The sequence below is a fragment of the Oryx dammah genome, unplaced genomic scaffold (assembly GCF_014754425.2).
Source record: "Oryx dammah isolate SB20612 unplaced genomic scaffold, SCBI_Odam_1.1 HiC_scaffold_18, whole genome shotgun sequence".
In the NCBI taxonomy this organism is placed as follows: Eukaryota; Metazoa; Chordata; class Mammalia; order Artiodactyla; family Bovidae; genus Oryx; species Oryx dammah.
The window spans coordinates 61,446,867-61,735,224 of record NW_024070202.1 but is presented as its reverse complement, the minus strand read 5'-3'; the positions used below and the strand labels follow the sequence as shown (position 1 = coordinate 61,735,224).

General features: G+C 40.5%; 1 protein-coding gene and 1 pseudogene across 7 annotated transcripts; one reads left to right on the top strand and one right to left on the bottom strand.

Annotated features, from left to right (window-relative positions):
- The first annotated feature begins 72,054 nt into the window (after positions 1-72,054).
- SEPTIN7 (septin 7) lies at positions 72,055-176,410 on the top strand. 7 transcript variants are annotated; one of them, XM_040260194.1, is made up of 14 exons: positions 72,055-74,435; positions 80,321-80,325; positions 114,910-115,006; positions 128,659-128,765; positions 141,326-141,426; positions 142,258-142,392; positions 149,174-149,291; positions 155,591-155,683; positions 156,704-156,800; positions 158,053-158,104; positions 162,690-162,815; positions 168,411-168,546; positions 174,196-174,335; positions 175,339-176,410. In XM_040260194.1, exons 1-14 carry the CDS (start codon positions 74,375-74,377, stop codon positions 175,376-175,378), a joined length of 1,308 nt encoding a protein of 435 aa, XP_040116128.1. In that variant the 5' UTR covers positions 72,055-74,374; the 3' UTR covers positions 175,379-176,410. The 7 variants fall into 7 exon arrangements, with proteins under 7 accessions (XP_040116128.1, XP_040116126.1, XP_040116129.1 ...); XM_040260192.1 differs by having other exon boundaries at positions 114,904-115,006; XM_040260195.1 differs by lacking the exon at positions 80,321-80,325 and adding an exon at positions 75,928-75,929.
- Positions 86,538-87,045, bottom strand: LOC120877799 (annotated as a pseudogene).
- Positions 176,411-288,358: the final 111,948 nt, after the last annotated feature.

Sequence of the window (288,358 nt, the reverse complement as noted above, 5' to 3'; positions counted from 1 at the left end):
TAGAGGAAAGAAATTCCAGAAATCTAACATAAATGGCTCAGACATTGAAATGCCCCTAAATATGAATACAATTAAATATTTGAGCTAGTAATCACTATTTTTTTTTAATAAATTAGCTGTATAACTAATTTCCTTATGTCCTTGGGGGGAACTCATGAGTGGTAGAATCAGATGAAAAACATTTGAATTCAAACAACAGTGAAATTAGAGAGCATGTTTCTGATTGTAAGCTATAAATAGAGTAACTAAAACCAGAACTTGGTGTAGATGACAGAAAGTAGAATTTAAAGTGAGTACAATTTAAATATCATGTTCACCTTATCAGGAAAAAATACAGTCATGAGTTAGAGAATGCATCATTTAAAATATATTCAAATAGATGAGATATTTCAAATAGATGAAGTAAGGTAAGGTCTTGGATTCTAGGTTTCTGAATTAATATCATGAAATTCACAGAGTTCCCTGCAGAAGAGGGGAGTAAAGAACCTGTCTGCTGATCCAGGAGAGCGGATGAATCTCAGCTGTCCTCCTACCAGAAGACAAATCCACATAAAAACCTACAAGCCCAGTCATGAGTCAAAGCCCTTTTCTGGCTATCACATACATCAGTTGTACTCTCTCTCCTGTTGAAAACAAGAATATTTCCAGAGTGTGAGAGCCAAACTTCAGTAGCCATTTCCACCCCAAGCCTTCATTATCTCCCAAGGCTTCTGGGATTAGACTTAGGTTTTGTTGAATCAGGCTCTGCAGTGGCTGGGTCCCATGAAACATCAGTTTTTATTTGAGTCACATAACTCTTGAATGAGGCTAAATCTGTAAAATTCTTCATCTTTAAATAAACTTGTATAGATAAAGATTTAGATTAAAAACAAATATTCTTAAATGTCTAATGTATTGGTGCAAATATACCATCCCCTCTTGCTGAAACTTGAGTCCATCATTTTTTTCTTCTTTTTATTTTAATAATGAGATATTTCCAAATACAGAAAATTATAAAGAGTCATATAATGAATTTCCAGGTACCCATTGTCAAGTCACATCTAATTTTAACATTTCCCTTATTTGCCTGATGTCTTTACCTAGAATCTTTAAAAAATAATAATAATAAATTTAAAACATTTCAGATACAAATGAAAGCCCTAGTAACATCTCTGCCAACCCTTCTCTCCATCATCCTGTCTAAAAACTAACTGTTACCATGAATTTGCTGTTTATCATCCCATGCATGTTTTTATATATTGCAGTGTTTGTATGTATTCCTAAATATATATATATGTATATGAATGTTTTAACCTTTTATAAAAATAGCACCACACTGTATATAACCTTCTACAATTTGATTTATTTCCTTAGTGTCATATTTTTAAGATTTATCTATTATGGTACATTCACCATCAATCGTTGCTTTAATTTAGACCGATAGCTCAGTTTTCTCTGCTTTTGCTCAAATCACTGAACAATTTGTCCATATAGAAGTTTACTATCTAGTGGAAAAAGTAAATAACTTTTTGAAATAGACAACTTTTTGAAACACGGCCATAATTTTAATCCCATCTGTTTAACATGGAGAAACTAAGAAAAAATGTATATTTTCAGACTTTCTCATATAGTGTGGACTGAGCTATTCATTTCCCAACAGTTCTTCTATGTGTTATGAAGACCAATAAATATATCACTGAGCTGTTTGGCTAACAGATAAAAGTGGAGAGATCTTGTCCTAGGAGTTAGTAGTCCTACAGTATCTTTCACGATTTATTTAACTTCTCTGGACTCTAGTTTCTCTCATATACAAAATGAATCAGTTGAACCAGAGAATCTGGTGCTAATTTTCAATGACCTATGGAATATTTAAACAAAAATTATAAAGGCTTAAAATTCTTGTCATATGCTTTAGTAGAATTTTATTTTCTGTATGAAATAGATTTTTATTATAATTCTTTGATAAAGAAAGTGCATAATGTATGAATATCCAATCTTTAAAGACATGGACTATATTTAAGTATGAAATTATTATATAAATGTATAGTTATAATTTTGCTTTCATCACACATTTTGTTCACATCTTTAATCTATTTACTTCTGAGTCCTTGGTGATAAGCCCCTGTCCCAAATGTGACGTTGCTCTTATGGGGAAATAGGATCCACTTCCGTGATGCATTTCATCATGTGGACTCAGGAGCACTTTGTAGGAACACTCTGTAGGCAAATTATAAGGGCTACAAATGTGAGCATATGGTATTAGAATTACCCTCAGATTATTTGGCAGTTTTGGTTAGTATTTCTGGGCCCTTCAAATACAAGGATAGAGCTTTTAAAGCAGCAGCTTACAGAATCCTCCTTCAATTTTTTTTATCAGAAAAACAAAATCATTCATTTTAGAGAATTTTTAAATTCCTAATTGCAGATGTAAATAACTATCAGTTTGGAAAATGGCTGAATATAATAAAAAGCATAATCTTCCCCATAAAACTAGAAGCTTTATAGTAACACAAAGATGCTTTCCTTCTACTTCCATCCTCCTCCTCCTCCTCCCCCTCCTCCTCCTCGCTACCAACTCTGACCTACCAACTGCTACCTACCAACTCTGACCTACCAACTGCTACCTACCAACTCCTGTCCACAATACAAAAGAGACAATAGAAAATCCTTTTCAACCATCATTTACCTTGAAGTAAACCTAAAAGTGTGATCAGGAATAGAAACAACATAGGTGCTAAAAATCTATGAAAATAAATTTTGAAGATTGCCCAAATATATAATAGCTTTTTTCTCCGATACTCTCCTTAAAAAATATAAATTCACATGAATAATGGATTATAATGATGATTTGCCTTTAAACAGCCTGTTTTCCCCAATTTATTGCTATAGGTAATTGCCCTATTTTGCCTTATTTTTAGAAAAAAAATTTACTTTTTGTGGAAAGCCATCTTCATCATGTAACCTTTTAGTCCATTGTTTCTTAAGATTTTTGCATTCATAAACACTAGTTATATCATCTTTTAGGGATATGATAAAATTATGTTAAAAACTTGTATTAAAGTTGTAGACTTCCATTAGTGCTGTATATAACAGCCTTATCCCCATTAGGCTTTGCAAATTATATTTAAGGAATTGAGGAACTTCCTTCCTTAATTTTATTCTCATTAATTCTTCCAGGACATTTATTCATTAAACAAGATGGTTATTGAACTGTGTCCGTTAAGTGTGTAAGGCATGTTACTAGTCGAACACCGAAGCTCTAAGTCGGTAGGATCTCATGATTAAGCATAGCTCTCTTAATACTCACGATCTTGTTCTCACATTTCCCCCCCACCAAAGTCTTTCATTTCACTGCTATATGTTCTTACTTACTCCTACTAGTAACTCCATTTAGATCCTCTTATCCCACCTCCTTTCCTATAATTCTTTCCTTACAATTTCATTTTTCCCACTTACATTCAGTCACATCTGCTCTAATCTGTAGTCATATTTTACCTTAAACCCTAGGCAGTATGAACAGAGGCAATACTATCAACCTGCCCAAGAGCACTGCAGTTGTAAAGGATAGATAGGCAGGGGTAATGAGCATTCACGTGAATCTGGGCCAGGCCTGGGGACCTGCTGAACTGGCCAGCTCAGAGGCAGCAACAAGAAGGCAACATGAAGCAGGAGGCATCACCTTTACTTTAAGTTCCTCGAGAAGAAACAAAGAAGGTGCTCCTCCTTGGACATCAAAGGAGAAAGAATTCTCAAAGAAAAAGTAGGATTGAAATCCCAGGAAGATCAAGTTCCAGTGCTATGTCCAAAAGGTCGAAGGAAGGCCCAAAGTCAGTGCAGTAGGGCCAAGAGTTTATCTTGTGGTTTGGCTTTATCAGTAAGCGGGTACATGTAAGTGCTATCAGCTAAGCTGATAGTTGCCAAGAGAAGCAAGCAAGAGTGTTGGAGAAAATACGATGGCAGAAGAAGACACCACAGGAGTTGTTGAGGCCTGCGTTAGGAAGTAGACTGCAAAACTGGCAGAGGCTGCTGGGCCTAATCAGGCACCAGGAATGACAGAGAGGCCAGCACAGGTGAGTCATGTGACTGCTGGGCCTGACAGACCAGATTGGCCAGCACTATAGCTGAGGCCACATGGGCTTTGACTAAGGCACTTATGAGAAAAGTTGGGGCACTTATGAGAAAGTAGAAGAAATGCCGCAGATAAGCCAAAGTAGTGAGTGGTCAGGATGAATAAAGACAGGCCAGGCCAGATGGATTTCTTACTGTGTGTTCAACTTTCCAGCTGTGATCAAATAACCAAATTAAAATAAGTCAATTTATGCCAAGATCAATTTTAATTCTATGTTTTGCTGGTAATACAGGATCATTGACTATATTAGTAATGCCCATGCTAAACCAATTTTGAAATGGGAGCAATTGTGTCCCTTATTATTGGTCTGAATATGTTCAACAAAAAGGAGAGGATGAAGGCAAGACCATGCAACTTTTTTTTTTTTAATTGATGTAGGTTAATAAGGTCTAGGGAATCTTAAGATTTAACAGACAAAGTTGAGATTGGTATAACTATGTTGCAAACTCATTTTCCAGAAATAATTTATTTCAATTAGTCATATTTTAATCTTCCACTAAAGTATAATTTTAATTTGATGAAAAAAACCTACCATTTAAATACTAATGTAATCTTTTTCTTTATACAACATGTAAAAAATTGTTTTTGTATTTGTGAAGACTGAACATTAAACATGGGTTCAAGTCTTTGGCCAAGAACAATTAATTAGTAAATTCACAAGTTAGAATTTGTAATTCCATTGTGAAATTGAGTAACTGATTAGTATAGATAAGGTTGTCAGCATGTAAAAAAAAAAAAAAGGGTAATCTTGTCTCACTTATACCTATAGATTGCAAATTTTGTGTCAGTTCAAATTTTTGCCAACATATGCTAATAACTTTACCGAAAACAGAAGATAATTAGAATGGAAATGTAAATATAACCCTAGTCGATTAGTGTGCTCATTGTACTTCCTTATTATGATACTAGCAGATATTCAGTCTTTAAGCTGATCTGCAATATATTGAACAGTGTCATGGGAGCATAATTTTTTACATGGCTTTTCCAAAGTTTCTATCAATTCATCCTAGCAACAGAGCCAAGTGTTAGAGTTATTGCTGCCTGAGTTACAACAGCTGCCCAGGAATCTTATCCAAACAGCAAGTTAACTGCTATTCACAGTAATATCTGGTCTTTCCACCCCTAAACATACACAAAAGATTTTTGTCATTCTTGGCACCATGCAGTAGAAGTAGCAAGACATGCCAGTAGAACTCTAAAGGCAAAATGTCCTTCCACCTGTTTTATCCTGTAAGACAGACTTCCAAGTGCGAGGCGGTGTGGAGGGTTGTTTCCTTGAATGGCAGCTGAATGTGCCAGCAGGATCTTTGGCAGCAATGCCCAGGCACTGAAGCTGGGCATTCAGGAGAACTAAATGGAGAAAAGAAACTTGAGCACACTGCTTCCTGGAACATTGAGAACCTGAATGGGAGATTCAGAAGTACCAGATTCTCTCTATTCTTGCACCAGCCAAGGTCAGATTTCCAAGCTCCTATTTATTCTAATCATTCCCCAAAAAAGTGCTATTGCAGTTTATGAAGGTAATAAAAACACTCTTTTCTTCTTTTAGAAAATAGTGTTACTTACTGTTGTAGTATGCTCTGGCTTGAGAATTTTTTCCCCATCCTAATGTAAAAGCTTCATTCCACAAATGAAGCAAGACCATGGTGAAGAGGTTCAAGGAAGACAAGTGACTTATTCTACACCTCAAACGGACAACTCCTTAGGTGAGGGGACTGGATAGGACAGCTTGCTTGTTGACCATCCTTTGATGTCTTGTCAACAGAAGGCTGGAGCTGAAGTCTGGCCTCTGCCTGCTTGGCAGACAGAAATCTCATCACTCAGCAGGACATCTACACGGGCAGAACCTTAGGCAGATATGCATGCATGCTCAGTCACTTCAGTCATGTCTGACTCTCTGTGACCCCATGGACCATGGCCCACCAGGCTACTCCGTCCATAGGATTCTCTAGCCAAGAATACTGGAGTGGGTTGCCATTTCTTCCTCCAGGGAATCTTCCTGATTAATCTTCCCAGGCACTGAACCTGTATCTCTTATGACTTCTGTACTGGTAAGCTGGTTTTTACCACTGCCATCATAAAGCACTTATTACAAGTAAGAAGGGTAAATCGATAGCAAAAGACCTAGACGTCACAGGCCTTTGTTAAATGGGTGCTGTCTACCTGGTGTCCTCTGGAACCTAGCTTCAAACCTAGAAACCTAGCCGTTTAGGAAAATAATAAGCACCATCTAAGGGGGCAAGGAAGAATTTCTTTAGCTATTTTCATTTGTCAAGAAGTTTAACATAATTGTTTACTCACAATCAAGCCTCAAGGATGACTTTTAGTTAGGGGAGGAAAAAAAGCTTGACTTCTTGGCTTCCTCTTGGGAAGATAAATTTATTATTATTTAACAAATGTGTTTGCTTATAAACAAATTCTTTCAACAGGGATTTTGTGGAGGAAATCATATTAAAAGGGGTTTTCCAAGAGGAAGAGATTAGAAAACACCATGCTGGTGAAAACTGTTTAAGGGATGTAATTTTTCAAATTGTTTTCATAAAAATTTGCAGACAGTGGCTAACTTCCCATTATACTTTGCATCTGATTCAATCAAAGCACTAAAGATTTTAGAAGATTGTTAGAGGAGTGGCTGTGGGAAATTCCAGAGCTGCTGCCGCCTGCAAAGACTTCCTTTACTGAGTGTCTCAGATCCCAGACACTGCCTTATTTGCCAGAGCTGCAAGGAAATGGTAGAAATTCCGTAAAAGAAAGTCTTGCTTAAGCCAGGGAGCCTTCTCATTGAGTTACAGATTCTTCGAATACATTTTGCCACAGCAGAGGCAAAGCATGCATAGGCTTCCACAGATTAAAGAAATGTAGACAGCAATGTCTATTATTAGTCCTCCTCTCATTTACTCAGCAAGAACAAAATCCATTGTTTTCAACTGACACAGAAGCAGATCTATTTATTAAATCATCAGGCATTGTTCATATACCTTTCATCTGCTGGGTTTTATGCTAAGTAATGGAAGTATAAAGATGAAAAAGACTTGTGGTGCAACAGTCAGGACTGGACAAAATTGACCTAGGTGACTCATTCTGGGTTGCCTGGGTTCATCACCTCCTCCTTGAAAGAGGGGATCCATCTTATATAGTGCTTCCCAGCTTCTGTAAAACAACTTGGAAAAATGCCAAAATCACCTGTTCCGGAACAAATCCTGTACTACAACAAAAAGTGTTTCATTTTCAGTTCTGCTGGGGTTTTTGGCCAAGGGAGGAAGTGGGAAGCTGTCTGCTGCCCTTCCTAGCCGACAAATGCAGAGGTTGCTCAGGTAAAGTGCCTGTCTTAAACCTCCCTCCACTACTGTTTGTTTGGATGGATTGTAGAGATATTTGTTCATTTGTTTAGTTACTTGATCAAAGTTGTTTCAAGACTTAAGAGAGACAGTGGACTGAAAAGTACCTTGAGAGAATATAAAGTTCTATTTAGGTACCATCATTTAAATATCAAAGGTATATTTACTATAGATTATCAGTCCCATTCTCTTTTTAAGTTAGGAACTTATTCTCCAGATAAAGGCTTACTGTGAAGCCTAAAATATAAAATAGATATATAATGACCTGCTGTGACTGAAGTCAGACAGAGGGGTAGAATTCCAAGGGTTCCAAGGAGCACAGTTTGAAAAAAAGCACTGCAAAAGATGAAGAGCTTAACAGCTTCTTTAAAAAATAAATCCCAGTTGTCTGTAGCTTGATGGTGGTGGTGAATACACAAGCCTACACATATGATTAAAGTACGTAGAGCAAATTATGCACATACACAAACACATACATGTGAAACTGGTGAGATCTGAATAAGGTTGGCGGATTCTATCAGTGTCCATTTCCTGACTGTGATATTGTTTTAATGCTACAGCCTTGGAAATTGTTACAGTTGGGGAAAACTGGGTGAAGCATACAGTTTCTGTTATTTCTGCCAACTGCATATGTCTACAATTACCTTAAAATAAAAATCTTCATTAAAAAATAAATAAAAACCACAGTGTAGATTTCTTTTCCTGTTGTTTTCCTCCTCCCAAAATCTCAGAAAGGTCTAATAAAAACCTACCTATGACCAAGAGCTGAGATTCTTTATCATCCATATTATTGGACGTAGACAGGTATATCAGGAAACCTTCAGGTATAAGTAGCAGATAATGCATGCTGACCCAACTGACTTTAGCAATAAGGAAAATATGGTGCATTATATCATGAGAAGTCTTGAGTAGGGTAGTCGTAGGTCAATTGACTCCAACTCAACATCATTATCAAGAGCCCACATTCCCTGTCATTTGCAGCAAATATTAATAAATTTTGTCCTCAGGCTACCTTTGTCACAGTTTCAAGCTGGTTGTTATCATGCCATATTCCCCATGCAGATGCAGAAATTATTTCTTTTCACAAGTCTCATTTTCACAGCAAGAAAAACATTTACAGGTCTTTCTAGTCATTCTCTTTGCCCACTTATTTTTATTTACCAGGATCACATCACAGGCACTTCCATAGGTGGATCACTGGTCAGTGTGACAGGATTGCCATTATCCTTGGATGGAATCCCTGGGCGTGGGAGATGGTTACATCTGAAAAAATCAGAACTTAGCCAGTGAGTAAAAGCCAAGGACAGACAGGGTGATGAATAGGCAATCCATTACCAAGGAGCGATAATAATGTGGAATGAGAGTTGTTCTAAGAAGGTTCCCAGACATTTCTTTCAGCAGTACAGCCATGGAGTCTCCCAGAAAGTTTTGACACAAGCTCAGAAAATGATGAAGGTGGAGTAGGTGCTAGACCCCACAGAACAAATGAAACGAACACTTATATAGCCAGTCCCTGATTCCACACCATGGAGCCAAGGAGAATGGTTTTTCCCACAAGCCTTGGAGACATAACTAGGAGGAGAGCAGGGGATAGAGGTTGCTATAGCAGAAGCCCTGCTCATTAAGATTGCTTTTTTAATTTACCCCAAATGTCTGACCTTCAAGCACAGCACCCAGTACAGCATTGTCATTGATTCTTTTCTTAAGGAATCACTTGTCATTGATTCCTTGTTGTGTAAAATATAACTCCTTGAAACAGGAGAAAGGGATTTAGGGATTTGAAGACCAACCAGGGACAAGGAAACCCTCTTATTCTGATGCCAGGTGAGGGGAGAGTCCAGGAGGGAACAGGAGTCAGAATGTGTTGGAAGATGTGAACATATTGCTGAGGGTGGAGGGGTACAAATGTGGAATTTTTACTTCCTCCTTCTCTGCAGTGTCAACCTAAGGAGGCAGGGACTCTGACATCTTCTCCCGTACCTATCTGTATCCCCAATGCCTGTCATTTTGTACATGTAAATATTGATTTAATTAAAACTTTCTGTTTCTACTCCTGTATTATAAAAACCTAGAAGGCCATGTTCTTGCTGGACCATAGCCTCAAGAAGAAAGGAAGGAAGCTAAATGTATTGCTCTCTCAAAGAATATTCAAAGATAGTCTTTGTATCTGTCATACTCCTTATTTATGTAGTCCTCTACCAGGACCTAAGCCCAGTGGAGACAGCAGCTCACAGCACCCCAGTCCCAGGGCAGCATGGACAAGATGATACCATCCCATCAGGGAAAGCCTTCTTCATCCTTGTGCTTGAGTAAGGGTGGAGGTGCTGGGATTGGGGGCACAGCTATTATTTCCTTGTCTAAATCTTAACTGCTAAATTTAGACCTGAGTGCTACATCTGCAAGCTTAAAGGGCCTGGTGTCCACAGGCCAAAGGTTGTTCTCCCCAGAGTCTGGGCAGTGGGAAGCTGTGTGAACTGATGAATGAGCTCATCTAAATTTCAAAAGGATGGAAGAAAATGCTGTTCCTCTCCACTTTCCCACCCCACCCCCTTACCCAAAACTTTACAAAGGACCTTACAAATTTCCCCTCAAAGCTACAGAACCATCTATACAGGCCTCTCCTCTATTTGCTCCTTTCCTCCTTTCTTTTCTTTCTCCATTTCTTCTCTTCCTTTCCCTTTCTTTCTCTTTCTTCTTGTCACCCTCTCTTTTTCCCCTGCTTCCTCAACTCTTCTTCCTCCTCCCTTGTTAAGGGGATACTTTGGAACTGAAAGTATATTTTACTGTTTAATGAAAGCAATTATTTCTTTTTCATAGTGTTTTCTGATCCTTCATAGAAAACGACTCTTCTCTCTTAAATTGACTTTCATAATAATTCCCTGAAGATTAAAGGATCGTATATGTGTGAATTTAGTATATTAAATGGAAAAATTATATTTAAAAACTAACATTTAAGCATTCTGGCCTCTATCATTTTAAAATGAGAGTTTAACTTGATGCCATTCATATTGGAATTCCTCAAATTACAACCATCATCTGTGTTTTACAGGCCTCCCTTATCTATCCAGACATTTCCTGTTCTGTTTTCTTTTTCTCCAGAGACCCATATCAACTTACTTATTGTTGGTTTGAGGTTTTATTGAGGAAGGAGAGGGACATGAAGGCTTTTTAAACTAACATGAATCCAAACTCTCCAGGAGAGGTGGAGAAAGGCATGAGATGTTGGCCCTGACCTAGGCTGGCATGTTTAATTTTGCTTGACTGAGTTCACTTCAGAATGTAAACGTCTTCCTGCTTAATTAATTTTAAATTTCTCAAATTTGTTTTTCAGAATTCAGTGTGCCCATCTGCAATTATGTATTGCCACATTTGTGCATAATATCACCAGTTCTCAAAACCTAAGCCCACACACAGATCTGAGGCCAGCAATGCCAGTTAATGCTCATATAGAACTTCCACATGCCAGGCATTATATGAAGTTCTTCAGATCTATCAAGTCATTTAATTCTTCGACAACCTTACGAGGTAGGTGACTTAGTCTGCTGGGGTTGCCTTAACAAAATACCATAGACTGGCTCAAACAGACATTTATATTTTCACAGTTTTAAAGATGGGCAGTCCAAAGGTTAAGGTGCCAACAGCAGCACTGGTGTCTAGTGAGCTGTCCCTTGCCATGGCAGTCACTGGAAGGTGGCAGCCCTTTTAACTGGGTGCTCCCATGGCCTTTCCTCCATGCTTGGGTAGAGAGGAAAAGTGAGCAAGCTTCTTAGTGTCTTTTATTAAAAGACACTAATCGTACCCCATCAGGGCCCCACCCTTGGGATTTCATTTAACCTTAATTATGTTCTTAGAGGTCTCATGTCTAAATACTACTCTGGAGTTTAGGACTTCAGTATATGAATTTGTGGGGAACACAAGCATGCAATCCATAACAGTAGATCATGTTCTCCATATTTTTCAGATTAGGAAACTGAAGTTCACACAGGTTGAGTAATTTGCCCAAGGTCACAGAGGTAGCAAAAGGCAACACTGGGATCTGAACTTCAGCATCATCCTCTTAGCCACTGTGCTGTGCTATCTCTCATCACCTAGCATGAGTCTTAATGTACTGTCTAACAACCGCAACCCCTAGTAGAACTTTAAACCTGTCCTATGGTGACCACAGCTTTACTATGCCTTCTAAAAAGGCTTCCTGGAAGGGAAATAATCCCTCACTATTGAAGAGGAGAGTGAAAAAACTGGCTTAAAACTCAACATGCAAAAAACTAAGATCATGACATCCACTCCCATTCAGTTCAGTTCAGTTCAGTCTCTCAGTCGTGTCCGACTCTTTGCGACCCCATGAATCGCAGCACGCCAGGCCTCCCTGTCCATCACCAACTCCCGGTGCATCGAGTCTGTGATGCCATCCAGCCATCTTATCTTCTGTCGTCCCCTTCTCCTCCTGCCCCCAATCCCTCCCAGCATCAGGGTCTTTTCCAATGAGTCAACTCTTCGCATGAGGTGGCCAAAGTATTGGAGTTTCAGCCTCAGCATCAGTCCTTCCAATGAACAACTAGGACTGATCTCCTTTAGGATGGACTGGTTGGATCTCCTTGCAGTCCAAGGGACTCTCAAGAGTCTTCTCCAACACCACAGTTCAAAAGCATCAATTCTTCAGTGCTCAGCCTTCTTCACAGTCCAACTCTCACATCCATACATGGCCACTGGAAAAACCATAGCCTTGACTAAACGGACCTTTGTTGGCAAAGTAATGTCTCTGCTTTTGAATATGCTATCTAGGTTGGTCATAACTTTCCTTCCAAGGAGTAAGCCTCTTTTAATTTCATGGCTGCAGTCACCATCTGCAGTGATTTTGGAGCCCCCCAAAATAAAGTCTGCCACTGTTTCCACTGTTTCCCCATCTATTTGCCATGAAGTGATGGGACCAGATGCCAAGATCTTAGTTTTCTGAATGTTGAGCTTTAAGCCAACTTTTTTGCTCTCCTCTTTCACTTTCATCAGGAGGCTTTTTAGCTCCTCTTCACTTTCTGCCATAAGGGTGGTGTCATCTGCATATTGATGAGGTTGTTGATATTTCTCCCAGCAATCTTGATTCCAGCTTGTGCTTCTTCCAGCCCAGCGTTTCTCATGATGTACTCTGCATAGAAGTTAAATAAGCAGGGTGACAATATACAGCCTTGACGTACTCCTTTCCCTATTTGGAACCAGTCTGTTGTTCCATGTGCAGTTCTGTTGCTTCCTGACCTGCATATAGGTTTCTCAAGGGGCAGGTCATGTGTCTGGTATTCCCATCTCTTTCAGAATTTTCCACAGTTTATTGTGATCCACACAGTCAAAGGCTTTGACATAGTCAGTAAAGCAGAAATGGTCCCATTACTTCATGGCAAATAGATGGGGAAACAATGGAAACAGTGACTTTATTTTCTTGGCCATCAAAATCACTGCAGTTTGTGACTGCAGCTATGAAATTAAAAGACGCTTGCTGCTTGGAAGAAAAGCTAGGACCAACCTAGACAGCATATTAAAAAGCAGAGATATTACTTTGCCAACAAAGGTCCATATAGTCAAAGCTATGGTTTTTCCAGTAGTCATGTATGGATGTGAGAGTTGGACCATAAAGAAAGTTGAGTGTCAAAGAATTGATGCTTTCGAACTGTGGTGTTGGAGAAGACTCTTGAAAGTCCCTTGTACTGAAAGGAGATCCACCAGTCCATCCTAAAAGAAATCAGTCCTTAATATTCATTGGAAAGACTGTTACTGAAACTGAAACTCCAATACTTTGGCCACCTAATGCAAAGAACTGACTCATTAGAAAACACCCTGATGCTGGGAAAGAGTGAAGGCAGGAGGAGAAGGAGACGATGGAGGATGAGACGGTTGGATGGCATCACCGACTCAATGGACATGAGTTTGAGTAAGCTCCAGGAGTTGGTGATGGTCAGGGAAGCCTGGCAAGCTACAGTCCGTGGGGTCACAAAGAGTCAGACAGGACTGAGCGACTGAACTAAACTGATTATTATTTTATTATAAATAGATTTCTTTATTATCAAACTTACAGAAATAACATGTAGTTACTACAATCTATTTCTTTAAAATGCTTGTACGTCTTAGTGAAGCATCTAGTGAAGTCTTCCTGTTTGTTTATATTTATATAAACTGGTTATAAACATAATCAGTTGTAGTATTTTAAAGATTCTGTTACTTTTTAAGAACTTAAAGCTTTTTAATCCAAATTTCTATGCAGAAAAGTGGAACATTATAAATTGTTGAGACGACCCTGGCAATTCTTACCAATCAGTGAAGAAACCACCTTACACTAACATACAGACTTTGCTTGTTCAATTCAAATATGTATTGAGGGGAATCTGATAACCTTATTGGCAACAGTCCTAGGATTTTTAATGGAAGTTGAGAGGGAGAGACACAGTGCACTGGATAGGAGCTAAGATTCTATTACAGAATCTGGCTATCCAGGTCTGAATCCTAACTCTGTTGTGTGAGCTGTGCTGTATCCTCAGTTTCGCTTTCCTCATTTGTAAGATAAAGCTAATAGTAGCTTTTACCTTATATGAAGATTAATTGAGAGAATCCATAAATGTAATTAAACAGTGTCTGGCTCACTGAAAAATCCATTTCCCCCACATTACTGAGGTATAATTGACATATCACATTGTATAAGTTTAAAGTATACCATATAATGATTTGATATATGTATATATTGCAGTATGACTACCACAAGGTTAGTTAACACTTCTGTCACCTCACATGGTAACAATTATGTATATGTGCATGTGGTAAGAGCTTTTAAAATAAAGTGTTATTAACCCTAGTCACCATGCTGTACATTACAGCCCCAGAACATATTCATCTTACATTTGGAAGTTTATACCCTTTCACCACCTTCTTCCATTTCTCCTCTACCCTCACCCCCAATCCTGACAACCACTAATCTACTCTGTTTCTATGAACTTGTAATTTTTTAAAAAATTCTACATATAAGCAAGATCATACAGTATTTATCTTTGTCTGACTTATTTCACTTAGCACAATGACCTCAAAAACAAACTTCTTTTAAATTTTAAACTTTTAAAAAGAATGTTTTATACTTTTCAAAAAATTCCCCAAATCCTCTAGCAGGAAGAGACGTAATGAGTGTTAAATGAAAGAATTACAAATGTCCCGAGAGCTCAATATCCCACCAAGACCATTCTCAGTATTACTAGTTTCACCAGGAAATAGTGGAAGCCTCCTACTAGGGTAAAACAGGGCCTCACACAGGCAAAAGCCTTCTAGACCACAAAGCTTGCTCTTAAACCACAGCCACATACCCCAGCCTCACATGAGACTTGGGGAGGAGCTCTGGCTTGGTTTCCATGATAAACAGGTCTGCACCTGTGTAACTCTTGTGAATTTTTTGACATAAATGTGCATGTGTGCTGGGTCTTTTTTGGAGAAGACATTGTGATGTGGGCCACTGATCTTCAGAATCTGCTTGAAACTAGTTATTTCAGTTATTAGAGTGAATTAAAATTACTAAGCCCTACATAAAATACATTTTGGCCAGCTGAGCCTAATTTTAGATTGTTGGTATTGATACCCATCAGCACAGTTACCACCCCCGCAGACTCTATAGCATCTGTTTGCCTCTATTAATATGGATGGAAGTTTTTTGTGTGTGACTTGAGAACAGACCCCCACTGATGTTGCTGGAACAGCCAAGAACCATGAAGGTTTGAGGGGTGGTACAGATTGTTTTCCCCACCTAGATCTTTGAACTTGGTTTTAAGCCCCAGGGTTTAGAAAGATGAAAGTCAGAAGCTGGGAAAACTATTCACAAGAAACATTTATGATTCTCAGTCCAGAGCACCACTCATTCAGATCCCAGGTCACAAAGCAGAGCACAGAATTGGAGGGAAGAGGCCATTTTCCCTGCTTGCTCAGGAAATATTCTGCTCTAACAACTCAAAGGCTGGCTGACTTTGGCAGCACCGGGAGAGACTGTGGACTTGGCACCATCAGTGCTGATTTCATGATGGGCAGTGACAGTACTGATGCTTTCCAAGTGGCCCTGCAGGAAGCAGACCTGGAGGAGCCAGAGCAGAAGAGAAAGGACCGGGTGGACCTGTGTGGTTTCAGCAGCTGGTTTGTAAGCATGAATGACACATCCTGTTGGGGACGCCCAGAAAGAGCTGCAGGACACTGAGGTCAAGCTGAGATCCTGTTGTTACCTTTGTAATTTGGACATCAAAAGGAAACATAACCTGATTTTACATAGTCTGGGAGACCTGAACAGGCTGTAATGAAACTGCAATTGCAATTAATAGACTACTTTATTAATAACTTAATTTCATGGAATAATTAATGGCTTATGCTAAAACGAGATGGGTGACTTATCAGTACAATAAAACAAGGAAATTATAGCCATTTTCAAAATGTTTATGAATCGGAAAAATTGAGACACAAGCAAAAAATCTGAATTAGGTTAAACAAAAAGAGAAAAACACAGAGCTTAGAAAGAATGGGACTTGCTTCATGAACAGCTTTTTACCACAAGTTCCAGCATTCCATTTCAGGAAGTGTTCAGAAGTAGAAATTTGAATAGAAGATGGACTGAGCACTTGTCTTGGACATTTGCATGCCACTCTACTTAAGGCTGAGAAAATATCAGTTGTTCCCATCAAAGGGTGAGGGGTTGATGGACATGGGTACCCTTGTTACCACTGCTGACCCCAGGGCATCCTTAGCTTTTGAGCCACTTCCAAACCTGCCTTGTAACCCCCAGAGGACACATGGCATTGGTTTCCTCTCCTCCAGGTGAGAACCACCTGGTGTGCAGACAATGGATCCAATAGGAGGCATGGCTACAGCAGTAGACCAGTCCTGCAGAACCTCCACACACTCCCTATTGACTGGCATCCCGCTTTGAGTTTCAATGCAAAACCCCTTCTAGCAAGCTCTGTTGTTACAGCAGCTTCCCTGAGAACAGGAACCAAGCAAGCACACAGTGGTAGCCCAGCTTGACCATCTCATATTGTCTCTTTACCTCTAACAACTGAGCTTTAACTGCTTATCCTTTTCTCTCAGCTGGTAAGTCACTTCCTCAGAGAAGCCCTCCCTGACTAGGTTAGAACTGTCATTGCCCTCTTTACTTTTTTGTAATTAATCAGTAATGACATAATCGTGTATATAATTACTGCAGATAATATGAACAAGGATCATGGCTATATTGTTCACTCATGGACCCTCAATGCTGGCATACAGTAAATAAAAAATTCTTGTTGCATGAATGAATGTTAGTGTCATCTGCAAGATTTCCCCTACATGGCTTAAGGATTCAGCTAAAGCTCTGTTTTACCTCATTCACCTCACTCCTATTATTTATATTTTTAATTACTTGTTTTTAATATTAGATATGCAATAGGTGAATACATGGTCATTGTAAAAAGAATCTAAATAGCACATATACACACTTATGAAAGTTATGTGTTAGTCACTCAGTCGTGTCTGACTCTTTGTGACCCCATGGACTGTAGCCCACCAGGCTCCTCTGTCCAAAGGAGTTTTCTAGGCAAGAATACTGGAGTCAGTTGCCATTTCGTCCTCCAGAGGATATTCCTGACCCAGGGATAGAACCTAGGTTTCCCACATTGAAGGCAGATTCATTATTGTCTGGGCCACTGGGGAAGCCCTCTATATATGTAAGTTATGCCACAATAAATAAATAAATAATTAAAATTTTCTTTTTTAAACTACCATTCAACTTCACAATTCCATACCAACCCAGCCTTATTCCTTTTCCCAGTCATAAAAGCCCTGTTCAGAGTTTCATGTGCAGACTTCCAGATCTTCTTCTGTATTTTTTTCATACATATATGTGCTTTCATACACATGTGTGGTTTCATACACATATATTCATATATATATTCATATATTCATGTATATATACAACGTACTCATACATTGAGAGTATTTCAGTCAGAGTCGAAAATACTCTACAGAAGCCATCCTAGGTATTGCAGAGGGACTTTAAATAGGTGATGGAAGGGTTGAGAGGCCAGAGAAGAGCGGGAAGCCACTATCAGCTCTGGGGCTAGAGAGATGAAAAGAGAAGGCAGTTACAGGAGCCCTGGTTCTGGGACTGCTTGGGAGAACTGTGAACCATGACAGCACTTCCAGGAGAAATCAGGAACCATGGAGAGAGGGTTGTACAACAGGCTCTGGAGACATGGACATGATGCTTCCAGACATAACAGATCTGAAGCAGAGGAAAGGGGAAGAGATAATCTGGCTTCTCCCCTCTTATTTTCCGGTGTTCCATCACTGGCTCTCTTTGACCAGGTTCATAAGCAAGCCTGGGACAAGTAACTCCAAGGGATGCAAAACTCAAGATTGAGGATGGTAGAGAATAGATCTGAGAGCAAACAGACAAAAGACCAACATGCATAGCTTAAAATAAAATACACAAATAGCATCATGGTATGTGCAGTGTTCTAAATTTATCATATCATTTTTGTAGGGACAAAACCTGGATGAAATGAACATTGAGATCGAGGATACAGCAGTAGAGCCCAGAGGTAGGCGGCAGAAGACAGCTGTGTTGTTACAGGAGAAATACACTCTCAGCTAAAGGAAAGGTCTGTCACAAACAGCAACTCCAAGGACTGGTGTGGGTGCAGGTCTTGTTCCAAGGTAACCAGGTCTGACCTGCTCTGCAGAGAGTAGAAAGAAGGCAGGGTTATAGACTGCTTATTGTCCATGAGTAGGCTCAAGATTCAGAGATTTCACAGCCTGGAGGGAGCTTAGGTCTCTCATCTCAGGTCATAATTGCTGCAGAATAAGGAACCGAAAAAGCAGAGAAGTGAAGTGATAGGCCCAGGCAGGCCAAAAGCCCACAAGCCTATTTTTTGTCATTTTGGGGCTTGAAGGGCATGATATGGGGGAGGTGTTGAGGGCCAGTTTAGCACACATGCCTCCTCTTCCGGCTGGGAGTCACTGAGTAGTCCAGCAGAGAAGGTCTGGCAAAAAACAAGTAATTGTAGAAGCAATTACTCCAGGATGACCTATTTTGTAAACAATGCTAGGTACCTGGCATGTCTTATTAAGGAATTCACCAAAAAAAAGAGATATTTTCCTTAGAAACTCCTCCAGCCTCCAAAATCTGTTTTTAATTGCCTTTGGCAGAACCTTCAGTCTGTTCTAGGCCCTGTGCTAGATAGATGAATCTAGCACAATCTAGCAATAATGGATAAAGAAAGCATATACTTCTAGGATTTCTTAGTCTCACAGGGGATCAGCAGTGGATAAAAATGATTATGATATGATATGATAAATTTAATAATATCTGTAGCACAGAAGAGGAAGTGAGTAATTGCTGAGGGACGGGAACCCGGGGAGGTAGGCAGAGAAGGCTTCACAAAGGTGACATCAGAGAAGGTATAGAAGCAAGAATAGGAGCTCTTCAGACCTCCAACTCCATTTTTAAATTAACAGCATTAAATCAACCTTCTCTAAAACACCACTGTTAATTCTTCAACGATTTACAAAGCAACAGTTCTTGCTCCATCTACCTCTCATTACATAATGGAAACCACACACACACACACATATATATACACCATTTTTGAAAGTAAATGATAGATAAAGTGAGTCCACTGGCCCCATCAACCAGGGTCAGCAGGGCCAGACTGGCCTTCAGAGACACTGTGGACTGAGAAGTTGACACTGGCCACATGTAATCAAATATCCAAGCAATGCCTTCAGTCAAATGCCTTTAAGGCAGCCCAGCAAAGTTCTGACTTCTCCTACAACAACACATTTTATATGTTTTTGAAACTATCAAATAACCACTTACTACCATAAAAGTTCCCTCCCCCCATTATTTTGGTGCTTCTGCTTTGAAAATGAAAGTGAAGTCTCTCAGTTCTGTCCCACTCTTTGCAACTCTATGGACTCTAGCCCACCAGGCTCCTCCATCCATGGGATTTTCCAGGCAAGAATACTGGAGTGGGTTGCCATTTCTTCAGGGAATCTTCCCGACCCAGGGATTGAACCCAGGTCTCCTGCATTGCTGGCAGACATTTTACCATCTGAGCCCCTATGCTGTTACCCGAACACGTGTTTGGCCTGCCTGTGAGTGACCCTACCCTGAGGAGAGCCCTCTTCCACTCTAAGACACCCCAGGTGGGGTCAGCCTCATCAAGTTCACATCCCTGTTCTCAACTAAGTGGACCTAAAGCTGTTCTTTCACTTCCTCAAACAGCACATGCATAAAGATTTCATTCTTCATCCCCTTCTGTCATTAAATACTCACCTTGCAAACTCAGGAAGGCCCAGTGGTCTGGTTAACCAGAAAGAAATGCTGATGTGAGATGCTATTAGCAGCTCTTAGCTATTCCTAGCCAAAGGAAGGCTGTGTTACAGTGCAGCATTTATGAGCACAGGCTTTTGAAACAGACATGATTGGGTCCAACACTTACTCTTTCACTTCACCGTGTGATCTTGGGCAGTTTACTTTACACCGGTAAGCCCAAGTTTTATCTTCTATAAAATGTGCTTAATAATAGCACCTGCCTCATGAGGTCATTCTTCAACAAGTATTTAATATACTCCGACTCTGTGCCAGGCACTGTGCTTGAAGAGGGAGATTCAGCAATGAACAAACAAAAATCCCCACCCTAGAGCTTACATTCTAGTGGAAGAAGCTAGACAACACAAATAAATAAATATATTATATACTACGCTGAAAGGGGCTCAGGAATTGAGGGTGTTGCTGTTTTCGATGGAGTGAGCAGAAGAGCCTGAGTGAGGAGGGGATGCAGGGGATGGAGAGCGCCAGGTGGACATTCAAGGGGCGGTCTTCCAGCCTAAGGGAACAGCCTGAGCAGAGGCCCTGAGGCAGGAGCAGGCCTAGCACGTTTAAGGAACAGTGAGTCTGGCTGGAGCTGACTGAGGGTGGGGACAGAGGAGGGAAGTGAGGTCAGACAGTATTAGAGCAGAGGAGTGGCATGTGCTGACTCCTATTTGAATAGGGTCATTGGGCTTTGGGGTTGAGAAGGACTTAGGAGGGCAGGGCTGGAAGCTGGGAAACCTGTTAGGAAACTCCTCCAGAGATCCTGGAGAGAGATGAGCATACTCCATCCTCACCCTGGCGCCTGACCCCAACCAACTCTGGATTAGAATACGATTCCACACACGCACATCTGGCAAGGGAAGAGCTCAGCTTTGTTCTCCTTTCTGCATCGTTCTCAGTCAACCCATCTTACAGCCTTTCCTTAATCACCCTGCTTTCAATCTTCTTCCTCTTGTCTTCTCTCTCTGCTTCCTCCTCACCCTGCTGTCTGCCTTTTTCTCACTCTTATGAATGGTCTGTTTTTTTAGGGCACAGTTTGGGAGGGAGGTTGTTCTGTCTTGGGGAGAGAGCAATGTGGCTCTTGGCCTGTGGTTCCACGGGGCATATGAGAAGGGTAAGGGAGCAGATTAAGGGTGACAGGCACTCAAGGTGCCCAAAGAGACAGCTCTGCCATGAAGGTCATACCAGTGTCACAGGAGAAGCTTTTGTTGCCTGGTCAGAGTTCAGCTAGGAAAAATGAAGCTTCTGCGTGTTTTATTACTTCCTAAATGGTCAATAATGCAGGGAGTTAGAGACTGATCACCATTGGATAGACCAGGAGAGCAAAGATCCAAAGGCCATTTTCAAGAAATCACAAATTATGGGGGTTCTAGAGAAGCCATCACAAATAACCTCATACCCTTCAGTGCCAAAGCAAGCAATTCTCAGAAGGAACCTCAGTGATACTAGCCACTAACTTCATGTCACAATACCAAATGTTACTGCAGGTAGTAGGGATTTTCCTAGAAGCCATTTCGATGGTGAGACTAATAACCATGACTTAACTCTGCACAGAATTGTCTGAAAAATCACATATCCCACTAAATCCAGACTCAGTGTGTCCCCAACTCAACTTCCCCTTAGCCAGAGACCCAGGATGCCCATGGCCACTCTAATCCCCCCAACAAGCTGGCAGAAGGGAAGTCAGCATGTAGCAAGACAGCGTTTTTAATTGTCTTAAAATATCTTACTTTTGCTAATTTTATGAAAACATATGACCCTGTGCACACATTGCTAGGCTCTCCTAGGGCCCTGGAAGATGTGCTGCAAGCAAGACTCTCGGAGATTAAGCTTCTCGTGGAAAATCTGCCTCTGTCTAGAAAAGAAGTAATTTACCTTCACTGACCAGAGAGCTGATCATAAGAAGGGGATTTGGACCAGTGTGAAGGGTTTCCTTGGGTTTCGTTTGTAGCAGGAATGTTTTATTTAACTTGGGAGTTGCTAATAACACTACTAGATTGTTTATTAAATTATTACAAATTTGAATTAGTAGATCATGAGCCGCTTCATGTAGCCTTTACTCTCGGACCTTTGAATCACTCCCTTTTTGGTCAGCACGCCCCTTGCTTGCCTGTTCTACAAATATGTATTGAGGGCATCCTCCGTGCTAAGCTCACAATGGTAAGGACAGTAAACATGAACTCTGCCTTGATGGGGCTGTAAGGAGAAAAGTAATCAGCTAATCAGCCAAGTCTCTAATTACAGGACTAAGAAGGAAACGTTCAGGGTCCTACTAAGAGTGTAGGATAAGAAAGCCTAGTCTAGTGGAGGTGACAGGAAAGACTGAAGGATTCCTTCTTTCAACAGTTATTTTTGAATACCTCTTCTGTTCACTCAGTGCTAAGGGCCAGGATAATGGTAAGCAAGAATTGCAGCTTCCCTGTCTCCCTCGACCTCTCTCTCCAGGGGAAGGCACTTTCACAGAATCAGGTTGCACCTATCTGTAAATGACCATCTGATGGTGGCCTTCGTGAAAGCATGATGCAGATGAATATGTGGGCATGTGTGCAGAGGGTTGGTACAATAGGACAGGCTTTTTGAAAGGGCCACAGTGCACTGAGAGCCAGAGGCAGAGTTAACTGATGGATGAGAAAGCGGAAGGGCTTAAGGATATTCTTCTAAGCAAAAGGAACTCTAGGAGGAAAGTCCTGGGGACAGGACTTAGGACAGAGCACATGGGAAAGAGAAAGACAGACGGAGACCGGTGTGGCTGGGACAGCTCCGAGGGAGGGCAGGTATGCCTACATGTGGCTGGAAAGATAGAACAGATTCATATGCCTGACACAGATGGGAGCCAACAACAAAATAAGTGAATAAAGGAACAAATAAAACCAAACAAATACAAACACGTAGATATAGAGAACAGAGCAGAAGGGAAGAGGGGAATGGGGGTGGGGCAGGGGTGAAATGGGCAAAGGCAATCCACATCTGGTGACAGATAAAAAATAAATCTTTGGTGGTGGCATACTGTAGTGTATACAGAAATAGAAAAATATTGTTGTACCCATGAAGCTTATATAATATTATAAACCAATGTTGTTGCTGTTGTTCAGTCATCCAGTTGTGTCTGACTCTTTGTGACCCCATGGTCTGCAGCCCACCAGGCTCTTCTGTCCATGGGATCCTCCAGGCAAGAATACCAGAGTGGGTTGCTATTTCCTTCTCCAGAGGATCTTCCCAACCCAGGGATGGATGCCTGGTCTCCTGTGCTGCAGGTGATCTCCTGCAATGCAGGTGGATTCTTTACTGACTGAGCCACCAGGGAACCCCAGTGTTACCTTAATAAAAAAGTTCTTAAACCTTAAAAATAAATAATAAGTTAATAAATAAATCCGAAGTTTCTGAGGAGTGAAGAAGCATGGCCCAATTGGCACTTAAAAGGTCTCTCTGGCTGCAGCAAGAATATTGGATTACAAGGGATGCTTTGCCAGTAGCTGCATCTTAATTACTTCCCCCTTTCTCACTTTCCTTTCCAGTAGCCGCAGAGATTCAAATAAATGCATGCCTGATATGCAGTTCAAAGCTCCCTAACACTGAAGGGCTGGCTGTGTAGCCTGGAGAAGAGCACGTTGCCTTCAGTGGGGCAGATGCACTTTAGATCTCCCCTCTACCTCCAGTCCGCTGGTGGGGCCAGACAAGTCATTTTCCCTCCCTAAAACCCACTCTCCACCTAGTCTACAAAGTGGAAGGACAGTGTCTACTCCACTGAACTGAATGGGTAACAGAACAACTGTGTGCAAGTTACCTGGCATTGGCAGAACTCAAGACCTGTCAGCTGTTATTGGAAGAAACTGCAAGATGGTTACGATAGTAAGAGTAAGATTTCTAACCAAAAACTGTACTAGTAAAAGCCCGGGATTACAGCATATTCTTGCCTATTGAAAAATATATAGGGTTTCACTGGTGGTCCAGTGGTTTAGGATCTGCCTGCCAGTGCTGGGAACATGGGTTCAATCCCTGATCTGGGAAGATCCCACATGCTGTGGAGCAACTAAGCCCATGTACCACAGCTGCTGAGCCTGTGCTCCAGAGCCCGAGAGCCGCGATTACGGAAGCCTGTGCGCCCTAGAGCCCATGCTCTGCAACAAGAGAAGCCACCGCAGTGAGAAGCCTGCGTTCTCAACAGGAGAGTAGTTCCTGCTTGCCGCAGCTAGAAGAAGCCGTCCCACAGCAACAGAGAGTAGCTCCTGCTTGCCGCAGCTAGAAAAAGCCGTCCCACAGCAAAAGAGATCCAACAAAGCCCCCCAAAAACATTTTTTTAAAGATTCCTCTATGTCTTAAAAAAAAACCATGTATATATGTATGTGTGTATATATATATATAGAGAGAGAGAGAGAGAGAGACTTTCCTGGTGGTCCAGTGGTTCAGAATCTGCCTGCCAGTGCAGAGGATACTGGTTTGACCCCTGGTTCGAGAAGATTCCATATGCTGTGGGATAGATAAGCCTGTGAGCCACAAACTACTGAGCCTGTACTCTGCAACAAGGGAAGCCACCACAGTGAAAAAAAAGCCCCCGAAAGGCAACAAAGAGTAGCCACAACCTCTGCAACTAGAGAAAGCTGCACACATCAATGAAGCAAAACCCAGTGCAGGGAAAATAAATTTTAAAATATATATAAATACATATATATGTAATATTATACATTTAATTAAATACTATATTTTTAATGAGAGCTATCCAATGAATCTTCCTAGTACTGGTGTTGGAAAACAAGTCTATATATATTTTTTTCTTTTTAAAAAAATTTTATTGAAGTCCAGTTGATTTACAATGTTGTGTTAATTTCTCCTGTACAGCAAAGTAACTCAGTTTTTTTGTGTGTGTGTGGTCCTACATGTGTCATTTTATTTTATTTTACTTTATTTTGCTTTACAATACTGTATTGGCTTTGCCATACATTGATATGAATCAGTCACGGGTGTACGAGTTCAATCCTGAACCCCCCTCCCATGTCCCACCCCATATCATTTATGCAATTAAAAAATATATATATACACGATAAAATTTAAAAGTTTCTGAGTAAGTTATATTGTACATGAATTGCCTTATCTCTGGTCTTTTCCTGTATGCAGTTATTTTCTAGAGAAACTGAACTCATTTGTTAGCCTGTCCATCCTCCAGACTGGACATTAGCTTCTCAAGAATAATTTTATTTATCTTATTTCTCCAGAGTCTACTGAGAGTCTAGCACTCACTCAGTAGTAGGTGCCCAATAAAAACTTGCAGAATGGAAAGATGAAGAAAAAATTAATAAATTTAACTTTTGAGTCTGGCAGCTATATTGTATGAATCAAAATCAAGATACATTTGTCTGGCCTACACAGTATGAGTGTCTTAGAGAGAATTTGGCATGGAATATTTGATATCCAGAGTGTCCTGAAAAGTTCGGGATGTATGATCAAATATACCTCAAATAGCTGCATCTGTTTTAAAGGAGCTACAGCAAGCCACTAAAACAAATTCCACTGTCTGTGTTCTACTAATTTTTCATTATAAAAATTGTCCCATGTTCTTTGTTCATAGTAGAAGGAACAATCCAGAAGATTTTCAAGGATTTCTGTGTAACCTTTAACACAAGGACTCTTGGATTTGCTTTTCTCTTATCTCACTCACTATAATTAATTGGTTGCACTGCTCAGGCCTCTTCCATCACACACACACAAAACAGCCAAACATTTTGTTTGTTAAGCACAGCTGAGGCTGGCTCAACAGAGTGTCTATTCAAAAGAGGGAAATAAAATATGCAGCAAAGCAAGGAGACAGGAACAAAGAATCCAGTATGACAATTAACAGGAGAGCTAAACAAACATTCAGAACACCATCAGGAAGGTAAACAGCCTCAAGTGTCTAGAGAAGAGAGAAGCTGGAGGGGAAAGCCTGAGAGGACCTGAAAGGACCAATTTAAGTCAGTGAAGAAATTTAGGACTTTGTTATAAAGGATTATTTTTTTTAAGTCAGGTTTACTGAAGTATAATTTTTACACAGTAAAATGCACCTTCTTATAGTTCTGAGACTTTTAAACATCACATATAGATGTGTAGTTACTATCACAATCAAGATAGAGAACAGTTTCACCATCGCGAAATTCTCTCTTGCTCCTTTTTAATCAACTCCTCCCTCACCCTTAGCTCCTAACGACCACTATCATGTGTTCCGTCTTTCTAGTTTCGCCTGCTTTAAAGGAATTTAATAAGAGAACTTAAAACAGAGGTGGTGGGGGGAGGAACTGAGATTTTTTTTTTCCCTACACCCACTCACTTTCTATACCCATCAATACATCATTTGCTGAACTTTTATTTATTAAGTATCTATTATGTGCCAAAGATTCTACATACCTCATCTTTCATTTTTACAGCTTGTCCATGAAGGAAGTTACGTCCCATTTTCCAGATGGGAGCTAAGAGTCAAAGAGGTGCCAAGCTAATAAGAGGCAGAGCCAAGATTCAAAATCAAAGTTGATCAAAAATGCCACCATGGCTTATCTCTGGGTGTTAGGATTATAGCTGATCTGTGCTTTCTTCTTTGTTTGTACTATCAAAGTTTTCAGCAATAAGTTTATATTATTTTTGCAACCAGAAAAATTGCTTTCATAAAATATATATACACACACATATGTATATATGTACTACATACATACATACAAGGTTTGATTCTCTGTTGAGCAAAAAGGGGAAAGGTAGAAAAGAGTTTAAAAGAGGATAAAGAAAACATTCCTCTTAGCAACTGGCACTCAGAACTGAGAAACCAGAATTAAATTTACTAAAAGAACCAGAGCACCGATTTGTTCTGTCTCTAGATCTCATCAGAGTCTAATAGCTCTACCTTTGAAAGTTCTGTAGCACAAATGCCCTTCCAAAGTGCTGAAGACAAGTCCTGGAGGCCTGTAAAAACCCATTAGGCCACTCAGACCCAAAAGGCAAACCTCCTAAGCTTCTTCCTGCCTCATCTCCATGAGATCCAGTAGGAACAAGCTAACTCTCGTGAAAGAGTAAGAGCACAACAGCCTTTCACCACTCCAGGAGAGGCAGGAAAGTGAATAACTTAAGGCCAAGGCTAAAGGGGACACAGAACATCTTTTATTGTGGGGAAGTGGGGAGTTCTATTTTAATAGTCTATGTTGGGAGAATATTACCCATCACAGCACTGTAAGAAGACTCATGAAGGCATCCTTTGGCCTTTAAGCAGAATCCAATTGTTGCTTGTTTCAAAAATATTTGAGTAATCTTACAAAAATGTATAAAGTACAAGATTTAAAAAAAAAATAGATTGGGTACTGGGACTAGGTGCTTGCGTGCATGCTAAGTCACTTCAGTCGTGTCTGACTCTGTGCAGCCCTGTGGACTGAAGCCTGCCAGGCTCCTCTGTCATGGGATCTCCCTGGCAAGAACGCTGGAGTGGGTTGCCATGTTCTCCTCCAGGGGATCTTCCCAACCCAGGGAGCAAACCCTCATCTCTTAAATCTCCTGCATTGGCAGGCGAGCTCTTTACCACTTGCGCCACCTGGGAAGCCTGGGACTAGGTACTGAAATAGAAAAACAATAAACATTGACACATACCCCCCCCACCTCACATGACACAATTAATTCAAGAGGGATTGCTGACTTAAATGTAAAAGTGAAAACTCTAACGCTTCTGGAGAAAAATAGAGGAGAGTATCTTTACAACTTTCAATAGCAAAGTTTTCTTAGATAAGATAAGCAAAACCATTTAAAAATTGATAGATTATACCAAAATTTTAAACTTTTACTCATAAAAAGACAGTGTTAATGAAATACAAAGAAATATATCATAGACTGATATAAAATATTTGCAAGACATACCTTTGACAAAGTTTTAGCATCTAAAATATGTGAAGAACTCCTATATCTCAAAGATTTGAAGAACCATACAAGTCAATTTGGATTAACTTAAACAGACACTACACAATGGAAGATATATTAATGGCCTATAAGCAGTTTAAAAGATACTTAATATCATTAATTATCAGGGAAATATAAATTAAAGCCACACTGAGATACTACTATGTGCCTGAAAAACTAAAATAATTTGAAAAAACAGACTGGCAACACTAAATGTTGGGAGAACATAGAACAACCTGAACTCTCATGTAGTGTTGATGATATAATCACTTTTGGAAAAGGACTGACAGTTTCTTATGAAATTAGACATGCATCTGCCCTATGACCCAGCAATTCCACTCCTAGGAATGTGGCCAGAGTTATAAGGGCATTTCTCCAAAGCGACTTGTACAAAAACATTCATAGCAGCTGTAATTGCTAAGCAATCTGAGGTATATTCATACAATGGAATACTAATCAGCAGTATAAAGAAACAAATTCTGGTACACATAACAGTGTGGATGAATCTTTAAACATTATGTTGAATGATAAAAGATTTATATAAGAATACTTACTGTGTGATTCCATTTATATAAAGTTCTAAAACAGGTAAAACTCATCTACAGTGGGAGAAAAAATCAGGACAGTAGGTGCCTCTGAGGTTGTGAGGATGAAAAAGACATGAAGGAATTTGCTAGACTGATGGAAATATTCTGTATCTTGATCAGGATTTATGTTACACAAATATATGCATTTGTCAAAAATCTTTGAATGGTGTATTTAAGGTACGTGCACTTTGTTGTATGTCAATTTTATATTACTCAAAAACAGAAAAGAACTATAATCAAATATTGACTTTGGGTTAATTATATGCATACTAAAACATATAGGGGTAAAGTGTATAGATGTTTGCAATTTACTTTGAAACACATCAAAAAGTAATTGAAAAGAAGGATGTATATATGGACAGGCATGTGATAAAGAAAGTACAGTAAAAGGTTAATCATAGAATCTAGATGGAGGATATATGGGTGTTAATATAAAATTCTGTCATCTTTTTCTAGTCAATAAATTTTATAATGAAATATTGGAAAAAATAAGTTAGGATTTAGGAGAAAAAAAAAGTAAAGTTCAGGCAAAAAGGATGAAACTGAATTTAGAACCTTATAAGGAAGGTCTGTCTTATAGTTTCCTAAGAGCCGAAGCAAAAGGGAAAAGCGGATGATGTGCAGGAGTGAAGGGGAAGAAATAAAAGCAAAGGAGGAAAAGAGAGCGAGATCTCATTTACACAGTTAACAATGCCTGTATGGTTGAAAAAAAACGTTCTAGTAAAGCACCATTTTCCTGATACAGGCAAGTTTTCATGAAGAAGGTACTGTGTGCATGTGGTTCTATTAATTAGGATAAGGACTTGAAACAGAGACCTTTACTTCTTATACAAGTAAAAAACTTATTCCTATCTTGTATAATAGCACAAGTAGTGCTCTATGGGGTCGCACAGAGTCGGACACGACTGAAGCGACTTAGCAACGGCAGCAGTGCTCTAGGGGACTTCCCAGATGGCGCGAGTGGTAAAGAACCCACTTCTCAATGCAGGAGACACAGGTTTGATCCCTGGGTTGGTAAGATCCCTTGGAGGAGGGTGTGGCAACCCACTCCAGTATTTTTGCCTAGAGAAGCTCCATGGATGGAGGAGCCTAGCAGGCTGCAATCCATAGGGTCACAAAGAGTTAGACATGACTGAAGTGACTTAGCATGCATACACAGTGCTCTGGGACCAGAATGGTGGCATTATTCATAGGGAAATAGGTGGTTGGAGCTCCAAAATACTACAACATAGAAAAAGGCTGTAATTATTTTATCCAAGAAGAAATTATGTACAAAAATAGACTCAAGAATCTCTAAGAAATACTCTATCACTTGTCTTATTGATCTACTCCATCATATGTTGCTGAATCCATTCCTCTCTGAACTGTATGCTACATAATACAGCATATGTAGCTACATACTAGAATGACAACACTAGCTTTCTTATACCATATTTCAACAATTCTGAGATACATATTTTTTTCCCACATTTTGACATCTCTGAGATTGGCATGGGTCTTACAGTCAATGGCATGTCATTTTTTAAATTTCTTAATAGTATGTAAAATAATAGTGTTTCTTAAAATGTCACGTTACATTTAATAAGACAGAATTATCCAGTGCTTCATGGTTCGAAGTATTTTCATCCTATTCAATTCTTACAACATCATATTTTGGTGAGATGGGTAGTTATTCCTATTCCAAATATAGACATTGAAATTCAGAGTGTTTAAATGACTCCTCTAAGGCCCTCTGCTAGTTATAATAAAGCCACAACACTAATCTGAATTCTCTAAATTTGAAATGTCCTGCTTTCTCCCAATATTACACAAAATATTTAGAGAATGAAATCTCCATGGAAACAGGAATTTTGTTTTATTCGCTACTTTAGCACCAGAGCAGAGAACATTACTTGGCACATAGCAGATAGTCAAATGTTTATTTAATGAATTGGTATTAGAGAAGGGAATGAGAGGTCAGAATGGAAAGAACCTGTGGACTGTGGTGAGCTGGGAAGTTTACACAGAGAGTAGCTATCCTGCCATTTTTTCTCTGCTTTGATGACTGTATCATTCATCACACAAATAGCACTTACTTCATGGTGCCTTCCACAGGTTAAGTTAAATATATTCATTCCCTAATAACTTGAGAGGCAACCTAGGATAGTGCAAAGCGTACTGATTTTTGCATGAGAAGACCTTTGCATGAGAAAATTTTTGCATGATTTTAAATTCCTTCTGATTTTAACTACCTATTAGCAAAAAACTTTGGGAGAAATTACTTAGCTTCAGTTTTCTTAGCCACAAAATTAGAAATAATAAAACCTACTGGATTGCATCATTGTGAAACTTAAACGAGACCAGAATGTGAATTCACCTGAAACATAGTAGGAGCTCAAGAATAATACTGTAATTCTTTTCTCTTTCTTACATGTACAAGCTCCTCTTGAACTGATAAATACTTCCATTTTTTAACTTCACATTTTTCTCCCCATGACTGTGTGCTTCTAAAAGAACCGCACCTCTCCAGAATGCAGAAGAGTGCCAGGCTCATTCTAAATGCTCTTAAGTATTTTCAGAGTTTATTCATTCACTTATTTAATTCATAAATATTTATCATATTCCTATTATGTGCCAGGTTCTTTTCTAGTTGCTGACACTCCACCAATGGACAGAACTAATAAAAATCTCTGTCCCCTTCAGTTCAGTTAAGTTCAGTTCAGTCACTCAGTCATGTCCGACGCTTTGCAACCCCATGAATCGCAGCACATCAGGCCTCCCTGTCCATCACCATCTCCTGGAGTTCACTCAAAGTCACATCCATCGAGTCAGTGATGCCATCCAGCCATCTCATCCTCTGTTGTCCCCTTCTCCTCCTGCCCCCAATCCCTCCCAGCATCAGAATCTTTTCCAATGAGTCAACTCTTTGCGTGAGGTGGCCAAAGTATTGGAGTTTCAGCTTTAGCATCATTCCTTCCAAAGAACACCCAGAGCTGATCTCCTTTAGGATGGACTGGTTGGATCTCCTTGCAGTCCAAGGGACTCTCAAGAGTCTTCTCCAACACCACAGTTCAAAAGCATCAATTCTTCAGTGCCCAGCTTTCTTCACAGTCCAACTCTCACATCCATACATGACCATGGAAAAACCATAGCCTTGACTAGATGGACCTTTGTTGGCAAAGCAATGTCTCTGCTTTTCAATATGCTATCTAGGTTGGTCATAACTTTTCTTCCAAGGAGTAAGCGTCTTTTAATTTTATGGCTGCAGTCACCATCTGCAGTGATTTTGGAGCCCCCAAAATAAAGTCTGCCACTGTTTCCACTGTTTCCCCATCTATTTCCCATGAAGTGATGGGACCAGATGCCATGATCTTAGTTTTCTGTATGTTGAGCTTTAAGCCAACTTTTTCACTCTCCTATTTCACTTTCATCAAGAGGCTTTTTAGTTCCTCTTCACTTTCTGCCATAAGGGTGATGTCATCTGCATATCTGAGGTTATTGATATTTCTCCCGGCAATCTTGATTCCAGTTTGTGCTTCCTCCAGTCCAGCGTTTCTCATGATGTACTCTGCATAGAAGTTAAATAAGCAGGATGACAATATACAGCCATGACATACTCCTTTTCCTATTTGGAACCAGTCTGCTGTTCCATGTCCAGTTCTAACTGTTACTTCCTGACCTGCATATAGGTTTCTCAAGGGGCAGGTCAGGTGGTCTGGTATTCCCATCTCTTTCAGAATTTTCCACAGTTTATTGTGGTCCACACAGTCAAAGGCTTTGGCATAGTCAATAAAGCAGAAATAGATGTTTTTCTGGAACTCTCTTGCTTTTTCGATGATCCAGCGGATGTTGGCAATTTGATCTCTGGTTCCTCTGCCTTTTCTAAAACCAGCTTGAACATCTGGAAGTTCATAGTTCACATATTGCTGAAGCCTGGCTTGGAGAAATTTTGACCATTACTTTACTAGCGTGTGAGATGAGTGCAATTGTGCAGTAGTTTGAGCATTCTTTGGCATTGCCTTTCTTTGGGATTGGAATGAAAACTGACCTTTTCCAGTCCTGTGGCCACTGCTGAGTTTTCCAAATTTGCTGGCATATTGAGTGTAGCACTTTCACAGCATCATCTTTCAGAATTTGAAATAGCTCAATAGGAATTCCATCACCTCCACTAGCTTTGTTCGTAGTGATGGTTTCTAGGTCCCACTTGACTTCACATTCCAGGATGTCTGGCTCTAGGTGAGTGATCACACCATCGTGATTATCTTGGTCGTGAAGATCTTTTTGTACAGTTCTTCTGTGTATACTTGCCACCTCGATTTAATATCGTCTGCTTCTGTCCCCTTGGAGGCAGATAAACAATACAGGAATAAATAACATAGTGATAAGTCCTGTGGAGAAAAGTAAATAAAGCAGAAAGGATAGGAATAGGAAGTGTGGGAGATGGTCAGGGGTAACTTTTTGTAATATTAATATTAATATTAAAGAGTGTTAAAGAAAAGCCTTACTCATGTGATGACATTTGAGCAGAGACTTCAAGGAAATGAGGGGAAAGCCAAGCGATCTGGGTTAAATTAGAAGAGCAACATGAGTATTTGTAGGAAAAATAAATAGATAAGAATAGAACATTCCAGAATGTGAGAACATTTGACCAAAAACCTGAGACTTAAGCAGACGGCTTGCTTGGGCAATATAAAATGAACCAGTCCAACTGGAGTATCAGGACTTTGAATACCAGGAAAAGAATCTGTATTTTATCTTATAGACAATGGTGAACCACTGGAGCCTTTTATCCTAGAGAATGTGACAGAAACCAAACAGTACTACAGGAAGCTTAACCTGGTGGAGCAACCCCTGCAGAAAACATTAAAGGGAAAGGATAGCAGTTCCAGCATGGACATCTTGAGTTTGACGCCACTATGGGTTTTCAAGATCATGCTCAGAAAACAGTCAGAAATGCAGGCCTGGGGTCAAGAGAGAGAGTTGAGGGCTTGAGATTTGAGGGGTTGTAGCCCATCTAAATCCTGACAGCCGATTGTAATCATCTTCCAAGAGTCACCGACTCTGTGAGCAACAGGCAGATCTTGTTAGAATTCTACTTCTGGCCTAGAAACTGGTAGGACATTACTCGTTGGAATTTTCCAAACTTACGCCAAGACTACAGATTCAAAGTCAGCAGTAATGAGAATGATATGCAGGACCTGACAGGGAGACATGCCAGAAAATTAAGTAGGGAAAAAACCTGAAAGGTGGGGCACAACGTGCCTTGGGAAGCTCAGACTCTTGAGAAATCTGGAAGAACATATATCATGCCAGATGCTTCAACCTTATGGGAGGGCTTTTGTTTAAAAGTGTGCTATGTGAAATGATTTAGACACCCTTCAAAAAGCAGCATGCCAGTTACTCATCCTATCTGAAAAAACATACAGCCCCTCACATTTGACTTTTCAATCTCACCACTGATTGGAAATAACAAAAGTGATCTCTTTGCTATTTGGAGTAATTTCTCTTTCACCCACCAACAAGCAGGATGGGGGAAGGGGTGTCTCTGAAAACTGAGGAGTGGGGTTTATATAGTTTGGGGAAAAAGTTGCAGGAGGCAATTGTACCCTTATGTAAGATCCTTGTATAAAGACCGCTCATGTACCTGTGGCTATGTGACAGTGGAATCTGTCACTGTGGGTTTTAAATTGAGAAAAAAGGGGGGAAATTACTTTACTGAAATAAACTTGATTCCTAGCCACAAAAGCAAAGAGCTGCCATTAGTCTGGAATCCTAATCAGGTGTCTTGGGTGCCTATAATTAGCCACTGGCTCCTAGAAAGGAAAAAAGCAGGGCCTCCTTTACTTGAAGTGTATTTTCTTAGCCCAGGAATCCTTAAATATGTTGCTTACATAACCCCCAAAAGAATTTTTAAGACTATGGAACTCCTCACATATTTTAAGTTGTCATTGAAAAATTTTCATCAGAGGATAAGATGATGATAAATTGTAATTAAGATAAATATTTCATGACACTATTTGGTAAAATAGATTATAACTTCCCAAAGAATAAAATACCTCAAATCTTAAGGAGGTCATGTAAAAATTTTATAAACCAGTTCTATCCAAATACAAAAAATTTGCTTGTCTTGCAAGTCATTCCAGTTAACTTTAAGAGAATCAGCATCACTAACTTACACTGTTCAGCTGTTCCAAATCTAGAGCTTCTCCACAGAGGTTCCCCAGTTATTCTACTTCTAATGCCAACTTCACTCAGAAATACGAGTAAGACAGGTAAAGGAGGGAGGCTCTGTGCATTTAAGGAAGCTTGATTAACAACAAACAAACATTACCAAACGAGTATTTCTTTCTTGATTTTTACTTCTATATGTGTCTACAAAGAAACGAATGTTTTCCTATACAGCCAAAATAGCACTGTAGCACTTAACGATAATAGCCTGTCCATGTTAAAATTTCTTACATGTCCCCCAAATGCCCTTTATGGGATGGTTTATACAATCCAGGATTCAATCTTGGGTGTATATTGCATCTGGTTGCTATATCCCTTAAGTGTCTTTTAATCTAGAACATACATTCTACACAGGGTTGATGTCTACAAGGGAGTGAAAATTGGTTCTTAAGAGATGAAAAAACTGTTACTCTTTTTATGTAGAAAGCACAGTACATATAGTCATAAACATATACACAGTATGACTGTAATATTGGATGGTGGAGAGACAGGAAAAAATGTCTTAAAAGGCCTTAGGGGGTAGGGGGATGAACAATAATGAAAAAAAGGTTGAGAAATACTGATCTAGAATGATCCCTCTTTCATGATACCAATGGATTGATGAATTGGTACCTAAATCAGTATTTCAATGTAGGTTTTCATAGCCCAGGGCAAAACCCTATTGTAAGATTTGGGGTGAGTAAGGTGGCAGACATGGAAATGTGCTGCTCAGATATCCCTCCAAGAAAAAACTTGCTGCCCAACTAGGAGGAATGTGTCTAGCTGAGATTCCTCAGTTTCTCAGTGGAGGTCATACTCCCTGGGGATGACCCCCACCAATGAGCAAGGCTGCTGCACAGGGCCCTGGCTATTTCCACCCTACAGGAATACTTTGAAGGGGGCAGTCTTATCTCTGGAGCTCCCCAGTTATCTGGCAGAGAGGTTGTGGGATCCTTATTATAGTCTGGCGACGCCAGCTGCCCAATCCTGCTTTCTTCTTTTTTCTTTCATGAGTGCTACTTCGCTGTAGAACATTTGCCCTCTGAACTCTCAGCATCTTCTTCCTGGAAAACCAAACTGGCTTATTCTTAGCAGATCATATTTGAAAGAATTAGGAGGTTGAAGATTTGGAAATTGATTCCCTTAAAACTGTATCGAATTCTTCCCCTATCCCAGATGTAAGGAACTAATCAAGGTTCAATTAGAAAAGCAGAACAGTAGGAAATATATATATTTAATATAGGATTTATTATAGGGATGTAATATCACACAACTAGGGGACCTGGTTACACAGCTTATGTGAGCCTTTTGGTTTTGTGTTTGGTGCTGAATCCTGAAATCCTCAGAGAAAGCATTTGGGAAAGAAAACTGTGAAGTGAAGAAAGCAAGGGCCTCTGAGCCACCAGTTTTCATGATGTGGTAATCTCTAGGAGAAGCTGGTGTCCTTCATCAGGGAGCTAAATACGTATCTGGTCCAGGAGTTGGGGAGGTTGGAGAAGCTGGAGGCCTGGCTTCTCTTCCATCCCAACACAAGCCAGCAGGTCAGCCACAACATGAATCAACTGTAACAGCACCTGTGCCTACAGCAGCCTTCCATGTGCAAAACAAATCAAGCTGCTGCGCCACTGAGTCACATCCCAGTTCACGTAACATGTCTCTTAAAGCCCACACTAACCTGGGGCTAATATAGGCAAGAGAGTGCTGGGTGCCCTAATTACAGTTTAGCCGATTTGCTACAAAAATCCACTCATTAGGGGGGTCTCCAAACCCAGTTTAAGGACCGCTGACTAAACCAATGGCAAAGAGTTAGAGAGCCTTTCTAAAAGTTGTGCTTGGGAGTTTAGGGTTAAATTTCTAGCTTTGTTGTGTATCCCAAAAATGAATGTGCTAAACCTCAAACTATCAGCAAGGGAAGCTATTAGTCATTTACTCTGGGACTAGAGTATGTGGAGGGGTAAGGGGAAGTTTTCAGTCTTACAGGCCTGGATGTGGCGCTGTTGACTGTTAACCTCTTTGAATTTCAGTTTCTTCCCATTAAAGGGGCTAATAATCCCTACTTTGATGGATTCGATGAGGATTACATTACAGTAGCCTACAGGAAACCCAAGTGTACATTGCCTGCATATAGTAAGTGCTTAGTAAATGTCAACTATTCTTTCAAGTATGTCAGAGCTTCCAGATTAATAAAAGCATGTTGAGATATTAGATCTGCTAACTCTCTAGAGGATCACACAAGTCAAAGTCTGCTTAAGCCATGGTTAAAACTCACAGAACCATCAGTTTGTGCCCCATAAAACCAGAGTTCTCCATGTCCTTGTGTTTCAAGAGTAGGAAGGAAAACTCAGAGGGTCTGATTGGTTAGCTTTCTACTGATGAAGGCCATCAGTAGCTGCAGGCAAAGACAGCAGTCAATAGGAAACCAGGCTTCATGCTGCTATTGCAATTCAATATTTCCTGAAGGCAGGGGCCTCCTTCATGCCTCAGAGAGTTGAAATTAACCTGAGAATTATGGAGGCAAATAGTTATGAAGGATGAAAGTAGGTCATGCCTGTCCTCTCATAATTCGATTCCCTTCATCCCCTGTTCTCTTACACCAATATATAACTTAAGGGCCACAAATATCCTTCATGGTCAGAATGCACTTGATCCTGAATTAGTCAACAATCTGGTTGCAAGAAACAGAAATCCAGGCTTCCCTGGTGACTCAATGGTAAAGAATCTGCCTGCCAGTCCAGGAGACACTCCCTGATCCAGGAAGATCCCACATGCCACGGAGCAACTAAATCTGGGTGCCACAACTACTGAGCCTATGCTCTAGAACCTGGGTGGGGCCCGCATGCCCTAAACCCAGTGCTCGCCAACAAGAGAGACCACCACAGTGAGAAAGCTGCACATCACAGCTACAGAGTAGTCCTCACTCTCTGCAACTAGAGAGAGCCCACGCAGTAAAAAAAGACCCAGCACAGCCAAAAATAAAGAAATAAGTAAATTATTTTCTTTAAAAAAGAAACGGAAACCCAAGTCAAACCAGCTATAAACAAACAAATAAGTAAACAAGGATGAAAGAAAAAAGGAAAGATGGAAGGAAGGAGTAAGATTTCCATTTATCAGTTTATTTTTGTTTGGTTCATGTGTTAGGAAGTCCAGGAGGAGTGGACCTCAAAGGATTACAGAGACTTAGCAATGCAGTTATATCTCTGTCTCTGTTTCTCTCTCTTTCTCTGTCCACTCGCTTCACCTCTCTGTTCTGTTTACATTATCTCTTACTGCAGATGGGCTTGCCCTACCTTGCTGTGGGGAAGAAGAGCATGATTCAGACCATTACTGGTTGTATCATCTCAGTCTAGTGATAACAATCTCTTTCCCCAAGCCTGATACAAAGTCCCAGGGACAGACCCTAATCGGCTCAGCTTGATGCGCAAACACATTTTTAGCCAATCCCTGTGGCCAAGTAGATGGAACTATGTTGGTCAAGTCCGGATCTGAGGTTCACCAGGCTGAAGACTGGTTTGGCAACCCATTAAAGCTACAAGAAGGGGTGGATCATTTCTCCCAAATGAAATAATATATAGTGCTGGAAGAAGATAGGGGAGGAGATGCTGAATAGACACAATTGACAGGTATCCATTAAAGATCCTTCATGTTTCAAGGTTTTGTTTTCAAATAAATGTTTCTTTCAGAGACAGAGACTTTTACAGTTGCAAAGAAAAAAACTCTTTGTTGGTAGAAAGAGGAGAAAATGTGCAGGAGGGAGGAGCTAGGGGAATAAGGTTATTATTAAAACTCTTTTGGAAAGTATATCATCTCTTTGACTCTAGGTATTTATCTGTGGGAGTATGACTCTTATATTTTCTTCTAGAGCCTTTAATCCCAGTATCTAAGCCTCAGGGGATAAGAGTAGCACCTACCTTATAGTACTTCTCTGAGAAATAGATGAATTAATGCAAGTAAAATGTGTAGTATAATACCTAATACATGGGAAGCTATTTTTACAAATAGAAATGTAATTTCTGTTTACTATTGTAGCACCAATTTCCCCACTACACACTGAGGTATCTTGGTTGCAAATAGTTGCAATCTCTGCTTAGGATTCTTTTTCTGGCCCAGAGAGACTCATTTAGAGAGCGAATGCCCCCCATATCAACTCTCAACTGACAGGAGTTAGTGAATAAATACTCTAGCTTCCTCATTCCTCAGTGAAACAACTCTGAGTTCCCCAGCATGACTGCACTCCAACTGATTTATCTGAGAACATACCCTTTTTTTGGCTTCTTTTCCTTCCATCTTACTACTTTCACTCCTCTAATGGTGTTTTCTGGAATCACCTCCTAAATGAACTACTTGCCCTTGAATTCTAATATTAGGATCTGCCTCTGGGGAATCTAAACTTTGAAAAAAAAGTTTTTGAAAGAAAATGCACCACAATGTTCTGCATCATTATTCTGTGACTAGTGGGATTATAAAATATAAATTATAAATCGTTTTGTCAACTATATCTAAAACATTTTTTCACAAATATGAACATGGATAGTAACTAATTGATTATTGAAATAGTCTAAAACATTACACTTACTTTTAGTTTCTTCAGAACCTGAGCACCTTTTCCTTCTGTTAATAATTCTGATTCTATGTAACTAATAAATAAATCTTTTTTTACACCTACTTTTTACACTCACTAAGTCCAAGCCCAGCCCAATGCCTTTACTCATACTTTATCTAACACTTTCTATTACCTCTTCAACAAGCCCCCACTCCCAATTCATTCCAGCCCATAAGCCATTTGTGTCCATTTATTCTATGTATTACTTAATTGACATTATTAGTTCTTCCCATACTTTGCATCATTTTAAAGAGATGCATGTAAAATACTGCTTTGCTATAGGCCTCTCAACTTTCTAGAATATTTGGATCAGCAATAGAACTACTTTCAACACAAAAATGGTGTTAGACCAATTGAAGATAAAATCCTCCCTCCCCAATTATTTACGATACTATCTGAGCTGCATCTGCTGTTTCAGTCTTTAACAAAGGATCTGTTTTACAGAACCACAGCAATGGGGGAAGAGAAGGAAAGAACAGAAGCTGGCTCTGATGCACTCATTCCACCATCCATAAATGATCTTTTCATGAGGACACAGCCGATAAGGAGAGAAAGAAAGACAAAAAGCATTCTTGACTGTGGGATGGAATAGCAGCTCCCCCTCTGTGTCTGATTCAGTTGCTCAGAATGGCTTTCTTATGGCTGCGCCTCTTGTGAATTATGAGTCTCTCTCCCTTTCTCTTCCCCCCAGGCTTCATATTAAAGACAAGACGCAGCTGCCAGGGCCTCCAGAGATTTCCCAGCAGTCTACTATGGTGAAATAAAATACCATGTTATGCTGGAAAACTAGCCAGTCCTTTTTTCACATGGGCTGTGCTATCTCATGGCCTGGATAAAGGATTCCAGGCTTGGACACTTACTACTTTTTCTGAGATTTGTGGGATGACCTTCTGACGACAATACTCAATCTTTCTGTTTCAGCTTCCTAGCATGATATTTATAATTACCTCCTAAAGAGACTATATACATTTGTATACCATTGGAGCAAGTATTTTACTTCCAAGGAGGGAGAGGTTCTGTGGCCCTGTTGCCACAGATGATTTGGGACTTTGATAGGCTTGCAATCTTCTTTATTTGCATCTTTTGTGTCATTACTACCAGAAGGATTGCACTATACAAATGGGCTGAGGTTTATACATAATGATTGGTTGAACTGCTTCTGATATTTCAATCTTAGCTTTATCTGCCCAGAAGAAAATGGATCCAACTAAAATAGGTTTGTAACCTTACATGGAGATTTGGAGTATGCTAGTGAAATGTTGCAGAGAAGGCAATGGCACCCCACTCCAGTACTCTTGCCTGGCAAATCCCATGGATGGAGGAGCCTGGTAGGCTGCAGTCCATGGGGTCGCTAGGAGTCCGACACGAGTGAGCGACTTCACTTTCACTTTTCACTTTCATGCAATAGAGAAGGAACTGGCAACCCACTCCAGTGTTCTTGCCTGGAGAATCCCAGGGACGGGGGAGCCTGGTGGGCTGCCGTCTATGGGGTTGCACAGAGTTGGACACGACTGAAACAACTTAGCAGCAGCAGCAGCAGCAGCAGCGAAATGCTGGAGTATGCTGGTGAAATCAAACTGGAGACTATCTTTAGTTAAACTGAGGCGGAAAGTAAACATGCCCCATGTTTTTCTCATATCCTGATTTCAATCTTTAAATAATAGAATAGACTTCAAATCTTAGCAAAGGAGAAGGAGAAGGAAGAATGTGAGAAATCACTGAGTTGTTGTTGATGACAGTAGCTCTCCAAGTGTGGACAGACAGTCCTCCGTGCACATTCCTTTCCCCCTCTTCTGTTTCACCCTGCTTATTAGCTAGCAAATAGAATCAATAAACACCCTTCCTCTTGTATATACTTTGTTTTCAGAAGGCTTTAACAGATTAAAATCATCAGGTGCTAAGTATTGAATTTCTTTCCAACCTTTTTGTGGGGTGTACATGGAAGAATAGATAAGGATCCAATTAGTGATATGAAGGTTAATTTTTAATATGCAATTGGATAAATAGGTCCCTTTGGAAGTACCCAAGGAAAATCAGAAAGCAGTTCAATTTACCAACTGAGGGGCTAAGATGGAATTGTAATTATTTTTCTATCTTTTTGTAGTGCGTGTTCAGTCACTTTAGTTGTGTCCGACTCTGCAACTACATGGATTGTAGTCCACCAGTCTGCTCTGTCCATGAGATTTTCCTGGCAAGAGTCCTGTAGTGGATTGCCACTTACTTCTCCAGGGGATCTTCCTGACCCAGGGATTTTGTAATTAGCGTTCAATAAATATAGTTGGGTTGAATTTTTTTAGTTTTTAAAAAATATTTATTCATTTGGCTGTGCCAGGTCTTAGTTGTGGCATGCAAACTCTTAGCTGTGCCATATGAGAGCTAGTTCCCTGACCAGGGATTCAACCTGGGCCCCTAGCATTGGGAGTGCAGAGTCTTAGCCACTAGATCGCCAGGGAAGTTCCTGGGTTGAATTATTAAATTGAAATTATCCATGCCTATCTTGAAGAACATCATCTGCAAGGAAATATTTTATTAAGTGCAATGAATATATAAACTATACCTTGAGCTTTTCTCCTTTTCAGTTGTGAGGTTAAAATGCTTTCCAAGTATAACTTATTAATTTTTCAAGTTGTGACTATCTCTAAGGAAGGAAATTAACATCATTCCATTTTACAGATGTGAGAACTGAAGTGTAAGGTGCTCTGGCCAGCATGGGTCAGTGAGTCAGAGTCAGGACAGAATGATGTGAAAATGGGGTCAGAGGGAGCAGAAATGAAGCCTGCCATCTACTTTGAGGCACCTTTCTCTCTCTCTCCCCTCTGACTGTATAACAGCTTGGGAAGGCCTAGCACTGCCTTCTGGTACAATGGGAGAAACTTTCTCCTGCCCGGTAGGGCAAGGAGGAAAATCTTTGGACTCAGTCAGGACAGAGCCTCTGTTTAGTTCCCCACTATAGACCCACATCCACCCCATACATGCTGAGGCCTACCTAACTTGACACTTGGCTTGGCTCTAGTGAACCCTGGTCTAGTGAAAGAACGCATGAATAGAAGCCTTGTGACTCCAATTTAGGCATTTGAACCATTGAATCCATATATTTAAAAATGGCACAGTCATCCCCTTTAAAAGCCCCCTAGCATCATTTATTTTCAACTGTCCCTGCAAAAACAGCAATGAGAATCTCTCCAGATGTTAAATAGGACCATATACATTAGATTCTAGTGATACTCTTTTTTAATAAACAGATACCTAAGTAACTAAATAAACACAAATACCATATGAGGAAGGGTCTTCAACACAGTATGAAGTGAGAAAGTTTTAAAGCAATCCATTCACTGGGCTACAGCTTTTAAATGCATTATTCATTTGATCCTCACAAAAATCTGAGATGGGTGTTCTTTTTTACTCCTTTTTATAGAGACAGAAACTAAGATGGAGAAGTTAAATAACTTGCCCAGAATCACACAGCTTGAAAATGAAGATTTAAAACCAAATCTGTTTGAATCTAGAACCTGGCATCTTACTGCCTCTTTCTGTTTCTTACCCCCATGCTGGCTTTTTGAATCCTCTCTTCCTTCTCTTCTGTCCCTTTTTTCTCAATCTCTGTATCTGTCTGTGTGTTCTCTCTCTCTTCTCTCTCTTTTCTTTCTCTCTTTCTCTTCTGCCACATATGATAAATAGCTTTCTTCACATTCTCCAAAGGGTCCATGATTTAGAAAAGTTTCATTGCCAGAGAGTGTTGCCAGGCCCAGATTCACAGGCCCACCAGGGTGTCTACAATTCCAGCCACCAGGCCATTGCCTCAGGTCACTGCCCAGCTGCTGAGCACACCCTAGACTCACAGACGTTGCCTGGGCTGGGGCTGTTCGTGCATTTTGTCACTGGGATTTGAAAATGGCAACTATTAACTTTAGAAGCAGTGTTTAGAAATGGCTGCCACTTAGATTTTGTCAACTAGTTTGTATGAACATGGGTTATCAATATAAATAATTTGCATTAGAGATTTGCTTGGGTTCTCCTGTAGAGACCCTCTTCATGCTCCAGAAATTGTGAACATCAAAAGATTATCCAACCAGCAGTGGCGTGTCTTGCAGAGAGCTCTCCAATACAGATGTGCCTCAGGTCACGTCCTCGTGTCTCAACCCTTCTGCTCTCAGTGGCAGGGGCTAGACTATCCTTGACAGAGATGAAAACAGCCCAGCATGGAACTTAGAACCCAGTAGCAAAGATTTTTTAAATGTTCACAAGGATAACAATAAAGGAGAGAATGCAACCTAATATTACGCTCCCAGGGCAATGGATAAGGAGTAGTAAGGATTTCTTTAAAGATAGAAAATCCTTAAGTTGTGTGTGATATTCTTTTTTTTTTTTTTTTAAGAAGTTGGAGAAAAGAGGAAACCATAGAGCATACTCTGAGACGGGCAGCCTTCCAAACATCACAATTACTTCTGTGGAAAAGCAGAGCTAAGACTGAGAGGGTAAAAGTCCAGAAAGTCAATGGCCGGGCTGGATTTGAAACTTGTTTTGTGCATCTGGAGATAAAGAAGTCAAGGGGCCAAGGAAAGAATAGAGTTAATGACCCACATGGTAGTCAATGAGTGATACTGGAGCAGTGGCTGCTACTATGGGAAGAGTACAGAGGCTGAGAATTGGAGAATTAACCACTAATATGGAAGGGTCCTTGGGCTGAGACCTTTGCATGGTTTATTTTGTTTTACTATAAATCATTTACTTAATACACTGTAGTTCTTAGGATAGTACACTCTGTATTAATTTATGACCATTATCAAGTTGAAAGAGAAAACACAAAGTTTGTATATGAAAGAAAATATGTCTCAAATTGTTTTCTTTAGATCCAAGACTGAATGTAGGAAATGAATGCCAAGACTCATTATTTAAGGGTTGCCTAAACTCTAACAGTTTTTGAATCATCTTAAATCCCAGTCAAATTGGCAGTGGAGTAGCTTGCCCCACCCCCCAAAAAAACCATGCTACTTTTTGTAAATGTCTACCCATTCTAACTTTAAAATATTCTCAAACATTTTGGAAGAACGCAGAGTTAGGGAGTTCAGTAGCTTGGTGAGAGAGTTGTAAGAACTTGACCCTCTTCAATACATGTTCATCAGAAACTTAGTTTTTTCAGTAGAACATTTATTCTTCTAATTCATTTTCCACTTGGAATCCTGTCTCTTAGATGGGAGGTTTCAAGGAATGATTACCAAAAAAAAAAAAAAAAAGAAAGCTATAATGCAACCATTTCTCTGAAAAAGAAGTTTGTAATATATTTGCCCTTTATCTGATTGCAATTATCTTTCTCCAAAAAAATCTTGCTAGAACTTGCAAAATTCTACAGAAATTGGTATGAAGTAGTCAGGCAATGGCAAGTACAAGAGTGAAAGAAAAAAGCAAGTTCTGATTTTGAAAAGTATTTACATAGATTCCAGTGCATTCCAAACACATAAAGAATAAACTTAGTAGGGAAACGCATTCCATGCCCAAAGCTGAATCTTTGAAACTGGGATCTGAAGAAAAGAAACACTTCATGTTACTGCTAAGCATAGAGAAACAGAGCAGAAATTATAGGCCTAAATGAAGTGTTCCTGGAAGATTCGTGAGAGAGAAGGGCAAACATCCACCAAGTAGATACTTCTCATAAGGACATGCTTTGCAATTTAAGCATTTTTGAACTTGCAATGGAATTTTAAAGCCATCCAGAAACAACAGATGTTTGAACGCAAATGATCCAAGGTCTTGATGCCAAAATTAGGGCTCTGATGAAGAACGTTAGAATTGTAACATATGAAGAACTACTTCAGGAACTCTTCTCCAGGGGAACAGTTGAAAGATTTATTCTGTGACTTGCTGACCCATCCTTAATCTGTGCCCGTTTATCTAAGTGATAAATATTTCTGTCAAATGGAAACAAATTAAAATGCAAGTCTCTTTCCTAGGTCTAACTTCAATCTGCTCTATCACCCCTTTGAGCACTCAATCTCTAAATTGAATTATGAAACTAGGAGGAGGACTCGTCTAAACTTTCACATATGAAAACCAATAATAGGATATGGTTGAACATACACAGCACAGAATTATCTAGCTAATTTAGTAGTTGTAAGCAGCAAGTCAGATATTTCAAACAAGCCAACAAAAACTGGCCGATATCAACTTCCACCACCAATAAATAAGCAGACTTCACTTTGCAAGGTAATTTTTCCCCCCAGATTAACCAGGTAACAGATAAATGCCAAATCTCTGCTTTTATTTAGTTTTAAGGATATATTGAGTTTTTTGTATAATTCTAAAGCAAGATAGTTGTTTTCTCATTAGCTTGTCAGATCAACTTTTCCCCCACCTCTCTCTGTTAAACAAGTAAATGCAACTTAGACATCAAATCCCCTTATTCAATTTTCAAAGAAACTTTTTGTACATCTCACTTATCAACTCAACTTCCCAACAAGGTAGCAAGATTTATTGGTTTCCAGAAGGATGTTAGCATATTTCTTATTTCAGCCACATACATACTCTAAAATAGCTCCTGTGTGGAGAAAGTGGCAGTATGGTCATGGTTCTAAAAGGGAGCCAGGAGCTCAAACTGAAACTGCATTTTAAAAATAGCATAGCAGCTATGATTATAATTTAGCTCCACAGCATGTAAGCGTGGTATGAACAGGAAATGGGAATACATCTTCTGAGCCTGATAAGATTCTCTAATGTAAGACATATGCTCTGTTTCTTAGCTGGAGAACTAGACCTAGCCAGAAAGAAGAAAAGCATATATGTTTATCTTTAACCCAAAGATTAAGCCTATCAACCATGGAAGACTTTTTGAATTACTGTTGAATTAAGTGATGAAGTCAAGAACTGTGCAGCATAGATTTCAAATGCAAAAAAAAAAAAAAATCTTTCTAGAAAATTGAAGATTTGAAGTAACTTCCAGAGGAAAATTAATTAAGTGAGCTATGCATCCCAAGACTGTTATCTCAGTGTAGCCTCCACAGGGCAGAGACACTCCTTAGAGAAATCAATGCTAATCAAGGGGACACTCCTGACAAAAGAATCTCCATTGTTTATAAAAGGCCGAAGTTGAATTCACTAAGGAGCACGTGTTTTAAAAACATTCTACAATATCAATAATTATTCCTGATTCTAGTTATGACAAATAGAAACATGACAAAATGCCCTTGAGATTGCTCTTCCATTCTAGGAAGGAAGTGATGGTTTTAACATCTATTTCCAGGTTAGCATTGTAGAGAAAATATAAGATAAAGAAAGCAACAGTACTTAGCACTTGGTACATGACAGTACATCAAAGTACATATGGACTTACTACATCACCCAAGCTTATAGTCAACATTAGGAACAGTGGAAAGGAGCTGATACCAATGCCTATCATCAAAATACAAAATTTGATTTATTATCCTTTGATGCAAATTGTAGTAAAGAAAACCTATAACAGCTGGAAAAGAAACAAACAAAAAAAGTAGTTTCTAGGCTCTATTACTTTACAAGAAGAGGGCTAGGGAGATTTGTCTAGTTATTCATAATAAGAATGAATTTGCTCATTCAACAAAAATTTATCAAGTGCTTCCTTTGCATGAGGCACTGTTGTAGTTGCCAGGGATCTAGCAGTAAGAAAGCCAGAGAAGGAGCTTACATTCCAGTAGAAGTCATTCAATAAGTATATAAACAAGAGACTGTGAAGGGTAATGAGTGCTGTTAAGGGAATGAAAAGGTGATGTGTAGAGAAAAACAAAATAGGTGGGGACTATTTTAAGTAGGATGGTCAAACAAAGGTTTGCTTGAGTGGAGACTTGAATAAAGAGAAGCCAAATAGGTAAATACACAGGAGAATGTTCTAAGGATAGAGGCGAAGCTAGTGCCAAAGGTCCTGAGGTGAGAACAAAGTTTGACTTCTTCAAGGAAACGAATTAGCGAGGTCAAAATGTGGTGCTTGATAGGGAGATGGGAAGAGAGGTGGTTGGGAAGGCAGTAAGGGGCCAGATTGTACAGGTCCTGTTGTTGTACCTTGGTAAAAGTTTAGAATTTCATTTAAAGAACAGTGAAAAGTCACTGGAGAATTTTATGTGACCTTGATTTATTTTTAATTATAAAATATTTCAGGTATCCAAGAATGTATGGATAACAAGAGAATGAATATCTCAAGAAATTAGACTCTGTTGAAATCCCCCCCTGCCTTTTGGACCTAATTCCCTCTCTCTTTAAAGGTAATTCCTATTTGGAATTTTATGTTTACAATTCTCATGCATGTTTTGTGCTTTTACCACGCACACACACATACACACACACACACACACACACACACACTCATACATATCCATAAACAATATGTATAACACTGCCTTGGTTTTTTAAAACACTTAATGTGTAACTGGCTTTGCATGTTTTCAAACTGTATCAATTCTATGACTTGCTCTTTTTCCCCTCTGTTATATTTTTTTGAGATTTGCTCATTCACATAGAGCTCTTCTTATTCATTTATATTTAACAATTGTTTAGTATTCTCTTATAATAAAATACTGCCATTTATTCATCCTTTGGCTGTTGGGCATCTATGTTGTCTTTAATGTTTCTATTCATATCTCCCTGAGCAGGTAATGGAACATAGAGAGACAAGAGTGGAAACAGGTAAACCAGTTGAAAGACCCTTCAGAGTGCAGCAGAAAGCCAGTGGTGGCCACAGTTAAGGTAACAACAACTGAAATGAAGAGACAAGGAGAAATTTGGTATATAGTTTGGAAATACAGCTGATTGGACTTTCACATGGATTTAATAGGAAGGTGGAGTTGCAGACAGAAGGTAAAAAAATCAAGGAATAATCCTAACTTTTGGTCTTAAGCTATTTTTGAGGCATCTAAAAGCCCAAATCTTAGAAGTTCATAAGGTAACATGTGATGTGATATCTTCCTTCTCTACTGCCTTGAAATGTACAAAATTTTGTTGAATGAATAAATAATGGAGTTTATAATTGGTTCTCTATGGTACACTGAGATTATATTGAGATTTACTTACACAGCAATCTAGAATATTTTCCCGTAAAATGAAATGAATTGGGGTTTTGTTAAAATAATCAAAGAGGGGCTATTTCTGTTTGAGGGTTTTTAGTAAAACAAGATTGACTCTATATTAAACATTTTTTTAAGCTGAGTGATGGGTATATGGGAATTGCACTTTTGTAAATGTCTGAAAAATGTCATGATAAAAAGTTTAAGAACAGGTAAGAAAAAAATTTTAACTGTTTTCTCATCAAGATGAGAGTTGTCTCAATATGGCTCTTCAAATAAACATCCAAATACATAATAACCACTCCTCGTAAGAATGTTGTCCAAGAATTCAGGAAGTCCAGGCAAAGTTCGTAACCTTATGGGATTTATGAACTCCTTAGAGAATTTGATGAAATATGTGAACACTTTTCTCAGGAAAAGAAAACACAGATACACAATTTTGCAGAAATATATCAGGTTGTTCTTTACTATTTTTTTATTTTATTTTATTTTTATTTTATTTTTTACTATTTTTTTAAAGCTGTTGTCATAAACCAGGTTAAGAAGTCCAAATAGATTCAGGAAAAGACCTCACTAAAGTTCTGACTTTAGGACTACAAGTTCTCAGGTAATTTGTTAAGGTGGAATTTTTGTCCTATTAGTTTTTTAATGTTCTACTTTCCATACTTGGTGCTTACATTCCTACCTAGAGTTTGCGGTTGGATGATTGAAGTTTGAGTCTTGTCTTTGTCACTTTCAAGCTATATGATCTTGGAAAAATCACTTAACCTTTCTAAGTTTCAGCTTCTCTGAAATACACCAAGTATTATTGGTGATAAAAATGAGCTAGTATAATTGAAAGTCCTTTGTAAGATTTAAAGAGCACTGTAAATTGGTGGTAAAAATTTATGTTTCTTATGTGCCAAGAACCCTTCTAAACATTTTAAATACTATTATTAACCTCATTTTTTTTTACACATGAAGAAACTAACACACACAGAAATTAAGTAACATGCCTAGTGTCATATGGCTTATTAGGAGTTGAGTTAGAATTTGAGCCCAGCCAATCTGACTCTAGAGTGTACATTCTTAATCTTTAAACTGTGAATTTTAGTATTGTTCACCCTGCATATAACACCCCTCCACTGCTGCATGATATTATATTGTGCTCGTCAGATGAATACTGTCAACCTAGGACTGAGAGAGAAACTGTAATTCAAGTAGCAGCCAAATTCCAAGGGGAAAAAATTATGCCATCTTGTTTTATTTTTTAATTAAAAAAATTAAAGTTTTTAATTAAAATTAAATTTTTATGTTTTTAATTTTCTTCTGTTTAATATTTATACTGTAAGATTTGATTTGATTTAAGTTCTTTTTCTGGAGCCGTTGTTAACTCCAGAGTTGGGGCAGAGAAAATAAAAGGTGAGTCTGGAGCATCTTGTGATGACAAAAACAGTAAGAAAGTACTCAAAACCCAGTGGCAGCATATCAAAAAGACATAGGGTCCAACCAGAAAGGACTACCAATAACTAAGGATGAAACAATCTAAGCAAGAAATAAAATAGCAATAGAATTGGATTATGATCCATAGAATAAAATATTCATGAATCTTACTAATATTAACAAATGAATTTTAAAATAAGTAGGGGGTGAAAAGACTGTGTATCTTACAAAAAAAAAGGAAAATTGAAGTGAGGAAATAGAAAACTGAACACAGAACGCCCCACTAAGATTTGTTTCAGGCAAGGTCCTTCAGTGGATACTAAAATCAGAGGAATAGAAATAGGATATTTTCATAATCTCAATGTGTCTCCCCCAAATATTTATTAATTATAAAGGTAAAACTAGTAATTTTATAATAGAGAAGCCTGGCAAATAGCACCTTAATCAAGTGATGGGACTTAACATCACTGGCGTAAGATACTAACTTTGTGAAGTCCTGGATTATGATGTCCTGAGAAGGGTACGTCATTTCAGTGAACTCTGATTAAAAAATACATAAAACTCAGTTTAATCAAGAGAAAATAGCAAACATAGCAAATTGTACAAAAACTGACTAATATTCTTCAAAAGTGTCAAAGTCATGAAAGACAAGGAGAGGCTGAGGAATGGTCCACATAGTTGGAGACTAAGCAGAGCTGACAAATGCATGGCATTTGGGAAAAGCGTCACGGGAAAGGACCATAGGGTAAATAGGGTATCCCAAAGGAAGTCTGCAGATTTGTTACTTACTATTATTAAGTATTATAACAATGCTAATTTGTTAATTTTGATTATTACGCTAGGGGTCACATAAACTGTTGAACTCTTATGGGAAGCTGTATCAAAGGTACACAGGAACTCTGTTCTATGTTTGTAACTTTTCTATAAGTCAAATTGTTTCAAAACAAGAAGTCACAAAGGAAACATAAGCCCTGATCTTGCATTGTTTTAAACAATTGTTTGAACTGTCTATTCCAGTTTCTCCAGATTCAGTCGTTTGAGTACCAGTTTCAGGATTCTTGCCAATATTCCCAACATTTAATGATTTCTCACAATATTTTACAGGGGGAAGAAACTGAGGCACAGTGAAGTAAGTGACTCAGCATCACAGAACAAACAGGTCATTGAATCAGGATTCACTTTTAAGTAGCTTAACGCAGTCTATGTTAACTTCTCTAGACTACCTTCTAATACTGCTATCACCTGTATCATTATTTACTTGGTAGCTTCTTTAGAATTGACCCAGTTTATTTCAAACTTTAAAAATAATAATTAAACAAAATGGTAAGCTATGTTATAAGGTCCTCAGGATAGAAATTTTTGTTTTCTCCACTGATGTACCACAAGTTCATTGAATAGTGCTTGGGACATTAAAGATACTCAATACAAATGTATCGAATGAATGAATTTTAAACTTTATATCAGAACTGTAAATGGAAAGTCAGCATCATTTTACAGAAATAGAAAGTAATCTTCAAAATAAATACAATGAGAATAATACAGTGTTATTAAATGCTGTTTCTTCCTGATTGCTCTGGACCTGAGGCTTGGTATTTCTATATTTAAAAAGTAGTGCAAGGGAGGGCTTCCCTGATGGTTCAGTAGTAAAGAATCTACCTGCCAGTGCAGGAGACATGGGTTCTACCCCTGATCTGAGAAGATTCCACATGCCTCAGAGCAGCTAAGCCAGTGTGCCGCAGCTACTGAGCCTGTCCTCTAGAGCTCAGGAGCCACAACTACTGAGCCCATGAACCACAACTACCCTTGCACCCTAGTGCCTGCACTTCACAACAAGAGAAGCCGCCACAATGTGACTCTGCAACTAGAGAGTAGCCCCTGCTCCCCACAACTGGAGAAAAGACCACACAGCAACGAGGACCCAGCACTGTCAATAAATAACTAAATATATAAAACCTTTATATGATAACTGTAAATGGAAAGGCAGCATCATTTTCTAGAAACAGAAAGTAATCTTCAAAATAAATACAATGAGAATAATACAGTGTTATTAAATGTTGTTGCTTCCTGATTGCTCTGGACTTGAGGCCCAATATTTCTATATTTAAAAAGTAATGCAAGGGGGAAAAAAAGTAATGCATATTAGTGTTAGTGTTAGTCACTCAGTCGTGACCGACCCTTTGCGACCCCATGGACTGTAGCTCACCAGGCTCTATTAGAAGGTATTAAAAAGGATACCAGTTACAGACATTCTCCTTGATTTAATGAGAAAGTTTCAATGAGAATGACAAAGAGACTACTTTTCTGAGTAAACTGGCTGTATCTAAAGTTGTATCAATTTGCACATGACCAACGTAAGGGACCGTTCTTTGGGGAAGATGGTTCGGTTCTAAAGGGACCAGTCGAGTGAGGGTTCAATGTGAGATTAGACAACTCAGTCTCTCTTGACCATCTTCATGCCTTAAATGTCACCTCTTCTCTTCTGTAGTCTCCTTCCTCTTCTTGCTTGCAGCTCATTTCTATCTCTAATCCCCTATAGAATTATTTTTAGTTTTTGTAACACTCCTTAGTGCATACCTCTTTAATAGCATTTAAAATATAAATTCATCATTATTTTTTCCAAGTCTGTCAACTTCACTTAAATTATAATTATGTAGGCCATCAGGGAGTGTGTAATATTTACATTTCTAGAGCTCTTAGCAGTATCTAACAAGACGGTAGGCCCACAACAACTTATTGAATTATTAAATTAATAAAATTACAGAAATTAGAGGGAAAGAAAAGAACTGTATGATTTTCTGTCATCCTTGAAGCTGTGATTTTGTCCTTACTTGTGTTTGAAAAGCTTATTATTCAGATCCTTTATAAAATCTTCCCAGATGCAGGTCCTCCATGAAGACGAAAAGTAAATAGCAATCGTTTCCTTCAAAAGCTCATAGAATTAATTTGCTTCCTTGAACAATTACATTACTCTTCCTTTGCAGAATATTTGCTACAACCTGATGGATGCCTCCCTTGTAGACATTACTGATGTATTTTTGTCGCTGACAGGAAGGCAAGAGTAGGCTCTTCAAAAGTTTGGAGCTCAGAGTCCCGATCTTTTCTCATCCTAGTCTAAGGATGATGCTACTTAATAATCAGTCCCTTGGCTACAAGGCATGTGGGATCTTAGGTCTCCATCAGGGATCAAACCTGCACCCCATGTACTGGAAGGTAAAACTGTAACCACTGGACTACCAGGAAAGTCCCTGTTGGATTTTTTATATTTAACATGTAGATATAGATATATTGCATTTGCATTGAAACAACAACAAAAAGATTTAAAGACCTTCTTATAGTCCCTGAAACAAATTTAGAAGTTTGAGTGCTAAATTTAATTATCATCTATACTTCTTTTGGTTTCCAGATGAAGCATTGCCAACACAACATATTAGGTAATGTGATAAATACAGAAGTTCTATTTTTTCTTAACGGCAACATTCACATTTGAAGCAAACTGTCAGTAGCAAACAGCTTTGCTTGAGTAGCCTGGTTTAGCAGATGTCTTTGTTAGGAATGTGACAATTATCACCATTATTTATTTCACTGAATATCAAGTGTTACAGAGAGAAGCCAAGTCTTCATCAATAGTGCACGTGGTTAATTACATCATTCTCCCTCCTCACATGCCTTAATCTTTGTTACTTGCTCTCAAAATAATCATGAAAGGACATATCTTACTGACTTAAAACAAAATGCAAAGTTACTATCAACTGTCACACAAAACTATGTAGACTACATGGAGAAAAGGAAATTATTTTTTTACAGCCACTTATTACTTGCTATTTAACAGTATTAGGTAACATTTACCGAGCACTTAGTCTGTACCAGAGAATGAGTAAGGATTTTACATGCATTATCTTTTTTTAAATTATAGTCAATCTCCCCTATCATTTGCATATATTCTTTCACCTACACTGTGCTAGCCTTAAACATGTTATTATTGGTTACACTTGTCCATGACTGGTTTCCCTGGTGGCTCAGATGGTAAACTATCTGTCTACAATGCGGGAGACCTGGGTTGGGAAGATTCCCCTGGAGAAGGAAATGGCGATCCACTCCAGTACTATATTATGAATATCATGAATTTTTATCCATTGAATATTTCCAACTATAGAAGTTCTATTATGAATGGAAAATTTATATTACAATAAATACCAAATCAACAAAGAACAAAACAAAAATTTTCCTCATCAAAATAAGATAAATTTTATTCTGTAAATTAAGTCAAAGCAACTCTTGCTATATAAAATTCAACAATTCAAAAAATAATAAAACACCCACTGTAGGAGCACTTTGTATTCATTATGTTGGATACAGAAATGAATAAGTGTGTCCCTTTCTTCTAAATGTATAGTCTAATGGAGAAGAGAAACAAACAATTGGATACTAAGACTGATGGTAGTAAATCCCATGTTCCAAATAAAACCAAGTACCTAATAATGTGAGATGAGTGCAATTGTGTGGTATTTTGAGCATTCTTTGGCGTTGCCTTTCTTTGGGATTGGAATGAAAACTGACCTTTTCCAGTCCTGTGGCCACTGATGAGTTTTCCAAATTTGCTGGCATATTGAGTGCAGCACTTTCACAGCATCATCTTTCAGGATTTGAAATAGCTCAACTGGAATTCCATCACTTCACTAGCTTTGTTTGTAATGATGCTTCCTAAGGCCCACTTGACTTCACATTCCAGGATGTCTGGCTCTAGGTGAGTGATCACACCATTGTGGTTATCTTGGTCATGAAGATCTTTTTCGTACAGTTCTTCTGTGTCTTATTGCCACCTCTTCTTACTATCTTCTGGTTCTGTTAGGTCCCTACCATTTCTGTCCTTTATCGAGCCCATCTTTGCATGAAATGTTCCCTTGGTATCTCTAATTTTCTTGAAGAGATCTCTAGTCTTTCCCATTCTATTGCTTTCCTCTATTTCTTTGCATTAATCACTGAGGAAGGCTTTCTTATCTCTCCCTGCTATTCTTTGGAACTCTGCATTCAAATGGGTTTATCTTTCCTTTTCTCCTTTGCTTTTCATTTCTCTTCTTTTCACAGCTATTTGTAAGGCCTCCTCAGACAGCCATTTTGCTTTTTTGCATTTCTTTTTCTTGGGGATGGTCTTGATTCCTGTCTCCTGTACAATATCATGAACCTCCATCCATAGCTCATCAGGCACTTTGTCTATCAAATCTAGTCCCTTAACTCTATTTCTCACTTCCATTGTATAATCATAAGGGATTTGATTTAGGTCATATCAGAATTGTCTAGTGGTTTTCTCCACTTTCTTCAATTTAAGTCTGAATTTGGCAATAACCAGTTCATGATCCAAGCCACAGTCAGCTGCTGGTCTTGTTTTTGCTGACTGTATAGAGCTTCTCCATCTTTGACTGCAAAGAATATAATCAATCTGATTTTGGTGTCGACCATCTGGTGATGTCCATGTGTTGAGTCTTCTCTTGTCTTGTTGGAAGAGGGTGTTTGCTATGACCAGTGCGTTCTCTTGGCAGAACTCTATTAGCCTTTGCCCTGCTTCATTCTGTACTCCAAGGCCAAATTTGTGTGTTACTCCAGGTGTTTCTTGACGTCCCACTTTTGCATTCCAGTCCCCTATAATGAAAAGGACATCTTTTTTGGGTGTTAATTCTAGAAGGTCTTTCAGGTCTTCATAGAACCATTCAACTTCAGCTTCTTTAGCGTTACTGGTCAGGGCATAGACTTGGATTACCATGATATTGAATGGTTTGCCTTGGAAATGAACAGAAATCATTCTGTTGTTTTTGATACTGCATCCAAGTACTGCATTTTGGACTTTTTTGTTGACTATGATGGCTACTCCATTTCTTCTAAGGGATTCCTGCCTACAGTAGTAGGCCAAAGAATGCTCAAATTACCGCACAATTGCACTCATCTCACACACTAGTAAAGTAATACTTAAAATTCTCCAAGCCAGGCTTCAGCAATATGTGAACTGTGAACTTCCAGATGTTCAAGCTGGTTTTAGAAAAGGCAGAGGAACCAGAGATCAAATTGCCAACATCCACTGGATCATGGAAAAAGCAAGAGAGTTCCAGAAAAACATCTATTTCTGCTTTATTGACTATGCCAAAGACTTTGACTGTTTGGATCACAATAAACTGTGGAAAACTCTGAAAGAGATGGGAATACCAGACCACCTGACCTGCCTCTTGAGAAACCTGTATGCAGGTCAGGAAGTTACAGTTAGAACTGGACATGGAACAACAGACTGGTTCCAAATAGGAAAAGGAATATGTCAAGGCTGTATATTGTCACCCTGCTTATTTAACTTATATGCAGAGTACATCATAAAAAACACTGGCCTGGAGGAAGCACAAGCTGGAATCAAGATTGCCGGGAGAAATATCAATGACCTCAGATATGCAGTGGAGAAGGCAATGGTGACCCACTCCAGTGTTCTTGCCTAGAGAATCCCCTGGATGGGGGAGCCTGGTGGGCTGCCATCTGTGGGGTGGCACAGAGTCGGACACGACTGAAGTGACTTAGCAGCAGTAGCAGTAGCAGATATGCAGATGACACCACCCTTATGGCAGAAAGGGAAGAAGAACTAAAGAACCTCTTGATGAAAGTGAAAGAGGAGAGTAAAAAAGCTGGCTTAAAGCTCAACATTCAGAACACTAAGATCATGGCATCTGGTCCCATCACTTCATGGCAAATCGATGGGGAAACAGTGGAAACAATGGCTGACTTTATTTTTCTGGGCTCCAAAATCACTGCAGATGGTGACTGCAGCCATGAAATTAAAAGATGCTTACTCCTTGGAAGGAAAGTTATGACCAACCTAGATAGCATATTCAAAAGCAGAGACATTACTTTGCCAACAAAGGTCCGTTTAGTCAAGGCTATGGTTTTGCCAGTGGCCATGTACGGATGTGAGAGTTGAACTATAAAGAAAGCTGAGTGCAGAAGAATTGATGCTTTTGAACTGTGGTGTTGGAGAAGACTCTTGAGAGTCCCTTGGACTGCAAGGAGATCCAACCAGTCCATCCTAAAGGAGATCAGTCCTAGGTGTTCATTGGAAGGACTGATGCTGAAGCTGAAACTCCAATACTTGGGCCACCTGATGCGAAGAGGTGACTCATTTGAAAAGACCCTGATGCTGGGAAAGATTGAGGGCAGGAAGAGACAGGGATGACAGAGGATAAGATGGTTGGATGGCATCACCGACTCGATGGACATGGGTTTGGGTAGACTCCAGGAGTTGGTGATGGACAGGGAGGCCTGACATGCTACGGTTCATTGGATTTCAAAGAGTTGGACACGACTGAGCGACTGAACTGAACTGAACAAATAATGTGGGGAGGCTCTTGTTTTGATTTTGGTGTTGGGGAAAGAGCATTTTCGAGGAGTATGATGTGAATTAGGCTTTGACAACCAGGTAAACTTGCAAAAGTTTATCTGGAAGGAAGGGCAAGTGACAAAGGCAATAATTTTATAAAAGGCAACTGAGCACAGGGCCTGTTTCGCAGGCGAGGCGAGGGGATAGGGGGTTACATATGACTTGTCACACACCAGGGTGCAAGAGTTGAGTGGGATTTAAGGTTAGAGTGATGGATTTGGGCCAAATCACAGAAAACTTTGACTACAGAAGGCAGCGGGGAGGAAAGGAAAATCTTTAAGCCCAAAGTGACCCGCCTAAATCTGAAGATTCGGAAGATGAGTCCAGCGGTGATGTTCAGAAAAGCTAACATTTAGGGTATGAGAAGGGGGAGAATTAAAGGAAATGAGTTTCTGAAAGAAGGTAGTAGACAGATTGATTTGAAAGACAATGGTGGAAAGAGACTTCATTGGATTGATTAGAAGATAAAAACCCAGGAATGAAAAGTGATGAGTTTAATTTAGATCAGACTTTAAGATGTCTGTAATACATCAATGTGTATTATACATCGATCATATATACATGAGCATATAGTTAGGAAAAGAGTCTGATTAAGGGAAGACAGATGAGGGCTAAAGGTACAGAGCTGAGAGTCAGTTCTATAAAGGGGGTAGCTAGGTAGATCAAACTGTTAAATACTATGAGGTTGCCAAGGGACTGTCAAGACTTAAGAGGACTGAACACTGAATCTTCGGAAAGTTTATATTTAAAAGACTTGTTTTAAGGTAGGGCAGGTGTGGGGCAGGTTAGGAATTTTGGAAAAAAGCTAAACAGAAGCAGTCCTGGAGACAGAAGGACCAAAACAATATAATGTGGGGTCCAGTGGAGATGACAGTTCTAGTAAGAAGGTGGTGGTGAATATTGTCAAATTCTGCTAAAAACAGAGTTTGAGCAGAAGATCTAAAAGCTTTTGGCTTCAGGACTTTCCATAGGCTGATGATGCTGTGAGGATCAAGAGGGAGAAGAAACCAAGGTAGAAATTAGAATCAAGGGAGAGGATTAACCCAGGAGAGAAAGGTTTGTAGATGTTGAGGGAGGCACAGAAATGGAAGGGGAGTAGATGAAGAGGAGAAGATGGAAGGGGCTCAAAGTCAAGAAGGACCTAGGGAGGGAAGAGAGGATAGGAGAGATGAAAACACTAGCCTTAGAAGGAAATTAGGAAAAGTCTTCAGAGGCTGGAAAGAAGACAAAAGGAACGGGTGATAATTTGAACAGAATGAAATTTATGTAGCATTCATATCAGGTGATCTCCAGCTTCCCACAGTAGCAAAAAGAGGGTGGAGGTAGGTGCAGAAATTTAAAGGAAGTATGAAAGAGTGGAACAACAGCTATGTTTATTTTCTTTTTCTTGCTGGGGGGGATGTGCCCCACACAGGTGGGATCTTAGTTTCCCGACCAGGGATCGAACCTGTACCCCATGCATTGACAGTGCAGAATCTTAACCACTGGACCACCAGAGAAGTCCAACAGCCACATGTATTTTAAGGGTGAATTGATGAGAGGTAAGAAAGGGAATTCCCAGGGTTATTGAATTTCCAGGCAAATTGGAAAAATATATGTTAGAACATCCAATCAACCCAGTTATGTCCATTTTCTCCAGAATTGTTCAGCTGCCTAGAAAAAGAATAAGAAACAGATGGCTGGCCTAACCACGGCTGGAGATTGGCAGGACTATTTTGACCCAAGATAAGTGACGTAAGTCATTGGGATTCAGGTGCAGCGAGCACAGTGGAAAAACTGTCCCTGAGAAAAGCTGTCCTAAAGTAGGTGCCTTGGGACATCCTGAGAGGCCAGGAAGGCTGACTAAAGGAAAAAGAGCAAAGGGATTGGGCCTGAAAATTTGAAGGGGGAAGGGGGTCAGAGAAAGTGAGGTAATAGAAGAGATAAATAGGTAGAGGTCAGAGGAAGCTTCAAATTTGAAAGTCTCAGATGTGGAGAGGTTATGGATGGTGGTAAAAACTAAGATGAGGTGACACTAAGGAATATCTAAGGCAGAATGAGATGGAGTCACAGAGTTCAAGGTAAAGGAACTAATAGGCCAGAGAGAAAGATTATCAACATGGAATTTGAATCCCAAAGGAAAATACACTGGAGATAAGTAATATTTTTTGATGACTAAAACACATTAATGTGGTATTAAAACACATGAGCAGCGAGAAAAATACTTGGAAGGAAGATATGTATTTTTGAACAACAACTCAATCTTGTTCATTCAACAGATACATATTGATCTGTGTGCTTAACATGAAACTATATATAATAAGCATGATATGGTAGATTCCTTCCAAACAATGGTTTCACTAAGATTCAGCCTTCACTTTCCACTGTCGAAGAGTACAACATAGCACTCGATGACTTTGTACTAAAAATTGAAAATACAGACTGGTTACTTGGAAAAAGAAATGGTAGAAAAGCTAAACCTTGACATATTACCATATACTTAAATAAATGGTTGAATCAAGTAATAGTGATTCCCAGGAAATTACTTGTATTCAACATAAAACTACTCATCTTAATATTTTGCCTCAGAGACTGTCTTCAGTTGATGAACCCAGACCTCCAGCCTATCTTGCTCTGGATTGTCATAATACTAGATTGGTGGTAGAATATCTGTAGCCACAAATGTGGAAACCACAGTAAAGTAGGCTCACTGGTTCTTTGTAGCCCAGATGGGGAAACACGCTCACAATTTTCTTAAGTTCTAAAAATAAATAAGTTGTTTTTTTAGAGATAAGTACTCTATTATATATGCTCATCAGGAGATTGTGCGGAGTTTGGGATGCTGTAATCATCCAACTCAAAGTTGAATTGTGAGCCAGATGTTGAAAAATATATGTAAATGGGCGCAGGGAGTACATGTTATCTCTGACTCTTCCCAAAGAATGTTGACCTAGTCCTAAAGTATTTATTTACACATTCTTTTCAAATGATCTTCAAACTCAGAAACCTTATTTTGTATCACGTAGCTTGGTCCAATATAGACAAAGTGTTGAAAATTGTTGAAGCTGTGTGATGGGTATGAAGATTTACGATACTCTTCTCTCTACTTTAGATATGTTTGAAATTCTCCACACTAACAAAATTGTTTTAAAAGGAAAAAAGGACATAGGTCCTTTTATTGTGCTTGTATAGCAATGAGACCCCCCTTTCTTGCTTTTCCCCTTCCTGCTGACATACACTGTAACCTATCAGAAAGTGCTTGCCCCAGTTCCCTTTTTTCTAGAACAAATTAGAATGTACTACCCAACCCTAAGCTTTGAATGGTATAACATCATTATTATTTCAAATATTCCTTTGTGCTTCATAAAACTCTTCAATACACTGTCATTTCATTGACTTTCATGGAACTTCTGTACTCACAGGCGTTCTCCCAAATAGTTGCCTTCCCAAAATACATCCCAAAAGAAAACAGGCTTTAATCATTCAGAAACCAGTCTTCATTGCACATATAGTATGTGCCATTATTTTTAAATTCCATGACTAAATATCTTCGTAAGGAAAAAAATAACATCCAACAGCAAACCTTCATTTGTTCTATAAACATGTATTAAGCACCCACTATCTGCAAGGTAAATACTTCAGTCTTGGTTTCACATCATGCTGGCAGCTTCTGCATGGAATCAAGAATCGGTGAAGATTAGTGAGATGGCCCTTCCAGTGAGGGAAGAGGAGCTTTTTTAAAAACGCATATTCTCTTGCTCTACATACAGTAAAGTTTTAGGTCTGGGTGGTTCCAGGAAGTGTTGAGAACCCTTGGTTTAAATCACCAAGTCTGAAGGGGACCAGAGCAGCCTCCAGTCTGAATGAAACTGGTACTGTCATCCATGGAGTGTAGTTGGTAGATATAAAGCAGGTAAGATACGTACCTAAAGCTTCATCCTGTTACTGGAAAGTATAAGAAAAGAGGGTGCAAGCTTAGATAAAAATTCAGCAGGATTTGGGCAAGCAGTTAGGACTCAGAGTTGACTGGGCTTAGGTTCAAGGCTGGGCTTTTGTCCTGGTGTGATTCTCAGCAGAGACCCAGAAAGAACTGATTGTGTATTCGATCCCTTTTGTGTAACAGGCACTGTACAAAGATCTTTACTTACAAAATTGCATTACATCCTCCTGACTGCCCTGTGAGACTGGTTAACTTGCCCAAGATCAAATGGCCAATAAGTGGATGAGCTGTAGTTGAACCTAAGTCTGTTCTGAATGCAAACGCTATACTCTGTCTATCCATGGTATGCACAGAAACTGGGGCAAAGGCTTGCTAGCCTCACCCAGGGGTGATAGCTAGGAGGATCATTTGACTATAAAGGACTCTGCTAACATGAGGCATTAGGCATTTATTTCCTACTCACTTTATTCACTAGTGGTTAAAATAAATTCCCTATGACTCCTGACCGACAGGGTTCTCATTATCCCCAGATTATGTCCTGGGCAACATAGTGAAATTGGCAAATTTGTCTTTGTGTCCCGAGCCTCCCCAGTTTTACCTGTTTCTTCCTCAGTGCTTGAAGAGGGGACTATTGTTTTCATAGTCTTCACCTCCATTCACATCAAGTAGTACATGTCTGATGACAGATGAAAGTCTTGTGCTTTGGGGACCTACTGCTTTTGAAGAGCAGGCACTTAAAGGAATGATGTTGATATCAGAGGAAGGAGCTAGGAAGGATTTGGAAGATATGCTGAATTCCCTGAAATCATGCTTGTAGGCAGGTGGTAGCACATTTAAATTGATCCCATTGCTATCTGAAGAGAAATGATAACATTTCAGGGGATATGATGATCAAGAGTCCTGCTGCTCCAGAGATTCTCTGGAAGCACTTTTCATCCCACTGTACAGCCTATTTGTACAAAGTCTTCATTTTACAGGGAACAATACATATGTGTGTGTTTCTCACAGAGATTGTAATCAGGGGGCACAATCCATCAAAGCCTCTTTCTTTTGATAACTGAAGTTATAGACCCAGACTCTGCTTTATTAGTATTCCAAATACCAGTGCTGCCCTACCCTACAATGAACAGAGTAAACAAGAGTGGCTCTCCTGGTTCTCCCCCACCACCTCTTGATCACTGTTAAGGAGATCCCAAAATTATGGAATTTTTTCCTTTACTTATCAAAATCACTTGTAAATGCAAAAATGTTCTGGCAAATATTTCTGATTAGTGACTATCAAATATGGAGAGATGGATGGATGGGTGGATGGATGGATAGATACAGAGATAGAGTATATTGAAAGGTGGTAGTTTACTGAAAGAATATAGTAATGACCTATAAATGTGATAAGATGACATTAAGCTAGAAGATAATTTTCCGTAATCTGAATATGTAACAGAGCCTTGATTTCTGCCATGATAAAATCAAAATTGTAAAACTTGCTTCAAACAGTTTTTTTTTTTTTTTGAGGACTGGATGTAATACACGTTAGTCCCTAACAATGTCTAGGATTTCAAAGATCTTTGGATGTTTGTAAACAATTTGTTTTTTGATGTACCTCATTCTGGGCTTCCCTGGTGGCTCAGAGGTTAAAGCGTCTGCCTCCAGTGTGGGAGACCTGGGTTTGATCCCTGGGGATGGAAGATCCCCTGGAGAAGGAAATGGCAACCCACTCCAGTATTCTTGCCTGGAGAATCCCATGGACGGAGGAGCCTAGTAGGCTACAGTCCACGGGGTCGCAAAGAGTCGGACACAACTGAGTGACTTCACCTACACCTTCATTCTGGTATGGCACTAACAGGAAGAAGTTATTATAAGGTATTTTCCTGTTGAATTATCCTCCATTTTCATTATGTGAACCATGAAACAAAACAAATTTTTTTCCACTTAATTTCTCTCAGATTTCTTCCACTGATTGATGGGAATAAATAGCTCACCTTTGCAGAGTTTTTTAAGTTCATTAGATAAATATTTAGATTAAGATAATTAAATCACCCTATATTAGCCTAGTGGCTAGGTTGAGTTCACACATTTCTTGAGACTGTATCTTAACACATTCCCTCTGCCTGACCGTCCCCTCCCCCTCAGCCTTCATTATATTTGATGTGTGTGCTTTTCAGAGAAAGAAATAGGGAGGAAACTTGAAATTACCCAAGGATCCACATTCTCCTCTGCAGCCAACTTCAGTAACTTTCACATATTTGACATAGTTTCAATTTCCTGAAGAAGAGTGACTCACCCACAGTTACACAGCCACAGTAGCTGGAATAATTGGTCTCTAGATCTCCTAATATTTCTTTCTTCCTTCAGCAATTCCTTTTACTTATAAAGTGAGAGATTGCTTCGCTCGAGACTGCTGCATGTTAGACACTAAAAGAAAGGACGAGGGAGAGTACCTGCCTGTGATTGAAAAAGAGGCTTTTACTTCTGTGATCTCTTCATTCTCTTCTCTTTTTTTTCCAGAGTACATGTCGGTTGCTTATACACCACACTGAACCATAGGTTTGGGGAGCTTGACCTTACTTTTCTTCAACAGGTTAGTATATCTTAGGAAGCAAAGAGTCAGGCCTGCCTCTATTCAGAACTGATCAGGACTGAGATAGAAGGAAAGGTGGACCTCTTTTTCTCTGCTCAACTTTACCAATAGCAGAGTCAGCTAAGCCTTTCATTTGAATGTCAGAAGGATGCCAAAAGAAAACAGACAAACTCAGAAATCTCATGGTGAGGCTGAAAAACAAAACAAAACAAAACAAAAAACAGAAAAATCTCCACCTTGTCAAATCTGGAAGGAGGGGGGAATTGTGTAGGAAAGTGTTTTTTGGTTTTGTTTTTTGTGTGACTTTTTCCTCAATGTGTTTGTGTGTAATGGAAATTGAGGATAAAGACCAAACACAAGGATGAGACAGTAATCTCTTCCTATTTACAACACTTTCAAGTTTCTTTTTTTTTTTTTGACCCTTTTTTGGTGTTGCTTTTTCTACTCTATTCAGTTTCCTAAGACACATGCGAATCCTAAAAACATATGCAATTATTTCCAAAATGTTTTCATGTTTTCCAAAAATTTGGGGTGTCTACTATATGCAAGGCATTATGCTAGGTTTACATAAGATGAAAAGATAGCTAAGTTTTAGTCCATCTTCAGGGTCCGCAGTCTCATAGCAAAAGTAATTCATGGTCATGTTTGCTCACAGATTTGTAAAAGCAGCTACATTTTACAAGAGAAAACATTTTAATTGTCTGATGCTCACTGACAGCATTTAAATGTCATGGACACTGAGCTCAAACCAAAAACATATTTTAAAGTAATAAACAATTAAATGAATGCTTTTATCAGAAAGAAGGATTTCAGAAGAGTTCTCATTTGTGTATTATAAATTTGAAAAGGAAAAGAGTTACACTCATGCCATATGTGAACTATAGGCTGTAAAAAAATATAATATCATCTGCAATACATCTGCTTCATTTAAATGCAGATTCTAACATTTATAGTTTCAGTAGTTGGTGTTGTGGCCTTATATATAACACGAAAAAAATAATACTTGAGGAAGTTCCTGAATTTGTAGGTGGCTGATGTAGTTAGGGGAGAAGGCAATGGCAACCCACTCCAGTACTCTTGCCTGGAAAATCCCATGGGCGGAGGAGCCTGGTAGGCTGCAGGCCATGGGGTCGCTGAGGGTCAGACACGACTGAGCAACTTCACTTTCACTTTTCACTTTCATACATTGGAGAAGGAAATGGCAACCTACTCCAGTATTCTTGCCTAGAGAATCCCAGGGATGGGGGAGCCTGGTGGGCTGCCGTCTATGGGGTCACACAGAGTCAGACATGACTGAAGCGACTTAGTAGCAGCAGCAGCATTGGAGAAGGCAATGGCAACCCACTCCAGTATTCTTGCCTGGAGAATCCCAGGGATGCGGGGGCCTGGCGGGCTGCCATCTATGGGGTCGCACAGAGTCGGACACGACTGAAGCGACTTAGCAGCAGCAGCAGATGTAGTTAGGATTCTTCCAGTTCTTAAGATAGTAGATTCTATTAAGACACAAATATAGCCTTTTGAAATAAGAACTCTTGGGGGAAATACCTATAATTGAGCATTTGTGTTTACTTCTATGTTGCTACTATTTTGGATGCTAATGATGGCCATTATTTTTGTTTCATAAAACCTGTTTATCTGTTTTTAGTGGTTGACTGGCAAGATTTATCATTTATTTCCAAATTTCTAGAAGCAAATCAAAGAAAAAAGAGTATCAACTAAAACCTATAAATAAATCTTAATCATAATTCCTTCCATGAATTGAATGATACCTGTGGTAAAAATCACAAACATTAATATTTGATCTTTTTTTTTTATTAGACACATATCTAAAATAGGATCAAATGAACATCAAACGATTAAAAGTTTAGTATAAGAAAGAGTCTTTTGGTTGTTGGAAACCTCATAAAGGAAGTAATGACAGACTGTTTTAACTAAGCATTTGTCCTCCACCAGTAAATCTCCATGGCAATCCAATGCGATTGCTTCACATAAAGCAAGCACATTAGTCTGGCACAGGCATTTGCTTCCTCTCTGAATTTCCTGTTTTCCTGGATGTGAGATCTCAGAGGTGCACCTTCAGGAAACAGTCAGTCACTCAGAGGTCTACTAGGAAAAGTGATTTTGAGAGGATAAGTTCCTACTGCTTAAACTGACAGCCTTGTTCTAATGTAACACATTCCATCTACACAAACTTACTTAAGTACTATTCAATTCACTTTCACAAACCTCTTATATAGCAGGAGGCATTCAATCATTGCCAAAGTCAATATATTAAGTCTGGTTGTTGAAGGCAGCTGGTTTCCCATAAAACCGTGTGTTCCTATTTCCTATTTCAGTCAGTTTATGATTCAGTGGTAGGAAATGCCAAAGGGAGTTGGCAACAATGGCATTTTCCACTTATAATAGATTTTTTAATGTACTTTGGATTTTTCTCCAATATTGTGCTCAGTGGTATTTCTACCGTGTAATCAGATTGGATGGTTCACAACAAGGTGATGACTGGCAAGAAAACCTCGAGGTAGGTGGCTTCCTGTTTTCCCTCAGTCCCAGGGGCAACCGAGCTGCAGATCTGTTATCAGGACCATGGAGTCCTAAGAGGAAAGTGGGACTCTCATCAACATTAGAAGCAAATTTCCAGGAGAGCCCTGGAATTTGAAAATTCTTTGAGGCACCAGTGATAAGTCGAGATAAATCAGGCCTCCTGGGGCAGTCTGGATTCAGACATCCTATTTCTGTGCTGCTTTCTCCCCCACTCCCTCCTTGGCTGGTGGGAAAAAGAAAAACTCCTCCTTCTAAGGTAAAGAATTTAAGAATGAGAGCTGTTTGCTGTTTTTTAAATCTCTGGTCTTCAAGTTACATGATTCTCTCATTCTATTTTATCTTATTTTTGTTTTGTTATCACTGCTATGTCTTTTGGCTCCTCTTCCTCTGTGAGGTGAAGTTTGTTCTTTACAAAGAAAGAGGAAGTATGAGGCTTTATTTTTTTCTAATTTCTGTTCACTCCTTGTATAACCTTGCAAGTGTCACTTGACTTCCTGTACTGTGTAGATTCTTAATCTATAAAAGAGCATGTCAATATCTATTCCGCTTCATTTGCAAAACATTAACAGTCAATCATTTTAGTTACATTATTTGACCTCAACAGAACTTTCCTCTAATAACTATGCCTTTTAATCATGAATTTAACACTAGAATGCACTATTGTTTTTCAAATATTTAAAATTTAAATACAAAAATATTTAAAGCATACTCACCTTGATTCCCTGTGTTTGTATTTCCTTACACTTAAAAGAGATTTTGTAGCTGGTAGAATATTCCTTTTGAGAAATACCTTGAATCACAAGGCTTCATATTCAAAATATGACTTGAACAAAATATATTCCCATATTCATTAATAATATGAAACTAAACTAGCTTCAGCCTTTGTAAGTTATGCTTTTAATTTTCACAAGAAAAAAGTTGTAGTCAGTTAATGACTTTATTTTACATATCATTTATCAGTTCACTTCAGCCATTCAGTCGTGTCCGACTCTTTGCAACCCCAGACTCTGGACTGTACCATGCCAGGCTTATCATTTTTCAGTGCTCTTCCACTTTTCTTCAAAAGAGGAAAGAAAAGTACTCAAGGGCTTTTTGGGTATTTGGACATTACTGTTAACAAACAAATATTACAGAGTGCCTGACCTATTTCATAAAATACACATCTGAAATTTCAAGCTCCACTCCTACAACCCAGCCTGCCTATGTCTGCTAAGTTTTGGCAATGTAGTAAACAGGACAAACTTGTTCTATAAGAAGTGCCATCTCATACTCTCACTTTCTTTTTTTAAATAATTTTTAAAATTTCTTTACCTTTGGCACCTTTGGCTGCACTCACTCTTTGTTGCTCTGCAGGCTTTTCTCTTGTTGGAGTGAGCGGGGGCTATTCTTCACTGCATTGCGCAGGCTTCTTATTGCAGTGGTTTCTTCTATTGCAGAGCACAGGCTCAAGCATGTGGGATCTTCTTGGATCAGGAATTGAATTTGAGTCTCCTGCATTGATGGGTGGATTCTTTATCACTGAGCCACCAGGAAAGCCCCATACTGTCACTTTTTGAGTTGGTCCTTAAGGAAAATCTTTGGACAGACCTAATATCATTCATATGTCTTTCTTCTTGCATTAAACGTAGAAGTACCTGAAAATTATAAAAAAAGCAAGCAAATAAAATGCCTTCTTACCCTTTCACCAGACCGAATGTCTAACAAATGAGAATAGGATTCAGGACAACAGAGGAACAAGTCTCTTCATATGAGGTCTTGTGTATTGGAAAGCCATGAAATATTTGAAAGTTGTCTCAGGCTCTTACAAATTTTGAGACCTTAAGTAAATCACTTTACCTTTCTGAACATTGGTTTCCTCATTTAAAAAATAAGGGTAATATCTATTTCACACTGTTTTATTGATTAAATTTGAGTGATATGAAATGAGCAGATATAAAAATTCTTATCTTCAAGTCAGCTATCAGATTGTGATAGGTAGTCCTGGTTCTAATACCAAAGCTAGGAGGTTGGTCCATATTTATCACAGATAATTACCAAAACAATTAAATTTGTATAACATTGCATAGTTTACAAAGCACATTCACCTAAAAATTATATTCAGTTATGTATATCCAGATAATTAGCCTGAGTATTTTTTTTTTTTTGCCCAGCTGGGCTATTTAAAATACTAAAAGATGATGTTGTTAAAGTGTTGCACACAATATGTCAACAAATTTGGGAAATTCAAACGTAGCCTCATGGAACTGGAAAAAGTCAGTTTTCATTTCAATCCCAAAGAAGCACAATGCCAAAGAATGTTCAAACTACCATAAAATTGCACTCATTTCACATGCTAGCAAAGTTATGCTCAAAACCCTTCAAGCTAGCCTTTTGCAGTACATGAATCAAGAACTTCTAGATGTACAAAGTGGGTTTCAAAGAGGCTGAGGAACCAGAGATCAAATTGTCAATACTCGTTGGATCATGGAGCAAGCAAGCAAGTTCCAGAAAAACATCTACTTCTACTTCCTTGTGTGGATCACAGTCAAAGAGACTGCGGAAATTCTGAAGGAGATGAGAGTGCCAGACCACCCTGTCTGTCTCTTGGGAAAGCTGCATGCAGGTCCAAGGAGCGGCAGTTAGGATTGGGCTGGGAGCAACAGACTGGTTCAAAACTGGGAAAGGAGTACAACAAGGCTGTCTATTATCACCCTGTTCATTTAACTTCTATGTATGCCAAAGGCCAGGCTGGGTTAATCACAAGCTGGAATCGATATGGCCAGGAGAAATATCAATAACATCAGATATTCAGATGATACCACCCTAATGGCAGAAAGCAAAGAGGAACTAAAGTGCCTCTTGATGAAGGTGAAAGAAGAGAGTGAAAAAGCTGTCTTAAAACTCAACATTCAAAAAATGAAAATCATGGCATCTGGTTCCATCACTTCATGGCAAATAGATGGGGAAAAAATGGAAACAGTGACAGACTTTATGTTCTTGGGCTCCAAAGTCACTTCAGAAAATGACTGCAGTCATGAAATTAAAAGACTCTTGCTTGTTGGAAGAAAAGCCATGACCAACCTAGAAAGCATATTAAAAACCAGAGAGATCACTGCTGACAAAAGTCCATATAGTCAAAGCTATGGTTTTTCCACTAGACATATATGGATGTGAGAGTTGGACCTTAAATAAGACTGAGGACTGAAAAATTGATGCTTTCAAACCGTAGTTCCGGAGAAGACACTTGAGTGTCCCTTGGACAGTAAGAAGATCAAACCAGTCAATCCTAAAGAAAATCAACCATGAATATTCATTGGGAGGACTGTTGCTGAAGCTCCAATACTTTGGCCACCTAATGCAAAGAGACAGCTCATTGGAAAAGACCCTGATGCTGGGAAAGATTGAGGGCAGGAGGAGAAGAGGGTGACAGAGGATGAGATAGTTGGATGGCATCATCAGTTCAATGGACATAAGTTTAAGCAAGTTCTGGGAGATAGTGAAGACCAGGGAAGTCTGCCATGCTACAGTCCATAGGTCACAAAGATCAGACACAACTTTAGAGACTGCTGCTGCTGCTGCTAAGTCGCTGCAGTCGTGTCTGACTCTCTGAGACCCCATAGACGGCAGCCCACCAGGCTTTGCCATCCCTGGGATTTTCTAGGCAAGAGTACTGGAGTGGGGTGCCATTGCTTTCTCCATTAGAGAGTGAACAACAAAAATGGGGATAAGAGGGTACCTTGTCCAATCTTGGTACATCAAGGAAGGCTTTTAGAAACAATGATGACACTTAAAGGAGAAAGCTTGGTAAGCAATCCAAGTATAAAAGGGAGAGTAAAGTAGCCCAAAGATAGTGAGAAGCAAGACTTGCTAGAGTTTAGAGAAAGGCATGGTAGTTTAGCCATTAATAAGAAAATGTATCACATAAGTTTCCTGAAGGATAATTTGAAGATTTCAAACAGGGGACTGACATAGTTAAAGTTTAGAAAGGTCACTCTGGGTACAATATGAAGAATAAATTGGAGTAGAACAGGGTAACAGGCAGATAAGACTATTGCAGGAGGTATTAATAATATTGGTCAAGCTGGAATAATAGTCCTGGTGGTATGTGTGTGTGTCGGTATGCTCAGTTGTGTTCAAACTGTGTAGGTATGTTGCTGTCACTCTTTTGACACCATGGACAATAGCCTGCCAGGCTCCTCTGTCCATGGAATTTTCCAAGCAAGAATACTGGAGCAGGTTGCCATTTCCTACACGAGGAGGTCTTCCCAACCCAAGGATTGAACCTGCATCTCTTACATCTCCTGCACTGGCAGGCAGGTTCTTTACCACTATGCCAGTAGTAGTGGAGATGGAGAGAAATAGAGAAATTAGAGATATACAAGAAAGGAAAACTGCCAGGACTTTGTGATGGCTGTAGGAGGTGAGGAGAGGGAGAGGTTGAATATAATACCCACATTTCTAGCTTAGGCAGTTAGTTTGATGATGATATCACTTAGAGACTGGGAGCATAAAAAAACATATAATGAAAATGAAGGGTTTAATTTCAGATATATTGTTTTGAGATATCTTGGAACATCATGACATATATTTTGAGCACAGTCAAGTGTGCAGAATTGTAGTAAGGAGAGAGAACTGGTCTAGAAATATATTCTTAGGAGTTATCAGCATATACATGGTCACTGAGCCATGGAAGTGAATGAGCTCACCCAAGGAGAGTATAAAAAGTGAGATAGGAATAAACTGACTAGGATATAACTCTGAGGTGTATGGACACGTAAGTGACAGGCAGAAGGTGAAGATCCTAGAAGATAAAATAGAGAAGCCAGAGATCTAGGATGAAAGCTAGGAATGTGTGGTTTCACAAATCAAGAGACATAAATACAGCAGGCCATAGGCAATAGTGTCAAATGTTCAAGTAAAAATTCATTATAAAGGGTCCACTTGGTTGAATGAAAAGGTTGTTCATGACCTTGTTGAGAATTTCAGTGGAGTCATAAGGACAGAACCCAGAAATTTATTGAATAAATAAATAATCCATTGAGTGAAGTTCCTGGGAAGGTAGGAAGAGACAATCCAAAGAATAAGCTAAAGAGATGGAATACAAGGAATATGTAGAAATATGTATCTCAGATGGGGAGGGGGCACCTGATCCATTGTGATATCTGAAAGGTGGATGCAGACACATGTAGTCTTATGAATGTGGGGGCAAGAGGTTCTTGGAGTTCCTCTCTGATGGGTTCTATTTTTTGCTGAGAGTAAATGAGGGAGATGATTTGAAAACAATGGAGCAAATCTGAAGTGGCTATTGTGGAAAAGATTGCTAATTAGGGAAACAAGCATTGCTTGGCAAAGCTGAGACTGGACATTGTAAATATGCAGTGAAAACAATTTACATAGTCTATCCAAATTTCAGGTGAGTTTTTGGTTTTTATTTTTTTTTTTTACGTTGGCAAACCTATAGTTTTGCTTTTTTTCTTTTTTTGGTTATACTGGGTCTTCATTGCTGCTCACAGGCTTTCTCTAGTTGTGGTAAGCAGAGGTTACTCTTTGTTGGAGTTCATGGCATCTCACTGGTGTGGCTTCTCTTGCTGCAAGCACAGGCTCCAGGTGCAGGGGCTTCAGTGGTTGCATCGTGTGGGCTCAGCAGTTGTGGCGCATGGGCTTTAGTTGCTCTGAAGCATGAGAAATCTTCCTGGACCAGGGAACGAACCTTTGTCCCCTGCATTGGCAGGTGGATTCTTATCCTCTTTATCACAGGGAAGTTCCAGTTCTTTGTTTTTAAAAAACTATTTCTGAGTCAGAAGGTTAAGGTCTAGACTAAATTTTCTTTACAAATATAATACTGCAGACAGTGCAGTAGAGATCATGAAACTAATACTATAATTTTCTATCTCTCCATTCCCTCCTTCCCCATATAATTTCTAATACACAGGTGCATGTACACAAACATACACATTATATTATCATTTACTATTAGAACTCCTCAGAGAGAAAGTTCCAAAAGATGTCATCTCTCACTGCCTATAATCTTCCCTTTAATTTTCAGTGGAAAGTGGTAAGGAAATTATTGTGTGTGGTGGAATTTGTAGGAGAGTATGAACAAACCCAGGCAAATAACTTATTAATATTATTTATATTAGTAATATATCCATTTTCAGAGAGCAAAATAACAAAATTCACCTCTTTCACATCTATTAAGAGATCCGCTCGATAGAGATGGGAGACTTTCTTCTTTATAAACTATTAGATTTTATTAAACAATAACAGTATTCAGCATAATTTTATATTTTAAAATAATCCATTTGTAGGTAATTTATTAAGCATATACTGTACTATGGACTGAGCACATCTAACTCTCACAAAAACTCAATTAGACAAGGATTATTCCCATTTATAGGTGAGGAAATTGGATCACAGAAAATTTAAGCAACTTGCCCTCTCAGGCATTTGGCTAGTAAATGGTAGAGATGGGATGTGAACCCAAGCAGTTTGACTCCATAAGTCACACATTTAAATTATCTGCTGCACTGCCTTCTCCACAGAAGAAATTTAACAAAGTTTTCTAATAAAGCACTCCTGTGAAGTTTCAGAAATTCAACACTATTGGTTGACCAGGCAAGTTGTACACACTTTATATATATAAGCAATTTAGTATAAATGGATACTTAAGAAACAGTATCAAGATACAAAATGAGCTGTTTTCTTAGATAAAATTTTTATTAAATTACTTGGAAACATTTCAACGATAGAAAAGAGTACAGAAAATAATTACAATTTAACATCCATGTATCCTTCGCCCACCTTAAGGTTTTGCCACATTTTCTGCAAATTATTTTTGGCAGAAAAAACATCCTATGAAGTGAAACATATCACGTTCTCTTCTCCTCCTCTCTGGAACTAATCGCTATTCTGAATTTATAATTTATAAATTATCTATAATTTCCTTATATGATCTTCACAGTTTCTTAAATTTTTATTTATGATACACCGTATACATCTTTCTGTAAGTTATTTTCCTCAATATTATATTAATGAACTCTAAATTAATACTAGTAGCTTTCGTTTATTAATTTCCATTTTTTAGCATTCTGTGTATTTCAGTTTGTCCAATAATGTCACTTGTTCATCCATTCTCCTGTAAGTTAATATTTAAATTGTTGCACTAATATAATGCTATGAACATTTTTGTTAGCTCATGATAATTACATATGCATACAATTCCATAACATGAAGTTTAACAGGAAACAAAATACGTGTGCATGAACTATACAATGAAGACAGCGATTAATTTTTATGAAAGGTACAAAAAAATCACGTGTTGTTCTGAGCAAAAGGAGGCTACTTTCACTAGAAAATAGCTGGGGAAGGCGCCAACGACTGAGCAACATTCACTGCTAATTAACAGTAGGAGACCACACACTTTAACCCTTATTTTTTAACTGATACCCAATAGTTTCACGTGTGTCCATTCATTTCCTCAACTATGGTGTGAGCACCACGAGGACAAAACCGGGCCCCAACAGGCTGAGCCAATACGAGTGTGATCGTGAAGAGTCCACAGTGGAAGCTGCAGCAGTGGACCTCTTCGCTGTGCCAGGCCACTGGAAAGTGACAGCGCGAGGGCAATGTCGAGGTAACCGGGGCCTAACTTCACTTTTCATTCCGAACGTGAAGGAAACTGAGGAACCGGGGACGGATGGGGGTATAGACACCCGCCTCGAAGTATCTCTCCACTGGCATTCACATTACTGCCAGGTCAGTAAACCTGGAGCCAAGGCATACAGGCGACCCCTACCCAAAGCGTTGCCTCCCAGTCTGGCCTCTTTTAGTGGCACCTCTTTGCCTTACACGCCAATTTCGTAAGTAAGCGCAGAGACCAACCCAGAGGCTCCTCCAGCTCCGAAACCTGACGTGAAAACGCGCGGGGCTGCACAAACGGCAGCCATCTTTGATTCGGGCGAAACCACACCCTCGCATCCCACGGGCCACTCCCTCTCAGCGTCCCCAGGCTTTTCACCCACAAACGTAAGGCGTTAACCTTAGCGGCGGTGTTGAAGAAACACGCACAGAAGCCTGACTATCCATGACCCCGGAGGTGCCAGATCCCGCCAATGTTAACATGGCGGCTAAACCCGAGCAGCGAAAGAGCGCTGACGCCAATGAAGTCATGCTCGAAAAACGAGCAAGTCGGCGGGGCAGCGATGAAGTAATCTCGCGAGATCGAAGCCAGCCTCCGCTCGGCCCGGAAGCCTCGTCTGAGGGGGCGGAGGGGCGGAGGAGGGAGCGGGAGTCCGGCGAGAACCAGTGGCGGAGTCCGCCCGCTGTTGCCTGCGTAAGCGGAGCAGCGACTCCGGGCGGCTACGCCGCGGAATCGGCGTAGGCGGCTTTGGAGAATCGGCGGGCTGCGCTGCGCCCGGGCTGGTCGCGGAGGGGGGAGGGGATGTCGGTCAGTGCGAGATCCGCTGCTGCTGAGGAGAGGAGCGTCAACAGCAGCACCATGGGTGAGTCTCAGCTTTGGGCCGTCGCGACTCGGGTCGGCGGCTCGGGACGCTGGGGGGCTCTGCGGCCCCCCGATCGGGTGGTGGTGGGGGGAAACGCCCTGAGGCGAGGCGCGGCGCTGGGGCGAAAGCAGGTGAGGTGGGGGGCGACGGCGGGCCCGGGGCGCGGCAGTGGCGGCGGACCCGGGGGGAGGGGAGACGGCGGCAGTGACAGTTTGAATTGAATGTGTGGAGAAGCGAGGCGGCGGCATTTCCTGTGCCGCGGCGGGCGGGCCCGGGGAGTGGAGAGACGTGAGCCGCGGCCTCCGCCGCCGGACCCCGAGCAGGGTCTCCTTTGCCGGGCCTTCGGCTCCGCGGCCCTGCTTCTTCGCGTCGGCGGCCGCAACTCCCGCGGCGGAGCTCCCCTCGTGGGGGAGTGGGCCTGGCGAGGAGGGTGGGAATGTGTGTGCGCGTCCGGGTGAGGGTGCTGTGTGGGCCGGCCCCGGGAGGGCGGCGGCGGGGAGGGAGGAAGAGGGATGCACCAGGCTGTAGCTGCGGTGCAGGCGGCGGCGGCGGCTGCAGCGGCTCCAGCGACCGTGTCGCCTCCTTGCTTCCCCTCCCCGGCTCTGGGGCTTCCTTTCCCCAGGCGCGGCCCCGGAGGCCGGTGGATGGCGGGCAAAGCTTGAATAAGGAGGATGAGGAGCCTGGTTTGGGCTTAATTTTTAAGAAAAGGGGAAAAGAGAATGTTTAGTAAGGGCGCCCTCCGGAGGAGCCGAAAGGCTGGGAAGGGTCTTTGGAAAAGGGAGGGAGTTGGAGATACGGACTGGCGATGTTTAAGGAAATTAAGTTTTGAAAATATTTAAGTATTTTCATTTATTCCCTTAAGAAGCCCTTTTATTTCTTTTTCTCCTCCGCGTATTGGAAAAAGAACGAGGCCATTTCATTCACATTTTCCACTCCCGACTTCCATTTCATACTGTGCATATAGTAGGAAATAGCAACTGAAATTTTTCTAACACATTTCCATTTGCTGAGTTACATTTTGAGAGTACACTGTTTCATATCTGGGTTGTGAGGTCCAGGTGTTTGTTTAGATACTGAATTAGTTTATTCTTGCGACTTTATTGTTCTAGTTCAACTGTGGTTTCTCTTGGTGTTGTTACTTTGATGAAATGGAAGGATATTTTTCTGAGTACCCTTGGTAATCGAAATCAACAGGTAATCTAGATTCTAAAGCATTTTATGTATTTATTAAGGTGATGAGTAAAGTCAATTCCCTACCCTTTATAAAAACTTGTTTATAAGCAAGTTTAGAAGGGAAGTTTTTTGGCATTAGGTGCACAGGTAGAGATGAAGTTTATGAAATCCTGATCACTTAAGGATACTGCCTTAGCAGTGTATAAACAATTACGAATCTAGTTAATGCTTCTTTTATCTCTTATTCCTCCAAATAGCAGGGGAAGGAGCGGGGAGGAGGGGGCAACGGGGGCAGGAAACAATCTTTCATCCCACCCAGCTGTTCAGTGGGTGGGGCTAGAGGAGATTGGATTGAGTGGAACTATGAAATAAATGTGGAAGCTCCGTAGATGGTTGTATGGTAGTATTGTGTCCTTCTGTGTTTGGACAGCATGACGGAGCCAGGACTTCTCAATACAGTTATTAAAAATATCACGTGCTCTTAGGCTCACAGAATTGAAGCTCATAACTGAAAATTTTATTTTGTGTTTATGGCAAGTAGATTTTAATTTGCAGAAACTATTACAATTGTGTAAAGTAAAAGTGTCTGGTTTCTAATTTTGATTTCGAGATACTCGATACATAACTACAGAAAAGGTAATTTATGTATCAGATACATATCAGTTACCGATAGCTTGTTTCAAAACTTTGTTATATAATTGATTCTTTGGATTTGCATATTTTCCCAAAGAAATAATCTTAAATAACTATGTCAGGACTTTTGAGCTGTTCTGAGACAAGATAGGACCCCTGAAAGACCCTAGAGCAGTTGTAGAGGGTTAAAAGTGACAATTCACATGGTAAAGAATCCACCTGAGATAGGGAAGAGGAGGGTTCGATCCCAGGGTCAGGAATATCCCCAGGAGAAGGAAATGGCAATCCACTCCAGTATTCTTGCCTGGGAAATTCCATGGAAAGAGGAGCCTGGCAGGCTACAGTCCATGGGGTTGCAAAAGAGTTGGACATGGATTAGTGACTAAACAGCAACAAAAAATGATAAGGAGGAAGAGTTAGATTTCCAAGATCTCAATAATAGGGAGTCGTCAGATGAGTAGACCACTTGGTGTGAAGATAGTGGGTTGAGTAAGTTGGTTTCAGACTTGTTATAAATTGATGGTATATGTATTCATTATAGACTCTATTCTTGTATTTGCCAGTAGAGTGTTATTATCTAATTATCAGCTGAGAGCATGTTTCACATTTTAAGCTAATAAACTATTAGCTTAAACTATTAGCTTCAGTTGTTGATTAGAAGTAGAAACTTAATTTAACATTTATACATTTTACTAAATTTTGAGACAAAACTTTTATTTTTCTGTACAGAGTTTGGACTCTAAATGACAAGATCTATTGCACAATGAAACTGATGTAGGAAAAAAATGTGTTTTTGAGGAGTAGAATTTTAAGGTAGTGTGATTATAGGTTAGGCTTGCCAGATGAGAGCACACTGTTAAATGTAGACCTACATTTGGTCTCCACAGCAGTGTTTTGCAGACTGTGAGTTGAGACAAGTGGATGTTCAAATCAGTTTCGTGGATTTCTACCAATACTTTACAAAGTAGTAAAGAAATAAAAAATAGCAGTACATTGTAAAAATTTGGAGTGGTAAATTTTGTTGTGTAAGTATTGTATATTGTGTTGAGATATAACTTTTTTTTTTAATTGAGAACTGTGATCAAAAAAGTTTGTAAAAATACTTAGGGAGATGTGCAGTATGGATTGGTGAAGTTGAAGATCTTTAAACTTTATGATAGAGGTCTTAGTGTGAGGGTGTAAGACTAAATGAAATTAAGTCTTACTTTTGATTCATTTATTGTGTACTTTATGTAGCTGGTGTGGTTAGAAAGATCTGAGATCTACTTTTCCTTGAGAGGAGGTCATCTCCCACAGTTATATAGAAAGCAGGGTGGGTCACAAAAGAAGATAGTAGTATATCATTAAATGTCTCTGCTCTTGACTTTGAGGAGAAAAAAATGTTTTTGGTCTTGTCCTTTTGCATTATGGAAGATGTGGAGAGCCAGATTTTGAGCATGAGCTTGGGTAAAAGGGACCAAAATGGCAGCTTGGTTAGCATTCAGCGTTGAAGGCCTTAGGTGAGACACACAAAAGATCCTTGTAATTCATACTTGGTGCAGTGTATCTCTACAGAGACAGGGATTACAGATAGGGATTTGAGTTCAAAGTATTAATAATAACAGAAATATAGTATAAGGACTAAGAAAAAAGACTTTGGTGTCAGACAGACATGCAGTCAAATCCTGGCTTTGCCACTTACTAGATGTATCAGTCAATGATAGGTTTAGGTTACTACTGCTCAAACAGATGAATGGTGTTTTTTTATTTTATTTTTTTAAATTTCCAATTCACTATTGACTGACACAATTGTAAAGTACAAGTTATTGCAAGTTATTTTTACTAATGCAGATGAAATTTTAAAAGGCAAAACTACAAGCCCCAATTTTTAAAGATCCAGTAGACATAAAGTTATTCTGGTATAAAAATTTTCATTTCTGTGTTCTACATTTGTACTTCTCTGGTGTAAACCATTGAACAATCAGCCTGGTTCCTCTATAGACTATACTTCGAATAGTTCTGGGTTAAATCATGGTGCAGTAACAAATAGACCTAAAAATCTTAGTGACAGTAGTTTAAAGATGAGGTCATGCCTGTCCTGAAGTTTGTGTATTTTATTTTAAGCAATGTTTTTTAATTTCAGAAGTACTTTGCAGATTGAGGAGAGTACATAAGTATCCCCTGAGGTTGGGAGTAAGCCTAATCTTGCTTACATTATTCTGAAGTGTATTTTAGGTATTTATGTGACATTTATTTTAGATATTCCTGTGACATTTGCCATTTTATCTGTGTTTGTTTGACTTTTATACAAATGAAACTCGCTCAGACGTGTCCAACTCTTTTGTGACTCCATGGACAGTTTTACGCCAGGCTCCTCTGTCCATGGGATTCTCCATGCAGGAATACTGGAGTGGGTTGCCATTTTCCTTCTCCAGGGGATCTTCCAAACCCAGAGACTGAACCTGAGTCTCCTGCATTGCAAGCAGACTCGTTACCATCTGAGCCACCAGGGAAGACCCATATACAATAAAAAGACAATCCCCCCCTCCTTCTTCCTCACCAGTGTGGGATTAAAAATTGACTTTCCTGAAGATTTGTTAATTCTATTGTTTTGTTTACCTCTGGGGCCACAACTAAGTACTTTTGATAGCTTCATTTGAGATGGGGCTCAGATCATGTTTCTCAGGCTGGACAAGAGTGCAGTTTGGCGTTTTTAATTTGGAAGGAGTGGACTGTCTTGTGCATTGTACAATGTTGACCAGCATCCCTGGCCTCTACTAACTAGATACCAGTAGCAGTTCATCCTCTCCAGTGATGACAATGAAAAAAAATGTCTCCAGACATTGCCAAATGTCACCTGGGAGAGCCAATTTGAGAACCACCATACTAGGTGATGAAGAACCCTTGAAAGATTATAGCAGATGGAGAAGAAAAAAAGTCTTTGTTAAACATCTGGCTCATAATTCTTCCTCCTAGAACTCCTGCCACTTGGTATTTCTCAAACTTAGAAATCAGAATCACCTACATAGCTAGTGCTCATTTCACATGTTAGCAAGGTAATTCTCAAAATCCTTCAAGCTAGTATTCAGCAGTACCTGAATGGAGAAATTCCAGATGTACAAGCTGGGCTTAGAAAAGCCCAAGGAACCAGAGATCAAATTGCCAGCGTTCATTGGGTCTTAGAAAAGCAAGGGAATTCTAGAAAAACATCTGCTTTTGCTTCATTGATTATGCTGAATTCTTTGTGTGGATACTGGAAAATTCTTAAGAGATGGGAATAGCAGACCACCTTACCTGTCTCCCAAGAAACCTATTTGCAGGTTAATAAGCAACAGTTAAAACCAGTTATAGAATGACAGATGAGTTCAAAATTGGAAAATGGGTATGTCAAGTCTGTATGTTGTCACCCTGCTTATTTAACTTGCATGCAGAGTACATCGTGCAAAATGCCTGGCTGGAATCAAGATTGCCAGGAGAAATATCAACAACCTCAGATATGCAGATGATACCCCTCTAATGAGAGAAAGTGAAGAGGAACAAAAGAGCCTCATGATGAAAGTGAAAAAGGCTTAAAATTCATAATTCAAAAAACTAAGATCATGGCATCTGGTCCCATCACTTCATGGCAAATAAATAGATGGGAAAGTGGAAACAGTGACAGACTTTATTTTCTTGGGCTCCAAAATCATTGTGGGTGGTGACTGCAGCCATGAAATTTAAAGACTCTTGCTCCTTGGAAGAAAAACTACGACAAACCTAGACAGCATATTAAAAAGCAGAGATATCACTTTATTGACAAGGGTCCATATAGTCGAAGTTGTGGTTTTTCTAGTAGTCCTGTGTGGATGTAAGAGTTGGACCATAAGGAAGTCTGTGCACCGAAGAATTGTTGCTTCCAAATTGTGATGCTGGAGAAAACTCTTGCGAGTCCCTTGGATAGAGAGGAGTAGGTATCATTTCTTGAATAGGTAATTTAAAACATGAAATTGAGAGGCCTGTGGGACCGCTAAGTGAGCATAGTAGAGACTGAGGTTAATAATTTCTTAAATAGTACTAAAATGTCTAGTTATTAAAAATTTTTACTGGTACTTTCAAAGCAGTAGCTGTTTCAAACTGCTAGTATTTCTTTATATGAGTGACATTTTTTTATTCTTATATGTTTAAATTGTTCATTCAGATTATAATCAGAGTTCTTCCTTTTTTGAGGAAGATTTTGGTATATATTGTCAATCAGTTTTCGAAAATACTAGAAGTATTTTGAGTGAGGTAATTATTTGTGCAAGAGGAGGCAAAATCTTCATAGCAATCTTAGTGCTTTCTGGTTATTCTATTATAATGACTAGGGTACTACGTCATTTGTTACATGTTTTTGGGTCTATACAATGAAAATTTTTTTCAGCAACTAGTCTTACCTTAAAGCATCAACATTTTAAACCATTTTTAATTTTAAAAAGTTTAATAGGTATATTTAGTTCTTTGATGATTAAATACATTAACCAAGAGGGGAAAAAAGCCACTAAATTATTAATATTTCAGTCACTGAAGTTTGATTTGAGGCTGGTCCGAGTGCAGTGGTGCTTACAATTAATTGACAGATTTCTTTGTTCCTTCTCCACTCCCACTGCTTCACTTGACTAGCCTTAAAAAAAAAAAAAAAAGTTTGATTTGTTTTCTTAATTACATACTTTTTTTCATGGTTGTAATTAGTGGTATATTAGTGGTTAGTGGTTCTCAACCCTGGTGTATTAATCTATATATAGGTTATTTTAAGTATGTATATGGTGTTTCTAATATTGATATTCTAATTGTCTAGCCATTTTATTATTTCAAGATGTTCAGTTTCATTATTTTAGAACTATAAATAGTATGAAAAGAGTTATCGTTAAGCCTCCTCTGCCTTCCCCAATTATTTTCCTAGGGCATTTGTTAGTTTAGTATCTTAAACTTGTTTTTAATTTATATTTTTCATATTATTGGAGAAAGACATTTGTTATGTATAATCCAGTTAGCTTCTCTACTTTCATAAGAATATACTGAACTTGTTAAAATCACTGTCAGGAATATTTGGTTTTGTGCTATGACTTATATGTGGAACTATTAAATAATGCAACATGAGAGTCATTTTGTTTTTAAATTATACATAGTTTTTCACATTTTTGTGCTCTCAGGAATGTACCTAACTTCTCCTGTCCTTGAAGTTTGTAGCTGTTCAGCTTGCTGTTAATAATCTTTGTATTTTAGCTGCTCAGTCATCATTTCCTGGTTCATTTCTTTATTGAAGTTCTGCTCTCTGTTAAGTATTGGGTTAGATTTCCTTTTTAATTCCCAGCTACATTCTGTTTTTGTTTGTTTTTTTAATTAAAAAAAAAAAAAAAAAACATGGCAGCCCAGATATGGTGACTTAACAGGTCAGGCATGACAGCAAGATGGAAGCAGTGTCAGGTTTGGAAACACAATGCGATAGTTCCCTAGAGGCAGCTCTGAACTTACAGCTTGTATTTCATTTCTGCCTTCGCTAGTGCTTTTGTTGCAGGAAAGGGAACCCCTTCCAGGCCCCAAGAGTGGGCTCTTGTCTAACACTCGGAAATGAATGGTCTGAGGACACACGTGCTGACAAAGCAAGAGACTTTACTGGAAAAGGGCGCCCAGGTGGAGAGCAGTAGGGTAAGGAACCCCAGGAGAACTGCTCTGCTTCCTGGCTGTCAGTCTCAGGTTTTATGGTGATGGAATTAGTTTCCAGATTGTCTTTGGCCAGTCATTCTGACTGAAGGGTCCTTCCTGGTGGCCCTCCCATTGCTCAGCCAAGATGGATGCCAGCGAGAAGTATTCTGGGAAGTTAATTCCCAGCTATATTTTGTACAATATATTCTGACAGCTGAGTGAAAAGGGAAGACATTTAAGTAGAAATGATTTTTGTTTTATGGATGTATCAAATAATGTGCAAATAGAAAACAACTAAGGAAACCAAAATACATACTCAAAGTATAATTTGCAAAACCAAATTTGCTCTGAGTACAACTTGTAGTCTGTTTTCTGATTGCTGAGAAGGGCAAATTGAGTAAACATGAGAACTTGGCATGAAAGAATGAAATTGTTGCCATTTCCTTTTCTAGGGGATCTTCCCTACCCAGGGGTCAAACCTGGGTCTCCTGCACTGCAGGCAGATTCTTTATTAACTGAGCCACCAGGGAAGCCCCAATCTTAGAACTGTAGTCAATCCTGTCATGTTTTGTATTAGAATATAAAAGTTGATCTAATACAGAAAAGTAAGAGTTACTTAACCAGTTGCTTAATTCAGGTATGAGCCTAAAAAATAACTAGAATGACTTATCTGGTAAGTTATTGTTTTTTAGTCTTTAAGTTGTGTCCAACTCTGCAACCTCATGGACTGTGCAGCACACCAGGCTCCTCTGTTCTCTCTCTCTCAGAGTTTGCTCAAATTCATGTCCATTGAGTTGGTGGTGCTGTCTAACTATCTCATCTTCTGCTGCCCCTTTCTCCTTTTGCCTTCAATCTTTCCCAGTATCAGGGTCTTTTCCAAAGAGTTGACTATTCGCATCAACTGGCCAAAGTATTGGAGCTTCAGCTTCAGCAACAGTCCTTCCAATAGGAACCACTCAGCGATTGATTTCCTTTAGGACTGACTGGTTTGATCTTGCAATCCAGGGAACTCTCAAGAGTCTTCTCCAGCACCACAGTTCAAAAGCATCAGTTCTTTGGTGCTCAGCCTTCTTATTGTCCAACTCTCACATCCATGCATGTCTACTGGAAAAATCATAGCTTTGACTATGTGGACCTTTGTCGGCAAAGTGATGTCTCTGCTTTTTAATACGCTGTCTAGGTTTGTCATAGCATTCTTTCCAAGGAGCAAGGATCTTAATTTCATGGCTGCATTCACCATCCGCAGTGATTTCGGAGCCCACAAAATCAAATCTGTCCCTGCTTCCACTTTTTCCTCTTATATTTGCCATGGAGTGATAGGACCATATACCATGATCTTAGGTTTTTTTTTTTAAATTTATCTATTTTTAATTGAATGATAATCGCTTTACAGAATTTTGTTGTTTTCTATCAAACATCAACATGAATCAGCCAGATCTTAGTTTTTTTTAATATTGAATTTCACAGCAGCATTTTCATTCTCCTCTTTAACCCTCATCAAGAGACTCTTTAGTTCTTTTTCACTTTCTGCCACTAGAGTGATGTCATCTGTGTACCTGAGGTTGTTGATATTTCTCCCAGCAATTTGGCAAGTAGACCCACCAAAAATACTTGTTTGTGTTTGATCATGGTGCTGTGCTGTTAAAAAGATAATTACACAGATGTTGTTCCTTTTTTTACATTTCTGAAAGTTTGAAATAATCGTAGACTTGCTGAAAAGTTGCAGCCTCTATCCTTTTGAAACTTAAGTATTTGGTGAACATGGAGGAAGTGCAAAGATAATACCAAAAACATGCATGTACAATGTTGTGAGATAAATATGCCGTCAACATTAGTACTGGCTAGGAACAAGTGAAAAGGGAAAAGTTTTATGCTTGATGGAGACACCTTTTACTTGAAATTATGTTGAAGGGTTTTGGGTAGGGCTAGGAGATTCCAGTGCTTATTAATAAAAGACTGTTCTCATTTCATTTAATGAATCTATAATACAGATTATTGTACTAAAATATTACTTTCATAAAATAATCGACCTATTGTAGAACTTTAAATATCTATTTATAATATAGCCTTCTAAGGTCCTTGTTTAAAAAAAAAAAAAAAACTTATTTCCTAGGCCCTACCAGAACATTCTAATTCCCTACTTCTAGGCTTAGGACCTAGGTATTTGTTTTTATCAAGCTTCCCAGATGTTTCTGATTATAGCCAGGTTTGGAAATCATTTAACTGCAAGATAACAGTCCAGAGGCCTTGATAATAGCTGTTGTCTATTGCACAACCACTGTAACAACTGTCGTTTATTGTGCTTATTGTATCTGAAGTGCCAAATATTTCAAGTATTTCATATATATCTTATGATAACCTCATAAGTACATTGTCCCAGTCTAAGGCTCAGAAAGGTTATGTAGCTTACCAATCCAGAGTATAGCTCCAAGTTACAGCAGATACTAGATTTCAGATTTCTACCTATATTTTTACAGTGGTCCACACAAAATCACTGCAGATGGTGATTGCAGCCATGAAATTAAAAGACACTTACTCCTTGGAAGAAAAGTTATGACCAACCTGGATAGCATATTCAAAAGCAGAGACATTACTTTGCCGACTAAGGTCTATCTAGTCAAGGCTATGGTTTTGCCAGTGGTCATGTATGGATGTGAGAGTTGGACTGTGAAGAAGGCTGAGCACCAAAGAATTGATCCTTTTGGGCTGTGGTGTTGGAGAAGACTCTTGAGAGTCCCTTGGACTGCAGGGAGATCCAACCCGTCCATTCTGAAGGAGATCAGCCCTGGGATTTCTTTGGAAGGAATGATGCTAAAGCTGAAACTCCAGTACTTTGGGCACCTTATGCGAAGAATTGACTCATTGGAAAAGACTCTGATGCTGGGAGGGATTGGGGGCAGGAGGAGAAGGGGACGACAGAGGATGAGATGGCTGGATGGCATCACTGACTCGAGGGATGTGGGTCTGAGTGAACTCCGGGAGTTGGTGTTGGACAGGGAGGCCTGGTGTGCTGCGATTCATGGGGTCGCAAAGAGTCGTACACGACTGAGCGACAGAACTGAACTGAACTGAACACCCTTATCTATGGAGGATATAGTACAAGGTCCCCAGTGGATGCTTGAAACCACAGATAGTAATACTGAACCCTGTCTGTACTGTTTTTTTTCTATACATACATACTTAGGATAAAGGTAAACTTATAAGTTAGACACAGTAAGAGATGGACAACAATAGCTAATAATAAAGCAAAACAGTTGTAACAATATACTGTAATAAAGGTTGTTATAAAAATGTGGTCTCTCTCTCAAGTTCAACTCTGCCAGAAATGTGGCAGTGGCTTCTTCATTGGCAGACTCAGCCTCTCCAACAATTTTTACATTTTTCAGTTGAAATCTATTCTTGAGTCTGTGTAACCATTTCATATTGGAGTAAATGGCTTGGTGTCATTTTAGGGGATCCCTTGCTTGCTAAAGTTGTCATACAGGCTCCATGCTTTCTGGTGTGACCTGTTGCCATCATTTGTAACATGTTTTATGTACATGTCTTCCACCCATAGATTTAATGCCTTTTCCATCCTGACTTTTCCATTTATCTTGCACTATGACTTTTCCTTTTCCATTTATCAGGCACTGTTGCTGTAACTTTGCAGTTTGAAGTGTATCAGCAAACGTAGCATAAATTTTTTTTCCTCTTTTTCAATTTCATGGATAGAAGATTCCTTTTAAGCTACAATTTCTTTTTCCTTATTAAATCAAGACCTTCACTTTTCGTTTATGGGAAGTACTTTATAGCTTCTCTTTCATATATGCAAATTGCCAGAATTCCAACTCTTGTTCTTTGGGGCCCATTATTAAGTAAAATTATGAAGTGAGGGTTACTTGAACACAAGCATTGCAATATTACAACGGGTGATCTGATTATACTGAGAAGGCTAAGTGATGAATCACATCACAGGCTGGACAGAGCAGGACAGCACAGGAAGGTGTGAGATGTCATCATGCTATTCAGAACAACACACAATTTAAAACTGATGAATTGCTTATTTCTGGAATTTTCATTTAATATTTTCAGACCGCAGTTAACAGCTGGTAGCTGAAACCTTGAAAAGCAAAACTTGAGGTGAATGGGGACTCTTACTGATGTACGATTATCTTATATATTTTTTAATTAAAAACTTGGGTAGTCATTTTAGGGTCTCTTTGCTTGGCTTTTTCCTTCTATTTAGATCAAATCATGTTTTGTATTCTTTCTTTGCTTATGCTGTTCTTGCCTATCTTGAAGTCACATCCATCGGTTAACGAAGGCCCACCTCAAAACTACTCATTCTGGGAAGCTTTTCCCATCTTTGATCCTTTTCCTAACTTAAACTCCTTGAAGACTACTCTCCTAGTAGGTAACAGCGTTGTCAATTTGTAAAAATATATTTTCAGTTACTGTTTATGCTAATATTACAAATATTGTTGGGGGCGTAGTTAGTTGCAGTATTGTGATGGGTAGCATGCTTTTCTGAGCCCTTTACTGATCTCTGGCATTACTACGTATAGTACTGCTCTTGAGTAGAATGTTGTGTGTGTGTGTGTTGTGTGTGTGTGTGTGTGGTTGGCAGAAACACAAGAGAACAAATCCATACTTTTATTTATTTGCTTTTCAATGAGTTTAAATCCTCAAAGGGTACAGCATCACAGAGTCTGTGTCCAGCGGCCTTAGCAAGAAGGCTGCTTCGGAATTTGGCACAAAGCATGCCACTGTTTACCTGAGCATGGGTTGTCTTTCCCCAGATTACTCTGGTTTTGTTAGGTTTGCTGCCAAGAGTTACCGTGTTATTCTTTGCTTTGTATACATAAGTACGTCTCTTGCCTAGATAGAATTCAGTTTCATCTCAAGCATATATACCTTCAATTTTCAGGAGAGCTGCCCTCTTGGTTCCATAGACCCCGCTTATAGCCAGCAAAAGTGGCCTTGGGCCACAGCCTTCCAGACATATTTGTTGTTTTAGAAGTCCTGTTCCCAGCAGGCCTCCACAGGGTCCAAGATGGCTGAAAGAGAGACCATTATTTTTATAATGGAATAAATTAACAGACCTAGGTTATGGAAAAAGTTAGAATTTTCTGTTTTGAGGTTTCAGATTACTTTGGCTGCTTCAGTAGCTCTACAAGGCAGGCTTTTCAAATCTTCTGTTGTAGAGTAAATTTATAAACATATAGCAACATTTATCATAATAAATTAATAATTTCAGCAGTAATGTAATTTAGTTTGCAGTACAATTTTTTAACTAGTATTTTCTTAGAACTTTATTAGTCTGCTAGGACTGCCATTAAAGAAAACCACAGATGAGGTGGCTTAAACAACAGACATTTGTTTTCTCACAGTTCTGGAGGCTGGAAGTCCATTATTAAGGTGCTAGCAGATTTGGTATCTGAGAAGGGTCTTCCTGAATTACATATGGCCACCTTCTGTCTGTGTCCTCACGTGGCCTTTGTGCAGCCTCTAGAGGAGAAAGGGTTATCTCCAGTGTGTCTTCCTCTTCTTGTAAGGATACTGGCTCCACATGATGGGCCCTACTCTTATGACCTCCTTTAACCTTAGTTACCCCCCTTAAGGCCCTGTCTCCCAGATACAGTTACATTTGGATTAGGGCTTCATCATAAGAGTTTTGGGTGTATGCAGTTTGGCCTGTAACAGGAATTGAATTTCTGTTTTCCTGTGTATGGTGGTGTAATAGCTATAGAAATTTTTTTTTAAAAATCAGATAATAAATTCTTTGTTTCTACCTACCAAAAAATTATTAGGCAAGTAATGTTAAGATGAATATCAGCTGAACATTTTATAAGTCATGGGATTCAATATTTTGCCAGGAAATGGCTTTAAAATCTTTTAGAAGCTGGCTTGAGAGGTATATGCTGGAAATAATTTGAACTCTTTGCTAAAACTATGTTATGTACAGAATGCATATATATCATGAGTACACAAGGTACAGTAGTGACTGATTAAAATGGACCAAAGTTAATCCTTAAAAATTTTTCCTATGTTATTAAAACTTGTTTTTTTCATCCTTCTATTTTCACAAGATCTCAGGATTGGAAGATGTATTGCATTTAACCTAATTATGCAAATAATACTCTTAATTCCCCCTGCAACATGCCTGTGACTGTAACTCTGACTAGTATTATAGTCACAAGCATATATGGCTGTTGAGCACTTGAAATATTGCTAGTCTGAATTGACATTTGGTATAAGTGTAAAATGCACAGAGGATTTTGCAAAGACTTAAAGAATATAAAATATCTAATTCATTTTTATATTGATTACATGTGGAAATAATGTCTTAGATATATTGAGTTAAAGAAAAAATTTATTATCACAATGGAGTTTTTGTTGTTCAGTTGCTAAGTTTTGTCTGACTCTTTGTGACATTATAGACTGCAGCACACCAGACTTCCATGTCCTTCACTATCTCCTGGAGTTTGCTCAGACTCATGTCCATTGGTGATGCCATCCAATTGAGTTTACTTGTTTGTTTTTACTTTTTAAAATTTGGCTTCTAGAAAATTTAAAATTGCATATATGACTTGTCTTATATTTCTAACAAACAGAGCTGATTTAGCCTGTTAAACTCAGCTGCCTTCTGAAATAACACATTTCATCTTTGAATAGATGTCACTATTAATTTTTTTCTTCCTATTTTTGTATGTATCTGTCTTTGATATTTGCATTCAGACATTCTTATTTACTCCCTAGGACCAAAAAGATAAGTCTGATTTTTCTTTTTAGTATTATTGCTTTGTAGTTTGAAGACAGCTATCTTTTGTTGTGACTTTTAGTCTTTCCATTTTCTTTAACGACGTTTATATGGTAGGGAGTCATATCCCTCCAGCCAATTTTACTCCCCTTTGAACTTCATTTGGTACATAACCCTGCTAATACCAGGACTGAAATGAATATCTTGTGATCTTAAAAGTGCAGATTGAATCTATCTTTTGTGACCTTCTACGTGCTATATAAATATGTTAATGAGCCATAAAGTTAAGTTACCTTTTAGGGAAACCTTAATTCTTATACTGACAGAGAGAGTATAGTGTCAACTCAGATGTCTCTACCTTCTCCCCTTGTGCTGCCAGTATTTTATCTTGCTTCAGGATTGTTTTGTTTTGTTTTGTTTTTTCAATTAGACGTACTTGATTGAGTGGGTGAAATGTGTCCCTCCTACTCATTTGCAGTCCCATTTTATAGTTGTGTCCTTAACTGAAACTTTATCTTTTAGATTGTGGTTTGAGGGTAGGAAAAGGGCACGATTGGATCCATATATTTCTGTAGCAGATTTCATTTGGGTTCTGAATGTGTCATATAAAGTATTTATTAACTTTTTCAGCTTTTATCATGTGTATACTTAAAGTGTATCTTTTGTTTTCATCACAATATTAAATAATGTTCAGTTCAGTTCAGTTGCTCAGTTGTGTCTGACTCTCTGCGACTCCATGGACTGCAGCACGGCAGGCCTCCCTGTCCATCACCAACTCCTGGAGTTTACTCAAACTCGTGAGTCAGTGATGCCATCCAACCATCTCATCCTTTGTCGTCCCCTTCTCCTCCTGCCTTCAATCTTTCCCAGCATCTGGGCTTAATTAAGGATGGAGTCTTGTATATAATTTTGCTGAAGTTGATATACAACTAATCAGCTATTAATTCATCTTATTTTATTAGTCCTCCAGTTTTTATTTCTCTGCCTTGCCCCTGTTCACATCATGATTGAAATCTTGTCTGAATTACCTCGTATAATTTCTTTCTTTGCAGTCTAATGAATATGTCAGAAATGGAAAATAAGATCTGATTGATAAAGAAGAAAAACCCACACTAACTTGTGAATGACTTCATTTTCTTTCTGTTTGATTTTTTTTTAATGGAAATGTTTTAGGTTTCTTAATAATAACTTTGGAAAATAGAAATAATATAAAAGTGAGTTACCCTCAAATCCAGTTAGCAAAATATAACCAGTGTTAAAATTTGTATGTATCTTCTTTTTGGCTTTTTTCTTTGTCAGCTTAAAAAATTTTGATAGTGGTGCATGGTTACTCTTCTCTTGGGTAAATAGTTAGCCTAAGTTATAGGTAGGTGTACATGTACCTTCTTAAGAAATTGCTAAATCATTTTGTAACATAAATGTTAACTTATGTTCCCATCAAGAGTTTGTAAAAATTTTTAGTAGTTTCACATACTAACTCCTGGGATGGCCACTCTTACTAATTTTAGCCATTCTGGTGGAATAACTAGTGGATAAAACATTGTGATTATAATTGTCATTTTACTAATGAGTAATGTCTTCCACTGGAGAAGGGAATGGCAAACCACTTCAGTATTCTTGCCTTGAGAACCCAGTGAACAGTGTGAAAAGGCAAAATGATAGGATACTGAAAGAGGAATTCCCCAGGTCAGTAGGTGCCCAATATGCTACTGGAGATCAGTGGAGAAATAACTCCAGAAAGAATGAAGGGATGGAGCCAAAGCTAAAACAATACCCAGTTGTGTATATGACTGGTGATAGAAGAAAGGTCTCATGCTGTAAAGAGCAATATTGCATAGGAATTTGGAATGTTAGGTCTATGAATCAAGGCAAATTGGAAGTGGTCAAACAGGAGATGGTGAGAGTGAATGTTAACATTTTAGGAATCAGCTAACTAAAATGGACTGGAATGGGTGAATTTAACTCAGATGACCATTATATCTACTACTGTGGGCAGGAATACCTTAGAAGAAATGGAGTAGCCATCATGGTCAACAGAAGAGTCCGAAATGCAGTGGTTGGATGCAATCTTGAAAACGACAGAATGATCTCTGTTTCCAAGGCAAACCATCAATATCACGGTAATCCAGGTCTATGCCCCAACCAGTAACACTGAAGAAGCTGAAGTTGAACGGTTCTATGCAGACCTACAAGGCCTTTTAGGCCAAAAAAGATGTCCTTTTCATTATAGGGGACTGGAATACAAAAGTAGGAAGTCAAGAAACACCTGGAGTAACACGCAAATTTGGCCTTGGAATATGGAATGAAGCAGGGCAAAGGCTAATAGAGTTTTGCCAAGAGAACACACTGGTCATAGCAAACACTCTCATCCAACAAGACAAGAGAAGACTCGACACATGGACATCACCAGATGGTCGACACCAAAATCAGATTGATTATATTCTTTGCAGTCAAAGATGGAGAAGCTCTATACAGTCAGCAAAAACAAGACCAGCAGCTGACTGTGGCTCGGATCATGAACTGGTTATTGCCAAATTCAGACTTAAATTGAAGAAAGTGTAGAAAACCACTAGACCATTCAGGTATGACCTAAATCAAATCCCTTATGATTATACAGTGGAAGTGAGAAATAGATTTAAGGGACTAGATCTGATAGAGTGCCTGATGAACTATGGACGGAGGTTTGTGACATTGTGCAGGAGACAGGGATCAAGACCATCCCCATGGAAAAGAAATGCAAAAAAGCAAAATGGCTGTCTGAGGAGGCCTTACAAATAGCTGTGAAAAGAAGAGAAGCTAAAAGCAAAGGAGAAAGGAAAGATAGAAGCACCTGAATGCAGAATTCCAAAGCATAGCAAGAAGAGATAAGAAAGCCTTCCTCAGCAATCAGTGCAAAGAAATAGAGGAAAAAAACAGAATGGGAAAGGCTAGAGATCTCTTCAAGAAAATTAGAGATACCAAGGGAACACTTCATGCCAAGATGGGCTTGATAAAGGACAGAAATGGTATGGACCTAACAGAAGCAGAAAATATTAAGAAGAGATGGCAAGAATACACAGAAGAACTATACAGAAAAGATCCTTCACGACCACAATGGTGTGATCACTCACCTAGAGCCAGACATCCTGGAATGTGAAGTCAAGTGGGCCTCAGAAAGCATCACTAGGAAGAAAGCTAGTGGAGGTGATGGAATTCCAGTGGAGCAATTTCAAATCCTGAAGGCTGATGATGTGAAAGTGCTGCACTCAATATGCCAGCAAATTTGGAAAACTCGGCAGTGGCCACAGGACTGGAAAAGGTCAGTTTTCATTCCAATCCCAAAAAAGGCAATGCTAAAGAGTGCTCAAACTACCGCACAATTGCATTCATCTCACATGCTAGTAAAGTAATGCTCAAAATTCTCCAAGCCAGGCTTCAGCAATACGTGAACCGTGAACTTCCTGATGTTCAAGCTGGTTTTAGAAAAGGCAGAGGAACCAGAGGTCAAATTGCCAACATCCACTGGATCATGGAAAAAGCAAGAGAGTTCCAGAAAAACATCTATTTCTGCTTTATTGACTATGCCAAAGCCTTTGATTGTGTGGACCACAACAAACTGTGGAAAATTCTGAGAGAGATGGGAATACCAGACCATCTGACTTGCCTCTTGAGAAACCTATATGCTGGTCAGGAAGCAACAGTTAGAACTGGACATGGAGCAACAGACTGGTTCCAAATAGGAAAAGGAGTATGTCAAGGCTGTATATTGGCACCCTGCTTATTTAACTTCTATGCAGAGTATATCATGAGAAATGCTGGACTGGAAGAAGCAGAAGCTGGAATCAAGATTCCTGGGAGAAATATCAATAACCTCAGATATGCAGATGACACCACCCTTATGGCAGAAAGTGAAGAGGAACTAAAAAGCCTCTTGATGAAAGTGAAAGAGGAGAGTGAAAAAGTTGGCTTAAAGCTCAGCATTCAGAAAACGAAGATCGTAGCATCTCCCATCACTTCGTGGGAAATAGATGGGAAAACAGTGGAAATAATGGCTGACTTTATTTTTCTGGGCTCCAAAATCACTGCAGATGGTGACTGCAGCCATGAAATTAAAAGATGATTACTCCTTGGAAGGAAAGTTATGACCAACCTAGATAGCATATTCAAAAGCAAAGATGTTACTTTGCCAACAAAGGTCGTCTAATCAAGGCTATGGTTTTTCCATGGTCATGTATGGATGTGAGAGTTGGACTGTGAAGAAAGCTGGACGCTGAAGAATTGATGCTTTTGAACTGTGGTGTTGGAGAAGACGCTTGAGAGTCCCTTGGACTGCAAGGAGATCCAACCAGTCCATTCTGAAGGAGATCAGTCCTGGGGTGTTCTTTGGAAGGGATGATGCTAAAGCTGAAACTCCAGTACTTTGGCCACCTCATGTGAAGAGTTGACTCATTGGAAAAGACTCTGATGCTGGGAGGGACTGGGGCAGGAGGAGAAGAGGACGACAGAGGATGAAATGGCTGGATGGCATCACTGACTTGATGGACGTGAGTCTGAGTGAACTCCGGGAGTTGGTGATGGACAGGGAGGCCTGGCGTTCTGTGACTCATGGGTCTCAAAGAGTCGGACACAACTGAGCTACTGAACCGAACTGAATGATGTGGAGGATCTTATCATGTGCTTGTTTGCCATCTATATGTCTTTGATGGTCTGTTGAAACATTTGATCCATTTTTAAGTTGTATTGTCTAATGAGTTGTATATTTTAGATACTAGTTCTTTGTTGAATTATGCAAATAACTTATTTCTCATCATATCTTTATCTACTATCAGTAATTCTTAGCTACCACAAATATTGCTGTACTCCTTTCCTTAGTAATGATTTCCTGGGGTTATTTTGGCTGCTCTGCATGGTTTGCAGGATCTTAGTTCCCTGACCAGGGATTGAACCCATGGAATTCTTTTATAAGAAATAATTGTTCTATCTCACACATTCATTCATTCAGTTATTTATTAATACTGGTAGGACACATAAATATTAATTTTGTCATTGTTTATTGCTCAGATTATCCTGAATCTGACTATTGGGAGCTCTTTGCTGTTAGCTCGTATTCATCTTTCAACATGCCTCATCATTTGTTTTGGAGCACTTCTTTATTTTCTGGTTTGTCTTTTATTTTTCCTCCTCAGGCCTGGAATTGATCATTTTTCAAGGAGTTCGGGTTCCTTTTATCTCAGAATAGTGTTTAGAAACCAAGGTCTCAGCTCTAAAAGTGCTAGTTGCTCCTACTTCTAGGTGTTTTGAACAAATAGATCTAAGAACTTGTATTTTTTGACCTATCTCTGTGTAAATATATTTGTTTATGTATATTAAAAACCATGAATTCATACTGATAAACCAGTTTTAATCTACTGACGCCAGATTCAGTCTAGCCTTTCTTTTTTCCTTATTTGTAACTCCTTTCTCCAACAGTGGAAAACTTGGCTCTTATCTACAATTTATTTATTATTTGTTCAGTTCTGGTGTACATGTAAATGTAATTTCAGAATTACTATTATAAATATATTTACTTCCTAGAGTGTGGTATTGTGTACACCTCTTTTTGTCTTTAGTCTCACACTGTATAGGCAACATACTGGTTTCCAGTGTTCTGTTCTTACCTGTTTTGTTCATTGCTGTTATGTTACTCATTTGAAATATAGTTTTGTTACTGCTTCTTGTCCATTTTGAGTCCTTCTCACATTTTGGCAGGTTTTGGTTCTTTTTTTCATTGGGATATACGAAATGTTGTTCAGTTGCTAGCTCATGTCTGACTCTTTGTGACCCCATGAACTGTAGCTCACCAGGCTTCTCTGTCCTCCACTATGTCTGGCAGTTTGATCAAATTCATGTCTGTTCAGTTGGTGAGGCTATCTAACTATCTTGTCTTCTGCTGCCCCCTTCTCCTTTTTCCTTTAGTCTTTCCCAGCATCAGGGTCTTTTCCCGTGATCACCTCTTCACATCAGGTGGCCAAAGTATTGGAGCTTCAGCTAAGCCTCAGTCCATCCAATGAACATTCAAGGTTGATTTCCTTTAGAATTGACTACTTTGGTCTCCTTGCTGTCCAAGGGACTCTCAATAGTTTTCTCCAGCACCACAATTTGAAAGCATCAATTCTTAGATGCTCAGCTTTCTTTATGGTCCAGCACTCATATCCACACATGGAAAAAAGCTATGGAAAAACCATAGCTTTGACTGTATGAACCTTTGTTGGCCAAGTATTACATCTCTGCTTTTTAATATGCTGTCTAGGTTTGTTATAGCTTTACTTCCAAGGAGCAAGTGTCTTTTAATTTCATGGCTGCAGTCACTGTCTGCAGTGATTTTGGAGCCCAAGAAAATAAAGTCTGTCTCTGTTACTCCACTTTTGCCCCATCTGTGGCTTCCCAGGAGGTGCTATTGGTAAAGAACTTGTCTGCCAGTGCAGGAGACATAAGTGATAAGGGTTTGATCCATGGGTCAAGAAGATACTCTGGAGAAGGAAATGGTAACCCACTCCAGTATTCTTGCCTGGAGAATCCCACTGACAGGGAAGCCTGGCAGGGCTACTACAGTTCGTGGCGTTGCAAAGAGTCAGACAAGACTGAAGTGACTTAGCACGTACACATTTGCCAAGAAATGATAAGACCAGATGATCTTCATTTTTTGAATATGGAGTTTTAAGTTAGCATCTTCACTCTCCTCTTTCACCTTCATCAAGAGGCTCTTTAGTTCCTCTTTGGTTCCTATCATTAGAGTGGTATTACGTGCATATCTGCGGAGAAAGCAATAGCACCCACTTCAGTACTCTTGCATGGAAAATCCCATGGATGGAGGAACCTGGTAGGCTGCAGTCTATGAGGTCTCTAAGAGTCGGACACAACTGAGTGACTTCCCTTTCAAGAAAATGGCAACCCACTCCAGTGTTCTTGCCTGGAGAATCCCGGGACCGGGGAGCCTGGTGGGCTGCCGTCTATGGGGTCGCAGAGTCGAACACAACTGAAGTGGCTTTGCAGCAGCAGCGGCAGCATGTGCATATCTGAGGTTGTTGGTATTTCTCCCAGCAATCTTGGATTCCAGCTTGTGATTCACCCAGCCAGGCATTTTAGATGATGTACTCTGCATATAAGTTAAATAAGCAGGATGACAATATACAGCCTTGATGTACTCCCTCCTACCATCTTGCTGGGGCTTCTCCTTTGCCCTTGGACGTGGGGTATCTTTTTTTGGTGGGATCCAGCATTCTCCTGTTGATGGTTGTTCAGCAGTGAATTGTATTTGTAGTTCTCACAATAGTTAGAACTGGACATAGAACGACAGAAATAGAGGAAAACAATAGAATGGGAAAGACTAGAGATCTCTTCAAGAAAATTAGAGTTACCTAGGGAACATTTCATGCAAAGATGGGCTCAATAAAGGACAGAAATGGTATGGACCTAACAGAAGCAGAAGATATTAAGGAGGTGGCAGAAATACACAGAGAACTGTACAAAAAAGATCTTAATGACCCAGATAATGACGATGGTGTGATCACTCACTTAGAGCCAGACATCCTGGAATGTGAAGTCAAGTGGGCCTTAAAGCATTACTGTGAACAAAGCCACTGGAGGTGATGGAATTTCAGTTGAGCTGTTTCAAATCCTAAAAGATGATGCTGTGAAAGTGCTACACTCAATATGCCAGCAAATTTGGAAAACTCAGCAGGGGACTCAGAACTGGAAAAGATCAGTTTTTATTCCAATCCCAAAGAAAGGCAATGCCAAAGAATGCTCAAACTGCCGCACAGTTGCACTCATCTCACACACTAGCAAAGTAATGCTCAAAATTCTCCAAGCCAGGCTTCAACAGTACTGTGAACTTCAGATGTTCAAGTTGGCTTTAGAAAAGGCAGAGGAACCAGAGATCAAATTGCCAACATCTGTTGGATCATTGAAAAAGCAAGAGAGTTCCAGAAAAACATCTACAAGCTGGAAAATTCTTAAAGAGATGGGCATACCAGACCATGTGACCTGCCTCCTGAGAAATTTGTATGCAGGTCAAGAAGCAACAGTTAGAACTGTACATGGAACAACAGACTGATTCCAAATTGGGAAAGGAGTATGTCAAGGCTGTATACTGTCACTCTGCTTATTTAACTTAATGCAGAGCACACCATGAGAAATGCTGGGCTGGAGGAAGCACAAGCTGGAATCTAGATTGCCAGGAGAAATATCAATAACCTCAGATATGCAGGTGACACCACCCTCATGGCAGAAAGCGAAGAAGAATTAAAGAGCCTGTTGATGAAAGTGAAAGAGGAGAGTGAAAAAGTTGGCTTAAAACTCAACATTCCAGAAAACTAAGATCATGGCATCCGGTCCCATCACTTTCATGGCAAATAGACAGGGAAATAATGGAAACAGTGACTGATTTTTTTTTTTTTTTTTTGGACTCCAGAATCACTGCAGATGGTGATTGCAGCCATGAAATTAAAAGACGCTTACTCCTTGGAAGAAAAGCTATGATCAATCTAGATAGCATATTGAAAAGCAGAGACATTGCTTTGCCAACAAAGGTCCATCTAGTCAAAGCTATGGCTTTTCCAGTAGTCATGTATGGATGTGAGAGTTGGACTGTAAAGAAAGCTGAGCACTGAAGAATTGATGCTTTTGAACTGTGGTGTTGAAGAAGGCTCTTGAGAGTCCCTTGGACTTCAAGGAGATCTAGCCAGTTCATCCTAAAGGAATTCACTCCTGAATATTCATTGGAAGGACTGATGCTGAAGCTGAAGCTCCAATATTATGGCCACTTGATATGAAGAAGTAACTTGTGGTAAAGACCCTGAAGCTGGGAACTATTGAAGGCAGGAGGAGAAGGGGATGACAGAAGATGAGACAGTTGGATGGCATCACTGGCTCTATGGACATGAGTTTGAGTAAGCTCCAGGAGTTGGTGACGGACAGGGAAACCTGGCATGTTGCAGTCCATGGGGTTGCAAAGAGTCGGACACAGCTGAGTGACTGAACTGAACTGTATGGTAGTTTGAATATTATTTGGCACTGCCTTTCTTTAGGATTGGAGTGAAAACTGGCTTTGCCATTCCTTTGGCCATTGCTGAGTTTTCCAAATTTGCTGACATATTGAGTGCAGCCCTTTAACAGCATCATCTTCTAGGTTTTTAAATAGCTCTTTTGGAATTCGGTCACTTCCTCTAGCTTTGTTTGTGGTAACGTTCTTAAGGCCCACTTGACTTGACACTCTGTGATGTCCAACTCTAGGTAAAACATTACTGTGGTATTAATCGTCAGTTCTGTAAAACAGTATGTCTGGAAATGTCCCTTCCATGTCTTATCTCTTTTACACTTTTACCCATCTCATTTTCCTTTTCTACCATTTAACCACTCGTCTGTTTGGGTGACCAATCTTAATAGTTTCTTTCTTAGTTTTTACTTTCTTCCTATCATCTTCACAGATAAGAAGATACACGTAGGAAAACAGATACAAAAATTATATTGAGTTGGCCAAAAAGTTCTTTTGGGTTTTTCTGTAAGCTGTTATAGGAAAATGCAAACACTTTTTGGCCAACCCAATATATGAAAAGTAGTGTATTATAGACACTACATACTTGATTCTCTGACAGCTTTATTAAGATACAGTTCACATGCTGTAAAATTCATCCCTTTAAATTGAATAATTCTGTGATTTTTAGTATATTAACAGAGTTGTGCAACCATCGTTATGTCTTATTTGAGGACATTTTCATCAACCCCAATGAAACCGTGTATATTAACAGTTGCTCCCTCTCCCTCCTATTCCCAGGTCTTGACAACAGCTAATCTACTTCCCATCTCTATAGAATTTCCTATTCTGAGCATTTCATATAAATGAAATCATAGAATATTTTTTTGTAATTAGCTTCTTTCTCTTACCATGATGTTTTAAGGTTCGACCATATTGTAGCATCCCTCAGTACTTCATACCTTTTTATTATTAAATATTTTATTGCGTGGGTGTGCATGTACATGTGTGGTCAGTCATGTCTGACTCTTTGAGACCCTAAGGACTGCAGCCTACCAGGCTGACTTGTCTGGAATTTTCCAGACACGAATACTGGAGTGGGTCGCCATTTCCTCCTCCAGGGGATCTTCCAGCCCCAGGGATTGAACCAGTGTCTCTTAACATCTCTTTCATTGGCTGGTGGGTTCTTTACCACCAGCACCACCTGGGAAGCCCCGTTAGCCATTAGAGAATTGCAAGTGAAAACAACAGTGATACTACCACTCCAACAGTGATAGTTTAAAGAGACAGACTAATAACAAGTGTGAACATGGATGTGCAGAAACTGAACCCCTCTCACATTACTGGGGGGAATGTAAATGTCACAGCTGCTTCAGCAAACAGTTTGGCAGTTTCTCAGAAAGTTACCCTAAGATGCAGCAATTACATCCCTACATATATATATCCAAAAGAGGAAACATAAGTCCATATGAAAACATTGTGAATCTATAAACAAAATTATGTGTTATTTATACGGTAAGGCTTCCCTGGTGGCTCAGTGGTAAAGAATCTGCCTGACAGTGTAGTATTCTTGCCCAAAGAATCTCATGGACAGAGGAGCTTGGCAGGCAGAGTTGAATGTGACTGAAGTGACTTAGCATGCAAGCACACAATGGCTAATGATGCTCAACATCTTTTTATGTGCCTGTTGGCAATTTGTATATCTTCGGTGGAAAAACCAAAGTGTTAGTTGCTCAGTCGTGTCTGACTCTGTGACTCCATGGACTGTAGCCTGCCATGTTCCTCTGTCCATGGGATTCTCTAAGCAAAAATATTGGAGTGGGTACCCATTCCCTTCTCCATGATATCTTCATGACCCAGGGAATTTTCCAGACACGAATGTAGTGTCCCAATGTAGTGTCCCTGGTGTCCCAAATTGTAGGCAGATTCTTTACCATCTGAGCCATCAGGGAAGCCCATCTTCTTTGGGGCAATGTTTACTGAAGTGCTGGGCCCAATTTTTAGTTAGGTTATTTATCTTTTCATTTATTGCTCTGGAGATTACCTTTAATTACTTATAACATTATAATTTGGGTTACTACCAGCTTAGTTTCAGTAAAATACAGTAGTTTTGCTCATGTACTTTTCATTTGCTTTTACCTCCTTTGTGCTCCTAGTGTCATACAAATTGCTTCTTTCTGGTTTATAAACCCCAAAACAAAATTTAATAATTATTGCTTTGTAATTTCAGTCACTCAGTTGTGTCCGACTCTTTGTGACCCCATGGACTGCAGCACGCCGGGTTTCCCTGTCCCATTACCAACTCCAAGAGCTTGCTCAGACTCATGTCCTTCGAGTTGGTGATGCCGTCCAACCATCTCATCCTCCGTCGTCCCCTTCTCCTCCCGCCTTCACTCTTTCCCAGCATCAGGGTCTTTTCCAGTGAGTCAGTTCTTCGCATCAGGTAGCCAAAGTATTGGAGCTCCAGCTTCAGCATCAGTCCTTCTAATGACTGTCCTTCTGTTCAGGACTGATTTCCTTTAGGATTGACTGGTTTGATCTCCTTGCAGTCCAAGGGACTTTCAAGAGTCTTCTCCAGCACCGCAGTTCAAAAGCATCAATTTTTCAGCGCTCAGCTTTCTTTATGGTCCAACTCTCACATCTGTACATGACTACTGGAAAAACCATAGCCTTGACTAGATGGATCTTTGCTGACAAAGTAATGTCTCTGCTTTTTAATACACTGTCTAGGTTGGTCATAGCTTTTCTTCCCAGGAGCAGGCATCTTTTAATTTCATGGCTGTAGTCACCATCTGCAGTGATTTTGGAGCCCAAGAAAATATAGTATGTCACTGTTTCCATTATTTCCTCATCTATTTGACATGAAGTGATAGGACTTGATGCCATGATCTTAGTTTTCTGAGTGTTTAGTTTTAAGCCAACTTTTTCACTCTCCTCTTTCACTTTCATCAAGAGGATCTTTAGTTCCTCTTCACTTTCTTCCATAAGGGTAATTGCTGTGTAAAGTGTGTCTTTAAATCAGATAGGAGAGTTGCAAATAAAAATTATATTTGTGCTGTCTTTTGTGTTTACTTATTATGTAGTGTTTCTATCTGATTGTGAGGAATTTTCAATTTTTGCTTATCAGAGAATGTCTTAAGTTCAGCGTTATTTTTGAAAGATGCCTTTGGTAGATACTGAATTCTTGGTTGACATTCTTTTTGTTTTAGTGTCTTCAATAAGTCATCCATCTACTTCCTGGCCTGTGTGGTTTCTGATGAGATGTTAGTCATTATTCATATTGAGTCACCTATATAGAGAGTCATTTAAGTCTCTTGCTGCTTTCCTGATTCTTTGTCTATTTTTTGGCAATTTGATTGTGATGAATCTAGCTGTGGATCTCTGCTTTTTCTCTGTTTGAAGTTGCTGAGCTTTTATTGTGTTGACATGTTTTTCTTCAGCTTTGGAATGTTGTCTGCCATTGTTTCTTCAAATATACTTTCTGCCTCTTTTTCTTCTTGTCTCTTTCCATATGTCCTTTTTTCCAGTACTTCATGGACTCCCATTATGTGTATGTTGGTATGCTTGATTTTGTTCCACACTTTCTGGCTGTGTAGTTTTTTATTCCCTCTCTTATTATTTCTGTTCCTTAGCCTGGTAAATGTTATTTGATGATCTTATTTTGCTAGCTCGTATCAGTTTTTGAACCTCTTTCTCGCTAGTGAAATTTCATTTCAGTTATTTTACTTTTTAAAAATCATTTTCTTCTTTATTTTTGCTTGTGCTGGGTCTCTGTTGCTGTGAGCTTTTCTCTGGTTTGGAGAGTGGGGGCTTTTATCCCCTGTGGTATGCAGGTTTCCTGCTGTGGTGGCTTCTCTTCTTGTGGAGCATGGGCTCTAGGGTGCATTGGCTTCAGTAGTTGCCACACGTGGGCTCAGTAGTTGCAGTTCCCAGTCTCTGAAGCACAGACTGAGGAGTTCTGACACACCAGCTTATTTGCTTTGTGCCATGTGGGATCTTCCCAGACCAGGGATCCAATCTGTGTCCCCTGCATTGGCAGGCATTTTCTTTACCACTGGGCCACCAAGGTAGCCCTCTACTTTTCAACTTGAGGATTTTTATTTGGTTCTTTTAAATAATTTCTTTCTGTTTATTAATCATCTCTATTTGGTGAATGTAGTTCTTATACTTTCTTTTAGTTTTTTAGAAATGATTTCCTTTAGTTATTTCAATGTATTCAAAATAGCAGATTTAAAGTCTTTGCCTAATGTTTGAGTTTTCTCAGAGTTAGCTTCTGTTGATTGCTTTTTTCTCCCCATGAATGTGGGTTATACTTTTATACTTTCTTGGGTTTTTTTTTTTTTTTTTTTTGCATCTCATAATTTTTTGTTGAAAACTGGGCATTTTAAGCAAAACAGCGTGGCAGCTGTGGTCAAATTGTCCATCTCCCCTCTTTCCTCCACCCCAGGATTTATTATTGTTTTTTGTTGTTTAGTGACTTTTGGGGAACTAATTCTGTAAAGTCTGTTTTCTTTGTCTTGTTTTGTCACTGAAGTCTTTAGTTATCCTATTGGTTGGTTGTGGGGTCTTGCAAGGAGTCAGACAGGTCAAATAATCTTTTGGGGGAATGGAGCTTTGAAGAAGCCTGTTCTCTTCCAGTTGCTGACTGGGTGCTGATTTTTGCCATGATTGCATGCTGTTGGTTTTCAAGGCTACTGTAAAACAGGTGAGGGAAGATACGAATGGGCAAGTTAAAATGCAATAAGAACTGCTGTTTTTACTGACATCCAGCCCTTTTTCTTGAGTAAGTGTTCTTTGAATTGCTGTAACCCTTTCGTTCATTTCCAGAGTTCAGAAGAAATTGATTTTGATAATTTTGCCTCTTAGTGCTTTTAATGAAGGAGAGAATTTCCTTAAGCCTTTACTCTGTTGATTTCTTTAATGTCACTCCACTGTATATCCTTTTGTTTTCCAGTGTACCCATAAGAGAATCTTTAAAGTAAATATTACTATGCCAGCTGTCTAATAATAGTTTTTCCATTCAAGATATTGGTATTTGTCATGTCTGTTCTTCTAAAAGTTTTAATTTCTGCATGGTGTTTTAACACATGGGAGTAACATAATATTTGTTTCACTTGTTTTTGAAACTTTGGTTTTTATGATTTTTCATTATCCTTAACAGTGCTTTGTTGAATGTTGTTTTATCTAAACCTTATAAATTTATAAGGTATACATTTGTGGAGGTGAAATTTATTGAGTGTGAGAGCATGAAGACTTAAGTTTTCGATGCATGTGGGCAAATTGATCTTTAGGGAAGTGGTTTCATTTATATTTCACCAGTAATGTGTGAAGGTGCCTGTTTTCCCACATCCTCACACTACTGGGTACTACTGTTCATTTAATTTAGTGCTCTCCAGTAGATCTTTTGGTAATTATGAAAATGTTCTATATCTATGAAATTTCCATTTCTATATCAAGTAGGGTAATCACTACCAACATGTGGCTCTTGAGCACTTGAAATGTAGCTAGTCCTAAATAAGGTGTGCTATATTTCAAAGATTATTACAAAGCAAAAGCATGTAGAAAAATTAATAATGTAAAGTGAGTCATAATAACTTTTTATATTGACTGAATTTTGAGATGTTGATATTATATATACATTGGGTGAAATAAAATGTTGTTAATTTCACCTTTTTACTCTTCATGTGTCTGTTGTAATATTTATTACATAGGTAATTCATCTTATATTTCTATCAGTGGTTGTCTAGATTGTAGACCATTCTTCCTTTTAAAAAAGCCCTGCTTCTTTAAAGCTTATGCTATTTAATAACAGTATTTCTCACCCTTCTTAAATTTGTCAGATACCGTATCCCTGTTTTCTCTTTATTTGTTAAAGATGGCACCAAACAATTTTTCTTTCTACTCCAAGCCTTGTTATTATTCTGGGGCATATTTAGTGACCATATATAAAACCTGTTCAGTAATTTACGTACATATCTGGGATTATTGTTGAGCCATCATTTTAACGGCTCCATGTGGTCATCATCTGGAACTTCTCTTCCACCTCTGAAGACTTAAGTATATGGCTTTTTCTGTCTACCGCTTCATATTCTTTTAGCTGTCTCATTTCCTTACTTCCTCCCTTGGATCCTTGGCCCTCTCCATTTTGTTCAGTGATTCACTTCAACCATACTTGTCAGCTCTCATGATGCCTTGTAGTTTTTGTGTGCCCTTTCTGCAAAATAACAGCTTCAGATAACAGTCTTGGCTTACATTCAGTTACAGATTGCTACTGGAGTAAAAGATCACATGGTTCAGTTCAGTCACTCAGTGGTGACCAGTTCTTTGCGACTCCATGGACTGCAGCATGCCAGGCTTCCCTGTCCATCACAGATTTATCCTAAACTAGTGGACAGAATTGCTTGGATGCCTGCTGTGTATTCCTAGCCCTTCTTTTTGTTTTGATGGTTGCTGATTCAAATCTTTTGGAGAAGGCAATGGCACCCCACTCCAGTACTCTTGCCTGGAAAATCCCATGGACGGAGGAGCCTGGTAGGCTGCAGTCCATGGGGTCGCTGAGGTTCGGACAAGACTGAGCAACTTCACTTTCACTTTTCACTTTCATGCATTGGAGAAGGAAATGGCAACCCACTCCAGTGTTTTTGCCTGGAGAATCCCAGGGACAGGGGAGCCTGGTGGGCTGCCATCTGTGGGGTCGCACAGAGTTGGACACGACTGAAGCAACTTAGCAGCAGCAGCAGGAATAATTTAGAAGACAGTGGCACCCCATTCCAGTACTCTTGCCTGGAAAATCCCATGGACGGAGGAGCCTAGTGGGCTGCAGTCCATGGGGTCGCTAAGAGTCTGACATGACTGAGCGACTTCACTTTCACTTTTCACTTTCATGCATTGGAGAAGGAAATGGCAGCCCACTCCAGTGTTCCTGCCTGGAGAATCCCAGGGATGGGGGAGCCTGGTGGGCTGCCGTCTATGGGGTTGCACAGAGTTGGACACGACTGAAGTGACTCAGCAGCAGCAGCAGATTCAAATCTTTATCTCTTAAAATTCCCTCGTAAGTCCCTTTAGGATTAGCAAGTGATTTTTCTCTCTGATGTTTAAAGAAAATCCTGTCTTTCACTCCAAAATGTTATCTGTATCCTAGTTTACCTTCCTTTCTTTAGCCACTTGTCTAGGTAATGCTTTTTTTAAAATTTATTTTTATTTAAAATTTATTTGTTGAAGTATAGTAGATTTAGTGTTAATTTCTGCTGTATAGCAAAGTGACTCATTTATATACACATATGCTTTCTTTTTAATATTCCTTTCCATTGTGGTTTATCTCAGGGTATTGAACATAGTTCTCTGTGCTATATACTAGGACCTTGTTTATCCATTCTATATGTAATAACTTGCATCTACTGACCCCAAACTCCCAGCATTTAAGCATGCAACCATCCTTTTTTTTTAAATTCCTAAAACCCGGCCTTAACCCTTTGTTGTTCTCTAAATTCTACTCTGTTGCTCTTCTTTTCACAGATAGGCATTCAGAAAAAATTGACTTGTTTACACTCACTGTCTGCAGTTATTCACTACTTATTTATTTCCATTATGCCTCCATCCATCTTCCCCTTATCAGTCCACTGCTCTGACAATGGTCCCTGATAATGTTAAATAGATTCTTTGCTATCTCTGTATTGACCACTCCAGAGCATGTGGTACAGTTGACCAGTTCTTGAAGGAAGCCATTACAGTTGACCTCCTTGAACTGCTTCTAAAAACTGTTTTCCTCATTCTTCTTTTTTCACCTTTTCCTAGGTTGTGTAGGTCATAGAGTTGGGATTTTGTTGTTGGTTGTGGCCTGCTTCCTACTTTGAATACTGTATTTGGATTTATAACCCATGGCCTTCATATCATTTAAATATTGATAACTTAAAATGTTAATATCTGCCTTAAAATGTTAGTATCTGCCTAACCTAGACATTTCTAGAACTTCTAACTTATATATATATAGCTGCCTACTAGATATTTGTTTTCCTAAAGCCCATTTTTTAGCACTTTAAACTCAAGTGAATTTTGCTTTTAGTGACTGGAACCACCATTAATCCAGCTCAATCTAAATTCATAAATTTAGAATTTATGTCTTGCTGTTCCCCCCACAAGTTACAGAGACTTGTCACTTCAGCTCATTAATATCTAACCCAGCATTGTTCATTAGAAGTCGATGTAAGTCACATATGTAATTTAAGCTTTTCTGGTAGCCTAGGCTTCCCTAGTGGCTCAGATGGTAAATAATCTGTCTGCAGTGCAGGAGATGTGGGTTCAATCCCTGGGGTGGGAAGATCCCCTGGAGAAGTAAATGGCAAGCCACTGCAATATTCTTGCCTAGAGAATCCCATAGACAGAGGAACCTAGCAGGCTATAGTCCATAGGGTCGCACAGAGTTGGACATGACTGAAGTGACTTTGCATGCAGGCATGTTAAAAAGTTGAAAAGAATGAATTTAATTTTAGTATCATTTTTATATAGCCCAATATAGCTAAAATTTTATTTCAATAAGTAATCAGTATAAAAATTGACGTTTCATTCTTTTTTTTCATAATAAGTCTTTAAAACCTGATTTGTGGGACTTCCCTGCTGGTCCAGTGGCTAAGGCTCCATGCTCCCAGAGCATGGGGCCCGGGGTTCGATCCCTGGTTAGGGAACTAGATCCCACATGCTTCAACTAAGACCTGGCACAATCAAATAAATAAATAAAAATAAGTATATATAAAAAACTTGGTTTGTATTTTATGCTTAGTATGTGTGTGAAAGTGGCTCAGTTGTGTCCGACTCTTTGCAGCTTCGTGGACTATACAGTCCATGGAATTCTCTAGGCCAGAATATTGGAGTAGGTAGCTGTTCCCTTCTCCAGGGGATCTTCCCAACCCAGGAATCGAACCCAGGCCTCCCGTATTGCAGATGGAATCTTTACCAACGGAGCCAGAGCATATCCCAATTCAGACTTGCTAAATTTCAAGTGACTGGTAGCCACATGGAGCTAGTGGCTACTGTAATGAACAGTAGTGTTCTAACTTAATTTCTCTCAATCCTTGCTACTTCTGTCATGATTCAAGTCCTAATTTCTTCCTTGGGCTACTGCAGCAGATCTTGAAATTGCTACCAGTATCTCCTCACTATTCTTATTAGTTGTAATTTTCTAAAATATGAATGTGACTTGGCTTGTGAATTAATGTGATAGTGCAGTTTTCTGCTTAAAATTCTTTAATACTCTTCATAAGTTTTCAAGATGATGCCTCAAAAAAAAAAAAAAAAAAAGATGATGCCTCATCTGAGTTCTTTACTGTGGTCTACAAAGTCCTTTGTGATCTGGATTTTGCTTGACTTCCTACTCTGCGTCTCCTAGATCATGATTATGAAGTGTACTGAACTATTTTTACTTACCAGAAAGATCTGTACTTTCTTCTCTTGCTTTTGGGCCTTTACAGTTGCCAATTTGCTTGCCCATATTGTGCAGCACCTACCCAAATTTCTCATCAGACTAAGGCCTGCTAGTCCTTTAGAATCTGAAGATTCTGACAACAGGATGGGAGAAAAGCACCCGTCGTTTTTGTTCTTATAGCTGTCTTCCTGTGCTTGCTTCCATTATAGTGTTTATCACTGTATCAATAGAATTGCCTTCTAACTTCTCTGACCTCAGATTCTTAGTTTCATTAGTTTCATTCTTGTTTTCATTAGCTTCTATATCCCTAATCTGTAATACATACATTATGTGAATCCAGTAGCTATGTTAAATGAGTGTGGCCAGTAATTCTGTAAGAAGAAATTTAAATTCCAAGTTCAGCGTAAAGAAAAAATTTTATTAAAATTTTAAAGTTACCTTTTACATGTATTCATACAGATATTAAAATCTTTTAGGTAGAGTAACCAAGCATCCAGAATAAGATTAAGAAAGTAAAAATTGGTTCTGTTTGTACACAGTTGTTCATCTCAGTCAAAAGGGAGGAGCTAGGGGCATGCAAACAATAAAGCTAATATTTAGGAAACACTTATGTGATCCTGTAACATCTTAGTAGTGTTGTTATATTAAATCTAGAATCTAGGTACTTTTGTACCAGTTATTTAAAATACTTAAGACTTTTCAGTAGTGAATTTCTGTAACTTTCCCCTTGAGTTATGTAAGAGATGGTAGGAATTTCAAGTGCTAGATAGTTTCATCTATGTGTATGATATAAGGCTTCTGTTAGAGTTAATAAGTAGACAACTAAATTTATGTACCTTTGTCTTTTGTATTGAGTGGTTGTTTTTGTGTTTAGAATTACATAAACTTTAGGAGAAAGCTTGCAGTTTATCTATGTTTTAAAATTCAAAGTTGTTACAGCTAGAATTTGAATTATATAGAAAAGACCAAATTTACCTTTGGAATTTTAAGTTACTGATGTAAACCTTCCTTGAATCTTTATAGTGGGATTTTTTTCCCCTTTTTTATTATTGTAGTTACTAAGTGGAGAAATAGAACCTTGGTCATATTAGGTAATTTGGGGCTGAATATCTATCTCTTTTGTAAAGTTGGAGAGTTCAGTTCAGTCGCTCAGTCGTGTCCAACTCTGCGACCCCATGGACTGCAGCATACCAGGCTTCCCTGCCCGTCACCAGCTCCCGGGGCTTGCTCAGACTCATGTCCGTGATGCCGTCCAACCATCTCATCCTCTGTTGCCCCCTTCTCCTCCTGCATTCAATCTTTCCCAGAATCAGGGTCTTTTCCAGTGAGTCAGTTCTTCGCATTAGGTGGCCAAAGTATTGGAGTTTGAGCTTCACCATCTGTCCTTCCAAAGAACATTGAAGACTGATTTCTTTTAGGATGAACTGGTTGGATCTCCTTGCTGTCCAAGGGACTCTCAAGGGTCTTCTCCAACACCATGGAACAAAAGCATCAATTCTTTGGTGTTCAGCTTTCTTTATAGTCCAACTCTCACAACCATACATGACTACAGGAAAAACCATAGCTTTGACTAGACGGACCTTTGTGGGCAAAGTAATGTCTCTGCTTTTTAATATGCAGTCTAGGCAGGTCGTAACTTTTCTTCCAAGGAGCAAGTGTCTTTTAATTTCATGGCTGCAGTCACCATCTGCAGTGATTTTGGAGCCCAAGAAAATAAAAGTCTGTCACTGTTTCCATTGTTTTCCCATCTGTTTGCCATGGAGTGATGAGACTGGATGCCATGACCTTAGTTTTTTAAATGTTTAGTTTTAGGACAGCTTTTTCATTCTCTTTCACTTTCATCAAGAGACTCTTTAGTTCCTTCCTCTTTACTTTCTGCCGTAAGGGTGGTGTTATCTGTGTATCTGAGTTTATTGATACTTCTCCCGGCAATCTTGATTCCAGCTTGTGCTTCATCCAGCCCGGCATTTTGCATGATGTACTCTGCATATAAGTTAAATAAGCAGGATGCCAGTATACAGCCTTGATGTACTCCTTTCCCAATTTGGAACCAGTCTGTTGTTTCATGTCTGGTTCTAACTGTTGCTTCTTGACCTGCATACAGATTTCTCAGGCAGGTAAGGTGGTTATGGTATTCCCATCTCTTGAAGAATTTTCCACAGTTGTTGTCTTCTACACAGTCAAAGGCTTTGGTATAATCAATAAAGCAGATGTTTTTCTGGAATTCTCTTGCTTTTTCTATGATCCAACAGATGTTGGAATCTCTGATTCCTCTGCCTTTTTAAAATCCAGCTTGATCATCTGGAAGTTGACAGTTCACATACTGTTGAAGCCTGGCTTGGAGAATTTTGAGCATTACTTTGCTAGTATGTGAGATGAGCAATTGCGTGGTAGTTTGAATATTCTTTGGCATTGCCCTTCCTTGGGATTGAAATGAAAATTGACCTTTTCCAGTTCTGTGGCCACTGCTGAGTTTTCCAAATTTGCTGGCATATTGAGTGCAGCACTTTCACAGCATCATCTTTTAGGATTTGAAATAGCTCAGCTGGAATTCCATCACCTCCACTAGCTTTGTTCATCGTGACGCTTCCTAAGGCCCACTTGACTTTGCATTCCAGGATGTCTGGCTCTATGTGAGTGATGGAGAGAGTTGAAGGTTTATAGTAGATCCTATAAAAATGTTTTAATTTTCCCTCAAATTCCTGTTACAACTCAGTTTTGTTGTTGTTCCCCAAAAGCATATTTAGCAATTTTCAGAATAAGGTGCTGTTTTCTCCTTTGGAAAATATATGTTAATTTATAAATATTAATATTCAAATTTTAAAAATGATAATGGGTTTTCAGATGCCAAGGTTTTGATAACTTTACTTTGAAATAAGAACAAATGATAGAGAATATAAACAAATCTTGAGTTCCAATAATCTACTATTGAAATCTTTTTGAGGCATCTTGTTCTTTGAATCTAATTGATTTCTAGAAGTAAGTTTAAGTAAGTTAATGACTGCAATTACTGGGTATTGTATTTAAGTTGGTTTTCCCACAGGTAGTGAAATAGCAAGCAGTAGAATTGTAGTTTGATTTTCCTAAATGTGAATTTGACATAGAGATTTGCCATTATCTTTTAGTTACTGAAAGATTTAACATGTGCTTTTAGAAAAGATGATTTGATAACTGTTTCTTCTTACATAACTGATGATTGAAATCAAGTAATACTCTTAAGGTATTTTGGGTGAAGCCTGGGTGAATATACTTTTATCTATATTTGCATGCTTATAAGTGTCACAGTTACGTCACTCGGGTCTATAAATAATGTTTCTTTATCCAGAGATTATATTTCACACTGGCACTGTGAGCATTATATTTGTCCAGAAAAAGAATCAGTGGGTGGTTAAATCTTCTGAATTACAGACTGTGGTTGATTTTAGAATTTGGGGAAGGCAAGATTCTTATAAAATGTGAAAAGTTTATGTGTGTTAGTCAGCCAGTGTTACATTTTAGTATATTCCCTAAATCTGTCTTTTGTCTTTAGACACAGTTTCTTTCTCAGGAGAAATTTTCCTGAAAGTGTATTTTTGTTTATTTTTTTAAACAACTCCTGTGTATCAGCACTCTGTTAGGAATGTAGAGATGAATATGACGTGATTTTCTTCCTCTGGGAATTCAGTCATATTGGGAAACTGGCAAATGACATGCTTAATTTTGTATAAAATAATTTGTAATTATTTTAAAAATTAGTTAACATATACAGAGAATTATCTACTCTCAAACTAGTCAGTCATCTTCCTGTGTTACTGAGACTGCTCTTGTGTAGAATTACCAGTAGTCTTATTTCCAGATTTTATGGTCACATCTCTGGTATTTTTCATTTGACTTTTCAGTAGCATTTAACACAGTTGAGTAACCTTCAGCCCTTCTAGTTTTCTTTCCTCCTCACTGACTGATCTTTCTTACTCTTTTTCTGCCTAACATTTCAGTGTTGGAGTGCTCTAGGAAACTGCCTGTGTGCTGTGCTGTGCTTAGTTGCTCAGCAAAGTATCTGACTCTTTGCGACCCCATGGACTATAGCCCACTAGGCTCCACTTTCCATGGAGATTCTCCAGGCAAGAATACTGGAGTGGGTTGCCATGTCCTCCCCCAGGGGGATCTTCCCAGCCCAGGGATCGAACCCTTTGGTCTCTTGCATTGCAGGCGGATTCTTAAGCCAGCAGGGAAGCGCCAGGAAACTGCCTAGAACCCCTTTCATCTATAATCTCTCTTTGAGAATATAATCCTCTCTCAGTACTGTCTATATGCTTATTTTTCCTAAATCTGTATTTTCAGCAACAGTCAACCCTGGAATTTCTGAATTCATATATTTAACTGCTTAGGACCATTTCTTCTTGAATATATAATAGAGTCTTCAACACATTCAAAGCTTTTTTTGATTTTGGTGATTTTGGCCCTCACCGCTCACTCTTTTCCTCGTCTTTGTTCCCTCTTTCCTTGGAGCTATCACTAGCCATTGAGTTGTTCAAGTCAAGTAGTGAGAGTATCTTTTGTCTCTTTTACTGATCACATGTAATGCACCAGAAGTGTCCTGACAATTCTTCCTTCAAAACCTGTTCTGAATCTTTCTCTTGCCTTACATTGATACCATCTAAATTCAGTATACCCTTTCTTTCTTAAACTATTGTAGTAGGCTTCTTAGCAGTTTTCTTATTTCCATTTCTTCTCTTAGCAGTAAGAACTATCTTTAAAACTCAAATCAGGTCAGGTCACTTGCCTGTGTAAAACCCTCCAGTGGCTTCCCATCATGCCTAAAATAACACTCAAATTTCCTGCTCTGACTGGGTCCCACATTATCTGGCCCCTGCCTGCCTCCCTGACCTATTTTTTATCACTTGTCCCCTAGTCTGCTACCTTACTTCTGTGGAGTTCATATGCTTTCTTTTTGTTCCTGAAAGTACCAGGTTCATCTCCACTTAGGGCCCACCGCTTTGCCCTAGAATGCTTTTCCCTGTTTTCTTACTTCAGTCTCCCAGTTGTCCCTAAGACTTTTCTATGACTTGAGGATAAAGCAATGAATAAGACACAGGGGTAGACTGAGACATTTTTCTTACACCTTTTGTATGGTGGGTTTCTTGAATATGTAACCTAAAATATTTTCTCGGAAACTTCCTCAGTTCTCTCAGATGGTCAGATGGCTTCCTCTTTTTGATGTCACAACTTCTGTAATTCCTTTAATCTGTACCTTGATGGAGTTTACGTTCTAGTTGGAGGTATAGTGGGTGGAGATCACCATAAACAAGATTTGATGTATGTTAAATGGTGATAGGTGCTAAAGGGAAAAAAACCATAAAGCAACCAAGTGCTGAGGTGAGGAGTAGGTTGTAGTCTTAGTTCGGGTATTCAGAGCAGTCCTCTCTGGACGTGACATTTGAATAATCATTGTCTTTTCTAGGTTGTGCTAAAACTCATAGATTTGTTCAATATAGGAAAAAAGACATACTCTTTTTACGGACCTTTTGTCCAAAGATAGTCTTATTTTCTTCTCTGTGCTCTATTCATTGCCTTTCAGTTTTCATAGGTCACATGTACTTCATCTTTCCATCTGTTATTGCTTGCAGTCTTTAGCTTCCTTTCCTATATCCCCAAGTTTGCATTTCTTCCAATTCTAAACTTGAGTTTAATTACTTGAAATATAGTAATACTGTATAAAGATCCTACCGAAAATATTGGCATTTATCTGATCTGGTCTGTCTTAATCCAGTGACTGACAAAGCAAAATTGTATGAAATTTACATTTTTTTTTTCTTCTTAGAATTTAAAGTTGGTCCCTGTATATCTTCTTGAAATTTCATACTTTACACTTTTTTCATTATTTCTTGTAAGACTTCAGGTGCAAGGCATAGTGATTGTCCTTTATGAAAAGACAGGAGGTCTTTGATTCTGTGTTTTATCAGGAAAGCTGCTAAAATGGACTCACTGGGCCTTATATCCAACAAAAAAATATTTCCTTGATGTGAGTAGAAAAAAGTCTACTTTCAGTATATTTGTAATTTACCTTTAATTTGTTGAGTTACATGTAAGTAACTTTCATTTCCCCCCCCTCTTCATTTTACTGTGTTCCAATGGATTTCTCTGCCCTGTTTGGACTGAATGTGCCATGAATGATTCTTGGAATTCCTCGTTTACTGTTCCTCTGTGGATCTGTTCTGTTGGAATCTGGAACACTGGAATGATGGAAATATGTTCTTTACAAAGTAGCTGTGAGTATACTACATAATTAATACAGAGGCTTTTTTCTGGTCTAAGTTAAATTTCAGTTACAATTGTATGAAATATGAATCAAGGAAGCTTTAAATTTAATACATAGTCTTAGCTCTGCACATAGTAGGCTTTCAAATATTTGACTTTAAAATATTCTGTTCAGTGTGCTAACTAGTATATTTAAAATTAGCCTCTAATTTAATTGGCTTACTTATCTGCTCAACATTTGTCTTAAAATTAATTTATATGAATTTTTAAAAAGTAAAAGATTATGGATGGAATATTTAGTTATATATGTGATACTAGTGAGGAATGCAGGGTGCTGTTCTTTGTTAAATCCAAATGTATTGAATTATTACTTTGATCCCATATGAGTGTTTTTGGATGAGAATTTAAATGTGGCAAAAACCTTTAAGAGAAATGTGTATCTCTTTTTAAATGATGAATGGCGTTATGTTTTAATGATGAATAAGACCTACCTCTAAGTAAGTTAATCAGTAAGACTCTACTCACTCAGATGGTCTAGCTATGGACAGTATTTCTCACCAGTGGGTAAGTTGAAAGTCACACTGATTTTCTGTGCTAATTTAGAAGTAGGTTTGTATGAATTACTCATGAAATTATTGGTGCGTTCATCAAAGAATCAAAAGCTGTACAGAAATGAAATTAAAGTTTACTTTAAAACCAGGATAAATCTGATGTCCAGTAAAAACATTGAGGTGACATTACTGGACCTAGTATAAGAGTTTGAAAGATAATGTTTACTGGTTGACATTGATCATGAGAGCTTTTAAGAGTTTATGAAAAATTTTAAACTCCACATTTTGATTTTATTTCATAAATAAGAAGGTGAATTTCAAGAAACTCCTGCCTGTGGTTTTTAGTATGAGCAAAGGGAATAATTAAGAGAGTCCTTAATATAATCTAAGATTATATATATAATACAACAGGGAATATATGTTATATAACATATTGTTAATATAAAATATATAATTAATTATATAATATAATATATAGTATAACAGGGAAGCCTGGCATGCTGTAGTCCATGGGGTCGCAAAGAGTCGAACATGACTGAGTGAACTGAATATAATCTTAAGGGGATTTGAATTTTTTTATTGTGAAAAATCCTTTGTTGTTTTTTTTAGTTGCTTGATCAGAATCTCGGTAACTTACTATAAATTGAAATCTTTGCTCTGAGGCAGGTTTTTTTAATTTTTATTTTATTCCCTTGGGTTTTTATAATTGACTCAGTTAAGTTCAGTTCAGTTGCTCAGTTATGGCCGACTCTTTGCAATCCCATGGACTGCAGCACACCAGGCTTCCCTGTTCATCACTGACTCCTGGAGCTTGCTCAGACTCATGTCCATCAAGTCAGTGACGTCATCTGACAATCTCATTGACTTTTATAATTGACTGCTGTTAATCAACTTGTGCTCAATTTATTTTGTCCATTTCTTCGATTAACTAATACTTTTATTGGTAATACTATAAAATCAGTTTGATTTACCATGAGTAAGAGTTTGTATGATTTTCTAAAAATAGGTTAATGAAGAGAATTTGAAATGTATGATTGAAGCATTTTGTTGACTTATTAATAATTGAGCCTCTTTTACTTTTTCAGCAACAGAAGAATCTTGAAGGCTATGTGGGATTTGCAAATCTCCCAAATCAAGTATACAGAAAATCAGTGAAGAGAGGTTTTGAATTCACACTTATGGTTGTGGGTAAGATATAATTTCTCACTAAAGTTGAATTTTGATCCAAGTTTCAAACTGTTTAATGAACTCTGAATGTTTTAAGAAAACAGTAGCCCAAATAACTGCAGCAATCAATGTTATATGTTTTTTGTTATGCAGATACACTTTAAAATTTAACTTGGTAGCATGGTGGGATTTAAGTATTTTCTTGCCCGTTTTTTTGTAGGTGGCGCAGTTTTGAAAACTGGGGGGAAGGGAAGTAGAAGTTGAAAAGCAGTGGGAGGTGGCTAGTGGAACAGAAAACTGGAGAAGTTCTCCTCAGTTGATGCTACAAAAGGAAATAGCATCTGGTGGTTACTTATTACTCCAGGATAGTTTTATTCTTTGGCTCATGTAGTGCATTGATGCCATATCATCCAACTGTTTAACTTAAACATATGTTCTCTAAATCTGAAAAAGAAGGATGGGGTAGAGGATCATAATCATGCAGTGATTACCCAGGAGTTCATTCATTGAGTGTAAGCTCTGGAATAAGTGAAATATGACTCTCCTTCTTTGGTTCACTCTTATTTTTCTCTTGCGTGTGTTTCATCCTGTGAACACCTTTCCCTGCCTGTAATCGATTTTAAGAGATTGTCAGGGGTTATTTTAACTGTAGTTTAGTAACATCATCATATATGAAAAGACACTTTACCATGTGTAAGATTAGTTTTCTTAAATGACAGTCTTAATCTTAAATGACTTTATAATATTTTCACCTCATATAGGCTGACTTTATAACTTGGCTCCTCAATTTGATGCAGTTTATTGTATTTATTTAAGAAGATGGAAGGCAGAATTATTGGATTAACTATGCTTGACAAAGAAAATTGAGTTGATGCTGGATCTTTATGTATTGTGCATTAAATTTTGCTAATTATATTCCACACCTGGTATTTTATTTTGGTGCTGAATTAGATTATTGAATTAGGTATGAAATCCTCCTTCACTGAAGGTAAGAATATTTTATCAACTGACCAGAATATTTTGCCTGAGGGTCAGTTTGTGGCTGTTTGGACACACCCACACCCACACACACACACTCCGTGGAACAAAATCTGCAAACTTGATACTTGTCTGCCTCTGGCTGAATAAAAAGTATGGTATAGCTGGCTTGCAAATTGCTGCTGTAGAGCAGAGGTGTGGGTCTAGATAGGTGAATAAAATATGCAGGACACACCTCTTCATAGGTTGGTAACATAAATCATTATACGTGGAGAAATACTGCATCTTATATTTACATTTACTGTGTAATGTTAGTGATCTTTTTTTTTTTTTAATGTTAGTGATCTTAAATGACAAACTGTAGACAAATAAAAGATCATTTTTAAATTTGTTAAAAAAACCTCCTAGGTCCATTAGGAGAACCATAAGAGTTTTCAAAAATTTTATATTATTAAAACTTAAAGAGTGACTTTTTGAGTGTCTGCTTAGTAATGTCTGGAAGTCAAGGCCAGATATTTGGTTTGAAATTGTTGTGACATTTTTCCAGGTGAAAGATATATAATAATCAGCTGATCTTGACTTTTAGCGGAAATATGGAATCTCTGAATGTAACTTACTAATTTTTTTGTTGTTGTTGCCACATTTAACACTTGAACATTTTATATTTAGCACGCAATGGCACCCTACTCCAGTACTCTTGCCTGGAAAATCCCATGGATGGAGGAGCTGGGTAGGCTGCAGTCAATGGGGTCGCTGAGGGTCGGACACGACTGAGCAACTTCACTTTCACTTTTCACTTTCATGCATGGGAGAAGGAAGTGGCAACCCACTCCAGTGTTCTTGCCTGGAGAATCCCAGGGACTGGGGAGCCTGGTGGGCTGCCATCTATGGAGTCGCACAGAGTCGGACACGACTGAAGTGACTTAGTAGTAGTAGTTAGTAACCATTGTACATGTTGGAGCTATGTATTGTTAGTGTTGTATTTTTTCCACTTAACTAATACATGCCCTCATAGATATATTTAATCAGTGTTAAACCACCGTGGGAACAAGATGCTGATTCTTACTAGTTTTTTTGGTTAGACCTTTTGTCAACTATAGCTTGTTTTTTCTGTTTGATAAGACTTAAAATGAGAATAAAAGAGAATGGATATCAATATTATTATTCTGTCCTCCTCCCCATACCTTGCTGTTTAATTAGCTGTCTTTGTGTAGACACACCCACACCCACACACACACACCCACACACACACACACACTCCGTGGAACAAAATCTGCAAACAAGGTCTGAATCTTTTCATCTACATAGTTGCAATGTGTGACACATAAAAGTCACCTTTTAAGTATTTTATACATTGTTTTTCAGACTGCAGGCCATACCTGACAGCACTGTGTGTATATCATAGAAAGCTAAAGCTAATCTTGCTGTAACATTCTTGACTTAGAGACTACAAGGTATTCCTTATAAACTGAGTCCTCATTTTTGTGATTTATGCTCAGAGCAACTTCGACTCTTTTAAAACAGTTTTTGGTTTGAGATTTATACATTGATACAAACTGAGAATCTATATTTAACAGTTGATTTCTTAATCTCTTCACCCTTTGCTGGGAAACCTTTATCCAGTAACCTTGCTTCATAAGCAATATTTATTATTTACCTGAGGGACTTTTTTGTATAAAAGAGGCCTATTGGTATTCCTGTATTTTCTTGCCTAAAGGAGCTTATAATTTATATAATGATATAAAATATACATAAAACGATAACATTTTCAGGAAGTAAATACAAGTTAGTAGAGTCATATGGAAATTAAGAACAGATGTTTAAAGGTATAGGAGAGCTTATCCGTGGTTGGACATTATTACTGCTTTATTTGAGGAAGAGGTATTAGGGCAGATTTTTGAAGAATAGAATTGGGATAGACATTGAGTGGGCAGTCCAGTTGGAAAAACAATAGCCAACAAAAATCAGCACCTATATGTCAGGCAATATTTCAACTACATAAAGTATTGACACTTTATTTCTGTAACTCATACAGTCCTTAACAGTAATCTTATGATATAAGTATTATTGTTTTCTCCATTTTAAAGATGCAAAAACTGAGGCATGGAGATATTAGTTACTTGCTCATGGTCACACTGCTATCAGATGCCAGAACCAAACCCAGTCTATCTCTGGCTGGTGTGTTCTTAAGCACTATGCTGCTGCTAAGTTGCTTCAGTCGTGTCTGACTCTGTGCGACCCCATAGACGGCAGCCCACCAGGCTTCTCTGTCCGTGGGATTCTCCAGGCAAGAACACTGGAGTGGGTTGCCATTTCCTTCTCCAATGCATGCATGCATACATGCATGCTAAGTCTCTTCAGTCATGTCTGACTCTGTGCAACCCTATGGACAGCAGCCCACCAGGCTCCTCTGTCCACGGGATTCTCTAGGCAAGATGCAGAGAGGCTCATTTGGAAATACTGGATATAGTGCATCCATTATGCTTTGAACTTGTATGATTTCAACTAGATATTCTCTTTTCCCTAAAAAAATTAAAGAGACGAGAGGGACAGAGAGAAAAAGAAATGAAAATTGTAGATAACTTAAATAGTGCAAGCAGTTTTTTTCTGCCATTCTACTGAAATGAGTAGTTTCTGTCCTAGGGTCAGCATGAAGTGGGAGAGGTGAGTTTTCTATTCCCCTAGTCATTTCAGCTTCCACGTACTTTCATAGTGTATGGCTCTCACTTTGCTCAGTTAGTCTAGGTGCCTTAATATAAACTAGTTACTTCTTAAGTGCTCAAGAAAAAGGTATGTTTCAGTGCAGGAAGAAAACAAGTTGTCAGGTTATATGTAGTTGTGCTTTATGGATGATATGGAGGAGCAGAGGGAGATTAATTGGCATTGCACATTGATTTTAGGATCCTACCCTGAAGAGTTCACTTTGTAATAGTTGGAAATAAGGCTGGAAGGGTAGGCTAGCGTAGATTTTAAAGACCTTGATTGCCTCCGGGATGAAGAGATTGGAATTCTTGGTTTTGAATCTTTATTTGAAAATTTAGTTTAAAACCCAATGTCAGCAATATTAAATGATGAAGACAGTTAGGTCTTTAATGTAGCAAAGCATCAAACCTGTTTGGGCTCGGAACTTGACAATTCTTTGTGTGTTTCTTAATTAGACTTGCCTAGGCTCTGAGATGGAAATGGCAACCCACTCTAGTATTCTTGCCTGGAAAATCCCATGGATGAAGGAGCCTGAAATGTTGCAGTCCATGGGGTCGCAAAGAGTTGGACATGACTGAGTGATTTCACTTAAAAAGAAGCGTGCTCTGAGAATAAAATGTTAATTGTAAATTCCTGATTTTACTAGAATCTTTCAGAGAGGTAGAACTAAGGTAGATTGCTTTATCTGACCAGAAAATATTTTGAAAAGCAAGTGACATTAAATCTGTTACTTCGGATTTTTTGAAGATAAAATTCAGCTGAATCATTTTTATAAGAGCTAGTAAAGTAATGCTTAAAATTCTCTAAGCCAGGCTTCAGCAATACGTGAACCGTGAACTCCCTGATGTTCAAGCTGGTTTTAGAAAAGGCAGAGGAACCAGAGATCAAATTGCCAACATCCGCTGAATCATGGAAAAAGCAAGAGAGTTCCAGAAAAACATCTATTTCTGCTTTACTGACTATGCCAAAGCCTTTGACTGTGTGGATCACAATAAACTGTGGAAAATTCTGAAAGAGATGGGAATACCAGACCACCCGACCTGCCTCTTGAGAAATCTGTATGCAGATCAGGAAGCAGCAGTTAGAACTGGACATGGAACAACAGACTGGTTCCAGATAGGAAAAGGAGTACGTCAAGGCTGTATATTGTCACCCTGCCTATTTAACTTAATGCAGAGTACATCATGAGAAATGCTGGACTGGAAGAAACACAAGCTGGAATCAAGATTGCCTGGAGAAATATCAATAACCTCAGATATGCAGATGACATCACCCTTATGGCAGAAAGTGAAGAGGCGCTAAAAAGCCTCTTGATGAAAGTGAAAGAGGAGAGCGAAAAATTTGGCTTAAAGCTCAACATTCAGAAAACGAAGATCATGGCATCCGGTCCCATCACTTCACGGGAAATAGACGGGGAAACAGTGGAAACAGTGTCAGACTTTATTTTTTTGGGCTCCAAAATCACTGCAGATGGTGACTGCAGCCATGAAATTAAAAGAAGCTTACTCCTTGGAAGAAAAGTTATGACCAACCTAGATAGCATATTTAAAAGCAGAGACATTACTTTGCCGACTAAGGCCCGTCTAGTCAAGGCTATGGTTTTTCCATTGGTCATGTATGGATGTGAGAGTTGGACTGTGAAGAAGGCTGAGCACCAAAGAATTGATGCTTTTGAACTGTGGTGTTGGAGAAGACTCTTGAGAGTCCTTGGACTGCAAGGAGATCCAACCAGCCCATTCTGAAGGAGATCAGCCCTGGGATTTCTTTCGAAGGAATGATGCTAAAGCTGAACTCCAGTACTTTGGCCACCTCATGCGAAGAGTTGACTCATTGGAAAAGACTCTGATGCTGGGAGGGACTGGGTCAGGAGGAGAAAGGGACGACCGAGGATGAGATGGCTGGATGGCATCACGGACTCGATGGACACAAGTCTGGGTGAACTGCGGGAGTTGGTGATGGACAGGGAGGTCTGGCGTGCTGCGATTCATGGGGTAGCAAAGAGTCGGACATGACTGAGCGATTGAACTGAACTGAAGCTTTGCAAAATTTTTATAGCAGAGGTTTTTTTTTTTTTTTATTGTCATAATTTAGTTGACCTATATCAAATGTCTTTAGTAGCACTGGCCTTTTTGTTGGCACAAGGAGCTTAGTAGTAGAACATGGTGGTTTAGCCATTTTGGGGATTCAGAGTTTATCATAATGTGTATTTTACGTATGACTTATTAGTAAAGTTTAGGGGGTATTTAATGAGTGACAGAATAAACAATGACTGTCATAGATAATTTTCCCCCACCTTCTTGTTGGTGTTTATATTAATGTAGTTAGTTAGTTGAAGAAATTGAAAAGTAGTATTGGCCATTTTGTGTCTAGGTTATTGGGCATTCAGTGGAATTATGCTTAATTCTGACATTAAGATATGTTGAATACTTGAAATGCTTTAATACTTCAGAATTTTCTGCCCTGAACTCTGTATTTTTATTTTGCTTTTAGTAATAAAAGTAATTTAACCAATGATGATTGCACAACATTGTGAATACAGAAAAACCACTGAGTTGTACACTTTAAAATAGTACATTTTTGTTATATGAATTTTATTTCAAAGAACTAATTTAGCCAAAGCAGAGAAAGTTTAGGGGGAAAAAACTTACCTACTATTTAGATTTTTGTATTCCTTCTAGGAGTTTCAGCTACATATTTTAAAAAGTGCTTTTGTAATAAAGTTAATGTGTTTCATTGTAGAAATTGGGAAAAGGAGAAAAGCAAAATGAAAATAAATATTACCATAATCTGTCATTCAGTGGTAACTCTTAAGTATAGAAACATACAGTGTTTCTGTTTGTATGTATCTGTAATGTCTGTGATTGTCTTATAAAATTTAGCAGTAAATTATGATCATCTTTTAATAATAGATATTTTTTGATAATCTAGCTATGGTTGAGTTGCAGACTTCATTGGCTTTTGTAGGTTGGGTATACCAAAATTTGCCTTGTCCAGTATCAATATAGTTAGAGTAAACATGGTTGTAGTTACATCTGTCCTTGCATTTTTATTTACTTCTTTAGGATAAAGCTTTGTAAGTTTGAATTTGTATTTTTTTATGAAAGCTTATGAGTTGTTTTAAGGGTTTTAATATTAATACCAAATTGACCTAAGATAGACTGTATACCACTTTGCACACTAACCGGGTGTTGATACCATACTACCATCAGTAGATACTACAGTGTTTCTTTGTCAATTTAATACCTAAAAATTGGTGTCTTATTTTCATTCTATATAGTATTGTTGCTGGTTAGCTTTTTAATTATTTCTGTTAATCTTTGGTTTTATAAATCGTATATTCTAGTTTAATTTTAAAAGCTATATTCCTTTTTCCCCTTATATAGATGCTCTAAGGGTATTGTTGTTGTGGTTGTGGTTGGGCATTGACTCTGTCAGAATTTTTCTTGTGTCATGTTATATATTAACCTGATTTTTATATTGTCTGTGTAGTCTTTTCTTTTGGCTTGTGTCTTTGATACCTGTCTGCTTGATTCAGTCTTATTAGGGATTCCACTGTATATAAGTATATAGACTAAGGTTTACTTTTTTTATTTTGCAATTTAGATCCATGTGAATTTTTTTGATGTGAGATGTGAGACAGGAATTTGATGTTTATTTAACCTTATTTTTTAAATGGTTAATTATTCTTCCTAAAACCATTTATTACAAGCTTAAAGATATATGTGCTTCGTTGGTTCTTTTACTCAACCCTTTGGTTTAATTCATTCTAGTTCTTCCTATATAAATACTATATTACGTTATTACAGTTATAAATTAGAGTAATTATTTTGTTTCTTCTATGAGAAGATCACTGGAGTTTATGCTTATTTAGGGAGATAGACATATAAGTAAACAATATGTAAAATAATTATATTGTATTATTTTCTAGGAAGGAGGTTAACATGGTGGGATCTGTTTAGGGCCTCAGTAAGATACACCTCTCAGAAAGGAGACTTTTCCGTAAGGATACTTGAAACTTGTGAAAATTAAGAAATACTAAAAAAATGAAATGACTTACCAGCAAGATATAATTATCATTAACATTTTGCTATGTTTATCCTCAATCTTTTACTTTTAACAGCTGCGTATTTCCAACTGTGGCTATATAAAATTTTAGACTCTCATTTGACTTTTGAATGATTTGTGTATTTAATTTTGTAATAACGCTGCAGTAAAAATTTTAGAGAATGGAAATTTTGGTCAACATTTTAACTGAGATGTTTAATGACTACATTGTATTCTAATTTGTGACAGAATATATGATAGTTTGTAGAGCTTATTTCTCCATTAATGGACTTTAAATTTGTTTTTACCCTTGTTACAAATGACAGGGCAATGGAGATCTTTAAACACATAGGACTTGTGTATATGTATTGGGAGCAGAGGGCAGTATCACTGTTTATAGTCCCTGAAGTTGGATTTTTGCAGCAAAGTGTTTGAATGTTTTGTGGCTCTAGAAACATTAGCAAATTATTTTCTTAAAAGCTTGTGCTACTAAATATTTTTTTGAAAGATAAAATATATTTTTCCTGAATTTTAGGAGATTTATGGTATGTTGAGGATATCCCATTCCATGTATGCTCTAACTGTTAGAGATGCTTAATGGGAAAATGTAAAGATAGGTGAAAACACTGTAAGGAAATATAGTAGAGAAGAACAAAAGTCCAAGTTAACTACACCGTGAATCATTAAAGTGATATTATCCACCTTACCTGCCTCCTGGGAAACCTGTATGTTGGTTAAGAAGCACCACTTAGAACCAGACATGGAACGACCAACTGGTTCCAAGTTGGGAAAGGAATACGTCAAGGTTGTATATTGTCATCTTGCCTATTTGACTTATATGCAAAGTACATCATAAGAAGTGCTAGCTGGATGAAGCTCAACTTGAATCAAGATTGCCGGGAGAAATATCAATAACCTCAGATATACAGATAATATCACCCTAATGGCAGAAAGTGAAGAGGAGCTAAAGAGCCTCTTGATGAAGATGAAAGAGAGTGAAAAAGCCACTTAAAACTCAACATTCAGAAAACTAAGATTATGACCTCTAGTCCTGTCACATCATGGCATATAGGGAAAAAATGGAAAAAGTTACTGACTTATTTTCTTGAGCTCCAAATACACTGCAGATGGTGACTGCAGCCATGAAATTAAAGGACGATTGCTCCTTGGAAGAAAAGCTATGACAAACCTAGACAGCATATATTAAAAAGCAGAAATAACACTTTGCCGACAAAGGTCCGTCTAGTCAAAACTATGGTTTTTCCAGTAGTCATGTATGGATGTGAGAGCTGGACCATGAAAAATTCTGAGCGCCGAAAAATTGATGCTTTTGAACTGTGGTGTTGGAGAAGAGTCTTGAGAGTCTCCTGGACTGCATGGAGATCCAGCCAGTCCATCCTAAGGACTGATGGTGAAGCTGAAACTCCAATACTTTGGCCACCTGATGCAAAGAACTGATTCACTGGAAAAGACCCTGATGTTGGGAAAGGTTAAGTGCAGAAGGAGAAAGGGGAGACAGAGGATGAGATAGTTGGATTGCATCATCGACTCAATGGACATGCATTTGAGCAAATTCCAGAAGGTAGTGAAGGACAGGGACGCCTTGCATGCTGCAGACCATGGGTGGCAGAGAGTTACTTAACAACAACAACAAAGATACTAAAGATATGGTGCTGACTTTTTGAGGGGAAAATAGGGGTGACTAGGGCTTCCCCGGTGGCTCAGCAGTGAAGAATCTGCCTGTAGCAGGAGACGCAGGAGATGTAGGTTTGATTTCTGGGTCAGAAAGATCCCTTGGAGGAGGAAATAGCAACTTCTTAGAGTGTTCTTGCCTGGAGAATCCCATGGACAGAGGAGCCTGGTGGGCTACAGTCCATAGGGTCAAAAAGTGTCAGACACAACTGAGCAGCATGAGGGGGCTCTAAATGGGTTCACTGACTGAGCTTCCTGAAATACAATTGAGATTTTTATCATTTATTTTCTGGGGAGAGATTGTGTATTTGGGTTTTCAGAGAGGTTGTTAATTCACCTAAAAATTGAGAACTATAGGTATAAAGTATTCTGCATAATTGGAAGTGTGTGATGCTGATTTATTGTGATTCTTGTGCTGAGATAATGTTTTAATTAATTTTGTAACATTTATAAAGACAAAAATTACAAGTACAGTACACTGGTTTTTGCCCTCTGTAACATTTGGAATGCACAGTGCCTCATTGCCCCTTAAATACTTGTGTATTTCTCTTCCTCAAGGATTTTATACTGCATAGACATTAATATACCATCAAAATCAGAAAATAGCAAGGGTATGTTTGTATACATACATATATAGAGACAGTGAAAGTGTTAGTCTCTCATTTGTGTGCAGCTCTTTGTAACCCCATGATCTGTAGCCTGCCAAGCTCCTCTGTCCATGGAATTCTCCAGGCAAGTATACTGGAGTGGATAACCATTCCTTTCTGCAGGGGATCTTCCCAACCCAGGGATTGAACTCAGTCTTCTGCATTGCAGTCAGATTCTTTACTGTCTGAGCCACCAGAAAAGCCCCACATATATATGGACACAAAAACAAATACTTTTGTATCTATAGTGTATCTCCATCTATTATATTTGTTGAAAATCATCAAGTTTACACTGGTATTTCCAGTTTCAGTTCATTATCACAGCATATGTTTACTTTAAAAAATTTGAATTATAGTTGCTGTACAATATAAGTTATAGGTATACACTATAATGATTCATAATTTTTTAACTGTGCTTACTTATTTGATCAGTTTTCCTGTATGAAACTAATCTTCTGTCCAGGCTTTTCTCTTCCTTCCTGTGGTGGAGTATCGCTACTCACCCCTTTCAAGTGCTGTGACACCCTGTGGCAAGCCACTCTTCATGCCTTCTTCATCGTTTTTGAGTTCAGGCCTTCTCCCAGACTCTTTGGGAAGCGGTCTTTATCTTGTAGACGCCTATTAGCCTGCCCTGGGCCACTGTGCCTTCCCTCCAGCATGTTTACCTGGTATCCTCAGCCTCAGATAATGATTTCTGGACTGAATTTTCAGGAAGAAAGTGGAAGAGAAAGAGCTGAAATAAGTTTGAAGGGTTTAAAAACTAATATTTAACTGTTACAGAGTTAACTGGCATATGAATAGGAGAAATTATTTTTTTATTCTAACATAACACAGGTTAAAAAAAATTGATAAAATTGTAGTTTGGGGCTGCCATAGGAAAAAAGTGACTAAAAGGAGATAAAAGTGTGGAAAAAAATTAGTTTGGAAATGGAACGTACTTGCAGAGGTGTATAGTCTTTCGGTGGTTACATTTACATGTATTTTGACAAACAGTGTTTGTAAAAACTTTGAATGGCCTCCAAATTTATTAATGGTTGAAACTAATAGATTAATATTTAAAAGGGAGAAAGTTTTAGATTTGGGGGCTCTGTTCTTACTCTGCCCAGAACTCTCAAGTAAGTGGATGATATGAAGAGGTTTTCTTCATTAAGCCCAAATAATAACTTCCTTGACTCTTTACATGGCACACTAAATGTGTACTACTGAAACACTTACTAAATTAAATTGTAATTAGTAGTGTGTATTACCCTAGAAATGCCTTTGAGAATTGAAGTAGTCATTTTCATTTTTATATCATTAGCTTAGTCCATAACTCCTAGTCAGTTCAGTTCAGTTCAGTCGCTCAGTTGTGTCCGACTCTTTGCGACCCCATGAATCACAGCACGCCAGGCCTCCCTGTCCATCACCAGCTCCTGGAGTTCACTCAGACTCACGTCCGTCGAGTCAGTGATGCCATCCGGCCATCTCATCCTCTGTCGTCCCCTTCTCCTCCTGACCCCAATCCCTCTCAGCATCAGAGTCTTTTCCAATGAGTCAACTCTTCGCATGAGGTGGCCAAAGTACTGGAGTTTCAGCTTTAGCATCATTCCTTCCAAAGAAATCCCAGGGCTGACCTCCTTCAGAATGGACTGGTTGGATCTCCTTGCAGTCCAAGGGACTCTCAAGAGTCTTCTCCAACACCACAGTTCTAAAGCATCAATTCTTTGGTGCTCAGCCTTCTTCACAGTCCAACTCTCACATCCATACATGACCACAGGAAAACCATAGCCTTGACTAGACGGGCCTTAGTCGGCAAAGTAATGTCTCTGCTTTTGAATATGCTATCTAGGTTGGTCAAAGCTTTTCTTCCAAGGAGTAATCATCTTTTAATTTCATGGCTGCAGTCACCATCTGCAGTGATTTTGGAGCCCCCCAAAATAAAGTCTGACACTGTTTCCACTGTTTCCCCGTCTATTTCTCATGAAGTGATGGGACCAGATGCCATGACCTTCGTTTTCTGAATGAGCTTAAAGCCAACTTTTTCACTCTCTTTCACTTTCATCAAGAGGCATTTTAGTTCCTCTTCCCTTTCTGCCATAAGGGTGGTGTCATCTGCATATCTGAGGCGATTGATATTTCTCCCGGCAATCTTGATTCCAGCTTGTGTTTCTTCCAGTCCAGCATTTCTCATGATGTACTCTGCATAGAAGTTAAATAAGCAGGGTGACAATATACAGCCTTGACGTACTCCTTTTCCTATTTGGAACCAGTCTGTTGTTCCATGTCCAGTTCTAACTTGCTTCCTGACCTGCATACAGATTTCTCAAGAGGCAGGTCAGTGTATGTCAGCTAAATTACTGATCATTCAATTAAAATCTGTTCTCAGGAGTATGACCGAAATACTGTGGAAATCTCATTTTACGTTATCACTGTAAATGTTACCATCTGTAACAAAATTAACAATTCCTAGTCTTCTATCATAAAAATTTGAGTTAGTTAAGAATGAACCACCAATCACATTACACTTTTGATTCCTTGGTATCCACTTTGATATTCTGACAAAATCTTTACTTTTTATGATTCACATATTTTAAAACTAGCTGTTTCCCTCCAGATGAAAACTTTATTTTTATTAGTGAATGCTAGCCACAGTTGAAAATTAGAGGGAAAGTTTAATCTTTCCCCTACCATATGAAAGAGTGATAGTATTCGTAAAAAACTTGTGATATCAGTTATATAGGATAAAGATGCCTATTAAACTAACTGAACTACTAACAACTGGTACCATGTTAATTGATAATTATTGTATGATTGTTAATTTATTTTGACTTTGTATTACATGTATTCTAAAGTTGTTGATGTTTTAGTAAAAATTAGCTGTACATTTGGTATGGTCTCTTAGACTTGACATGAAGGGATAGAGAAGAGTATGTGAATCTTAGTGGAAATTGTCTTACCTCCCTCCCTTCTCAGTTTAGACAGAAGCATTTTTATAAAAAGTATATAGAAGTATGAAAAGTATGACTTTTTGGAATTTAGTTTATAGAGTATACTTAAATTGATTGGTATATGGGTAAATTAGAAGTGGGTTTTTTGTGTGTGTGTGGTTTGCTTTTAAAATACATTGTGATTAATTTTTCTTCTTTTTTTGTCAGCAGACCTCTACTTTTTTGTACTTACCTGATTTCTTGCCTTGGTCATTCATTAATTGTAATAAGCATTTATACTTCTTTTATACTTTATTGTACTGAAGCAGCAATATATAATCCAAGTGGGATGTTTCCTTCATGACTTTCATCTCTAGGAATATATCACTGTTTTTTTAAAAAAACTGATGACTGTTGTATCAGATACATTAGTTTTGTTTTTTTATATTACTTGTAAAAAACACAGATTGTAGAATTATGAAGCCAAAAATCCTTTCCAAATACAAGTCTGACTTGATAGGTAAGAACATTAGAGCTAAGAACTTACTGTAATAGGGAGTCTTTATAGTATATTTTGTAATGTCACTTCCTTGTCCTCCAAGAAGTAATTGGATGAAAGCAAGTTTGATTATAACACTGGTTGAATATTTAAGCTTGATAAGTTGACTGAATTTTAACAGATTTCCCCCTCTGTTTCTTTTAGGTGAATCTGGACTGGGAAAGTCAACATTAATCAACTCATTATTCCTCACAGATTTGTATTCTCCAGAGTATCCAGGTCCTTCCCATAGAATAAAAAAGACTGTACAGGTATGTGTATTGTTAATTGATGATAAGATGGGGTAATAGTAACAGATACAAAACACATTCTATAAATTATTTTTTATAGATACTTTGTTATACAGTCCATCTGCTTTGTTACGAACTTGGTTAAGATCTCTTAATATGTTCTCTGTGTTATTGTTTTTTAAGTCTCTTAAGTCATGTCCAGCTCTGGAAACCCCATAGATGGTAGCCTGCCAGGCTCCTCTATCCATGGGATTTCCCAGGCAATAATACTGGAGCGGGTTGCCATTTCTTATGCCAAGGGATCTTCCTGACCTAGAGATCCAACCTGTGTCTCCTGCATTGGCAGGTAGATTCTTTATTACTGAGCCACCTGTACTTCCCCACAAAACATATTCTGTGACTTGTATTATATTTATATATAGGTAGATTTCAAATTTGACCTTAGCCAGTGTAAAGTGTTAGTAAACATGGTTGTTGTTGAAAAAGAGAGAGAGTGATTGATTGAGAAGTGCATGTAATTAGAGGGACTTTCTTGATTTAGAACCTTATGAATTTGTCTTAAGGATCCTCCTAGAGATTATGCTGTGATACAGTAAATGATAACTTTCAGAATTACGCTGCAATATGGTAACTACTTGCCATATGTAGCTATTTAAGTTTAAATGAGTTAAAAGTCATTGAAGCAAAAAATTCTGTTTTTCAGTTGCACTGGGTATATTTCACGTAGTAATATGTGGCAAGTAGCTACCATTTGGAGCAGTGCAGATTATTTCCACCATTGTAGAAAATTCTGTTGGACCGGGTACAGAAAACATGACTTGTGTCAAAGCCATTAGTATTTGTTTTAGTGAACGGCATAATACCACATGATAGTTAAATGACAGTAACAGTTTGTTAATACTTTAAGCTATGTGTGGTCTACTTTAGTACTTCTCAATCTTTAATGTGCATTCTGGTCATCTGAGGAGCTTGTTACACTTAGTTCCTGTTCTACTAAGTCTGAAGTGAGCTGAGATTCAATATTTCTAACCAAATCCAAGGTGATGTTAATGCTGCTAGCAAAGTGCTAGACTCTCTATAGTTCTAGTGATATGTTGTCCAGGACAATAACTGGTAGCCACATGTGGCTGTTGAGGTCTTAAAATATGAGATGTCTATGTTAAGATGCAAGTATAAAATATACCCCAGATTTTGAAGTCTTAGTTTTTAAAAAACAAAACAAAACAAAACATTATTTTATTAAAAGTTCTCTATTGATTACATTTTGTAATAATGATTAATTGGTTATATTGGGTTAAGTAAAATTCATTAATTTCATCTGTTGCTACTTTCTAAAGTGGCTACTGAAATTTTAAAAATTATTTATGTAGTTCACATTACATTTTTGTTAGGCAGCACTGCTCTAAACTATTGATTGAAAGATTTGTTGGTAGATTGATGCAGTAATACACAGCACATAAGCAGAAAAGGAGTGGAGTGAACAATTGTAGCAGAAGCATGTCTTATTGAGGCAGTAATGCTAGAGCTGGATATTTTGTTTCTTCTTTAAAGTTTTCTCTGTTTCAGGAATTTTTAAAATATCCTTTATGGAGTTTGAGATTTCAAATTACCTGTTTAAAAATGTGTTCTAAAAACTTGATACTATACTACATTGCTTATTTATTTTGTGATATATTGGATATTTTAACCCTAAGCAACAAGGTAAACTTTAAATTTTCTTAATTTAAGTATTTAAATCCAGAATTAGTAACTAGTTATATAGAAATGTTAAGGAAACCCCACAGTGTAGATTCCTAAGTTCAGGAACATAAAATGTCTGTTAAATATTAATGGTCATATATCTACCGGTGGTGTTCTTGGCTGTTAGTGCTGGTGAGGAAATTTTCTGAGTCCTTTTTGTAGTTTTTAGCACCTGGCATAATGCAAGGTCGACATTAATAATAAAACAACACTTAGTGAATCGTTAACATCTTCCAGGTACTATTCCAAACACTTTAGATGCATTTATTTAATTCTTGCAGTAACTTTTTCAGGTAAATGGTGTTATCATCCCTATTTTACAGATGTGGAAGTTGGGGCACAGAGATGATGACACACCTGAGGATCATGTAGTTAGCGTACCAGAACTAGGACACAAATCTGAGCACTATGGTTTAGTCTGTATTGTATAAAACTGTGCTATCTCTATAGTTTAGAAACTTAGTAAGTGTTAGTTTAGTAGATTAGCGAGTTCTTAATAAATGGATTAGCTTTACTTTTTAATGATGTTTGGTCCAAAAAATTGTCATTTTTCTTTTATTTATATTACCTTTTCCTTGAAAAATCTTATGTATGGAGATAGATTTTCCAGTTAGGCAGTTTAGACAAACTGAATTGATCATAGTTATGTAATATATGAGTTTAGTTTTAAAAAATGGAAAATTAAGTCATAAGGTAAAAAATAGAATTATGTTTTAAGGCTGATCTATCTGATGCTGCTGCTAAGTCACGTCAGTCGTGTCTGATCTGTGCGACCCCATAGATGGCAGCCCACCAGGCTCTCCCGTCCCTGGGATTCTCCAGGCAAGAACACTGGAGTGGGTTGCCATTTCCTTCTCCAATGCGTGAAAGTGAAGTCGCTCAGTCGTGTCCGACCCTCAGTGACCCCATGGACTGCAGCCTACCAGGCTCCTCCATCCATGGTATTTTCCAGGCAAGAGTACTGGAGTGGGGTGCCATTGCCTTCTCCTATCTGATGCTAGCTAGTGAGGAATACCTAGTGTTGTTTTGTTTTTACTTTTAAATGGTACACACATGATGTTCATTATTACTTATTATATTTGAATTTTCAAGCTGGACTCTGGAGGGTATTGACCGACCATTATGTACTAGGTTTGAAATTCCAGTATACTTCTTGGTGGATGATGGAAGCCAATTAATCATAAAAGTTTCATACCTTACCAAGTTTTATTTTATTTAAACAAAATAGGCAAGTGGACAGTATTTTTAGCTCTTTTGATTCACCCAGTGCAGTGATTTTTGCTAGTGTCTGAACAGATGAAGTGTATTGGCACTTGCAATCTAAGGAATTCAACACATGGAAATCTAGTTTAACATACTTTGCAACAAAGTATTTGCTCAAACAAGGAGAGTTTGCTTTACCCCCATCCCTCTTCCCCCTCCCCACCCCAACCCGCACTCCTCAACCTAGTTCTTATACTTCTGACTTATCCTGCTTTGGCCAAACCAACCACTTTGCTGTCCTTTGAGCAGGCCGATCTCTTCCATTCCAGGGGCTTCCACTTTGTTTCTCTGCTTGCAGTGGTTTTCCTTGGAATATCCTCATGGCTTGCTTCCTAATTTTCATCAGTTTTCTGCTTAAAAGTTACTTTCTTAATGAAGCCTTTCTTGACCACTCTATAAAGTCTGTAAGGGTAGGGACTCCTTTTTATTCACCCTTACCAGGTAAGTTTCTAGCACAGCATCTGTTACATGTTAGCATCCAATATTTGTTGACTGAACAAACAATTTTTTTAAATTTGTTTGAGGATCTTTAAAATTTTGTTTCTACTTTTTTTTTGGTCTGTGAAATTTTATAAAACTATTGTAGATTAAGTGGAATGATTTCAAATTCGAGAATCTTTGAAATTTTAAATTTGATCTTTTTAAAAATTTTGTGGATTATTTTTGTCTTAAGCAGAATTTTTTTGCATTTAATTTTTAAGTTGGTGTGTAGTTTGTACTAAAAGGGCACAAATTTAAGCATAGAACTTGGTGAGTTTTATATATATATTCATATATCTGGGTTTCCCTGGTGGCCAGTGGTAAAGAATCTGCCTGCTGAAGTAGGAGACGTGGGTGTGATTCCTGCAGAAGGAAATGATGACCCACTCCAGCATTCTTACCTGGGAATCCCGTGGACAGAGGAGCCTGGCGGGCTACAGTCCATGGAGTCGCAAAAAGTTGGACACAACTTAGTGACTAAACAACAGCAGCAATTCATATATCCAAGTAACCACTTCCCAGATTAAGATACAGTATTTTTCTAGGAATCTGGAAGGCTTCCTTGTGTCTCTTCTCACTCAATATTATACCCACTCCCACTTAATAAACACCTTTCTGACTTCTCCATAGATGCATTTTGTCTGTTCTTGAACTTCATTTAATTATATCTTAAGTCTGGTTTCTTTCACTGAGGATTATGTGTGTGGTATTTATTCATGTTGTATAGCTGTAGTTGTTTTCATTGTTTTATAATATTCTACTATATGACTATATCACAGCCTGTCCTCTTCATTGTAGATAAGCATATGGGTTTTCAGTTTTTGACTGACATAAATGTTCTTGTATATATCTTTTGGTGGACATAAGTACTCATTTCTGTTGTGTATGTGTGTGTACATGCACCTGTGTGTATACATAAAGACATTTTATTTTTTTCCCTTTGATTTCTTATAAGATTGAACGTCTTTTATACTCATTAATTGTTCAGATTTCATGAAGTGTTTTGACCATCTCAGTATTTCCTATTTTTTCCTTCTTGAGATTTGCAGACATTTCTTATCGAGATAACAGTCCCTTACATTCAGTTATTGCAGGTAGTTTCTCCTAGGCTGGTATCTGGTAAAAGATGGGAGAAGCTCTCAATTTGTCAGAATTCTATTTATATTGGTCTGTCTCCAGAATAATGCTGTCTTAAACTCACTTTACCTTCTTTCAAGGTAACACTTCAAAGCTGTCCTCTTCTGTTGTAAATGTTCTCCCAGCTCTCCCTTTTTCTGAAAACAAAGGCATAATTAGACTAAGGCTATCTCTAATAACATTTTTAAGACAAAGGCCTGTGTACCACTATTAAATCTCTTCCTTTTACCAAAAGTGAGACCTTTAACATTTGAGAACTAGATTGATCCTTATTAAAGTCCCAGAGAAGTCCTCTTTCCTGATGTACCATGGAGGTATTCCTTGATATACTGGAAACAAGATGAAGGTTGTCTGAACTCTTTTCTCCACTTACCTGGGAGAGAACATGGCATATTCCTAGTCATTCAGTTGTTAGAGAATAGAATGTAATTTTCTTTTACATTTGAGTGGTTTTTCACCAAGCTCAATAATCTAGCAGATGATCTGCTCTTGGGAGCTCTTAAATTCTCTCAGTGAAGAATGATCAGAAGTATTACATCTTAGCCCAGACATATTAGACCAGGAAAAATATATAATCTTGAGTTTCAAAAAGCAAATGTCTGCAATTTCCCTGACCTGAAGGCTTTCTGGAATACTTCCAACTGTCAAAAAGAAGAAGAGAAGTAACATCCTGTGATGTGGCCAAATAGGGAGTGAAACTTCTATAAAGACCACAATCTCATAATCTCTCCTAGCATTATTTATTTACAAGAGGCTTGTATCTTAAAGAAGAAATTCCTTCACATTCATAGTCTTGGGAGAAAGGAGAAACTATCTACTCTGAGCAGGCAAATGATTCTGAGTTTCCAGTGTATCAGTGATTCTGATCTGAGTGAACTTTTCAGTAATAGATAGAAGTGTTCTGAGATTAATTCCCAACATCGTATCTTTGGCCTTAGAAACCTAAGCTGTGCACTTCTGAATGTAAGCTGACATTCTGGTCCTGTAGTTCTTTATATCAGTCTTCTCAAAGTACACTGTGCTTCACAATCAGTTGGAAGCCTTGCTCAGTCTGTCAAGTCCCCCTCCCCATATTTGAGGCAGAGCCCAAAGAATTTGGCATTTCTTATAAGTTTCCAAGCTATTCAACTGCCAGTCTAGGTACTATACTTTGTGGACCACTCCTTGTGTTTCTGGCCTGCTGTGGACTGATTTCATCCTATCTCTGTGAAAGAAAGTAAGAGAGTGAACTGTTTTTCCTGAGTTCTTCCAGAATATTTCTAATTGAATGAAATGGCACCATGTTACTTTTACTTTGATTCATATATATATTTTCCCAATAGAGTAATTAAAGTTATAGAAAAAATTTGAACACTTAAGCTCTACTTCATATTCTAATCTCAAACATAGATGATTAGATTAACAGTTTTCAAGAAAAATATTATTAATACAATGTTATATACATGGTAGCAAGTTTTATGATCTTATATTTGAAAATTTTTATATCATATTTCATTTCAGCGAAAGTTTGCCAGCTATCTCCTAGGGAAAGGTGATAGTTGGCAACCTTCATAAGGAAAGACCATCCTTTATTCTGAGACTAAATCCATTGAAATTTCTTTTGTGAAATGACAGTGCTAGATTTGTTTTTTTCTTTCAGATTTTTTTTTTTTTTGAAATTTTTATTTTTTTAAAATTTGGCTTTGCCAGGTCTTAGTTGGAGCATGTGGGATCTAGTTCCTTAGCCAGGGATTGAGCCCAGGCCTTTTACATTAGGAGTGTGGAGTCTTAGCCACTGGACCTCCAAGGAAGTCCTTATTATTTTTATTTTTCCCAGATTTTTAGTTGGCTGCCTTATGTTAGTCATCTTTAAAACTTTTTTCTTGGTTTATGAAGTTCAGTAAATCTCTATTTTAGATTAGATGGGAACAAAAGTTTTGGAGGTGAGAAGTGAAAGCAATGAATCCTATCCCTAAGATAACTTCTTATGACTCCTTGAAACACCTTCATAGAGTCCAGTTAGGAAACTCTGCTGTTAATGTTGGTCCAGTTTTGATAATTTTTTTTGAAACAGTTATACACAGAGCAGGTATTTGAATACTTGTCTTTTACCAGGTTTGGGGGCTACAAGGATGATGGACATAGAGTTCTCAAGGTTGTCACAGTCATGTGAAGGATATAGCAAAAAGTCATGATATAGTGAGAAAGATGCTGCTCTCAGGTGGTATAGAGGTGACTTTGGCAAGGGATATTTCAGTGAAATCATAGGAATAGAGGGCAGGATGACAGCGAGTTGGGAAGTGACTTTGTGAGTCAGTGAAGATGGAAATGGCTATGAAGGAAGGGATGAGAGGGAATACCTAGAGGTCCAGTGTAGGGAACAGAGACAATGGTTTGGTTTTTATTTCTAAAAAAGACCTGAAAATGTTTGTATCCTATGGAGAATCAGTTCCTAAGAGATGAGAGATTGAAGATACAGGGGAACTAGTCTAAATAGTTGTCGAGATGACTTTGAAATGGAAATTGGTCAAATCCCCACCATAGATTGAGAAATTAGCCTCAGGGAAAAAAGAAATGTATTCCACTAAACAGGAGAGAACATTCAAAAAAGCTTCAGAAAAATTGGGGATGCTCTTGAGAACCCTCCTACACTGTTGGTGGGAATGTGAATTGGTGCAGCTACTATGGAGAACACTATGGAGCTTCCTTTAAAAACAGGTACCATATCATCCAGCAGTCCCATTCCTTAGCATATATCTGGAGAAAACTCAAATTCAAAAGGACAGTTTCAAAAGGACAGATGCACCCCAGTGTTCACGGTAGCACTGTGTACAGTTATCAAGACATGGAAGTAACTTAAATGTCCACTGACAGATGGATAAAGAAGGGGTGTGTGTGTGTGTGTATGTGTGCGCGCGTGTGTGTATGCGCATAATAGAATATTACTCAGCCACAAAAAAGAATGAAACCGCCATTTTCAGCAGCAGATATTACACTAAGTGAAGTAAGTCAGGAGAATGACAAATACCATATGATATCACTTAATATGTGAAATCTAAAAACATGATACAAATGAATTTTATTTATAAAACAGAAACAGACTCATAGAAAACAAACTTACGGTTACCAAAGGGGAAAGGAGGAGGGATTAATTAGGAATTTGGGATTAATAGATACATACCACATTATATGTATGGATGTGAGAGTTGGACTGTGAAGAAAGCTGAGTGCCAAAGAATTGATGCTTTTGAACTGTAGTGTTGGAAAAGACTCTTGAGAGTCCCTTGGACTGCAAGGAGATCCAACCAGTCCATCCTAAAGGAGATCAGCCCTGGGATTTCTTTGGAAGGACTGATGCTGAAGCTGAAACTCCAATACTTTGGCCTCCTCATGCGAAGAGTTGACTTATTGGAAAAGACTCTGATGCTGGGAGGGTTTGGGGGCAGGAGAAGAAGAGGACGACGGAGAATGAGATGGCTGGATAGCATCACCAACTAGATGGACATGAGTTTGAGTGAACTGCGGGAGTTGGTGATGGACAGGGAGGCCTGACGTGCTGTGATTCATGGGGTCGCAAAGAGTTGGACACGACTGAGTGACTGAACTGAACTGAACCACATTATATAAAATAGATAAGCAACAAGGACCTACTATATAGCACGGAGCTATATTCAATATCTTGTAATAACTTACAGTGGAAAAAGAACTGAAAAAGAATGTATATATCCATTTGAATGTAAATAAAAAGGATTGTATATTTACATACTTTGCCATGCACCTGAAACATTGTAAGTCAACTGTACTTGAGTTTAAAAAAATTTAAAAACTAACAGCAACAACAAATTGGGGATGTTCTTGTCTTCCAGTGAAGATCAAGTACTTTGCTGAGCATGGTGGCAGAGATTGTAAGGTAAAGCTTGTGTGCATGTGTGTGTGCTCAGACACTTCAGTCGTGTCCAGCTCTTTGTGACCCTGTGGACTGTAGCCCACCAGGCTTCTCTGTTCATGGGATCTCCAGGCAAGAAGACTGGAGTGGGTTGCCATTCCCTTCCTCCGGGGGATCTTCCTGACCCAGGGACTAAACCCACAAAAGTCTCCTGCATTGCAGGCAAGTTCTTTATCTGCTGAGCCACCTGGGAAGCCCCAAGATAGAACTTGGGAAGAGTCATACTAGAAGAGACATGAAGTGAAGGAGCAAATAAAGACTGTCAGATGACCTGGAAATTCCTGTCATAGTTGAAGTTTATGAAATTTATGGAAAAGTATCTTAGCCGGAAAAGAAAATAAACGATTTGGGAGGGGTTTGTTAATAGAAAATGAAAGGGACATGGGAATTAAGATTTCAGTGTAAGGAGAGAGGGGAATGAGGTATATAGTGGTTCAGAGAGTAGAAGGCAGAATTAGTGTTTGGATCAAGTTTCTTCTCAGTTCGTTCTCAGTCTCGGTGAGAAGGAAGTAGTTTTTAAGCATAACTATTCTGTTGGTCATTGCCTCTCTAAGTATCTTGTTGAACATAATGAAGTACATATGATGATGCTTGTCTTTTGAGTTATTAAATAATCTAGAATAGATTTTGTGTTTGAGCCAAGTGGAGTATCGCAGACTGTTCAAGTTTCTACTAGCTGAGTCTGCAGAGCTTTGGCTATAATGCCATCTCCTAAGCAAGTATAGGTGGAGGTATGCTCTTGACAGAAAATTTTAGCCTTCTCCTCAAATGTTAATATAGTTATAATACTTTATCTTAAAAAATGACTCAAACATTAAGTTAGAAAAATGTAATGTGTTTAATACTCTTTAAGAAATGGAAGAAGTGAAGCTGTATGAACAGTGAAAGTTTGACTTTTTCTCAGACTGAAAAACTATAAATATTAGAAAAAGTGTGAGTTTCTGGAATCTAGGAATCCAAAATAGCCCTTAATTATTATACATAAACAATATAATAGGCTTTAATTTTATTTTTCAGAGAAAAGCTCATTTGAAGGTGCCCTTGATTCATTCATTCCTTTTGTATTATATGTTTAATCTTTGAGAACTCTGAGTGATGCCGTAAAATATGCTGATGTGACCTGCTTAAGTAAAGTGCATGGGAAAGTGGCCATTTGGAATAGATTTCTTAAGAAAAGTTTGAAATTCCTGGACTTGAACTAATTTGTTTACCATGGATCCCATGAGGATACTTGCAAAGCCAGATGATAGGATACAGTTGGATCTTGTGAATGGCACTAGTTTACAGTTATGTTTTCTGGATTTCTTCCATATGTTGCCGTCTTCTTTGTATTTGACCATGTATGGATACACAGAATTTCATAGACCAAAGAAGAAAAGAAACTTTCATATGAAAAGCAGATCTTCATTTGTATTATCACTCTAATAAACAATTAAGTTGTTGAACTATAATTTTTTTTTAAAACAAAGAAGCAAAAATCTTAAAATTTAAGCTGTTGTGGTGTGTGATTAGTATACAGCCTAGTACTGGAGGTAGAAATGTTCTTTGTTTGGTAATGAGAGAACCAGAAATGGTTTGGAGTAAAATCAGGAGATGATTCATGTAGAACAGTTAGATTTTTACATCAGTTCTAATACACGGTACTGTGTCATTTAAAATAATTTTTGAGAATTTTTAGGTGAAGGGATGGTTACTTTGGATATTTCTGCTTCAGTGACAGTTACTATAAATGGATAACTTATTTTTATGAGGGAGATGGAGGCAAATGAGATATATATTGAGAACTGTTAGATTTGAATAGATTGTTCTTTTTTAAAAAATTGAAATGTAATTGACATATAACCAGATTGTCCTTTTTAACTATAGACAACTGCTAGATATATAGAATGTGAATTTCTAAGCCACATGAAGTAATATCACTCAATTTTTTTTTTAGTTTTAGTTTTGATAATCTACACTGATGAGTCTGATTATTTCCACAGTTATTTTGCCTCCCTTATATTATTAGAGTAACTCAATATCAGACAGACTGTATTATCTTAGCTATGTGGTATTAAACAGTATTCTCCCAAGCAGTGTGCAACCATTGTTGATATTGAAGGTGACCAGAAAATATTAGAGCCCGTATCTATTGATGTTGAAATTTTTTTAATTTACAGAGAAATTGACACTTCCTGCTGTTTAATGTTCAGATAACCAATTTTATATGTTTGGTAGATAAATAAATGTACTTACATTTGGGATATCTAAAATTTTCACTGACAGTTTACATTAGGTCAAAGCAGTTTAAAAACCATTGGTCTAAAAGATAAGAACTTTGTCTCTTATTTGTCTAAAACATTGGAAGCATTTCTGTGAATATGCATGTCCAAATTTCAGTTTCAGCAAGTTTCTTTTTTGATAATGCTCTTTTAACAAAATAATTTCTGATTGCTATCAATCTTCACTATCTAATTCAGTAGTCACTAAGCCACATGTGGATTGGGAGGATCCCCTGGAGATGGAAATGGCAATCCACTCCAATATTCTTGCTTGGAAAATCCCATGGACAGAGGAGCCTGGCAAGCTATAGTCCACGGGGTCACCAAAGAGTCAGACACAACTTAGTGACTAAACAACAACAGCAACAACAGCAACAAAGCCAAGTGTTGCTGTTTCAGTTTAAGTTAAATAAAATTGAACATTCAGTTCCTCAGTTGCTCTAGTCAGATTTCAAGAACTTGTCAACCGCATAGGCAAGCAGCTAGTATGTATTGGATAGTTTAGATACAGAACCATTTCCATAATCTCAGAAAGTTCTGTTGAGCAGTGCTGCTATACACTTTTCACTCTGCAGTCTTAGTTTCAACTCTCAGTCTCTTCATCCATCAGCTAGCATCTGTAAGAAAATGTGAGGGTAATGGAAAGACATTATCCATTTTTTAACCTGTAAAGGTAAACCAAACTTTTCTACCCAGAAATTAGTTGCTTTTCCTTTCTCAACTCTGTTAATCAACATAGATAGTTGAAATTGTTTTTCATATGATTACAATTCCATCTCTAAGTCTAGTAGTACTTAATTGGTACCATCCTATGGCATGTAACATTCAGAGTTTAATTTGTGCCTCTTAAGTTAGCCTATCAGCATACTTGGAACCTCTAGTCTTACTAAACACTATATATAAATTAAATGAAAGCCTATCTTTTTCTGGGAGAATGATTCTCCTTTTCTGTTTGAATGAATGTTTGCTTTAAGTAGGAGCAGCATATGTCCCAAGATGAATGATTTTTACATTCTAAAACAGAATTTGGGGTTACAGAGTATCTTAGATTGTAGGAAGAACTGCTGTTATTAAGTCCAATTTCTTTTCTTAAATAGAACATTTTTACAAACTCTAAAGAGAACTGAGATTTTACTCAGAATTAGTAGGGTTTTACCCTACCAGATGCATTTTTTTTCAATGCCTGGATTTTGCTGATCGCTTTGATCTGAATGGACAATAACGCATTCGAGAAGAAAGTTGGCTCTTAGTCATGACGTAAACACAAGTGTAAATAATTATAGCCATGCTGAGAAAGATTTGGGAATGGAAAGAAGTTCTCTTGAGTAATTGGTTGGGACCAAAGTAGATGGAGATAATCCAGAAAACATTTACTGGAAATGGTAGACTAAATGTACTTTCTGATAAATCGTATTTCATCTCTGTGAATTACTTGATCATTCAAGCACATTGTTTATTTGTATTATTAGATGTGCATTTATTAAGTTTTAAATGGCTTTAATAATTAATAATATTTTATCAGTCCTGTTTTCCTTCTCTATACCAACTATGAGCTGTAAACCCATTATTTATATATATGTACTTTTCTTTTAAGTAACCTGGACACTCAACATCTACAGTAATTGATTCTAAAGAAAGTGGCTGGTTGGGTAGATTTACTATACAAAAAGCTTCCTATTTAGTTTTGATTAACACTTGTCTCCCTACATCTTACCTTGTAGGGAACCACAGATATAATGTATGTTATTAATATCTGTACACAATGACTCTTACAGGTGGAACAATCCAAAGTTTTAATCAAAGAAGGTGGTGTGCAGTTGCTGCTCACAATAGTCGATACCCCAGGATTTGGAGATGCAGTGGATAATAGTAATTGGTAAGAAGGGTTTGTCCCTACTGCTTTCCATTGCATTTGGGAATAGGGCTGGTTAGACTTTTTTAACATTTTAAATCTTCTCACCTATGGTTACTAAAATTTAAGTAATATGGCTTGGGTTCATATATCAACTTTGCCACTTACTTGTCATTGTTGCTTAACTTCTTTGAACTGATTTCCTTTTCTTTAAAATGATGATAACACTTTTCATAGAATTATTTTGAAGATAGACTCTAAAACATAGATAAAAGAATTCTCATTATTATAAGAAATTTGAAACTTTTCATTCTCTATTAATTTTATCTGTTTTTCTGTCACACCCTAATTTAAATATGATTTTAGACCTTCAGTTTTTCTGTAAGTTGTAAGTGAAGAAAACATCCATGACTTTCTGTTTGGAAATAAGATATTAGGAGTATATAAAAATATTTTAATTTTTCTTTGAGTTCTGCATTATTTTTAAAGTAAATTTCTTCAACTTTGGAAATACCTAAATAAATTCATCATGAGGCTTCTGTGTTGTTTAATCTTTTCATTTGAAATCTAAAACTCTTTGGATATAATTTTTCATGTTATTTGTTATTTTCATGTTTTTTGTTATTTAATCACTTAGTTATGTCTGACTCTTGAGTGACCCCATGGACAGTCTGCCAGGCTCCTCTGTCCATAGGATTTCCCAGGCAAGAATACTGGAGTGGGCTGCCATTTTCTTCTCCAGAAGGTCTTCCTGACCCAGGGATCTTGGTGGATTCTTCACCACTGAGCCATCTGGGAAGCACCGTTCATAAGTGGAATCTCAACTTAATTATTTTATTTATTTGCATTCTACAGCTGGCAGCCTGTTATCGACTACATTGATAGTAAGTTCGAGGACTACCTAAATGCAGAATCTAGAGTGAACAGACGTCAGATGCCTGATAACAGAGTGCAGTGTTGTTTATACTTCATTGCTCCTTCAGGACATGGGTAAGTACCTGAATACTTCTGATAACCTTTTTGTTGTTTTATTATTACTCATCTTTGGGTGCATTTGTTGGTAATCCTTATCTCTGTGGGGTACATTTAACTATACAACTTGTGAAGTTCCAAATTCCATATAAAAATGATTCATAAAAAATGTTAAGTCCTAGCCACGCTGAAAATGATTTTACTTCTTAGTTTCTCATGTGTAAGACTGTGCTTCATGGAGAGGAATATTGTTTTCATCATGGTTTCGCGTCTCAATATGGCTAATTTAGCTTTCTTGTTGACCAGTCTGCCACAGATTGAACAATCAAATAAGGAGAAACAGCCATAACAATTAGCTTAGACATATTCTAAGAAACTCCAAAGATATTATTTATTATACATCTGGTAGAGAACATTGCAAAAAACCTTAAATACCAAGGTTCTAATGTGCTGTTTCTTTCTTCACTAAATCTATTTCACTAATCTTCTATTTGACCTTAGCTGTCACAGTCAAATTATTTAAGTATCCTATCATCAGTACTAACCTTCTACTTATTAGGAATTAAAATTAAGATCTGAGTATTTAGACATGTATCTGATCGGATTGTTTGTTTGTATGGCCAGCCTGTACTCCTGTTTTGGTAGTTTGTGTTTCTTTGTCATTTTGAGGAAATATGCGTGTCATCGTCAACTGCAGATGTTTGTACTTACTCTTCTTTAAAGTGAAAGTGAAGTCGCTCAGTCATGACTTACTCTTTGCTACCCCATGAACTGTAGCCTACTAGGCTCCTCCGTCCATGGGATTTTCCAGGCAAGAGTACTTGAATGGGCTGCCATTTCCTTCTCCAGGGGATATTCCTGACCTAGGGATCGAACCCGACTCTCCCACATTTCAGGCAGATGCTTTACCATCCGAGCCACCAGGGAAGCCCTCTTCTTCAGTCTTTGGTTAAATGAGTCAGCATAACTCCGCCCCTTGATGATTGTAATTCCACCATCTCTCCACCAAAAGGGACTGGACAATTTCATAGCATTAGACTAATAGCATTGTCTTCTAACACCAGAATTACAGTAGTGTAAACCAGTTCCTTCAAGTGAAGGTGAAAGTCGCTCAGTCGTGTCCGACTCTTTCTGACCCCATGGACTATAGTATAGAGTCCATGGAATTTTCCAGGCCACAATACTGGAGTGGGTACCTTTTCCCTTCTCCAGGGGATCTTCCCAACCCAGGAATCAAACCCAGGTCTCCTGCATTGCGGGCAGATTCTTTACCAGCTGAGCCACAAGGGAAGCCCAGGAATACCGAAGTGGATAGCTTATTCCTTCTCCAACAGATCGTTCCGACCCAGGAGTTGAACCGGATTCTCTTGCATTGCAGGCAGATTCTTTACCAACTGAGCTATCAGGGAAGCCCACTTTCAAAAGCATACTTTTCTCTTTTGTTTCCTGCTTTCTTTACCTTTTGCCTAGATAGGCTAGTGCCCATTATCACCATCTTGGTTGAGCAGAAAGCCTTAATTTTATAGTTTACCATTTTTGCACTGTCTGATTGTAGTGGTGCAGCTGTTTCTTTTTCATTTCTAATATTCTTCTATAGTATTCTCAGCAAATTATATATTTAAAGCCTAAAGCCCAAAATTGACTTATCTACTTAAAAGGCTAAAAAAAAAAAAAAAAAAAAAAAAAAACCCTCAAAATACCATACTGTATAGTTTTTTTCTGGTAACTTGTTAGTTTCTTCTTGAATTTTTATGTGTGTGTGTGTATGTATATATATATATATATATTTACACTTATCATTCTAATATAACTTGTTAGGGCTTTTTCCTGAAAGCCAGCAAAGTAAAATCTTAACCTGTAGTTAAGTCAATAGAAATTTGTCAGTTTATATCCACTTTTTATTATTTTAGATCTTTTGGACTCTCTCCAACACTTAGTAATTCTCATGGAATCACATTTCTCTTATCCCCTGAGGGAAAATATATTCCTTAAAATTGCGTGGGAAATAAAATTTTTTTTAAAGAAAAAATTTTGAGATTATGTGTAGTGGCTTGGGACCATTTCTTGTGTGTCACAAGGGATGAGAGTTCCAGATTTTAATTTCTTAGTATAAAACAATGTGCTTTTGAGTAGTTTGTCAGCTTAACTATTTTTAGAAATGGAACAAAGTTTTGCTACTGGTATATGCTGCTGTGGATTAAGTGACATAATATGACATTGAGTTTTCTGTAGAGAGTTTCAAATTCCATGCTCACTAAAGAGTGAAATTCCAGGCAGCATAGTAGAGGAATTATGACCTTTCTACCTGGGTAGTACCTGGATTCCCTTTTAGAGGTTCTGTTTTTGGAGTAATTATAGATTGGTCCAGCAGTATATTTTCTGTGTCCCTTACCCCACCAGGTGTCATCACTGAACAAAGGGTTCATTTGTGATTTCAGCTGTTGTTGCTTCATTTCCTTTGTTCAGTGGTTGGTAACTGACTTGGAACTTGATTTTTCAAATGGTGTTTTTACAAACCTTTTGAATTTTGATTGCCACTTTGAAAAAAGTGTCAGTTTTATAGAGATTTTTTTTTCCTTTAGAAATGTATATACGTATGTATGTTTAATATTTTTATGTATTTTTATGTATGTTTAGTAAATATTTGCCCTCTATTCATTTTACTTACTTTGCTGGAAGCTTTGAGGTATTAAATGGTTTTTTCTCTTTGTGAGTGTTTCATCGCTCAGTCGTGTCCGCCTCTGTGATCTAATGGACTATAGCTCCTCTGTCCCTGGGATTTCCCAGGCAAGAATACGGAGTGGGTTTCCATTTCCTTCTCCAGGGTATCTTCCTGACCCAGGGATCGAACCTGGGTCTCCTGCATTGCAAGTGGATTGTTCAGTGTCTGAGTCACCAGGGAAGGGTTTATCTTTTAGAAATTCTATAAAGGAGTTTCCTTTGTGTTTAAAAAAAAAAAAACACTTAAAAATTAGATTTGTTGGAAAAGATGATCTGAAATAAAATTAAATGGATAGAGGAAAAATTTCAACCAGTATGTAATCTGTTGTGAAATAAGTGTTTTCTGTTGGCATTTTGTAAGCTTTTAAAATTTGTATTCTAGTTTAAAAAGACAGAGGGTTTTATCAGGGTTTTTATAAAGGTTATATCTAAAGTTTAATTTTGTAAAAACTGTTTTAATATTCTTCAGCCCTGTCATTTTATGTTTGAGAAGTTGACTTCCCTGATTTCCTTGTCATAGCTATTTTCAAGTATCTTTCTCTTGGAAAGTTAAAATAATAAATGTTCTGTAAATGTTGTTTTACTTTAAGGGTAAAATCTTGTTAACTTGGATTACAATTTAATATTTTATATTCAGTTGAGTTCAGTCGCTCAGTGGTGTCCGACTCTTTTTGACCCCATGAATTGCAGCATGCCAGGCTTCCCTGTCCATCACCAACTCCCAGAGTTCACCCAAACTCATGTGCATTGAGTTGGTGATGCCATCCAGCCATCTCATCCTCTGTCGTCCCCTTCTCCTCCTGCCCCCAATCCCTCCCAGCATCAGGGTCTTTTCCAATGAGTCAACTCTTTGCATGAGGTGGCCAAAGTATTGGAGTTTCAGCTTTAGCATCAGTCCTTCCAATGAACACCCAGGACTGATCTCCTTTAGAATGGACTGGTTGGATCTCCTTGCAAGGTTCATTAAAATTATAGATTAACTGAATTGTTTTCTGTCACCAGTTTAATGAGGTGGTAGTGGTAGTAATTTAACTTTGTCCTGCATATAATCTGGAAGGGAAACTCTAAAAATTTACAAATCTGAGATTTTTAAAAAAATATATAGTGGAAATAATTAAGTTTATCTTATGTGCTCCATATTTCTCTCTTAAAATTTATTTATTTTTGGCTCTGCTGGGTCTTCAGTGCTGCATGTGGGCTTTCTCTAGTTGTGGTGAGCAGGGGCTACTCTAGTTGAGGTGCTTGGCCTTATTCTTGCAGTGCCTACTCTTGCAGAGCATGGGCTCTAGGGTGTGCAGGCTTCAGTAGTTGCTGCACATGGGCTAAGTAGTTGTGGTGCAGGGGCTTAGTTGTTCTACAGCATGTGGAGTCTTCCCAAACTAAGGATCAAACCTGTGTCCCCTGCATCAGCAGGCAGATTCTTAACCACTGAAACCCCAGGGCAGTCCCAAATCCGAGATTGATTGACTGAGCCATGACTTTTATATTTAGCGTTGTTATGTAATGATTGATAAAAAACAGGCAAAAACTTAAATATTTTCTCAAAATCAAAAGGTTTTTCAGTTACCATTAGTGAGATAAGGGTGCTGTTTATAGATAAATATGGTGTTATTCTAGCCACACACTTCTTCTTTAGTGTTCTCTGAATGCTAATATCAAAATTCAAAGGGTTTAAGATGAGAATTAGAATTGAAGCTGTCTCATTTCTCCATATCTGCCTTCCTGCCTTTTTACCCTGTCTTTCTTCCAGTCACCATGTCACTACCACAAAGAAGTATAGTATTAGTCATCATTAAAAAAGGAGTATCTCATTAGTCTCTGCTGCTGCTGCTAAGTCGCTTCAGTCATGTCCGACTGTGTGCAAACCCATAGATGGCAGCCCACCAGGCTCCCCTGTCCCTGGGATTCTCCAGGCAAGAACACTGGAGTGGGTTGCCATTTCCTTCTCCAGTGTATGAAAGTGAAGAGTGAAAGTGAAGTTGCTCAGTCATGTCCAACTCCTAGCGACCCCATGGACTGCAGCCTACCAGGCTCCTCTGTCCATGGGACCCTCCAGGCAAGAGAGTACTGGAGTGGGTTGCCATTGCCTTCTCCCATTAGTATGTGGACAACCACCCAATACACCCAACAGTATATATATTAAACTATAGTATGCTAAGAGAACTCAAACAAGGGCTTTCTGTTTATTTTAAAATATTAGTCCATAAAATTTATAATGAAATTAGATTTTTATTCCATTTTCCTCATGTTTTATCAAAGCGAACGAATACTGTATTTCTATGCAAAATACTGCTGTTACCTTCATTTATTTTGTTAAATATTAATTTTTAGTCTAGTGTATTCTGCATGTGAGGAATAGCTGATTTTCATTTATAGTTATTCAAAGATGTAAGGAAAATTACAGCAGCTTAGTTTTTTAGTTAGCACATATTTGAACACCTTGTCAAGTGTTGGAACTGTACTAGATATTACAGAAGAGATGAATGAGACAAAGGCCTTTGCTTTTAAGGATCTTGTAGTGAGAAGATGGGAGGAACAAATACACAAGTAGGTGGTTACTATATGACAGATTCAGTGTTGTGATCCGTTAGGCTTCTAGTTTTAGGTTGGAGAAGAATTCTCAGAGGAAATGAGAATAGTAAGCTAGGTCCTAAAGGACAAATAGGAATTAGGCAAGCCAGCTAGAATGGGGATGGGAATGGAGTTGTTCCAGGCCAAGGCAATATGACCAAAGTATGGTGATTTCAGGATATTGTGAGAAGTTCAAAAAGGCTGGCATATTGGAAGTCAGAAGTAGCAAAAAATGCTAAGGGATGCTGAGAGATGAGGTCAGCTGAAGAGGTTATGTTTTCACAGGCTTCATAGGCCACGCTCACTCAAGGAATCTGGCTTAGTAAGGTTTTCAGTCTGGGAATGACTTGATCAGAATTGGATTTTAGAAACATTGTACTGACTGCAGTGTGCATGGTTTTGAGGGAAACCAGACAGATTCTTGTCATTATCGAAGTTTGGTGGCCTGAACCAAAGTAATGGAAAGGAGATAAATATATAAATATTTTTATTTGCTCAGCAGGTTCTGGTGAATCTTTGGAATGGATAAATAGAGGAAGTTTATCCAATCTGAGTCCTGGGTTTCAGCTTTGAGTAACTGGGTGGATTGAAGTGTTACTTACTGAGATAGAAAGCATAGAAGGGGAGGGGGTATTTGGGGGTTCAGATGAACTTTTGATTTTGAGGTGCCAGAATGGATTGTCTGAGTAGTATTTCCATCAGGTGAACACAAGCCTGGAACGTAACAATGAGATCTGGGCTAGGTATAAAGACTTGGGAGTTATTAAGCCATAAAGGATATTAGAAGTTGTTATAGTTAATGATAAGCTTATAGAATGTAGAGAAGAAAAGACCTAATAGAGAATTCTGAGGCATGTACCTTTTAAGGGACTAGCTTACAAAGAGGTTCCTGGAAATTACTTTAAGTGAACAGCTTGTGAGAGAGTAATGTCAGTGCTGCATAATGGGCAAATTTAAAAACACCATTAAACGCCACAGTGTTTCTGAGTTGGCTGCTGCTAATTATATTAGCAGCCTGAAAGTATTTGGTGACCTTAAAAGTATAGTGGCCAAGTGGAGGCAATAGTTAGAATGTAATGAATAAAAGGGATGATGAAGAAGATGTTCTTCTGAGCCCCTTCTCTGAGAAATATACTGGGTAACAAGAGGTAAAAGAGGATTATAATTTTTCATTTACAAACAAGACAGATTTCCCAAATTTGAGTGATAAGTAGAGTCTCTTGTAGGAGAGCTTATTAGGAGCCTTTCTGGATTTTCTGATTCTACGTTCGGGCCCACATGCTGTGACCAGGGTGTTAAAACACAGGAGTCAAAGCTTTCTTAGGCATTCCAGTGCTGCTTGAAATCCTGTTCTTCCTAACTGTTGCTGGCCCAATATACATCTTTAGAGAGTGTTTCTGATGAGGAAATGAAGTAGTTCCAATGTATGTAATTTTAGCATTGGAATGTAAAAAGTCTGTTCTCCCAAATTGGTCAATCCAGTCATATTAAATATTGTGTATTTCAGACTTAAACCATTGGATATTGAGTTTATGAAGCGTTTGCATGAAAAAGTGAATATCATTCCACTTATTGCCAAAGCAGACACACTCACACCAGAAGAATGCCAACAGTTTAAGAAACAGGTAAGTAAAATGACTTTGGGAATTCTTAGGATTCTAATATTATTCATGTAATTTGCAGTTTTTCATATTTTCAATATAATGTGTTACAGTGTGTTCCTCCTGCTGCTTTACTGTGTGTGTGTGGTTGTTTACACTATATTAAAAATAACTGTTGAAAATAGTCTCCTGCTTTAGTTTTCTCCTCAGTTCAGTTCAGTCACTCAGTTGTGTCCGACTCTTTGCGACCCCATGAATCACAGCACGCCAGGCCTCCCTGTCCGTCACCAACTCCCGCAGTTCACTCAGAGTCATGTCCATCGAGTCCGTGATGCCATCCAGCCATCTCATCCTCTGTCGTCCCCTTCTCCCCCTGACCCAGTCCCTCCCAGCATCAGAGTATTTTCCAATGAGTCAACTCTTCGCATGAGGTGGCCAAAGTATTGGAGTTTCAGCTTTAGCATCATTCCTTCCAAAGAGATCCCAGGGCTGATCTCCCTCAGAATGGACTGGTTGGATCTCCTTGCAGTCCAAGGGACTCTCAAGAGTCTCCTCCAACACCACAGTTCAAAAGCATCAATTCTTCGGCGCTCAGCCTTCTTCACAGTCCAACTCTCACATCCATACATGACCAATGGAAAAATCATAGCCTTGACTAGACGGGCCTTAGTCGGCAAAGTAATGTCTCTGCTTTTGAATATGCTATCTAGGTTGGTCATAACTTTTCTTCCAAGGAGTAAGCGTCTTTTAATTTCATGGCTGCAGTCACCATCTGCAGTGATTTTGGAGCCCAAAAAAATAAAGTCTGACACTGTTTCCACTGTTTCCCCATCTATTTCTCGTGAAGTGATGGGACCAGATGCCATGATCTTCATTTTCTGAATGTTGAGCTTTAAGCCAACTTTTTCACTCTCCTCTTTCACTTTCATCAAGAGGCTTTTTAGTTCCTCTTCCCTTTCTGCCCATAAGGGTGGTGTCATCTGCATATCTGAGGTTATTGATATTCACCCGGCAATCTTGATTCCAGCTTGTGTTTCTTCCAGTCCAGCATTTCTCATGATGTACTCTGCATTAAGTTAAATAAGCAGGGTGACAATATACAGCCTTGTCGTACTCCTTTTCCTATCTGGAACCAGTCTGTTGTTCCATGTCCAGTTCTAACTATTGCTTCCTGATCTGCATACAGATTTCTCAAGAGGCAAGTCAGGTGGTCTGGTATTCCCATCTCTTTCAGAATTTTCCACAGTTTATTGTGATCTGCACAGTCAAAGTCTTTGGCATAGTCAATAAAGCAGAAATAGATGTTTTTCTGGAACTCTCTTGCTTTTTCCATGATTCAGCGGATGTTGGCAATTTGATCTTTGGTTCATCTGCCTTTTCTGAAACCAGCTTGGACATCAGGAATTTCACAGTTCACATATTGCTGAAGCCTGGCTTGGAGAATTTTAAGCATTACTTTACTAGCGTGTGAGATGAGTGCAATTGTGCGGGTAGTTTGAGCATTCTTTGGCTTTGCCTTTCTCTGGGATTGGAATGAAAACTGACCTTTTCCAGTCCTGTGGCCACTGCTGAGTTTTCCAAATTTGCTGACATACTGAGTGTAGCACTTTCACAGCATCATCATTCAGGATTTGAAACAGCTCAACTGGAATTCCATCACCTCCACTAGCTTTGTTTCTAGTGATGCTTTCTAAGGCCCACTTGACTTCACATTCCAGGATGTCTGGCTCTAGATGAATGATCACACCATCGTGATTATCTGGGTCGTGAAGATCGTTTTTGTACAGTTCTTCTGTGTATTATTGCCACCTCTTCTTAATATCTTCTGCTTCTGTTAGGTGGATACCATTTTTGTCATTTATTGAGCCCATCTTTGCATGAAATGTTCCCTTGGTATCTCTGATTTTCTTGAAGAGATCTCTAGTCTTTTCCATTCTGTTGTTTTTCTCTATTTCTTTGCATTGATCGCTGAAGAAAGCTTTCTTATCTCTTCTTGCTATTCTTTGGAACTCTGCATTCAGATGCTTATATCTTTCATTTTCTCCTTTGCTTTTCACCTCTCTTCTTTTCACAGCTATTTGTAAGGCCTCCGCAGACAGCCGTTTTGCTTTTTTGCATTTCTTTTTCTTGGGGATGGTCTTGATCCCTGTCTCCTGTATAATGTCACGAACCTCATTCCATATTTCATCAGGCATTCTGTCTATCAGATCTAGACCCTTAAATCTATTTCTCACTTCCATTGTATAATCATAAGGGATTTGATCTAGGTCGTACCTGAATGGTCTAGAGGTTTTCCCTACTTTCTTCAATTTGAGTCTGAATTTGGTAATAAGGAGTTCATGATCTGAGCTACAGTCAGCTCCTGGTCTTGTTTTTGTTGACTGTATAGAGCTTCTCCATCTTTGGCTGCAAAGAATATAATCAGTCTGATTTCGGTGTTGACCATCTGGTGATGTCCACGTGTAGAGTCTTCTCTTGTGTTGTTGGAAGAGGGTGTTTGCTATGACCAGTGCATTTTCTTGGCAAAACTCTGTTAATCTTTGCCCTGCTTCATTCCGCATTCCAAGGCCAAATTTGCCTGTTACTCCAGGTGTTTCTTGACTTCCTACTTTTGCATTCCAGTCCCTTATAATGAAAAGGACATCTTTTTGGGTGTTAGTTCTAAAAGGTCTTGTAGGTCTTCATAGAACCATTCAACTTCAGCTTCTTCAGCGTTACTGGTCAGGGCATAGACTTGGATTACTGTGATATTGAATAGTTTGCCTTGGAAACGAACAGAGATCAGTCTGTCATTTTTGAGATTGCATCCAAGTACTGCATTTTGGACTCTTTTGTTGACCATGATGGCTACTCTATTTCTTCTAAGGGATTCCTGCCCACAGTAGTAGATATAATGGTCATCTGAGTTAAATTCACCCATTCCAGTCCATTTTAGTTCGCTCATTCCTAGAATGTCAACGTTCACTCTTGCCATCTCTTGTTTGACCACTTCCAATTTGCTTTGATTCATGGACCTGACATTCCAGGTTCCTATGCAATATTGCTCTTTACAGCATCGGATCTTGCTTCTATCACCAGTCACATCCACAATTGGGTATTGTTTTAGCTTTGGCTCCATCCCTTCATTCTTTCTGGAGTTATTTCTCCACTGATCTCCAGTAGCGTGTTGGGCACCTACTGACCTGGGGAGTTCCTCTTTCAGTATCCTATCATTTTGCCTTTTCCTACTGTTCATGGGGTTCTCAAGGCAAGAATACTGAAGTGGTTTGCCATTCCCTTCTCCAGTGGGCTACATTCTGTCAGACCTCTCCACCATGACCCACCCGTCTTGGGTTGCCCCACGGGCATGGCTTAGTTTCATTGAGTTAGACAAGGCTGTGGTCCTAGTGTGATTAGATTGACTAGTTTTCTGTGAGTATGGTTTCAGTGTGTCTGCCCTCTGATGCCCTCTTACAACACCTACCATCTTAGTTTGGTTTCTCTCACCTTACTATTTCTCCTAAGAGCCCATAAGTATTATCATAGTGCCCTTTAGTGTGTGTGCTCAGTTGTTTAGTTGTGTCCAACTGTTCATGATCCCATGGACTGTAGCCTACCAGGCTCCTCAGTCTGTGGAATTTTCCAGGCAAGAATACTAGAGTGGGTTGTCATTTCCTGCTTCAGGGGATCTTCTGACCCAGGGATCGAATCTGTCTCTTTTGCCTCCTCTGTTGGCAGGTGGATTCTCTGCCACTGAACCACCTGGTAAACCATAATGCCCTTATCCTTCATCAATTTAAATAAGGCTATTTTAGATGTTTCTGTATAGCTTCCACCACCACCCGTCCCCACAGGCAGTCTCCCACATTGCAGGCGGATTCTTTACCAGCTGAGCCACAAGGGTAGCCCCATTTTAATTTTTCTGTATAGCTTGTGCCACTGCCCCTCCCCACACCCTTTATAGAATTACTTTCCTAGACTGAATTCCTGGGGAGAGGATTACTTTTTAAAGGGTATAATTATTTTATTACCCCCTCCCCATTTTGTCATGGTGCTTTCTCAATAAAACAGTCAAAATTCCTTTTATGACAGGTATGTTTGATCCCGTGCCTTGCTAGCGTTGTCATTATTTTTTTTAAACTTTTTTGGATTAAGGTGATGTCTAATAATTTCTTTAACTTTCAATTTTCCAGAAAAGCTGAACATTTTAAAGCAGGGGTTTAGTTTTCCCTCAGTGTTGTGTTTTTGTTTTATTATATATTGTATTTTATGAAATGTAGGATCAGTTTCTGGAACTACTTTCCTATTCTAGTAGCCTATTTTTAAATTTTAGGCCAGTGTTATGTCTTTTAAGAGCTTCCCTGATGGCTCAGACAGTAAAGAATCTGCCTGCAGTGCAGGAGACATGGATTTGATCCCTGGGTCACGAAGATCCCCTCGAGAAGGGAATAACTACCCACTCCAGTATTCTTGAGAATTCCATGGACAGAGGAGCCTGGCAGGCTACAGTCCATGGGGTTGCAAGGAGTTGGACACAACTGAGCATCTAGCACTGTATGTCTTTTAAATTGAGGCTAAGTTGTATAATATTTTAAAATAGATTTTAGAGTTTACTATCTCTTACTGTCCTTCTAGTCTTTTGTAACAAAGTACTTTGGTTCTTCATCTTTTTCAGTATGGATTTTAGAATAACTTGAAAACTATTAGAAAAACAAAAACCTGTGGAAATTTGCTTTGAAATTGTGTTAAATCTGTATAAATTTTTAGAATGTTTTACTACATCATTTTTACTGTATCTGATATTTCTACCAGGAAATTTTTTATTTTACATTTATTAGCTCCATTTTTATTTTGTAATTTGCTGTTTCTAAGTTCAGATACTAATCATATAGTATTAGTAATATATCTATTTTATCTTAATTTGGAATTGTACTAAAAATGAAGAAATAAAAAAGGTGAATAAGCAGTGATCTCTATTTCTAAATTGGTCACTTGCAGTGGTTGTCAATTTACTTTTTATTTATTTATTTAAAAAAAAGCAGGGGGCCGGGGGCAGGTAGTGTTTAACCAGAGATGTTTATCAGAATCATGTAGAGAACTTTTTCAAAATGCATTATTGGACCATAGGTCTGCTAGTTGGTTTTGTAAGATACAGCTTTGTATTTGTTATTGTGAAGATGCTTACTCAGGCTATTTTAATATACAACCTCTGACTAAAAGCCATTACTCTTAGAGCTAGCTACTAGTCTTTCTTTTTCCTTCTAGTCATGTATCAGATTGGCCAAAAAATACGTTCAGAAAGCTTACAAAAAAACCTGAATGAACTTTTTGGCCAACATTAGGTTGACACATGATCTGACACCTGATGATTTATTCTTAGGTCTTTTTTTCTAAATAGATACATAACCCAGTTATAAAAGATACGTAGTCTTGTTTATTTCCATGGCGGTTCTGTCTGCTTTGGTAGCCGTGTAGCACATTTTGTTTCAGGTCCCTTTACTGCTGCTGGGGACCCTGGTAGTGAGTGTAGCATTAAGCTACCAGTACAGGCAGGGAGCTAGGTTTAGGTTTATTAGCCATCAGTTTGTTTGTTGTAAGTTTGAATAGGGTAGGTATTCAACACTATTTGGATGTCTGTATTCTTATTTGAATTTAGAGTGATTTTGGACAAAATAAATAAATTTGAGGTCATTTCTGATGTTACTAGTAAGTTGTCTTTCTTTTTTTCTGTATTCTCATTATTATTATAAACCCATTAGCTTCTTAATTTCCAGGGCATGTTTTCTCCCTGTGTGCTTGCCTGATCTTTTATCTGTTGCTCCTTGGTGTGTGTATATGCACATGTACATCTTTCTGATAAGTACACATTTTTTTTTCCTAGAGCCAGTGCTATACTTAATTTTATTTACCTTTGCTCAATTCTACTAAAAACTTTAGGTGAGTTTAAGCTCTGTTGATTCAGCTGAATAAAATAGTTGGTAAGAATTTGTCTAAAGGTATCTTAGTCATTATAAATAAATGACCCAGAATCACTAGAATGGAAATCAACTAGTGAAGCCATTTCTGGACTCTTCCTTCATTTTTAGAACTCTTTGGGTATTATAACCTTATAAGTTTAACATTTCTGAAGCAATTGGATTTAGAGAATGGTACTTATATATAAACTTTATAGAAAAAAAAACACCAGCATACTATTTTGGTTTTAAATTACATTTTGCATTGTGGAAAAACAGTAAAGGAACTGGAGCTAAAGACTCAGGAATTTAAGAAGAGTATAATAAAAATAAAGCTAATGTCTAAAATTACATGTGATGCTCTTTTACTAACTTCCTCTTTCATCTTAGATAATGAAAGAAATCCAAGAACATAAAATTAAAATATATGAATTCCCAGAGACAGATGATGAAGAAGAAAATAAGCTTGTTAAAAAGATAAAGGTAGGTTCATTCCCATACATATACTAACATGTTTTAGGGCCTTAGCAGTACTATAATAGCTGCTGTAAAGACCAGAAATAGCAGTGTTTATAGGGACTTCCTGATGGTCCAGCGGTTAAGACTATACTTCCACTGCAGGGGGCCCAAGTTCAATCCTTGGTCAGGGAACTAAGAATCCCACTTGCCATGTGGCATATACATATATAAATGTTTTTAAACAATTGACTTAACAAAATAAATGAGATTCTTGATTGTTTAGTTCACCTTTATGATTAACTTTGTTGTTTGATTGTTAGTATAATAAAGCATTATATGGAATAGAAAGATAAATAACAGTTCTTGTTTTCAGATGGTTTTCAATTAACTGATTTCATATTTTATAATTTTCCCCCTTAGAAACAAACAGGTAATGAGAATGAAAGGGGAAGCATAATGAGAAGACAAAGGATTTGCTCTTAAGCACTATTATGCTTATTCTTTAAGAGCCAAACATATGTTTTATTTTGTTCTATAATAAAAATCAATCAAAAATCTGTTCTGACATAATTTTCTGTATTTTTAACTTATAGTGGTTTCCTAAGTACCCTGGATCTAAAAATGATATATTGATTAATAACATTGTCTTCTAGAGCTATTAAGGTTGATTTATGATCAAGTAGGCAAACTAGCCACAAGTCTCATTTTTTTCCTTGTAGCTGCCAATGTATTTTTTACCCTTCAAAATTTTTCCAGTATGGAACACTTCTTTTTGGAATGATGCTTTAACAAATAATCTGATCAGTATATGCCTTAGTATTCTTAAATTTTAGTGAATGTATAATTTTGTTTATTGTTTACATTGGTAATAATGCCATACAATGGCAATTTACTAAATAGTAATTGAATGACCTATGAAAGTGAATGCAAAAACTATTGGGGTAATAATGTTTTTTGCTTACCTGTTGAATAAGGTAACTTCTTCATTCTTGAATTTGTGAGGACTACAGAGATGTATTTGAACAAGAATACTTTGTTTTATAGGACCGTTTACCTCTTGCTGTGGTAGGTAGTAATACTATCATTGAAGTTAATGGAAAAAGGGTCAGAGGAAGGCAGTATCCTTGGGGTGTTGCGGAAGGTAAGGTTTTCTTCAGTGAATGGCTTTCTATAAGATCTCACAAATGTTATAAAAAATTTGTATTTAGTAAGTAGTATAATAAGCATACTGCATTGATACAGTCTAGATTTTCAAAGATCTGAATTCAGTTTCGTTGAGTCTCATCTCCTTATTAAATACATTCACATTTCTCAGACCTTATGTCCTGCTGTGTCAGGCAAGTATGTGTTAAATCTTAATGTTGTAGTACTTTAGAAGCCACTTGTCAGTATTCATCCTTCCACCTCTGCCCCACCATTAAGCCTATTCCTGTTTTCTTGTTTGAAAACACACTTACAATGCAGGGGTTCTTTACCTGGGGCCCACAGATTGCTCCCAAGGGATCTAATAAACCTGAAATTGAAAACAATTTTGGAGAAAAGACCTGTCATTTTTATCTGGGTCTCAATTGGGTCTGGGACCCTAAAGAATGAGAACAACTGTCAGAAGCCCAATTAAAACATTTGCATTTTGCTTTCTTCAGGGCAGAAGTCAACTTCTTGGCATCATATCTTTAGAGCAAGAAAGTTTGTTATTAAGAGATCCTCTATACTAATTTTTTAAAGGAGTTTTAAACAGCAATATAATCTTAGTTATAGAGTCAATTCTTTGAAGCCTTCTTGGCATTAGATACATTTCCCGAAATTTGTGTTCATTATACTGGTTTATACTAATATTTAATCTTCAGTGTTACAGTAACTTGGAATGAAGATTGAGTCATGATTATAATTTGTTGATATTACTTTGAAAACATACATAATTTTTAGGATATTTTCCAAGTTAATGTTCTTAACGAGTGACTTTCCTAACTAGAGATACTGTGGTCACTCTCAGCTCTTTTCATCACCATGTAACCTTCAGTTTCTGAGCTGAGACTTTAAAACTAGTATAGACCTTAGAAGTCTGCACAGAGGAAATTGCTTTGTATCTTTATTTTCAGGTTATCCCCCTTCAAGAGTATTCTTTTAGTGATACATTAAAAAAAGAAGAACATTAAAGTTTCTTGGCTTAGGTTTTCATTTTGGTTATAACTTGTGGTTTTTCTAAAGTGATTCCTCACCCACCCTTGACCGGCAACATTAAGCACCATTTTATAGGGTTAAAGTCTTAATGAAACATTGACCTAAGGTATTTAATACTTTGTATATTCTCTCATTGTTAACACCCAGTTTCCTTTGAAAAGAATGGGTTTAGTGGAAGTAATACATATGGTCTGATTTTTTTTTTTTTGTAGTTGAAAACGGTGAACATTGTGATTTTACAATTCTAAGAAATATGTTGATAAGGTAAGTATAAGCAGTGATGAAAATAACACAGATTATACTTTCCCTAAATAAAATTAGTGTCAGATTTAGTTTTTTGTCTTCTATAAATTTAGCTAATTTAAACTGGTATCTTCATTCTAGCACTGAAGCAAGCACTGCCTAGAGACAAATTTGGATTATTTTGCCAAGGTTTTAAACTCTAGAGGAAAAATACAAAATAGGTTGTGTGGCTAGGGATACATAGGAAAGTGGGTCTTTCAATCATTGTACTTTGTGTTGCGGTTTAATACTGAAAGAAATATGAAAGTAGAAAGGAACAGGCTTTTGCTTCTCTTTAATGTGAAAAGCTTGTGGAAACTGGAAGAGAAGGCTTAAGTTTTAGGTCAGAAACTGGACTTCAAATATTTAAAAGATACACAGCTTAGTAGCTGGTGAGTGGAGCACTTTTGTTACTGAAACACTGTGAAAAACTGATCTTCCTCCCAGGAGGGAAAAACAACAGTCCTAAATTGTACCTTGTACATCTGATGAAAGAGAAGGAAATCATGTGAAAACAGGACATTGAATTAATTCTGGTTAGAGGAACCAGGACCTTAATTAGAAAACTAACAGCAGAGAGGAAATTCTGAAGAAAAAGTTGAAAAGACCCAGAGACAGGGAACAAAAAAAGGATCAAAATGAACCTCATTGTTTTCATGGAGAGATAAATTCCTTCTTTATGCTATTTCATACCCTTTTGCTCTTTTTTTCCTCTCTCATTATGCTTGCTTCTCCAGACCCTCAATACATACTATTCTTTTCAGCCTTCAGTTTTAGATGTCCATCTTAAGTTGATGTCTCTTCAGTTTCATACTACTCTACACTTTCCCAGTATACAAGAATTTCTTTAGCTATGTAGAAGTAACAGGAATACTGATGATAATTGGAAATCATGGAACAGCAACAAGATCATTCTTAAAAGTGAGGGGGACAATTTGAGTCAAACTGATACCTCAAGAGGAGAAGGCGATGGTACCCCACTCCAGTACTCTTGCCTGGAAAATCCCATGGACGGAGGAGCCTGGTAGGCTGCAGTCCATGGGGTCGCGAAGAGTTGGACACGACTGAGTGACTTCCCTTTCACTTTTCATGCATTGGAGAAGGAAATGGCAACCCACTCCAGTGTTCTTGCCTGGAGAATCCCAGGGACGGGGGAGCCTGGTGGTCTATGGGATCACACAGAGTCGGACACGACTGAAGTGACTTGGCAGCAGCAGCAGCAGCTACCTCAAGAAATATAAAAGAGATGGGAGTGAATTTTGAAATTGAGATTGCCATGTAATTGATTTTTCTCAAAAGAACTCATGAATAGATGCTCTGATAGAAAGTAGATGATGGTGTTAATTCAGCCACAGTGGTTGCCAGGCCTCACACAGTGGGAGAAGAGCAAATGCACATGAAAGGATGTTCATCTCCCTTGGTTTTGAGAAAACAATGCTTCAGGTTCTATTACCATCTCTTTGCTTTCTCTTCCATTTTGAAAATGTGACTTCAGAAGAACTAATAATCTCTGATGATTTTATATATGTAAAGAATGTTTCATAAATATTAACTGCCAGTATATTCCGTCTCATTTTATTATTTTCCTCAATTTTAAATCTGTGCTACTTACCTAGTGCTTGAAGCAATGATAATCTTTAACTTTGTCTTACATGTTTTTTATATATGCAAGCAATAATTCCCTATGTACCTAAAATACTATAGAAAGGAAGGCTAGTTATTAGCCAGACTTGGAACATTTGAAGGTATGCAGCCTCCTCTCTGATGAGTGGACTCAGTATACAAGCATTACAAGCAAATGGACCATTCCTACAGGAAAGCAACAAGACAATCATACATGTGTGGAAATATTAAAAATTCTAAAATTATGTAATATTACATAATTTTTATATATAATATATATAAGTAGATATATGCTAGGATGAGAACATTTACATGTATTAAAGAAATTCAGAGTAAGTATTAAGTGGTATATTTTCTTGGAGCAGAACCAGATAGAGAAGGATTTATGAAAATAGTTGCCTTAAGATGGATTAAAGTAAATAGAGTCATCAGATGTTTATTTGTGGAGTTGGGAGTGATCCTACTTAACATTTTTATCAAGTAGAATGAAGATATTGTCTTCAACTTCTTGAGGTTGATGGTTATGCAATTTTGCTTAATAAAAACTTCATTTATTTGTTAAATTTGTTTTAGCACACTTGTTTTTTTCTTTCCTAAGGCATAAATGTTCACTTAAACTTTTGCTAGATGTTTACTTTACCTCTTAACATAATTTTTCATTTATAGTCTTTGAAACGTGTAAAACATCCTTGATAAATATACTTTGAAAGTAAGTTTAGGAATATTTTACTTTATTACTTTTCCTTCTAAGTTCAGAGGAGAGGTAAAGTATATGTTATGTAGCTCATGTCTTTATGATAAAGGCACCTAGTAGATATTTAATAAATATTTGAAGGAAATATCAATACTAATATTCCATATGTCTATGACTTCCAAGTAAGTGAAATCCTGCAGGTTAAAGTCATGAGTAGTGGTTGCTCCTAAGAAAGACCCAAGTTCAAAGATATGTCATTTTGCTAATTTAGAGAACTGACTGTTGCAGGCAAAGCAAGGAAGACAATGGAAAAGAGGAAAATTTGATAAAAATAATTTCAGGATATGGCAGTAGACAGTGTCAAAATCAAATAGAGAAGGAAAACAAAAGGAGAGAAGAGAATGATATAGTATCAGCAATCAGAAATGGAAAAGATAAATAAATTCAAGAAACTGTGGAGAAAATACTAATTATTTTAAAGTGTGGAAGAATGAGTTGATTTTTAAGAGTAAAATAAAATGTGTTTAATTAAGTGGAAATAGAGACTTTTATAACCTGAAAAATACCAGAACCAAGTAATCATAAAAAAAGGTTATTTTAGTGAAAGGGAGAAATCTTTCATTGTCTAAAGTGTTCAGTGACATTAACAAAAATAGTTTAATAGCTAGTTAATAAGTCCACCTTATATATCTTGTATTTCAGCTACTAAGTACTTTACTTCAGGTCCTTTAATGATTTTTTTAATGATGCATTGATGAGGTAATATATGATATTTAAAATTACAAAAAGATTGTTTTATACTGGCATGGTTATTTGTTTTTATTATTCTCTACTTAGAGAAAACAGTAATGTGTCCTAGAAAGTCAACAATGTTTATCACATCTCAGCTCCAAGTCAGTTTTTTGCAGGGCCCATTATATGCTCTGTGGCAAGCGTGCAAAAGGTGATGGCACGTTTTTTATAAAAGGGGATGTTTATAGTATAGTTGAAGAGGTTATATGCTGTCACCTGTCACATTTACTGGTACCATAGAAAAGACTGGCAGCCAAAGAGAAGGTTGTCTTGGGTTAGAGTGGCTTGACTTCAAGACTGCCAGGAGAGCTCCCAAAGCAGACTGGAAGAACTCTGAAGTAAGTTTGAGAGTCAGTGACAAATTCAGTCCCAATCATTGGATATGCTGAGTTAGAAACTGTCTGACTTGACAGAAGTAGAGAGGGATAGAGCTTTAGATAATTCCAGTGGCCATAGAAAGTGTATATTCATCAAGGGGCAGATTATAAAGGACAATGAGGCTTGTGGAAAACAGTCTTAGTTAGAAATAGGAGTAAACTATCAGAGAACTGCACAAAAATGTCCATTAGAGGATGAATCATAGTAATTGGCCATCACAAAAGGGAAAAGTAATAGTAAATGTTTCTTGGCTATCAGGCAGAATAAAAACAGAATAACACCTTTACGTTTGTCTCTCATAAGGGAGTTTTGGTAAAGTGGTGGAGATGAAAGATAGGGGATTAGAAGTGCAGGAATGGATGATGAGAAAAAGATAAAATGATACAGAGTACTCCCACACCATGTATATCCAAGAACATTGCATTGGTAAAGGATACAATAGAGCAGCTCACAGGAGTCTTCTAGCATCTTGAAACACTAGGGAATGGTAAAATTGTCTCATGTATAGGCATCTCCTGTATATTGATTTTATGTATCATAGATAATGTCTGCTATGAGCAGACATTCATTAACCAAAATACCACATTTACCGGACAATTGGAATAAATAGGAATTTATTCAAAATTAAAATTTCCCAGTTTGAATCCAACTTGATATGTAATCTATGTATTCCTATATATTAACCTGAATAAAGACTCAAATATTAGTAATATTAAGGAAATATTAAGGAAAGCAATTTCTTTTAGGTTTGTGAACTTCAGTAGGAACTAATCTACCTTTCCTTCTCTAGTAAAATAAAATATATACTATGAAGGTAAATACTCTTCTCTAGCAGTGTCATTGTTTAGTAAATGTTTTGAGAGAATTTATGGCTTCTAAATTTTAATTTGGAACTTAAATTTCCATTAATGTCAAGTTAGCTCATTGTATCTTGCTCCCCCTTGCATGTAAGTGAAGACAGATAAATGCTGTCTTCCTTGAAAAGTTTGGTCTGAATTTTTTGTTTGCTAAAATTTTTAATTTACACCAAAGCTTTTTTTAATAGAAGCAAATTCTTTATGTGTCTTTTATTTATGACAGAACACATATGCAGGACTTGAAAGATGTCACTAATAATGTACACTATGAGAACTACCGGAGCAGAAAACTGGCAGCTGTGACTTATAATGGAGTTGATAACAACAAGAATAAAGGGCAACTTACTAAGTAAGTATACATCGACTCCTCCTGGGAATGGCAGTATTTATTTAGTAAAAAATCATATTATTTCGTTGCCATCAAATTCCTCTTGGCTACTCAATAGAAAATTGGAACAGTGTTCTTTATGGGCGTCCTTAGTGGTTCAGATGGTAAAGAATCTGCCTGCAGTGCAGGAGTCCCAGGTTTGATCCTGTGTTGGGAAGGTCCCCTGGAGAAGGGAATGGCTACCCACTCCAGTATTCTTGTCTGGAGAATTGAACAGAGGAGCCTGGTGGGCTACAGTCCATGGGTCACAAGGAGTCGGATATAACTGAGTGACTAACACTTTTACTTTTTCATACGTTGTTTTTTTTAGACATAATGCTATTGCACATCTAATAAAGTATAGTATAAACATAACTTACATGCCCTGGGAAGCCAAAAAACTTGTGTGATTCACTCTATTTCTATATTTGTTTTGCTTTGTTGAGATGGTTAAGTTGTGGTTACCTTTTTCCCATATGTTAATTTTATTTTTGTTTTCTATAGCCTTCTCCATCTTTATCAATAACTGAATTCATAGAAATGGCTGAAAATACAGGTTTTTAAAGGGTAATCCTCATAACTCTTTTGGTACATGACAAAATTTTCATTGATCTAAAGATACATAAAGATAATTTTCTGAAATTCCCCCCCCCCCCTTTTTTTTCAATTACATCTTTTATTCATGTGTCCTTTCATGAAAATATGATGATAGTATTGTTTTATTTATGTTTAGTTTTAACACTCTCACTTGGCAAAATGTTAGTAACTATTGTTTCCCAAAATGTTTGGAAAATTTTGTTGCTCTTTGAAATCATTAATTTAACTGAAATTCTTTTGGATAATGCTGTATGAAAATTGCTACATGTCTGTATACATAGTGACCTGCCAAACCACCAAACTAAGAAGCAAAAGTATGTAAATGTACTTGCTTAATGAGTTCTTTAGGAAAGACCGCATATAATTTAAATGAAATTTGGTTCTTTTCGTTATGCTCAAAATGTAATACATTTGAGCATTTATACATTTATACGACCAAAATGTAGGTTGTATAACACAACCACAGTAGGGTCTTAGGTCAGCCTTAAATGTGGTCCTTGCTGTGATTCTGTTATTGGTCACATGAAAAGGGTAAGTCATTTTTCAAGATCTCCTTGAAAAGATCCGTAAAAGAAGCTAAGTTGCATCTTTGAGGATTTAATATGATGTTCAGATTATGTTGGCCTATTTTTTTAAAAATCTTGTACCTGGTCTTTTTATTTTTTTGATTGAGTTACATTGAATTTCTCTGACAAGTTTAAGTTTATACGCTTTAGCTTGTTGATGTGTGTCAACAAGCATTTTCATTAAAAAGTGGGCAGACAATGAAGTAATTTAAATGGTTTTTCTAGCTATCTAATAAAGTTTCACTTGAAAAACTGTGATGACAAAAAGTTATCCTTTTTCCTGTTTTCTGCATTATAAACACATTTTTGTATTACAGTTTTCTAAATAACACTTTAATAAAGATGACTAGAATTGAGATGCTAATTAATTTAACAATTAGGTTTACAAAATCATTTTGACTGGTAAGAGTCTTCAAAAAATTAATTTTTTATATGTGTGACCATTATAATACTGAAATATCACTCTTGGTTAGGAGGCAAGTATTTTTACAAGGTTGAAAGACAAAGTACCTCAAGTGTGAAATACTGAACATCTCTTTGAAAGTATGCATATGTAAATAGGTTTCAAAATTTGAGCAGACTGTCAGAAGATAGTTGCATAGCATATTTACTTTCATAATGATTTGGTATAGGGATTACTAACAGAATTTGGAAAAGAAATTAAATATCTTCAACAAATTTGGCCATAAACTTTTGTTTTCAGTTCAGTTCAGTTCAGTTCGGTCTCTCAGTTGTGTCCAACTCTTTGCGACCCCATGAATCGCAGCACGCCAGGCCTCCCTGTCCATCACCAACTCCCGGTGCATCGAGTCTGTGATGCCATCCAGCCATCTTATCTTCTGTCGTCCCCTTCTCCTCCTGCCCCCAATCCCTCCCAGCATCAGGGTCTTTTCCAATGAGTCAACTCGTCGCATGAGGTGGCCAAAGTATTAGAGTTTCAGCTTCAGCATCAGTCCTTCCAGTGAACACCCAGGACTGATCTCCTTTAGGATGGACTGGTTGGATCTCCTTGCAGTCCAAGGGACTCTCAAGAGTCTCCTCCAACACCACAGTTCAAAAGCATCAATTCTTCAGCGCTCAGCCTTCTTCACAGTCCAACTCTCACATCCATACATGACCAATGGAAAAACCATAGCCTTGACTAGACTGACCTTAGTCGGCAAAGTAATGTCTCTGCTTTTGAATATACTATGTAGGTTAGTCATAACTTTTCTTCCAAGGAGTAAGCGTCTTTTAATTTCATGGCTGCAGTCACCATCTGCAGTGATTTTGGAGCCCAAAAAAATAAAGTCCGACACTGTTTCCCCATCTATTTCCCATGAAGTGATGGGACCGAATGCCATGATCTTTGTTTTCTGAACGTTGAGCTTCAAGCCAACTTTTTCACTCTCCTCTTTCACTTTCATCAAGAGGCTTTTTAGCGCCTCTTCCCTTTCTGCCATAAAGATGGTGTCATCTGCATATCTGAGGTTATTGATATTTCTCCCGGCAATCTTGATTCCAGCTTGTGTTCCTTCCAGTCCAGCGTTCCTCATGATGTACTCTGCATAGAAGTTAAATAAGCAGGGTGACAATATACAGCCTTGTCGTACTCCTTTTCCTATTTGGAACCAGTCTGTTGTTCCATGTCCAGTTCTAACTGTTGCTTCCTGACCTGCATACAGATTTCTCAAGAGGCAGGTCAGGTGGTCTGATATTCCCATCTCTTTCAGAATTTTCCACAGTTTATTGTGATCCACACATTCAAAGGCTTTGGCATAGTCAATAAAGCAGAAATAGATGTTTTTCTGGAACTCTCTTGCTTTTTCGATGATCCAGCGCATGTTGGCAATTTGATCTCTGGTTCCTCTGCCTTTTCTAAAACCAGCTTGAACATCAGGAAGTTCAAACAAAAAACTTTTGTTTTAGGAACGTGAAAGTGAAAGTCGCTCAGTTGTGTCCGATTCTTTGCGACCCCACAGACTGTACAGTCCATGGAATTCTCCAGGCCACAATCCTGGGGTGGGTAGGATCCTTTCCTTTTTCCTTTCTCCAGGGGATCACCCCAACCCAGGGATTGAACCCAGGTCTCCTGCATTGCAGGTGGATTCTTTATCAGCTGAGCCCCTTTATTGTAAAATCTATGGATTTGCTTTTAATTGCTGTTTTTATTATGGTTTACTCAAAGTGTGTTTTTTTGTTGTTTAGTCACTTAAGTTATGTCCCACTTCTGTGACCACATGGACTGTAGCCCTCCAGGCTCTTCTGTCCATGAGATTTCCCAGGCAAGAATAGTGGAGACGGTTACCTTTTTCTTCTCCATTTATGTGTGCTACTAAGTCTCTGTATTTTTTGTTCTTTTAGATATGGCACACTTGAAGACATTTCATTTGTTTTTCCAAAGACATAAGCAGTTTTAGTATGTAAAGATTTTTAATATTTTAAAACATCAAAGCTCTACAATCTTCTATTTTCCTCCAAGAGTTATTTAAATAATAATTTAGGTGACAGTGTTCCACTCTTAGTAAGGTAGCCTTTTCATGTGCAAAGTATACTACAAATTATTTACATTTATATGGATTGGCTTATTCCTCCCAAGGATGAAATTAAAGAGTATTTTATAGATAGGTTATTATTAGTGAGAATATATATTTAACTTTAAAATCACAATTCCATCTGAATTTTAATTTATTTTTTTTAATTCTACTGTTTACTTATAATTTATTTAATGTTTACAATATATTTTCAAGTTGCAGCAGTGTTGTTGGATAATCTTAAGTTGCTTAACATATTCAGTTATTTAAGATGGCCAATTCAAAAATCATTTTTATGAATATTTTTTTCCTAGAGCCTAAAAGTGTTTTGGAGTATGGCAGAAGTGAGTTTTATAGAAATCAAACAAAAGCTTTGAACCCTTACTAGAAAAAACGCTTGAATGAACACACAACACGCACACACACGTTTGTTGTATGATTTCAGGACCCAAGAGATCTGAGGCTCTCTTCTTTTAATAATACCTGCCATAAATATATCAGCTTTTAGTGAAATAATGATATTTACACATTAAAATTTATTCCAGTTTACCTGGCTTTTTGAATGTTGATTCTCCTAAGTTAATGTTTGGTTTATTTTCATTTTCAGAACTTCTGATTAATTGTTTAATTATTAAAACATACTGCAGGTTTATTCTTTTGATGAAATATCCTTTAGTTAAGTAACATTTTGTTCTAACTTACACTAATTGCAAAAACAAATCCTCTTGGTCACAATGGTACATCACATTTTGTCTTTCCTTTTTGCTAAGAAAAATCAGTAGGCAGTGTTCTTTCTGTCTTGTTGTTCATTTAATACATTCCATCTCGGTCTCTTGTTCTCCTTGATAGGGAAGAATAGTGCTACAGTGGTCAGAAATATTCAGCCTCATAAGGAGAGAAGTCACCATAATCAGAGTGTGTCAAATCAAGATTGAAGTGACTAGCCTTGAAGTTATAGATGAAATACAAAGCCTGATTTTGTTTTTAAGCCATAATTTAACTTTTTTTTACCACTTTATTCATTTAGGTTTGTAATTAAATGGTCAAAGCTTGTTTTTGTGGAAGCGCAATATACGTGTTTAATCAACAAAGTCAGAAAAGGGCCTGCCTCTTTTAAGCTGTCCCAGTGTATTGGAATAGGTTTTTAGAGATCCCGAAGGCCACAGAGCCCACTTTTTTCTTTCTTCTCTGGGACTGTAGTAGGTTGCTGATACTTTGCTGTTCTCTCTTTTCTATAAGTATACTAGCCTTCACATAAAGCATATTTGTAGTATTTTTCAACATAAAATTTTGGAAAACATTGTGCAGAGATTTGAGTCTGTGGACTTTAATAGAGTGAACTACTTTTTAATGTCTGTTTTCTGGCATTTCAGAAATGTCAAGATATTCATTTGCTTCTGATACTCTCTTTTTCTGCCTCCCTCCATCCTCCTCCTCCATTAACTCAGTACCATTTTTTCATATTAAAATTTTGTTTTAAAATTAATTTTCTTCTAGTTTTACTTTTTGAGAATGTATTTAGGGAATGTGTCTTTTCATTTTCCTTATACAGTCTGTTTTATATGTTTTCTTTAGATTTGATATGCATTAGGTTTAGGGAGACTTCAAGTCATGAAACTTCATGGAAGGAAGTTCTAGATTGTAAATATTTATACATTTTAAAAGTTTGTGAAGAATTTTTTCATCTGTTCATACATAAAACTTCAAATCTGTGTTCTGTGTTATATAAGATGGTGTCAGAATAATTAAAAGCTTCTTTTGAAGCTTGTTTTCAAAAAACAGAAAGCAGAGAATTTAGTAATGGCATACAGCAGCTCATTTGTTTTAATCACTGTTTCAGAGTTTTGTATTACACTTTTCATTTTTAGACATTTAATGATTATCTTTAATGTTCATAATAGGAGCCCTCTTGCACAAATGGAAGAAGAAAGAAGGGAACATGTAGCTAAAATGAAGAAGATGGAGATGGAGATGGAACAGGTGTTTGAGATGAAGGTCAAAGAAAAAGTTCAAAAACTGAAGGACTCTGAAGCTGAGGTAATTAACCATATATTTTCATCTTTGACAAAATACTTCTTTTCAAAATAATGTCTTAAATGAAATTGATAGATAATGTAACCACTCTATAGATTTTTTCACATGTAATATGCAAATTTAATGTGTCTGTGTGTGTTCAGTCGAACTCTTTGCAACCCCAAGTATTGTAACCTGCCAGGCTCCTCTGTCCATGGGGTTTCCCAGACGACAGTATTGGACTGTTGCCATTTCCTCCTCCAAGGGAGCTTCCCAACCCAGGGATTGAACCCACATCTTCTTGTCTCCTGCATTGGCAGGCAGAGTCTTACCTCTGAGCCACCTGGGAAGTCAATCAGTTTAGTCTCTCAGTCCTGTCCAACTCTTTGCAACCTCATGAACTGCAATACGCCAGGCCTCCCTGTCCATCACCAACTCCTGGAGTTTACCCAAACTCATGTCCATTGAGGTGGTGATGCCGTCCAACCATCTCATCTTCTGTTGTCCCCTTCTCCTGCCCTCAATCTTTACCAGATCAGGGTCTTTTCAGATGAGTCAGCTCTTCGCATCAGGTGGCCAAAGTATTGGAGTTTCAGCTTCAAAATCAGTCCTACCAATGAACACCCAGGACTGATCTCCTTTAGGATGGACTGGTTGGATCTCCTTGCAGTCCAAGGGACTCTCAAGAGTCTTCTCCAACACCACAGTTCAAAAGCATCAATTCTTCGGCGCTTAGCTTTCTTTACAGTCCAACTCTCACATCCATACATGACCACTGGAAAAACTATAGCCTTGAGATGGACCTTTGTTGGCAAAGTAATGTCTCTGCTTTTTAATATGCTGTCTAGGTTGATCATAACTTTCCTTCCAAGGAGTAAGTGTCTTTTAATTTCATCGCTGCAGTCACCATCTGCAGTGATTTTGGAGCCCAGAAAAATAAAGTCAGCCACTGTTTCTACTGTTCCCCATCTATTTCCCATGAAGTGATGCTACCAGATGCCATGATCTTCGTTTTCTGAATGTTGAGCTTTAAGCCAACTTTTTCACTCTCCTCTTTCACTCTCATCAAGATAAGGGTGGGGTCATCTGTATATCTGAGGTTATTGATATTTCTCCCAGCAATCTTGATTCCAGCTTATGCTTCCTCCAGCCCAGCGTTTCTCATGATGTACTCTGCATAGAAGTTAAATAAGCAGGGTGACACTATACAACCTTGACATACTCCTTTTCCTATTTAGAACCAGTCTTTTGTTCCATGTCCAGTTCTAACTGTTGCTTCCTCCCCTGCATACAGGTTTCTCAAGAGGCAGGTCAGGGGGTCTCGTATTCCTATCTCTTTCAGAATTTTCCACAGTTTCTTGTGATCCACACAGTCAAAGGCTTTGGCATAGTCAATAAAGCAGAAATAGATGTTTTTCTGGAACTCTCCTGCTTTTTCCATGATCCAGCGGATGTTGGCAATTTGATCTCTGGTTCCTCTGCCTTTCCTAAAACCAGCTTGAACATCTGGAAGTTCACGGTTCGCGTATTGCTGAAGCCTGGCTTGGAGAATTTTAAGCATCACCTTACTGGCATGTGATTTACAATAATACATATTTTAATAATCTGTTTAGATACAAGTATACTTGGTAGAAAGACATAGTAGAATACCTAAGTAAATTTTATTAGCTATAGGTAAAAATTATGAGAAATGAAATTTTAAGCCTTTCCATATAGTCGGTATAAGAAAGTAACAGAGTTTTGGGTAGATACAAGAATAAAAACTAGTTTTAGGATAGTAATAATTGACCAGACTTACTTGCATATGAATGGAGAAAGAAAGAACCTTAATTAAACTGTGGGCATGCTGTGATAAATTACAGACAAAAAGAAATGAAGGAATGTGATTTTTGTAGATGAGTTGGGCCTTATGTAACGCTAGTGTCACCGTAATTCAGTTGCAAAAGCATTCCATCAAGCTGTTCTACTGTAACCTTAGAATCCCTCTACATGTTGAAGCATATATTTAGTTTCTATTAATCAAAAAGATCATGAAGACATATCCATCTGTAAGTGATAAGAAATAAAAGATGGAGAAAAAAAAACACGTAACACAAGAATCTATAGAGTAAGTTTGGCTTGATGTCCAAGAACAGTAGAAGAAACTATAGGTAAACACAAATCAACAATTTCAGTATGATGTTTTCTCAGCATAGATTTATTATCATTGTGCTGAAAATTACTTTTAAATATGTAGGATGACATTAATATGAAATACTTAAAAAAATTTTTAATTGGAGGATAGTTCCTTTAGAGTATTGTGTTTCTGCCATTCATCAACATGAATCAGTCATACAATATGAAATATTTTAAAAATTACTTTTAATGATAAAATTCAGTGGTTAAATGTGGATTCACTAATATAATAATATTTGTATTTAAACATATTAAGAAAAGACTCAGATTTAGTTTGTTACGTCCTTACAGTTGGTCTCTTTGCTTTTGTAATTAATTACTGCATAAAATACATAAGCTTTCTTTGACTAAATATATGTTTGCTACCCATGGACTGTAGCCTACCAGGCTCCTCTGTCCATGGGATTTTCCAGGCAATGGTACTGGAGTGGATTGCCATTTCCTTCTCCAGGGGACCTTCCCAACCCAGGTCTCCCACATTGTAGACAGACGCTTTACTGTCTGAGCCACCAGGGAAGTCCTACTCTAATAGTACGACGAAAGTACTCTAATCCATTGAGTAGACAGAATGCCGAGTATTCAGTAGTTTTGAGGAAGTGTTTTTATTCCACATTAGATTTCTCTTAAATTACTGAGCTTTTCATGTAATCTCTTATCACAAAAAAACTTAACTTCCACTACTGTTACATTTATAATATGTTTTTAATTCAATGGGGATACAGAATAGCTTCTCCAGGTTTAAGATTGCCAACTCTGCAGAACTAATATCCTGGGCACTTGTTATTAAGATGACATTTAGGAGATTAAGCTTTTTTTGTTAATTAGGTTTTTATTAAATCTATCCATTTGAATCTCTACCCCTTCACCAATTAATAATTAATCTGGAGAATCCCTGCTACTGCTGCTAAGTCACTTCAGTCGTGTCCCGACTCTGTGCGACTCCATAGATGGCAGCCCACCAGGCTCCCCTGTCCCTGGGATTCTCCAGGCAAGAACACTGGAGTGGGTTGCCATTTCCTTCTCCAATGCATGAAAGTGAAAAGTGAAAGTGAAGTCGCTCAGTCGTGTCCGACCCTCAGCGACCCCATGGACTGCAGCCTACCAGGCTCCTCCACCCATGGGATTTTCCAGGCAAGAGTACTGGAGTGGGGTGCCATGAATCCCTATCAGAAGGTAAATAAAAACAGGAATAATCAAGAGTCTGCATTATCTCCACACTTACGTTTTGATGAAAATCTAAAAGGAGTTGAATTTACATTTGAAAAGACATATTTTAGGGTCTGCTCCTAAGAGTAAATGTCATAAGCAGTTATGTTAAGCAGTTATTTCCATAAGCAATTATAGAACCTTTGAGAGTTTTAATGATTACTGTGAATGGTGAAAACAGAGTTTTGTAATACTTAGCTACTCTTTGAAGAATAGTCTTTATTAGCATTGAAAGAAACTGTAAAGCGATGTGGGCCAAGTTTCCCCTAATTCTGTAAGCCATATAAGTATATAAATATGAAGTCTTTTAACCTTGTATAATATGTTTTCTCAAGTGCTAGATATATTTGTGTGGGGCATAGCTGCTAATATCCTGCAGGACAGTATATTAGACACAGTACTAAGCATTTTTCATAGATTATGTTAGTTAGTTCACACCACAGCCCTACAAGGTGGATGTTATTGTCTCATTTCCATTTTTTACATGAGAGGAAAGATAAATTAACTTGGTCAGTGCTGCATATCTGTAAGTCATTATTTGAATGCACTTAACTGTGCTCTTAATCCTAGACAAGTCTACAATCATGTATCCACAATTTCTAATCTTTAAAAGCTCTGAAAAGTGCAAAGCCAGAAACAGAACTAACAGTTTTATCCCCACTTGATGTGAATATTTATATACTTTGCTGCAAAAATTTAAAATGTGTTTGATTATAGATGCTACCTTAGACTGCCCAGGTGTTGTTTTGTAAATACAGTAAATAGACCTTCCTAAGTAGAATTGGCTTTCAGAAATCTGAAAAATTCTGAACTGTGTAATACATCTAACCCTAAGAATTTCTAGAAAGTGAAGGATTGTGACCTGCACTTTTAACCTGCATGCAGTTAACACAAAAGAAAATGTATATGTGATAGAAAGGTACAGATAAAGAATGATGAACACTTGTAACCCTATGGCCGAGTTTAAAAAATAAGGCATCATCAGTTCATTTGAGGCAGCTCTGTTTCTCTCCCCTATTGTATCCCTCTCTCTCTTTCTCAGAAGTAACTATGCTGGATTGTGTGTATATAATTCCCTTGCATTTTCTCTTTTTAATAATTAAAGGCATTTCCCTGTGTTCCTATTTTCTGATATGTTCTTAGTAATGTGTTTGCTATCATCAGGAAGATGTTACTTCAAATTTGATTCATATTTGCTTAAATATATCTTAGATGGTTTTGTTTTGTAGAAACTGCATGAGATATTTGGAATAGAAATGAATATGAAGTCACTTTTTTGGGTTCATGAAGTAACAAAGAAAACAGATTGTATGCAAAATTATAATCCAAATTCAAGATGTTAACTCATTGATGTAATACAGTCTTTAACGGAACATAATTCCTGGACATCTGAAAGTTTTTAATAAATAGTTGTTAGTTATTTGATGTAGTTAGATAGATTTATTTATTAATTTTTTGCTGTGATTGTTTTCCACAGAAATGGATTGACTAGTGCCTAAATGGACTAGATAAGCTCTTTGTTTCTTCAGTTGCTTTGCATGTGTGTTTTTTATCTTTCAGCCAGCATTCTTTGCAGCATTAATTCTCAATATAGAAAGAACCATCTGTTTCAGAATCATGGGGGCTTGTTGAAAATGCGGATTTCTAGACTTAAAAACCCAGAAATTCTAATTCAGTATGTCTGGTTCCAGGATTCTTTATTTTTAACAAGTGTTTAGGTGGTTCATACGAAGACTGACATTTGAGAACCGCTGCTTTATAAGAATCCAGGGACCTTATCTCCTCATCTTGTAACTCTTATATTCTTACCTATTTGCTTTCTTTTCACTTGTCTCGCTTTCTTAAACTTGGAATTATGAGACACATTCAGATCCTGGTTCTGCCACTTTCGTCTACTGACTTTGTACAAGTGACATAAACTCTGCAGCTGCAACTGTTTGCTCATCTAGGAGTGGGAACAGTGGTGTCTCCTCTGCCCAACTTCCCACATGTTTGTAAGGAAAAATGAGATGATAAAAATATGAGTCTGCCCCTTATAAAGTGCTACACAACTGTAGCTTATTGTACTTTTTTTTTTTAAACCCTTTGTTTCCCAAGATTATTCTCTTTGGTCCCTGGCATTTTGGGTGGTAAGTCCTATAGAAAGAGGATTTTTAGACAGTGCTTTCCACGTGGTACTCTGAATTTATAGCGTAAGAACTGAATGCTCAGCTTTTAACATTAGACTGCCTGGATGAAATGTATTTCTGATTTCTCAAACAGTTTTGTTTTATGTATTGTGCTTTGAACTAGCTCCAACGGCGCCATGAGCAAATGAAAAAGAATTTGGAAGCACAGCACAAAGAATTAGAGGAAAAACGTCGTCAGTTTGAAGATGAGAAAGCAAACTGGGAAGCCCAACAACGTATTTTAGAACAACAGAACTCTTCAAGGTATCTAATACCAGATTCCCAAGAAATATGTATACTAGCTTTAAATAATTATTTTCCTGTTTATTTTAAAAACATTAATATTTTAAGACATTGTCCATTATCATACATCCCAAGCACAAATTATTTTCATGGATGAATATTTTATATAGATTGATGCACTCTATTATAATAGTATTTTTTCCACTGTAAACATTTTTATGACTTAATAATCTTCATAATTATAATTTAGTACCTTTATAACATTCTCTTCAGTTGACTCACCATAATTAGTTGTTTACCGCTTCCTGTCAAATATTGAACATAATGGTTGTGTGTAATTCTTGACAAACATAGAGAGCATTGCTGCAATGTTCTCTTTTAAACATTTAGAGGTATATTTTTATTGTGTTGGATTATTTCATTAAGATAAAGTTTTAGATACCTAATTTCTAATGCAGCTAATTACTCATAATTTACTCAAAAATCGGGTAGTCTTTGTACTTTGGTCGTCTTTTCCTCATTAGTCCCATTTAAAACTGAAAAGTTGCATCCTTGTAAGGATTCTGTAATTTAACCTCACTGCTAAACATTTTCAAGTTTAGACATTTGTTCACTAACACTATGCGTCTATTAACTTTTCCCTTAAGAAAGACGAAAATTTGTGAGGAAAAAAAGCATTTCAAAATGCAGATGGCTGTAGGAGAAAAGGATACCTTACTTGATGTCAGTTGACCTTTTTCGATTTGTACTATTTCATTTAGGAAAAGTTGTTTTTGTATAAAAAAATGGGTTTTTGTCATATTTCTTACTGTTTGTCTTGGAATTTTGTCAAATATTTGTCCAAGAAAATATTATAGATTAGCATTGTCCTTATTGTTAACTTCTAAATCTTCTGATTTTAAAATAAAAATGTAACACAGTTGAAAATCCAATACAGTTGCAGTTGGTTTAGCTATTGCTACCATATGTTTTCTAGGTTTATAAAGTATTTACTCATTTTGATTGTTTTCCTTTACTCATTTAGAACCTTGGAAAAGAACAAGAAGAAAGGGAAGATCTTTTAAACCCTCTATTGACCACCAGTTACGTATTAGTTGCCAATATGCCAGCTTGGACATCAGTGTTTGTTGGATCCGTTTGACCAATTTGCACCGGTTTTATCCTTAATGATGGATTTAACAGCATGACAAAAATTATTATTATTATTTTTTTGTTCTTGATGGAGATTAAGATGCCTTGAGTTGTCTAGGGTTGTTGTGTACTTAGAAACTAACAGCTCTAAGTACCTTTCCTACATTTTTCTTTTCTTTTTTTATTAAACAGATGTCTTCAATTTAATGCAAGAAAACATTTTACTGTTGTACAATCATGTTCTGGTGGTTTGATTGTTTACAGGATATTCCAAAATAAAAGGACTCTGAAAGGTTTCATTGAGGATAAATTGCCATAATATGATGCAAACTATGCTTCTTTATGATAATTATAATACAGAGGTTCCATTCAATGCAGCGTATACAATAATGTAATTTAGTCTAACACAGTTGACCCTATTTTTTGACACTTCCATTGTTTAAAAATACACATGGAAAAAAAAAACCTATATGCTTACAATGCACCTAGAGCTTTTTTATAACAACCTTTTTGTTTGTTTGTTTGTTTTGAATTCTTTAAATATATATTATTTTCATTTAGTACCCTCTTTAGCCAGAATCTCATTACTGCTTCATTTTTGTAATAACATTTAATTTAGGTATTTTCCATATATTGGCCCTGCTAAAAAATAGAATATAGCATCTTTCATATGATAGGAACCAACAAAGAAACTTTCCTTTAATTCCCTTTTTACACTTTATGGTAAGTAGCAGGGGGGAAAATGCATTTATAGATCATTTCTAGGCAAAATTGTGAAGCTAACAACCAACCTATTTCTACCTATGTGCAGTCTCTTTTATTTTACTAGAAATGGGAATCATGGCCTCTTGAAAAGAAAAAAAAGTCACCATTCTGCATTTAGCTGTATTCATATATTGCATTTCTGTATTTTTTGTTTGTATTGTAAAAAATTCACATAATAAACAATGTTGTGATGTAATTGAGTGTGGCGTCTTAAATATTCTGCAGTTGATAGAAAAAACTAGAGTGTGTTTGAGAAGAAACTTTTCAATTTGAATTTGCCTTCTCCATGATCGTAACTCTTGTTTGTTTCATTTAGAATACATTTGTGCTGATTTTCTAATTTATGGAATATAGTATCTATCTACTTACTACTGTCTCCTATTAACACATCTCTCTGAGAACAAATTTCAGCTCACCAGGTGAACTCTCAAGTCCTTGGACTGAAATTTTTTAACTGAAAAAGAGAGTGGTATAATTTCTTTTCACTAAAGTCAAATGATGAGATTTTAACAAAATGCTTTGTGACATTTTAATGATTAATGCAATACAGTTTTTTACTTTAAAAAGTTTCACCGTATCTTTTGATGATCCTGTCAAAAGGAAGTAACTGATTATTATGATTACCCAATATTTTTGTTGACACTAGAAGCTGAAGGGTTAAAATAAAACAGGATGCTTAAAAGAGCCTTGTTGTTTTTCAAAGATATATAAAGTGTAGAGCATCTTAGGAAGATCATTCACTTTACAGAAAATCTTGACTTCACATGTACGTTCATTCTGGGATACTGTTTTTAAAGCAGATCTTATGAGGCATTAAAAACATAATTTAAGATTACTGCAGTAACAATTTATCCCTATTTGTTGGCCATCACTAAAGATTCTCTTTGAAAATACAGTGCTTTCTGCTGTGTGTGGTTTTCTTTTTTTAATTGGCTGTTACTCCAAGACCAGAATCAGACATTCAGGAATAATTGTAAGTAAATATGCAGATATTTTTTTGTTTGGTTTGGTTCTTATAATAGAGATTTGGTTAATGCCCCTAACCAGAAAAGTTTGGTTTTAGGACTGAATTTGAAGACTGCAAAATCAGAAAGTTTATATTGACCACCTGTCTAACTGGTAAATACTACTGCTTCTAGAAACAAGTTCTCATAGGTGCCGTTTAAAAATTCTATATGCATTGTGATAACTTCGTAAAGTCACCTTTATTCTATTACCCTAGTGAAAACTTTTGGAAGTTTTTGTCTGTGTCATGGCGAAGGTTTATCTGAATCTGATGTAGGACCCGTACAGAACTTGACCGACCAGGTAGTTTGATGGTTGGCTTCGTTTTTCAAGCTTATCAAGGGCTTTTTTGTTATATGGCCTGTAGAGTTTTGATAACTGCTATGTGATTATTCTGGAGAAGGCAATGGCACCCCACTCCAGTACTTTTGCCTGGAAAATCCCATGGGCGGAGGAGCCTGGTGGGCTGCAGTCCATGGGGTCGCTAAGGGTTGGACACGACTGAGCGACTTCACTTTTCACTTTTCACTTTTCATACATTGGAGAAGGAAATGGCAACCCACTCCAGTGTTCTTACCTGGAGAATCCCAGGGACGAGGGAGCCTGGTGGGCTGCCGTCTATGGGGTCACATCGGACACGACTGAAGTGACTTAGCAATAACAGCATGTGATTATTCACAATATGTATAACATTCAGGAAGCATAAGGAAAGGCTAGCTTGTAAATAGCAAAATGGACAATACCTAGTCTCCATTGTGAGTAACTCTAACCACTGCGCTATGTGAGACCAGAGAAGCCCTAATCCAAGTGCGTATCGCATGGCAGAGTTTTGCTGCCACCTAGTGGAAGTGAGAGCTAATTGTTTTTATTAAGGTCACATTGGAGCTGAGGCTTATTAATGTGGAGCTCAGGTTCTAATTTTGAAAGCTAAGCAGATATAGACTTCTGCTTCTCAGACTCATTAGCTTAGTGTCACACCACCGCCCACATATTCTGCACCTTTCTTGCCTTTTATTCTGTTGGAAAAAGACCTAGGAATGTGGAGGTCAGGGTAGTAGGTGAGCAAAAAGGTGGAAAGAATGTAAGATTGCAACAATAGCAAAGTGTTGACTTAGCAAGTCGTTTAGATCACTGTCTCCAAACCTGATACTGTTTCTTTGTGAAAATATTTTTGAGCATGTATGTGTGATTATACCTGTATAGTAAATTATATATAGGTAGCACTATGTTAGGGCTTCCCAGGTGATGCTAGTGGTGAAGAACCCACCTGCCAATGCGGGAGACACAAGAGACATGAATTTGATCCCTGGGTAGGGAAGATCCCCTGGAGAAGGAAATAGTGACCCACTCTAGTATTCTTGCCTGGGAAATCCCATAGACAGAGGAGCCTGGCAGCCTTTAGTCCATGAGGTTACAAAGGGTTGAACACAACTGAAGCAAAGCAAAGCAAGCAAGCAGTATGTTAATATGAACATTATGAAACAGTTTTTTAAACACAAAAAAAAGTTTAGCGCTTCCCAAGCCCCAATAAATTATCTAATATATTTCTTAAAATTCAAGAAAAATCTCTCAAGGTTTAGGCACCTTCACTTGTGCAGTCACGATGTAATCTGCACTCAGATCTAGCAAGGGAGGTATGGGCCTTATTTTAGGGCTGAAGAAACAAATACTCAGAAACAAAAAGTAACATACCTAATTTATACAGATGGGATTTGAACCGAGATGATTAGTCATACCTTGGTTTAATATGGTAGTCAGTAGTATGTAGATCCTTATACTGTTGAATCCCTAAGAGAGTCCTGCCATGGTATCCTACTTGATGTAAAAGGAAAAATTATTGTCTGGTAAATTGAAATCCTTTCTAATAAATAGTTTGCAAATAAAAACAAAAGGTTGTGTACTTCATTCAGGATATTTACCCTATCCCAGACAGTCAACTAGTTTGTGTATATTATCTTCATTTAATCCTTAATAGATACCAGTGTCATCCTTTTCATAGATGTGGAAACAGCTTTGGAGGTGGTTAGTGACTTATCCATTAGAGAGGTGGTAACTGGAGAAGTTGGAATGTGAACTGGTCTTGGCAACAGCAGGACCTGTGTGCTTCAGTCTTGTGCCATAAGACCACCTGGTGTGTGCCAGAAAATATAAGACCACCTGGTGTGTGCCAGAAAACACTAAACCCACTGACTAATCACCTCAGTTCAAATCCCATCTGTATAAATTAGGTATGTTACTTTTTGTTTCCGAGTATTTGTTTCTTCAGCCCTAAAATAAGGCCCATACCTCCCCTGCTAGATCTGAGTGCAGATTACATCGTGACTGCACAAGTGAAGGTGCCTAAACCTTGAGAGATTTTTCTTGAATTTTAAGAAATTCAACTTAACTGAAAAACTGTTCAACACCTTCCTCCCCTCACAGAATGTTGAAGGATGTGGTGATGCCAGGGCCATGACAAACCAAGAATTTTGTTTTTTCCTACTTTTAGGTAAGTTTGCATGGTGCCATGGTAAGCCTCCAGACATGCTACTTTGCACACAGAGCCTTTTTGGAATTACTAAATGAGATATGTTTCAATAATAGGTTACACCATAGAAATAAGCTGATTTTGGTTAAGAGCAGGTTTTCTACAGTACTAGTAACAAGAGTTAAAAAATACGTCCTCCTTAATAAGTAATGCTGAGCTGGTTTATCAGTATCTCATCTCTGATGAAAATATTGCTGCTTTTCAAGCAAACTTGGTTCCCATGATTTGGGATTAACCTATAGAATGTTCAAAGTTTAGTGTCAGCCATTTTCAACAAAAATAGGGACTGACAATTTTCTGTGTTCTTTAGAAGACTTTCAAAGCTTCACAGGAAGAATGAAGACTATTCTTGGCCTGAACCATTTACCCCATGGGGTGCTGGGCCCAGCCAAACAGCATTGTATTAGCAAAGGGGGGTCAAGTGAAAGGAGACCTTGTTCTGTGCCAGGCTCTCAAAGGGCAGCCTGAAACCACACTGGCCACCCAGACCCAGTTTTAGATGCAGTGTTTGTGGACCTGCTGAAACCTCATGCCATTCAGGCTTTTTGAAATCCTTTGGGATGGAGACAGAGTAGTAGTTGACACCTCTGAGAATAGGGATCCGTGAGAACTTGGCAGAAGGAGAGAGGCTAATTGGGGGAAATGGTAAGACTCTGCCAACAAGTGTAGTTTTTGTTCTCTTCCTCTTCAAAGTGAGGCCTTCTTAGCTTACAGGTGTGTTGCAGGGAATAATGTCTCACCCTGTATGTTTACAAGGAAACAGCAGACCACAGAGGCCCCATGAGCTGGCTCTCATCCAAGTGTGGAATACTGAACTAGGTCTAGCAGGGGCTTACAACTTTTTTCCCTTCATTTAGTTCCATTGTTTTTGAATTTCACGGTGGAGTCTTTCATATTTAAATGTACGCTCCATGCCCAGAAAAGTTCTGTTTTGTGTAAGCTAGTTATTTAAGCAACTTGGCAAATGGTAGGTGAAGTGATGGGTGCCATGACACACACCCTGGAATTAATGTGAGTTTTCTCTCCTTGGTTTTTAGAAGTAAAGAACATATATTTTGTCTGATTGGGAGTGGGGGAGCGGTCTTTTTTTCTTTTTTTGCTAGGAATAAATCTTGTGATTATACAAATCTATAGCTTAACATGGTTTGCTTTTCAGACCAAAAAAAAAAAAATTAATGGAACACAGTTCTTTCTCTCAGATACCAAAATAAAATTCTCCTTAGACCTTTAGTTTGCTGGGTACAGGTAGAAGAAACTCAAATTTTCACCTTCTTTCCCAAACTGCTACTTCATTAGTTCTTAATTAGGCCTCATCCCTTGTAGTCATACTTGGAAGAGGGGTAGAGGCCACTGAGGCAAGCTCACTTCTGTGGTGTCTTCATTCAGATGGGATTGGCCCAGGTATAATCCATGTCCAGAAGAGGAGATGGGCTTTCTCTCTGACTTGTGCTATGAGGACTGATTAACTCACCCTACCAAGTGGGAGCTGCTGCTGCTAAGTTGCTTCAGTTGTGTCCGACTCTGTGCGACCCCATAGACGGCAGCCTACCAGGCTCCCCCATCCCTGGGATTCTCCAGGCAAGAACACTGGGGTGGGTTGCCATTTCCTTATCCAGTGCGTGAAAAGTGAAAGCAAAGTCGTTCAGTCATGTCTGACTCTTCACGACCCCATGGACTGCAGCCTACCAGGCTCCTCCATCCATAGGATTTTCCAGGCAAGAGTACTGGAGTGGGGTGCCATTGCCTTCTCCGACCAAATGGGAGCATTTCGACATTATTCAAACTGGAAAGAATTCCTACTTACCAAAGGAGAAAAAACTCACTTGGAAATTGAAACAAGGGAACAAAAATCAGCAAAAGGTGAAGCAACAAATGTTTGTTGAGCACCAACTATGTGCCAGATAGAAACTTCACATAAATTTCAAAGATCAGTAGAATTCTGTGACATGGCCATTTTAACCCCCCATTAAAAACAAGCATACTAGAATGGATTAAGAAGTGTGGTGTATGTTTATTCAATGGAATATTACTTAGCCATAAAAAGAATGAAATAATGTCATTTTGTAGCAATGTGGATGGACCTGAAGATAATCATACTAAGTGAAGTAAGTCATACAGTTAGTTCAGTCACTCAGTCTGCAACCCCATGAGTCGCAGCACGCCAGGCCTCCCTGTCCATCACCAACTCCTGGAGTTCACTCAGACTCAACGTCCATTGAGTCAGTGATGCCATCCAGCCATCTCATCCTCTGTTGTCCCCTTCTCCTCCTGCCCCCAATCCCTCCCAGCATCAGAGTCTTTTCCAATGAGTCAACCCTTCACACGAGGTGGCCAAAGTACTGGAGTTTCAGCTTTAGCATCATTCCTTCCAAAGAAATCCCAGGGCTGACCTCCTTCAGGATAGATTGGTTGGATCTCCTTGCAGTCCAAGGGACTCTCAAGAGTCTCCAACACCACAGTTCAAAAGCATCAATTCTTTGGTGCTCAGCCTTCTTCACAGTCCAACTCTCACATCCATACATGACCACAGGAAAAACCATAGCCGTGACTAGACGGACCTTAGTCGGCAAAGTAATGTCTCTGCTTTTGAATATGCTATCTAGGTTGGTCATAACTTTTCTTCCAAGGAGTAAGCATCTTTTAATTTCATGGCTGCAGTCACCATCTGCAGTGATTTTGGAGCCCCCCAAAATAAAGTCTGACACTGTTTCCCCATCTATTTGCCATGAAGTGATGGGACCAGATGCCATGATCTTCATTTTCTGAATGTTGAGCTTTAAGCCAACTTTTTCACTCTCCTCTTTCACTTTCATCAAGAGACTCTTTAGTTTCTCTTCCCTTTCTGCCATAAGGGTGGTGTCATCTGCATATCTGAGGTTATTGATATTTCTCCCGGCAATCTTGATTCCAGCTTGTGCTTCTTCCAGCCCAGTGTTTCTCATGATGTACTCTACATAGAAGTTAAATAAGCAGGGTGACAATATACAGCCTTGTCGTACTCCTTTTCCTATTTGGAACCAGTCTGTTGTTCCATGTCCAGTTCTAACTTGCTTCCTGACCTGCATACAGATTTCTCAAGAGGCAGGTCAGGTGGTCTGGTATTCCTATCTCTTTCAGAATTTTCCACAGTTTATTGTGATCCACACAGTCAAAGGCTTTGGCATAGTCAATACAGGGAAAGACAAATATATCAATTCTGTGTGGAATCTAAAAAAAAAATGATACAAATGAACATATTTACAAAACAGATTCATAGACATAGAAAGCAAATTTATGGTTACCAAGGGGGAAAGAATGGGGAGAAATAGGAGTTTGTGATTAACAGATACACACTATATATAAAATAAGATAACAAGGACCTACTGTATAGCTATATTGAACTATATTGAATATCTTTTGATAAGCTATAAGGGAAAAGAGTCTGAGAAATATATATAAAATTGAATCACTTTGCTCTATGCCTGAAATAAGCACAACATTGTGAAAAAAAGGAAAGCAAAAAAAGACAAAAATTTCATTGTAAAATTTAATGTTGGTATTATCCATTGCTGTATACAAAGCAATAACTACCTGCTAACCTTAGTAATGATAACATTTATAGTTTATTACAGTTTAATAATAACATTTCTTAGTTTCTGCAGGTCTCAGATTAGTTGGGTGGTTCTGGCTGAGGACTGTCATTTAGATGTCCAGAGGGCTGGCATTCAAAATGGCTTAGTTGGATCACTAGTAAGTGGATTTTCAGGTGGCCTCAGTCCTTTACCACATGGACTTCTCCATAGGGCTCCTTGAATGTCCTTGTGATGTGGTGACTGGTTTTTTTCCCAGAACAAATGATCCAAGGGAGAGCAAAGTGTAAGCCACGATGCCTTTTATGATCTAGCTTTGAAGGTCCCATAATGCCCTTCCTGCAATATGCCATTTATTGCTGATGCAGCTCAGCCCTGTTCAGTGTGGGAGGCAGCTGTACAAAAGCTGAATGCCAGTAGGCCACTGCTACATTATATCTTCTTTTGTTTAATAAATATTTTTTCAAATTTTAGTTTAATAAAATTATTTAAATATTTTAATAAACACTTTTACAAATAATGCTGTGAACATTTCTGTATACATCTTGCCCAAATATGGGAGTTTCTGTAGGCTTACGCATCATGAACAAAGCTAGCAAATCTGTGTCTTTAGGTTCACAAGCCTCTGTCAAATTTTCTGTGATTCGTCATGTAAAATGTTCTATCCACTGCCCCCATCCCCACTCAGATCAGATGTCCCCATAGACCCAACCCAGGGCCTTAGTTAACTCCATCTTTACAGTTCAAATCAGAAAAGAGAGGAGGAGTTCTCCCCCTGCCTGAAGTGTGAAAAAGGGAAGATCTACAGCAGACCCAGTAGGCTGGGTGGCGGAGCCGTGGTCACAGAGATAACTGTGAGCCACACAGCACTGCTGCTCCCCCACAGACTTCTCCTAAGGACTGTGGGTAAATGAGTTACAGATTCTTCAGCCAACCTGGGCATTTGCGGTCAACCCGTGCATATCCCACACTCCAGTTCTGGGTCTTTGCCTGTGTTGGCTGTTGTGGGAGCTCACCTGGCCCACAATCTTCTGACCCACACCCAAGCAGCCCCTGAACCTTGACCCTCATGAGACCTCAACTCTCTCCCTCCTTCTTGCTGCCCGCCCTGGGCCAGGGTTTAACAGTGGCCCCTCCTCCTTGCGTCATGAATGCACCCAAAGCAAGCCCACATCTCAGCACTCCCCCCTTACAGGATTGGCTTCCTATTGGTACCTCCAGCAGAGTCTCAAATAATTCTTCCCCATTTCTAGATTTTCAAGGAATTTTTTCCTGCTGATTTTCATTTTTGGCAAAAAATACTTTTTTCTGAACCATTTTTGAATCATTTTCAGCCCTGTGCCCTTTGAATTAAGTTGTTCGGTGTATATTTCCTAGAAACAAATCCTCATAATAATAATTAAAACAATTTAATGAGCGTTTAATAAAACTTAAAAACATAGATCCTCTTTGTCAAATTAATGACAAGTTGATGTCAGGAGGCCTCAGTTCCTTGCTACATGGACCTGCTTGAGTGTCCTTATCTTCAAATATATATATATTTGTGTTCATATTATGTACACTGCTTGGATGGGATCAAGTGGCCAGGTTGACACGTGAGTCTAGGTGTCACTTATCTCTGCCACGTGGGATGGACTCATTCATTCATTTTCATTCTCTCCATCCGATCTCTGAGCCCCGGCCAGCCACGATTTTTCCCGCCCTGCCGCAAGATTTCCAACACAGGAATCCCGCGCCACCTGGAAGATTATTACAGCAGTGGAAGGTGGTAGCCCCTGCACGGTTCGCCGGTGCTGTGGAAGGCAGGCTCCCTGCTGCCCCCTGGCGGCCGCAGACACCGGCACAGGGCCTGGCTCCTCAAGGCAGCACCGAGTCGATGCAGCCTCTTCCCTCTTGGGGGGCTAGGTTCTGTGGGCACAGACCCTGCCTTCTTTCTCCCATTCGAGCATCAGTGGCGGATGCGGGCTGTTGGGACAGAACGTGGCAGTATGCCCATGCACGCTGAGACCTGTTCCAGGAGGTGGCTTTCCAGAGCGCCCGGCGCCCCTGAATTCCACACCACTCAATTGTTGGATTTTATATTGTTTTCAGAAATACTTCAAGACCTTTTATTATTTTTATTTGTTTAATGGGAAGAGTTTTAAGAATGTTACAAAAGTAACTCAGACTCTTGAACAAAACATTACAACCAAACATAAAGCATGAACGGTTTAAAAGGTTGCTTAAAATGTTAAATATAGAATTACCATTTGACCTAGAAATTCCACTTCTGGGTATATACCCAGAAGAGGTAAAAGCAGGGATGAGAGCAGATACTTGCACATTTGTGTTCACAGCAGCATTATTCACAAATAGCCACAAGGAAGCAACCTGAGTGTCCATGGACAGATGTAAGGATAAACAGAACATGGTGTATATCAACACATACAGCGGACTATATTCATTGACCATGAAAAGAAAGGAAATTCTGACACAGGCTACAATATGGATGAACATGCTATATGAAAAAAAAAAAACCCACCAAACACAATAAGACAAATGTAATTCCATTTATATGAAATATCTAGAATAGGCAAATTATAAGGATAGAAAGGCCAGATGTTATTGGGCCCTTGGGGGAGGGGATATGGGAGTTACTGTTCAATGGGTGCAGAGTTTTGGTTTGGTGTATGGAAATTTTTTGAAAATGGTAGTGATGGCTGCACATTGTCAGTGTAATTCATGTTACTGAATTGTACACTTAAAAATGGTTTCAATGGAAGTTTTAATTATATACAAATATGTATTTTATAATTTAAAAGCTAGGTAAGAGAAAAAAGAAAACATTGGATTTACCTCTCTACTATTCTACCACCCTGAAGCAGGAGCATTCAAGTTACCTGGAGTTTGGAGTCATGTAAATGGAAGGGCTAGGGTTTGAACTGATTGCAAAGCACGCAAGATTACAATAGACTGCCTGTCTCAAAGCAGCCAGCAGCCGTGATCAGGTGCTTTCTGCAGCCTTGCATCTCATCTCCCTGGGAGCACCAGTTGGTGAGTCGTCACCACTTCATTCTTCTCCCTTTGATTTCCAGGGGGACTGACCTTGACCTGGACCTTTAGCATACTGGCTCCAAGTTACCCCAAGACATAAAATGACTAAGACTGTTCTTGAACACTGTAGCCCATTCAAAGCCCAGATTAGCACAATGGGCAGGAGACCTTGGTGGCCTCCCAGAGACCCCTCTGTCCTCCTTAGGCCCCATGACTGGGGCTACCGTAGCTGCCTCATCTCTAGAGCCCTTCCCCTCTCCTGCAGCTCCCTCCTCATGCCCCGTCCCTCTGAAATTTCAAGTCCCCTCTCCTGATCCCAGCACTGTCTCCACCCACTCCTGTTCTTAACTCAGAGACTCCACACTCTGCCTCACTTCCCTCCCTCCCCAACCCTGTGTGCACTGCCCAACAGGTACGGCAAACTTCTGCTTATAAAAGTTGGGGAGGGGAAAATTTTGAAGTGATATTTTTTAAAAAGCCATCAAATTACTTTTCATGGGCAACCAAGATCTTTTCAGAATCCTAAATTTTGTTGCACTGTTTACAGTTTTAAATTGTTTTTATTTTGAATTGGGTAGATGAGTGGGAAGGGGGGAGCCTTAGGCTTTAAGGGTTTGCAACCTCTATGTATCTTGATTTGGCCCTGCCCAGTCTGCCTGATGGTGGGTCTTCTTTCTCTTGCTTATTCTCATGGGGACCTGAGCATCACAAAGAGGCCAGATCTGAGAAGAGCTGGGAGAGCAGGAGGTGGAAGGAACCTTCAGCCTGTACCAGAGGAGTTTGCTATCTTTGTGATGTGGTGTAGAGCAACTCAAGTGCCCAGTGGAAATGCTTAGGAGGAATAGGACTGGGCCAGGGAGAAGCTAGGCTCAGGGTAGGGTGATCACCCTAGGCGTGCCCATTTTGGGTAGTAGTCCAGGACAGCAGGACATCAGCTTTCTGGTGGCTGGGGAAGGGGAGACACTGACCTCTACTTGGAGTATCAGCTTGGCCAGGTCGGAGTGGACACAGGACTAGGCGTCCCCAGTGGCCTTACCATGTTCTTGGTGGATGGGGGACCTCTCTGGAAAAGGAGTTAGACATACACTCATGTGCTCCTTCTGGGGCTGTGGCAGCACATAGTGGGCCCTCACAGGGTTATTCTGGCCACTTGAAAAGCCTGCTGACATTGGCTAGCAAGTGGTGAATTATAGGAATGGATGTGTGGATGGGGGCTGATCTGCCCTCATCCAGTGCCCTGCCCACTTCTCTGGAGAAGATGAAGTGGGGAGCAAGTAGGCGCCAGGACCCCCACCTAGGGAAACCTGCCTACTCCCAGTAGGCACCAGGGGGCAGCACTGCTCCAGCATCAGGCTCCTACCGAGTAACCGTGGCCTCAGCAGCTGCAGTGGCACCAAGTTCTTGGGGCTATTAATTATTATTTTTGGATTTTAAGAAACAAAAGGCTTTTTTATGGGTTATAAACTTGGTGAGGGTCCTTATAGCAGCAGGTGGAAAAACTTAATCTGAGGGAAAAAAAAAGAAACAGGTTCTGCTCTCTAGCTCTGATGAGAAACAAGCCCTTCGTCCTCTCTTTGCCTCAGTTTCTCCATCTGTCAGACTGGGACAATCTCTTCTGCACCCACAGCCTAAGACACTGTTGTGCTAAAAGGTGCAATTGATGAGAAATTATTTCCCCACGTCCGAGGCAGCTGGCCCACAGCCACGGGCGTTCCTACAGTGAAGAAGCGTACCAGTGTCGCTCCTGTATAAGTACATTCATGAGTCTGTCCTTTGGAATTAGTTCTCCACAGTTGTAAACATGCGGCAGTTGATGAGGCTTCCTGCTTCTGCAAGTTGATATAACTAAGGGGCCATGGGTGGGCTGGCAGAGCAACAGACTTGTTTGGCCTCAAAAGAAGGGAGAATCCACAAAGTCAAGGGCAGACTTGGCCAGTGGAGACCTCGCAGCAAGTGGAAGCCTCTCTTTGGGATGTGTGTTTGAGGGTTTGTGGTACCCACTATTGGACATCCAACTACAAGATCTTCCTTTTGCTGTCTTGTTTTCCCCAGATGTAAACAATCCTCCTGAAAGTGAGAAGAGGGAGAATGAGTCGGAGGTCAGTTTCCTTGTGGCTGAACTTCTTATCAACTTTTTGTGACAGAGCCTGGCCCAGCTCGTCCCAGGAAGGCAGTGAAGCCAGGGCAGCACAAGACGTGACAGAGTGAATTTCTGTAGCTGGCAGAGCCCGGGCCGGGGCAGGCAGGATACACAGCAGTCCAGCAAGTCATCCCTGCCGTTAGACAAAGGAAGGCTTAGCAGCTGGTATGCAGTTTTCTAAAAGGCAGAGAGTTTAACAGTCCATTCAGCCCAAAGCATTTACACAAATCTCAACTGTGAGCATCAGGTAGGTGCCAGTCCTGACTCTGTTACCTGACCCTGAGCAAGTTCCCTGACATTTTTTTTAAGTCTCATTCATCATTGGAGAACAGAGACTGTTATTTCTTCCTTGCTGCATTGCTGAGCAGATTAAATGAGCTTGCTTCTCTCAGAAGAGCATCAGAGTGCAGTAAGTGCTCAGTAAATATCAATGTAGCAGGATTCGGAGTGAAAGGTTGAGAAATTTGGTTGTTTAGTTTCGTGGATATTTTGTTTAAGTATTTCTGTTCATCTTTGTGGGGTGGGGACAGGGTGGGCTTATGACTAATTAGAAAGAAATGAAAGCTATGTTTCTCCTTCCAGGAAGAGAACCAGACTGCTGTTCTTAAGATCTTGACCTCTCCTTACATCCAGAAAACATCTGTGGTTTTAAGGCTGATGTCCTGTCATAGTGCAAAGGGGTAGAATGCAAGCAATTTGGAGATTTGAAAAGGCAACAGTGGCTTGAGTCTGCCTTCTATCTCTCAGGGGCTGGGAAGAAGCACCTTGTGCTCACCTGTGAGGGGGAGCAGGGCATGGTGGGCCCTTGTGGGGAGCCCTGAGCAGGCCCAGCAGAGAGATCATGGGGTTGCCCTGGGGACCCCTTCCTTTCAGACAGAAGGCCAGTGGATGTGCTGTGGGGTGAGACAACAGCAGTGCCCAGAGGTGGGAGCCGCCCTGACCTGGACCCCTAGGGGACCTCTGGGGCTATGTAATGCCCCCAGCTCCACTCAGAGTCTTTGTGGGACCCAAAGGGGAAACCTGACTTTAAATGTCTTCCAGTCTTAGAGGGTGGTTTACAGTAAATTAGGTGACGGGAAATCTGATATTATTTGCCTCTTGAGATTAATTCCTTGTGAGTGAAGTCCAAAGCTAAAATGGATAACATTTGCTTGGGTCTTGGAATCTCAGCAAGTCAGCACCAGACAGAACTGCTGAAAAGTGTATTTTTCATCTCGTGGTTTTGGTTTTATTGACATCAAACTGATAGAGGCCTGAGGAACAGCAAACCATACAGATACAGCAACAGTACAAGGCAGAGGGAGAAACGCAAGAAACAGAGTCGGGTCTCAAGCCCCCACTGCTCCTAGTAACTAAAATACGTGTGAGCACACAATGGCACCGCATGTGTCCTTCATTCAGGGGTCTGTCTCACAGTGATAAGGGAGGGGCAGGTGGGGCCAGAGGGGATCCACAGGTAAAGAAAAGACAGGAATAGAGGGCTACCTGCACTGGCAGCGATGCCTGGGTCGTGAGGCTGGGAGGATGCCTGGGACAGCTCTGCAGGGGCCATCTGACAAGGTGAGAGACTGGCAGAAACGATGGGCTTGAACCTTGGGGGTCCTGCCACAGATGCCATCAACCTACAGACAATGCCATGAGGCTTCAGGGCATCTGCTCGGCACACAGGGAGCTTTCCAGACCTGTGTCTGCCCTTCTGCTCATGTTAAGTGTCCGGCGTTGACTTACTCAGATCCTGACACCTGGGTGAATTCATGCGGGTTCACCCATCAGTTTCTTGGGTTTCCATAAACACTATACACAGCCTACGTCTAACAGGAACTTCCCGTTTAATTTCTTTCAGGATTGACATTAAAAGTAAACTGGTCTGCTTAAAGCATCGAATCTTAACACACCCCATTGGGAAAACTCTCCTTCTGTAGACCAAAGCCTATCAGGCTTTTGGGATTTTATAGAAGAACCCAAACTGAGAGCCAGGCAACACCTGTCTGCTGACCCTGAAGTGATGGGAGTTGTCTCTGGATTGTCTTAGCTGGGGAGACGGGATTTGCCTGCAGCACTGGTGACGTAGACCAATGCTAATGATACACGGCTTCATCCAGGGCGGTCTGTTAGGAACTGAGTGCCTGTGCCCCCACAGACGTCCCAGCCTCTTTCTGGAATAAATGATTAAACTTCAATCTTGATACAATCAAACAATATAATTTTTTAAAAAATATTTATTTATTCCTTTGCCTGCTCCAGGTCTTAGCTGTGGCACGTGGGATCTAGTTCCTGGGCCAGGGAAGGAACCTGGGCCTCCCGCATTACAAGTGTGAAGAATCTTCACCACTGGGCCACCAGGGAAGTCCCAGACATTGTAATATTTTGCTTGGATACAAATGCTACTTTTGAACCATTCTTATTGACACGGGAAAATATTAATGCCACATCCATTCAAATAATAGGTGACTAAACCACAACAGACGGAGAAGGCAATGGCACCCCACTCCAGTACTCTTGCCTGGAAAATCCCATGGATGGAGGAGCCTTATAGGCTGCAGTCCATGGGGTCGCTAAGAGTCGGATACGACTGAGCGACTTCACTTTCACTTTTCACTTTCATGCATTGGAGAAGGAAGTGGCACCCCACTCCAGTGTTCTTGCCTGGAGAATCCCAGGGACAGGGGAGCCTGGTGGGCTGCCGTCTATGGGGTCGCACGGAGTCGGACACGACTGAAGTGACTTAGCAGCAGCAGCAGCAAACCACAACAACACCTCTGTGGCAAAAGGTCATCTGATTAGAGAGGAGCAGAAGCAGGAATAGGCCACATAGAAATCTCCTGGAAATAGCTCTCTTTGGCAGAAAAAAAAAAAACAAAACACGCTGTTTTCCATCACATAGCTAATTGACTTGCTTTTCAGACCTATTGAGCAAGAAGAGATCACCCCAGGGTCATAAACTTCACTGTTGCAGATCGCAGGCACAGAAGAGCTTCAGCCCTGCAAACCACTGAATGATCTGGAGTCTCAGTAGTGTCCTGCCCTGGGGACCACAGGTGCTTCCCCAGCAGGGTGTGCCTGAGGACTGTACCTTCCTGCCTCCTCTTGCTGTGGCCCTAATGCCCAGGTGCAGTCTCAGGACCCTCGCTTGTGGTAAAGAGAATCAGGAAAACTAGACATTTGGATAGATGAAAAAGCCAAAGAAATCCAAGTGGCCCTGGCAGCTCAGACACTCTTTCATAAATGCTATCCCCAAGAAACATGCCACATCCTCTGGAGGAGGAAATGGCAGCCCACTCCAGTGTTCTTGCCTGGAAAATTCCATGGACAGAGGAGCCTGCTGGGCTACAGTCAATGGGGTTGCAAAGAGTGGGACATGACTAAGCACACATGTGCTGTGCTCAGCTCCTGTCCTGTCTTAAGGAAAGGATTGCAGAAATTAGTGTGTATGTAAAAAAACTATTTCTAGTGATCTTTTCAGTGCGGCTCCTCAAGTTGGGTCCACACTCTTGAATCAGTCTTCCTCTCTGCCAAGCCTTAAACAGGTCATGGGGGCCTGGCTGAGCCCAGGGCCACTCAGAGTGTACTCAGACTGCAGTCCTGAGGACAAGTGAAATCAGATGAAAGTCATGCGTTGAGGGCTTCCTAAATGTTCATTCCACTCCTGGGCCACCCATTGCATCCTCTGGGACATTGACTATAAGTTGCCCTGATCAAATAAACAACCAAACATGTTTGGACAGAGATGTAGGGAAGACATGAACCACTGGGTTCAGCCAACAAATTCGTGGCTGAGAAGTGTTTTGTAAGGAAGAAATAGGTCAAATATTTTGTATGATGATCCCGAGTGGCAGGGTAGGGGACAAACTATTGAGACCCCAAAATAATCACAGTCCCCTGGCTTATTAGCATATCTGCTCTGGAATGTAGAGCTCCTCACAAGTGTGGTTTTAGTTCCAAATAATAGGGGTCAAAAGGCACACCTTTAATATAGGCAAACTTCCGTTCCCCATTCTTAGGACTTGAGTGGGTTTTGCTTATTTATATTGTTTGTTTATTTTTTAAAGATTTATTTTTAATTGGAAGATAATTGCTTTACAATGTTGTGTTGGTTTCTGCCATACGTCAACTGAATCAGCCATAGGTATACATATGTTCCTTCCCTCTTGAACCTCCCTCCAACCTCCCACCCCATCCCACCTCTCTAGGTTGTCGCAGAGCACCAGGTTGAGCTCCCTGTGGTATACAGCAACTTCCCATTAGCTATCTATTTTACGTATGGTGGGTGGGGAAGATACCCTGGAGAAGAGAATGGCTACCACTCCAGTATTCTTGCCTGTAGTATTCCATGGACAGAGGAGCCTAGTGAGCTACAGTCCATGGGTTCACAAAGAGTTGGATTCAACTGAGTGACTAACACACACACGTTTACATATGGTAATATATATGTTTCAGTGATGCTTTCTCAGTTTGTCCCATCCTCTAGCATAATTGTTCATTTCTCCTTAAATTTAACTTTACTTCCTTAATGCTGGTTTGTTGGCAGTGCTTTTTCATAAGACTGTATGTATTCACATCAAGCACACATCTGATACTCCATCCAGAGGGTGACTTTTCCATTAGTGCCTCTCCTGAGCATTGATGATTTCAGAATTGCATTTCAGAGAATAAATGAGTCTCAGTCCTAGATTGAACTGAATTCAGAATAAGGCAGCATGACTAGTCCATCAGCATAATCAATGTTTTCTACACCTAAGAGAGTTTCATTCAGTCAGTTTAGTCGCTCAGTTGTGTCTGGCTCTTTGCGACCCCATGAATCACAGCACACCAGGCCTCCCTGTCCATCACCAACTTCCAAAGTTCACCCAAACTCACGTACATTGAGTCAATGATGCCATCCAGCCATCTCATCCTCTGTCGTCCCCTTCTCCTTCTGCCCCCAATCCCTCCCAGCATCAGAGTCTTTTCCAATGAGTAAACCCTTTACATGAAGTGGCCAAAGTACTGGAGTTTCAGCTTTAGCATCAGTCCCTCCAATGAACACCCAGGCCTGATCTCCTTTAGGATGGATTGGTTGGATCTTCTTGCAGTCCAAGGGACTCTCAAGAGTCTTCTCCAATACCACAGTTCAAAAGCATCAATTCTTCAGCGCTCAGCTTTCTTCACAGTCCAACTCTCACATCCATACAAGACCACTGGAAAAACCATAGCCTTGACTAGACAGACCTTTGCTGGCAAAGGAATGTCTCTGCTTTTCAATATGCTATCTAGTTTGGTCATAACTTTCCTTCCAAGGAGTAAGCGTCTTTTAATTTCATGGCTGCAGTCACCATCTGCAGTGATTTTGGAGCCCCCCAAAATAAAGTTTGACACTGTTTCCCCATCTATTTGCCATGAAGTGATGGGACCAGATGCCATGATCTTCGTTTTCTGAATGCTGAGCTTTAAGCCAACTTCTTCACTCTCCTCTTTCACTCTCATCAAGAGGCTTTTGAGTTCCTCTTCCCTTTCTGCCATAAGGGTGGTGTCATCTGCATATCTGAGGTTATTGATATTTCTCCCGGCAATCTTGATTCCAGCTTATGCTTCTTCCAGCCCAGCGTTTCTCATGATGTACTCTTCATAGAAGTTAAATAAGCAGGGTGACAATATACAGCCTTGTCATACTCCTTTCCCTATTTGGAACCAGTCTGTTGTTCCACGTCCAGTTCTAACTGTTGCTTCCTGACATGCATATAGGTTTCTCAAGAGGCAGGTCAGGTGATCTGGTATTCCCATCTCTTTCAGACTTTTCCACAGTTTATTTAGGAAACCTGAATTCATAGACCCAAACCCCCATGACCATTTGCTGGCAGTTTCCTCATCTGTAAAATGGGGATGACTATACCTGCCCAGCCACCCTCACAGATTATGGGAGGATCAAATAATGTCACGAGTGTGGAAGCACTTTGTGAGTCACACAGACAGACCTGGAATTGAGGTTTATTTCTATCATTTATTGATGATGGGATCATCAATAAATGTTGCTTCACCTCATTGAGTCTTCAATATCTGTAAGGAAGGACACTGGTACCTGCCCACAGATAGACTGTAAAGATTAAGTGGGATTCAATGTATTCAAAGAATGCATGCTAACTGTTAAATAAATGGTAGCTATTATTATTGTGATTACACCTAAGTTTAGAGCAGTTGCATCAATATTATCATGTTTCATCAGCATCATCCATAGACATGAAACAAAGAAGGATATTTTTGGAGCTGAAGAGAGGAAAGTTTAGAAAATGTGCAGGAGAAGGAAAGTGTGTGATGGGTCCAGGGGAAAGTTAGGAGAAAATGGTCTTTCTGGAGTGAAGTTCTGTGACAGAGAACCATGAGAAACCGAGTCCACAAAACCAGCAGAAGTCAGCGAAGTCCTCTCAGAGCTAGAATAAGACCTTTGATCTTGGTCCCGAGAATGTCAGGCCCTGAACTCTGTATTTAGTGCAGGCCAGAGTGACTGGATTCTTCCCTCCTGACCCAGTGCCAGGACCTCACAGCAGCAGAACTTCTGAGCAAATAGGGCAGTAGGAGGGGCCCACAGCAGAGAAGGGCCCTGGCTGGGTCACTTTGCTGAGGGCCCCTGTGGTCAGCCCCAGGGTCATTGGCTCCCTGGCCATGGGGCCAGCTGGGCTCACTCTCCCATTTGTTTATCAGTGACCTCACCTGATGCTCTGGCCATCTGACATCTTCAGATGTCATCTAATACCTTAACTATGTATTTGTTTTAATGTGTTTATTTTAAAGCCAGTTTTTAAAAAAGAAATAAATGATTATTATTTTGGAATATTCTCCAACTTACAAAGAAGACAATAAAAACAGTAATTCCATTTTTAGACTTATTAGTGTCATTTTACTTTCACTATGTAGTTGTATCTTTTATTTTTTTAAGACTTTTTGAAAGAGTTGTTTAAGGGTCATGGAAAAAATGAGGGGAAGGTACAGATTACCCAAATACTCCCTGCCCCCAACATAGGCATAGCTTCCCATGTTATCAACATCCCACACCAGAATGGGACATTTGTTACAATGGATGAGCTTACTTTGACATACTGCTATTGCCCGAAGTCCATAGTTGGTTTACATTATGGCTCACTCTTGGTGTCTTACTACTTAATGAGTTTGGACAAATGTATGGTGACCTGTGTCCATCATTATGCTATCATTTATAGTACTGTCACTGCCCCAAAAACCTCTGCGTTCCACCTGGCATCCCTTCCCACGAGCCCCATATCCTCTGGCAATCAATCACTGATGTTTTTACCATTTTTATAGTTTTGCTTTTTTTAGAATGTCATATAGTTGGAATGATATAGTATGTAGCCTTTTCGGATGGGCTTCTTTCACCTAGAAATATTCATTGAAGTTTCGTCTGTGTCATTTCATGGCTGCATACGTAGCTCATTAGTTTTTAGTACTGAGTAATATTTCATTATTTGATGTACCATACTTTATTTACTCATTCATCTACAGTAGGGCATCTTGGTTATTTCCACATTTTGGCAATTATGAACCAAACTGCTATAAACTTATAGTTTTTAAATATAATTTTGTAATATGCTTCTTTCATTCAACAAGAGATCATGAATGGGACTTCCCTGGAGGTCCAGTGGTTCAGACTCTATGCTTCCACTGCAGGGGGCGTGTGTTCGATCTCTGGTCAGATCCTGCAGCTGCACAGCCAAAACAAAAAAGATAAGTATTCCTTATCCATAAGTATTCCTGTGCAGTCTTATTTTAAGGATCACTCTGTAATCCATCACATGGATTAAATGAGTTAACACCAGTAAAGCCCTTGAAGCGATGAGTGGCATTTGGTAAGCATTCAATAGAGCTTAACAATTATTATAATCTGGATATGTGTACAAACTATATATAACTTAACCATCCCTTTCTTATTGGACTTGAAGTTTGTTTTCACTGATACAAATAATGCTCCAGTGTGCATTCTTGTGGACAAACGTGCACTCGTGGCTCTAATGATTTCCTCAGGATGTATTCTTAGGTGTAGAATAGCTGAGTTACAGAATATGTAACTTCTTTCCATTCATCAATACAGATTCCTTTACCAATTTACATACGCTCCAGGCTGCTAAATTTCTTTTTTCTCTCCCAATGAGTCTGGGTTTGGAGCTAGAGCCTCCTCTGAGAGTGAGGGGGTGCTATGGCGGATAAAAACACAACCACCCCCATTTTATGACAGGAGCTGGAAGGTATGATCCCAGAGGCTAAACAAGAGTGAATGTAACCAGAAATGAAGTCATGAGTAAATCTCAATTTCTTGACCTGTAAAATGGCTTCAGCATCACCTGCAACTCTTAAAATTTATGACAAGATTAAATGAAATGGCTGTCTCTAACTAGTGTTGAGCACATACATGAAGGACTCATACATGGCAACAGTCACTAGCAGATACAGAAGCAATACCATTAGTAGTGCTGCTGCAGAAACATTGGAGGCGCTGTGAAGATTTATGATGCTGAACTAGTGAGCATAGGCACTATTCCACAGAACATGAGGATCCATTGAAGTTTTTGGTCCAGGGACCAATATGCCCACATCAGGGCTGTGGAGACTGGACCCAGTAGATTGAGGGGTGGACTGGGGCAGTGGTGCCTGGAGGCAGAGGCCAGTCCAGAGGTCACTGGAACTGTCCAGAAGTGACAGGTCACATTAGAGAGTTTTGTCTTATGAATATTAAAAACAATTATTTCCAACATTTGTTCTATGAACAGGAGAGATGACAAGCTCTAAAGCCCAGCATTTCTGTGTTGTTTTTATTTAAAATCCATTGGTCACTTAAGAATAGTGTATGCTCTTGCCCAACATGGGAATGTACTTAATACTCCTGAGTGAGTGTGAAAGTCTCTCAGTGGTGTCTGATTCTTTGCAAATCCATGGACTATACAGTCCCTGGATTCTCCAGGCCAAAATACTGGAGTGGGTAAACCTTTCCCTTCTCCAGGGGATCTTCCCAACCCAAAGATCGAACCCAGGTCTCCAGCATTGCAGGCGAATTCGTTACCAGCTGAGCCACAAGGGAAGTCCTAAGACCACTGAACACACTTAAAATGGTTAAGATGTTAAACTTCATGATATGTGCATTTTACTACAATTTTAAATAATTTAAAAAATAACTTAAAAAAAAAACTCAGAGGGATTCACAATTAGGAAAAGGGTCAGGGCAGCAGGAAAAAAAAAATATGGACACTATCTGATGGTGGGGAGGGCACATTTAGCCCTCTCTCAAAGGGTCTGCCTGCAATGCAGGAGCCCTGGGTTTGATCCCTAGCTCAAGAAGATCCCCTGAAGAAGGGAATGGCTACCCACTCCAGTATTCTTGCCTGGAGAATTCCATGGACAAGAGGACCCCGGCAGGCTACAATCCATGGAGTCACAAAGAATCAGGCAAGACTGAGTGACTAACACTTTCACTTTCACTTGGGACAGTAGCAAATGATGAGGAAGAAGGGCCATGGACGTTAACAGTAGCCTTATAATCACAAGTCTTGGATTTAAATCATGGTTCTGAATTTAGCCTGTGAACTTGAACTAATCCCTGTAACCACTATAAGCTTCAGTAACTTTCTCTGTAGAAGGGAGATAACAGTACCAGATCTCCTTGTTTACGGAATGAAGCAAAGATCAGACCAGACAGTGAAATCAAATAAGTAATAAGCTCTGAGTTTTCTCCATTTTGTAAACTTTCAGTTCTACACCCCAAGCAGATTCAAGATGCTGCTAAATTAAGCTCCTACCATGAACTTGAAAACAAGTCCCAGCTTGGATCCTGCCATGGGATCCTATCATGGGATTTCATCTCAGAGCTTGGGACATTTTATATCAAATCGTGGTGGGAGGGGATGCAGACATGGAAGGAAACAGCCTCTGTCTGCACATTCCCTTTTCCCCTCCGACTTCCAGGTAGTCAGTAAAGGAATTTCTTCCAAAAGGCCATACAGTCTTGTTCTATTATAGCAGGTCATGTCAGAAGTGGTTGTTCCATGCAGCAGCTGATAAATTGACATTTAATGGTTTTCCATGTCTTTTAAGAGTTTTATAATAGAAATATTAAGTAAATGTAATATATGGAAGTATATACAAAAAAGAATAGTGTGTGCCTCTTTTGGAAGTTAAGTTTAAGAACATGAGTTCTGTTACTGCTGGGTTGATATCAATAATGCTCTGCTTAAATCATGGCATGTGATTTAGAAATAAGCATAAGGGATCCTTGACACAGGACGGATGGCTCTTGGTTACTTGGTAGCTGGTCAGCCCGTTTACGGGTGATTATTTTTCTGTCCTCCTTCCATCTCCTTTTCTCAGCCAGTTCTTTCAGTTAACATATCCATCAAAGTAAAGGAAGGGAGCAGAGATGAAAAATCCTGTCATGTTACAAACGTTATCTCCAGTGAGGGTTATATGATACTATCTATGAATGTTGACTGTTTGCATTGTTCAGAGCCCCCATTCAGGCAGAAAATGCTGAGGTAGCTTTGGTCTTGACCTTGGCAATCTGGAAGGATGATGTTTCTTACAGCACACACCAGGGATGGCTAATGGTCCATGTGAACAAGCCAGGAGTTAGTCTATTGCAATATTAATGATTATGACTTAGTTTTGGCTCAAATGAATAATTCGTTCATTATTGCTTGACTGTTTGAACATAGCCAGTCCTCCAAGGCTTGGCTTGCATACAAGTGTCTGTTGCAGGGAGTTCCAGGGCCTGCTCCTGCACTGTTGAGCTTTCCAGGGGACTCAGAGACCCCTGATTCACACTCTGCCTTCAGAGAGCTGAGCTGGGACCTCATTTGGGTGACTGGTTTAGACTTTTGGTGACTGATGGATTGAATCTTTGGTTCCTTGAGTTTTGTGGATTTTGGTGACCTTTCCAGTACGAGTTGTGAGATTTTCTCTGTCAACTCTGGTTCTACAGCTTCCTTCCAGACTCAGCTAAGTTTCTACCACCTCCATTTTACCCAGCATATGATGTTTTTATGAGAAAGCAGATGTCATCTCCTTCAGTTCAGTTCAGTTCAGTCACTCAGTCGTGTCCAACTCTTTGCGACCCCATGAATCGCAGCACGCCAGGCCTCCCTGTCCATCACCATCTCCCAGAGTTCACTCAGACTCATGTCCATCGAGTCCGTGATGCCATCTAGCCATCTCATCCTCGGTCGTCCCTTTCTCCTCCTGCCCCCAATCCCTCCCAGCATCAGAGTCTTTTCCAATGAGTCAACTCTTCGCATGAGGTGGCCAAAGTACTGGAGTTTCAGCTTTAGCATCATTCCTTCCAAAGAAATCCCAGGGCTGATCTCCTTCAGAATGGACTGGTCGGATCTCCTTGCAGTCCAAGGGACTCTCAAGAGTCTTCAACACCACAGTTCAAAAGCATCAATTCTTCAGTGCTCAGCCTTCTTCACAGTCCAACTCTCACATCCATACATGACCACAGGAAAAACCATAGCCTTGACTGGACGGACCTTAGTCAGCAAAGTAATGTCTCTGCTTTTGAATATGCTATCTAGGTTGGTCATAACTTTTCTTCCAAGGAGTAAGCGTCTTTTAATTTCATGGCTGCAGTCACCATCTGCAGTGATTTTGGAGCCCCCCCAAAAAAGTCTGACACTGTTTCCACTGTTTCCCCATCTATTTGCCATGAAGTGATGGGACCGGATGCCATGATCTTCATTTTCTGAACGTTGAGCTTCAAGCCAACTTTTTCATTCTCTTCTTTCACTTTTGTCAAGAGGCTTTTTAGCTCCTCTTCACTTTCTGCCATAAGGGTGGTGTCATCTGCATATCTGAGGTTATTGATATTTCTCCCGGCAATCTTGATTCCAGCTTGTGCTTCTTCCAGCCCAGCGTTTCTCATGAGATCATCTCATTACTACTTCACAAAAAGCTATGCCAGGCAACTCCTCATTGGAAAGATATAGGGTATTTAATTCATATGGTCTTCATCTATGTATCTGCTCAGTCATGTCCAGCTGTTTGTGACATCATGGATTGTAGCTCACCAGGCTCCTCTGTCCATGGAATTTTCCAGGCAGGAATACTGGAGTGGGTTACCATTTCCTCCTTCAAGTGATCTTCCCGACCCAGGGATTGAACTCACCTCTCTTGCATCTCCTGCATTGGCAGGCAGATTCTTTACCACTGCACCACCCAGGAAGCTTTTTAATTCATATAGTATAACCCAGATATCAACTATAGTCTTGGGATCTAATTCAAACTTTTTCCCATTGAGTACAGAAGTCTAAAGCCTCGCAAGATGCTTCTGAATTCTTGACATTTTTTTCATGATCAACTTCCCACTGAATTAATTTCTTTGCCCAGGTTTGTTCTCCTCTCTGCATCTTGGAGCTGGCTGTTCTTCATTTGTGTCACTCCTTTGACCCAAACTAGAGGCACAACACTTTCTTCTATTTCCTTAGTTCCACTAACACAATGGTGAAAGTGAATCATTGCATGTAGGAGAACTTTGGCTGCAACCATTTGAAATCCGTGCTTGTCCTAAGAAATTCTCACTGGCTGCTGCACCCATAGCACTCTGCTCCTTGTCTCTTTCTGACTCATCTCGCTCTTCTCTTTTCTTTCCTCTCTTTTTTGCTTTCCCCCTCCTACTCAGGAACAAAAATAACATTTATAACATCACTCACGTTTTGTTTGTTTGTTTTCTATGTGTATCTTTATAGAACCAGCCTGTTGTCTGATGTCCAGTTCTAGGTATTGCTTTTTGACCTGCATACAGGTTTCTCAGGAGGCAGGTAAGATGGTCTGGTATTTCCATCTCTTTAAGAATTTTCTACAGTCTGTTGTGATCTACACAGTCAAAGACTTTAGTGTAGTCAATGAAGCAGAAGTAGATGTTTTTCTGGAACTCTCTCATTTTCTGCCCCCCAAAACAGCTTTTCTGTGGGGAAGCAGAGCACTGAAGGGAGCCAAACTGCTTGGGTTCCAACCCCTGTGCTACCTTTTTCTCTGGATATTACTGTGGGCAAGTCATTTCAATTCTCTGTGCCTCAGCTTCCTGTTCTGTAAAGAATGAACAGAAAGCCCTCATATGGTTGTAGAGAAGATCAAATAAGTTAATGTGCCATCCGTGGAGAAGTAGATAAACAAATTGTGGTATAGTCACACAGTGGAATACTATTTAGTCATGAAAAAGGATTGCAGTACTGATATCTGCTGTAACTGAATAACTCTCAAAAACATACTAAATGAAAGAAGCCAGACAAAAATGTTACATATCATATGATTTCTTTTTAAAGACGTACCCCAGAATAGGTAAATTCATAGAGACAGAGAACAGATTGATGGTTACCAGGAGACAGTAAGGGTGGGGAGGAGGCAACAGAGAAGAATGACTGCTTAATGGTATAGAGTGCTCTTCTAGGGTGATTAAAAAGTTTTGAAACTAGAAAGAAGTGGTAGTTGTATAACATTTGCGAATGCATTAAATATAAAAATGGTTGATAGCAATGATATGCTTTAAAAGCTGATTGATCTCAGCTTTTAAATAAATAAATGTAAAGCATTTGGTGTATTTCCTGGCATACAGTAAATAATCAAAATATTATTACTACCCATCACCCTCTCCAGCCAGCATAGATGATTATTAATCTCAGCTATTTTCAAAATAAGGAGAAAATCATTAAATAACAAGCACTATAAGGGAGTCTCAGGCCCCAGGGAGAGAATTTCCCTGAGGCATGCCCACCCTGCTAAGATAATATTTCATCTTATTATAAGAATAAATGGGAACCTGGGTTGTAGAGTAAAGTCAGTAGTTCTTGAAGTCTTTTGTCTCATTAATGTGGTTCCAGGAATTGGAATTTGGAAAAATATTCTATTGTTTAAATATTTCTGGCATCTATAATTTTCCTTCCATCTTCATTAGTGTCTTAGCCACACAGGCTTGCTCTGCCATGCTGCCTCTCCCAAATCAGGCTTGTTAGAAAGACTGGATTATGCCACGGGAAAGTGTTCAGACCTCACCAAAATCTCACTGAGGCCCTTCTGTAAGGACTGCATCTTGTTCAGGACGCTCAGACCAGCCAGTTATGTGCCCCAGCTGACTGGAATGGCAGCCTTTCTAATTGCTGTTACTAAATATATAGGACACCCTGTATGATACAAGTAACACATCTTCATCACCATGGTGACCAGGCAACTTCTGCCTCCAAACACATTCCTTAGCAGCATATGTCTACCAGGGACTGAAGAGAGCCAGTGAAGCTGTCGGCCTGGCAAAGGGGGACCCCAACCAATTTCTGGTTCTAAGAACTGAGTGGCCTGTGCTCTTCTCTTCGACTGTATGTGGCAAGTTTTGGCCAAACCAAACTCACAAATTTCTATCACTTAAAAGTGGTTTTCAGGAAAAAAGCATTCAAGAGAAGGAGACTCTTAAGGTGACAGCTGGGAATCGGCTACATCAGAGGATGCAGGATTCACCAGGCCATCCATGAGATGCAGGCTCAGTGCTGACAGAACCAGTCCCAGAAGCACCCACAGGAGTCCCTCTGGGGGAGAGTCTCTTCAAGGATGGAGCTAAAAAAAAAATGTAAGTGCCTCAAGGGAGCCTCTTCCTTCCAAGGACATTGTAAGAACCATTTACCCTCCACTTACAAATGGAGCAGAATCAGACGAAAGTGAGTGGGTATGGGCAGTTGGCAGGGGCTGTCCCACTTGCAATGACTGTAGCATCACATGGCAGTCCCCTGATTTTTCACTTGAGTGCTTTTGGGCCTCTTTTTAATGTGACCTCTGGACTTGTCTTAATGCTGCTCCCTCCCAGCCCTTCTTAAGCACCAGTCAGTGCTGTTCTGAGCTCAGAGAACAGGTGGAGATTCATCACCTCAACCTCATGCCCAGAAGTAAGGAGCTACCTTCAGAGTTTCCAACTTGCTGACAGAAACCCAGCTCAAAAACTGGAGCCATTTTCCTCAGGTTGCTCTCAGGAGCCACCTGGCACAAAAAGCCATTTAAAGACCTGCTCATGGGCTGAATGAAATCATTTTGTTTATTGTGGGAAGAAGGCTTTGGAGGCCTCCTCTGATATTTACTCCCAAACTCTGGTTTCTTTTGGAAAATTCAGTGCTTGTTCCAAAGAGTCAGTTTCTTCAGTTGCAGTGAGGGTGTGGATCTGCTCACCCATTTCCCACCTCTGAGCTGTCCCATTGGTGCAAATATGCCAGCCTCCCACCTTCCCTCACTGGCCATGTGAAGGAGGATGGACAGCACTTGGATCTCTGAACTGCTGCTGCTGAGACGTATCCCAGGGACTCAGCTGCCTGTAGAGAAGGCGGCCACGCGTCCCAGTTTGCCAGGGACAAGCCCTGTGTGTATATCTGCTGTCTTAGAATGATTTTAAAAGGCCCCTTTCACTCTGAGAAGTGTCCTGTCACTTGATAAGATAGGTGATAAGATCCTTTACGCAACAGAATCTTTTTTTTTTTTTCACTTTATTTTACTTTACAGTGCTGTATTGGCAGAATCTTGTGTCTTACTGCTGACAGCCCAAGCATTTGCACTGTTTTCCTTTAGTTCTAGGATTTTTCAGATTTACTGAGTTCCTAGAGAGGTTGGCGGAAAGCAGGGCAATTTTCATGGCCTCGTTATGAATCCTAACTGGTTCTCTCTTAAACTCAAAGTAGTTATAAATATTCTGTCCAATATATTTTGCCCTCAATATATTGGCTCTAGAGTGGTGCTAGTGGCTCTCAGAGTGCATCCAAAGGACGCTGCTAAAGTCTTGAAATTTGCATTGAATGACAATAGCTGTGTCCCACAATGACACTGTAAGTCAGCAGATAGAATGGATTCAGGTTCAAGTTTCTTCCAAGTTTTTATACACCTTTGGTAGATGATCCTGCTTGTCAGCTGGCAGATAAACAAATGCACAAGTGCTGAGTATGAACTTTCAAATGTTCAGAAAGTATTTAATAACATATTCTTAATGAGATAAGAATACCTGGAACATGGTCATATTTTAACTAGGTAAAATTCATTTATGCAATGGAATTTAATATATCAACAAGTTATAGTACATCAGTATTAAATTCATATCTAACATTTGTTGTTTTACTATGTGCCAGACAAGTGCTGAATGAGTCACATACATAACCTATTTCATCCTTGCAGCGACCCCATGAGGTAGGTACTGTGGTCACCCATGTATTGTAAAAGAGGAAACTGGGAAGAGACTCCAGGTCTCACAACTTCCAGGTGCTCTGTCACCTAAACTCTTTTGAAATGCACTTCGAAACTTCCTAGCTAGTCATTATACTAAAAAAAAGCATCTGTCGTTTGATTTTTGCCCTTAGGCCATGATTCCATAGCAATTAGAGAAATTTCCTGAAGCTACAGTGAGATCTGAATTTTCCTTTTGACCCTGAGAAACCTCTTCATTTGCTATAGGTTTTTTTGTTTTTTGTTTTTTTCCTTATAAGAGAAGAGCAATGAATCTGGAAAAACTGAGGCCGTGTTGTATTAAATACGATGCTGCTGGTTTTGCTCAGCACTTTTTGCTGTAATGCTCTATTACTTCCAGGCCCTCAGCTTTAGTCCGCCTCTTTCCATTATTCCTCCATGGTGGCTGAGATGGTAAAGAATCTGCCTGCAATGCAGAAGACCTGGGTTCGATCCCTGGTTTGGGAAGATTCTTTAAAGAAGGGAATGGCTACCCACTCCAGTATTCTTGCCTGGAGAATTTCATTGACAGAGGAGTCTGGCGGGCTACAGTCCATGGGGTTGCAAAGAGTCAGACACGACAGCAACTAACACTTCCACACTTTTCATTTCACAAGGAGGGCATGCTGGTATTGTAATGTGGTACAAAATAGATGCTCAGTAAACATTAGTTTTAAGAATGAATGCATTTTAAGTGAACGAAGCAATGACTCAACATCACTTTCACAAAGATTATGAGATGGAATCCTGCAGAAACTGCTGCATTTTGCCAAATCCCCTTTCTTAAGTATCTGGATGACTGCCAGGAAATTAAATCTCTGCATGTCCTGGTTAATTAAATGTAAGAGATTGACTAGTAATGTAAATGTTTCCCCTTGATCCTATGGCTTCATCAAAACCTTTGGAAAGTGGGGAAGAGAAAGATTACCTGTCTGGGCCCTGTTGACTGAACATGCCCTTCACTATGGTCTCTTCTAAACTCACCAGTGAGCCTTTCAATGCTGTGTGAAGGCAGTCATGTTTCTTATGCCTCCCACGGTGCCTAAGCTTTACTTTGGGACCTGACATGTCACTGTCCCCAGTGAACAGAGCCCTCTTATCCCGCCCGCCACCCACCTATGCATTTCTCCTTTCCCACCAGGCAGCCAGACCACATTCCTGCTGTTTCCTTTTCAGTGATTGGCAATAGGCCACCTGAGCTGGAAAACCTTTCCTGCCGCCTGACTGTCAGCGGGGAGGACCCAGAGAGGCAACTGACCCAGCCGAGATGCTTGTCTTGTTCAAGCAGGGAGTGCGCTCACTGCCAAAATTGCTGAAGGCTTTTGTGTCCCCCAGTGCTTTCAGAGGCCGAACAAGCTTTGCATTCCAATGCTGTGCTTTCCTGGAAAGCTCTCTGTCTTTTCTCCAGGGCTTCATCTCATTTCTTTTCAGCACCAGACAGAATTACCATGGGTGTATCTTCTGGCCTCTGGGCCCTCTCGAGTCCATAGAGTGTAGGTCATTTTTTCTCCATGTAACTTTTAAAACAATTATTACGAAGTTAGTAAATATATTCATGGAAGGAAATTGAGAAATGCAGGAAACAAAAGTAAAATTATCTATTATTATCTGGTGCTAACATCTATCAACATTTTGCAATTATGTGTGCAGTCTTTTAAATTTCATTCTGTTTTCTTGATTATTAGGGGGGAAAACAAATAGAATTATGCCAGCTTGAATATTTGCTTAACTACTGATGCATTTTTATGCATTCCCCTTATTGATTTTTAAAAATTTTTGTGATAATTTTAGGTTACAGAAAAGTGGCAAAGACAGTACAGAGAGTTCCCCCATACCCTTAATCCAACTTCCCATCATGTTAAAATCTTATATAACCATGGTTATTTGTCAAGAATAAGAAAGTCACACTGATCTGATATTATTAACTACAGTTGTTTTTTTCTTTTTAAGGATTTTACCAGTCTTTCCTTGCTTTTCATGACCTTGGTACTTTTGAAGGGAACTGGTCAGGTATTTTGTAGGATATCCCTCAGTTTGTCTAATGTTTTTCTCATGATTAGATTTGGGTTATGGACTTTGGGAAAGAAAACCACAGAGGTGTCTTTTCACTTCCTTCAGCTCAGTTCAGTTGCTCAGTCATGTCCGACTCTGTGACCCCATGAACTGCGGCATGCCAGACTTCCCTGTCCACACACCAACTTCTGGAGCTTGCTCAAACTCATGTCCATCAAGTCGGTGATGCCATCCAACCATCTCATCCTCTGTCGTCCCCTTCTCCTCCCACCTTCAACCTTTCCCAGCATCAGTGTCTTTTCCAATGAATCAATTCTTCGCATCAGGTGGCCAAAGTCTTAGAGCTTCAGCATCAATCCTTCCAATGAGTATTCAGGACTGATTTCCTTTAAGATTAACTGGTTTGATCTCCTAGCTGTCCAAGGGACTCTCAAGAGTCTTCTCTAACACCACAGCTCAAAAGCATCAATTCACTTCCTTATGCTGTCCTATTAAATACACACTCTCAAGGTGGCACAGCAGGTAGAGAACAGTCTGCCAGTTCACTAGACACAAGAGATGAGAGTTCAATCCCTGGGTTGGGAATATCCCCTGGAGAAGGAAATGGCAACTTGCTCCAGTGTTCTTGCCTGAGAAATCCCATAGACAGAGGAGCCTGGCAGGCTGTAGTCCATGGGGTCACAAAGAGTTGGACATGACTGAGCATGCATGTACTTACTTATGCACACCTCGCCTAGAGCTTCTGGATCAAAGAGGAAGTTAAAACTGTGATTTATTAGGCAGCCTCATGAAGTGTATCTTCAACTACTTCATGCCCAGTGCCTGGCTTGGGGCTGCCCCAAGTAGGTGCTTCCTTGGTGTTTGTTTCATGGTTGTTATTAGGGTCCAAGCCAGGACACTTCCCTCTGGGGAAATGATGGACTGGGTGGTAGCTGCTTTGTTCATCTTGAGAGATAATAGAGAAAGAAAGATCACAATTAAAAGCAGAGACCATTGCAGAACTATTTACAATAGCTAGAACATGGAAGCAACCTAAATGTCCATTGACAGATGAATGGATAAAGAAGCTGTGGTACATATATGTGATGGAATATTGTTCAGTCATAAAAAGGAATGCATTTGAGTCAGTTCTAATGAGGTGGACAAACCTAGAACCTACTATACAAAGTGAAGTAAGTCAGAAAGAGAAAGATAAATATCATATACTAATGCATATATATGAAATCTAGAAAGATGATATTGATGAATTTATTTTCAGGGCAGCAATGGAGGAACAGATATAGAGAACAAACATGGACACAGGGCAGGGGGAGGGGAGGATGGAAGAGTGAGATGTATGGAAAGAGTAATACGGAAACTTACATTCAGTTCAGTTCAGTTGCTCAGTCGTGTCCGACTCTTTGCGACCCCATGAATCACAGCACACCAGGCCTCCCTGTCCATCACCAACTTCCGGAGTTCACTCAAACTCATGTCCATCAAGTCAGTGATGCCATCCAGCCATCTCATCCTCTGTCATCCCCTTTTCCTCCTGCCCCCAATCCCTCCCAGCATCAGAGTCTTTTCCAATGAGTCAACTCTTCGCATGAGGTGGCCAAAGTACTGGAGTTTCAGCTTTAGCATCATTCCTTCCAAAGAAATCCCAGGGCTGATCTTCAGAGTGGACTGGTTGGATCTCCTTGCAGTCCAAGGACTCTCAAGACTCTTCTCCAACACCACAGTTCAAAAGCATCAATTCTTCAGCGCTCATCCTTCTTCACAGTCCAACTCTCACATCCATACATGACCACAGGAAAAACCATAGCCTTGACTAGACGGACCTTAGTCGGCAAAGTAATGTCTCTGCTTTTGAATATACTATCTAGGTTGGTCATAACTTTCCTTCCAAGGAGTAAGTGTCTTTTAATGTCATGGCTGCAGTCACCATCTGCAGTGATTTTGGAGCCCCCCAAAATAGAGTCTGACACTGTTTCCACTGTTTCCCCATCTATTTCCCATGAAGTGATGGGACCGGATGCCATGATCTTCGTTTTCTGAATGTTGAGCTTACATTACCATATATAAAACAGATAGCCAATGCAAATTTGCTGTGTGACTCAGGGAACTCCAACAGGGGCTCTGTGACAATCTAGGAGGGTGGGATGGGGAGGGAGATGGGAGGGAGGTTCAGGAGGGAGGGGACACTTGTGTACCTATGGCTGATTCTTGTTGTTTGACAGAAAACAGCAAAATTCTGTAAAGCAGTTATCCTTCAATTAAAAAAAAAAAAGCAGAGACCAGTTTGTGTTTAGAAGAAATGTATCATTTCCTTGAAAATAAAGACATAGATGTGAAAATGGACACAAGAAAAGAGAAGATATTTAGGGAAGAAAAATACTAGAGCACAAAGTGCTGGAGACAGTTGTGTGTCCCAGTTATCCCCAGATACTCAGGACCCTCATGGAGAAGGCAGGAACTCTGGGGTAGAAGATGGGGAGGAGGCTGACTGTTACAGAGAACCCTGTCCAGGCCTCTGCCTGACCACCTTTGGGCACCTTCTTGCTCCCTCTCTGCCATTGTAGCCCCCTGGCTTGTTCTAGAACATTCACACAGCCTTCCTTTTCATGTCACTGGTTTTACTGAAGGTTTGGAGACAATGGTAGGTGATTCAGGCAAAGGCCATGTATCTCTGTTCCCCAAGCTCACCTCCTGTCCCACAGAGGAGAGTCTCAGACTAGCTGACTTGCCTTTTCAGTCCAGGCCCCCTGCCAGGGTACTGGTCCCCACTCCTGAGTCCCCTCTTCCCCTTCTACCATCCCCAGCCTACCTCCTTCCCACAAATTCTGAGAGAAATTGGGAATCTCCTCCTTTTGCTCCCAACTTCTCACTCAAACTCTTTTTGGTTTCAACTTTCACAAACAACAGGACAGTCAATATTTCTTTTTAAACAGAGAAGACCTACTCAGCAGTCACCATCTTTGGCCACACACACACACTGGCTGGCAGAAGCTTCAAAATGCCCAGAGAAGAGAGGAAAGGGGCGTGATATCATCTTCCAGAGCCCGTGGTGGGAATATGACTCAAGCCATGAGTCTCTGAGGGGACTGGGGGCGCCGAGAGAACTTTGGACAGCGGGGGTGGGGGGTGGGGTGCAAGTGGGGGCATCCCTGGGTGGCCCTGGATCCTTTGGTTTATGAAACTCCAGGGCCATGCAAGAGAAGATCATAAATAACTAAGTAGAACCTCATCTTTTTCTTTCCCCAACATTTTTATAGAATAATAATTTTTTAAAAATACCTTGCATTACAATTTAAAAAATCTTATAAGAACTTTGCATTCAGTCACATCAAGATTTTACAATTGACAGTCACACTCTGGTTCTTCTTTCTGAAGAGGACTCTGCTGTTGATCTCAGAGTTGCTTTCCCATAGGAGATCTCTACAGCATTCACTATGGGTCTATCCAAGGGTTACCATCTCCTTAGACCTTCAAGGTTGGATCACCTTGACCATGGGTTTAAAGAGTTGTGAGTGAGTGGTTTTCTTTTGATCTCAAGTAAGTAGTCATGTATGGATTTGAGAGTTGGACATAAGGAAAGTTGAGTGCCGAAGAATTGATGCTGTTGAACCATGGTGTTGGAGAAGACTCTTGAGAGTCCCTTGGACTGCAAGGAGATCAAACCAGTCAATCCTAAAGGAAATCAGTCCTGAATATTCATTGGAAGGATTGAAGCTGAAGCTCCAATACTTTCGCCACCTGATGTGAAGAACTGACTCATTGGAAAAGACCCTGATGCTGGGAAAGATTGAAGGTGGGAGGAGAAGGGGATGATAGCAGATGACATGGTTGGATGGCGTCACTGACTTGATGGACATGTTCGAGCAAGCTCCAGGAGTTGGTGATGGACAGGGAAGCCTGGCGTACTGCGTTCATGGGGTCACAAAGAGTCAGACACAACTGAGTGACTGAACTGAACTGAAGAATAAAAGCATGATAGAAAAATACAGACTGTACACTTGACTTTAAGAAAAATGGCAGTCAGGTAACACTGACTTCTTTTATTGATTTCCCAGAAAGCTTTTTCTTCATGTATTTTTTGTTTTGGGGTTCAGTTTACCTGTGGACAAAGCTAGTGCCAAATTGTCTTGTTTTTGTGCCTGGTTATCTTTAACAGGTCCCAAAAGTGTCTGCTAGCTGCCTAGAAAAGTGAATTACTTGTGCCTCTGCTGCTTCTCCTGTTTCTGCTGGCTTGCTCTTTGAGAAGGTGTTTTTATTTTCACTGGTGTCAAAGGAAGGTTAAAGCAGTAATGGCTCTCTGCTCCTCTCTCCTCTACAAGGCAAGAGGGACCGAGTTAGGGCAGAAGATATTTAGATGGCCTGTAAGACCCCCATGAGACTGCATCCCTCAGGCTTCCCAGAGCTGTGGGGATGAGACTGACAGAAGGACAACCAGCAGCGCTGAAGCACTGGGTTCAAGACACTGATGTCATTGCCTAGATCAAGGTTACTTTGGTTGTAGCTAAGAGAAAGTCATCGCAAGACAGCTTCGGCCATGGTGGACCTTTATTATTAAAGAAAGAGATTTCAGACCACACTGGATACTCTTTATTGCAGGCCTCTTTATTGCTCCCTCTTTCTCCAATCTCTCCTTCTCTCTCTCAGACAGGTTTCCACTGACTCATTCAAGGTAACCAGCCCAGGCTGAGACCCATGTGTTTTTCCCAGCTCCAGGCTCCAAAGCCTGGTAGGCTGCAGTGCATGGGGTCTCGAGGAGTCGGTCGCGACTGAGCGACTTCACTTTCACTTTTCACTTTCATGCATTGGAGAAGGAAATGGCAACCCACTCCAGTGTTCTTGCCTGGAGAATCTCAGGGACGGGGGAGGCTGATGGGCTGCCGTCTATGGGGTCGCTCAGAGTAGGACACGACTGAAGTGACTTAGCAGCAGCTTAGCAGCAGCTAGCTCCAAAGAGAGAATTGGATTGTCTTCATTTAAATGAACTGTGGGAGTGGAGTGGGGGTGAGGGAGTCATTGCCATGTATTAGAAAGATGGCTAAAACTGAGGGCTGAAAATATACCCTTAAGGTTATCTATTATTGAGCTTGTCCCTTCAAATTTTGGCTCCCTCCATGGTGACATCACTGTGGCTGTGATGATGGAATGGCTCAGACAACAAGAAATGGTATTCAGGTATTTTCCCTAGCCACCAGGGTTCTAGTTGATTCAACCACAAGTTGAAATACCTAGTATATGTCATATACTATCCTAGGCTCTGAAGACAGGAGTGTAAACCAGATACATATTGAGGCTCAGTATGACTCAGTTTATGTACTGAAACACATTTAAAGCCACAAAGTCCAAAATTAATTACACTTAAGTCAAGCCAAATTATACTTTTTTGTTTTCCAAAAGAATTAAGAAATATTAATGGGGAAAAAAATTATAACTCCTCAAAGCCTTCTAAATCTCTTTTGTCTCCTCTCCTAGCATACGATAAACGCTCCAGAACATCTTACTTGTCAAATTGCCTTTGAACTCCTTTTGATGCCTGGTTTCCTCCTACAGCTCAGGGCCTGTTTCTCTCCACCCCATGCTTCCAGGGTCATCCAAGCATTTTGTAACTTGGTTTCTAAAGACTAAATTCTTTTTCAGGGAGTAAGGAAAAAGGAAAATCTGAGTAGGTAAAGACAAAATTATCTTTAGTTGGTTAGGGATGGGTGGAGAGAGAGAAAATACTGAAATCCTGTGTAATTACTAATCAAATTCATTTCACCTGTGACCTGCCTTCACTAATCAAGGTTGTTTTAATTGTTGCTACAAAAGACCTGTGTATCCTCGAAGTGGCATGTAGTCTAATAAGATGTTTACCAGAGCTGTTTTCTAAGAGCTTGAAGTCAGCTGTGTCTGAGCTGAGCGGGTTAAGACTGCTGACTCTCCAACTGTGTGAGTGGCTTGTGTGAGGGTCAGCTCAGTGACCTTTTGATGTCAGAGGACCGAAAACTCCACCCTCAGACTGTGTTAAGCGCCTCCATTTTGAGCGTGCAGAGGCCTGTAGCTTAGCTGCACCTGTGCAGAATGATGATTACTGAGCATTTCTTCACCTTCCTGCATGCTCCCCATGCTCCCTACACCCCAGACTGCCCTGATGCTATATTCTTTATCATATAAATACACCACACCTTGCAGGTAAACCCTCTTTTTTGCGCAAACCTCAGCATCGTGATATCTCAGCTTGCCGTGTCAGGCAAAATGAGCCTGGTTTGGCCACAATGCCTCCATCATACAGAGACCAAAGGAACCAGGTACTTGTCCTATTTGGTAAAGGATTCTGAAAGGAAGGCAGGTCAAAGGCCAGCATGGCTTCTCTTGGGGTTTTGGGGGATGTATCTGGGAAAGTCACACAAATGTTTGAGGGTTATGTCAAGAGGAGTGGGACTCTCAGGAGGGGTAGAATTGAATTCAATACACGGTGAAAGCATAATGACTTTGAGAGGTAGCTTTATCGTTTCTGATTGCAGATGAAAAAAATTAACTCAGGATAAACTGTAACTTCCACACCCATGATCACGCTATTGGTAGGTGGCAGAAGTAGAGCTGGAGTCCTTTTTGACTTGAAAGACCACATTTTAAACCTTGAACCATACTACTGCTCTTAACTGAAATATCTTTCTCCAGATTTTACCAGCTACATCCAGATCTTGGGTCTCAGACCCCAGAACCTCACAATGTCACGTGGTGACATTGACTGGACTCTCACTTCAGTATGTTGCTAGTTTCCATCTTATACACCTGGCCGTGACAAAACAGTAGAGATGTCCATCTTTCTCAAAGAACTAAACTAGAACTTGAAAGAGATTCATGGTGACTTGACAAGAAAACCCAACTCTCTCCTCACAGGTCAGTTTCTCTGCCTTGCTGCCCAGAAGCCGCTCTGCCTGGGGACCTTTTACACTCTTCCCACCCTCCAGGGCTGCCCCGGGAGAGCCCTCCTCTGAACTGAGCTGCTTGCACATTCCAGACTGCTCTGGGAGAAGTGTGTTCTGATGAGTGGAGAAAGAATAAGACAAACCCCATTTGAAGTATAGCTGTCAAAAGGCTTCCATCCATCCACATGTTTGTTCGTGATCTTTTCAGATTCTGATTTTTCTGATTAACAGCTAGGGAGCTTGCATGTCAATGCTGCAGTGAGGACTCTGCTCCATCTCCCATCTATAAATAAAAAGCAGAGCTCCATTCCCTGCCAACACATTGCCTGGGACAATGGCCAGGTGCCTGGGGGTGGGAATGTTATTAGAGGCTCAATAAATATTTGTTGAATCTTGAATAAATTCATCCCCTGAAACCCGCTAAGAAGTGGTAAATATTCAGAGGTGAGAAAAAGTACCCTTCTCCCAGGAGATTGATTTAGTTATTATATTAGAAATAGAATTGCAAATTAACATGTGCTTAGAGCTAGTTGGAAATTTGCCCATTAATCCAGATAAAATTCAACTTATTGCTATCCTTGGGTTAGGTTTTTAGGGGTTTTAATATATCTACAGGAATTCCCAGTCCAATGGTTAGGACTGACTCTTTCGCTACTGTGGACTAAGGTTCAGTCTCAGGTAGGGGAACTAAGTTCCCACAAGCCTCCTAGCAAGGCCAAAGAATAATAATAGTGTATCTACAAAATGGAAAGCTAGAAGAACTCCAAAGTCATCTAAGATTGATCTGAACAAGGAGATATGATATTGACCCTCAAGAGGTGCATATGAGAAGTGCCAGATCATCCCCGTATATACTGTAATAAAGAAAACCAGGCCAATGGGAATTTGGAGGAATGAGATAATTTTGACTGGAGGTGGTAAGGGAAGAATATGTAGGGAGTGATCATCATTCCTTTTGGGAGGGCACACCCCACAGCACGTGGGATTTTAGTTCCCTGACTGGGGATTGAGATCGAACCCATCCCTACTCCAGTGGAAGCACAAAGTCTTAACTACTGGACCACCAGGGAAGTCCCTCATTCTTTTTTAAAGAAATATTTCTGAGCATCACCCAAGCTAGACACTGGTACTGGGATGAGCAAAATTCGGTGCCTGCCTCCAAGGAACTCATGGTACTAGAAGAGCTGACTCAGACAGTGGTTATGGTAATAGCTGATGCTTCTCTGTGTAGTGTGCAGGCAGGCCAGGTGGACAGGGGAGGGACCCCCAACTGAACTAGCTAGACCACAGAGAAGGCTTTCTAGGGACTGTGTCTCTAGACCTGGACCTTGAAGAATGAGGCAGACAAAGATGAAGATGGATAATTTCAGGCAAAAGGAATAGCATGACACTGCTTTGAAAAGAGAGAGGTTTGGTTTCGCTGCAGTGAGAGAGCTCAGAGACCAGGCCATAGTACCTGGAAGGGTCCATCACAAAGGATTTTGCTGCCAGAAACACCACCCAGAGATTGGAGGCAGGGAATGCTGTGAACACACCTGGCATAAGTGGAAAGTAATCAGAAGCAACTTGGCTTTGCCAGTGGAAAGGAAAGAGACCAAGGAGAGACTTATGGATATTTTGGGTGGAATTTTCCACGTGCTCATGGGGGCAGTAAGTAGGTTCCAGTAGCTGGAAGTGTTGGTGACTGATGCTGGGTGCCCAGGGCTGGGAGGGGGTTGAGACTTTCCCTGCTTGCACGTGAATGAGTTGGTCTGCCACAGTGCGTGGATGCTGACAGAAGACATGTGGCTCCTGAGTCAGGACCATGAGTTGGGACCAAGGACTCTATTACTTATAGCGATAGCAGAATCCAGAGTGTCAGGACAGTCACATTGGTTCCAAGCCCCCAGGGGCTACACAAGTGGGTCTTGGTAGATACCCACAGCCACAGTAGGTGACACCCAGGAAAGGGACCCTGGGCCTAGGGAGCCTACCACCTTACAGCAGCCTGCTCTTTGAGAGAGACAGACATTATCTCATCCCCTGCTGGAGCTTGCTGAAAACACAACCTGAAAAACCACCCGGGAACAGCTAAAGAGAGCCCAAGGCCTTGGCAAGAGGTGCAGAGTGCCAGAGACCCTTGTGTCTTCCAACAGGGGGAAGGATGCTTTGTGTCAAATGTTGAAGGGTTGTGCATCCAAAATAAGCAATTTGGAATTTATGCTGTAGGTAAAGGGAAACCACTGTAACTTGTTTGGAATAACCAAGGACTGTTAAACTGGGGGACTTCATGTGAAAATGGGTGCAAGGCTGGAGCAGATTAAAGATATCCATACATTCCCAGACATTCCTCTCCCAGAGAGGTAAGGTCTTTCTTGACACTGAGCAGGCTTTGTGACTGATTTGATGGGAGTAACACCCTGTGCTAGGAAACTGACAGCTTCTATCTCCTCAATCTTGGGTCTCTCTCTGGGAGCCCCGAGCCATGTAAGACTACTCTGGGATTGCCGTGCTAGAAAGGCTATATCTAGGCCCTCCAGCTCCGAGCCAGCTCTGCTCAGTGCCAGCTCTGTGGGTTAAGCTGTCTTGGACTCTCCAGAGGGGGCTGTCTGCCAGCTGTGAACTCCTGAGTGACTTCAGTGGACACCGCCTGGAGAAGAAGAGTCACCCAACTGAGTCCTGTTCAAATGCAAACACAGTCTTAGGAGATAAAAAAACGATTGTTTGAAAAACTGAGTTTTATAGAAGAGGCATACCTTGATTTATTTGTTGCATTTTGTCATGCTTCACAGATACTGATTTTTTTTTTTTTTGAAGCTTTGTGGTAACTCTGCATTGAGCAAGTCTATCAGCACCATTTTTTCAACAGCATTTGCTCTCTTCATGTCTGTGTCACATTTTGTTAGTTCTCACAGTATTTCAGACTTTTTCATTATTGTGCTCTGTGATCAGTGACCTTTGTTACTATTGAGAAAAGATTATGACTCACTGAAAGCTCAGACAATGGCATTTTTCAGCAATAAAGTATTTTAAATCAAGGTATGTGTTTTTGTAAAGAACACAATGCTAGTCACACTTAGTTGACTACAGTATAGTGTAAACATAACTTTTGTATGCACTAGGAAATGAAAAAAATTCATGTGACTTGCTTTATTGCAATGTTCTTCTTATTGCAGTGGTCTGGAACTGAACACACAAGGCATCTGAGACTATGCCTGTAGGTGTTAAGCTGCAGATGGGATTGGAGGCGAGGAGTCCAATCGAGTCTATACTAAACTGGAAGGGGATAAGCAGGGCTTGCTTTAGAGAGCCAGTGGAAGCAGAAGTCCTTAAAGAGACACAGTGGAGGTGCTTAGTTGAATAAGCGCCAAAACCTTCAACAGAGCCATGTCAGAGCACTAACTGCTCCTCCAATGAGGATGCAACACGCACATCCACGGGCCTTTGTTCATCTGTGTCCTTGGGTTTGGCAACCTTCTCTCCAGCTGCATCTTTTAAGACAGGTTAAAAGTCAATTCCTTTTGTGCAGTCATTTCCTGAAAAAGTATTCGTTGCTTCCTCCCCTTCCCCCAGATTCCCCAGGTGTGCCTCTGGTGTGGGACTCGCTGGCCGCTGGATGTGAACATCTACCTCCCCCATGGACTCGTGTTCCTTCAGGTAAAATTCTGTGTTCTTTCTTTTCCGTGTCCTCAGGTGCTGGTTTCCCGTCTCAAGGCCTGGGTGTTTGAGGCACATAGTAGGTAATCAACACATGATTTGCAAACAAAATGTTGGTTGAGTTTCCAGAATAGGATGTAAAGTTCTATGGTTCTCTTGTTTCACGTTCAAGTTGAAGTTTTTGTTTCTGGACACTGTTTTCTTGTGAAAAATACTGATGTCTGGATCCTACTCTCAGGCTTCTGATACAATTGGTCTGGGTTGCAAGTCTGGGCTGCAGCTTGGGCACTGAGAGTTTTAAAAGTTGCTCAGATGATTCCAGCATGTAGTCAGGGCTGAAATCATGATTGTGATTCAATCTCCATTCCTGAGATCCCTCTTCAATCTCTTAGTCTCTCCTCTCACCAGGATGAACTGTGTGTTCTTCATTAAACCAGCTGGGGGAGGGCCTGCCCCAAGGGCAAGGGTCCAGAGAAAAATGTCTGCAAGAACTTAAGGATAAAGACCCTGAGAGTGAGCACATGTGTGTGTGTGTACAAGTATATACATGTATACAGTGTACTCTCATGATAACAGCTGTAGCCATGCAGCAAGACTTGGCCATGGATGGCTGGGAGGAAGGAGGGAGCAAGGAGAGTGAAAGTGACCAGCTCTGGAAACTGGGAAGGTTGCTCGAGGCCTCTGTTCATCCGTGCTGCCACCTGAGACCCCTCTTGAAAACTGCCTGTCCAAACAGGCCGGGCAGTTTGAGTAGGCAGTGTGGCAGGGTTTGAGAGCTTGATTTGTAGAGTAATCCAGTTCAGCTCCAGGAATTGGCCTTTCTATCTGTGTGACCTTAGCTACTGACTTAACCTCTCTGAGCCTCAGTTTCCTTACACACAAAATGTATATTTTAATAAGGTTTTTGAGAAGATTCAATGAGGTTCTAGTTATAAAATGTGTATTTATAAAAGGCTTGGTACAAGCATGCAGTGAGAGCTAAGTAAACATAAACTGCTAGAATCACTGTCGTCTTTCTGTCCCTATCTTTTTTCTCTCATATACACACACTAGCATTTTAGGGTTTCTTTTCTTTTGCAGTTCTAAAACCTCCAACTGGACAGTGCAGTGGGCCAGGGCACTTGTCTTTCAGGAGCTGTGGGTGTCGGTTGCTCAGGGATCAGAGGTATGCCCCTTTCCTCCAGAAATGTCCCCAGCCCAACAGGAACCACCTCTCCCAGGGGTATCCACCAACCCTCCCTCCCCCGCCAAACCCATCTAATGCCTGACAGAGACACAAGCGTGGCCTCTTTGTCATGGTGAAGTCAACTCCATGCTGCAACTCTTACTCCAGAGTGCCCCATGGGAAGGCTGAAGCCACACGCCAGCTGAAGTCATATCACCTGCCTTACCCTCCTTCCCCCTCTCCCTTTGTCGTGAAAGCATCCCCTCAATAAAGCAAGTAAATCAGTCCTGAATATTGATTGGAAGAACTGATGCTGAAGCTGAAGCTCCAATACTTTGGCAACCTGATGCGAAGAACTGACTCATTGGAAAAGACCCTGATGCTGGGCAAGACTGAAGGCAGGAGGAGAAGGGGACGACAGAGGTTGAGATGGTAGGATGGCATCACTGACTCAGCAGACATGAGTTTGAACAAGCTCTCGGAGCTGGTGATGCAGAAGCCCAGCGTGCTGCTGTCCATGGGGTCGCAAAGAGTTGGACACAACTGAGCAACTGAACAATGACAACATAATAAAGCAAGTACCCTGAATCCCTGCCTTAGGCTCTTGGAAGATTTGGGGAGCATGGCCTGTGGCTGACAGTCTGCATAGTTCTCTATTGAGGCTTCCCCTCAGACACTGTGAAGCCTTCACTCCATGCTGTGTGGCCTGACAGGGAACCTTTACTCTCAGGCCAGGAGCCTGGGTCTGTGATATGGGAAGGGGAATCAGGTTCCTGCTGGAACAGGAAAGGCATTTAAATAACACTCAAACCATAACGCACTCAACTTTTCACCTGGCTTCTCCAGGTCATATATGTATGTCACCTGTGACCCTCTCTGCCTTGTGGAGTTGCTGCTCTGTGCTTTTCTGCTCTGCCCTCCCACTGGACTCTGAGCATCCGTGGGACAGGAACTGCAGCTGAGTGGTTTCTGTACCCCCCAGCACTCAGCATGGGCCTGCATACAATAGGTGTAGGTGTTCAGTAAACATTTGAGGAATTTGGAATGAAAAACATGTACAGCCAAGATCACCAAAGAAAGCAGACAGCAGGGACCCACCAAGAGTTGGGCCTGCCAGGTAAGATGGAAGATCCCCAAAGAAGCAGCTGTTAACCCCTGGGCAGAGTCACAATGCTGCGAGCACCCTATAGGCTCTCATTTAGCTCTTAAACCTTCTGTGGCACATTTTACCATCTCCATTTTACTTGTGAGGTCATTGAAACTAAGAAAAACAAGTAACTTGACCAATATAAAGAGTGGTGGAGTCAGATTTCAAGGCCTTGTCTGGCTGTAGTCTTTCCGTGATCACAGGATCTGAAATGACATCCTAGAGTTGCCCTTCTGAGAATCTGTATCCCTACTCATGCTTGGGCTAGAAAGGACCAGCTGGTGGCTGAATTGGAGGCAGCCTGCTAAGGTGGCTGGGTGGAGGTGAAGAAGGAGTTTGGATATGAATCCACTCTTTTACTGGGGAACCACAGTGTTAGGAGCATCGCAGCGTGGCTCCAAGGAGTCAGGCTTCAGAAGCCAGGCTGGTGCAATGGACTGTCCAGAAAAGGGTACCACCGGGCCAGATGCCTGATTTGCTTAGACCTCCTGGCTCTGGGCAGGAGGGAGCCCCAGGCGCTGAGCTGTGTGATTCTCCCTGGGCTCCATTTCTCATCAATCAAGAGAGCAGGGTGACTGGAAGTTTTCTTCCAGCTCCAAGTCCCCAGTTCTCAATCAGTGAAAGGTCCGATGTTTCCCATCCCTCTTTGCTCCTCTCTGTGTAAATCCTGGGCTGCCGACCAGTGATCAAGTCCTTCAGCCCAGCCAAGGCGACAGAAAGACTGACTTTCTCAGCCCTGAAAAGAGCTGACAGGCTGTTCTCCAGGCGCCCCTCCACAGGGAGCATTAACAAGGGCTGGAAGAGGAGACTGGCACGGGAGCCTTCTCGAGTTGTTCCACAAAGGACCTCTTCTCTTTCCCAGGCATGATGACAAATACTTCTGCTCCCTCTGGCTGTAAGGGCCAGGGGGTGTAGACAAGGTTCCCATGCCTGGGCTCTTAGGAAAATTGCAAGCAAAGGAAAAAAAAAAAAAAACTGCATGGACTTTTGGCTGTGCTTCTTGACTTGATGCCAGATAACCACCGGGTTCAAAATTACATCACTATTGACTATCTTAGTAATTTCTGTTTGACTGTCTTGCAAGAATAGCTACCTTGGCAACAGATTATTACCAGTTCCCTAATGACTTGTGCAGAGGAGCAGTTTCCTTTATGCTGAAAACCGGTGGCCTTAAAGCTGGATCTGGCCAGCTGCCCCATCCTGGGTCTCTGAGTGGATAACATGGTATTGAGAAATGGAGCTGGGTTTGACAGCCTGCTTTGTCTGTAAAGTGGCAAGGGCCAGGCCAGTGAGGCTGGGATTCCCAATGTTACCCACCTCACCCTCAGCATTGGATTCAGCTGAGCCTCTGGGATACTCAGCTCTGGGGAGGGTCTGATATGACACACCCCACACCTCATGCTGGACCATCCTTCTGAAGCCACTGGGGGTCCTGTTCCTCATACTTCCACTCTCCCTTGCCTTTTGCTCAGCTCACCAGACACCATTTGTTGGCCTCTGTGCTTCAGATGAATTAAGCAGAAAGTGGGAAGGAAGCTGAAGATAAAGAAATGATGTTCAGAAAGTTGAAGTGACAACACAGCTGCTAAGTGGTGAAGCTGGGATTTGAACCTAAGTCTGTGTCTCCCTGATCTCTGACCTTCTATAGGGGTCAGTGAGGCTATCTTAGTGAGAGCTAGTAGAGCCCAGAATGTGCCTTAAAAACAAAAAAATGTATGTAATAGCAACTATTCACACACTTTTGATCACACAAAGGATCACAAATAGTATGGAATAAATAAATGAGTGATGTTTGGCCATGTATTGTGAGTCTGAGGCCCTCTGACTACCACATAAGCTTAGAGGCACAGAGCTGTCCTGCTCTCGTTTCCTGACTTTGACCTTGGGCTTCAGTAAGGGAAAAGCTTTCTGACTCGCAGACCTTCCTACAGTCTCCCAAATACTTCCTTCAGGTAGTAGAAGGGCTGCCCAGGCCAGCTTCCCCATCATCTACCTTTGAACAAAAAGAGGTTAAATTCAACCCTCTAAGTTCAGGGGAAGAAAGTCAAAGGGGATTGGAATTATTGGAGGCTAGTTCTACTGAGCGGTCCTACACTTCATACACATAATCTCATTTCTAATTTACCATGTCACCCATTTTGCAGATCAGAACATGGAGGTTCAGAGAAGGCAAAGAATGTAGGTTAAAATAGTTAAACTTTTATTGTTGATAGCAGGCACCAATATTTTTTAGAGAGAGGAAATGTCTTTATTTGCTTCAGTTTAGTTCAGTTCACTTCAGTGAACTTTGTCGTGTCCGACTCTTTGCAACCCTATGAATTGCAGCACGCCAGGCCTCCCTGTCCATCACCAACTCCTGGCGTTCACTCAGACTTGTGTCCTTTGAGTCAGTGATGCCATCCAGCCATCTCATCCTCTGTCGTCCCCTTCTCCTCCTGACCCCAATCCCTCCCAGCATCAGAGTCTTTTCCAATAAGTCAACTCTTCTCATGAGGTGGCCAAAGTACTGGAGCTTCAGCTTTAGCATCATTCCTTCCAAAGAAATCCCAGGGCTGATCTCCTTCAGAATGGACTGGTTGGATCTCCTTGCAGTCCAAGGGACTCTCAAGAGTCTTCTCCAACACCACAGTTCAAAAGCATCAATTCTTCGGCGCTCAGGTTTCTTCACAGTCCAGCTCTCACATCCATACATGACCACAGGAAAAACCATAGCCGTGACTAGACAGAACTTAGTCAGCAAAGTAATGTCTCTGCTTTTGAACATGCTATCTAGGTTGGTCATAACTTTTCTTCCAAGGAGTAAGCGTCTTTTAATTTCATGGCTACAGTCACCATCTGCAGTGATTTTGGAGCCCCCCAAAATAAAATCTGACACTGTTTCCACTGTTTGTTTAGATACCTTTATAAACACTTTGGGTGGAAAGTAAGGCCAGAAGGACAGGAGCATCACCTAGGACAACAGAGCAGAGGCTGAGCTCCCTTCCCTGGGGTAGGGGGCAGGGACTGAGTGCAGAGAAGGATGGCAAGAGGGTCAGCAAGATGCTGAGAGAGCCTGGGGATAAGGGACTCCAAGTGCCCAGGAAAAATCTCCAGTTATGACTGACTTTGTGGTGTTCCCCAAACCTGCTTGAAACCTTGCTAGGGAATTCTTATGAGTGGGGTTTGTTTGCAGGAACTGTAGAAAAGGGTATATAGTTGTCTGCTCCCATGTGATAAGGAGCAGGTTCAACCAATGTGGAATCAGGACCCTAGAGCCCACGGTGGCCCTGGGAATGGGAGATTCAAGCCCCTCCACGTGCAGTAATGACATCAGCAGGAATCCTGCAGGGGGCATGGCCTTCTCTCGATGGCAGGAGAGATCGAAGCAGACCTCAGGCTGGTGGTGTGCTGGAGCCTGCCTCACTGTAGAACATCCCTGCCCAGAATTCCACTCAGTGGTCCGTCTCAGCTTCACATCTGCCATGGCAGGAGGACTTGCACCATGGAAAATGGCAAATGCTATAAATCAGGGCTTTTTTTTTTTTTTGATAGCTTATTGTTGAACATTTACCAGAATACCCCTGCTTCATGCAGATCAGGAGAACTTTTGATCTGTTTACGTTCTCTTGCCAGGTTGTTCAAATGTTGAAGGAAGGTTAGAGGTTGCAAGTTCTGAAGGCAAGATTTGTGGACTGTTCTCATTTCTGAATTATGAGGGAGTTCTGACCAGAGTAGGGCCACAGAACGAGAGCTTGTAGGTTTAAAAAAGGAGAAGGGGGAAACACTACAAATATTAATAATTGCCTTTTGCATGTGAGACTGAAATACTCCTCAGCAATAAAATGGAGTAAACTATGGATACATGCTATAATTATGCTGAGCAAAAGAAACCAGACAAAATATGACTGTACTTATATGAAATTCTAGAAAATGAAAGTAAATCTGTAGTGACAGAAAACAGATCAGTGGTTGCCTGTGGATAGAGAATGATGGTCTGTAGAGGTGGGGACAGATGGTTGGGTGGTTGGGATGGATTACAAAAGTGTATGAAGAAATTTGGAGGAAAAAATAGATATAGTTACTATCTTGCTTGTGGTGATGTCTTCATGGATGTGTACATGTTCAGACTTACCAAATGGTTTGTTTTTATGAGGACCACTTACATATCTTTTGTGTGTGTGAACTGTCTTTTCATGTTCTTTCCCAGCTTCCTGGGTTTTGGTCCCTCAGTATTTAAAAGTAATTTATGTATTAAAGTTAGTAACCCCTTGTGCCTTGTCTATGTTATATGTTGCAAATATGTCCCCCAGTTTGTTAGTTGACTTTCAACTCTGTTTACAATGTATCTTGTCATGCAAAACTTTTTGTTTTTATGTCATCAGATTTATCAATCTTTTCTTGCCTCTGGATTTTAAACCATAGATAACTTTATTTCTGTGTCAAGGTTATAGAGAAACTCACCCATATTTTCTTCTAGTAATTGTATGGCTTCCTTTTTTTTGTTAAGATCTTTCATTCATTTGGATTTTATTCTTGTGTCTGGTATAAGATACAGCACTAATATGATTTTTCCCATATGGTTACCTACTTGTCCTAGCATTATTTCTTAAAAACTCTATCTTGACTCCAGTGATTGGAGAGATGGCTCAACTCCATTTGAGGGAATAAAGTAATAAAACACTATTAACTGCTAACATTTTCCCCAGGATTTACTGTGTTAAGTAAACTATAAGCACTGTCTCATTTAACCTTCACAATCCAATTAGGCAGTTAATATCAATAACCCAAATTTATCGATTAACAAACTGAGGCTCTAAAAGTTATGTGGTTTAACAAATGTCACAGAGCTGATGAAATAAAAACCCAGATCTGACTCTTACCCATCCTCTAGGAAGACTTAACCTGGAAGTTAGGCCATCCTAGTCTTAACCTTGTGTATCTACCATCCTACTCTTAACCTTGTGTATCTATATCAAAACCCATTTTCTGGAACTCATAGCTGTTATCTCAGGCCACGTGCATTTTAGCTAAGATCGTATTGGTGCTCAGGTTGACTGGTGTATTCTTGAGATGAGTGAAGACAGCCCTCTTGTTTAGAACAGCAGACTATGAACCCCTCAGACCTACTAAGAGCTTGCCTATCAGTATGTTTATTCTAGCAGGGTGGGCTAGACAAAGACAAACAAGTAAGTATCATGAATGATAAGTGCTTTAATGAAAATAAAACCAGGTGCTATGATGAAAAGTGGCCAGGTGGCTCTTTAGATGAGTGAGTGGGGAAAATCTCCCTGAGAAACTTGCATGTAAGCTGGAGTCTGAGAGACAAGAAAGGGCAGGCCATGGGCATATGAAGAGGAAGAGTGTCCCAGGCAGAGGGACAAGCAAATTCAAAGGCCCTGAGTCAGGACCAGGCTTGAAGCACTGGAAGAATAAAATGAAGGCCAGCATGGTTGGAGTAAAGAGGAAAGGCCATAATGAAAGAAATCAGAGCACAATCCATGTCATGGAGGGTGTTGTGGCCAGGATACAAAGTTTCTTTGTGTAATAGGAAATCTTGGGTGGCTTAAATCCAAGGAATGGCGTCAGTTCGGGTTTTTGTAGATACAACTCTGGGAGATCTGTAGAGAATGGACTGTGTGAGGCTAGAACCTGGGGGAACAGTTAGGGCTTTTGCTGGAATGCAGGTTAGAGATGGTGAGGACCTGGGCTAGGGTGCTAGCAGTGGAGATGGAAAAATGTCTCAAGACTGAGTCAACAGGAGTCCTTAAATGATTGGGTGTGAGGAGAGAGGGACAGTTAGTGGGTGGGTGATGGTGGTGCTTGCCACCATCAGATGGGCTGGGCTGGGGGACAAGTATGTTTAGGGAGGATGGGAAAATCAATAGTTGAGTCTGAACTTGTCAAATCTGGCATGCTGACTGGATATCAAAGTGGGCAGATGGACATGAATTTGGATTTGGGAAAAGAGGAGCTGCAGATGCAAATATGAAAGTTGCTGGCAAGAGTACTTAATGTTATGAATTGAATGAGTTTATCCAAAGTGATGACAAACCTAGACAGCATATAAAAAGCAGAGATATCACTTTGCTGACATAGTCTGTATAGTCAAAGCTATGGTTTTTCCAGCAGTCATGTATGGATGTGAGAGTTGGACCATAAAAAAGGCTGAGCACCAAAGAATTAATAGCTTTGAACTGTGGTGCTGGAGAAGACTCTTTGGAGTCCCTTGGACAGCAAGAAGATCAAACCAATCAATCCTAAAGGGAATCAACCCTGAATATTCATTTCTCTCATTTTCCATCATGGAAGGACTGATGCTGAAGCTGAAGCTCCAATACATTAGCCACCTGATGTGAAGAGCTGACTCGTTGGAAAAGATCCCAATGCTGGGAAAGATTGAAGGCAGGAGGAGAAGGGGTGACAGGGGATGAGATGGTTGGATGGCATCACCAACTCAGTGGACATGAGTTTGAGCAAGCTCTGGGAGACTATAGGACAGGGAAGCCTGGCAGTGCTGCAGTCCATGAGGTCACAGAGTCAGACACGGCTTAGTAACTGAACATCAACAAATCCAAGGGAGGCATGTAGGTAAAAAGAGGACCCAGGACTCACAGCAAAGGCACAGAGACTGGGCTCTACTTAGCTCACCCCAAGACTGAGGAGACAGCCTGACTGGAGGAGAGGCCCTGTGTGGAGCAGTGTGAGGAAATCAATGGGAGATGCAGGAGGGTCAGTTAAGGATGACCCCGAAGCACTAGAGGGTTCGGCCCCAGTGGAGAAAAATGGGGCTCACAGTTGAATTTGAGGCTGGAAATGGCCTGAAGCAAGGGCATCTGAGCAGGTGAGTCTGTGCCAGGGCTGCGGCAGCATCTCAGGAATGGGGCCAGGTAAGAGGATTGCCTTCAGAATGAGACACTTCAAAGGAAAATTTATAGAATTTGTGAATTAAAGACCTCTCTCTCAGTCCTCCATGGCTCTAGTAGTCCAGGACTAAAACCAGTTCCTGCCCCAACCCCGGGTCCTCTCCGTCTCCTTGTAGTAATGCCTTACTGCAAACCACCTGACCACAAAGGTATGTGCAGAGTGGGTATTTGAGTCTACAGGGAAGGAGCCAGCTCTGCAAGCCACTGGGGAAGGAGCATTTCTGGCAGAGGGAATAACAACTGCAGGAAAATGAACGTGTAGGGAAGAAGGCATTCTGGCTGCCGGACAAAGACTGCGATTTTATACATTCAGTGGGGGAGCAGCGGTTAAATCTGCAGAGAGGAGTGTTGGCAGAAGGCGGGGACGGGAAATTCTGCTACTTTCAATACAGTCATTCAAATCTGGAGACTATCACTTCTGAAAAAGGAATTGCATCTGTGCTTTCCTTACAAGAAGGCCAGTCTTTGGACACCAACCTCCAGTGTCAGTGCAGCTCTGAGACCAAGAGTGCTTTTTGGAGCCAGACCACCAGGGTGGGACTTCTGACCCTAAAAGTGACCTGGATATGCAACCTTAAAGCAAGTCACCTATTCTCTCCAAACCTCAGTCTCCTTATCTATAAATTGGGGCTAATAACAATCCCATCTCAGATAGAATGAGATAGTTAATGTAAATATTATAATCACTTAACACATATTAGCTGGGCTTCCTAGGTGGCGCTAGTGGTAAAGAACCTGCCTGCCAACGCAGGAGACATAAGAGACATGAGTTCAGTCCCTGGGTCAGGACATCTCCTGGAGGAGGGCATGGCAACCTACTAAGTATTCTTGCCTAGAGAATCCCATGGACTGAGGAGTCTGGTGGGCTAAAGTCCATAGGGTCTCACAGAGTTGGACATGACTGAAGTGGCTTAGCACACACGAATGCACACATTAGCTATTATAATAATGATCCCATTGAGAGATAAAAGTAGAAAGCTTGTCCTATATGGTTTGTCTCAAATGGTTTGTCCCTGTATGTCCCAAATTGTTCAGTCTGCACAGATTCTGTGTTAGACAAATTCTCAGTGTTATGAGTAATCTCTAAACCCTTGTAATAGTGTGAGTGTTAGAAGTGAACTTTGTTGTGGTAAAAAATTTCCCCTTGCTTTTAACTGCTTTAAAGGAAAAGATGACAGAGTAGGGCATGAGGAGCCAGGAGTGGGCAAAGGAGGGGGAGGAGGTGATTCTGAGTGACTTTTGACTGTCGATGCCTCCACCAGCAACGGGAGATCAGAAATGACAGGCTACTTCCCACGTGGCTTCAGCCCCATCACTGACCGGGAACACCGTAAAACTCTGAAAAGGGTAACAAATGTCAGTCAGGAAGGATTTTTGACAAAAGAGCTATTTCCTCGGCAGAATCTGAATTGTCGAAAGATGAAGGCACAACAGGAAGCGATGAAGTGACCCTTGCGTTCAAATGAGAGAGTATTCTGGCATCCCAGGATTTCACATTAAGAAATCAGGCCTTTACCCCAGACTGCAATGAAACGAGTAAAATGCAACCTGCCAGAGTGTGCTACTCCATTTCTTTTTTTTTTAACTTTTTATTTTAAATTGGAGTATAGTTTATTAATAGTGTTGTTAAGTTTCAGGTATACAGCAAAGTGATTCAGTTATGCACATATCTATTCTTTCTCAAACTCTTTTCCCATTTAGGTTTAAGTTGTTATGTAATACTGAGCAGAGTATCCTGACAGCACAAGCTTCTGATCAGCAATTTAAATCGGTAGTGGCCCAAACTCAAGTTTTGTAGGCTCTTGGTGGATGAGCTTCTTCTTATGCCCCCAGTTTTTGTATAAAATCAGTCAGATCTCTGGGTTTCCAAAAAACCTTTACCCCTGTCAGATCTCCCAGTCATGGTTATGTAATGAGGTGGAGAAATCTTATTTCTCAGGCTTCTACTTGGAGAAAATACTGTATAGAGAAAATACAAGTGGAAAGAAATGGTTTGCCCTGCCTCTTGGGAGGGAGGGTAAGACTCTGTGGCCATGACCAAGTGCTGAAGGTTGTTGCTGAAGTCAGAGGGACCAGAAGAGTTCCTCCTGAGAGGGGAGGGGAGGAGAATGAGGGAAGGAGTGAGTGTGGAAGTCAGTTCTTGCCCCACATACTTTACTGTTTACTCAAGGGGCTAACTTTAGGCCAAGCTTGGTGCAAGCGGGCTGCCAGTTTTACAGGGTAGAAGGTAGTGAAGGGGTTGAGCATTGTCATGGATGATGCAGGCAAAACAGAGGCAGGACAGACCCTGAGCCGGAGGGGCAAGAGGGGCAGGGAGGCCTTGCTGGAGTCTGGATTACAATTGTCCACAGGTCACCCCCCACCACCCCCACCATTAGCTCTCCTGTAAGCGTGTGAGGCCCAGCTCAAGAGTCTGAGCTTGCAGAGAGATGTTTAGACAGGCCTGGCTGCCTGGAGCCAGTTGTGGTGACTATAAGATTATCATTCACTATTACCAAGAGGGCTTTGTACTTTCCCATGGCCCTTGGCTAATCAGAATCCTATTTGCTTCAAGTCAACACTCCCACTTAAAAGCAAACTTCCAGTGCACCCCAGAGCCGTGTAGAACATGCTGTTTGGATTTGAATTAGGACTGGTGTCATTGATTCAGTGAGGTTTTCAGACCAACTTTCTTCCGAGGGCTTCCAAGGCCCTATCAAGCTTTCGTTGGCTGTGCCTCCCCAGAACATCAACTCAAAGTGCATCCTCTAATCGCATCCAGGTAACCACCACCTGGTCCTAGTCACTGATGTCAGTCAGTGAGAATTTAGAATCCCAGCTTGGTCATGTATGTATATGTTTGTATTTGTAAAGTATTATTTACCTAATATAAATATTTATGAGCTTTTTGAGTGCTTGCTTCTTTTTTCTAGTCATATTTCGTACTTGAATCTCAGTGCTCGCTTCACTCCAAATAAGGCAATGCAGTTCAAATGAGGGATGGCACTTGAGTGGCAACTAAGGAAGAAGTCACAGTTTAGGGACACAAATAGCCTTCGCCTTTGATCATTCCTGTTTCCCCCAAATCCTTCCAGCAGGTAGGACATGGACAGCTGAAAAGAGAGATCCATGTTTGACATGAGTTTCTAATGTCAAGTGTGTGCGTGCTTAGACTTGTCCAACACTTTGTGACCTCTTGGACTGTAGCCTGCCAGGCTCCTCTGTCCGTGGGATTTCTCAGGAAAGAATACTGGAGTAGGTTGCCATTTCCTCCTCCAGGGGATGTTCCTGACCCAGGGGTTAAACCCACGTCTCCTGTGTCTCCTGCTTTGACATGGGGATTCTTTACCACTGAGCCACCTGAGAAATCCTAGAAGTGTTTCTAATACCTACCTAGAAGTATGTGGAGGAAGCTGTTTTGGAATAAAGAGTCTTCTTGTTGAGTTTCCAGTTACAAAGAAAGTCGGACTTGCTTGAGCCCCAGGCCAGGGGCAGAAGTGAAAATGACTAGAGAAGTAGGCACATCCTTCCGCAGATCAGATATGACTATTCTGAGTTCTATGGACCTAGAAATAAAGGAAATCCACAGGTAGTTTCCAGAGGGCAGAAGGAGAAGCAAGACTCTAACCCAAACATATGGGATTGGTGGGAAAACTTGGTTTAAATTTGATAGCATCTTCCTGAGGCTGAACATGGAAACAATTAGCATTTGAGGTAATCAGGCGCCTGGTGGGTAGAAGCAATGTAATATGGTGGCAGGATAGGACCAAGAAGAGAGAGAGAGCCAGTAGGGGGCCTCCTCGTGGTTAGAATGTGGCTGACAGTCTCTACTTTGCCAACAAAGGTCCATCTAGTCAAGGCTATGGTTTTTCCAGTGGTCATGTATGGATGTGAGAGTTGGACTGTGAAGAAACCTGAGCGCCGAAGAACTGATGCTTTTGAACTGTGGTGTTGGAGAAGACTCTTGAGAGTCCCTTGGACTGCAAGGAGGTCCAACCAGTCCATTTTGAAGGAGATCCGTCCTGGGTGTACATTGGAAGGACTGATGCTGAGGATGAAACTCCAATACTTTGGCCACCTCATGCGAAGAGTTGACTCACTGGAAAAGACCCTGATGCTGGGAGGGATTGGGGGCAGGAGAAGGGGACAACAGAGGGTGAGATGGCTGGATGGCATCACCGACTCTATGGACATGAGTCTGGGTGAACTCCGGGAGTTGGTGATGGACAGGGAGGCCTGGCGTGCTGCAGTTCATGGGGTCGCAAAGAGTCGGACACGACTGAGTGACTGAACTGAACTGATAGTCTTTAGGGACAATGGGTGGACTCTGATCGTCAAGTTTTAAAGTTTTCTTTTTCTGCATTGTAATCCTCTTTATTTTTGTAAATTTATTTATTTATTTTAATTGGAGGCTAACTACTTTACAATATTGTAGTGGTTTTTGCCATACATTGATGTGAATCAGCCATGGGTGTACATGTGTCCCCCATCCTGGACCACCCTCTCCACCTCCCATCCCTCAGGGTTGTCCCAGTACACCAGCCCCGAGCACCCTGTCTCATGCGCTGAACCTGGACTGGAGATCTATTTCACATACGGTAATTGTAATCCTCTTTTGTCACTCTAAATCTTCAGTAAAGTTTGCCGAATCCAAATGTCTTGCATCAATTGTGCTTGAGAGAATAAAGAAAGGGACTTATTCCTTAGGCATATTCTTGGGAGTGGGGCTGACCTGGAAGACGGGCTCAGCGTGGAGGAGCCTAAATCATCAACAGATGTTTAGGGAGTCAGGGAAAGTGTGGAGCTGTGGTCCAGTGAGAGAGGTGACAAGCAAACCTCAACCACAGACATTCCTGTTTTCCCTTTTGACTTCTCACTCCCTCTCCCCATCACCACATCCTCCTTGTCTCTTTTAATTTATACTCTGTTTTATTCTCTCCTTAAAGAAGGAAGGTGCTAGATATTAGACCTGAAATTAACTTTGACAAAATCTGGAAGCAAACTCTGGGCCCCCGTTTCTCTTTGTTGTGCTACATGGTCTTGGTGGTTGCCTTGCCGCTGAAACAGTCCAAGAGTCGATGCTTATTTTGCAAGAATAAATAGTTGTGGTTCAAATAAATCTCTTGCTCCATTTTTGAGATCTGGAGATTTTGCCACATAACTATTCTGATGCCAAGAATTCATACCCCTGAGGCTTTCCTCTCATCATTTAAGATTTTTTAAGAAGATAATTTAGCTCAGCGCTGGTTGCCAGATTGACAGTCTTAAAAACAAGAGGTGAAATCCAATCTGGACAGAGCCTGTGCCCACTGTCTATATTTAGGGAAAAGATTACTCACCCATATGGTCAGCTAGGAATAGAGCATTACTGGGACTGGGGGTGGGGTAGAGACTTAAAACAGCCTTGACCCTAAATCTTCTGCTCTCAGTTGGGGCTGGGAAGGGGCAGTGGTTGGTGGCTGGAAGGGACAGGAATTGCTCTGGGTTTAGCGGGGTGTGCAGTACAAGAGTTTCCCAAATCCAATCCAGCATTTTGCAGTGTGATAAAAATAATCCTTCCTTCTAAAAATAGCCCTCTTAGAAACCAGAGGCCTGGATTTAATTGCAGTCACTTTATAGTGACCACGTACCAAGGTACCAAGGCCCAAGGTGGTTCTTTGCAATATTATCTGCTGTAACTCTGCTCCAACCCCATGAAGCAAGTATTTCTTTCCCCACCAGAAAAATGAGCACATTAAAGGTCTGAGAAGGAATTGAAAGCCAGCGCATCACTTAACTTCAATTGTTTACATTTCCTTCAAATCTCCTAGCCTGGAGGTTCCCAAACCTGGTTGCATATCAGAATAAATGGAGACACTAAAAAAAAAAAAAAATTCCTGAGATTTACCCTAGTCCTGGTAAATCATGGTTCTGGGCAGGGATAGTAGTTCCCAAGGTGATTTGGTTGCACAGACCTGCTGTCCAAGAGTCAGATGGCGACCAGGTGATGCCAGGAGTGCTTGGGGAATTCCAGAGTGCCACCTCCGTGTTCTTCAGCCTAGAGCCCTAAGTGTCCTCCTGCTACCCTAGACTCCTCTGAGTTCTTCCACTCAGCCTCATTCCCTCTAAGCTCTGAGCTTCCCCTCTGCGGGGAAGCCTTCCTGTCCCCGTCTGCCTCCTGCTTGCCTTTCCGTGTCACTGCCTCCTGGAGTCTGCCCTTTCCCCTGGGGCGGGGCGACGTGCTTCTGCACTTTCTCTTGGAATGCATCATGTTTTGTAATTACATGTCGTGTGAATTTTAAAATTTAATACTGGTCTCACCTACTAGTTGGTAAGTGCCGTAAAGGCAAGGGACTAAGTTTGTTTCACTCAAAATTCTACCTCCTGGGCCTTATACTTTTGATGGAGGGAGGGAATGAATGAATGACCTGAGATGAGTGTGGAAGCAGGAATAGGAGAATGGGGTTCTAGTCCTGGTTTGGTGCTAATTTGCTTCTGCACAACAATTTGGCAAGCTACTCTTTATTTCAGATTCTGTTTCCTTCCCTGATAAACAAGCGGGCTAGATTAGACCCATGCGTGCCGTGTGTACGTGCTAAATTGTTTCAGTTGTGGTCTGACTCTTTGTGACCCTATGGACTGTAGCCCGCCAGGCTCCTCTGTCCATGGGATTCTCCAGGCAAGAATATTGGAATGGGTTGCCATGCCCTCCTCCAGGGGATCTTCCCAACCCAGGGATCAAACCTATATCTCTTATGTCTCCTGCATTGACAGGAGTATTCTTTACCACTGGCACCACCTGGGAAGCTCCAGACCCATGGGTGTCACACTCCATTAAATGTCAGAGCTGCTAGGGAGCTTCGGTCAAGTGGGGTCCATCTCTCCTTCAGCACGTCTGGAGCGGGTCTGGACCACATTCCAAATGGCCCCAAAGGTGCTGACGCAGGTGTGTCTCAGGACTGGGATGGGGGGCACATTCTGATGGTTGGGTAAATTCTGAGGTCCTTTCTAGCTATGACATTTTGTCATTTTTTCAGTTAGCAAACAGTTCTTGTGGTCTGTGCATGAGGAAGACAGAGAGGACTCAGAAAACATGTGATTTCTCAGAACTTGCATTCCTTACACGGCTGCCAGCTCATGCCATCCACGAGGGGCAGAGTGGAGACCTTGGTTGCCATTTGCTTTGTAATTCACTATACTTAGAATTACCACTTCTTGATATAAGGAATTCACTGCAATGCACTCCATGTTAAAAAACATACTGGAAATTTGAACTGTTCTCAGAAGACTCCAGATAGTACTCAGGACCTCCAAGTATCAGAAACCATCCTTGCAATGAATGGAAATTCTGGGAGAAAGGGAAGGCCGTTTAATTATGGCCTCTCCTCTCCTCCACTTTTAAAAAATTATGAAACAAAAATGGAAAGCCACCTGAAATAAAGGTATAGGTTTGTGATTTCTTAATCACTGCTCACTTCATGAAACAGCTTTGCTAGTCCCCCAGAAGCCCCTTTGCACCCTCTTAACTCTTTCCTGTCCCTTGAAAGTAAATACTTTCTTGACTTTTAAAGTTATCACTTTCTGGTGTTTCTAGTTCTATCACCTGATTGTGTATTTCAGGTCTCTCTCTCTCTCTCTCTCTCTCTCTCTATATATATATATATATATATATATATATATATATGATGAACTTGCCATTTGTTAAAAACATTGGTTATGTCTTTAATGACCCATTAGATTAACAGTCCTAGCCCTCTAAGACCAGCTTCCCTCATAGCTCAGTTGGTAAAGAATCTGCCTGCAATGCAGGAGACCCAGATTCAATCCCCGGATCAGGAAGATACCCTGGAGAACGGAATGGCTACCCAATCCAATTTTCTGGCCTGGAGAATCCCATGGACAGAGGAGCTTGGTGGGCCACAGTCCACGGGGTTGCAAGAATCGGACAGGACTTAGTGACTGAACCACCACAGCCCTATAAGATTGAGGGGCGCATAACCTGCAGAGCTTCTCATGGGCTGGATTTTGCTGATTGCATACTCATGGTGCAGTTCAGCATGTTCCTCTGTACTCGGTATTTCCTGAAAGCTGGCAGCTGGAATCAGAGGTTTCATCAGTCTCACTTCCAATCCACTTGGCAAGACTATAGGCAGTGGTGTGTTCTTTCATCAGAAGGCACATAATGTCTGGTTTTCTCTCCCTTCTCCCCTTCTCCCTCCCCTCCTCACTTGTCTTCTCCTCCTCTTTCTGTCTTTTTCTCTCCCCCTTCCTCCCTCCCTTCATGCTTTTGGCCACCATTGATGTTCGTGATCAGTGTCAGAAGCCATTAATTCATTAGGGACTGAAAAAATTGCGACCGTCTAACTCTATAATTTCTTGCTAAGTCACTTCAGTCATGTCCGATTCTGTGCGACCCCGTGGACTGCAGCCTACTTATTTAATTATTGAAAAACTGTAGGAAGTGATGCTTTCCCCCATCTAAAATTTGGTTAGCTGGTGCTACCCTTCATATAGGGAAGGCAAAATGAATGGAACATTCTTTCCTTTATTGGCACCTTTTAAGATAATGAATTATTTCTCTATCATACTTTCCAGGTGACCACCTACTTAAAAATACCATGAGCTCACGTATAAAAGTATGTTGAATGAGTGTCAATCTTTTGGAATTATTATTCTTTCTGAATCTCAATTGCTTTATCTTTGTCCAGAGGGAACCTCTTCAAGTTGGCTAGCAGGGGTCCTTCTGCCTGAGGGGGCTTCCCCTCTCTCCTTCTCTAATCTGAATTTAAATCCTATTCTCCAATCCTTTTGCTCTTGGGACTATTGAGAGCATATTTGAAGACATCCCTTCCCTTTAGCACTATTTCCATCTCTGGCTGTGAACTTTCTAACAATGAAACATGTCAGTGGATCTCAAGGATGCATCCTTCTATTGCTGAAAGTATCTGGATTCACTTTGTGAAAAGTAGGAGTCAACTGTCACAGCTCAGAGGAGCCTAACAAGACATGACAACTAAATGTAATGTGGTATCCCAGACGGGAAAAACAACACTAGGTAATGGAAGTTCCATGCTACAAGATGGTAGATGTTAGTTAGAGGGAGCCGGTTATGAGATATATAGGAACTCCCTGTACCATCTTTGGGCTTCCCTCATAGCTCAGTTGGTAAAGAATCCACCTGCAATGCAGGAGACCCTGGTTCGATTCCTGGGTCAGGAAGAGCCACTGGAGAAGGGATAGGCTACCCACTCCAGTATTCTTGGGCTTCCCTTGTGTCTCAGCTGGTAAAGAATCAGCCTGCAATGCAGGAGACCTGGGTTTGATCCCTTGGTTGGGAAGATCCATCCCCTGGAGAAGCGAAAGGCTACCCACTCCAGTTTTATGGCCTGGAGAATTCCATGTACTGTATATAGTCCATGGGGGTTGCCAAGCGTTGGACACAACTGAACGACTTTCACTTTGTACTATCTTTGCAATTTTTCCATAAATCTAAAACTTCTCTAAAGTAAAAAATTTACTTTAAAAAAGGAGAAATGGGAATCTAGGTAGCTTTGTAGGCATATGTCTATTGTAAATTCAGTAAACTCACCAGCAGATTAAACACGCAGATCACAAAGAAATGCAAAGGAAACAGACTGATCAGGCGAGTGGCAAAATCTCCTAAAGGAGATGAATTATGAACCAAGTCTCTAATTTGAGGGTTAAGGAGGTAGGGTGTGAACTAACCACGGCAAATCAAATATATATATATATATATTTATCTCTTCATTTTTTGGGAAAACCTTTTTAAATGACAATAAAGAATTTTTTAAGGGTAAACCCAAAGAACAAAAAAAGTGCAAGTGTAGAAGAACAGCAGAAAAAATGAGATCAACCAAGTTTTGGAAGCGGAAGGGTAGTCAGTTGATTGGATGAGGGGAAATTGCTTCAATAGCACAGAGAAATTCAAACCTCAGTGTTGCTGAGGAGTTGCTAGGAAAGGACTAAAGGAGAAAACCAAGAAAGAGTTAAGACATGGGCTCCAGAAAACAGAGGTACCAGTGCAGGGCAGCAGGTGAGAGGCATCCCCAGGGAGACTGCTGTTTGGCAGGCATGAGAGCCACCAGCGTGGACAGGAACAGGACACTGAGGGCTACAGGTGAGACTCCTGAAATTACAAAAAGAAGCATTTATTAATACTAGGAAAAAATTTTTTAAGTACAGGAAAAGAAATGACTCTATTGCTCTACTGTACATCTCAGTTGTGAAAGTGTGTGAAGAAAGTGTAAGAGAATTCCATTTTCACCTTGTAGAGGAAAAAGTCAACAGAGGATGCATAAAAGTGAAACATTATTTTCACTTAAAAATTATGCTGCTACTGCTAAGTCGCTTCAGTCGTGTCCGACTCTGTGTGACCCCATAGACGGCAGCCTACCAGGCTCCCCGTCCCTGGGATTCTCCAGGTAAGAACACGGGAGTGCGTTGCCATTTCCTTCTCCAGTGCATGAAAGTGAAAAGTGAAAGGGAAGTCGCTTAGTCGTGTCCAACTCTTCGCGACCCCATGGACTGCAGCCCACCAGGCTCCTCCATCCATGGGATTTTCCAGGCAAGAGTACTGGAGTGGGGTGCCATTGCCTGACCATTAAAGAAAAAGACAGGTGGAAGAGAAAGTTGAGGTTTATCACCCCAAAGTTATGGGCTGAATTGTGTCCCCCTCCAAAAATTCATAGGTTGAAGTCCTAACTCCCAGCACCTCAGAAATGACTGAGTTTGGGGACAGGACCTTTAAAGGAATAATTAATTAAGTTAAAATGAGGTTACTGTTATTGTTGTTCAGTCACTAAGTCACGTCCAACTCTTTGTGATCCCATGTATTGTAGCACACCAGGCTTCCCCGTCCTCCACTATCTCCCGAAGTTTGCTTAAATTCATATTCATTGAGTCAGTGATACTGTCTAATCATCTCAGCCTCTGCTGCCCTCTTCTCCTCTTACCTTCAATCTTTCCCAGCATCAGGGTCTTCTCCAATGAGACAGCTCTTTGCATCAGGTGGCCAAAGTGTTGGAGCATCAGCTTCAGCATCAGTCCTTCCAATGAATATTCAGGACTGATTTCCTTTAGGATGGACTGGTTGGATGTCCTTGCAGTCCAAGGGACTCTCAAGAGTCTTCTCCAACACCACAGTTCAAAAGCATCAATTCTTCAGTGCTCAGCTATGTTATGGTCCAACTCTCACATCTGTATATGACTACTAGAAAAACCATAGCTTGATTATATGGACCTTTGTTGACATAGTGATATCTTTGCTTTTTTGCGGGGGGAGTGTGCTCAATCAGACGGACTTGGGCCCACATCTTTGCTTTTTAATACACTGTCTAGGTTTGTCATAGCTTTTCTTCCAAGGAGCAAGCATCTTTTAATTTCATGGCTGCAATCACCATCTGCAGTGATTTTGGAGCCCAAGGAAAGAAAATCTGTCACTGCCTCTATTTTTTCCCTTTCTATTTGCCATGAAATGATGGGACCGGATGCCATGATCTTTGTTTTTTGAATGTTGAGTTTTAAGTCAGCTCTTTCACTCTCCTCTTTTACCCTCAGCAAGAGATTTTTTTAGTTCCTCTTCGCTTTCTGCCATTAGAGTGGTGTTATCTGCATATCTGAGGTTGTTGATATGGGATGGCTGCTAGGATGGTTCTAATCCACTGGTGGCCTTGTAAGAAATCAGGACACAGACATACACAAGACCGTGTGAAGACACAGAGAGAAGCCAACCTTCTTCAAGCCAAGGAGGGAGGCCTCAGAAGAAACCAACCTTGTCAACACTTTGGTTTCAGACTTTGGGCTTCTAGAGCTGTGACACAGTAGCAGTGTTGTGTGAGCCACCAGTCTGCAGTCCTTGGTTATGGTGGCCCCAGCAGGCTAATGCACTCAGGCTCCAGATATGGAAATGGATATTCCTGAAGCAGTAGTCCTGGGGAACAGGTATATAAGGCCATGGACTTGCATGCAGCCTCTGAGCTGGGTCCTGATTCTTCTGCTGCATGAAAACCAATGTTTTCAGGGATGCTTCAGCTTACGGAGCCTCTGGTCAACTAAGACTGGCTGCAAAGGGTGACATTGTCCCTTGACACAGCAAAGCTCCCTTACTATGGCTCTCCCACTTGTTGACAGGACACAAGTGGGCTCTTCAGCGCTGCTTCCTTCAGCCCTTTTGGACAAACTGTTTGTTTTTGCCTTTGGGGCTTTCCTCTTTGGAAGTCACAGAGGCACAGTGTCCAGGAGAATTCCGTGGAAGGCAAACTGCCTTGTTTTCGTTTGTTGGCAGATGCTGAAGTTATCTTGCTGTTTGTACTACAGAGACACTATAAATGTTCTTCTGAGTGAGCCTCTGCATGTTCCTGTAAAATTTTATGATCTTCCATGTGAACAAACTGATAGTACAAACACTGATACTGAAGAAAAGAATTTCTGAGACATATCATGTGAGGTTCAGTAACATTATGGAAATATGACCTTTCTTATGGGTCTACATATTGCAAACTAACATGATACGGAAACTTCCCCAGCTTGAGTAGTAAAACCATTTTTTCTTCTTTGTGATATTTTTGACAGTCTGCTAACAAGTACTTAGAGACTAACTCCCTGTCCTAGTTCAATTTTGTCTTCTCTGTATGAATTTGTGTATGAGTGTGTGATAATGCATCTTTCAGGTTAATTTTTGTTATAGTGTTTCCAGATACTAGTGGAGATAGAGTCACTCACTCTTCCAAACTGCTTGCTCTTGTTTCAAGCACTAGAAGCACTATCTTGGGAATCCTGTCAGGGCTGACGTTTCTCTAGAAGAAACAGACTCTGGTTCTATTTGTCCTCTTGTCAATCCAAGTTCATGAGCATTAAGAGAAAAGTGGACAGAGGAAGTTGGCATATCAATGGATCTGGAACTTCCTGCTATGGCCTGTTTTAGAGCTTCCCAGGTGGTACTAGTGGTAAAGAACCCACCTGCCAATGCAGGAGACGTAAGAGACTCGGGTTCGATTCCTGGGTTGGGAAGATCCCCTGGAGGAGGGCATGGCAATCCACTTCAGTATTCTTCCCTGTGGAATCCTGTGGAAAGAGAAGCCTGGCAGGCTACGGTCCATGAGGTCACAAAGAGTCGGACACGACTGAAGCAGCTTAGCACATGCACAACGGCCAATTTTGTTATTGTTATTTTTTACCTATTATCCCGGATGTGAGGGCTTTACACTTCCTGCTAAAGTAGTGCGTATGTCTGTTTGCATTAATAGCTTGAGTTGTCATGGATGGGATAGGCCTCCTCACTGCTGGTTGGGCCCATGCCTAGCTAGCCTTTCACAGCTGTGTTCACAGCAGCCCTGAGTGCGCGTAAGCGGCAGCTGTCCTGGTTCTATTTTGCAAGTGCTTTGTGCGTCTTCATTTTTCTTTTGACGGTTCTCCTGTGCCATCATAATAATGGGAGGCCAGTGGTTGTATCAGGCAGACTGTGTGCCTTTATCTGCAGCACACAGAATTGCAGTGACTGATAGCAGCGTATTGCTCACCTTCATGGGGTCTTTCAGGAGGATGGAGTAACTGGCAGCTGTAAAGCAGCAAAAAGACTATCTCTGGCAATGTTCTGTAAAAAACTAAAAATAATGTTTCAGAGCCTCATCTGCATAATAGTAACAGAATTCAATATAATGGTGTACAGAGTAATAACAAAATTCCATTCTTTAAAATTCTAAAATGCATTGTCTATACACTTGTTTTCTTCATTTTCGTAATGAATTACTTTGGAATATTCATTTCACCACAAGTCCAGCAAGATCCTGACCACAGCCCATTTAGAGAGTCAACTTGCTTTATGTGTCTCAAGGAATTCAGCTGATGAAACAGTTTGAACTAACCAAGAAGTAAAATGCTAATGTTCTAAAGGTATGCTTTCACCTCTTTTTAAAAGATTGTACTATATTATGAAAATATATCCAGAAAATTATTAAATAACAGTATCATCTAATGGTGTGAATTCATGCTGAGTCGCTTCAGTTATGTCTGACTCTTTGTGACCCTATAGACTGTAACCCTTAGGCTCCTCTATCCATGGGATTCTCTAGGCAAGAATACTGAAATAGGTTGCCATGTCCTCCTCCAGGGGATCTTCCCAACCCAGGGATCAAATCCAGGTCTCCTGCATTGGCAGGGGGGTTCTTTACCACTGGCGCCACCTGGGAAGCCCCACGTCTTATGGTAACATGCTAAAATATGTTGTGGCCTAAAATAGGTATGGTCTACGGTTTTGAGTTTTATGAAATACTGAAAACCAATATCATAGAAAAGCAGTTTAATTTAAGCATGTTCATGCAAATCTGGAGGAGCTTAGAGAGAAATTAATCCTTGAGACAAAGTATCTGGTTCATTTATTCTAAGTATACAGTATCGTCATTGTAGAAACTTTCACAGCTCTGCATGGTTGGTGTCATAAATCTGTGACAACCCATGACAAATCATATATTACACAGTTAAGAGTATCATGTTGCTGCAAATTTGGTTTGATAAACCTCTGCATAATTTAGAGGTTGAAAAGAAATGTTCACTTTTCAATTAAGTAATTTCCATGGTGAAACGGTTTAAACTGAAGTGACATAAAACAATTTTCATCTAAAAATGTATTATATCACAGCCATAATTCAAGGAGGCTTTAGAAAATGTTGCATTTTGTCTAATTAGCAATTAGCTTAGAGATTTGATGATTTCCCTGGGAAAGTTGTTCTAGTATTCAGGATAGAAGGTCACATTTCACACGTCTGTCTGCCACACACACAAATGCATACCTTCTGCCTCACATACCTTTGTTTTCTGTGTCACTCACCCTTTGAGGCTGATTTCCAGAGCTTTCCACTTGGGCAAAATGAACCTCTTCTCTGAACATCAGCAGCCCATCCTCCCACCCTCTCTGCTGCAGGGTTGGGGGAGGCGGGCTTTAGAAAACGGAAACTGAAGGCTCCACTTTGCAAATCCTCACAAACTCCAATTTCACATAAACATTACACCCCCAGGGAGACTGAACCAAGAGACTGACATCGGACATTTGTTTGAAATCACCAAGCAAAGTCTAACATAAAGAAGAGTGTGAGATGACAGCTGTGCAGAACATCAAAGACCAAATGTTTATTCCTCAGGACGTCAGCAGCCTTGAGAGTGCCATGGATCTGTCGGCTGGGGAAGCCTAACTACACAGGTTAGCTCCCCGAGTGATCCTCAGGGGCGGGGGCTAACCTATCAGCTACTACTCCAGCGATTCCATGTCTGGTATGTTTGATGCTTGTGGCTTAGACTCATTTGTGTGTGCGTGTTAAGTTGCTTCAGTTGTGTCTGACTTTCTGTGACCCTATGGGCTGTAGCCCACCTGGCTTTTTTGTCCATGGAATTCTCCAGGCAAGAATATCACGCCTTCCTCCAGGGGATCTTCTCCACCCAGGGATCAAACCCGCGTCTCTCTTGTCTCCTGCGTTGGCAGATGGGTTCTTTACCACTAGCACCACCTGGGAAGCCCTTAAACACATCTGAAGTGCCTAATTAATGCGAGAGAACCCGAAGTGTTGTCACCACAGACACCAGTGCACAGACCAGGCTATCCCAGGGTCGTCTTTCACGATCTCTGATGTTGGGCTGCTCTCGTGCCTGAAGCTCTGTAATTATAGATTCAACCTTTGTTTCCTGGTAAAAAGCTGTCCTTTCTGAGAAAGTGCTATGTCGGATCTTCCTATATTCCAGAGCTTCCCTGCTGAGCTGAGGCATTGTATTAATGATTTCAAATACCTCATTGTCTTGCGGTCTACCAGTCTGTCCTCAGACTATTTTATCTCCACATTTCCTGATTCTTTTGAGTAATTCTGGTCCCAAGATTTGGAAGACTGTTCAGCTAGGAGAAAAACTCCCAACCATAAAACAAATTTTTTAAAAAGGAAACCCAAAGCAATTAAAGCTTTAATTTTTTATGGCCCATATTTCTATAAATGTAAATGACTAATAAACATCATGAAATATTAACCATGTTGGTAATCCAGGGTTATGTATGATGTCAAGTCACTCCCCATTGTCAATGAAAAGCTCTCAGGCAGCAGTTTCTAAAAACAAACAGAAGCTTCCAAATGTCCCATCAGGGGAGTAAGAGCTCACTGGAGGCCACGTTTTTCATAAGTGCCGGTCTTGAATGGAGGGAAAAACTTCACTGGACTCCAGGCAGGGCAGAAAAGAGAACTACATGGGAGGATGCAGGACAGACCTACAGGGAGTCCACCAGGGGTTGTGACCTGAGGCAGCAGGTGCTTTGGCGAAAGGGACACCTCCTACCATGATTGAATTCAGGGTTCATATGTGTTCATGTATCAGGAGGTTATATCAGAGAGGAGGCCCTGCTAGAGACTGAACTTGTTTTATTTCCTTTTCTTCAGCACAATAGATATGGGCCATGTCCTGGAGTAATGAATGCTGACAATGGTCTTAGAGGCGTAACAGTGTCCTCCAGAAAGGGCATTAGGGGGTCCCTGGAAGTCATGGCCCATGGCCTGCTGTAGGAAGGCCACTTGGAACCAGCTTGTGTCCTGGGAAGAGATGAAGCACTTTGAGAGACACTGCGGGAGCAGGAGTCAAGCTTCCTTAGTTGGTTCAGTGCTTGGGGCTGGGCTTGTCTTCCCTAGAAGAAGCACTGCACCCTGCTTGGTCTTCCCAGCCAGCAAAAGGTCTTCTCAGTAGGGGATGGGCAGCATTGTTGTCAGGGAAACAGTCTTCTGCACAACACCATGTGTCAGGAGAACCACCCGAACTGAACAGACTAGCTCTAGGTAGCTCTTCTGTGGGTGTGAGAAGCTGGACCAATCCACTCTGAGTGGCATAAGGACACTTAGAAGTGCAGGGGGAAGAGAGGCCTCAGTAGGGAGAGCCTTATTTTTTGATAATAGAGTATATGGGATGGACAATTATTTTGTGGCAAATAACTGTTGTCTGCTAATGCAACAATCCTCTGGAAAAGCTTTTTCTGGAAGAACTCACCTCCCATGACAGAGACTTAAAATGCCAAGTACTCACTCTCTCAAACTGTCTTGGTATGTGGTCCAGTTTCTTTTATTTATTGTAGTTGAGTTACATTGTTGTGTTCATTACTGCTGTTGCTGCTGCTGCTGCTGCTAAGTCGCTTCAGTCGTGTCCGACTCTGTGCGACCCCAGAGACGGCAGCCCACCAGGCTCCCCTGTCCATGGGATTCTCCAGGCAAGAACACTGGAGTGGGTTGCCATTACTGTACAACAAAAAGACTCAGTTATATATGCACATTTTTCATATGCTTTTCTGTTATGGTTTATCACTGGATATTGAATGTAGTTCCCTGTGCTATACAGTAGGACCTTATTGTTTATCCATTCTATATATGCCAATAATTATAGCATCTGCTAATCCAAAACTTCCAATCCAACCTTCTCCCATCCCCCTGTCCCTTGGCAATTACCAGCCTATTCTCTATGTCCCTGATTCTGTTTCATAGATATGTCTGCTTGTGTCATATTTTAGATTCCACATGTAAGTGATATATGGTATTTGTCTTTCTCCTTATGACTTACTTCACTTAGTATGATAGTCTCAAGTTCCATCCATGTTGCTGCAAATGGCATTATTTCATTTGTTTAACGATTGAACAATATTCCATTGTATATACGTACTATGTCTTCTTTATCCATTCATCTGTCATGACCATTTAGATTGTTTCCATGGCTTGATTATTGTGAATAGTGCTTTTATGAGTATAGGGGTGTATGTATCTTCTTGAATTATAGTTTTGTCTGGATATATGCCCAAGACTGGGAGTGCTGAATCATATAGTAATTCTAATTTTATGGTATGTGGTCCAGTTTTGATCAATGAGACGATGGGATAGTTTCTTATGAGCTTGAGGGGAAATTATTTTTCTCCTGGTAAAAAGACAGGGATAGGCAAGAAAAGTTTGCCTCTTTCTTTCTTGTCTTAAACATAGCTTGAGTGTGGACATGACATTTGGAGCTGTGGCAGCAATATTGTGAACATGAGGAAAAGTCCAAGAGTATCATAAATCAACTCATAACTCTGATACTAAACAGCCACCAAACCAACCTTAGAATCACCCTCCCTTTATAAGTTTATTTTAGTTGGGTATTCCATTAGTTGCCATTGAAAACGTTTCCATAACTAGCAATGTAAATGACAGAAAATCCAACTAACCCTGGCTTAAATCGTAGGGACATATATTATTTACTTAACAGAAAGACTAAAGGTAGATGATCCTGAGATTGGTTCACTGGCTCAGTCACGTCATCAAAAATGCAGACTTTCATCATGTGTCAGCAATAGATTCTGACCTTTAGTTTTTGCCTCATGGTTGCAAAGTGGTTGCCAGCAGCTCCAAACATTCCATCCTGGCATAGGCTAGGGCAGGAAGAGGAGGGCAGAAAGGGATCCTCCTCCCCAGCTGCCTCTCTGTTATCAGGGAAGAACACTTTTTTGGCATAGTGCACTCACTGGCAAGGAGGAATGGGACAGCCATTGGTGACTTAAAGCAGGTTCTGCTTGGCATCTGCTCTTTTCTTCCTCGTCTGCTCTTCTCCTTTCTCAGCATGTCCACTGCCCTTGCTAGCAACCCTCAAAGTCTCTTGGTAATGCTACATTCTTGGGGTTTCTTTTAAACAAAGCATAAGAGTAAAGCATGTTTGAGCTTTGCTCTGTCATTGGGGCCCCAAAGAGACTGCATGTTTCCCACTGCTATTGTCTGCAGGCCTTGCTTCCACTGCTTCCCCTTACAGAGGCAGACCTCAGGGGAGTAGTTCTTAATGAGGCATGATTCTGAACACATACACACCCCTACTGTCAATGGACATTTGGTAATGACCGGAGACCTTTTCAGTCTCACAACTGGGGAGGCGGTGGTGCTACTGGCATCTAGTGGGTAAAGGCTATGGAACTAGGGTACTAACCCTCTGATGCATGGAACAATCCCCCACGCAAAAATTAACCATACCCACGTCAGCAGTGCCAGGGTTGACAAACTTGGCCCTAGAGGATGGGACCAGGGCAGAAAGCCACCTTTCCTCTTTTTCTTAATGCCTCCTTGCTTTTGTCCCAGGCCCTGATAAATATGGAGAACGTCCATATTCCACGTTCCTTTGCAAAGACGTGAACGCACCCCTGGACGGTAGCAATGACCAAAAACACAAAGGAGATACCAAGTACTTATTTATGTTGGTTCACTGATTAAATCAATTAATGTCTTGAGTCTATTGTCTTTGGAAAAATTGCAGCAATCACTGCAAGACTTTTGTCTTAAATGGCAGTGTTGCAGCATTAGTAAGAGTGTCTCCAGTGGCCATTGCGAAAGAGACAGGCACTACGGGAGGAATGTGGTCAATTCAATCCATTTCTGTTGATGAGCTTTGGAAGTGAGCAAAAGGTCAGCAGAGGAGCATTCTAAAATTAAGACTCATGAACAGTTTGGATCTGGGCCTTGTCTTCCTACTCACCCTTGTCTGCCTTCACATTATTTCCACCAGGCTCAAGTGATAGTACCTTCTTTTTAGACTTGTCATTTCTTGGTTTTCTTTTTTTTACAATATACCTCCTTATTCTTATTCCATTTTCACATGCGAAGAGAGATCAACAAATGAGAGAAAGCAAAGAAATCCCCCGCACACCTAAGCAGGGTTCTCTTCTTGTCAGTGCTAGAGTTGGCTGTTTCCAAGGACATTCAGAGTTCTCTCCTAAAATAATCATGCCACGTGGAGACTGCAGAATTGAAGGTGCAGATATGTCTACATTATAAAGAGATCCTCACCCCCATCCACTGTCTCACACGAGTTAGAAGTTTTTCACTTACATACCTTTGCTTTCTGAGTCACATCAGATCTGTTTAGGTGGTCTCAGGCCCACAGGGTGATTTAGTGGTGTCTGTGAAGAAAGCTGAGCGCCGAAGAATTGATGCCTTTGAACTGTGGTTTTGGAGAAGACTATTAAGAGTCCCTTGGACTGCAAGGAGATCCAACCAGTCCATCCTAAAGGAGATCAGCCCTGGGTGTTCATTGGAGGGACTGATGCTAAAGCTGAAACTCCAGTACCTTGGCCACCTCATGTGAAGAGTTGACTCATTGGAAAAGACTCTGATGCTGGGAGGGATTGGGGGCAGGAGGAGAAGGGGACTACAGAGGATGAGATGGCTGGATGGCATCACTGACTCGATGGACATGAGTTTGAGTGAACTCCGGGAGTTGGTGATGGACAGGGAGGCCTGACGTGCTGCGATTCATGGGGTTGCAAAGAGTCGGATGTGACTGAGTGACTGAACTGAACTGGACTGAGACCCCAGGCCACTTTGCTCCTCTAATCTCGTCATGCAGCTTCCACCTCATGGTCAAGGTTGGCTGCATCATCTTCCATTATCACAGCCCACATTCCAGCCAGCAGGAGTGGAGCACTCCCCCTGCTTTTAAGGGACATTACAATCTGCCCTCATCCCTTCTGCTCAAATTCGTTGACCAGAATCTGGTCACACAACCACATCAAGCTACAAGGGGTGCAAACTGGAAAATTGTGTTGGGAGGCCCAGTGTGCTAGCTACAGTGTGAGAATTCTGTCACTTAAGTGCTTGCTAAGTGCCAGGCTCTGTGTTGGGTTTTACTTGGATTACTTGGTCAAATCCTCACAACAAAAGCAGATAGTCTTCTAGTGTTCGTGTTACAAATGAGGAAGCTGAGGCACAGAAAGCCCACCCACTCCCAAAGCAGACCCAAATTTGTTAAGGAACTGCCAGTGGGTGGATGGTAAAGGGGAGGGAAGCCAACAAGGGCTCCATTTCAGGCAAAATCCCCACTTCCATCCCACCCCACCCCACCCCACCCCACCCTGATCCTGCAGCATGTGCAATGCCATGAAAAATAAAAAAAAAAAAAAAAAAAAAAGCCAGGTCTGTGGGCCTAGAAGGTGCTGAATGAATGAGGGAATGAGGAAATTAACAAATGTATGGGCTCAAAACTTGATTATTCTCAGGAGGACAGGAGATGAGCTGAAAATCATTTTGGGAAATAGATTTTCCTCCAAACTACTTAACTGTCTCCCTCTTATCCTCCTGACCCCTCAGGAGGTTCTAACCCACCGTTCTATGCAGCAGCCTTGACTAAGGACACCTGTTACCCTCAGGTGTGAGGTAGAGAGTCAGCACAGTCGGATGTTCTTTTTCCATCCTTGTCTGAACCTGACCAACCTGTAACTTGGCTGCAGCATTGCCTTGTGAACTTGGGCAAGTTTCTGGAAGCTTCACCGCTCTGATCTGAAATCAGGGAGATTAGAATAGTTTGTCCTTGTCTGCAAATCACTTTGAGACTTGCAGGCAGCAGATAGCCCTCCAAATAAAATATAAACTCCCCTCTGCCAGACCAAACATCCTCAAGGTTAGGTTCACAAATCCCATAAGAAGTATGAAGTTTATAAAGGGACTGGCATCAGGGGCTTGGACTGGGAGGAGGGGCTCCTATCCCCTGCACCTCCCACCATTCCCTGAACAATGAAAGAGCCCGAAGTCTTCTTATTGATTATGTAGATGAAGCCATCAGTTTAATGACAATAATATGACTTATGGAAAAGATCCTACATTCTCAAATAGAATAAAAGGAGACCAGCCGAATAAGAGGCAAGATTGCTTTTTCTCCTCCAGCATAATCTCCTAAGCCCCCTCTCTGAGTCAAGAGCATGTCTCCTGTGAAATTTCACCCTGCAAATCCCCAGGGTCTTTAAATTTCACAGTTCCTGCCTAATGTCCTAGGGAAATGGCTTCATCCAGAGTCCCCTGGGGACTCACAGGGGGCAAAGGACACTTAAAAGAGGATCCCTCCTTTAATAGCTACTGGAAGTGGTCAGATGTAAGCCTTGGGCTGGCCTTTGCTGCCCTTGGTCTCTGTTCCCGTTTTTGTCCCCAGTTGTGCCGGGTGAGTTTGGCAGAGTCTTTAAAGTCCTGGCATGAATCACTGGAAGGCACTTGGCAGATGCCAAGCGTGATTGTGACACCATCAGAATAATCTCCATTCCAGGTACCAAATAGCTGTTGCTAAGAATTGGAAAGAGTATTATTTTCTTTCTGAGAATTTGCAATTTGGCCGGCACTGGGGAAGGAATTTCATTAAGGACTGTGTGTGGGTGGGGGGTGGGGGGTTTTCTATTTTGGAGTTACCGTGTTTCTCCTCACCAAGCCTCACTGAGCACTCATATCCACACAGTCCTGCACAGTAGCTGCGGCTGCTCCCATCTTACAGATGTTTCTCAGATATTTATGGTTTAGGTGCAGCAGAGCCTTGAACCTCTGAGACTTGGATTCACACCTGTCTCTCTAACTTGAAAAATACCATTTACCTACCTCCATGCTATCTTGGGGGCTTCCCTGATAGCTCAGCTGGTAAAGAATCCACCAGCAACGCAGGAAACCCTGGTTCGGTTTCTGGGTCGGGAAGATCTGCTGGAGAAGGGATAGACTACCCACACCAGTATTCTTGGGCTTCCCTTGTGGCTCAGCTGGTAAAGAATCCACCTGCAATGCGGGAGACCTGGGTGCAATCCCTGGGTTGGAAAGATTCCCTGGAGAAAGGAAAGGCTACCCAATCTAGTATTCTGGCCTGGAGAATTCCATGGACTCTATGGTCCACGGGGTCGCAAAGAGTCGGACAAGACTGAGCGACTTTCACATACATACACTATCCTGAATTCAAATAGAAGTGTTGTGGGGTTTTTTGAGAATTAAACATCTTCCCACACACCTGGAAGTGAGAGACTGGCTTGTTGCCTGTGGCCCACCCGTCTGTTTCTTCCCAGGTTGTCAGTCTTCGGAAAATTAGAAAAGGATCCCAATCTCTATCCCCAAATTCTTGGACAAGATACATTTTAAAATCAGAAAAAAAAATATGCAAGATTTTTCAGATTTTATAAAAGAATTATTGTATATGTGTCTTGTCTTACATAAGACCCAGTAGGTCTGGGGCCACACCCTGAAATGAATCACATCAGTATTTCTGCAGTGGAATATTTACAACAGTGGGATAACAAAGATTATAAAGAGCCACATGGGAATTTAGGTCAAGTTTCTACTACCAAATTAGATATGCCGAACATCAGGTTTTCAGAGTCTTAGGGATTTGGGAGTCACTGTAAGACGCGGTGGACCTGCAGGTGGTGCTTAAGGGCCCTTCTTCTCCTCTAAATCCTCTTCAGAAGAGTCTGCTGGGGAAGAATATGGGCAGCAGACACACTCCGCAGGCAAGTGGCTTGGTCTGGGATTCTTTCAGCTGTGCCTGAAGAGGAAACCCCAGTCTCTGGGCATTTCCAGGACACAAAGACCAGGGAGCCAGACTTACTGAGCTCTTTGACTGCCATGGAGAGCTGTGTGTCCTTAGGGAAAGTGCTGAATCTCTCTGGTCTACTAAGTGAGGAGAGAGCAGAAGGGAAGCTCTGCTCTGGATTCTCTCAGGGCAGTTGGCCCTGTGCAGCTCTGAGGCTGCAGTGAGGCTCTGCAGACCTCTAGACCAGGACTAAATCTCTGCACCCAAGGGGAAGGCATTCCTCCCACCAGAGGCATCACCTTCCGGGGCTGTGGATTTGGAGGTGTGAGGTTTAACTGCTTGGTAACGGAGTCTGCCCTACCAACTACCAGCTTAGCTTGGACCTGATGACTTCCCAGTTTGTTTACCTGGATAATGAGCATAGTAACAATGGATCCCACTGCATAGAATGAGCGAGAAGCTCCCTGGAACTAGTGCATGTTCAGCTCAGTGCCTGGAACACACTTGACACTCAGTAAATAAGAAACAGCTTGTACTGTTCTCACTAGGGAGATCGGACCTGTATCCATGACCATAACAAATGACCACAACCTAGTGGTTTAAAACAGCAGGATTGATTCTCTCACAGTTCTGGAGGCTCTCAGCCAGAAACCAAGGTGCAGGCAGGGTGGGTTCCTTCTGGAGATTCAGAGGGAGAATCTCTTCCATGCCTTCCAGTGGCTGCTGGCAATCCTCAGCATCCCTTGGCTTGTGGTCACATCATTCTGATCTGTCTCCATCTTCATGTGGCCTCTGTGTGTCAAACCTTATCTTTTCTCTTATAAGGACACTTGTTACCGGATTTAGGGCCCACCCTTAATCTAGAACGATCTCATCTTGGGATCCTTCCTTTAATTGCATCCACAAAGAACCTATGTCCAAATAAGATCACTTTCATAGGTACTAGTGGTTAGGATTTGTGTGTTTCTTCTGGAGGTAATACAAATCAACCCACTACAGGGCTAGAGATTAAGTTCACAGGGTTGAAAGTGTAGTAAAGATAGCACCAGATGTGCTATCGGGTTGTTAGTTGACCCCTACAGGGGTCCCCTTTGGGGGCCATCATTACAGGAGCCGCTTTGACAGTATAAAGGGTATGGGTTTCAGGGTCTGGCAGATCAAGCCCTGAAACACTGGGCAGTTTTGCTTCACCAAAGTGAGGCTCAGTTTCCTTATCTCTGAAATGGAAATGATAAGCCCTACCTCCAGGTGTTTTTTTGAGGAGTAAAGTCCATTAAATTCTCCATAAGATGTCCTCTCCATAAAGTGATCCATAAACAGTTTCCTTCCTTGCCCCCACGTTCTTTTGTCTGGTAATATGAATGTGGTTGGGGCCCAGAATTCTCTCAGAAATCCAAACTGAAAGTCTGCAGTAAGGCCCCTGCGTCCCCATGGTTAGAGCACTACAGTGCCAGCCATGGTGGAAGTTTCGTCAGTCAGAGGTCTTTGATCAGCTAAGTGGTCTTCAGGGTCCAGGCCTACGTTTCCAGGGACAAGTGCCTGATCCCTGGGAGCCGATCCTGTGGAACCCACCCCAACCCACACCCTCAGCCTTCCCAAGGCTTGAGAGGATTTCAAACCCTGAAGAGCATTTCAAGGTTGTTGTGCATGCGTGCACGCTCAAGAGTGTCTGACTCTTTGTGACCCCATGGGCTTTAGCCCTCTAGTCTCCTCTGTCCATGGGATTTCCCATGCAAGAAAGAATACTCGAATGGATTGCTATTTCCTCCTCTAGGAGATTTTCCTCACCCAGGGATTGAAACTGTCTCCTGCTCTGCATCGGCAGGCAGATTCTTTACCACTCCATCTCAAGGTTGTTGTTGTTCAGTAGCCAAGTCATGTTCAACTCTTTCCAACCCCATGGACTGCAGCACACCAGGCTTCCCTCTCCATCACCACCTCCTAGAGTTTGCCAAAGTTAATGTTCACTGAAGCAGTGATGCCATCCAACCATCTCATCCTCTGCTACCTCCTTCTCCTGTTGCCCTCAATCTTTCCCAGCATCAGGGTCTTTTCCAATGAGTCGGCTCTTTGCATACTTTTGCAGGTGGCCAAAGTATTGGAGCTTCAGCTTTAGTATTTGTCCTTCCAATAAACACTCAGGGTTGATTTCCTTTAGGATTGACGGGTTTGATCTCCTTGCAGTCCAAGGGACTCTTAAGAGTCTTTTCCAGCATGACAGTTCAAAAGCATCAATTCTTTGGAACTCTGCCTTCTTTATGGTCCAGCTCTCACATCCGTACATGACTACTGGAAAAACCATAGCCTCAACTATACAGACCTTTGTCAGCAAAGTAACGTCTTTGGTTTTCAATACACTGTCTAGGTTTGTCATAAGGTTGCTATAAAAACAGTGTCCAGGATGGGTTTCAAGGAACCAGCCTCAGTTCTTCTAAACCGTGTGTGGGACCTAGACACGGCTCACAGGAAAGCTGTGGCGTCCCTACCTGGCTTCTCTTCTCATTCTGAGGTGAGCTGAGAAGCTGTGCTCTGTCCCCGTGGGATGGTTCCGGCGGGTCACTGATGCTGCTCCCAGGGCCTGTTTGTTCTCTTGGAACACATGTGCCTTTTTCTGATCAAGTTTTATGTCACAGAGCAGGATTTCGATTTTCGTAGGAGGTGTTGGAGTAATCTAGTCTGTGCACCGGACAGGCCCAGCATTTTCATTCTTGAGCAAATAACTTAATTCTTCAGTAATAATACTCCCAGCCATAAGTTTTTGGATGTCATAGTTTGTTTTAGCTTTTGTCACAGAAACTCAGAAAACCCAGAGGGGCATGAACTTTTGCCATCTGTGGTAGGACAGGAAGGGGCTGGCGGGCTGATTGGTTCCTCCAAACCTTGGGAATCCATTTCCACTCCTCTGTGGAAGGGAGTTCAGCCAGTAGGCTTTTGCTCCTGTGCACCTCCTCTGCCCCACCCCCACCCTGACTTTTGTTTTGGAGGCTGGTTTTTGGAGGATCCTCCCCAAACCAGTTGTTTCCAAAGGCAAAGGGCACCCTAACCTAGGAAGGTCCAAGTGCTGGTTCCCTCCACCCATCCTCCGGGCCGCTCAGGCTGTGTTCCTGAACCAGGCTCTTCATAACTCAGGAAGGCCCCACTGCCCTTCTTGTCCTTCCACACAGCTGTGCTGATTGACCGGGGTGTGAATGATGGCAACAGGGTTGTTTGATGTCTGTGAGGTTCTGAGCAACATGTCTTCAAAGTATCACCCCTGGTAACCCTTACCCTACTGTACAGATGAGGAAAATGAGCCCCAAAGAGGTCAAGAGTGGCTTCTCTGGGCTCCAAGGTGGTGGAATTACAATGGGACCAATTAGAGGGAAACAGGCATTGGAGACAGAGGATCCATTTTGCTTGTGGACGTGGATAACTGAGCGGGGACTCAACAGGGGCATGGGAAAGGGAGGGACACAGAAGCACAGCCCTGCAGGGCTCCCACAGCCGTGGTGGACAGAGGGCTGACGGGTAGCACTAGCAAATGAAGCTGGATGGAGGCTCAATGATTTGTCTGTCTGGCCCCAGCTGGTACATATCAATCAGGCCAGGGCATGGCTAGACATCTTTCCACTGTCTACTCTCCAAGCATGCACCCTCCTCCCCTAGACTCATCAACTTCTCTCCCTCCCAGCGACAAGGACCTAACCTAGGATGGCACTAGGAGAGTCTAGATGCCACCTTCAGTGGCCACCCAACTCCCATAATCCTTCCATCCTCTGTCACCATAAGGCCCCTTGACTCTCCTGATTGGCAGTGCTCATCTCTTTAGTGGTTTGGTGGGACTGGACCTTACCGGAAAGCCTAATCATCCATGATTACTGCATCTATCCATCAGTTCCCAGAGAGGTTTGTATCGTTTTCACTTTGACTGTTTCCCCGCCTTCCACTAGCTCTGTATTCATATAATAACAGGAGTGTGTGGATGGACCTGTGATCAATGCCACACCACCCCTGAGCTTTCCACCGGCTCCACACTTTTAGCTTTCCTAGATGCAGGATTTCTGGGGTCAAAACTGGCCAGAATGTCCATTCATTGCTCTGACCTCATCTGGTCTGTACTGGCCAATGGGCTGAAAAACATGTTCTCTGTTCTCAGAGAGAGAGAAGACACTCAAAAGAGGGCTGAGGGAAAACATTCAGGTCTCTCCCTTTCCCCAGGGAATTCTGGAGCAACTTAATGGCAGTGGAAATTCTTAAGGAGAGAACATCACTACATATTAGTAATCATTATTGCTGCTAATTATGAAAGAGTCATGGGAATATCAGAATGACTTGGGAACAGTTACCCCATGGCAATAGAAATGCCTTTAATGGAAACACATTTCTAGTTTGCCCTCAGAAAGAAATGTACCAGGAACCCATGTGGGCAAGGGGAGGGCAAAACACCAGCAGCACCATGACCAACAGTGGAAGCCTAGGTCATTTGTGGACTGAGATTGAGTCCTTAACATGGGACTCTTGAGAGTTCCTTGGACTGCAAGGAGATCAAACCAGTGAATCCTAAAGGAAATCAACCCTGAACACTCATTGGAAGGACTGATGCTGAAGCACCAATACTTTGGCCACCTGATGTGAAAAGTTGACTCATTGAAAAAGACCCTGATGCTGGGAAAGATTGAGGGCAGGAGGAGAAAGGGATGACAGAGGATGAGATGGTTGGATGGTACCACTGACTCAGTGGACATGAGTTTGAGTAAACTCCAGGAGTTGGTGATGGACAGGGAAGCGTGCCACGCTACAGTCCCTGCAGTTGCAGAGTTGGACACAACATAGTGACTGAACAGCAACAAATGAAAGTTAAGAGGAATTACACCTGTCACTTGACACAAAGTCATATTCTAGCCTTCTCAGTTGGACTAAACTCCCCAGGACAGAAAAATCCCCGGTTCTGTTGTAGTTACTGCTACCTTGGGATACGTTTATTGCTGTTGTTCAAAATGAGAACAGCAACAGTGGCCATGGGGTCTTTTTGTTCTGATGATGAGTGATGTTCCAGCCCTCAGCAGGGAATGGTGCTCTGGCCACTGAGTGGGTGTCTGCAGTTACCTCCCATCTGTCAGTCAATATCATCTTCTTGGCTCCCACCTGCCACTAGGGTGGCTGAGTCAGCAGGAAGAGTCTGGGCCCAGGCAGTAGCTGGACTGGCCTTGCGGAGGGATGAGATCCCTGAGGCTGTGAGATCCATGTTCAGATGAAGGCCAGTGGGATTGCTGGAGGCATGTGAGGCTGCGGGCAATCTCATGACTCTGGGTCTGGAGTTACAGATCTGTCCACTGGGTCGCAAAAAGTCTGGCGCGACTGAGCGACTTCACTTTCATTTTTCACTTTCCACTTTCATGCATTGGAGAAGGAAATGGCAACCCACTCCAGTGTTCTTGCCTGGAGAATCTCTGGGACAGGGGAGCCTGGTGGGCTGCCATCTATGGGGTTGTACAGAGTCGGACACGACTGAAGCGACTCAGCAGCAGCAGCAGCAGCCGCAGAGCAGAATCAGCTCATACCTACGGACCCCTCATAGGTAACACTGCAGCGCCAGATCTGCAGGGGCCCTCGGGGAGAGCACTGTGGAATGTTCCAAGGAAGCTTACAGTCAAGGTTAGAGAGACAGCCCATGTCGGGGAGAAGACCACTTCAGCACAGCATCCTCTCTCATGAGACCACCATTACAGCCCTCTACTTGGTCTGCTATTGCCCCCTATGGCCCCTGAATCCATCTTTCCTGCACCATCAGAGACCTGCCTTGACTGGCACTTCTCAAACTCCAAAGTTCCCTCCACAAGTCCTGGGGATCAGGTTATATTAACAAAATGCAGATCTCTCAGATCCTAGTAAGCACAGAGAGGCCAAGGCTGCTGGGCAGTTGAAAGGCACCTAAAGGCCAGCAGAAGAGTTAAATGTGTGCTCTTGGGCAATGTGACCTTTGAAATGTCCCTCTGTCTGGCTCTGCTATCTCCTTTCTGTAGAATGTGGCTGCAGTGAAGATCTCAGGACTCAGTGGATGAAACCCGCCGAGGCCAGTGACTGGTTTGCAGTGCAGGTGCGAGCATGGCCCCTTATTGCTGCGTGTCCCTCCTCTGTTTCACCCCTACAGTGCACCCTCCCCTGCAGATCAAGCAGCCTCATGCCCCACTCTCATCCATACCTTTGCTTTTCCCTGTGTCTGGAATGGCCTTCTAAGGGATTCTTGCCCACAGTAGTAGATATAATGGAGTAGTAGATACAAAAGAGTCCAAAATGCAGTACTTGGATGCCATCTCAGAAACGGCAGAATGATCTCTGTTTGTTTCCAAGGCAAACCATTCAATATCACAGGTTTCCAAGTCTATGCCCCAACCAGTAACGCTGAAGAAACTGAAGTTGAACGGTTCTATGAAGACCTACAAGACTTTCTAGAACTAACACCCAAAAAAGATGTCCTTTTCATGATAGGGGACTGGAATGCAAAGGTAGGAAGTCAAGAAACACTGGAGTAATAGGTGAATTTGGCCTTGGAATACACAATGAAGCAGAACAAAGGCTTATAGAGCTTTGGAATGCACTGGTCATAGCAAACACCCTCTTCCAACAACACAAGAGATTGATTATATTCTTTGCACACAAAGATGAGAAGCTCTATACAGTCTCAGCAAAAACAAGACCGGAAGCTGACTGTGGCTCAGATCATGAACTCCTTATTGCCAAATTCAGACTTAAATTGAAGAAAGCAGGGGAAACCACTAGACCATTCAGGTATGACCTAAATCAAATCCCTTACAATTATACACTGGAAGTGAAAAATAGATTCAAGGGATTAGCTCTGATAGAGTGCCTGAAGAACTATGGACAGAGGTTCATGACACTGTACAGGAGACAGGGATCAAGATCTTCCCCAAGAAAAAGAAATGCAAAAAAGCAAAATGGCTGTCTGAGGAGGCCTTACAAATAGCTGTGAAAGAAGAGAAGCAAAAAGCAAAGGAGAATTGGAAAGATATACCCATTTGAATGCAGAATTCCAAAGAATAGCAAGGAGAGACAAAAAAGCTTTCCTCAGTGATCAGTGCAAAGAAATAAAGGAAAACAATAGCATTGGAAAGACTAAAGATCCCTTCAAGAAAATTAGAGATACCAAGGGAACATTTCATGCAAAGATGGGCACAATAAAGGACAAAAATGGCATGGACCTAACAGAAGCATAAGATATTAAGATGAGGTGGCAAGAATACACAGAACTATAAAAAAAGATCTTCATGACCCAGATAATCAGGATGGTATGATCACTCACCTAGAGCCAGACATCTGGAATGCAAAGTAAAGTGGGCCTTAGGAAGCATCACTATGAACAAAGCTAGTGGTGGTGATGGAATTCTGGTTGAGCCATTTCAAATCCTGAAAGACGATGCTGTGAAAGTGCTGCACTCAATATGCCAGCAAATTTGGAAAACTCAGCAGTGGCCACAGGACTGGAAAAGGTCAGTTTTCATTCCAATCCCAAAGAAAGGCAATGCCAAAGAATGCTCAAACTACCGCACAATCGCACTCATCTCACACACTACTAAAGTAATGCTCAAAATTCTCCAAGCCAGACTTCAACAATACGTGAAGCGTGAACTTCCAGATGTTCAAGTTGGATTTAGAAAAGACAGAGGAACCAGAGATCAAATTGCCAACATCCACTGGATCATCAAAAAAGCAAGAGAGTTCCAGGAAAACATCTACTTCTGCTTTGTTGACTACACCAAAGCCTTTGACTATGTATCACAACAAACTTTGGAAAATTCTGAAAGAGAAGAGAATACTAGATCACCTGACCTGCCTCTTGAGAAATCTGTATGCAGGTCAGGAGGCAACAGTTAGAACTGGACATGGGACAACAGACTGGTTCCAAATAGGGAAAGGAGTATGTCAAGGCTGTATATTGTCACCCTGCTTATTTAACTTCTAGCTTGGCTGGATGAAGCACAAGCTGGAATCAAGATTGCTGGGAGAAATATCAATAACCTCAGATATGCAGATGACACCACCCTTATGGCAGAAAGTGAAGAAGAACTAAAGAGCTTCTTGATGAAAGTGAAAGAGGAGAGTGAAAAAGTTGGCTTAAAGCTCAACATTCAGGAAACTAACATCATGGCATCCAGTCCCATCTCTTCATGGCAAATAGATGGGGAAACAGTGGCAGACTTTATTTTTTGGCGGGGGGGCTCCAAAATCACTGCAAATGGTGACTGCAGCCATAAAATTAAAAGGCTCTTACTCCTTAGATGAAAAGTCATGACCAACCTAGACAGCATATCGAAAAGCAGAGACATTACTTTGTCAGCAAAGGTCCGTCTAGTCAAAGCTATGGTTTTTCCAGTAGTCATGTATGGATGTGAGAGTTGGACTATAAAGAAAGCTGAGCACTGAAGAACTGATGCTTTTGAACTGTGGTGTTGGAGAAAACTCTTGAGAGTCCCTTGAACTGCAAGGAGATTCTACCAGTCCATCCTAAAGGAAATCAGTCCTGAATATTCATTGGAAGGACTGATGTTGAAGCTGAAATGCCAATACTTTGGCCACCTGATGCGAAGAGCTGACTCATGTGAAAATACCCTGATGCTGGGCAAGATTGAGAGCAGGAAGAGAAGGGGACAACAGAGGATGAGATGGTTGGATGGCATCACTGACTCAATGGGCATGAGTTTGAGTAAACTCTGGGAGTTGGTGATGGACAGGGAGAGCCTGGCGTGCTGCAGTCCATGGGGTCGCAAAGAGTTGGACATGACTGAGTGACTGAACTGAACTGGAATGCCCTTTTCTCCCCAGTCCACTGGCAAAGTCCTCTTCATTCTTTCAGGCTCCCAGACCTGAGCCCACCCCCAAACGAGACTGTTCACAGGGCTGAGTAGCCCCTTGACCGTGAGCTCCAGGGGGAGAGGAAGTGTTTCTACCCCCTTGTATTCCAGTCTGTACATCACCTGACACATAGTAGGTTTCAGTACATGATGATGAGACAGCAAATGCTTCAGCTCTTTCTTCTATAACTTCTATGAGTCTGTGCTCTACTGAGAGAGGCTAAACCAGTATTTCTCAACCTTTACTGCACATCACCAGTCCCTACAGTCTTTTTAAGAACCAGAAATTCCTGGGCGCCACTCCAGACCTACTTGAGACAACATTTCAGAGAGAGAATATCAAGAGCATTCATTTATTTACTTACTTGTCTAGTTCTATGAGTACCAACTAGTTATAGTTAAGTATTTTTTAAACTCAATGTCTTATAGCCCATTATTGCTCATTTTATGCCAGATTGTTTCAGGTTTAGCTTTCTGGCCCCATGTCCTCTTGACATGTCCTCATCACTCTTGGAGTAATTCCTTGCTTTCCTATGTACAAGACTTTCCAGATTCATTTTGTGGTGTATCTCTTACAAAGCACAACAGGTGATTCTGATGCACATATGGGTTTTGGAAACCATCATGTCAATCAGTAGCTTCAAATCACCAACAGGGTTAGCTCTGATTGCCAGAGCCCATAGCAACAGGCAGAGGAATATTCCTGGGCAGAAGCTAGTGCAGGAAGCTCAGTGTTCCCTAAGACTCCCAGGCTGCATCCCTGAGGATGGCTGGCTCAGCACAGAAGACAGATGATTCAGGCAAGCTACCTGGCAGAGGTTCCCTGGTGCCACATGCCCAGCCAGTTACAGATGGCAAATGCCTAGTGTGCCCAAGGCAACAACTGTGGGAAACAGGAAGGAAGCTGTACAGAGCAGGACCTTATGCAAAGAGTCGGACACGACTGAGTGACTGAACTGAACTGAATGTGTTTCTCAACAGGCAGAAGTCATATTAACTTTAACTGTCTGCCTGGGGCAATAATTGTCATGAGGTCTGGATCCTGCCCTCTGAGGAATCAGCCCCAGGAATTTCCCAGGGCTGGAAAAGGCTGGCAGCTCCCATCAAGGAACCCTGTAGGGTATTCCTCTGGAGGAGGCCAGGTATCACAAATGCCTTGAACTAAACAGCACTTTTCTTCCCAAGAATGCAAAGCACTTTCACAGATGGCTCATTTGTTTTCAAATAATTTTTAATGTAAAATCATTTGTACAACCCAAACAGAGATTAAAAAAAAAAGACTCACAATTCTGTACTGCCTTGACAAGTTTTCTGTAGATCTAACATTATGCCAAAATGAGTTTTAAAAATAGACTCACAATTTACAACATCGTGGGAACCAGCATAATGCTCCTACCCACAAGATGTTCACATCCTGAACCTGTGACTCTGTTACCTTCCATGACAGAAGGGAGTTCACAGATGCTTAGAGTAAGGTAAGCATCCTGAGGTGGAAAGTTTATCTAGAATCATCTGGGTGGGCCTGTTGTAATCACAAGAATCATTATAAGGGGCAGAGATATGATGATGGAAGCAGAGGTGAGAAGGACGGTGGAGAGAGGGACTTGAATGTGCTATTCTGCTGGCTTTGAAGATGAAGAAAGAGTCCATAAGCTCATTTACAGAAACAAGAAAAGTAAGGAAGCAGATTCTATCTAGAGCCTCCAGAAACAGTGCGACCCTGCTGACACCTTGCTTTTAAGAACTGTTTCAGACTTTTGACTTACAAAACTGTAAAGGAATAAGTTCGGTTGTTGGCTTACCACAAATTTATGTAGACTTTATTACAGCAGCAATGGAAACTAATACAGACACTGATTTAAAATTTATTTTTAATGAACTAATTTTTATTGAAGTATAATTGATTTTCAATGTTGTTTTAGTTGTACAGCAAAGAGATTCAGTGATGCATATACCACATCGCTGTTGCATCAGCCAGCCTGCTTTTTAGTCATAATCTCTTCACTTTGCCATATCACGTTTTGTAAACTCTTCCCATGAACATACAGCTGTAATCAAAAATATTCTTTCCATTTCTTTCTCCACTACCTGAACCCCTACTACCCACCTTTCTGTGATTGCTAATGCTGCTGTTCTGCACCACCAAGGCTTGTTTACCTGAAGTTTCCTATTCAACGTTAGCCTTATACTCTTGTAATACCTCTGGAGTTTAATTGAACATCTATTACTATCCTTTTCTTGAATGCATATGGAAATGGGAATTCAGGAGTGCAGGTGCCATAAACATTCCCATATGCAGACTGCCAGCTGTCCACAAGGCAATCCTCTATAAGTAGAGCGTGGATTCTCCCTCCCCTGTAGTGAGCCCCCCTCCTCTGCTGTGGGCAAAATTCCCTGAGATGAAATTACCGGCACCCCAAAGTTAACCTGGAAAATGACTCATGGTTCAAAACCCGCTTCTCCCTTTCACACATGGTTCCCTGGAAGCTGCAGTAATGACAGTGGTATGCCCAAAGCTCCTGGCAGGAATACCCAATACATAGGCCAATGCATAGGCACTCAATGTCCTGCATTCTCATGTCCGCAGATGACCCAACTTCCCATCTACCATCACAGGCCCAGAGGAATAGGCTTTAAAAGTAAGCAAATCTATATGCAGAATGGCCAGAGAGAGTCTGGGGGGAGACAAAGGTGTCCTGTTGCAACTGAGGGGACAGAGGCTCCACTGAGAACCACCCAGGCCAGGGCCCCTCCTCATGTAGTTCAGATCCTCCCAGCCCCACCCTCCCCCAGTTCCCACGGCTATGCTTCCTGTCCTGCTCCTTCATATTGGTGACCTGGCTAAAGTGTCTGCTTGCTTGCTTCCTTCCTCTTCTGGTTTAAGATGTGACTTAGTACGTTTACACACCTAGGCTCATGCCCAACCACCTCCCACCACAGCCCCCGGCCAAGCCCAGGCTCCCAGGCTCCTGCCCTGCTCTGGGTACCCACCTGCTCATCAGGAGACCCTATGCACTTTCCCTCAGAATCTCAAGGACATCTTGATGAACCTGCAAAGCCTAAAAGATAGGAGGAGAGCAAAGGAGGTCTGATGAATGAAAAAATGAATGTAAATTAAAAAGCCTCATTTAATTATTGGTTTTCTCTTGCTCTGTGACCCCAAACTCTTTCCGAATGTGCAACTGAGTTGCTAAAATGATTGACTTGTTCTTCCCAGAGATGTGTAGCCAAGAAGGAAAGAAGAAACGAAGCAGAAGCTAGCAGCACACAGCAGTGGGGGGCTGATTGGCTGAAACCTTTCTGGATTAGAAACCAAAAATTTGAAAATATACGTTAAGGAGGGACTGTGGAGTTTGCTGTAGGTTTCTGTCCTGGTCCTAGCTTTTGTTTTTGAGTGATGGTTTTTCCAATCCTATTACATTAAAGAATAAAACAAAAAGCCTAAGGAAGTAATGGGAGGCCAGGCATGGACCAATGACAGCAGAGTGGCATGAACGAAAGATGGTGATTAATGCCTAATCTAATTCTGTGTACCTGAGATCCAGGAAATAGAACGCAGGAATAAATCACATCTCCAGTGGCCTCAGCAGGGCTTCTGTTGAGGGGAGGGGAGTCAGGCTGCAACACTTCGTCCTGGACTACCCTGGTATCCAGAGGGGGCCTGGCAGGAGGTCGAGCTGAGCAGAGGTGTGTCTAGTGAGAGGCTGCCACCTGCACCTGTGTGAGTCAACAGGTCCTGTTTTCAACACTCCCAGAAAATGGGGGATCAGCCTCTGCCTGTGAGAACATGGACATAGAGGCCAAAGTGACTGGCCCTTTGAAAATTAGCCCAGGTTTGCAGGGCCAGGGAGTGGGGGAGGGGTGCCAGCAAAAATGTGTTCAGACCTCCCGGCTGCCCATTCCTCACAGGGATCCACCCCTGGGGCACGGCAAGCCACGCAGCTATGAGATCTCATTATCTCCTCCCCACCAGGAGCCTCCTCCCCACCAGGTTTTGTGGAGCCCGAAGGGTAAACAATTTGAGGAGCCTTTAAGGAAAATGACCATAAATTTACTCATGCAGAAAGCAGATACCAGAACAAAACCAGATATTTATCTACAAGTGAGGACTACCTAGCTATTTAGCTTTGTTCTCTGGGCCATAGGGATCATCACTCCCATTTAAAGGTCATGAAAAACAGAGCGGGTATATGTATATGTACGGGGCTTCCCTGGTGGTTCAGCAGTAAAGACTCCGCCTGCCAGTGCAGGAGGCCTGGGTCAGGAAGATCCCCTGGAGAAAGAAATGGCAACCCACTCCAGTATTCTTGCCTGGACAATCCCATGGACTGAGGAGCCTGGTGGGCTATGAGTCACAAACAGCCAGACAAGAGTTAGTGACTAAAGCAACAACAAATATGTGTGTGTGTAACTGATTCACTTTGCTGTACTGCAGAAACTAACACAACATTGTAAATCAACTATACTCCAATAAAATAATTTTTTAAAAAAAGGCACAAGATTGAGGCCTAGATTGGTGAAGTGACTTGCCCAAGGTCAAACACCAGGCAATGAGTTAACTAGGATTATAATCCTAATCAGTTCCATGTGACCCAACTGGGTGGCTTCCAATAACCTCGGATGGTGGTGCTGATGAGGGCAGGGGGCGTGCCCCTGTTCCAGAAAGACTGGTTATCTTATCTGCATCCTAAAATGATTCATGCCATCAGCCAATTCAGTCATGTTTACCCAGGGCATATTTTTTCTTGCTGGGGCAGTGCAGGGGCCTGGGAGTCAACAGGGAAGCAGTAATAGAGCCTCCTGCTCCCCAGGAGGCAAATAGAAAATGAATCCCACTACCACCAGCGCTTCTGCTCATTGAGCACTGGTATGGGAAAGAAGGTCACCGAGGAAAACAGATAGATTGTATTTTACTGGCTGTTCCTAAAGGCCTCAGGGAAGGAATCGTGTGCTTTTAGAACAATAATTCAATAAGCCTTTGGAAGTAGAAGATGAAAGCCTGTGGGCTTGGGTTGGAAAAGGACTATGAAGAAGTGACTACAGCACTTTAGGTTGGAACCAATATACTGCGGGGGCCAGAAAGGAGGAGGGAGAGCTAAGAGGAGGCAGAAAAGTCAGAAATTTAAAAAAAAAAAAACAACCAACAACAAGGTTATCTGTACTAGGTTCAGTACAATTGCGTTTTTACAATGTAAATCTTCACATGCACGGTTTCAGTAAAGCTGGACCACACACATGAGCTTGAGAGGATGATGTGTGAGAATGAGAAAGTGTGTGAGTATGTATGAGTGTGTGTGTGTGTGTGCACGTGTGTGTGTCTGAAGCTGAGTTCCACATCTGGATTAGATTAAAACCTAATGGAGGAAAATATGATGGAGTAGGAACACGAAATCGGATGCCTGGGGTTTACTGGAAATCCTACCTTGGCTCTGGGCAGTTGGGCAGATGAGATCGTCTCTGGGTCTGAAGGGCAGGCGGGTCTCGTCTGGCACTGATGTTGTGAAAGGGAAGTCACACTGTTGAGTCCCCCTGTGCACCGAGTCTCGTGGGCCTGCTGTGCACATTGTCTCACACAATCTTCCCTCAGTCAGTAAGAGCTAGTTTGTCCGTCCATCCTTTGTAGATAAAGAACTCAAGGCTCAGACAGGTTAAACAACTTGCCAAGGGCAGTAAGAACTATTAAGAACAGATTTATCTGATGTCACAGCCCTTCCTGATTCCCTGGCTCCCCTGGCCGTGATATTCTTTTCACTTTGGTCCATTGCTATACCCATTGCTGCCAGGTTTCATCATAAGAACTAATAGAGCACTGGACACGGACAAGTCCAAGGCAATTGGCTGACAGTCACCAGGCCCCACAAGGCGGGTGCCATGCTGTTTCCTCCCAGCTTCTCCTCTTCCTTCCCTCCCACCGCTCTCCCTGTTAGGTTTCCCGTGGAAACCAGTGGAGTATTACCGACCCAGTCACCCACTCCCACCTTTTCTGTGGGGACATTAATCCCCCCTGCTGCCCAGGTTGTCCCTGAATGATCCACCAAGTGTGTGGAAGCAGTTTTTTTTTTTAATTTATTTTTGGCTGTGCTGGGTCTTCGTTACTGCACAGGCTCTTCTCTAGCTGCGAGAGAAGGAGCTAGTCTCTAGCTGCAGTGCGTGGGGTTCTCATTCCCGTGGGTTCTCTTGTTATGGAGCATGGCTCAGTAGTTGTGGTGTAAGGGCTAAGTTGCTCCACAGCGTGTGGGATCTTCCCGGACCAGGGATGGAACCCACGTCTCCTGCATCGGCAGGCAGATTCTTTACCACTGAGATACGAAGCCCTGGAAGTTGTTTTTAAGTGTGAATTCTCATTAAGTGAAAATGCTAACAGCGAATATGTATTATTTTCTGTGTTTGTATACATGCCTCTTCACAGAAATTGAGAGAAGAACATATTACTAGAGTTATTTAAATAGATGAGGTCTTTCAAAACTTGACTGTAGGTAAAGTACTGAGTCATGCCAACTAATTTTAATGTGTTGACCATCTGACTGCCACCAGGACACAGCTGCTTGGTTTTTCTTGGTCAAGTGTTAAATAGCTGTCAAGTCAGCTATTGAGTGATAATAAGCATCCAATTATCACTGAAAATGGAGTCTGATCCCAGTATCCTGCCTGTGCTTGGAGATTCAAGGAGAGCTCCATTGCTGGTAGAACTAGCCCCACACATCTAGGGGGGACAAATAAAATGGTTCTTTACTGAGTGCCTCTTATGTGCCAGTCACCAGGCAAAGCCTGCTGCATCCGTAATCTCATCCCAGCTGCTTGGCAAAGTGGGCACCACTGTTATCCTCACATTAGAGAAGAGGAAACTAGTGCCTAGGGTTGCCAGCTTATCAGTGTTGGGGGTCATGTTTAGGGCTCTTCACAAAGAATCCCAATCCAGTTATTCAGTTCTTTTTCCCAAAATAAGGGAGGGTCATACTTCCCTACTTCCTCAGTGTTGGTAACACATATCCCTTCTGGGTAGAAGTGGTTTCCTCATCTGCCGCTGAGCAGAAATAGTATCTATCCCATCACCTGCTGGAGGATCGAATGTAGTAATGGATGCAATAATGTACAGAAAAAATATACTAATAGCATCGTGTATGGCACATTGTAAGGGTTTAAAGATGTTAGCTGGTACTGTTTTCATAATGATGATTACACGATGTTTGCTCCTTGAGAGACTTCAGCTTCTTCCTGTTATGTTCTGTATTAGATCACAGCCAGCTGTCTCAGCCAGGCATTCCAGGTGTCACTTTCTGATGTTTCTGTCATGGCTCAGGAAGCTCGGAGGCCACCTTGGCACCTAGACTGTATGAGGGAGGTTAGAGAAGTAAAGACAGGACTGCTTTGAGTAGTCCAGCTCCATTAGCATAGCCCCAGGTGGTGTTAGTAGTAAAGAACCCGCCTGCCAGAGGAGACTTAAGAGACGTGGGTTCAATCCCTGGGTGGGGAAGATCCTCTGGCGAAGGAAATGGCAACCCACTCCAGTATTCTTGCCCGGAGAATCCCATGGATGGGGTCACAAAGAGTCTGACATGACTGAGCATGCCCAAGTTAGCACAGTGGCTGCCTTAGCCAATCCCTGATATGGCTGGAAGGGCGAGTCCAGCAGGAAGAACACAGCTATTGGGGGCTAGGTGAAACCAGTCTTGGGAGTTAGTGTTAGACATTGCGCCTGCTGAGTTTTTTCAGTTCAATTCAGTCGCTCAGTCATGTCTGACTCCTTGTAACCCCATGAATCGCAGCACGCCAGGCCTCCCTGTCCATCACCAACTCCCGGAGTCCACCCAAACTCATGTCCATCGAGTTGGTGATGCCATCCAACCATCTCATCCTCTGTTGTCCCCTTCTCCTCCTGCCCTCAATCTTTCCCAGCATCAGGGTCGTTTCCAGTCAGTCAGCTCTTCGCATCAGGTGGCCAAAGTATTGAAGTTTCAGCTTCAACATCAGTCCTTCCAAAGAATATTTAGGACTGATTTACTTTAGGATGGACTGGTTGGATCTCCTTGCAGTCCAAGGGATTCCCAAGAGTCTTTTCCAACACCACAGTTCAAAAGCATGATTCTTCGGCGCTCAGCTTTCTTTATAGTCCAGTGCTGAGTTTTTTAAAAATATTTTTTTGTTTGTGGCTGCAGTGGGTCTCCCTTGCGGCACATGGGCTTTTCTCTAGCTGGACTGCTGTCTCACTGCTATGTGCATGCTTATTGTGGGGCCTTCTCTTGTGGAGCACAGACTCTAGGACATGCAGGCTTCAGTAGTTGCGGCTCATGGGCTTAGTTGCCCTGAGGCACGTGGAATCTTAGTTCCTGGAACAAAGATTGAACCTGTGTCCCCTGCATTAGCAGAGAGATTCTTAACCACTGGGCCACCACAGAAGTCCTGTGCCTGTTGTTGAAAGCAAGGTTTCCTTACTGTTTATAGCATTGGATACAAAATATATATTTGAGTTCTCATTTTAGGCAAGATGCAGTAAGCACAATTCAACATGCCTCTCCTACTGAATGTGACAATAATTCTCAGACAGAATTCATGGAGCAGCTACTGGAGGACAATGAAAAGGAAACAGGAGCTGGTGGGTTGGGGAAGGAGATCAGAATTTCAAATACCACCAATACCACTGTGAGTCCCTCTATTTCTCCCTTGGGCATCATCTGACCTCAACTCACATGCAGCCTGAAAACTGGTAGTAAGCACCAAATGCAAACAGAAAGGACTGCAAAAGGAACACTTGTTATATGGCCTGAGGCGGGGAAAGAGAGGCTCCTAAGTGTCATAGAAAGTAAGGAAAGCCCCTGGTCGTTTTTTTTTCCAATCTCCCACCTCGACCCTCAGCTGATCCTGTGGTAGTAGCAGTGAATGTAGGACAAAATCCCACTGCTTTTTTTCCTGCCTATCCTTCCATTGCTTGGCCCATACTCAGACACACTCAGAGGAGGTGCACAGATGCTCAGAGAAACTAAACCCCCAGGTTTCAGACCAGGGGGCCACAAGGGAGCTAAACGTTTCAGATCTTAAAAGGTGAGAGCGTAAGAGAGAAGAGCTTCTGGGCTTATTTCTAAGATCTGTGAGTTTTGAGGACTGGACTGTGGATTACAGAATCACCCAGACTCCCAAGCGGCCACTGGGTAGCACACAGAGCAAATCCAAGTAGCACTTGCAAAGTCTTTGAAAACTGAACTGAAATTGAAACCACAGCCCATAGCAAAGGGTTAGGACTTGAGGCTGGAGCTTACCTGCTAGATGGATAACCTGCTAAAATAAAACAAAACAGAATGTATCATTCTCTTTAGGATTTAAGTAGAGCATAGATTCTCAGAATGTAATATTCAAACATCTAGGATATAATTTGAAACTACTCAGCATATGCAGAGCCAGAAAAATATCAACTTATAAGGGAAAGGACAATCAAGAGATGACACAAACATTGAAATTACTGGATAAAGATGCTAAAGCAGCTGTTGTAATTATACTCCAAGTTAGAGTGAATTCTCTTCAAATGACTGGAAAGATAAAAAAAATTTAAGCAAAGAGAGTGAAGATATAATGAAGAACTAAATAGAAATTTGGGGGAAACTTAAAAATGCAATAACTGCAATAAAACATTCAGGAAAGAATCAATAGCAAAATAGAGAAGAGTCACGTGATGACAGGTCAATAAGAATTATCCAATCTGAACAAAGAGAAAAAAATTAAAAAAAGAAAAACAATGAACAGAGTCCTGAGTACATGTGGAACAATACCAGAAAGTCTAACATTCTCATTATCAGAGTTTCAGAAGGAGAGAGAAAAGAGTATGGTGTAAAAATTTTATTGAAGAGGCAATGTCCCTGGTGGTCCAATGGTTAAGACTCTGAGTAGAGGGCACACATTTGATCCCTGGCCAGGGAACTAGGATATTGTGTGGTGCATCCAAAAAAAATTTGTTTTAAATTTTATTTGAAGAAATAATGGGTAAATACTTCTCAGATTTGGTGAGAGAGATAAACTTACTGATTCAAAAAGCTCAGTGAACTTTGAATTAGATAAACCCAAAGGAATCTATGCCCAGACACATCATAATCAAGTGACTAAAAACTAAGACAAAGAAAAAACTCTTAAAAGCCACTAGAGAAAAATAATGCTTCATTTTGCACTATAGAGAAAGACTGGCTTGAGTCTTTGTGAATTTTTCATAGAAAACAGTGGAGGCCAGAGAAAATGGAGCAACATTTCTAAAATGCTGGCAGAAAACCTGTCAACCAAAATTCTTTTTCTGGTAAAAATATTTTTTTTTTCCCAAATAGTCTCAGTGAAGGAAAACTGAGAAATGCTCTAAAATAAATACCAAGGGAATGATTTCCCCCTGAGACTGGGAACAGGACAGGGATGTTCTAGAAAAAGAATTACAGTGATGAGGAATAAACCGTGGTTACCAGAGATTAGGGGTAGGGGTATGTGGTTGCAAAGGAGAAACACAAGGAGTCTGGGGGATGACAGATTTTCTATATCCTGTTGTGGTGATTGTACGAAACTATATATGGGAAAATTCAGAACTGTTACATCAAAAAGTAAAAAGAAAAGGAACCTGGAAAAAGAACTGGGGTGGGACTAGGAGAGACAAAAGGAAAATGAACTGAAGCGTCCTCTCACCCCCATGAAACTCGTTCAAATCCATCCACCAAAGTTCTGAAGACACCTCAACCTCCCATGAAAACCCTTCCCTTGAATTCCCATGAGTTAGGCTCTTCCTTTTCTTATTACAAGAGATGAGTCCAGATGCTAAGAGCAAGCAATGCAAGTCTTCTCTTCATTTTTTCAAACATGAGTTCTGGGACATCTACTATGTACCCAGTAGCCAGGGGTACAGATGTGAATAACAGAGGTTAGCTCCCAATATTTATGAACTAATGTCTAAGAGGATAGGCAGCAGAACATAGAAAATAAGCACATAGATCAGACGCTGATGAAACTAAACAGAGACTAAAATGGAGCGATGCAATGGGATTCTGGAACACGTCCACTCTCCGCCTAGTAGGGGGCTGCTGTGGGCAAAGATCTGACCACACCATACCTTGGTGACCTCATCTGTAAAGTTTGGGTAATGATGCTACACCTGAGAGTGTGAGAATTCTGCAATGTCTATTCTATGGGATTGGTATACTTTTTGAATATGGTATATGATCACTAAGTGTTTAGTTCAGTTCAGTCGCTCAGTCGTGTCCGACTCTTTGCAACCCCATGAATTGCAGCATGCCAGGCCTCCCTGTCCATCACCAACTGCCGGAGTTCACCCAAACTCATGTCCATTGAGTCAGTGAAGCCATCCAGCCATCTCATCCTCTATCATCCCCTTCTCCTCCTGCCCCCAATCCCTCCCACCATCAGGGTCTTTTCCATTGAGTCAACTCTTTGCATGAGGTGGCCAAAGTATTGGAGTTTCAGCTTCAGCATCAGTCCTTCCAATGACCACTCAGCACTGATCTCCTTTAGGATGGACTGGTTGGATCTCCTTGCAGTCCAAGGGACTCTCAAGAGTCTTCTCCAACACCACAGTTCAAAAGCACCAATTCTTTGGCGCTCAGCTTTCTTCACAGTCCAACTCTCACATCCATACATGACCACTGGAAAAACCATAGCCTTGACTAGATGGACCTTTGTTTGCAAAGTAATGTCTCTGCTTTTGAATGTGCTATCTAGGTTGGTCATAACTTTCCTTCCAAGGAGTAAGCGTCTTTTAATTTCATGGCTGCAGTCACTATCTGCAGTGATTTTGGAGCCCCTCAAAATAAAGTCTGACACAGTTTCCACTGTAAATGCTAGGTACTCTAATTAGTAGTAGTTTCAGAACTGTATTTAGAGTTGCTTCAAGCTTCAGTGAACTCCCCTGAGCAGGGAGGAATACCTCCCCCACCACCCTACTGACTTTGTGTTCTGTTCCCATGTATCAAGGAACTGGAGATTGCCTGCTAAGGCAACTTCTTCATTAACTGAATAAAAACCTTTAAAAGCATGCCCTGAGAAGTGTAGAAAGCTCCTGGGATCAGAAAAAGGTGGGTTGAAGTCTGGCTCTGCTCATATTTGCTGTGTGACCATGGGCAAGTGGCTTAAATTCTCTGAGCCTCATTTTTCCAAACCATAAAATGCTAATCCCACATGCTGTTCAGAGTTGAGATAAGGTCAGCCAAGAATGTTTCATTACAGTAGTTATTTTTGTTATTATTAAGTCATGTAATTTGGAATCAAGGCAAAGGTTAATTCTGGGAATTGAATTAAGCAAGCCACTGGAGCAAGCAGGATGCACAGCCCTGGGGTGGAAGTAATTGATGGGAAGAAAACCCCACCCCTATCCTGCCATTGTGCAGGACAGTGGGGTCCTCCGCCATGGGATTACTGAGCGGTCAGAGCAGAAAGGATCCATAAATATCAGTGGCCTGACCATCTCACTTTCAGACAGGAAGGTGAGCACAGTGACTTGCCCCAGGGCACAGGATCCCTTGAAACCTCAGCTATGTCCCCTAAGATCAGGGATGTCACTGGACTTCTGTAAACATATGTGAATTCCCCACCAACAGTTACTGTGACTAAGGAAGGGGCCAACAGCCACCCCAGTGATGGATAGACAGGGTGGGCACCAGTGAGCAGGGACGGCCGGGACATGCCTGAGAAAAAAGTCAAAACAAACCACAAAGATGGTCCCTTCTAGCAATAAGTTCCTTTTGCTATTTGTCATTTTATCACCACTTTGTGGGAACTTGCTATTATTATGGACTGAGTTCTTTGCATATTGTATTTTTTCACATCTATGTATATATACATACACACATGTATCTGTGTATGTGTACATGCGTTCATGTATGCATGGGTTCCTCAGGTGGTGCAGTGGTAAAGAATCCACCTGCCAATGAGAAGATGCAAGAGACACGGGTTTGATCCCTGGGTCAGAAGATCCCCTGGAGTAGGAAATAGCAACCCACTCCAGTATTCTTGCCTGGAAAATTCCATGGACAGAGGAGCCTGGTGGGCTACAGAGAGTCAGACAAGACTGAGCAACTGAGCATGCACAGCATACATGCATGCGTGTGTGTGAGTGTGTGTGCACGTGTGCGTATGTGTGTGTAAGATGTATAAATATATTTTCTTCCTGTCTAAAGCTTGTTTTTATCTTCCAAAGCATACTTCTTGGTGAGAAGTTTTTAATATTGATGGAATATAATTCACCGATTTTTTCTTTCATACTTAGTATTTCTTTGTTTTGACTTAAACTTTGCCTCCCCCTAAGTAGAACATATTTTTCTGCTATATTTTCTTCTAGAAAGCTTTCTAGTTTTAGTTTTGACATTAAGATCTATCATGTATCTTGAATTCCCTGTACGTGTGTGGCATGAAGTGAAAGGTGGGATCAAGGTTCTTTTTTTTCACAAGATGTTCAGTTGCTCTTGCACTGTCGGTTAAAAAGATACTCCCTTTCCTGAGTAAGTGCATTGACTGCACTGAGGGTCTAATTTCAGAACTCTCTATCCTCTTTTATTCATGTGCTCCGCTGTCCTTACGTCAATATCATACTGCTCTGGTTACTGTAACTTTACAGGAAACCTGGGAATCAGGGAGCGTTAAGGTCTGCGACTTTGACTTCTTTTCCTTTTTTATTGTGGTGGTAAAAGTCTCATGATATAAAATACACTGTTTTACCAGATTTAACTGTATAGTTCAGTGGCACTAAGTACATTCACATTGTTGTGCAACTCTCACCAACATTCATCTCCAGAATTTTCACTTTCCTAAACTGAAACTGTGTCCCCCACTAAGTACTAATTCTCCATGGCTCCTCCTCACCCCCACCCCCTCTGGCCCCTGGCATCTACCAATGTACTTTCTGATTGTATGAATCTGACTATTCTAGGTAGCTTGTACAAGTGGAATCAAATAGTATTTGTCTGTACCTAGTGTACATCGGAGAAGGCAATGGCACCCCACTCCAGTACTCTTGCCTGGAAAATCCCATGGACGGAGGAGCCCAGTAGGCTGTAGTCCATGGGGTCGCTAAGAGTTAGACACGACTGAGCAACTTCACTTTCACTTTTCACTTTCATGCATTGGAGAAGGAAACGGCAACCCACTCCAGTATTCTTGCCTGGAGAATCCCAGGGACAGAGGAGCCTCGTGGGCTGCCGTCTATGGGGTCGCACAGAGTCGGACACAACTGAAGTGAATTAGCAACAGCAGCAGCAGTGTACATTGAAATTAATTTTTAAGGTTAAATTAATACCTGTCCTACAGACAGATTGTACCTTCTTTTTTCCCTTGTGCTATACAGTAGGTTCTCATTAGTTATCTGTTACACATAGTAGTTTCCTCCTGGACTATGGCTCAGAGGGTAAAAGTATCTGCTTGCAATACAGGAGACCCAGGTTCGATCCCTGGTTGGGAAGATCCCCTGGAGAAGGAAATGGCAACCCACTCTAGTACTCTTGCCTGGAAAATTCCATGGATGGAGGAACTTCATAGGTTACTGTCCATGGGGTCGCAAAGAATTGGACACGACTGAGTAACCTGACTTTGCTATACATAGTAGTGTATATATGTCAATTTTGATCTCCCAGCTTATCTCCCCATACCTTCCCCCCTTGGTGTGCATACGTTTGTTCTGTATGTCTGTGTCTGCATTTCTGCTTTGTAAATAGGTTTATCTGTACCATTTTTCTAGTTTTCTTATCAATGCCTTAACAAATCTAGGTTCTTTGTAATTTCTGCATAAATTTTTGAAACTGCATGTCAATTCCTACACAAAGTCTTCTGGAATTTTTGTTCAATACTAGACTTGCTATTTTAATACAATTTTAAAAACATAGAAACATAGAAAATTTCATAACATAGAAAATGAACAGAAAGTAGAGTCCCCATATGCCCTCCTCATCTAGTCTCCCCTTTGAATAGGTCGCAGTAATGTGGTGCACCTGTTAAAGCTGATGACTCAATAATGGCTTCCCTGGTGGCTCAGACAGTAAAGAATCTACCTGCAGGGCAGGAGACCTGGATCCAATTCCTAGGTCAGGAAGATCCCATGGAGAAGGGAATGCCAGCCCACTCCCGTATTCTTGTCCATGGACAGAGGAACCTGGCAGGCTACAGTCCATGGGGTCACAGAGTATCGTCCATGGAGTCGCAAAGAGTTGGACATGACTGAGCAACAAAAACAATATTAATACACTGTAGTTAAAGTTGACAGTTTACATAGAGTTCACTCTTTGTGTTCTGAAGTCCATGCATCTTGACAAAGGCCTAGTATCATGTAGCCACCATTACGAGAATCAGGCACAATAGTTTCATTACCCTAAAAATTCTGTGTACCCCTCTTATTCATCCCTCCCCATCCCCAACCACTGGCAATCACTGATCGTCTTATGACCTCTATTGTTATGCTTTTTCTAGGGTGTCAGATAATTGGAATCATATACAACCTTTTCAGGTTGGTTCCTTTAACTTAGCATTTGTGCATTTGTTTCCCCCATGTTTGTGGTTTTTTTTTTTTTTGAATTGGAGTATAATTGCTTTACAATGTTGTGTTAGTTTCTGCTGTATCCTCCATGATTTTTCAGTGGCTCAAAATCTCATTTTGTTTTATTGCTGGATAAAATCAAAATAGAATGTGAAAGACTAGAGATCGCCTCAAAAAAATTGGACTTATCAAGGGACTACTTCATGCAAGGATGGGCATGATGAAGCACAGAAATGGTAAGGACCTAACAGAAGCAGAAGAGATTAAGAAGAAGTGGCAAGAATACACAGAATAACTATACAAAAAAGGTCTTAATGACTTAGTGACCACAATTGTGTGGTCACTCATCTAGAGCCGACATTCTGCAGTGTGAAGTCAAGTGGGCCATTGGAAGCATTATTAAGAATAAACTAGTGAAGGTGGTAGAATTCCAGCTGAGCTGTTTTAAATCCTAAAAGATGATGCTGTTTAAAGTGCTGAACTCAATATGTCAGAAAATTTGGAAAACTCAGCAGTGACCATAGGACTGAAAAAAGTCAGTTTTCATTCTAATCCCAAAGAAGAGCAATGCCAAAGAATGTTCAAACTACTGTACAATTGAGCTCATTTCACATGCTAGAAACATTATGCTCAGAATCCTTCAAGCTAGGCTTCGGTAGTACATGAACCAAGAACTTCCAGATGTACAAGTTGAATTTAGAAAAGGCAGAGGAGCTAGAAATCAAATTGCCAATATTTGTTGGATCATGGAGAAAGAGAGTTCCAGGAAAATGTCTACTTCTGCTTCATTGACTACATTAAAGCCTTTGTGTGGATCACAACAAAATGTGGAATATTCTCAAAGAGATGGGAATACTAGACCACATTACCTGTATCCTGAGGAAGCTGTATGTAGGTCAAGAAGCAAGTGGACATGAAACAATGGACTGGTTTCAAATTGGAAAAGGAGTACGACAAAGCTATATACTGTCACCCTGCTTATTTAACTTATATGCAGAGTGCATCATGTGAAATACCAGGCTGGATGAATCACAAGCTGGAATCAAGATTGCCAGGAAAAACATCAACAATCTCAGATATACAAATGATACCACTCTAACGGCAGAAAGTAAAGAGGAACAAAAGTGGCTTGAAACTCAATATTCAAAAAACTAAGATTACAGCATCTGGTCACATCACTTCATGGCAAATAAATGGGGAAACAGTGGAAACAGTGAAAGATTTTATTTTTCTGGTCTCCAAAATCACTGCAGACAGTGACTGCAGCCATGAAATTAAAAAAACATTTACCCCTTGGAAGAAAAGCTATGATAAACCTAGACAGCATGTTAAAATGCAGAGACATAATTTTGCCCACAAAGGTCTGTACAGTCAAAGCTATGGTTTTTCTAGTCTGACCAACCTAGATAGCATATTGAAAAACAGAGACATTACTTTGCCAACAAATGTCCTTCTAGTCAAGGCTATGGTTTTTCCAGTGGTTATGTATGGATGTGAGAGTTGGACTGTGAAGAAAGCTGAGCGCCAAAGAATTGATGCTTTTGAAGTGTGGTGTTGAAGAAGACTCTTGAGAGTCCCTTGGACTGCAAGGAGATCCAACCAGTCCATCCTAAAGGAGACCAGTCCTGGGTGTTCATCGGAAGGACTGATGCTGAGGCTGAAACTCCAGTACTTTGGCCACCTCATGTGAAGAGTTGACTCAATGGAAAAGACTCTGATGCTGGGAGGGATTGGGGGCAGGAGGAGAAGGGGATGACAGAGGATGAGATGGCTGGATGGCATCACAGACTCGATGGATGTGAGTCTGAGTGAACTCTGGGAGATGGTGATGGACAGGGAGGCCTGGCATGCTGTGATTCATGGGGTCGCAAAGAGTCAGACAAGACTGAGCGACTGAACTGAACTGAACTGAACAGATGTGAGGGTTAGACAGTAAAGAAAGCTGAGTGCTGAAGAACTGATGCTTTTGAACTGTCATGCTGAGAAGACTCTCGAGAGTCCCTTGGATTGCAAGGAGATCAAACCAGTCAATCCTAAAGGAAGTCAACCCTGAATATTAATGGTTTTATGTCTGATGTCAAAATTGATAGAATTGTACTCTTTAAATATGTAGTTTACTTCATAGAGACAGTAATGGCACCCCACTCCAGTACTCTTGCCTGGAAAATCCCATGGACGGAGGAGCCTGGTGAGCTGCGGTCCATGGGGTTGCTAAGAGTCGGACACGACTGAGCGACTTCACTTTCACTTTTCACTTTCATGCATTGGAGAAGGAAATAGCAACCCACTCCAGTGTTCTTGCCTGGAGAATCACAGGGACAGGGGAGCCTGGTGGGCTGCCATCTATGGGGTCACACAGAGTCAGACATGACTGAAGCGAATTAGCAGCACCAGCAGTGTACTTCAATTATATCTCAATAAAGCTGGAAAACTTTCTAAAAATAAAAAGTAAAATAAAAGCGAATGCTCTTAAAAAGCTTTAACAAATGATAGCCTGGAGGGGGGTGGTGTTTACATGAGGGGGCAGGTCATTGCAGTAGGTGAGCCAAGGTGGAGAATAAGATTAAGGGGGAGGACATGTGGTCAAGAAGTTGAATCTGGAGCTAACAGAAGAGAAAACCAGTGATCATTCCCCAGCTAGGGTGAGGGCCCCAAGAGAGGGAGTACCAAAAGACTTTAAGACCAGTGATGTCTGACAGTCACTCTTATCTACTGTGCTAACCCCTGAATCTCTAACTAGAAATGTTACGGACTTGGAAAGGTGTTGCTTGGGGAAATAAATGAACTGAGTCTCTCTGGGTGGATTTAGGACAGTAAGAAGGGGACAATTAACTCATGCAAGTTGGGAGAAAGATCTAGGATTCATTCAGTTCAGGTCAGTTCAGTCACTCAGTCGTGTCTGGCTCTTTGTGACCCCATGAATTGCAGCATGCCAGGCTTCCCTGTCCATCACCAACTCCCAGAGTTCACCCAAACTCGAGTGCATTGAGTCAGTGATGCCATCCAACCATCTCATTCTCTGTCATCCCCTTCTCCTCCTGCCCCCAGTCCCGCCCAGCATCAGAGACTTTTCCAATGAGTCAACTCTTCGCATGAGGTGGCCAAAGTATTGTTTCAGCCTCAGCATCAGTCCTTCCAATGAACACCCAGGACTGGTCTCCTTTAGGATGGACTGGTTGGATCTCCTTGCAGTCCAAGGGACTCTCAAGAGTCTTCTCCAACACCACACTTCAAAACCATCAATTCTTTGGCTCTCAGCTTTCTTCACAGTCCAACTCTCACATCCATACATGACTACTGGAAAAACCATAGCCTTGACTAGAAGGACCTTTGTTGGTAAAGCAATGTCTCTGCTTTTTAATATGTTATCTAGGTTGGTCATAACTTTCCTTCCAAGGAGTAAGCGTTTTTTAATTTCATGGCTGCAGTCACCATCTGCAGTGATTTTGGAGCCCCCAAAAATAAAGTCTGACACTGTTTCCACTGTTTCCCCATCTATTTGCCATGAAGTGATGGGACCAGATGCCATGATCTTCGTTTTATGAATGTTGAGCTTTAGGCCAACATTTTCACTCTCCTCTTTCACTTTCATCAAGAGGCTGTTTAGCTCCCTTCCCTTTCTGCCATAAGGTGTCATCTGCATATCTGAGGTTATTGATATTTCTCCCGGCAATCTTGATTCCAGCTTGTGCTTCTTTCAGCCCAGCGTTTCTCATGATGTACTCTGCCTAGAAGTTAAATAAGCAGGGTGACAATATACAGCCTTGACGTACTCCTTTTCCTATTTGGAACCAGTCTGTTGTTCCATGTCCAGTTCTAACTATTGCTTCCTCCCCTGCATACAGGTTTCTCAAGAGGCAGGTCAGGTGGTCTGGTATTCCCATCTCTTTCAGAATTTTCCAGAGTTTATTGTGATCCACATAGTCAAAAGCTTTGGCATAGTCAATAAAGCAGAAATAGATGTTTTTCTGGAACTCTCTTGCTTTTTTGATGATCCAGCGGATATTGGCAATTTGATTTCTGGTTCCTCTGCCTTTTCTAAAACCAGCTTGAACATCTGGAAGTTCACGGTTCACGTATTGCTGAAGCCTGGCTTGGAGAATTTTGAGCATTACTTTACTAGCGTGTGAGATGAGTGCGATTGTGCGGTAGTTTGAGCATTCTTGGCATTGCCTTTCTTTGGGATTGGAATGAAAACACCTTTTCCAGTGCTTTGGCCACTGCTGAGTTTTCCAAATTTGCTGGTATATTGAGTGTAGCACTTTCACAGCATCATCTTCCAGGGTTTGAAATAGCTCAACTGGAATTCCATCACCTCCACTAGCTTTGTTCGTAGTGATGCTTCCTAAGGCCCACTTGACTTCACATTCCAGGATGTCTGGCTCTAGATGAGTGATCACACCATCGTGATTATCTGGGTCATGAGGATCTTTTTTGTACAGTTCTTCTCTGTATTTTTGCCACCTCTTCTTGATATCTTCTGCTTCTGTTAGGTCCATACCATTTCTGTCCTTTATCAAGTACCATAGCGAGCCCATCTTTGCATGAAATGTCCCCTCGGTATCTCTAATTTTCTTGAAGAGATCTCTAGTCTTTCCTTTTCCATTGTTTTCCTTTATTTGTTTGCAATGATCACTGAGGAAGCCTTTCTTATCTCTCCTTGCTATTTATTGCAAGCACAAAATCACAGTCTAAGATGACCTGGTAAAATATCTGACTTTCAAGAATCCCACTGAAATTTGGGAGCTTGGCTGGAAATTACATGGGGAATGAGCTCACAAGGGACAGGAAATTTTAAGGCCTTCTGACATCTGTGTTACACAAGTGTATCAAAGGGCAGGGGTCACATCATTCCATCTGAATGCCACATCCTGTAGCCACTGCTTATTACAGCAGAGTTCTCACCTGGGACCTCGGTCAGAGAGACAAAGGTAGCTGGCCTTTTGCTTCTCTGTCAGCAGTCAAAGGTAAATGGTAGTTCAGGCAAAGGGAGAGGTGGTGGAAGGTAAGTGAAAGCATTTTCCAGTTTTCAGTTTCAATATCCATGATGCTGGCAGTAGAGATACTTTGAGGGGTGTGACTGTACTTGCCAATTGTCTTGAGGAATGTGTGTTTCCTTATATGGACCTCTTCTTCAGCAGAGGTGGCCAAGCAGCCCTGCAGTGTTTTGCACTTATTGCTAACAATACTAACTTACTAAATTAAACAAGCAATAAAGAAAAATAAGAAAAAAAGTAATGAAAAAATAAGAAAAACACAAGGTGACAAAAATAAAGTAAAAAAGAAAAATTAGGGAAAGATTAAAAGAACAAAGAAAGAAAATTAAAATGAAAAGAAAAAAGAAAAGATAAGAAAAAAGAGAAAAGGGGGGAAAAGTAGAGGAAGAGGAAAAAATAACAAACAAAACAGACTGTGATGTATGAAGATATATATATGTGGTCTTTATCCCCTGTTCTTGGCACAGAGTTTCTGATTTCTAAAATCATAGTAGAATTCCTGAGTGATGGGGTGAAAGGAAGATAATTTTTTATTCATAATAAACCCTTTTCAAGCAGACCAAAATTTATGCTAATTATGTGACTGGTAGCTAAGAGCCAGCCCCTAGGCAGCCCCCAGATAGCATCCTAGGTAGCTGACATCCTAGGATGGGGAAGTTGTCATGGTAAGCAACCATGTGATTAGTGAGTTGGGACTTTCAGCCCCATCTCACCATCAACTTTCAGGGAGGGAAAAGGGGCTGAGGATAATCACCAGTGGTTAATGATCTAATCTATCTTGCTTGTAAAGAAACCTCCATAAAATTAAGAGGCTAGATCTTCTGGCTTGGTGAATGAATCCAGTTGCCAGGAGGGTGATACACTCCCAAACTCCATGCGGAAAGAGGCTCCTGTGCTTGGGAACCTTCTCTTGCCATATGTGACTCTTCATTTGTCTGTCCTCTATAACATCCTCCACAGTAAATCAGTGATACTACGTGTTTCCCTGAGTTCTGTGAGTCATTATAGAAACTTGCTGGCCCTGAGAAAATGGGAACCCCCAGTTTGTAGCTAAGTCAAGCAGAGGTTGTGCAGTTGACATCTGAATGGAGGGCAGTCTTGTGGAACCGAGCACTTAACCTACGGGGTCAGCACTGATATGGAGCAGTTAGAATCAGAATTGAATACAATCATAGAGGTGAGAGGGAGGTACCAGTGGGAGGGGATATATGTACACATATGGCTGATTCACTTTGTTGTACAGCAGAAACTAACACAATATTATGAAGCAGCTATACCCTGATTAAAAAATATATATAGGGCACCCACTTGGTGAATTGCCTGATGTGGAAAACCTACACATTAGATGTCAGAAGTACTGTGACAGAAACAGTTTTCTTTCATAGACAAAAATTCAAGAAGAAAAAAAAGGTAAGGTTGGTGAAGCTCCCTCAGGTGACCAAAAGCCAGACTCCTGAGCTAGAAGGACCAAAACCCTAGGCCCAGCCAAAGACTTATTAGGTGCCTGGAACTCCACAACAATGGCTCCTTATAAAGTCAGAGTAAGAAATGGACCTGTCACTGCTATGGATAAGCCAAAGTTGCTTTCTTATTTTTGGACTCAAAATCCTTTTACTCTTACAACAAAGTGGGAGGAGCCCCAAAGAGCTTCTCATTCTTCTGGACTGTAGTGACCTTGTTAGAAACTGCAACCTGTAGGATGCTTCAGTGACCTTTTTATTTCTAGTTCACAAAGCTATAATAATTTTTGACCTTAAGGAGCTCATAATGTTGACACTGCAACTATTAAATTTCCTTTTCTTTAAACTCTCAATGATTGGTCTCAAAATGGTCCCACAACTTAATTGGCATTGTGGTAACTATATGAAGATGTTCCATTGGATAAGATGTGATAAAATACATTATTAACACCTATGAAGTTGAGGGGGTGGCAGCTTTCACTGTAGTTCTTATTTGCAGCGTGTTTTTGAGCAGATTCCTCCCTTATACAAGCCAGAGAACACCTTATGTCCGTTAGGGTAGCTTTAGATGTAATGGATGCATCTATAAGTCAAAAGAGCAAGAATTCTTTGTTACTTGGAGTATTTAATAAACATTTTTAAAAATTTATTTATTAATTGGAGGATAATTGCTTCACATAATTTTGTTGTTTTCTGCCAAATATCAATATGAATCAGCCATAGATATACATGTATCCTCTCCCTCCAATTTCCCTCCCCATCCCACCCCTCTAGGTTGTTACAGAGCCCCTGTTTGAGTTTCCTGCGTCATACAGCAAATTCGCACTGGCTATCTATTTTATATATGATAACGTAAGTTTCCATGTTACTCTCTCCATACATCTACCCTCTCCTTCCTTCCCCCACCCCATGTCCATAAGTCTGTTCTATATGTCTGTTTCTCCATTGCTGTTCTGCAAATAAATTCTTCTGTACCATCTTTCTAGATTCCATATATATACACTAATATACGATATTTATCTTTCTCTTTCTGACTTACTTCACTCTGTATAATAAGCTCTAGGTTCATCCACCTCATTAAAACTGACTCAAATAATAGACATTTTAAAGAACAATTTAGGTCCATAGAAAAACAGGAGAAGAAACAGAGATTTCCCATGCATCCCCTGCCCCCACACAGGCACAGCCTTCCCCACTGTCACCCCACCAGACTGGTACATTGGTTGCAAATGATGAACCTACAAGACACATCATTATTACCCAAAGGCCATAGTTTATATTATAACCCTTCATTCTTGGTGTTGTACATTCTATGGGTTTGGATGAATGTGTAATGACACATACTCATCATTATAGTATCATACAGAGTAGTTTCACTGCCCTAAAAATCCTCTGTGCTCCAACTATTCATCCTTCTGTTCCCCCAGCCCCTGTCAACCACTGATCTTTTCACTGCCTGCACAGTTTTGCTTTTTCCAGAATGTCATATAGTTAGAATCACACAGTATGTCACCTTTTCAGAGTGGCCATTTTCACTTAGTAACATGCATTTAAGGTTCCTTTCCGCCTTTTCATGACTTGAAAGCTCATTTCTTTTTAACACTGAATTATATTCCTGGATGTACCAGAGTTTATTTATCTATTCATCTATTGAAGGACATCTTGGTTGCTTCCAAGTTTTGGCAATCAAAAATAAAGCTACTCAAAACATCTGTGTGTAGTTTTTGTGTGCATATATTTTCAGCTCCTTTGGAGAAATATCAAGGAGCATAATTACTTGATCATATGATGAGTGTGTGTTAGTTTTGTAAGAAACTACCAAATTGTCTTCCAAAATGGCTGTGCCATGTTGCATTCCCAGCAGCGTTTGGTGTTTCAGACTTTGGCCATTTAATAGATATTTAGTGTATCTGATGGTCTTTGTAATTTGTGTATTATGTTTAACATCTTTTTGTATGCTTATTTGCCTTTGTAGATCTTCTTTGGTGAGGTGTTTGTTCAGGTCTTTGGCACATTATTAAAATGGGTTGTTTGCTTTTCTATTGTTGAATTGTAAATGTTCTTTGTATATTTTGGATAACAGCCTTCTATCAGATTCATCTTTGGCAAATAGTTTCTCCCAGTCTGTGGTTTGTCATAATGGTATCAGTGTCTGTCACAGAGCAGACATTTTTAATTCTGCTGGGATTTTGATTGAGACTGCATTGAGCCCATAGGTCAATTTGTGTTAACAATAGATTACTGAGGAGAAATTGCCAAGCATCAGGACAGCCCAGCATCAGCAGGGAGTGGTGAAGGCTGGCATCCTGCTAGCCCAGGAGGAAGGGCTGAGTTTTATATTAAAAGGTGCCGTCTCCTTTTCCGCCCACCCTCAGGCCTGAGTCATAGCGTCACAGTTGTACCTTTCCCAGTGTACCCTCGATACAGCTGTGAACACACCTCTGAATAGACACACTCACACAATGTGGCCCATAGCTGCAGACACCTGTGGAGGCTTCCCGGGACGCACCCGTTTATGGCCTAAAGAGGTGCCAACCCAAGGAAAAGGCAGGCAGTGTTCCTGCCCAGATCAACTGGACTAATTAGTCCTTCTGCTGTGAAGGGAGAGATCTTGTTTTACGGCCATAAAGACAGGCAGGATAAAAATAAGATACACATTCCAGAGACTTGTGTCACCCTCTGCAGAGCTGGGTAAATACAGTATTTGGGCGGTGGCATAAAATGCTGTCACTCAGACACACAGCGGCCTTCTGTGGGTCTCACCCATGGGAAACCCTCCTCTGAGTCTCTTCTTCCAGCCCATGTGCTCTCCAGGGGTCTGGAGTTACTGTTTTCCTCCAGCCTCCTTCTCCCAAGCAAGGCTTCTGCACATTTTCTTCTAAATCCAAATTTCTCAGGGATAAAATTAGATCAGAGATCTGGGGTTGCCAGGAAGCTGCCTGGGGAGTGGGTGATTGTAAGCCATTAACCGTAAAGATAAGTTAAAACAACACTAATAAAAATGATGTTTCTGCGGGAAGAGGCAGCCCTTGCGCCAATTATCTTGAGAACGGGTTATGTCCCTCTCTGACCCAGGCCGAATGTCTTTCTGTTTTCCTAGTGGACTCTGCCCTTAAAATCACATTTGCCTTTAAATCAGAGACTCGCTTCCCCCCACCTGGATGATCCCTGCCATTTCTGCTGCTGCTCCTGGAACATGATTCCTTGTCCTTTCATCCAATATGGCATCCGAGGGGCCTTCCTTGATGCCCCCAAGCACGATTATCCCCACACCCGGGTGCTTTCTACCCGCCCAGGGCAGGAGGCTCTGCAGCCGTTACATTGCACTTCGTCCCTGGATCTCCTGCCACACCATATAGCGATGCCCCCCTCAGCAGCCGCCAGACACACTCATCTCTACATTTCACGTAGTTGTTCCCAATGAATATTGAGTCAGAGTTGGAACTTTAAATGAAATCTAAGCCTAACGCACACATGCCATCCTGCAGAACCCTACCGCTGGCAGGGAAACTCAGTGGACGCGCCTCTTGGGGTATACTCAATACTCATATATGTATGTGTGCATGCGTGTTCCTGGGGATCTGTGAGGCCTCCTGCGATGAGGCTGTAACTCACCAAGCAAGAGACAAGGTCCCCTCTGAGGATCAAGGTTTGAGGTAGCAGTTGGCCTAGGTAAGTTTTCACTGGGGTCACCAGCCTCAAACCATGGGATGTCAGATGGTTGCCCGCTTCCTGCCCCAACTTTCTGGAAGATGTGACCTGAAGCCTAACTAGTGCTCTGGCTTTGGGGCAGCGGCACCTTCCCTGTCATTTCTCTGGGTTTTCTCATTAGTCTTATACTCCCACACGACTCGCTTCGGTTTTGTCCATCTTTCACCATTCTCTATTAAGAAATCTCCTCACACTCAAGCACTTTGTGAGCTGAATAGATGTGTTGCGGTTTCTGGGATCTCAAGAGGGGTCACACTGAGGTCCACACGTGACTTTTTGTCAGCTCTCCGTTTCCACTCTCCTGTCCCTCAAACAACAAATTATTAGTCTCATCTCACACCAAATGGTTTACATCACATTCAGGCCCCCTTAAGATCTCGTCTTCTAGCCCAAGATCCATTCCTTTTAATATGTGTTCTTACTAAGAAAAGTTCCAGAGGAAAAAGTCTTCTTTTTAATTAAAAGTAACATCAAAGGGGGGTAAAGCAAGATGTAATAAAGTTTTGCTTTCTCCTGCCGCCAAGAATAACTTGGTGAAGTTATTCTGAGCCTTGGTTTCCTCATCTGCAGAATGGGTGCAGTGATATCTATCAGTCTTCCCAGTTCACTCAGGATTCATGGCATGTAATAGGTCCTCAGAAACGTTCATTTCTTTCCCTTCCCTGGTTAATACAAACCCCACGGTATTGACAGGGAAGTCTGGAATATAGTCCTAGCTCTGTCATGAACAGTGTGTGAGCCTGTGGGACATTGCTCTGCCTGTTTAGATATAAGGTTTCTTCCTTGGAAATAAGAGGTGCAGAAAGGCTGGTTCCTAGATGGATTTTATTTTACTATTAAATTTTTGAAAAGAAGTGTTTTCCGTCTAGGAATTTTAGTTTTGTGTTGAAAGAGTCTCAAGAGAAAGGCATCAGGTTTTCAGGGATGAATTTGGGGATCCGGTGAGGCCAAAGCCCCTGTCATTGTCCTCCTTGGATCTGCCAGAAAGTCCCTTAGCATTTTAGGAGTAACCTCTCCAGTGGTGGAACAGCAGGGAGGCAAGAGTTTTGTGAAGCAGTGGGGTCTTCTGATGCTGAATTCAAGGGGAAATGGGCCAAGGAGGAGAATGTTAAAAGAAAATTAGAAGAGAAAATTAGGCAGATATTCTCTCCTGCCAAGTTGCTTTTACAATCTCCAAATGGTGGAGTTAGAAGCAATCTTTTGAGAGCTGCTGGTCAAATCTACCCCAACCTAGGTAAGTAAATGGTAACTCCAAGGGCCTGGGGAATTTGCTCAGGTCTCCCCACCCTGAACTTGGTAATTCCTGTCACACCACGTCCCTTCCATGGAAGCCACTTCTATTTCAGTTAGTCGTGACTCCAAGAAGGGAAACTTCAGTGTGTGTTTTGGCCTGAAGAAATGGCAGGACTAGTTTTCTTTAAAAAGCACTCTTCAGGGACACTGTTAGTCTCATGCAGTTCTAATAGAGGATGGTGTTTCTATTTCCCAGCACCGTCAGTTGCCATGTGTGCAAACTTTCATTTTTAATGTAGCATGATTCTCAGCCATGCTTGGGCTAAAAATAGAAGGACTTTCTATTCTGGCAAGAATTATAAGACTAAAGTAAATGAGGGTAGGAAACAATCATTTCTAAAAAATAAATAAAAATAAATATTGATTAGACTTTCATTTACTTAAAAGTGTAGCCTAGCAGACCAGTTGTTCCAATTACATTTCTCCACATTATTCTGATTGTTTTTTAATATTTTGAATGTTTTAGATGCTTTCCTTCTTTCTGCCTTCTACATAGCTGTGAGCACTTCCAAAGCTATGAGAAGAGAGGCCAAAAGACGCTGTCAGTACAAGCCAGAGAATCCCTTTGGGAAGCATTTTGAGATAACAGACCTATTCCCTACCCACTCTCTACCTCCCTGGCTCGCCCTTTGCCCTTCTCCATTCTTTTTCAGTTGATTCTTAGCTGGTTCACTCCGCAGTTGTGGGGGTCGCCCTCCCAGGGTATCTAGCACAGACACAAGCGCCATGGGGACCATGGCTGTGGGCCAGGAAGGAGGCTGAGGGGAAGGGGCTCTCCAGGGACTCCCTAAAGACCACTGTGAAGACCTCTTGGTGCCCACTTGGAATTACTGTAAGACCTACATTTGCAGAGTGACAACTATGTAACAGGTATTATGATAAATACATAACTACCCCAAGAGGATGAGACCATTGTTATTTTCCCCATTTAGCAGATGAGAAAGCTGAGAGAGAGAGAGTAGTTAGGGAAGTCCCCCAAAGTCACACCGTGAGCACAAGGGTGGAGTCGGGTTAAGAACCCAGGTTGTCTGACTCCAGAGTCCATACTTTTAATCACCACCCAGATTACCTCAAAATGATACATCCAAAGTGCTTGGTGCAACCAGGACACCCATACATTGCAGGTAGGAGTGGAAATCAGTACATCCATGCTGGGGTCTTATAAAGTTAAATGGATAAAAGTCATATAATAGCAACTCCACTTCTAGTTATAAACCCAGGAGAAATGAGTACATATAGGTACCAAAAGACACATACAAGAATGTCCACATGTTCACAGCACTATTCACTACAGCCGGACACTGGAAATCACCTAAATGTCCCCAACAATAAATCACGATACATTCATCCAGCAGAGGACTTATTGTATAGCAACGAGAATAAACAAACTGCATACAACACTGAGGACCAATCTTGCCACCAGTTCTGACGGAAAGAAGCCTGACCACAGAAAGTATACACCGCGTATGAAGTGAAGTGAAAGCATTAGTCCAACAGTCGTGTCTTTGCCTCTTCGCAACCCCGAGGACTAGTAGCTCACCAGGATCCTTTACGCATGAAATTCTCCAGGCAATGATACTGGAGTGGGTTGCCATTCCTTTCTCTGGGGATCTTCCCACCCAGGGACTGAACCCACATTACAGGCAGATTCCTTACTGTTTGAGCCCCCAGGGAAGCCCTCGTGTTGTTTCAAAACACTCAAAGCCGATGCATACTGCTGAAGGTCAGAGTGGCAGTCACCTAGAAGAGAGACGAGGGAGACTTCTGGGGGTGCTGGCAACATTCCGCTTCTTGATCTCAGTGCTGGTTACATGGGTGTGTTGTCTTTATGAAAATTCATCAAGCTATATACACGTACAATCTGTACAATTTTCATGTATGTTTTGCTTGAATTGAAAGTTTACCTTTAAAATAAATACCTAGGACAGTGTCTGCCAATACGGAGGACTCAGCAGTGTGAGTCCATTCCTTCCCTCTCTTCCCTTTGCCAGCCTGCCAGTGTCTGGATGATCCTCACTGGTTTCACCTGTCCAGGCATTGGCCTTCCAATGATGTTACAGGGTCTGGGGTCAGGGATAGCTGGATCAAAATGGGATGTTCACAGTCTGAGACCTCAGCGGCAGTGGGGGTGGGAGGTGCGTCTAGGAGATTTCTGTGGGCCAAGGCCAAGAGAACATCTGTTCCCTCAATGGGGCTACTCAGTGGGTTCACAGAGGGTTGCACCCTCTTTGCTCCTGTAGGGTCATTGTTGGCTGGTCTGTAGTGGACTGAATTCATAGCCAGAAGCACATGGTTTGAATTTAGCTTCTGCTGGAAACTCGCTCTGCCACTGGGCAAGTCACTTAGCACAATGGAGACTCAACTAGCCCATCACACAGCTCTTAGTGACCTAATGCAGGCAGTGTATGCTGCAAGAGTGATGTAAACACAGGACCTCAGGAATAATAATGAGGATTGAGAGCTCAGAGAAAGGACTCAGCACAGCAGGACCGGGGCACAGCCCTGCAAAGAATGTACCATCATCTGCTTTCCTTATCTGAGAGTTTCGTGCTCCTTCCACTCACCTGGCTCTGCTTTAAAAAGGCTGGGGCTTGATTTCTTGTGGTTCGGGTCGTGGTGTCCCCACAGACAAGGCGGCCGCCTGCAGAAGCTTCATGATTTGGGCTTCCTGCAAGCCCCTTCGTGAATACTGCTTCCTAGGCTTCTCCAGGTCTAAAAGCAGTACCAGCTGGTTGGTTTCATCAACAGTGATGGTCCTCGGCGAGCAGTCAGCTTTCGAACGAGAGGGTTCTCAGAGGACGGGGATGTCTTTCTTAT

Coding starts and splice junctions, on each gene's coding strand:
- SEPTIN7 (XM_040260192.1), top strand. CDS start 74,375: ATGTCGGTCAGTGCGAGATCCGCTGCTGCTGAGGAGAGGAGCGTCAAC. Junction 141,427..142,257: donor GCAGTGGATAATAGTAATTG/GTAAGAAGGGTT, acceptor TGCATTCTACAG/CTGGCAGCCTGTTATCGACT. Junction 174,336..175,338: donor GAACAACAGAACTCTTCAAG/GTATCTAATACC, acceptor TTACTCATTTAG/AACCTTGGAAAAGAACAAGA.